This window comes from Motacilla alba, chromosome 9 (genome assembly GCF_015832195.1).
Source record: "Motacilla alba alba isolate MOTALB_02 chromosome 9, Motacilla_alba_V1.0_pri, whole genome shotgun sequence".
Lineage (NCBI taxonomy): Eukaryota > Metazoa > Chordata > Aves > Passeriformes > Motacillidae > Motacilla > Motacilla alba.
Window position 1 is genome coordinate 9,599,470 of NC_052024.1, and position 243,793 is coordinate 9,843,262.

Here is a 243,793-nt window from a genome sequence, read left to right on the forward strand (position 1 = left end):
ATCATGTCATGTAATGCATTAATGAATAAATACCTAGGAAATACAGATGTTAATGCTGTTGTGGGATAAAAGTAGAAGGCAGTTTTCAAGGGCAACTAGTGACCTTTGGTTAAACTGCAGTTGGTGCTGTTGGAGCATTTACTGGTTTTACACATATACCTTCATACACACAGACTTTCTTAGACAGTCACTCTGATGCCTTCCCCATTTCCTTTTTCCTTATCTTCTACAGTTTCACCTAATTCCCTTTTTCCTTCTTTTTCTCTTGAATCAGAACATACCTATATGATAGCACATTTTAGGTCCTTCAAGAAAGAAGAAACAAACACAAATAATTTGCACTACTCTCTGCAGACAAACACACTGCTGTGGACACTGCTTTTTCCTTCCAGCACATCAGTTTCCTTCAACAAGCTGCACTCCAGCAAACGACTGGAAAAACACATCTTAAAAACAAATTAATTAGCTTCCTACAAATTAAATTTTTCCTTTCTGTATTCCTAAAGCTTTTATCTACGATTTCCTCTTTTACTCTTAACAATGCCATTGATTAAAGACAAATTACATTTCTGTAGGCATTGATTTGCTCAAGCTTTTGATAGAGCCCATTCCAGATGCATTATCCAATGCATAGCTCCTGCTTGGGAAGCTGCCCCGGACTCCAGACAGCGTTTGAAGAGCAGTTATGCAATGGATGCCACAATGCCCGAGCAGGCAAATTATCAGCCTTTCCAAGGAGCCTTTGGTAGATGAGCCACGCACACCGCCCCGAGCGGGGCTCTGTGTGCAGGAGCTGCAGCTCCCTGGGCACGGGGCGGCTCAGGGTGTGCTCAGAAGCTGCTGCACAGCGACCACAAAAGTGGTCATTGGGAGTAGTTCAGAACGCTTCACAAGAATGCTTTGATGCTATCCAGAGCAGTGCTACTGGCCGGTAGCTAAACTATAATTATGCTGGCTGGATCAGAAAGTCAGGGTTGAGTTGCAAGAATTCCCTTCTCGGCCCACCCGTTCCAGACCTTGATCAAGGCCAATGTACTTTTGGGAAAGTTCAGTTCCAGTGAAAATGTAAGCCTACAGCTGAAAAGCTCCTGGGTTTAGTTTTTGTTTTAAAATCTAGGTCAAGTCATTTTCGTAGCAGTGGCAGACTTTCCACGCAGGTGGGGATACTCTGTACGCAAGGAGGTACTAACAAAGAAATGTTTACAAAAATCTAACGGAATGTTAGGAAAAAAACAAATTAGCATCAGTTCATTGTAAGCTTTGTCTCTGGCCTGACTACCATCTGCGATGGGGATTTTGTTATGCAGTGAAACAAGAGCAAGATAGAGCTTTAAACAATTGCCTCGAGCACACAAGTCCTGTGTTTATTCCTAGGAACATATTAATAAATTACAAAACTGAAGGAGGACCACTTTGACCGTGTGGACTTCAGGAAATTACTTCATCATGACATGTTCTGACTGCTCTGTGACCAGCCTAATTCCCACTTTTTTTGTTGAGGTCCATAACCACCATGCACCTGAACAGTGGCTCTGAACTCGGTGTGTCAGGGATGAGTGATCATCAGCACTGAGATTTCCCACCAAGCTGGGCTGGGTGCAGCCACTGCCTGGGCCGGGCAGAGCTGTGGCATCGCCCTTGCAAACACTCCTGCTCCAGGGGCAGGGCCATGGGCAGGGGAAGGGCAGCACTGACCCTGGCTGAGCCCTCCTCTGAGGTCACTTCTGCTTAGCAGACACCAGGCAAGGCCAGAACCATGTGAGAGAAGTTAAATTCAGCATCCAGGCTCCACCTGGATCATCCCATTTCCCTGGGCAAATATCACAATTGTGGACTTTGTTAGGCTTTTCCCAGTCCTTGTTGTCTGTTTTTACCCCACTGTATCCCTCCATAAACTCGTGTCCAAGCTTGAGCCTAGCACCCAGCTTTCACCTCCTTCAAATTCTGCTGGTGGGAGGACGGGTGACATCTATTCTCTGCTCTCTAAACTGGATCTAAAACAGGGCATCAACTAAACAATAATTACAACCTCCAATGTGTTTATTTGCTGGGTGCCTCAGGACATTGGTTTAAGGAAGGCTGTGCACAGCATACTCTCACACCAACCCCACTTTCAGACAAAAAACCTGGCAGGGAATCACAAAATTTTTCCCCTCAGCCCCAAAGAATCCTTATGATAGTGAACTTCCTTTAAGCAGCCTTATGTTAAGTCTCACCGTTAAAACAAAGCACTGCACAGAACAATACACTAATATCTTATGGATTGCTTCATATGGGAAATAATTATCTTGTTAATTCAGCCATCTCTCAGAAATTAATGCTTTTTTCCCTTGTCTTAGGAAGTCAGGGTACCTTATTGTGCTGTGTATTTCAGTTTACTCTGCCATACATTACCCTGATTAATTCTGGCAGTGACAAAGCTGGAGAAGTAATTTAAAATCATGATCACACAGAGGCATTGCATTTTCCTGCAGCAAAATCAGCACTCCTGTTTAACTCTCCTGACCTTTCATTTCCTGTGAAGGAGCACAGGAGGTAAAACCTGTTTCTGCAGGCACTACCTTAGGAGTTCTCACAAGTTTGTTTTTGAATTATTTTCCCTCATAATAAATGAAAATGCATTCAATATTATACCTAGAGGGACCACAGTACTGCAATGACACCAAACAGCTACACTACAGGTGGAATTAGGCTAAAACACCAAGGCAATTCAACCGAGCAAAGTCAATCTAAATTTATCTTTGTCAACCTTCAAGAACAACAGAGAAGAAACCATGGAATGTAAATGTTAGGGATGAGCAATCTGACTTGTTTCGTGGGTAAGGTTTGCTTTGAATAAATATGTGGAAATACTGAAAACAACAAAATATGCAAAGATGACAAAGGGAGAATTTAAGCACATTGGACTTGTAATTTGTTTCCTTTGAGTTTCACTTCTTGTTTCCTTCTAATTATAGCTCCTGAAATATTTTTAGGGAATAATTATAATATAATGACAGTTATTTATGTCAATTGTAAGTCATAGATGGCTTAACTCCTCTTTTTAAGAATTGGCCTTAACTATTTTCAGACTAAGCACGTACTTCCTGTAACTGCCCAAAATAACAGCTGGTGATCACTGGAGCTAGAAGAGCTGCTGCCTGCTGGAAAGTAACACTTGCAATGTCTAACAAAGATCAAATATAAATTTATCAGAGAGCACCTATCCAAATGTCTGTTACGACACAGTCATTGATTTTTCACTGACAAGCTACTGAAAGTCACTTCTACTCTGCATACACACAAACCTAATAAGCAGTAAAAAAAACCTCAAGAAAACAAAGAAAAAACACCTCAAAAAGCCATTAAATTCTTATAGGTTTGAGCACAACTCTTCTCAAGAAATCTCACCTATTCAGCATCAATTATATTGCTGTTATACAAGCCAAACATCCTGCTTCAATAACTAGGCTGTTAAGCAAATGGACTGACAAACCCACATGACAGTTATGACATTATTTGCTTAGCAAGTATACGTGATTATTTTACAGTGATGGAAGTTTCATTAGGAAACACTTCCACTGCACTGCCAGACAGCAAGGTTTGCAACACACACTATGGAAAAGAGACTCCAATCTGCACACCAAGTTCATTTGGGATCCCATCAATAAGAAAGTCATGTGTTCTCTGAGCCGTTAGTCTTCTGGTTTCTTGTTTCTCTTATTCTACAGCCAGGATAAGTTTATTAGGATGCTATCTCATACTGGAAATTTCTGCCTTTGAGTAATGTTATTACCTGTGTAATCGTGTTCTAAATTGTGTTTATTTAATCATGTTTAAAAAAAACCCCAAACAAACAGTGAGTTCACTTTTTATTTCAAGTGAAGTTATTCCACATACCTAGTCAGGAACAAAATTACTCAAGCAGGTAAAATCCTCCCAGTATTCCATCAGGCCTTCATTTCTGAAGATACTAGAGAAGACCAAATCCTTTAAAATCAAAATAATTCTGTTACATGGAAAAATAACCTTATTTCCCCTTCCTTTATCCCTCCCCCCATATTTATGCTATATGCCCATTTATTCACAGTAAACTGAAGAGCCTGTGGTTTCAGCACCCACTGCCTACTATGGCAATTTCAAGTTAAGGATTTCATACTTTCCCCTGTTCTTGGGTCATTTAAGTCCAAGCCAGTGCTGCTCACAGGATGTCTCCAGAAAGTTCTGCTGGCTTGTTGTTTCACTAAGGCAGCCCTGTCCCCAGAGTCAGCATATGGCAGTCAAAGAACATTCATGTGCTAAAAGTGCTTCACAGAAAAGAGGAAAGCAAAGGAAAAGTTCAGAAAGGCACCAGGAGCTCCCTGGTAAGGTGAAGAGGTGAGGAGCTCTACAATAAGAAGTTCCCTCCTTGAAGCATCCAAGGGAAGCGGTACTAGGAGGAAGAAAACTTGCTGACTGTGACCTTAAAAGAGACTTCTGTTTTGACAGGGAGAATCACAGGCATCATATCTTCAAGGCAACTTTGAAGATCTGCATTTCATAGAGCTTCAGCTCTCACAATGAGACCGCTGCAATAACAAACACAGGCTCCCCAAAGCACCTCTGTGTCTGTGGAGCCATTCTTAATTTAAGGATACACTTGCTTTGAGCTTCTGTGTTTAGTTTACAGGCTTTGTTTAGTAGAGATCACTTTAGTGATCTCACTCTTGAGATGAACCTTTAGTAAGCATTGGTCTTCCTGAACAGCAGCAGCCCCCAGAGTCAGGGAAAAGTGTGACTTCCACCAAGAGATTGCAAGGAAGGGGGCTGAGAACTGCAGACTGGGCTTAAACTGCTCATCTTCTGGTGAGACACCTTGGCTGTGCAACAGTTAGAACAAAGCTCAGGAGTGGAAAGGACTAAACACAGAAGGAAGCTTTCCAGCAACTGAGCTTTTTTGAGCGAGATGGCATTAAACAGATCTGAAGGGGACACCGAAATCTGGAGGGAGAAAAAGGGCTGGACAGTACTACTGTTCTGAAAGGACAGAGTTTTACATAGCTTCCTTACCAGCATTTCTTTGTTACCCAGCACTGCAGGAGTTATGTATTTCTTACTCATTACTTAATCTTCCTAACACCTCGATGAAGGTAAAAATCAGTTTTGCTTTGCTTACACAAAACTAATGCAATAATACCAAATTATTTATTCACATTTATGTAATGTTTTGAAAGAGACAAAACTAAACAGCTCACTTGTGTCCCACTGTTAGCTCTAATTTTAAAAATAACACAGCAGGCAGAAGTCTCTTGATCTTTCACATCCATGTGTCACGTTCAGGCCCTTCTCCTTATCTTTCACCTCAGATGACAACCCTCAGGATTACCCTCATGACTGGGAGACTGGTGATGAGCCAACAGATTACCAGGCCACTTCACACAGCCTAACAGGGAAGAAATCCAGGCAAATTGCCTCCTGGCAGATTTAGGGAAAATTTCAGCTTACCTTTCCCTGTTCCCGCTGAGGCGGCACCGACGTGTGGCTGAAGGAGACGGACGCTGCGCACCAGCGGGCCGCGTTCCCACAGCGGCAGGCACGCTGTGAAGAGGCTGAAATTAATGCAAAACATGCTGCTGATAAGGGCAGGCTGTCAGGAGCAGCCACATCCCTGCCAGGTGGCTGAGGAAAGCCAGACCTTGTGGGGAAAGGGCGAGTGCTGAGGAGGAGGCCAAGCACCCAGAGGCGCTGCAGAGGCCTTGGCGCTCTGAGGAACCCCGACCAAACTGGACTGCTCTGAAACCACGGGGCTGCCTGAAGACACCGCTGTTGTCTAAGAAGACAGTTTTTCTCTGAAGTTAGTCATTTCACGGACAAATAATGACTTTTTGGCCCTGTATGGGCTCAAATGCATGTTTTGGACTGAGACCACCACCACAGGAACTGGAACTCACCTGATTTCCTTCAACATTTTAAAAACAAAAGCCAACCTGGCCTTGACTGCAGAAGATACAGCATGAGGAAGAAACAGTGACACGTTTGCCTTGCACCCAGCTCAGCTGACTGCAGAATCAGGATGTGCCAGAAATAGGGGGCTTGTTTTGCTCTCAGTCCTGCCTGAAAAAAACCAAAAAGCTGAAATTCTTTTTCCTAAATCTGCCTTAATCAAATTTCTAAACTGGCTAAAGAAAAATGAACTGCTGTTTTAAATTCACAAGCTGAAGGTGAAGCAGTAAATTGATAGATAGTGAAAATTATAATTTCTTTGTTCATTCCATTTTCAAAAAGGTGGAAAAACAAAGCACTACCACTGCAATGATGAAACTGAGCAGGACAGTAGCCATGTCCACAATAACCTGAGGAGAAAGCCCCTGACATTTCAACTTTATTGTACTTTATTGACAGTAAATAATTCACAACAAAATAGACATTTTATTCAATCTAACTAATCATTGGTTATTACAATAGAAAAAAACAAATGCAAGCAAACAAGAGGAGAAAGACTTCTCACTTCCCAGTCTGAGAGATGGACCCTAGGAAAAGCCCCATGAGCAGAGCAAGGTGCAGCAGGAGGGACTTTCTCCCTGCTGATGTTCCAGGAGGGGTCAGCCATGACATTCAACAGCCAAATGGTGCCAGACTGATTTTAAAGTTAAGAAAGAAAAAGTAAAAAAGAAAGGCACAGATTGTGACAGCCATATACAATGCCACCCACAAGCCTTTGGATGGAGAGACAGGAGCAGAGCTATAAGTCACAACTTTTCCTCTTCAAAAATTACTGGTAAAAGTGTCAAAGACATTATCTGGTTGTTTTAGTATTTTATCAATTCTATAGCAGCATTGCTGCTCTAATGGCTTTTCCTTGCAGTGCTCTATTCTCTACAAACACTGTAGGCCAGTTCTCCAGTCAGGTCGTTTTCCTCAAATTAACCAGCACTTCAATTTCTATAGACAGAAGTACGGTCCAAGACTGGTTGAAAAAGCAGAACCATTTTACCAAGTCATAACACAGCACAGCTCCACTTCCTGCTGTTCTGATTCAATACAGTTCATGTGCCTACAGACACTGATTTCTCTAAGAGGTATTCAACATCTACAGAAGGCAGATTGGTTTTATTTTATTTTATTTTATTGGTGTCCATGTCCAAATACAATTGTCAAGTATCCTAATACAGCAGAAACAGGAGTTTTGAGGATCCTACCAAGCAGAGCCTTTCAATAGGTTGTGGAGTGTTAGAGAGACTTCCCAGCAGTTTCTTTTCCATGCTCCTTCAATAATGTAAAGTTGCAGTTTCCAAACCATCCACCGATTCAGATCAGGAATCCAGAATGGCACAGAACCTTTTACCAAAAAACCTGTCCCCAGCGAGCTTCACAAGGCACTGAGTGTTTGAGCTCTCCCTCCATCCTTCCCTCTTGAGGCCTCGCACCCAGCCCTACTCTGTCTTACAGCAGACGTGCAGAGCTCTTGGGTTTCTGTGACATCCAAGCCCACCCACTGCAGGCACACATTAATATTCAATTATCCTGTTAATGCTATTCCAAATGTAGAACAAAGCTTCCAGCCTGAAAACATTTAAATACAGAAGTCAGCATAACACCTGCTTCCTCAAATAGTCCTTGACTGGCCTCCACCTTCTCCTCTGACTTGTAAATGTTCTTTCAGTAAACATCTGGAAATCACAGATTCCTCATTTCATCTTTTTTGATAACAGTATCACCTTTAAGATGCAAAGACAAAATAAAAGTTTTTCTCTAAACTGAAAGTCCTGAACTTTTTTCCACTTTCACTTTTTTTTTTTTAATGGGGATCTGCTAAGTTCACAAACAACTTATTTACAGTATCTTCAAAGACACATCTCAGTGAAAATACTGATAGGCAGATAAATACAAGGTGAACTGGACAAGGGTGAATACTGTCACTTCACAGTATTTATACCTCCCTGTCACCACTGAACTAGTCTCTAAGTGTGCAGGTTGAAAAAATCAGACAAACAAAAAACCAACCCCAAAAAAACCCCCGAAATCATCTGCACCATAAGATGGCTTGGAGGCCACACAGGAAATGGGCAAAAAAATTTGCCATAACTTCTTTATTTTCAGTATTGTTACTTTAAACTGAACTAGTTTGAATGAAGCTGCAGAACAAGAGCTCCAGCATGTCCCCAGATGGATTCAGTGGGCATTGAATGCTGTGCTCCAGCTGCTCCCAAGCACTGGGCTCAGCTCAGCCTTGCAGGAGCCCCGTGAGGCTGCTCTGCTGTGCTGGCCACACAGCTCCAAGCAGCACGGCTGGGGCACCCACTCAGGCACACCCTGCTCATCACCCAGCCCTGCAGTGAAACACAGGGCACCAAACAGCTCCAGCTGAAAGTCAGCTGCGAGCAAGATGGACACAGTGCTTGGTTCTTAAATATGCACAAAGTTAGGCTACAGCACCAAAACATGCATATGAACATGGCCTGAGTTTTCTTGCTGCTTTCTGAATTTGTACTTTTACTGAAAAAAAACCCGAAACAACGCTATGGAAGACATGATACTTTAAATACTTAGTAAAGAGGTTAGTATCAAATACTAGGACAAAAATTTATTTAGAGTTCCACAACATACACATCAACTCAATCAAACTGAGCTTGAACACAGCAATCTTTGCCAAAACCCAAGCGTGTAAATGCTCCTTGTGCTCCTGGAGACGGCTTCAAACGGTTTTTCCAACCTCTCTCATTTTCAACTAACAGCACTAATAAAATGCATTCAATACAGAGTTTTTGAACGCTGAAGCTGTGCCAGTAATGGAGCCAGAAAGAAACTCAAATAATAACCAGAAACTTCCACTTGAAAAAAATTAAAAGCAAAATAAACTCCCAAGCATCTGAGTTTTACCAGCAGATCTAGGACTGATCCCATGTGCTCATTTTCAAACTTAGAGAGAAATGACAATCTGTTCTGTGGCAGACAGTGCAAAAGAATTCATAAAAGATAGTATAGCACTGTATTTTTGAGGTATTTATACTTTAATTTAAAAGGGTTTAGTTCACAATCATCTATTTATTAAAGTTTGTAATTCATAAGAATAAAAATCTATGCAATAATCAAGAGTTTTATGTTTGGTAATGAATACACTTTGTTGCAAAAGTCTTTTCAAAACATTTGCTGAACAGACATCTTGAACTTTACTTAGGGAAAAAAAATAATTAACATAAGCCCTATGCACATTAACATCTTTAACAAGCTCCTTCTTTGCCCATGTGCCATCATTAACATGAATGGAAACCCACCAGATCAGCACCATCCCCCCTGCCATCCCTAATGACCACTGTCAATTCCTACACTTACGTAGAATTAATTTTGTTGAATTTGTTTTCATTTTGTTTTATTTAAACTAAATTTGCTCACAGAAGTGTAACTGTGAAGGTACTCCCACCAACATTAAATGAACTCACTGGTGCCTTTTAAACCTTAACAGTAGCTTCCAGCACCTCCAAACTTGTGACTTTAGTAATTGCCAGATTCTGCAAATTACCTGGAACAATACAAAGCACAATGGACATTAAATACTTTTCTATGCAAGGCACTTAAACATCAACACAGGCTAATATTTAGCAACCAAATCAACACAGTGAACATTTAATTTAATTCACAAAGATGGAGAAGACTGAGCAAAGGAGATAATGGTGAGTCATTCTTATGTTTTTACTTCAGAATATATGCAAACTTTCATTGCAAATAAACCCCATTTTTAAAAAAAATAGCAAAAAAAAAACAAGGCTAAAGATAAAATTTAAATGGGTAACTTGGAAATTTAAATACTGGTCTGATGCACGTGGCTTTCTTTTTAAAGCAAGTGCTGCTTCTTAGGTATTAATGGTTCTTTGGAAAAATCCACATCACTGCTTATCAAGGCTAAAAGGTGAGCTACTCCAGATCCACTTGCCCCTTTCTACATCAGAAAGCAGCAAAGCCTCTTGTCTGCTACTGCTTGGTATCAGAACCTTTGGGAGGAGACTGCTCTGTCAGCAAAGGCCAAGATTTCCAAGGCAGCACTTGGGCAGGCACAGGTCCCTCTCAGGCTGCAGCCTCCCCACACAGCAGCACCCTCACTCTGCCAGCATCACCACTGCTGCAGCTGTTCCCACTGAATCTGGAATGATTTGAGCGTTCTTAAGCTGAAAGTCCTTTCTTAAGTGAATATTCTGACTTGACAGGGTCAAAGTGGTTTTATATGTGCAGTAATACCAGCAGAGCTAAGGGACTGGCAAGCCTCCAGCAAAAGGAGAGGTGAAGAGCAGCTGTGCAATGGCCCCTTCATCTGTACTGCAGTCAGAAGTGGACACTGCAGTAACCACAGCCTAATCCCAGACATCATCAATATCTCAAGGGGAAGAAACCCTTTCTTTGAGGGCTGACAGCCTTCCTACAGGTAGAGCCGCTGCTGTGCCTGCCTGCTTTTTCCTGATAACAAGAATTCTTTTGAATGTGCACCAGCCCATGGAGTTGCTCTGTGGAAGCACGAGAGACCAATGGGGACCTGACATGGCTTCAAATTCAATTATCACTTCAGCAACATTTTACTTGGAAATCCATGATCTCAGAATTTTTCCAGTCCCCAAAAGAATTAAGACTCTGCAAATGCTATGCACAGAAGAATTTTCATCTGCACAGAATCAGTGTAAAGCAGAGGAGAGTCACAGAAGAACTTTTCCCTGTCGTGCCTCTTGCACTGATTTCCAGACAATCATCTGAGTTGTGCTTTTTAAATTTTATGCTGAAGCCTTGCTAAAGCTTCCAAGGGATTTTACATGCTGTGAACCCTTTCCCCAATTCAGTGGAAGGAGAGCTGTATCCCAAAAGGTCTCCAGAAAAGTGAAACAAAGGCTTTAGTGAAATAATGCAAGGAAGCATACTCCCTACTCCACCTAATTACACTTCATTCTTAAGCTACGGTGGTCCACAGCCATTCTCAATGACAAACAATGGAAACATCACAGAAACCTGGTGGGACAATTTCAGATATTTGAGACAGCGTACCAAGAAAATAAAAAAGACCCAAAACCCACTACAGCAGATAAAACAGTATCTAGTTTATTACATATAGAAAGAGATTTCCAGAATTTACAAACACCCACATTTTCATTCCAGGGAAAGAGTCAATTTAAAAAGTTCACCCTTTTTTGTTTCCATTTTGCTTTGTGGTTTCCTGTTGGTTGTTTTTTTGTTTGTTTTTCTTCTTTACAATATATACAATGGAAGACTTTGATTTCTTTTTTCTGATTTTTTGTCAGTTACTGTGCAATTGATGAATTCAAGTTGACACTTGTAAATACCGATGTACAGTAATGTTTGTCTTTGTTGCAGTTAATACAGACTATTATTTTACAAGGAGTACAAAATTATTTTTCTTTTGGAAAGAATTCAGCTCAACATTAGGGTTATCTTACAACTGATAGTATCAGTAAATATGACTGTACAATCAAGGCCCAGGGACCAATGACTCGTATTATATTATTTTCTGAATTACAATCTTAAAACAAGAATAGTACCCTACTCTATTCTTAGAAGCCTTGTTTTAAGCAGGTTCCCCACTCTGTTTACAACAGAATATAGTATACCTCAGTTCCACATCAAAAAAGATGTGCTGTAGGAAAAGTTACATTTTAATTAAAAAAGTACATGTATAAATCAAAACCTATGTTAAATATTTAATACTCTTCAACCAACATTAAGTCTTGTATGTAATAATTTACAATGATGATTTGTCATACAGGTTTTCAGCAGCAAATGAAGTTGTGTAAATGTGCTAGTAAAATACCCATTCTCACCATGATGTAGTGGTGGGCACATCAGTTCATGTGGCCAGCTAAGTCCTTATGGTAGAGGATGAAGTAAGAGAGACTTGTTGTCCAGGTGTCACAGTGCTTCTGCTTGGCACAACACAGGATGTGCAGCTCAGTCAACAACTCCTGAGGTTTGTGTGAAGTAAACAAACTGAACTGGATGCATCGTACCCATTTACAGAGGAAGAGGAGGAGGAGGTGAGGTCCTAGTTGTGATAGCATGAAACATTTATAGTCTTGATACCCATGAGTTTAAAAGAAGGATTTGTTGAGGTTGTGTAGGTCATCATTCTGAAATTGAAAGAGAAAGAAAATTAGCATCACGAGCACTTTAAAACTTTTCTGCAATCATTTCCCTGCCCCTCATTTATTTTTCTTCTCTTTAAAAGAGTTATCATTCAAACTGAAAGTGTTAGCACCTTGAAAAATTATGGCATACACAGTTGAACTGTACTCAAGCATGTGAATCCCAAAAGCATTTAAAACAGATGTTGGCAATAAAATTCAAAGCAGTCAGAAACACATTTAAAACTTGCAAGAGATTCACCTAAGCAGAAACAATTTAAGTGTCCATACTGATTAAATCTGACAAGCTCCTGAAACAAGAGAAAGGAAAGCTCCAAACACCAGCCTGCTGTTGGCATTTTTACCAGCTGCAAGAAAGATTCACTGCATGTCAGGCCCTGCAAGAGGCCTTCCTGGCCACCTGCAAACACCAGGCTGGCCTGGAAAGGATGACCAAGGAATGGAGCACTCAGGGCACAGCATTACCACCCCCTATTTGATATACAAAGCTCTAGAAAAAAAAACCTGTACATAGAAAATCCTGGTAAAGCCCATAAATTTATCTACATTCTGCTTCCCTCTGAGGGTGGGCAGGGTAAATAACAAATTCCTGCAATCCTGTTAATGCACAGCGCAGGTTTGGAGGGGAATGAATGCCAGAAGTTGCCTTTGACCCTGTCCCCCCAGCTCTCCTCATCTCCTGCAGCCCCCGACCCAGTGCACAGTGCACCAGTCTGGGTCAGCAAGTCCTCTGGACTCTGCCTTTCTGCTGGTTCTCCCCAGGCAGGTTGTCAGTCCCAGCCCTGATGAGGAGCAGGCAGTGCTCAGCAGGATGCACTCGGGGCTGGATGGCCTCGTGTCCTGCTGGCAGCTGCTCCAGCCCCCGTGGGGAGCACGGTCCCTGCCGGGGGACACAGAGCTGAGGTCACACGCTGGGGCACCAGGGCTGCCTCCCACTGCTCCTGAGGCCCTGTGGCACTGGCTGGCCACACACACAGCCCTGGTGTCCCCCACTGCCCAGCACCCCTGGGCCTCCCACACCACAGTCCCAGTTCCTCTCTGCACACCACTGACATGCAGCCAGACCCACTGGGAACCAAACCACAGCACTGAAATGAATCCAACTTGTCTTTTAACTGGGGTTAGAGGACTACCAGCATTTACATTTCAATAGTTTTGCTAAAATCTGCTGAAGCAAGACTCATATTTGACATAAAAGTGTGTCTATTTCTTTGTTCAATATTAACTGCGCTCCTGAAAAGACAGGTAAACAGTGCATTTTCCTCAGTACAAATAAAGGCTTCCCATAGACACGTTGAACTGAAAAAACTGAAAAGACCTCCTGTCCTATATTCTTTTAATTGCACAAGAAACAAAATTTACTTTGTGTGGTCTTTCAAGTGAAAGGAAAGTCTATCCCTGAAAATGATGTGTGGTATGCTGTGAAAACTCCCTGGAGACTTATCTCACAGATCTCTTATTTACTTTCAACTTTCCTCTGCACTCACATTGCGATCTACTGGAATGTTCCTACCCAAATATCTATACACAGCTTCACATAGCTGTCAGCTTTCAACTACATTTGACCTAAAATTAGCCAGTAATGCCATACTTTATTAATAAAGACAAGCAACAAAAGAGAAATGGCTTGTTTAAATGGAGGAGCAAAGTGTGCATGACGTATGTGCTGCATATCCACGGTGGGTGTTCCACACCCAGTTCCCATCCAGCAGGGCCAGAGGAACTGCTGGGTGCCCCCAGCATGGACCAAAGGTCCAACCTGCCCTGCACTGACAGGGCAAGTGCAAGGACAGCAAGAAACAGCTTTTCTACACGGCCAGACTTGATTCTGCTAAGAGATTTTAAGAACATAAATAATACATGATTTGCAGTATCAGAGCCAAGTTCTACGCCTCTTCACCAGTATTCAGGTCATCTGAACTCAAATACATCACATATTGAACAGAACGACTTGTCGCATCCAATTTCTCACCAATTCCATCAATATGGCCAAGCAGTCACCTCAACCACTACCGGAGGGCATTTATTCCTGGATTCCAAAGTCAGAAGAGCAGAGGAAGAAAGAGGGTAACAAGTCTATTGGAAAAACAAAACACTTCCTAGAGGAATTCACGAAGAAAAGAAAACTGAAGAAACCCACAGTTACAGAAACCCAAACACTTGTACATTGTAGTCCTGCACATGTGTAAAAGGAGTGGAAAAATCAGAGAAGCCTGAAATACCCAAGAGCTGGAGACAGGATGAAGAGACAGAATCACACAGGACATGACCTGGTACAGGCTGAATTTCATACACACGTCAGCTGCAGGCATGACAGGACACAGGCGCATGGAGCAGTTTCAAGCTTGTACTTACACCTCCAGATCTTCAGCAGCACAACGTGGAAATCTGTCTGTTACCCTTTCCTAAAGATGTATTGGTAGCTTTTGTTTTCTTTTAACTTTGGGAAGGAAAAAAAAAATCAACTAGGATCTTTGCTAAGCACCATCTGAAACTATTGATTGCAATTACTGGCTTTCATACCCAACTCCTCTGACCAATCTCTTTCAACAAACCATGAATTGAGTAACCGAGAATGACAACCCACACTACTGCTACAGTCCAGTGGTGCCTGTTCTGTCTGAATGCACAAAGATGCGTAGGAAACAGACAACCTGAGAGCAAAGCTGCTCCTCCGAGTCACTGGAAATACACTCATCCTATAAACCTTGGATCCATTACTTGTGCCTTATGCACAGCCAAAAGCACTATCCTCAGTTTTAGCATACATATGTTCTTTGCTGGACTTCAAAAGTATTTACTGAATTTTTGACAAAACAATCTGAATCTCCTCTCTCCTCAGTGAGCTATTGCAGTGTGCTTTAAGGTGAAAGAACCTTATTTGGAAATGAAGTAATGGGCTGGATACCTCCAGCCATCAGCATTTCCTTAACAACACACAAAACAGTGCAGAAGACAAGTGTTTTAATAGAGAGTGTGAGGACAGCAGCGAGCTGAGGTAAGGATCATTAAAAATACTGACATCACTGTTGGCAACCAGAGAAAAGGGAAAACCTGTGTTTAATCTATTTCCTATTCACCACAAGTTTCAGCTGGAGTCCCCAATAATGCAGTTTGTGGTTGACTTTATGGAAAAAGTTAGTGATGCAAGAAAAATATACTGAAACAAACAAGCATCTTTAAAAGTTCCTACAAGGTACCTCTGACAAGTAGTCTCTGCTCAACATCTGTTACAACACACATGCAGATAACACTGACGCACGTTCCAGCTGGCAAAGCTTCCTTCTCAAATCTCTTAGTCCAGGATGGATAAAGCACAGCTAGCTGCAGTTTCTATTACAGCTGAAATCCCATTCTTAAATCCAGTAACTAAAAATAAGGTGATATTTCATTTTATTTCCATTATTGGGGAGCTGGAGAAGAGGAGTACTTAAATTTTGAACTAAGAGCAGAATGTCTAGACAGCTTAATATATCTTTTCTGAAGTTAAACAGAATTTTCATACATAATATAGATGTGTTGCTAAACTACACTTAAAGTGTAATCCTTACTCCTTCCTTACAACCCATTCTCTTTGAAAGTAACCAAGGAGGAAAAAATAAAACAAAGCAAACAAAAGTGAAAACTCAAGCAATGTTCCAGCAAAAGGCTTTCCAGTAGCCAATTTAAACTTCCATTTGCTATTAAGAGCCAGTAATGTGTCTTGTCCCTAAAACACCAATAGAAATGCCCTTCCAAAGAGTCATTTAATTTCGAAACAGTCCAATAACATGAAGTTGCTGTTGAAGTTCCACCATCATGTCAGCAAATAAATGCAACTACTTTGTCACTGATTAACACAGCAGGGCAAAACAGAGCTCCCACACATCAGACCTGCTCAGCATACTGTGACACCTTCCCAGTGTCAGCTGGCATCTGTTTAGGAAACGACTTCACAGGTGACAGAGCCAGGTCAATGAAAAGATAGTTATTGACTGAAGAAAATGTAGATTTTTTTTTCTCTCAATCTAAATGAGGATATTTTGCAGCTTTGCCATTAATCTTGTTAATCCAAACACATTTTCCAGAACTGTACCTATCACATCAATCCTTTATTTGAAACCACGAGCAAGGACTAGACACCCTGTCATAGTTACTAGTTAAGAAACAAAAGGTTTTAGAAGTGCATTTGTTGTTTACTTTAGGATCATACAGATCACCTTATTCTGTGTGTGGCAGCTTCCCACATAATGAACAAATCTAGCTCCTAAAAAATAAAAAGCTCATGAACAGAAGCTCGAAACGAAAGGAGAGCCGTTGCGAACATCCTCGGGAGGACTCACGCAGGATTCCAGCAGCCCAGCTGCCCGTGCAGCCTGCCGCACCCTTTACCTGGACAGGAATAACGGGGTGTCTTTAGAGATCCGAAACAAAGTAAACACCTTAAGAAGTCTTGGAAAAACTTTTTTTTCAAGAAGTCTTGAAAAACTCACAGCTCGTCTTGGTGACATCTGCACCAAGTCAGATGTCATCGCTCATTCTAGGCAAACGGAGCGCACCTACCCACAGAGCGAGCGCGGCCGCGCTCCCCACACGGACGAGCAAAAGCAGCGCCTGTTTACATTTCCCCGGCATTATTAACGGGCACACAGGCACGGGCAGCATCTCCTTCGAATAAATTAAAAACATCGACCAAAATTTGAGCTAGCTCAAGTAACTCCTTTTCAAAGAGATGCAAATAAGCTGCAGCTCTTCCCCACTCCCAGCGATGCCGAAAGAGCCAAGGAATGCAGGCAGGAACAATGGCTGCTCCAGTGCGTTAATTGCAGCCCGGGTCTAACAAAAGCAATTCCAAACAGAACCAAACAAAGTAATTACAACATTGCTATTTAACTTGACAGGCTGTAATCTACATTTAATAGATAAGCTTTTCTCCCTTGCACCCCAAAATGCCTATTTCAGCTTTCCCGTGAACGTCTTAAATGGGGAATTACTGAAGATTGGGTTTCACCAAGTCCTTTCCTACAAGGCAGAATAACTGAATTTGGTGTTTCCACCCGGTTTTGTCTTTTATAGAGGTCATTCACTGCTGGAGGAAGGAACCCAAAGATCACTTACAGATGACCACTTACGTCTTTCTGCTATTGGTTCAGACAAAATTCATGTACAGCACTTGAAAAAAACCAAAGCCATCCTCACTACCGCAGAAAATTTTCTTCTATTCCCCAGAAAGAGAAGGTGGGAAAAAACAACAACTATGAGACTTTGAAAATAAGATGATGAGCCAGAACCAGGTTTTTACATTTCAGAACCCATTTCCTGGGATGTAAGTACAGTGGGAAAGCACAAACTAAACCACACACATTCTTTGGATGAGCTTCTGCCCAGCAAAGAATTCGTATGTTTGACTTCAGCTTCACAGCATGTCAACCTGATTACAACTCATTCAAGAGAAAACTCAACCCATCACTGAGGTCAGCAAGAAAGGCTGCAGCCACAGCCACAAAGCCAAGGACTGCCTGCCCCGAGCACCTGCCACGGGAGAGAGTGAAGCTGCTGGAGGTCAGATTTGCCTGGTTCCACCAAAAAGAGGACACCAGCCAGCTCCCTGCACAGGCGTAAAACATACAGGGAAAAGGAAATCACAACGTTTCTATGCAGAAAAAATATTGAAGGGATATCTTGCTCTATTACACAAAATTAGTAGCAGTTTAGGGTTTGAACAAGACTGATGACCCAAACACTGAATTTCTGATTAAATATTTCATCTTTTTAACTGTGGCAAAAGAAGTTACCAAATCTTTGGTGTTTTGGAAGACTAAAAGAAACAAAATACAATTAAGTTTAGAAAGAAAGAAGCTTAAATTCAATAGCATGTGTTGTAAAGAAATTCTACAACTTTTCTTGGGGCAGCACAGCTAAGCAAGCCATAAGACAAAACAAGTGTCCAGCAGCTGCAAGTAACAAAAATCCAAGATGCAGCCTGTAGGTTTGTGGTTGGTTGAGTTTCTATGAAATGAAATTAGTTTTTCTCATTAAAAGAGAGTGGTGCTAAAAATGGGATTCTCATGTTTGTGTCTTCCGATTTTGTAAGGATTGAAGGTCTGGATCTTTGCCTTCCTTTACTAATAGTCCATCTAAGTAATCAGCTAAAGGCTGAGTCCAGCTTACAAGGGAGAGAAAATCCCTTTGTTTCAGGACTGAAAAAAATGATGTTACTATGAAGCCAGGGATCTCATGAGATCAATACTCCAAGTTCATCCCCAATCTTCTCATAATGCTCCTCTAATACACTTGGCAGCGCTGTTTGTGTTTGATATCCTTCGGACAAACCCACTGCTGGCCCAAGGTCTTCTCTCCTCCCCAGACTGCAATAATGAGAGTAATAACAAACCCTAAATGTGCACCAACTTCATTAATAACTTTAGTCCTCACAGGGCAACACTGCTTGTGTCTTTAAGATTCAATTAGACTTTAAAACTTCAAAGAGACAATAAGACTCAAACAGACTGTCAAATAGACAACTGGGATCATTCATTATTTTGGAATTTGTACTGTTCAGCTCACCAGTCTGTAGAGTCTAACCCTGAAGAATTTGTGGCATTCACACCTCTCATGATGGCCCAATAATCCACACCCAGTTCAAGAAAGCACTGAAGTACACTTTGTACAGCTGTATCCTTGAAAAGAAAACACTGCTCAGTTTCTACCTTTAGTAAACAAATAACCAAATATCGACAATATTAACAAGGGGAACCCAGACACAACGTCATTATGTAATTTGTTCTTCAAAGGAGCTTTATTAGGAATTTTATTTTTCAAATTAAATTATTACTTTAATGGCAGTTTAGAATTCAACAAACTCACCAGTGCTAGGAATCATTACAACTGCTCTGACTATAGGGAAGCAGATGACCTGGGTGCCTTCAGATGCACTCACACCCCCTCAGCTTGTCAGCAATTTAAATATATACAATTAATTTAGATCAAAATTGAGTGCACTGAAGCTGTGCTCGTATTATATCAAGTAAATTACATCAGCAGTGGAGCTTAGCAACACATAACACCCAGTGTAGCTACCACATAATCAGAATATATTTCAGCTGCTGAATATCCTTATCTTTCTGTGAATCTGTATTTCACATGCCATTCTGACACTCAGGGCTGGTTCCCCATTCCAGAAGCCAAACCTTACCACTTTCTCTTGTGCTTTTCTGACCCAACTTTATAATGATCATTTTCTGACAAAATTACTTTTCTCTGACAACATGTTAAAACCCCTGAATAAATAGTCTAAACTGCCCTGAAACTGTTTTTGCGATACATGCTAAATGGTGAGAGTTACAGCTTAAAGCAAGGAAGGAGTCACACCATTGAGCTTTTCTGGAGCCATTTTCCTCCCAATGGACAAATAACGGGAAAACACAGAACAAACAGAAGAAAAATGGCATTTAGGAAGGGATACAGAAGCCCTGCGGGGGGATAACCTGGCCAGCTGACCTTCACTTTGAAATTTTGCCAGTGCAAATTAAGCAGCTAGTCTGCAGCACGTCTGGGCAGCAGCGTGGGAAGGAAGTTCTGCAGTGATTTTGGATGAAACACTTCCTCAATTCAAAACAACAGCGCATTAAGTATCAAAAAAGGTTAATAAGGACGTACTGGAAAACACATTGTGAGAAGCGTGCCAAGAAAACAGAGCAGGGAAGGGATAAGAACAAATGAAATATCATAAAGTTCACAAAATTGTACCAAGAAGTTTGGAAAGCCAAGGTAGAAAGAAAGAATCCATTATTTTGAAACCGTCTGCTAACTCGGTAATATAAAAACTACCGTACAGCAGAAAGAGCTGGAAACAAATTAGTGGTTATGCTTTAAGAAAGGGAAAGGAGAGGGCCTTTGGTATAAAGCAAAAAGCAACAGCCAAGCTTGTTACATCTTGAAGCTGGACTAGAACACAACAGTTTAACCACACATTTAGTTTTTCACCAGGATACCACCATCAGTCTGACATTAAATTAATTACATTAACCGCTTTAACACATTGTTTTCTGCTTTGTAGACCAAGATAAGATATCCTAGAAAACTACTGACATACAACATCATTTGTTTCTGTATGAAGGTATTTTCATGTACACCTACATACATCCACAATTTATTTCTAGTCATCTGACCTGACCTTTTTACCTTCCCTGTCTGCCATAAATTACAAAACTTCTCTAAGACTCACATGGCATCTTCCTCTTCCCATGCACTTCAAACCTGGTGTTCAGACTCCTTTGACACTTAAGCTGGTAACTGAAAGTCAAAGCATCAGCCATACTCAAAAGCTGCCAACAGTGAAGTGCTGTGGTTGGGGTATACGACCTACAGCCAGTAGGACAAGCACACAGCCACATGCAGAAAGACCTGAAATCTAATTCTGCCCTTGGTTTGATCTGCTCTGTAGTTTTACTCAAGTTACTTTGTCTTAGTCTCAAGGAAAAGATAAAACCCCATCTATTTTCTACATGAAATTCTATTGTGAGGAGGAGGAAGTTATGAAGTCTCAAACATGCACAGTCATTATACTATCTAGAGCATAATTTTTCTGCCCTAATCCTCCTGTGTCTCAGTGCCTTGTCTGTGAGCTGAGAACTGCTGCCTGCCAGCAGAGTTCAGACTGTGCCAGGGGCACACAGCAGGGTGATAATGTCTTGACAGTGCCCACATGAAGACAGACGCAGGGCAGCATCTGGACAAGGTGCTATAAATAAAACATTGGGCAGCCAAACACTGCTGAGAATAAAAAGAACTGAAAAAATGCCTCATTTCTGGATCACTCCTACAAACTGAAGAATACATTCTATGTGGGAAATGCACGTTTTATGCTCCATGGTCTGAAACTACAACAACCCATATGCACGAGGGTGGGAGGCAAAATCATCAATGCTTACAAAAATAAATAACATCTGAGTGTGACTACATACAGCCAAGCATTATTCCACATTAAGACAGATTTATAAAATTAACTAAACTCTACATGCAATAGAATTTTTAGCTGGAAAAAAAAAAGGCAACAAAATTCCAACATCAGAAAATAAGCCTTGACTGGTAAAGCAAGAGCTCTACCCTTCTCCCACTGAATTAGCAATCAAAGTACCCCAGACTGCTATGGGATTCACCTCAGTAACAATGCTGAGCACTTGAATAAGCTCTGAGATAGTCCATGCTAAACTCTTCCTTGCACCATTTAAACACTGAAAAACTTGTTTGTATATAGATTAGGTTTTCAAAACAACTGTCATCTAATTTATTTCCAGAAACCATAGTAACAGGAAAATAGTAAATATAGGGCACAAAGGAAATACAATCTCATTCAAAACAATGAAGCTATCTCAAGGTTGAAGTGCATGAGCAGAGGAGGCAGCACCTGGCAGGCACTTGGGGACGGGGGGCCTATTTGGATACAGCTGTGAAATTAAATCCAAATTATAAAGACCAATTAGACAAATCAAGTATTTTACTGCTTTTTCTTTTGAGTTTCATTCAGCAAAATCTTAAAAGCCTGAATGACTGCCAATATTATATTCTAAAGTTACTGACAGCCTAAATGGACTAACCTTCACTTGTTCAGTTGCCATGTTTTCAAATGGGAAACTAATCAACAGTCACATTAGCTATTTAATTTGCAACACCAATCCAGCATTGTGAAACTGTATAATTACACAAGCAAAAGTCAAACTAGGTGAAAGTTTTTCTCCTCTCAGAATTTTCAGTCAGATATTTTAAACTTTAAAAAAAACAAAACATGCCACATGAAATTTTTTCCATATAATGAAAGTTGTTCATAAGAGTATCACTAAGAATCTCACTAGATGATAATAGACACTGTATTATTGTCACACATAAATCTTCCAGGAGTTGTCAAATCCAGCATTAAGGATAACCCTTTAGAATCTATAAGTCAACTGAAAATTAAAAGCATATAGCAGCACAGATTAAAGGCTTAGCATACACACTAAAGGATCTGCACACAATATCACATATTATTAAAATGTCTTGGCTAATCAGTCATTGAAAACATCCTCTAGACATTAACCTTATCAAAAATATGAAAATGCAGCCTTATCATGCTGTATCACTGCACTTTATTATCTCATAAAATGGAAAGCCCTGTGTTCTCATAACCTACCACACGAACTTGTACCACTGGCCACCCAGTCCTCTCAGCCAAGAGAAGAATCTGTACCTAACTTGGCCTGGCCTGCTGATAGTCTCAGCGATTACAAAAGTACCTGATGATACATTTGAAACTCTCCCCAAAATGAAGAGGAGAGCAGGGGGGTCAGCACCCACGCTCAACCCCTGCATCCATTCCCTCATCAGCCCAGCACAGTCAGATACTCCAGAGAAGCTGCAGAGGGGAAGGGGCCAGTTAATATACGAGAAAAATCTATAGGAAACACAGCTTCATTAGTTCCACGGCTCACAGATCAGCTGTTTGTATAAGCAGTTTTGCTTGGAGCAGTGTTTTGTCAGTATTATTACTGTTATGTTATGCAAAGAATGTATTAAATTCTTAAATATTACATGAGATTTAATGGATTGTGTATCGCATGTGGGAGGTCAAACAAGGAGGGTAATGTTCCATTCAGCCTTATAGATGTAACTTAAAAAACAGAAGCTTGCATGATACTTCAAGGAGCAAGTGCAGATCAAAGATATGCTTGAGATGGAAGAAGGCAGCCTTAAACATAGAAGGAAATTATAAAATAAAATTTTAAATATAATTTTAAAAATAATCAGTGGTTGTGACAAGCAGCAGTGCTGTTTTCAAGAAGTTTTACAGCTCAGTCCTTTTTAAAACTTTCTGCTTTCAGAAGCTACCTATAAATTCTTCCTGTGCTCCCCCCTTATCCAAGAGAATATTGCATTGGTTTTTTAAGTTTTGTATTCATTTGGAAACTCCCTGTACCTCCAGTGGCAGGGACTCTGAATGGCCAAGCTATAGCAAAGAGGACATATGAAGAATGGCAGAGTATCCCAATTTCTACTTTCAATCTGTACCTTCATGCCAGAGCCAAAAATATTCTAATTTAAGGTCCAGTTCTCTTAAATGAAGGTTTTAATTAAGATAAAACTAGTATTTTTGTTATAAAACTTCAATTTCCATGGTCCTTTGGGGTAAAAAAGTACACAGCACAACAACTAATGTCAATGTTATTTTGTACATCTGTTTTCTAGCAACAGAAGATTTTTCGTATTATTAAAGATTTTCTGAAGATATGTTTCATCATTTCAAATCACCTAAGGAACAGAAGAAAACTCTGCAAGTATGTTATCATACGAAAAAATATATTTTGCAGGTCAGAATTTATCAGAAGGTATATTGCCTATACATTGTTCTGTAACATGCACTTTCTATTTATCGCATGTACAAAAGGTAAGAGTGTAACACCACTGCCTGTAAGTGTGTGGACATACAAAAAAGACCTAAAATAGGCTATAGTAGCATGAAAAAAGTAGTTCAATTGTGTTACTGGACAAAAAAGCTCTCCAAAACCAGGACAGTCCCCTGCCTCAAAAACAAACACCCTCCCCCCCAAACCTCCATATTGTCAGACATAATTAATGATTCCCAGTTCACACTGAGGACTGTTAGAAATACGAGTTATCATAGAAGGAGAAGGGGAAAACTAGCCACAGTGATTTTCTACAGATAAATATATCCTATATTGGTAATTACTGTTTTTCTACTATATGTTCTCCAGTCTCAATAATTAAGTATTCATATCTCTCCACTTACCAACTATGCATAAGGTTTAATGCAATGTTTAATTTGAATTAAGAATCATGACAATTAGAAGTCAGGAGTTTCTGTAGCATCTGTAGGTATTTTGTTCTACAGAGACAATGTGATGAAATACAAACACAAGAACTTTTTCTTTCAGTCAAAGTCCTGGTATTTCAGCAAGGAAAAACTGCCTCTCAAACTTTCATTTTTGTCTGTGATTCTCCCCCAGCTTGCAGTCCTGGTTGCTAAGAGAAGAGTGCCATCAGGGTCTGTGGAAGCTCACACAGTGGGAGCCACAGCTTTTTCAAATAATACCTGAAGGTGTAGCAGGTTCTACTGTAAATGCAACTTGGCATTTCTCAGTTACTCAGAGTATTGACATAACAAAGTGTGGCTTTCAGGCAAATACACCCCTTGAAATGGAGCAATTGCTTCCTTCCAAACTTCAAGGTCACTTCAAAATTTGCAAAACACCAGCACTGTCTGAAGCTGTGGTTGGAAGGGATGAAAAAGCAATGGTGCTCTCATTTCACTGAAGATAGTTAAATTCTTTCAGCTGAAGCTTTCCAGTGAATTTCAACTGGAGGGAGACTAGTAACAAGCAGAGGAAATTTCTGCCTTAAGCACTGAAAGTTGTCAAAAATAGGAACAAATTAGATGTTCTGCTATCTTACCATGCAAAATATAGACAATACAGACATTCATATTAATTTTTAAGTGAAAAATCTTCTTGTAATGTACATTTTCAAAAGAATAAGAAATGTAGCTAAAATACCATGAACTTCCTTATAGGGCAAATGAAACAATTAGTTTAACTCATCTTAGACCATCAGATTCTTGCATAATTGTAATCACAGATTTTTAATAAAAACACCCATGAACCTCCCATCTTTTTCCACTTTTTTATTTGTCAGGTTTCTTCTTCTGGGCTTAGGAATGTATCTCCATATGGTTCCATACCCATTATTTTCTCTTCTGTGCTCAGATGACTCCTTTACTGCTGCTTGAAGTGTACTGTCAGCTTAGGCATTCAAGAGAGAACTAATTAACCAAATTTCTCTACATTGTTCTTTCAGTCAGAGCAATCTTACATCAACAAACAGTAATAATACATTCAGATGTGTAAGATTTCAAAGCTGTTTAGCTGGATTCTAAATGCTGAACTGGCCACTACAGTTACGTGATGTATTTGAGATTCAGAAAATAATAACCCAATTCATTCAGCAAAGCCATGCTTCATTGAAAATTAATGGAAATGTAAGAAAGGAAAACAGGGGTTTGGAAATATCCCACAGCTGCAATTTTGATGTAGTGATTAAACCAGGGAAGTACACAGATGTCTACTGACACTTTGCTTTAAAACACAAAGAAGAAGACTTTCTCTTCCACTTAAGGGTTTACAAATCAGATGCAGTTACAGGAAAACAATGCTATAATCTTCATTTACAACAAATCCTAAATTTAGTAAGCACAAGTCATTAGTAGTACCAAACAGATTTGACCAGAAAGAGAGGCAGCATTTGAACTATGGGAAAGGCAGTGCAGAAAGCAGAGGCTTTTCATTCCCACCCTTGGATACCAGCTGCTTCCTTGGACTTCCAGGACTGTCTCAGTGCAAGCATTACCATAAGCCACGATTGCTTTTCTTTCTTTTATTTAGGAAACCAATATGCAACTATAAACTATGTTTATAAAATTATAAACTATATTAGGTAATATGTAAACAAGTGCCCATTACTTGGAAGCCACAGATGAGCATAATATTAGATTGTAATAGAAAACAGATGCATTTTCCTTCTCCAGTTGTTTACATTGCCAAAGCATCCAGTCTTTAAGATATTCTCCATACAAATCAAAACATGTTGTGTCTTAATGAAGGACAAAACAACAGTAGCTTTAAAACACTGCATTCCCTGTAATATTTTGCAAACTCAACTGAAGCCCAAGTAGACAGGGTACTCCAAAGGGTGCAGCAACTACAGAGCTTCTGCTGCCAGGTAGCTGGGACAAAAAAGGGACATTTTACTTTACTGCAGATCACCCCTTCCACCAGCCTCGATATTGCAATCATTCAGATGTGTTTTCATGTGACCTATCCCACTTTTTGCCTCCATTTGCCAGAATCTGATTTTATCTCCCCCTCCCTCCGTACACACAGGTACACACAGACTGCTACACACAAATATATGCATTTATGCACACAGCACATTCGGGCACCCTTCATCTGTTGATACAGGCAAGCATAAAGCAAAATTTATTTCAACATTTCCTTCAAATGTCTACAGTATCTGCTATGGACCAGCTCCAGGTAAATATTATGTGCAGATTCATTAATTGTTAGAAAACTATAAGCTCAAAACATGACCCAGAGGCTTGCAAAGGTCGCATCTCTCTTTGTCCTGAAGCTGCCTGCAGGATCAGCTTTTGAGAGGTAAAACAGGAACACTGGAGCCACTCAACACTTAAGGGACAGCCTTTGGGTGAGCAAAAGTGTTTCAGTGCTTTGAGCTGGAAGTATTTTAAAGCACTACCTTTTGCCTTCACCTGCAACAAAGCAGTTCAAGTACCTTTGTAACCTGCATTACTGCCATAGCCAAAAGAAGCTAGGCTAGGCAAGGAGCTAAGAGGGGAAAACAGCTTACAGAGAGGTTCAGCTGTCTTGTGAGAATATGCCTTGACTTTTATTTTCAGTGACTTGAACGTTTATGAGAACAAAGCTTACAGGAGGCTCTGATATACACAATACAGAAATCAAACTATTAACAAACTTTTATTTATTTATTAAATTTTTATTTAGCCTTCCTATGGTTTTAAACCACTCTCTGCACTTTGTGGTGGTTGTTTCTGTGAAGATCAAATAAAGCATTAGCACCCATATATTCCCACATAAAATAAAATACAAATTAATCTTGTGTCTACACACCTAAATATCCCCCAAAGCTTTAAGCCCGTCCATCTTACAGGCTGTAAAAACAACATAAAAACAGCAGTCATTTATAAATCAGTATACCACTGGCTCATCAAGAGGGAACTCATTACTTGCTTTGACTTAGAAAAGAATTTATCTGTTCTTCAGATTAGGTTACAGCAGAGACGCCTCCCCCAGCCCCTCTTCACCTGTGGATTTGGCCCCCTTTCAGCTCAGGAAACTAATTGGACTTCTTGCCCCACAACGTGCAGCTCCTTCTGCAGCTGACACTTCATTTCTAAACCTATCAGCTGGGTGGCAGGAAGGCAAAAGCATAGGAATAGGTGGTTCAATTTTGAATTATATTATCCTGTATGGAAAATACTATCATTTTGAAAAGCCATTACTAAGCACTTTCTATTCACAGTGCAGAGCATCTCTGACAGGCCCTGTGTCTCATATGTTTTTTTTCTGTCATTTAGTACATACCTTTCTTTTGGCAAAAGCAGACCCTCAGGTTCAAGCCCCGGGCTACAATACCAAGTTGAAGGGGGTGGGTGTGCCTGGCACAGATTCCAGCAGCTGGGAAACAGCCAGACACTCCAACCCCTGCACAGCAGCTGCAGCACAACCAGTTCACAAACCCTGCTGCACCTCCTGCACGGTTTGCTATGCACTAACAAGGGTTTCTACACTCCAAATGAACAAGCATATGTAAGGGCATGCAGCTAACCAGATCGCTCTTCCAAAGGAAGAATTACATCAGTACTAGAAACCCACAGCACTGGGGTTTCTAATACAGTGTGTCATGATGAAATGTGGAAGGTTTCTTTTAAAAGTGAAAAGATGGTGTTCATTCTGTTTCATGTACAGTGAGATATTCATAGTACCCACATGTAATAGGAACAAGCAAGAGTGTCATACATGTCTCTAATATAATCATTATGCTGCAATTTTTCTGGTTACCACAAATACGCAAACATTTGCATGCAGTGCAATAAGAGCTCTGAGTTCCACTAAGAAGAAAAAACTTCCACATCACTATGAAACAAAGCATCAAGTAAGACTGACACCAGGTAAGTACCTGATGCTCAAGAATCTTAACTCTCCTGAGGAGCCCTTCTTCCCAGAATCCTTCTGCATCCATTAACTGTTCCATGATATACCAGCATGTGCCAAAATCCTTGCGTAAGTGTGCTTATAACCTGAATGCAACACTTCAGAGAGAGAATGCTATAATTACTTCAGATTTCAAAGCATATCTAACAGCCTGCTGGCTCTTCTGCATGCCCCTGCACATCAGTTGGGAACCATCATTCTAGATGGATTTACTTTTGTAATTTTGGAACAACTACAACTAACCTTGAGAGAATGCAACTGAACTGCAAATTAATAAAAAACATTTGTTTGGGGGTGAAAAAAAGACAGAAAATTCTGACTTGCATTATATTTTGATTCCACACTGTTCACAGAATGTTTTGAAGGAATTCAACTTCACTTTTCTTTCTTTATCACCCAAGGGTTTTAGCAAGGCACTGAGAACAACTACCAGTATAAAACACCACAGCCATACAGATATATTTTCATTTTACTCAAAAAGTCCAAGGCAAGCAACTCTGTCATTATACTGCTTTCTTCTATAATGAGAAGGTACAATACATGGGGAATAGATGACCCCAAGGCAGGCTGTGGCCCCAGCACAGGGATGGGTGTGCTCCTCAGCACAGCTGTGTGGGTCTCTCTCAGCAGAGCTCCCAGGAGAGACACCACCTCCAGGTTTTACTGCTGCTTGGCTGTGTGAAACTAAAGTTAGAGCCAAGCTGAGCACCATCGAGGGTGGGCTGGGGTGTCAACACAAGTCTGTGGCCAAGTGAGAAGATGCAAAAGAAGTAGCTTCTTACCATTCTCACAGAAATAAGGAAATAAAGGAAGTAAATTCAAGAATTATGCCAACAAATCTTACTCTACAAAGCAGATTCTGAGATGACAAGAAGACAGACACACGTTTTTAAGTAACATGAAATGCAGGCATGCTTCCTGAGCAGTCAGCTACCCTTCTATAAGCAGCCTCAAAGCCAATTATAGCAGACAATTTGAGCTAAATATAAAAACCCACAAATCTCACAGTTTGAGATAACATCCAAGAAGGTGTTAAAGTTAACTTTGAAACTATGCAACAAGACTTCAGCCTTCTCATTAATGAACATGGCAACCACGTCCCTCAGAGCACCCCGTGATTTGTGGGAACAGAGAGGCTGAAGAGATTATCTGGATACTTCGCATATTTCTCCAAGAGTAACAGATGGAATTTTTCCGCTCACAGAACTTCAGAGATGAGAACTTGACTGTGCAAAATATCAATGGCTATACTTTAGTTTGTAGCTACAGTAATATCCACATGTGATCAGGCTACAGTCACTCCTAACTGCAGCAGCTGGATTAGTGAGGCTGTCATGGGAACACCACAATATTTGATGTTCTGCAACAGGAAGAAAACAGGGATCTGGCCTGCACATGGACCTGTAGCGTTCAGAACTTCATCTTTTTATTGAAGTAATTCCTCCATTCTCACCTCAAATGCACAGATAGGCTGCCATCCCTGCACTAGCCAGAACTCAGGACCTGGTTTATTTGACAGCTTATCATATGTCTTCTCCCCTCTTTGGGAGACTGCTCCATTTGATACAACCAAACTGCATCTTTTCTGTTCAGAGTAACACAGTGCAGCTGTCCCCTCTTTCCAGCTGATTTGGACCTGAATGTTTTCCACTGCCTCTCCTCCATCTTTAGCTGCCCAGGAAGCTTTCCCCACATGCTGTGATATGGTCAGTTACCTCATCAGCAGAGAAGAGTATTTCAAACAGCCTTTGTCAACCTCTCAAAGCTAAATAGCCAAGGAAAGCTTCAAATACAGCTGCCAGTAGAAATACATATATATTAGGAAGTTGGAATTGAATTTCAGCTTCTGCTCTACAAGTATAGTTGTGGAAAAAAACAACTTCCATAGAAACAGAGAAACTGAACAAAGTTGTGACTGTTTTTTAGGCTGTGCTGCAGCTCTCTTCCTTCAGTAGGCTGTGATGTTATCTCATCCATCTGCAGAACAGCACTATGTGTGCTTGAAGGAGCAAGGCCACTTGAATGGACACTAAGAGCATCAAATTTGCCACTGCTGGTATGGAGCTCACAGTTTTACTCAGCCACAAAGGGAACCTCAGCATCTCGCAGCTCCTCTTAAGCTGCATTTGTTAAATGCTCTCTCAGCAGACTCAGGCACACTTATTAAAAGAGATGTTCATGTTCATCCCTGAGTACTTCTACACAAAACAGTGCATCAGGTGCTCCTGCACACTTCCCTGTGCTAGGGGTGGCTCCATGTGTCCCTCAGAGTTTGGCCAGATGGCACCAGTACCCAGTCCCTGCATAGACCAAGCTGCAGCAATTTAATATTTCCATTTAATACCAACGGATCAGCAAAGCAATCTAAGGAGCTTTTTACACTGTGGCTTTTGCATAAAACAACCAAATAGGTTTGAGGCAGACATCCTTATCTACCACTTCCTTCACTCCTTACAGGTGATGATTTATAGGAAGCAAAAGAAGTTACCATCCTCCTCCCCTACCATTAGAGCACTAAGATGGTTAGGAAGTGGGAAGATCAATTTCTACAGTGTCCTAGGGTGACTTCATGATGCTTGCATCCCCAATTGTCTGTTCTGGTCATGCTGGATATGAAGTTTTACACCTTTAAGACTGGTTCCAAGAGTGAAGGGGGGACAAGAAGTGCACAGTTTACAGTTTGTTAACAGAACCTGCTCTTGCTCATCCTTCTCACAGACTGTGCTGTCTGCAGCATGGATAGACAGCAGGTGAAAGCTCTCCTTTGCTTTTAGTTACTTTTTTTTTTAGCTAGCTGAGGCAGAGAAGTTGCCCAGAATTTGCCCTTTTATTTTTCTTGGAGCTGATTGGCCCTGATCTGGAGTGAAAACCCAGAAAAACACCAGGAGCTCACACTGTGGCCCACTGGGGCCTGGGCCGTGGCATTTCCAGCACAGGAGGGGCTGATAAGAGACTGAGTGAGCCGAGCTACACCCCAATGAACAGGACTTTCTGAACTTGCCATCTCTTCAGAACAGCAAGAGGTTCCATTGTTTAATATGATTCATTTTTCCATGTTTGTGAGTACTTTGCTTGTTAAATAAACAGTCTTTTCCACTTTTCTCAAAGGAGAGCTATGTCTCCTGAACCAAGGGCAGAGGGGCCCCTTGAATTTGCTTTCTAGAGGGACCCCTTTGGAGGACTTCTCCCAAATTTGCCTTAAACCAGGACATACAGGCACTCAGGCAGGTACAACCTCAAAAGGGACAAAAACCAAATGAGGTTTTCCCCTTTTGTTTTTCCCTGTTGCACAATGTCAGTGGAACCAAATCAACCAAAATCCTAATGCTTCTAAGCTCAGGTCTGCAGTGTTAGTGCTCATCATGTAAACAGCCACTCTTCCCATAGTCTTCTAGTGCTTTTTTTCCACCCACCAAGAATGCCTTTTCTATCACCTCACCAAACTCATTTAATGCAAATTAGAAGATTATTTTGATAACTAACTACAATGTTAACATTTAATATTTTCAGTGTATTGAGTAGAAACACTAGGCACTTTCAAAACTGAACAAAAAAAGGTACAGGGCTGCTTCAAATAGTAAATATTTAAGACTGTGCACGCAATAGTAAATATTGACAGACTTGATATATTTCATAACAGTGAGAAAGCACTCGCTTGGTCAGAGAAGAAAAGGGGGGAGGTTTTTGGTTGGCTGGTTCTGAGGAAGCTTTACTTTATACACTTCTATTCAGTATTTATAAAAAAATATAAATAAGTCACCTTCCTTCCATAAACAGAGGCTCCTTCTCTGTATTCTACGAAGTGTATTGCTGAGATTTACAGTCTCTTTCAAGGGAGGACTTCTACAGTTTAGGATTAATTTACACTTTGAGCTATCAAATTTTACTGCAATTGTGGAAAGAGAAAGTGGGGATGAGGAAGAAAGGAGGAAGAAAGCAGGACAAGCTTTCAAAGGGCTCATACTCAGTCTCCTTCCAAGACAGCTGTGCCCCAGCAAGGAAAAGTCAGATGTACATAACCACATGAATAATAACTCCTGCTAGCACAGTCTTCATTGTGATGGATTCTACAGCAGCTTGACATTAGGCTATGATAAAGCTCAACAGTGTCCAGATTTAGACATAACCTAGCTCTTTACATTAAGTTTTCCTCCAGGATAAAAATAATTGTAGAATGTTACATTAAAAATGGGGCATTAAGTTCCCTGTTTTAAGACACTGATGGTAAAACAAGATGTCACTACCTTTGAAAGGAATGCCCTCACTATTTTTCAGCTTTGCAGTCTCTCCAGTCTTAACATTATGCAAAAACTTCCGAATTATCTTTATTAACCTCTTCTATGTTAAGTCTACCCCAATTAAATCTAAAAATATGGATAGTAAGACCAGGCTCACTGTCTTCCAGTTACCAATGGTTACCACCCTACAAGGCACTGCTATAATGAAGTTAGCTTTGTTAAGGAGGATTAAAAAAAAAATTACTTGAAAATATTGTAATACTCTATCCTACTCTAGCAAAAGAATTACTCACATCCTTCAGATTCAATAACTTCTAGCTGTGGGTTTTACTCTTGCTCCTGAGCATTGGTAACTGTCAGACGAGGCAGGGCTGAAGAACTCTGAATTCTCAGAGCTCACTGGGACATAACCAAATACCAGGGAGTGTGTCCCACTGATGAAGTAATAAAAAGTGTGTTTGGAGTCTTGTTGCATAAACAACAGTGTAACTGCTCACCGCTACAACTGAAAGCTACATCTAAATAAAATCTTATCACTAGTATCTGAGCACTATCCCAAACCTCTCCTTGGAATCTGAGAGGAAAATTATGACTATGACCCGGATGAATCACATTCCCAGACACTTATTCCTGGCTAGAAAGAAGGAAACTTTTTTCCAGCTTATTAAGAATAGCCATATCAGCTTGCAGCACTGATTAATTTAACAATTAGATCCAAGAGTCTCCCTTGGAGGTGCAGCTTACTGAACATACAAAAAAAAGAGAGGCTTCATGCCTTCCATCTAACCCTGCCGTGAACAAGAACATAATTCTAAGTGAATGACAAAAAGATCCCACTAAGCCTGAGAGCTCAGGAATGTAAGAAACATCCAGCTGGGTCAGACTGATGTCCAGAATTCATCTCCAACAAGGCAGAAAAGGTGCTGCTATTTAGAGAGAACCAATAGCCCATGTCCTGTGGTCCACTCCCCTCACACTCTCCCCGCTGACCATGAACTCTCCTAACCCTGTTTTGAACCTGCCTACTCAGCCTGTTTTCAAAACATCCTCTGGCTGCAAGTTGCATAAATTCAGTACCTGCTATGTAAACAAACACCTTCTTCTTTCATCTGTCTTAAACTGATTCCCAACCAGTTTCACCAAGTGTCCTGGTGCTGCAGGGTTTCTGTCAACAAGAGCTTGGAGTTCACCCTTCCACCAGCTCATGATTTTGTAAACCTTGAACCCACTGCCCCTCTCAGTGGCCCACCTTCCAAATCAAACCTTTTAAATGATGCAACTCCACACGAGGCAGCCATACCACCCCCCGGACTGAGGGCTGCCCTCCTCTGTACTCTCCCTAAGGTAAAGGCACAAACTCTACCTCCTTTAGATGTCAGCACAAAAACCAGACCCCATGCTCAAAATGTGGTGAGCCCACCAGTGTTTTAAATACCAACAAAAGGTATTTTCTTGTCCTCAGTACCCTTTCCTGATGATGCAAGAGGCACACACAGCCCAGGTTTTTCTCAATTTTTTGGCTGCTGCTACTCCACATTGCTGACAATAGTCCTGGAAAACTGTCAATGACAACCACAAAGCCTCTTTTCCAAGTTGCAGCCATCAGTTCCGAGTTCAGCATCGCACAAACATGGTTTAGAATAATTTTTTCCTAACTGGAAAAAAATTCTGTTTAAAAACCTATGTTTACCTATGCTGACATTAGTCTACCACATTCTTGCCCACTGAAGTTATGTGATGGTCTTCTGGAATTCCTCTGCACTTAGACAGCATCTAGCTACCCAAAAGTAACAGTACTACTATTTTTCATCAAAACTGGAATTATTCTGGGGCTGGTGCAAGGTTAAAAATCGAGCTGTTGGTTTGAGTGATGTCTAGGAGCCACAGGGAAGGCAAGTGAGATCAATCAAGACCACCAGAGCTAGTTTTATCATTGTGGGAAAACTACCAGATACTGTAGATTTATTAAACAGGACAGAAATTGGGTGCAAAACAACAAAACTGAAAAAAACCCCAAACCCACACATCACACCTCCATGGCTGATGACAGCAAACAAAACCTGCAATGGACTGTCCATGGAATTGCAGACTATCCATCGATGGAGCTACGTGAACACTACTGTGGAGGAAATTAGGTCTTGTAACACCAACTCTGGTGATACTCCAGCATGACAGACAGACATCAGGCTTCCTAATGTCATTTTGTATCTGTCAGCTATCAGTCCTCCCTTTTACCTTACAATGAAAAATGACTGTCAAGAAGAATCTTCAAAACTACCTTTTAAAGAGTTGATGTAAAATCCAAGTAACGTTGGAGGAAAAAAAATCTAATTAAAAAACATACTGAAGACTGAAGCAAAATTGTTCTGCTAAAGCATTCTGGTTTTGGGCAAGCTGAATCACCACATCGCCAACAGAAATTATACAAAAACTTACCAAAATTAGAAGGCTAGAGCAGCTTATCACACAAGAAAATTAACCAGCATCTGTAAAAACAAATGCCTTAAGAACTTTTCTGATTAATGTAAGATCTTAAGAAAATAATAATTTTCGCTCTCTGCTGCATCCTGATCACTGTTAAACCACCCCAGTAATCATCATTTATCATGTGCAGAATTGCCAAGGGCTGTCCCCTAAAATGAACCACAGAAACTTCATGTGGTAAAAGTATCATATCTAAAGTTTAAAAAAACCTGATAATTTCCATTTTTGGATATGATTGCAGTTTGCTCTGTGAAAGAAAATGAAAAAAAGAAACACATAATACCTTTATTTAAACTCAGCAGTTAATTTAAATTAACTATCAGAGCTTCATTCCCCTTTCTGTCAGTCAAAGGAATCAGTGAATTCTGTTCTCTTGCACATCAAATAATTTCAGACCAAAAAATTCCTAATTTCAAGTATTAGTTTTATCAGATTATGTTGTCTAGACAGTAACTTTACAACAGAAAGCTAATTTTTTTAGCCATACCTACTAGATCTAGGACTCTGTTGCAGGTTTGTGTACAGAGACTGCTTCTTAACAAATATAAATGTCACATTCATTTTGTATTTTTCATCTGCGAAGATGCTCATACATTGCAAGTAACAATTAGCATATCATACTTATTGAAAAAATGCCGTAACTCACTGCCCCCCAAAAAAGAGCTCCACTAACTCCCAGGTTCCAGAGTGCAAATTAATTCAACATATTTGAGATCTACTTGCACTGTCTTCCCCCTTAATGTGTGTCTAGTCAGACTAGCTTCAAATCGTAGACCAAACATCAGAATGGAAGGTTTCTTTACCCTCAGCTGACTAGTAGTGTTTATGTGTTTTCACTTTCATTTGTGCTCTATTCCCTTTGACCAATTATTATTGAGGTTCCCTGGACTGGGACTTTCATCTAATAAGATATCCAGCTGAGGAATGAAGCACATGATGATGACAGGTTAGTGCATCTTACAGTGATTATCTGTTATCTTGCTTCCTCTTTGAATTGGTCGTGCTTGACTACAAGGTAATGGACATAGTACAGAGGAGCAAACTTAAAAAGAGTTTCATTCAAGAATTTTTAGCAAGACCAAACTCCACCATTCTGTCAATCCTTTAGGAGTACCTCTTACGTAATTGGTAATGGTTTTACTGGTAGATCAATTCCTTTCTGAAATTCTATGCTAATTCTACTCTCTGAACTTCTTCCTCAAGGCAAAGACATGCAGCAAACTTCCACTGGAAAACTACCCTGTCACTTCTGCATGGCAGAGCACAGCTGTGAAATAAAAGGGTGTGCTCTCTTTGAAGTCTCATTATTAGCACTTGTATCTGGTAAATATAGCTCTCCCTCCTGCACAGCTTGAGTGATCACTGTGTGTTTCAATGCCTCTTGCTTGTCTGTACCGGTTGTCTGGCTGGTGCTCTCTCTCATGTGCCCCAAAGGAGGAACCTCCCAAGCTATCTGGTTTCATCATCCCCGAAATCACAGAAGATTTAAATTTAGATGAATGTGGTCATAAAATTAAAGAATTAGAAGCTGTTTCTCTTCTCTCCAAAGTGCTCCAGTTCCAAGCTGTTTCACAGGGAGTGACCCTGTTGGTCTCACCTCTGCTGCACGTGCGGCTCACTCCAGGTACAGAGCCTTCCTCACAAGCTGCCCAATAACCGTAGACAGGGAAAAAGACAGATCACCTGTCATTTGTTTTGTAACAAAGTATCACTTGATGCTAAAAAAGGATCCGATTCTCATTAAATCATACAAGACGTACCTTTTAAGATTGCCATTATTCCTAAAAACCAATCAGCAAGTAGAAACAGCAAGACCAGATTAGAGAGCAATGAAAGCAATCACACACAAGACTCAATGTTAAAAACAGAGGAAAGGAAGCTGGTGTACACACCAAATTCCTGGTTACAACCTTAATGAGGCAGGCTTGAAAAACATCCCGCTGCACTTCTGGACAAGTTTTGGCAGAAACAGCTACCAGGATGGAGGAAGGGGAGAAAGTTTAACAACTCAAGTTTTTTTGAACAAGGTGAGAATTATTGATTCGGGGTTTATGGAGACTTTGAATGCTGCTGGCACATTACACATTCAGCCAGGGCCCAGCCAGTGCTGCAGAGAAGTGCAGGGATAAGGAGTGCTAACCAGTGGCAATGATCATTGGCATTGTTTGCACTGTGACAGCTCAAGGCCTGGCTGCTGCACACAGGAAAATGACAGTCCCTGCCCCAGCAGACCTACAGGGAAAGTAAAAAGAGACCAGTAGATACAGCAAGGCACAGGGAAGTGACATCAGAGCGTTTCTCAACATGTTGAGAGACTCATGTACAACTCACCAAAGGCTACAGACAGGCCACTTCTCATTAATTAATGAACATATGGCTGCAATTGCACAACTCAACATCCTTCCAATGCCCACATCTGAGAACTTCCATCCAAAGGGTGAGATTTCTTACCTCCAGCAGACTAGTGCGGGACGCTCAACATTAAAAGAGAGAATGTTTGGAGTTGTACTCGGATGTTTTCATTCCTGCTGCTCATCTCAAGCTTTAAGAATACATCCTCACTATTACAACACACTGGATTATCATTCGGATGGTGAGAAGATGAGCAGCAGGTTACAGTGCTGCGGCTTCTATCAATTCCTTCACGGTCAGAGGCCTCAGATGACAAGTTTATTGCTTCCAAACTCAGCCCTCTGAGCCCACAGCAAAGGTCACCCATCAGGTATTCCACTCATGAATTTTCAGGTTTCTTCTTTTTAAGTAAAAATTTCATTAACTATTTTTGGTCTTTGGGTTCTGCTTTTAATTTAGCATTTCATGAAAAGATCCAGAAAGTTTTTCTTTGAAGTTCATTACTCTCCCTCTCTCTTATCTTTCTAGTCCTAAAATATGAGGGGAAAAAAATTCTTTATTTCTCCTTCTTTGGAAGAATGTCTTAAGTTTTAATCATTTAATCATTGTTGCAAAAAAAATTAAGCCTGCATCTGTTCCTAATTTTCAAATACACAGTAAGATGGCAAAAATTTCAAATCAAAACGCTTGCAAATCTGAGTTACAAAACCTAGAATCTACCTTACGGCACCAAGCACCCCCTCCTAGCACCTAACAGCTCAGTAAACTACTGATCTCTGCCCTGCACATCCAAATCAAACAGTGGGTAAGGTACACTATTCGTTCACCTGCTGCTGGTACTCTGACAGGCTTACAGTATGAGACTCAGCCCCTGGGTTTTTTCTCTTGCCTCTCTGCTACAGAGAGCTCACAGTGACACATTTCCCAAGGAGCAAGAATTTGTATGGTTCCATAAGCACAAGAGAGAACAGACAGAAAGCCTTTCAGGAAGGCTATTCAACAGTGAACAAACCAAACAACAACAAACCCCTCACCTCACTACATAAGTCAGCACAATCACTCCCATTTCTATTAAGAACTGGAAATCTTTTAAAAAACCCAGAAAACTCTCCATAGCTGAAGGACAGAAAAAATATTGTAGTAATTAACACTTGTAAGAAGCAATTCAGCCTTCTAACCAGAGATGTTCAGTGCTCGTTTGGTATCCCTGACTTAGCAGGTAAGAGACAAGACCATGTAAGGAGACGCAGCCTTCTGGAGCTGGGGCTGAAAGCTAAACAAGAAGCACGGTAGCTTCTAAAAAACGCATTAGACCAACCATAAAGGATGAGATTTGGCTGCTTAACATCAAATGGGTTTACACAAAAACAAAACAAAAGAACCTTTGTGTATAAGGCTGACTTCCAGCCATTAGAGTTAGAAAGTTTTTATGATCCTAATGCAGGAAAAAAAAACGAGCCCCTTCAGCTTCACACCATCATTATTGCCCTGGCCCAATGAAATAAGTGCTTTGGAAAATGAATGAAAATGTTGCAAGGAGATGATGATCACTGTTTCATGTCTACCTGAAGCCTGTACAAGCCTGTCTTGTTGTTGTAAATGTTCCCACCACACACAGCATCCCCTCCTTTGCCCTGGCACCAGGGTCTGCAGCAATGCAATGAAATGAATCTGAATTCTGATTTCTGCCCTCCGTAAGCCGGGTTACTTTTAGCCTGGATTAGGTCCCTGAGGTAGCTGCCTGGCTCAGCTACAGGAATGCATATACTCAGGCAAAGGAGGCGTCAGCATGGGAGCCGAGGTAAGAATCCTTCTCCAAAATGACAAGGTACAAAGTGGCAGTGCAAGCATGCCCAAAGCTTCCCTCGTGCAGCTCCTCCTGTACAAGTCCCATTCACGCTCTCAACTGCCAGAGCACAAACTCTCCCTTGTCCAGAGGCTGTTCAGAGACACGGCTGTAACCACACCTGCCCCAGGAACCCCCCCTTCTTCTTCCTGGGAAGAGGAGGCCCAAACCAGACAGCAACTTCTGCTCAGCAACCTGACTGAACACAGGAATACACTGTCACACACTGCGACCAAAGGCATGAGGGGCTCAGGGCAAGGGGGGAAATCTGCTTTAGTCAATTGGAAGTTGAGCTGATGACTGAACCTTGAATAGCCATGCATACCTGTGGTCCACATGAGCAAACAAAGTCACTGAACTTACCCTGGTTAAAATTATACTCAGTTGTAAAAAAAAAACAAAAAAAACAACCTCAAATAACCCTGATCTGGTATGAAATGTCTCTGTGTCTTCCCCAAAGGTCTAAATGAATCTTTCACTCTATGCTGTCACTTTCATTTGCCCAGACGAGCCACTACTATGCATGGTATTGAAACACTTGTATAAAAATGCTATCTTCCTTAACTCACACTTTTTGTTTCTCTGTGTAAGCTTGTATGTATGCCAGCCTTTAATATTTTTTTCATGTTTAATCAAAGCCTTGTGTGTGAGGACATTGCCACACAGTAACTTGGAACTATTCAGCCAAATCAGAACACCCTATGTTCAGCAAACAGAAGTATATGAAACAGATTTTTTTTACAAATCTATGACATCCACGTCAGAAATATTTCACAAGTGATTTTAATTTCCAATTTTTGATTATCCTTTTTCTCTGGAAAACAATGCTCTTGACCAGATTGGCTTCAACAGCCCAGAGTACACAACTCCCTGTAATGCGCACATAGCATTCCTTTGGCAGGAAAGAAAGAATTAGAGCAACTAAGAGTTCAATAGCATTCTCTATCAGCTTTTACATACTGATCAAGAACCCTTGAAAAAGAGCATTTCTGCACATACAGCAGCTCTACAGCACTGCAAACCCTGCCTACAGCCCCTGCAGTAGTGACTTCACTCCAGTTAAGTCAATGGATGTTTTGTAACCTATTGTTAAATGATAAAATACCTCCAGCAGGCACTGGTCTCTTCCGTGTTTGTTTTTGGTTTCTGGTTTGTTTTTTTTCTGAAACACCCAAGATACACCTTTGTATTTGAAAAGAGAGGAAAGAATTTTTGTTCTCTCACTTCCTCACTCAGAAAATACTCACTGCTTGGATTAGCCACTAAATTAACTTCAGCTGTAGAGAAAATGACTCATTAAACAGAACAATCAAAAATTTCACTGGAGAGGAGGGGAGGAGGTAAGAAGAACTTTAACCTTCCTCCTCTCCTGCCAAATAAATGACACAGTAGTTTAAAAAAATAAGCAGAATGCAGTAACACTTATTATTAAATAAGGCTTAAAACAGAAAGCGTTAGAAAACTGAAGCAAAGGGAAAACCAAAGCCAGGCTACAGACAACTGTAATAGCTCTTGGAGTACTTTAGTGTTCTAACTGTACCCAAATACATCTGGAAACACTGCACAGAGCAGCAGAAAGGCAGAGTTGTCTTTAAGAGGTTACTTCTTAATGTAGATCATAATGTCAGAAGTTCATCAAATAGTTAAAAGAAAGTTTTGTTTGTACAATCACACATCTGCCAGACAACAGACATCCAGTTTTGTAATACACCACTGGGGACAAACATGCAAGAGATTTTTAAATAAAAGAACAAAAGTTTTCCTCCACAGACTCATCTGAACTGCTGTGAGACCAGTAGGAAATGTTTTAGGAAAACTGATGTTTCCTTCTATCACAGCCAGTTACTTACTGAATACTGGAGTCAGTTTCTTATTGAATCCTCCTATAATCACCAAATTTGATGGAGAATTGGGGGCAGAAAGGTGGGAACCCTGCCTGTTTCTCATACGACATCTTGAGTAACTACACCAGAAGGTCTGTAAGACAGCTGTCTGAAGCCATTACATGCAGTTTTTCATTTTCACCTGAAAATATTTCCCACATATATATGACCTTAACTAAACTAGAAATGCTAATTTGTCAGAGTGGATTTGGGTCTTGGCAGAAAATATTTGGTTGAGAAGATGACTAACACAGACAGCTAAACTAGCATGAATACTAAAGCAGCAAGCACAAGTTTGGCAGTAAAAGATGTCTTCTCTCAGACACAGACCACCTAAACCAAAACAAGCCAGAATTGACAAGTGGGGTTATTTCTAACAGCATAAATACACTTAAACTGCATTCCTACCTCAAAGTAGCACCTCCAGGGTGAGTGAAGAAGCAAACCCACTTCGATAAATCCTCTCAGATTCTTACCCAGCACACCTGCAAAGACTCCCTGGGCTGAGGGACTGGTGCTGCAGCTGGTCAGGATCACAACTCACTAATGGCACAGCAACCCTGCAGACAATCTCAGACAGCTTCTGCAGAGGCAGAAGCAGCAGCAGCGTATGCCAAGACAAGAGTGGTTTCAAGGGCAGTGTAAGGCATTAATCACATCAGGTATTCTACTTGAAGATTTGCTGCCTGAAAGAATATAGCAGATGGGGTTTCACAGTTGATTTTAACCAAACTAGGAGCTAGCTGCTGTCTAGAGAAATGGCTCCAGATTTCCTCCTAAATACATTCCCAAGTGCTCCCCAGGTGATGCCAAAAAACTCTCCAGAGGAATACATGCTTAAGGAGACAGAAACATCAGCATGGCCTTCCATTTCTTTAGGCTGATGGTAAACCTGTGTCCTGCGTTCTGCTTCTGGAGTGCAGTGACTGCCTGCATTTACTGCAGCTCTCCCTGGCCTTAATTCCGTCAGATGCACCTGCATGAACTGCGCCTAAGGAATCAGAGCAGAGAAAGTCACAACAACGGCAAAAGCTGCAAGAATCAGCCACAGATATGCAGATAAAGCCAGGGAAACAGATTCCAGACAGTGATTTACATCACTCTTGACTTCACGAAACCAAAGCAAAACCTTTCAAAAAGTTACACTGAAGAACAGTAAGATGCTACTACAGGAGTTCATCAGTTAAAAGCACAAACAGATTGGAAAGTCCTACAAATAACAGGAGTCCTGCAAAGACTGCCATTACATCTTCTGTAGTCCTCTTTTTTTCTATGTATAAAGCAATCCTGCTAATAATCTTTTGCTTTTACCTGTTCTTTCAACCCAAATGCAAATGCTGAAATGTGACCCAAATCTATGATTAACATCACAGGAGTTATTTGATACAGGAATAAAAGCTGACGAGCTACTCTAAGAAACACAGAAGTAAACAAGCTTGAATCAAGACAGATCAAACATCTCACCAATCTTCAGGAGAAGTAGTTTTGGAAAAGATGAAATAACCAAGGTAGAAGATAAACTAGACATTGAATTACAAATCATTTTGTAGCCCTTTAGAGCTAACTCATTACTATAGCTAATTAAAATTAATAGGGACTCACTATTAATCCAAACAGAACAGTGTAGTAACACCTTCCAGAAAAAGAAAGAAAAACTGTTAAAGGGACACATTCTAAATTGAGGCATGCTGCCCTAGTCCCACCAACCTCAAGTAGGTACACCAATTTACATCAGTTGGAGATTCCTCTCCTTCCACACCTAGGTGAAAAATAATTCATAGCCCATTCATGCAGAATGGGCTTCCTCCAAAATATGCCTACACAAAACTTAAAAACACATTATATGTTAGAGGAATTTTTTTCCTCTAACAATTCTTGGCACATCAACGATTTCCACTGCTGCAATCCCACAATGTTATCAGCACAAGGCTTCATTCATACCTATGTTTAAAATTTTATAACAGACTATCAAGCTAAGAGATTATGAATCATTCAAGCCATTAAAGTCCAATTACATCAACTGAAATCTGAGCTTCCCGGCATTATTCCAATTTCTCTTTCTGCTCACTCAGCCCCTGTGCCCCTTCCTACACAACTTTCCCTTCTCTAACCTTGTGAAATTTCTCTTACAGAAGACCCAGGAGCTGGCCAATTTACACAGCATGCCTGTCACTCTTACCCTTCATTACATTTAACCACCACTTTTCTGTACTTGTGGTTTTGCCCTTGCCTTTCCCCCACCCAGCATCCTATCATTTCATGGATTGTCTGCTCGTGCTCCTCTGCATCAGGCAACATCCTGTATCCAGGTCCTTTCTGTGTCTACCCTTCATTTCTGCATTATTGTATCAGTTCAAATACATTTAATTATCACACACATACTGACACTTAGCTTCACGGTGGATTAATTCAAATTAAAGTGATTAAAATAATCAAATTTAGATTAGCAAATGAGGAAACTTATTTTTTATGTCCTTAATGGTCATTCTCAAACACCAATAACCACTAAATCATGATGATCTGCAATATAACCTTTTAATTTAGCATTTAATATAGTCCCTAGTTAGACAATACTATTAGTGTGTATTTATGCAGATTCTTGACATGAAATAATGACCAACACAGGTCACTATTTAGTAGGTGGTTAAATTTTATATGATGACTTTTCAACCTCTGTTTGAATGAAAAACAAGATGAAAACTAAAAGAATCCCTCAACACCTAATGAAGTTACTTAACAAAATAAATGTTGCATTTAAAGACATTTTATTTCTTATTTTTAAGCCTCATCTCTTTAGTAGGTGACATTGAGGGAACCTGGCTACTGTGGAATTCAGATTTTCTGATTTTGTAGAGCTCTTTGAGTTCTTTTACTAAAACCTTAAGAAAATAAAGCTGGTTTTCCATCTTTTCTGTTGATCTCATTCAGTTTTGAATAAACATTAGGCTATTCACACTAAAATGAAAATAAATTTCTCTGCTATCTACTGAAGCAGCTGCTGTTCTCAGAAATGAGGTTTTAGCAGTTCAAACCCCACTCATATTCACTAGAGTAATGGGTGTATTTCATCTAAACATTTGGTACATCAAGTGAAAGTTCTGTCTTAATTTAGGTAGTATTAATATATTACAGCATATTTAGTCCTGAATACAGATTTATTTTTGAGAAAGCAAGACAAAAATTACTTCAACCTGAACCACCCCACTTTCTCAACCACAGATTGCCTTCTCCAGGGATGTGCTACTACCACCTCAGGGTCAAAACAGAATTTAAAAGAAATGTAAATATTTGCTTTCTTCCTGGGAAAGCACTACATAGGGAAGAGGTGAAAAAGAGGGGATGTGCATATGGGGAATTGCATCAGTATAATTAGAGAGTTTTAGCAAGCTGGTAAACGTCTGTGTAGGCAACCCCTTCACTCTAAAGGGTATTTCCTAATTAAAAATATGCACCCCATTTTCCAGAGCCTTCCTACTGAAGAAACATCTCAGCACTGCCGCCCAATTAGATCAAATTGGGTGGCTGGCTCTTTTTGTTGTGTGCATGATAATACAAAGACTCTCCAAGTTCCTGCTCAACAAAGGCTTGTGTGAAACAGGCTTTGAAGACACAATAACATTCCTCTTGCGAGTTTCAAGCCCGGAGGCTAAAAGCACCAAGTAACTATTCATTCTTCCATCTTGAGACGCATTCCTAACCTAGTTCAAAGGCCTGAAAAAACATGCCCTAGCTACATGCCTGCACACCTTCAGCAGGGCTTTCCCCTTCCAGCACAGCTTGCTAGAGAAAGAAGTTTCATACAGAAAAGAATGAAATACATTTGAGACTTTTGTTTCACTTCTAAGAACTCTTAAATTGTTTAAAGGATTCAAGACTGGCTTGCATGTGAATTGATCAGCTGTGTTAAGCCATTGAAGAGTGAAGAGCACCATTTACATGTTTAAAGTACGATATTCATGCACAGTGCACCGTTCTTTAACTCCTGCTCCCAAGAAGCAGCTGTGGGAGGAGGGAGTGTGCACAGCAGCTGGAAAAGGACAAGGGATGATCTGGAGCTGTTTGGCTTCCATCACTGCTCTTCTATTTAGTTTCATCTCCCTCTGTTTTGATCTCAAACTTGTAAGATAGATGTAAATCAGACATGGCTATCCACCCATATTAGGATATTCAAGGCATTCAAGAACATTATGCATCATGTTCACAAGATGATGATAAAGGCAACAAAATACAAGATTATTTCCAAAATACTGACACTAGAACAAATATTAACTTTCAACAAGAAAAAATGTTTATAGTTTTCAACATACAGCTTCCTAAACAAACTGAATTCCTCTTCATACATTTTATTTTGCTGTTTCTCAGAAACCTGAATGCCATTATGTGTAAAATGAGGAAATACAAACAATTACTAAAGAATAAGCTAGCCTAACTGCAGTTACCATTTCATGGAATGGAACCAGCCCACAGAAACAGTGGAGCAGGCAGATGGGAGTGAAGGCAGCCCAGGTGAGACCCCCTCCTTTGCAGGAAGGCAAGCTGGTTGCATCTGCCCAAAGCTACTGCAGGAGCCTGCCCCAGATGTGCCAGCCAGTCTGCTTTTTGGGATTCCTGAACCACACACAGGAGATAAAAACTTTCCTTTGTTTGCAATAGTTTTCAGTACACCTAAACTAAGATTTCCATACCTGTATTTCATTTTTTATCTGCAATCAAGCAATTAATTATTTAATACTCCTCAGTTTCCCTTTCTTTCAAAGAGAAACAAATTTTTAAAAATTTTGTAGTTTGACACTATTAAGAAAAAAAGAATCAACTGTGATCTGAAACACAGAGAAGTGGACCAAATGCTAAAAAGACTGTAACATAGCAATGCATGAAGGGATGGTACAGAATGCCCATGCTTTGCAAGAAAAGAAGTCAAAAAGAGAAACAGGGTCAATGTAACAGGTTAAAGAGAGACAGACTAAAGAAATTTTTTCAATTTTAACAATGCTGTACCATCACTGCAAAAAGCCAAGTATTGCTCATTTTTCCCTTCATGCAGCCATAGTACAGATCTTCATTCCCATCAAAACAAGGAATGCATTACCTTGCTGACATCTAAGAGTCATTTTGAATCCTGTAGCAAGCTGAGCTATCCTACCTCTTTCAAGGACTGCACTTTCAAACTGAGCTACCTGCTGTTGGTCATTTCCAGGAAATACAAGTGTACTCTGAAAGGAAAATCTTTGTGGATCAATTCCAAAATAGGAAAAAAAGTAAGATAACATTGTCTTAGCCTCAACTAAGTAAACAGCTTATTAGTTTATGTCTTCATTATTATATAACATTCTGCTCCATAAATGCCCCATTTGCTATTTTGAAGTAACAAGTAATTCAGAAATTGTGATCAGGAATTGCAGGAGAGGAATCACTAATTACGACAGCACAAATTCTTCTGAGAAAATGAAAATTAATCCCATTTTTCAGAGACCACTCAGCCAATGTTACCATCACTTACCTACAGCACGTGCATGAGTCAGAAATGGAACAGCCACCATCATTTCAGCAAAGTACCCAACCTTTATTTCTCTGGGTATCACCAGAGAGAGCAAGTACCATGAGAAAGCACATTGTACCATGCAGGGAAGGCTGCAGACCTTACCAGTCCCGATGACAGCAGGTACAGCAAAGGCCATTCTATTACATCTGTGCCCTCTCCACGAAAGAGAAGAGCTTCTCTATTTCTCCTATGTTAATATCTATGTGAATGCTCTAGCATCACAGCTGACAGTGACTCCCAAACACCGTGTCAATCACTTGCACAGGAACCCTCAAACCAGACTGGGAATTACTGGAACACCACTATCTCCTTGCTCTAGCAGTTTCCAAGGTATTTCAGCAAAGTGCCTAAGCATCACTTACTGCGACACCAGCACTCCCCTGCAGCACATACAGGAGGCTTCCAAACTCCCAGTCTGTCTCTAAAGCCAAAACATCTCCCCTGTCACTCATTTCCTGCTCTCTAGGGGTTAAAATTCTCTTTTCTAACACAGCAATCTTCTCTTCAAAATGAAGACCAGCTGGCTGAAGATTAATTACCATCCAGTGTTTTAATCTAAAAGATTCCCTCACTGGCACACATCAGCTGTCACTTGAGGTGTCTTTGCATTTCTCACACAGCACAGGGCACAGGAAGCTCAGGTCAGACCTGAAACAAGTCACAGCTCCAGCCATGGTGTTTCAAGCTCCCCACCGCCCTTCCATTCCTTTGCAGTCATGTACAAACTGATAAACAGAAGACCTCAGCTGAGATGTGCCGTAAGAGGAGAAACAAACCCAATCTTCTACCTCCCATGTACAGTTCTTGAGGTTCTTTTACTCTCTCAGTGAAGACACACAACTCTCAGCACAGCATTTACATGAATGTTACTGGTGATGCACAGACATGCAGGATCTGGTGAGGAGGATGATGGGAGGGTTTGTTTTGGTTTGGTTTTAATCCCACAGTTCAGCGAAGTAAGAGCAGAAGCAACCCATACAATCAGACTGGCTTAGTCTCTTCCACTCCAGCTTCAAGGTCTTTATTCCTTCAGGGAACTGTGCCACTGAAGGAAGGCTCCTGTGCACAAACTAGTTAAGTATTTTATTGACTGGCAAATCCAGCTTATGGAGTTCCTACCCTATAGTTATATCTTAACAAATATTTGTGCACCACACTGAAAGCCAGACTGCTGAAACTAGACAGGAACCAAGGCTGCTAGTTAATTCCCATTTTTCCTATTCACACAGATTCTGTATTTCAAAGAAAGCATGTGCAATCCTTAGGTGTCCTAGTGGTTAAAAGTGTCCATATCCTACACAGGCTGGAGGGGATGGGCTGAGGCAGAAGAAGAAGAAACACACTCAATTCAAGCTGTAAATGTTCCCAGACTCTACATTTCTCCCTTATATAACACATATCGTCAGAGAGTTCAAATGTGCAAGTACACTTCAACAGCTCTACTAGCTGTAAGGTGCACAACGTCCTCCTGAAGCATATCTTATTTGAAATTTAACAGGTCATTTCTTCCACATTCCCAGCTTCCAAAACAGTAGAATTTTACAACAGTTGACCAAATATACACAGGTAAATCTTCTGTGATACACCACGGAACAGTACATTTCACCTTCCAGCTTAGGTGGCTGAAACCAGGTCTTCCAACTAGACTCCCAAATTATTACAAGCACTTGAACACACACAAACTTCCACTGTCTCATCTACCTGATCAAAAATTACTCTGAAGAAAATACACTTCACAATTACCCAAGGTTAAATCTCTAATAATAGTCTTCAGAGAACATGACCCAGATATGTCAAGCACGATCAGAGAGACATATATCAAGACAGCCTTTAGTTAGTTAAGAGTGCCAGGCTTATTTAAATCTCCTTTATCTGTTCACACCTTGGCTTTTGTTAAATTTCACATCATTTCTGTAAGCAGAGAGTAAAGCTGTTAAACTTGTGAATCTTTTTTTTTAAGTTACCAATGTCTCTCCTTCACTATCTCTATTTCATGTAGTCAAAATAATAATCACCACTTATCAAAGCCCCAGAATTATGTAAAAAAGAATAATGCTACTCACTTTTATGAACAGGCACTGTAACACATCAGATCATGTACAGATGACCAAAAGCCAGCTTTTACCATTCTGACAAGTTGGGAATTCAGACACATTTGTCAGTATTAATATATTTGTGTTGCAGCTCTTACCACAAAATGAAAACCATATCTGCTGTAACAAGCCACAATAGTTGTCATCTGAAGTTTTTACAATATATTATTTAGATTTTTAAAAGAGAATCTAATCTTACTTACTAATCTGTAAGACAAATTATTAGTTTAATCTAATTTATAACTGTCCATGTAGTAGAGTGTAAAGAAAAATGCGCTGCAGTTAAAAAAATCTGTGTGAATATAACCTCCTTCTACTGTATGTATTTTATAAAATCAAGGAGTTTTGATATTAAAATTCACTCATTCTTATTTATCTTGTACTTAATTCAGATTTGTATCTGTGGTTTACTGCTGTGGTTGTGACAGGGATATTACAAGACAAAGAATTCAGGAAAGGAGAGCTGGAGGTAAATTGTGCTTGCCTTACTAAGCAAATCATCCTGTTAAGGTCAGCAGAAGATCCAAATACTAAAAAAAAATAAAATCCAGTAACAAATAAAGACTACATGTGCTTCCTAAGCAGAGTGTTCATCCCTGTAATAAAGATTTAAAAAAATACAGAAGAAAAAACACCTTCAGAAAACTGCAGTACCATGCAAAATGAGCACCTCTAAAACAAACTCTTTGTGTATATCCAGGCTCTCCACATTTCTCTATACTCATCCTTAAACTTTCAAGTATCACCATCCCAGCTCCCCTCAGATCACAAACACCTTGCAATTCTCTCTCTGCCATAGTTTGTGTGTCCCCCAAGTAATTTCTCTCTCATTTCCACCTCCTTCCCATACCAGTTTCTGCAAGTGCTCTCCAGCCTTCCCCTCAAGCTCCCCATTATCTCAAGCCAGCAACCCCCAGTCTCTCCTGGTCACAGCACAGGTCCCATGAACAGCTTTTCCCTCCTTTTTCCTCTCATCTCTTAAGAGTATTTCATAACTCTGTCAATCAAACACAGTAATTAGTTTTCACTGAAACTTGGCACAGAAGGTAAACCTAAAGTCAAATTAGTTTTTGAAAATAATATCTATTTCTCTTCCATATCACTGGACACCAGAATTATTTTTAAAGCTTATGTGACTTTACTCTTGTAATAATCAGTACTGAACAGATTAATTTTCAGAGCTTGAAGAAACTGGGGAAAAAACCCCACTTTCTTTACAAACAAGCTACAATACACTTACTTGTTCAAAAGAATATTCAAGAAAATTTACTTTCAGTAGTTGCACACATGTATTTAGGAAGTCATGAAAATTGTACAGTCCTAATGAATATAAAATTTTAGCTATCATAAAGTAGTCCTGAAACAATGCACCATACTGAAGATATTGGTCAAATTACATTCCCACTCCACAGCTGCTTGCTGCATTTTATTAACAAGATATAATTCTCTATTCACAAGTGTTATCTAAGGAAATTTATGATCTCCCTACAGTTGCTATTAAAAATCAGCATCATCCTCACCCTGCAATGTCCTATTGTAAAATTTAAACCACATTCAAAAACCAGCTTAAACATTAACTAAATGTGAAAACCATGTGCTAAAGATGTCTAGGTAGTACCTCATAATCATATGAATTTGTTTATAAATCATTCTGTTTCAGTTTTTAAGCCAGGAAAACAAAAGAAAAACACCTAAACCCATTAATTACAAGCTTGTGGTCTTGTTAAACAGGAGAACTGCAAATATGCAAGTATGTGGAGACACAGGCTTAACTTTGGCAAATAATTAGGTGTGGGGAAAAACTGGTGTGTGCATACAGTAAGAAATGCACTGTTTTGTCTACAGTAATACCCACAAAGCATGAAAAACTTTCACAACATGCTGGTATTTACCTTGGTGCTGACCCAAAAAGACAGAAACTTCTGTTCTTCAGTTCAGGAAACAACGCACCCCTAGAAACTTAATATAACTGTACAAGTCTTGTTTTGGCACCCTTGTGGGTATCTTCCAACTCAGGATATCCTATGAATTTATGAATTGCTGTTCCACCTTAAGTTTTTAACATGAGAATAAGAACACAACTATTGAAAACTATGAAGGAAATAGATTTAAAAAGCAAGCAGTGTCCCAAAAAAACCCAAAAAAACAAACCCAGGTATATAGTACAAGAATGACATGAGTAATTTTCTGTTTATCATCATGTGCATTTTCATGAGATCCACACAAAAGTTTAGTTCTACCCTTAAAAAGTGTTTTGCTTTAATTGGATACAGGCAAAAGGTCTAACAACCCTAAAGATGCCCTTGTGCTGAATTCCCATTGTACTGTTTTCCATTTTCTTACATCACCAAAAAACCCCAAACCACCCATGCAGTGGGTGAAACAGTCAGCATCAAAGCTAGAGTGAGCCAAGTTACCACTTGCTTACACTACACATATTCTATTCCGTGTTATTAGCACTTACATTCAGAAGTTCTCAGAGTCATCAACAAAATGGAAATGAAGCTTTGAAGCTTTGGAGATCAAAGCAAGATATCTGAATTCATTCTACTGTCCTGCTACTGCATTTCCTGTTTCTCCAGAGCCAACATCTAATGGTTTCCCTTTTGGAATATTTTTTGTCTATATACTCAGAACACAAGTTATAGCAGTTCATCTTCAAAACCCCTGCTCATTTGAGGAGCCTTCTCACAGCAACCCCAAAAGCAGGATCCACAGCAAATCCACAACATCTGTTCACCCGTTGTCTTGGGTTTGTGTGCAGGGCTTTGATAGTGGGGGGCTACAGGGGTGGTTCCTCCAAGAAGCTGCTGGAAGCTGCTCCCATACGTGACAGAGTCATTGCCAGTTAGCTCCAAGATGCACCTGCAGCTGGCCAAGGCCAAGCAGTGCCACTGACAGTGGCAGTACCTCTGGGATTATGTATTTAGGAATAGGAAAAAACCTCCACAACTGCGGCCAGAGAGAGGAGTGAGGATATCTGAAACCACTGTGGATACAATAAAATTACTCTGCAGAGAAAGTAGCAGCAGAAACAACTCGCAGTGAACTGGCCAAAATCCCCATTCTCATACCCCTGTGCTGCTGTGGGGAAGAGGTAGAGAAATGGGGAGTAAAGCTAAACCCAGGAAGAAGGGAGGGTGGGGGACAAGTGTTTTAAGATTTAGTTTTTATTTCCTATTATTCTACTCTGATTTGATTGGTAATAAATGAAACTAATTGGCCCAAGGTGAGTCTGTTTTACCCACAACAGTGATGAGTGATCTCTCCCTGACTTTATCTCAACTCATGAGCCTTTTGTTGTATCTTTTTGTCCCCTGTCTGGCTGAGGAGGAGAGTGATAGAGTGGCTCTGGTGGACACTTGGTGTCTAGCCAGGACCAGCCCACCACATCTGTGCATGCAAAACCCTAAGCAGGAGGAAAACGCCTTAGGGCTACACTGCTCTCTCCCCTCAATTTTTCCATGTCATGGGCTGGTGTTTCCCAGCACAACTTGGCAATTGCAGCAACGAAGCCTTCCAGCTACGGCATAAAAGGCCACTCCTCAGAGGATCCAAGAGTCACCAGCTAGGCTGGACACACACAACAGTACCCAGTTCTCTAAAGCAGAGGTAAAGGTTTGGGCAGGAGAGCATACAGAACTGCACTGAAACTACAGCACTTCTAACAGGAAAAAAGAAGAGAGCCAGGGCAGGGCCAGCAGTTGGGAAACAGCCAAGAATATATGACAGGGAAGGCAATGGGATTGGAGAGTGCAGGGGAATTCTGTGGGTAAGAGAGAAATGTTTTTCAATTAAATTTGGGAAATAACATGATTATTTCAGCCAGGATCCTTAATGTTAGGAGAAATAATTACACTTGAAAGAGACTAAAAATACTTCAGAATCTAATGCCTGTACAACTTGCGGGCAGCTGGCAGAGAAGGACAGGGGAGCAGGTAAAAGGACAGGAGTCAGGTAGTTTGCATCAAAGCAGCAACAGTCATTTTACTGTTAGGAGATGAATAGCCAACATTTGGGGTCATCATCTTGTAGATGGCAACAACAGAAAATTCCAGAATGGATAAAACAAGCATTATCCAGATAGTTTTGGCCTTTGGGATGGGGTGGAAGATTGTTCTATGGAGGAAAAAAAAAAATCAAAACCATGTACAGCCCCTTTGCCACCTCTGAGATTAGAAGTGTAAATAATAACCCATGAAAGAGAGGGAGAGTAAAGAAGAGTAAGAACAACTAAGTAAGAGTACTTAGTGCAGCCTTCCCCAGCCCTTGCTCTGAAACCTGCAGCTTCACCTTTCCCTTCCCAGCTCCAGCTGTTTTCCCCTCTCTGCTGTACCTGCAAACACACCAAGGAGCTTTTCCTTCATCTTTCACTTGCTCAGACACCAATAGGAGAAACCACAACGGCAACCTCCCTGCTCTCAGCTGCAGCCTGAACAGCCTCAGCTGCCACAAGGCTCACAGGAGAAGCTGGCCAAGGAGGCACAGCCTGATCTGCTGCTTGCTGCAAAAGGCAGGCAGAGCTCTGGGGAACTGTGGAGTTTTCAGGTGAATGGTGCAGCTGAAGGTGCTCAACAACTTTTTCAGGCATGTGCAAGCAGTCCCATAAATCATTCAGCTCCAGGCAGGTTTTCTTAGGAATGGCATAAGGTACAACCTACATGGAACAAGTCTCCTGCCAAACTTAAGTTTTACCTCCAAAACAAAAAAGGTATAAGCACATGTCAAAAAATAACTAAAAACATGAAAATGGTTTAGTATGAACGAAACATTGTTGGGTTTCTTTCCTTAGCATACTCAAGAGATGAGCTAGTCAAGCTGAATTTTGCAAGAGAAGTTTCAGTTGATAGCAAGAAATCTAGCCTGGGAAGCAAGAGTCCCAACAGTTAATGTCTGAGAAATCTACAAGCAACCAACAAAGCTTTACAGTGGGAAGGGAGAAGGAACAGCCATGGCTCACATTCCCCATATAATTACAACCTGATTCTTCCCTTGCATCCCAGAAGAAGCTGCGCCTCCTCAACCCAATCCAAATTTTGGGAAATAAGAACCAAGTTCAAATAACAATTACTCTATTATAGACCATTTTACACAATGCTGCCCTTAAAAGCATCTGCATAGTATTTTTCAGTGAGTTCTTATATCAGGTCTTCCATATCCTACTCTTTCACTGAACAGCATAATCACAGCAGGTTATCTACCTAACACCACTATGAAGAGCATTGCCACAGCTTTTATGTTAAAGATAACACATAGTTCAATTAAACAAGTTGTCCACAGCAAAAGGAAAGCAGTGCATTTGGAAAAAAAACTGTGTAAGCAGTTGTAACATTGTTCCCTGCCAGACCTGCCTTCTCATACCCTTCATATTTCTTCATTTACCCACACGCTGACCAAGGATCTTCTCTCACACTTACTCTCCAGTCTGAACACTGCACAGGTGGAAGGGAACAGTGATGCTCTCAGCAAAGTGACTTACTGCAGGACATGTTGCATCCTCTGGCAAAAGTCCCCTCCTGAAGAATTCACAACACCAATGCTGTCCTAAGCAGATATGCATTCCCAGGGTAACAAGAGCCATCTGCAAAACCGGGGCTCTTGCAAGCACATGCCAGAACTGAGAAAAGGTGTGGCTGTGTAAATTTGTATACATTTAGTCACAAACAATGTATGGTGACACTCAGCACAGTCCTGTCAGCCACAAAAGTTACCACTTCCTACCAGTTACCACTTGAATCAGACTGGCAATATTTGAACTGATCCTAAGTCCTACCTCGAACTTTCAAATTAGCCTAGTATTCATAGTTCATGTTCAAGACAAAGACTTAATATCGCTTTGCTCTAATGGGCAACAGCAGCAATGCCAAGCAGCAAATGTGAAGAGACTGTTTTGCTTTTGTTCAGGTTATAAGGATGCAAAACACCTAAAAATGAAAAACATATGATCCCAGGCATCACACCAACATCAGCCCTCAATGCTCCCTTCCGCGCAGCCAACAGGCGACACAAATACTGAGATGATGTAAACAGTGGTGTGAGATTCACCCCCTAATGTACCCCATATATTCATAGTAACTGCTTTAACTACTGCGATTGCTGCTGCTCAGGTATGTAGGAAACTGTTAAAACTGAGTGACAAATTTACTAGATAACTATATGCCAGCACTTTCCTGCACCAAAACAAAGCACTCTTCACCTTTCATGAAAGGACACAGGTGTGCTGTACTTTATGAGCTCTTAACAAGATACATTGTTCTGTGCCGTATGAAGTTCCCACTCAACAGAAACATCACACTACTTCCAACAAGGCTCCTACTCATCTTACATGTCTGTAATCAACGTGCAAACAGCCTGGCAGAAGTTTTTTCCCGAATTAAAAATTAAAAGCTTCAGGAAGAAACAGAACACATTAGTCAATGCCAAAACCACAGTTCATAGGGCTCATTTCTTGTGCTGTTTGTAACACTGTGGCTGGTAAGGGACAACTACACAGACATCAACCCAAACACAAGTGATAGATACAATGCTCTAAAGGCTTTGAAGTCTGTTTTCAAACTCACAGCTCTTTCCAACAAAACTGAATTAACACTGGTCACAACCCCGTGAAGTAGATGCCCTTAGCCATGCACGTGTTAGCAGGGTTCACAGCTCTCCTCTGGGCCACAATCACTGACCAAACCAGGATTACCCTTGGAGTTTCCTGTTTACAGCAAATCACAGAAGCGACTCGCTTTCACATCCCTCTCCCACACACTTTTGAAGCACTGCTAATTCCGAAAAGTAAAAAAAAAACGTGGGAACACGATAAGCAGAGTATTGTATCCCCGGCTGAACAGGAGAGTCCAAAGCTGCTTTGGAAGCACTCCCCACCCGCGCAGGTGCGGGCCAGCGGCGGGACACCCGCAGGGATGCTGCACTCCCGGACGCTTCTGCCACTAAAACACGCTGCAGTGAGGCCAAAGACTCAACGAAACCGACCCAAGCCGTGGCTGCCCCGGGGGACGATGCCGCCCGCCTCCAGCCCGCGGGAAGGCACCGCCACGAGCAGCCTGGACCCCAGCCCCAGCTCCAGCCCCCTCCCCGCGATCGTTCCACTCCCCGAGTGGAGCCGCGCTCCGTCCCGCCCCGTCCCGGCTCACCTTCCCCGGCGGGCGCCCGGCTCCTACATCTCCTCCCGCTTCTGGAAGCTGATGCTGGCGTACGCGCTCAGATCCTCGCCACAGTGGCCACTCCCGCGCTGCTGGCCCGGGGGCTTCGGCGGCAGCGGCTGCTTCGCCTCGGCGGGGGCGTGTGGGTGGTGGTGGCGGCGGTGGCCGCAGTCCCTCACCAAGTCCAGGTCGATGTAGTTGAGCCCGTTCTCCAGGGCGGGCGCGACCCCCGGGTCCCGGCGGGCGGCCGCCTCCCCCGCGCCGGGTCGCAGCCACACGTTCTCGAAGGAGGCCGAGCTGTGCCGCTTCACCTCCTCGGCGCCCCCCGCGCCGCCGCAGGGGAAGGGTGCCCCGAGCCCGCCCGCCGCTCCGCGGGCCGCGCTCGGCGTGGAGGAGAAGGTTTCGGAGCTGTGCCGCCGCCGGCCGCCCTGCGGGTCGGCGCGGATCACCTTGGCGCTCTGGTTGCGGCCGGGGCTGAGGCTGACGCGGGTGAAGGCGCTGCCCGCGCCCAGGCCCCCCAGCAGGGAGGAGGAGCGCGGCGGCGCCGCCGACAGCTCGGCCGGCGGCCGCGGCAGCTCCGGGGACGCAGCGGTGGCGGCCACCGGCGGGGGCTTTTCGGGGCCGGCGCGGCCCCCCCGCACCTCGGCGTAGCTGATCAGGCGGGCGGGCGAGCCGGGGGACGGGCTGTCCGCGTAGTCCGAGCAGGAGCCCCCGCCGGCCGCCGCGGCGCCCCCCCGCTGCATCGCCACGTAGTCCCGGCCGAGCCGGGCCGCCCGCGCGGTGGCGAAGCCGGGCGGGCAGGGGGCCCGCGGCGGGCCCGGCTCCATGTTCATGTACTCCTCGGCGGCCTCGCTGCCCGGCGGCGGCAGGGCCATGCTCAGGGCAGCCGAGGGGAAGGGCGGCTTCTCGCCGGCGATAAACTCGATGTTCACGTACTCGCCGGGGCTCTTGGGCTCCGGGGGCAGCAGGACCGGGGGCTGCTCCCGGGCCCGCGGCAGGGTGCTGGCCTTAGGGCCACCCAGCGACAGCCGCGTGGGGCGCGCCAGGCGGCCCTTGGTCTGCACGGCCGTGTCCACCTTGCGCGGGGGCTGCGCTTGAGGCGGGGGGCCGCCCTCGGGGCCGCCGCCGCCGCCCAAGCTGTCGCTGCTGGTGGAGGAGGACGAGTCCTCGGCCGCGTAAAGGAGGCGGCTGGAGCCGAGCGCCATGCGGGGCTGAGGGCTGCCCTCCTCGGCTGTCCCCGCCGGCCTGCTGCCGCCCCGCCGGTGCACGTGCTTGAAGGAGCGTGGCAGCGAGAAGTAGGAGTAGATGGGTTTGTGGTGCGCTACGGCGGCCGCCTCCTCGACCCCCGGCTGCCCCGCAGCCCCGAAGTAGCAGTCGGGCGGAGTGCTGGTGGTGGAGCCGCTGGCTGGGGACATGTTTATATAGTCGCTGCCCCCGCAGGGGAGCTTCCCTTCGTTGCTCTCCACTGAGAGTTTTGGGTGGTGGCCGGCACCATTTGTCCAGATCTTGCCGTAGCCCGCAGAGCTGCTGTCGGGGGAGTAGCTGCCACTGGGGGACATCATCATGTAGCCATTAGAGTCCACTGTGGCTGGAGGGTGGCGGCCACCCCTGCCGGGGTTGATGATCTGCTGTGGGGCCGACACACTCTTGGGACTCATGGGCATATAGTCACCACCCTTGGGGGGCCCCCCACCACCGGGCACAGGGGCTACACCAGGTGACATGGGCATGTAGCCATCATCCGTGTGCGGGGCAGAGTTGGTCCGATGATGGCCACTGTCCATGTGGTGCATCTCCAGGCACTCCTCTGGGTAGGAGTGAGTGGGCACAAAGGCTGAGTGGCGGTAGGAGGGCAGCCTGCTGCTGCCGCAGGGGTAAGAAGGCAGCATCTCCGTGTACTCCTCAATGGAGGCCACTGAAGACTGTGAGGGTGTTTTCTGGTGGGAAATGGTGGGCGAAGTACCTGCTGAGTGAGTCCGCTTTCTGAAAGCCTTCTCCAAGTCGGCAACCTCCTCACTACCACCTCGAGGACAGCAGGGTGTACTAGGATAGCGGGACTGCTGCTGAGGGTGGCAGGTGCGTGGGATGAAATGGCCATTGGGTGCTGCCAGGCTGCAGCAAGAAGAGGTGGCCTTCCCTCCCATGCAGATGTAGTTGAGGTCTTCATCACCCCGGGCAGGGGGGGTGTGTCCCAATGAATCGGGGGTTACACTGCGAAAAGAGCTGCGGAAGTCGCACGGGCTTGAACCGTACTCATCAGAAGAAATAAATCCACCATCACTGGGAGAGCCAGAAACTGAAGCACTAGACCTTCGCGGGAACAGGCAGTCTGAGGTGGAGCCGTGGCCACTAGTGCTGCTGGATGACAGGCTGACTGGACTGGTGGCCGAAGGAGAGCAGCGCGAGGAAGGCATTGGGATGGACCGGCTGTGGTTGAGTGGAGGATGGAGCCTGGAGTTGCCACGGTGTCTGTGTGAATGAGTCCGGTTAGCACTGGGACTAACTGGGCTACCATCCACAGAGGCAGGTCTTGACATTGTGCCTTCCCCATCACTTGACGCTCGAACCCGGAAAGAGCTGGGTTTGCCACCTGTACCTCCACCACCGGCAGGAGAAGTGGCCGTAACGCTCTCAGTCCTGGACCGCCGACTGAGCCCCACTTGGCTCGGTGGAGGGTTGTTGACATGGTGCCTGCGAAGGGGCACAGAGATCGGGTTGGAACAGTTTGAGGAGGACTGGCTCTTGCTACGGGGCCGGAATTCCTCACTCATGGCTCGCATGGCCTCCAGGATAGTTTCATGCATGTTCTGTGCCACTACTGAGTCATCCACTTGCATCCAGAACTCACCAGGTCCAGTGACAGCTGAGCGTCCCACCTCAATGAAGAAGAAGTTCTCAGAGTGACCACAGCGGCGGATATTGAGCAGCTGCAGCACCACAGCAGCCGCATCTGAGTTCAGCTTTACAAAGCTGATGGTCTTGTTAGTCAGGCACAGGCGGTAGATGCCAATCAGGTTCTTTGTCTGGCCTAGGCCCTTAGGCTTCAGAATTACTTGCCAAACTTCCTTAAAAGCTGGACCGGGGGCTACCTCACCATAGCTGTCCTCCCCTGCTTCCCCCAGTCCTGTGCTGCTGCCTCCAAAAGTGACATCGCTGTGGTGGTGGTGGTGATGGTGATGGAGGTGATGGTGGCCCTTGGCCCTGTTGTGCAACTGCAGCAGCGCTTGGTACCAGCTCTCCTGCTCGGGTTCACTGTCAGCTGCAATGGCAAAGTGCTCGTCCTTGGTGTAGAGGGCCACCAGGTGCTTGTTCTTGGAGTCAGCCCGTTTGTTGATGTTGAAGCAGCTTTCTAGTGGGATGGAGCGCTTGGGGGCCCCTGACTTGTGTCTCCATTTCTTCTCATTCTCGTAATACTCCAGCCGGGCGGGTCCAGACTCACTGGCTGCCCTCAGCACGAAAAATCGTTTATGCATGCTCTTGGGTTTGCGCAAGTAACCCACCTTTCTGACATCTGAGAAGAAGCCCTCGTTATTATCCGTGGGGCTGGCCATGATGAGAGGTGGTGGAGTTGTTACTGCAGCTCGCAGTCTGCAAGACCCCAAAACAGCCAAGCCAGCCAGGAAAGGCAACCACCTAAAATAAAATTCATGCAACAACAATTAAAAAAAAAAGGAAATAAAAAAAGAAAAAAAGGCAAAATAGCTCAGGATCCTCTTTTGAAAACGGGACGGGGGAGGGACAGAAGCAGGGTGAGAGCAGCTGTTCAGTGGCAGAGGCAGCTTCCAGCACCAAATCAGAGTTTGTGTTGCTGTTTATGCCCAAATCGCGCTTAGACGCGTAAGCTCGTCCTTAAAAAGTCCAGTCCCGATCAGTCCAGACGAAAGTCTCGTCCCAAAATGAGCAGCCAGGAATGAAAAACGCATCTTCCCTTGCAGGGGTCGGGCTCCGGCGGGGCCGGTAGCGGGGCGCGGGTCCCTTTCCTCCGCTCCCTGCACCCCTTCCCCGGCTCAAGTTGGCCTCCGCGAGCAGCGATCTCTGTTGCAGATTAAATATCCTCTCGGGGGCGGAGATTGTTTTGCAAAGTCCGGGGTTTGCACCCAAAAATACACGCTGCTCTCTCTCTCCTCTCTCGCTCTGCTCCCAAAAAAGAGAAAATTAAAAAAAAAATGCCGCCCACAACACAACCCCCCTTCCCCAAATATCAGCGCCGAGGCTGCTGCTCCCGCTCGTGCGTGCGGAGGAGGCTGGCGACCCCATTCAGTCCCATCTCGTTAGGCAGAGAAAGTGCCATTTCCACACGCGGCGCAGCCCGGCAGCGGCGGGAGGGGAGGCAAGCCCGAGTGCCGAAAGAACATCCTCTCTTCCTCCTCCTCTTCATTCCAGGCGGCAGCGCCTCAGCGGCCGGCGGTGCGGCCCCCTTCTGTGCCCCAGCCCGCCGGGGGAGCGGGCACCGCCGCGGCGGCTCCTTCTCCGCCGGCTTCTCCTCGGAGTTTCCCGGCGCCCCGCACCAAAACAGGCGGCGGGGGCCGCGCTCGCCAGTCCAGCCCCCTCCGCCCGCCGCCGCGGCTCAGGCTCACTCCAAGGAGAACAACACGTGACGGCGCCAGTGCGTGGACCATCCCCGGAGCCGCCGCCGGGCTCCCGGCCAGCGCCGCCGCTCCGCCCTCCGCCCTGCCCTCATTCAGCGCGGCCGCGGGGCCGCCGCCGCCGCGCCCCCATTGGTGCCGCCGCCCGTCCGTCACGGCGGCGGCGGCGCCCGGCCGGGCTGGGGCGCGGCGCGTAGTAAAGAGGCGTAGACGCCATTCAGCGCCGTGTTTTTTATACCCGCCGCCGGCGGCCTCTGCAGTGTGGCGGCTGCTGGGCCCGGCCGGGCGGGGAGATGCTCCCGCCTACCCGCAGCCCTTGCCGCCGGCCTCGTGGGGAGGGGAAGGGAGAGGAGCGGGGGGCGCTGTGGCTGCGGCCGCGCCCGCCCCGCCCGGGGCTCGTTGCGCTCCTCGGGCTCAGACGCGGCCCCGGCGCTGCCAGCGCGGCCGGTCCCCAGCAGGGGCCTGGCGGGAGGGAGGATCGGCACGGCGCTGCTCCATGGCGGGCGAGGCCGGGCCCCAGCAGCGCTCCTGCCACCGGCTGTGCAGCGGGTCCCTCGTCTCCCCGCATCGCTCCGTGCTAAATTAAACCGAGCGTGCAGCGGGAGCGGCCGTGCCGGGGCTGGACACGCCGCGCCCGCAACTCTGCCCCGGGCCCCGGGAACAAGTGCGGGAGCGCTGCGGCCGCATCCGCTGCTCAATGCTGCCCTCTGCGGGACAGCGCCCGGGCTGCGCCTTCGGGGGGCGGGCTGGGGGTTTGGGGCGCCTTTGGTGTTCCCTGGTGCCACTTAGGATGGGTGAGCCTGGACAGCCTGGGAGCGAAGCGGGGCTCTAATCGCCCTGAGCTGGCACTGCCCTACCCGAGCAGGCTGACTGCCGCTGGTCAGAGGTGAAAGCGCCACAGCAGTGCTCTCATCTACACTTCAGGTTAAAATTAAATACAAAAGTATACTCTCGTTTGGATTTGTGTAGGTCCAAACACGGGATAAATAAGTTGGAGACTTTCCTAATGCATTCTGCACTACAAAATTTGCTGCTGCACCGGTCATGGCCGTACAGTTATTTGAGAGGAGCAGTTGCTTGGTCAAAAGGTGAAAAATTGCCCTGGAACAGCTGAAATACATGGAGAACCCAGAAAGGACAACAGGCAGCAGCACAAACCCCCCTTGCATATCATCCTGCAGAAAACACCATAAAGCACAGAATTGTTTAAGGGTGTTTGCCAAACACAAGATGACAATTTCTAATGCAAGAGCAGAGTCTAGCTGGTAAGGAGCGAGGAAAAAATAATCCATGCTGTAACAATAACCCATACCATCACTTCATTCTCCTCTCCACAGCATAGCTCATCATGACAAACCCAGATATTTGTATTGAAAATAAATCTATTATATATACCTGGAGATAAAGATTAGTACAAACCAAGTGTATTTCTATCCTCCAACAAGTAGGACAGGAAATTGCTCCCCCAGCCCACACCATGGAGCTGTGGGATAGAATTGAAGCCCCAAGGCATATTAAGATCAGCTATACTCTCCCTGAACTCTGACAGACTTGGTGTTCTCACCATTTCCCTCGGTAGCATGTTCCAGTGACTGACCACTCTCTCAGTGAAGAACCTTTTCCTAATGTCCCATCAACTTCCCTTAACAGTTTCATTCAGTTCATACCATGTCCTAGCCACAGCTTGTGGGCAGACAGTATATTTACATGTGCTCCGTTCATCCTGGGAACGTCTTCAATAATAGCTGGTTTCGCAGATAAAATAAAATCTGGCAGTTCTTATCTGGTTATCAAGGGGATTCAGTACATGTCCCAGAAGTTTTTTCAAACTTTATATATAGATTCATGTCCTTTGCCCAGCAGAAGTAACAGACAATAACATACTTCCAGCATATTCTGCAAACTATTTTTTAAAGTTAGTTTGCATCATGCCAGACCACATCTTGGAATTGTTTCCTTGCTCTTTGAGTTCCAAAACTCTGAAGTACTGTACTTCTCTGTGAGGTACATAAGTGTGCACACCAGCACACCAAAGAGAAGAATATACCCTTACTGTTTCTATTTAAACACTCCCCCTGCCTTGACTATGAGTGACTGAGAATTCAGACTTTGTAACTAATTGCAAAGGAGTTGAAACCAACATTTAATTCCCTGCCTAAACACCTATAGCTATCACACTACACCACTGTCACTCTATACAAGAAATTCAGCTTCAATAAACAAGAACAAAATTGAGGTTGCTTTTCTAGCACCCATGTCCAAATCCTAACTTTCATTTCTGCAGTACTCTTTGACCATCCCCCCATTCTGATCATACTCCTCAGAATATAGATATACATATACATATTTATACATATATATATATATCCAAATCCATTCTCTTGGAGACAACATGATTATTTGATATAGAGAAGGGAAAGGAGTATAATAGAACAGATAAGAATCAAAATTCCTAACTTTTATCTGCCCTAGTAAGTGGTTGAAAGATTAATTTAGCACAGGGTAATCTCATGAGGCATAAAGTGTTTGAGACAATTAGTTCTCACAGTGTCTCTCCTGAACCCAGCAGAGCAGAACAGTAAGGACTGGGAGATAATCAAAACTTGTGCTTTGGTAATGCTCTCCTGGTGAAATGGCATCCCAGGAAGGCAATTGCAAGGATCCAAAAGTAACTGAAGAGGTAGTGCTGCTCTAAATTACAGTGAAGACTGGTTTCTCTTGAAGCCACCTTTACCTGTTTACATATAAATGCTCAGCTAGCTGCAAAAGTGAATAAAAGTAGAAGTTAAGACTCATCATGCACCCTTAATGCAGTAAGGAATAAAACGACTGCTCGTTTATGTTTTCAGGTGATTGTCATAGGCTCATGATTTTTTTTTTTTTGCCTCTGCCATCAACTACTTTTATGGCTCTTTTCCCCCAGCCTTTCTCTCCTCAGACACATCTCCATGCACTTTGTTCACTTTCCTATGTATCTGACTGTTCTGTTAAAAGAGTGTTAGACTTGTTATTTCAGTCTTCTAGAATTTTAGGGTCCACAACAAAAAAATCTCTCTCACAAGGATGCAAACCAAAATAAAAAATTCCCCACAGGTGAAGTTACATCACTGTAAGTCTCTAAGAAAAGCAGAATGATCCTTGTTCACCATCTTTTCCATTCACTTTGCAGACACAACTGACCTACAAGTTGCTCCCTCTAACCACAACTCCCAGTTGCTCCTAAAATGCTTGATCTCATTTTCCACACCCAACTCTTCAGTTAAAACTATTTCTAGTCAGAATATAATGAAAAAAAAACAAACAAGCACAACAAAACCCAAACAAACAAACAAACAAAAAAGCACAAAAAACATCCCAAAAACCCCCACATCAGGAAATCAGAACTTTCTGAACATTTTCTTTCATTTCCTACTGAGTTGGAATCAAGTTGTCCAGGAGCAGGAAGTTGCTTGGCCAGGGAAAGGGAGCCAGGGGCTAAGGGGCAGTGACCTCCCCAGTTGCAGTACTATTGTACCCAAATAAGGTGAGCAGGGAACCCTGGTGCTTTTTTGATGTAAAATTTCTCTTACATATAAATAGAATTTCCTATGTTTCAGTTTGTGGCCATTGCCTTTCACCATGACACTGGGCACTACAGAGAAAAGCCCAGCTCTGTGTCCATCACACCAACACAGGTATGCTCTGGGCCTCATCCAAGGGTTGAGTTGATTGCATATTTCATTTTTTTTAAGCTCATTTGTAGTATTTAGTTTTCTCCAATCAACAGTAAGAATGAAATTTGCATAACTCCTCCTTCAAAAATAGTGTGAGTAATGTGAATAATAACTCTAAACTAGTTAAATCATTATTTAAGTAAACAAGATGTTTAATTTCTCTGTTAAAGGAATGGCAGTAATACCATGGTTATATATTTTGTATCACTGGCTTCTACCATCATCTCTTTGAAGCAAACCAAGAACACATATGGAATGACTAATTAGAATCTTCAAGTGTATTGTATTAAATTGTTATGCTTACAGCTGTATCCCACTGCATCACAATAACAAGGACTAGAAAAGTTCAAGGCATCTTTTCTACACTTCACTTACTAGGAATTTTTCTATCATGTATTCTCCAGTTCATGTGTAAAAACACTGTTACTCAAAACAGCATTTAGAGCACATTATCGATATGAAATATTTATGTTCTAGTGATCAAAATTAATTCATACAGATTATATTTTTTGTACATTAGTACCTCCCTATATAGCTTTATGTGTCTTTGTCTAAAGAAGCCAGAAAAGATAAAACATCATTCCTAGGCTTTCCATTGGGAATATGGATATCCCAACTGAAGTATCACTAAACCAACAGCAAGCTCAGTAAGACTTTTGGATAATTCCCAGGCTACACTGATCAACCTTCAGCTCTGCATCTATTATCTTTATATTTCCTTGCTGTAATAAGTTCAAAAACTGTAGTGATGCTTCACAATTTTTTAATTTTTTTTTTTTGTGTGTGTGTGCTTTAATTCTGTCTCCTTCACCACAGACAAAATTGCCTGGAGCATGAATTTCAAAGGGCAAGTTACAGAATCTTTTATCTAATTTATAATAAGTTTTGTCTGCGCATGGCTTAAAGCAATGGTCTCGAGCAGTTTTTGACTGAGCAAGGGAGTTTCATAGGTCCACAGGGGCTTGGTTTGGGTTTTTTACCACTGTGGCCAAGTCCACAGAGGTATGAAAATTAAAGCCAAATAGAAGGGTTTTTCCACGGTTACTTGGTGACAGCAGCAGTCTCGGTCTTGCTCAGTCAGCTTTATTTCATCTTTGAGGTGTCAGTGTTTAACCCTGAATGCTAGATAAAGCAGAAGGTAATGTGCCTGCTGCTGCCCACAGTGCCATTTAACAGCTACAGGGGAAGAGGAGAAAACACGTTCATCCCTGCAGGATTCCACAGGGGAGATACTTCTGAGGCAAGAATCAGCTGCCTTTTCCCTTGCTTTGTTGGAGGGGAGTGAAGGGAGCAGGGAGGGCTGTGCTGAGCCCCTGCTCCAGCCCAGGCCATCGAGGTGGGTCAGCTGGGCTCAGGGCTGCCCTGGCCACCAGGACACTGCTGTCACCAGCTGCCTTTGCTGCTGGCCTTGCACTCAGCCTGGCCTCAGGGCTGGTTACTTCTAAGCAGGATGTGCTGCGGGTGTTTGTACACGAATGATTCCTCGGTTGTCTTTGTCAGGAATGGGGAGTCTGAAAAATGGGATAACAGAGCAAAAGACTAAGCAATGGTTTCTAGAGGAAAAGGAGATATACTCTGGTTTTCTTCAAGGAGTTTAGCAGTTGAGCTTATCTAAAGACCTGACTTATGTCCAGCGATAGTGGACAAAATTTATTGATTTTTATCAACCTGAGAAGACATGGACTCATTTTGCTGGCTCCAGCCGTGATTCAGAATTCCTTGAGCTTTCCCTTGTGTGATATGATCAAACTTAACCATGACATGCTGATTGTAAATGGAACATACTTCCTTGGTCTCTGCTCTTTCAAAGAATTACTGAAGGTTCAAAGAGTTGCAGAAAAGCCTCCTTGCACTATGTGATGCTGGCTGGGCAATAAAATAGTGAGCTTAAATGCATCCAGGAAAAAGCCATTCTGACTTTATATACTTAGTGACGTGCTCCAAGTTAGTTACAGCTACTTTTGAAGATGGCCTTGGAATTGTAACAGTTAGCTCTTTGAAAACATCAGCTCAACACTTTTGCAGTCAAAAAGCAAATGGAGGATTAGAAATTATCATGGAAAGAAGAGAAAACAAAATAGAGACCTTTTTTTTTTTTTTAATATGCCTGAACTTGTGCATCTTGCCCTTGCCTACTGTGGAAAAATTCTACATTCTGGACTTGAAAACAATAATAAAGAATTGAAAAAAGATAACAGAACATGATTAAAGATAGTGCAAACTGAGCTAGCAGACTGAGATTTTTCAGAGTGGATAAAGACTGTCTGAGAAGAGATGTGACAGATACCTAGAAATATCATTCCTGGCATGGAGAAGGTGAAAAGGATTGATTGTTCCAATACAAAAGATAAAGAACATGGACTAAAACTAGAAGGTTACTTCTACTTCTAGGAGAAGTTACTTCTTTAATGTGAATGAACCTGTGAAATCATTGCCACAGAATGCTGTGACTTGAAAAATCAGTGGACAGGTACTTGGGGAAGTCTGTCCATGCAATAGAAAGACACGACAGCCAGCTCCAGGACTGCAGGAGATGCAGAAGCTGGGAGAATGCTTGGGGAAATGCCACTGTTTATGGATCTTATTCCTGTACATGCCATTGTCACCAAGGAGCACCTGGATGGACCTTGGCATGATGCAGCACACATGCTTATGCTTTCAAGATTAATTTCACTTGGTCCTGTAAGGGTTCCTTGATAACTGTTCACACTTTCTGTGTTTGAATCCATAGCCTAGCTATTCTATTTAAGAAACACTCAGGGTTTCTTAAATGGTGATGTTAATTCTGCATTATTTAAACAGGAACACTGAGGCACCTGCCAAATATCCTATTCAGTTACTGCCATAAGAATTTCAATGATCTTCTTTAAAAAAAGGCTGTTGGATGGAAAATGATTCAATGACTTGCTTAGAACCCCACACCTCTCCTAAACCATAATATCTCAACAGTTTCTGGGACAAGACCCAGAGAATATCCATATGCCCATTTGTGATGCAAGCAGCACTGGGTAGTAATTTCACTATTTATACACTGGTTTTCATTACACCTTTCACACAAAATGCCTTTGCATATGGGAATAAATCTCCCAGAAAAGGTAACTGGGACATCTTCCATAGCAAGAAGATGGTCTAAACTGGACTCATCTTCAAATCACCTGAACTGGAAGTAGTTGTTACCAGTCTTTCTCTGTCATCACTTCCATTTTGCAGATTTCTGCTGAATATTTTTAACCACTACCCCCATGAGAAGGCCTTACATTAGGGATGAAGGTGTATAGTAAAGCACTCAGGGGCAGGTTTTATCCAAAGCCTGTTTTCTCTTGATTTCTAGATGCACCTGCAGCTGATTCAAGTGCAGGTCATCAGATGGAGGTTTTCAGTGAGCCCGCTTTAAATTTCAAATATAAAAATATGGCACAAGCACACACTTATGCATGTTAATTACTGTGCTTTATGTTTTAGTCCTCCTGAGTTGCCAGAAGGTTTTATCTGCATTTGGGGAGGATTTGCAGGGTGGATGGCAGGGCAGTGTGTATAAAACACTAAAAATATTTGCTTTCATATATGCCCACTGATGAGTAAGTATGCCTGCAAGTTCATGCCTTTGGACATGCAAAGGAAGGCACTAAAATAATTTAAAACCCATTTTCATATTATTCAATTTTCTTCATACTTTCAGGACTCAACATTTTCTTGACTGATGTCAGACAAAAAGCAAATTTAGCAAATCTTAGACAAAATCCTATCAATTGTTTTGAGTTCTGTCTGCATGAAAGAGCAACCCAAACTACATTTCTTTTTTTAACACTATTCAAATTTTTCCTTTTCTAGCCTGTTCTGAATAGTCTAGTCAAAATCCATTAATTCCTCTCAACTTCTACCTCTACTTACTGCAGGTTTGCTATTTAAAATGAAAGGCACCCTATGCATTTAAAATGTTACCACAGTAATTACTACTCAAACAATATGTGCCAAATTAGAACAGTCATTTTGAGGGACATTGCTGAAGAAATTGTTTTCAGCCTAATGGAAGTTAATAACTGCTACTTACCTGGAACATCATTACTATTATTGCTTAAATAAGGTGACATTTCATTAGTAAGTCATGAGCAAGAATATTCTTTAAAACGCCTGATCCTGCCTCCTGCAAATATTTTATAGATTCAGTTGAAGGTGCAAACCAGCAGAAGGAGGGAGGTCCTGCATGGACTGGGGATGCTTCCCACTCTTCCTGTGCAAACCCTTCAGGTGTGTGGGCACCTCAAAGGGCAGCAGCCACCCAGAACTGCCCACCTGCTCAGAACGATGGAATGTCTCGGTCACTCCAAAGAGCTGGTTAGAAAACACTGACTTCTCAGATTAGAAATACTAACCTGATTCAAGGAAAAGAAGAGCTGATTGTGTATTGAGCAATGGGGTTTAAGGTTTTGAAGATCAGGAAGGCCGAACAATGTGGATTATATGTCCATAACCATATGCATCAGTGGGGCTGAAACCAATGGGCATCTGCTCTTTTCAGTGGAGGATTTAGTAATGGTAATAGCAACTTCAAACAACAGTGAGGAAGAAAACACCACATGAAGAAATCTTAAGCTTTTTTGCCTTCTTAAAACATTATTTGTCTATTTTTAATATGTCAGCTTGGAATTGAGCAAGACACATGTCCCAGAAAGCCAGTGGTTTTGCCCTGTAAGAAAAATTTGGTTATGGGGTTTGTTAGTTTTGGTTTTTTTTTTTCAATTAGTGTCAAATTTTACATAGATTAAATTACTGAAATACTCAGAGTTTGGTTTATTATATGTCTAACATGAGCTAGGCTCAAAAAAAAAAGACTGTGATAAAATAATGGGGTTTGGTTTTCATCTTCTTTCCTCCATCTGATGTAGTTTGAATTAGAAATTACTTTAGGACTGCCATAAAAAGGTCCAATTTTGTCTTTTAGGAGCAAAGCAAACAACTTGAATGTAAGCAACTAAAAGCTGTTTACCAAACCAGTATGTGTGTTTATCCCTAAATAAATCTGTCACAGGGCTGTTAGATAATTTGTTTCTAGTGAGTACTTTGAAAAATTGCTATTTAACAGATACTGGAACTTCCAAAAGTTGTCTGTTGAGATTTTTGTGAACTTTGTAGAGAAACATGTCTTTTCTGAATATGAGAAATAAGGAGATAGGAAACAGTCTGTGATTCCAGTACAATGTTGATCTGGCCACAAAACAGATATACAGCTTATTTTATTTTTTTTTTAATAATATCAGTTAAAACTCTGTTTCATTAATAAACTGAGGAAGTCCAAGTTACTGTTAATTCCAGGACCAAGGTAAACTGTTCCTATTTACTGTGAAAATATTCTACCAGAAAGAAAAGACAATCTATAGAAAGAAAAGGAAATACTAATGTATGCACATCTGTTTCTACAGCAAAGTTGCTTTAGTTGAATTAAGGAAAATCTCATTGAGTAGAATGAGACAAAAGCCACTAACTGAGAATAAACATTACAAATGAAGCATTCACTCAGGAGTTTAATTTTTTCAATTCTGATAGCTCCTTTAGAAGACATGGACCATGTCATGTCCAATAGACAGAGCCTCTGAAGTTACATAACATGGATCAAGGGCTCTGCTCTTTCTGTGGGGGAGTCCTCAGGCTCTTCTGCTCCTCAGCCAGGATCTGTACCCACCCCAAGACCTGCATCATTACACACCCTACAGCCACAAATAAAATGAAATCTATTAGCATTGTCAACCGTAGCCACTTCTCTCTAAAATTAAGCCAGATTATGAAAACTACATGACATCTGGTCTCCTTCATGTGTATGCTAATATTAGAAAAAACTATTTGCTGCTCCAATACTGCACACAGCATGACATAGGTAATAGAAACAGAGCAGGATTTCTACCTCTTTCAGACTGCTCCAATAAAATGAAATTAAAAAAATTGTCTGCCACAATTTCATTGTCTTAAAATAGCATTTTTTGTCAATTTTGGACATCAAAAGCCAGACTTTAAAAGAACTACAGATATCTAATTCTCTTCAACTTCATAGAGAACAAAGAAAGTTTGTTTCCGTAAAGATTGTCCATGAAAATGCTAATATTCATTAATGAAATAATTAATTTTGCTATGTACTTACATGCCAGCACACACAGTATTAATGATACTCATACATTTGAATTAAATACAACATATTACTTGAGTTACTGCTATCAAGTGTTTTTCTAGTGCTGACAATTATTTTGTATCTACTTGGCATGCACAGAGCTGCCTCAGCTTCAGCCATTTCCCAGTTTCTGCTGACAAACAGGAGGTCTCCACACCTATTATTCACTGCTGGCTTTCCTAACCACTTTAATGCATTAATTCTTGAGGATGCTTCAAGTTGATTTACATAAATACATCCTCCCCTCCTACATGCATTAGATTATTTCTTACAAAGCATTGCTGGGGATTATTTGCAGCCAGCAGATTCAGTATGTCCTTGCCATACAGTCCAGAACACCAGAGTTGACTGCCAGCCTGTTTCCATGGTCTCCCTGTACAGACTGACATGCTGGTGTTCCCACTCAAAGTACAGCAAGCAGCTGTTTTCACCCAAGGCATGAGCCCAGCTGTGCAGAGGAAGGTCTCACAGTGGGTAACATTTGCATTTGTTTTTCTGATTATAGACAGGAAGAAAACATTTATCAACTGGTGGATTTAGGTAGACTGAAAAGAACCAGTAAAGCCCAATTGTAAAATCTGGGAAAATCAGGATGGTTATTAAAGAGGAGACAGAAAGTGGTAAAATGTATCACTTATATTTGAGTTTCAGGGTTTCCCTTCCTGTAACCCCAGTGTGATTGGGAGATGTGCTGCTCAGCCCACTGCACAGACTGGCAGGGCCGCACTCTTGACTTCCCATCCTGTACTTGCAGAAATCCAGAGCTAAAGGCCCAAAACTCAAGAGCTGAGCCACAGAACACAAAGCTTATTTTCACACCCAAGATCTCCCCAGGTTTGCAGCAGTTAGATTTATCCAGCTGTTTGGATCACTTCTGTATTTATTGCTTCATGTTAAAAATACAAAATTAGTGTACATACCATGAAGTAAAAATTTTACTTTATTTGGTATGTTTTGCACTCTCTCATTTCCATGTTGTTTCTCTGAGCATACAGGGACTGCTTCCAGACATCCCTTCTGTGCCCATTTGCAGTTCCTCTCCCTCTCAGAGAGAAATCTTTAAGGATCACACAACTTTCCAATTTTAATATTTTCTCCAAAAAGAAAATGTGAACATGCTACTAAGCATATTCTGGTTCCTACAGATTGCTACAATTGCCTTACTTATCCCCCTTTCATAGGATTAAGCTATAAATATGAATGTAGTTACTAGAATGATTTGTCTGGTTTTTCTGCTATTTCCAAAAATAGCACCCAGGAGATAGGAACAAATGAATTTGGTATTTCATCCAGGGACAGGATACCTCTTGGGCTTTTTAAGCCTTTAAAAATTATTTAGCAGTGATGACAGATGCAAGACTGACATCTCAATACAATGAAAACCTCAATTTATCCGTGCTATCAGCAAGGCTGCAGTTATTGAACGATTCTATAGCTATGCAGTTTGTTACTGAATTAAATCCTTCCTATAGGATAGTGATTAATAATCCCTGCTTTTGTTGTTTAAAACAGATGTTTCAGGCCACAGAATGACAAAGATCAAGTTAAATACAAGAAGAGAGTATAAATATCTTCCTGCGTCTGCAGAACAACCTGAAAAATTTCAATGGAGAGGTCTGCTTCCCCCTAATCACTTGGAAGGGTTGTCACGTCTGGAATGGAAAGATAAGTTACAGCACTGCCCTCAGTAATTATTTCTAGATGAAGAATTCCAGCAGAAGCGTCCAGCTTTTGTTCTTAACCTCCAGTCCAAAGCTGGCCATGCAGTAGAAAAAGTAACAAAAAATAATATCTCAGAGGAATTCATTCTCATTATGGAACTGTTTCATATTTAACTAACTTCAAATGTCTTAACATTAATTAAGCTACTGTAGAATACCCAGTTTCTTCCGGTGCATTAGAGTTCTGTAGCAAATTTGGTGTAAAACATGGGTCCAGTTTGCAAAATGACATTAATGTCTTAAACACACACTCACTAAGGTCCTGCTACAGCAGAGCACATCATCACCCACCAGCACAGTCGCGCTCTGGGTTTGGCAGGAATTCCCCTCCCTGCCTTTCATTTAGTGGCAGAGGGAACTTTAAAACCAAAGTGTGAAAAGGTACATCAGGCCCTCCCTCTCAGCTGAGCCTGCTGACTGATCCTGGCATCAGTCACTTCAGAAAGAAAATAAACCAGCAGTTACTTTTTTGGTGTCTTTTTCATGAGGATTACAGCTGATAGATTGCAAGGTCTCCCCCTTCCGTGCAGCTGGAGATTCATGCAGCGCCTCTTGTCCCAGCAGAGTAGTGGCACAACACAGATGCCTTTCCCATGGTTTATAAATCCTGTATTTTATATCCATGACCTTTGCAAATCAAGGCTCAAAGAGAAAGCACAGCCTATATAAAGTAAGTTTATACTTTGAAGACTTAAGACTTGCAAGTGAAATATATCTGTTTAAAGGAGCAAAGTCTTCAGCAAAAAGTGGAGGCTTCTCAGGCAACTAGAAGCTGTCTCTGGGAAAGCAGCATTAAAGAGCCATTTTCTTTTAATCTGTGATGACAAACTTCCTCAACAGCTGCATTCCTCAGAAATGAAGTGACCAAACTCGTGGGTGAAACTCCTGTGAGAAGACAAAATCACCCAATCCTACTGGCTTGAAACTCCTCGTACACTTGAAATAAGGACCACGAATTCAGGTGTAAGTGCTAAAGTAGTTGATTTGTGTTTTCCCATAGCAACAGTTTATAGGAATAAAGGATAGAATACAAAAGTAAGAGTGAAATAGGAGCTAAGAAATTCAGAAAGCAGCCTAAAAACCAGCATGGGAAAAGTCTGGCCCATACATGTACCTCCCCCTTGCCTTGTGAACAGGAGACATCAGACCATTGAGTCCTGCAGTTTCAGTATCTGAGAACTGGGATATTAGCTAATAGCTGTGATGATAGCATTTGATGTGGATTTCCAGGTCATTAAGGATGCCAGCAGGGTCATCCACTGAAGGAACACATGATTCCCACTGAAGACACCTCACCAGAAGGTCATATTATTCAATGTAAGAAACAAGCCCTCTCTCTTGCATAGCTGCCTTATTCAGGATGTGAGTTGCACAGTGAGGACTACAAAGGTCACAAGCCCACTGGCCAGCTCCTGGCAAAATCCTTCCCCACAGCTGCATGAAAGTTAAGTAGCTTCAGGGGAATCAGCAATGAGTTTCCTGGTGCAATATTCAGTAAATGTTGTCTCTAGTGCACAGTGTGAGAGACAGATCTGTTGCCATTGACCTTAATACTACTGATCACTGTGTGGTTTGTTGAGTAAGCACTGTGTAAGTGAGCAAGTCAGAAGCACAGCCTCTGAATAAAGATAACATTACATCAATATTGTGTTATTTTAAGCTTATATTAGCAACCCAAAAGTATTTGTTAAACTGGCAGGAACTGTGCCACAGAAAGACCCCTTTCACTCCAGCTGTAATGCAGAAGTACCCTGCAGAATAATCTCACGAGCTAAGACTGCAGGACCATATAAAAGCAACATGGAACAGTTAGGGTTTGCACTCTCATTTTTAACTTTGTTTTTTCCAGACCCTAATTTTATTTTTTAGTTCTTTAAAAATTTCTGAACACGTTTAGTTTTAGTCCACTAACACCTATGCCTTTGCAGGAACTACTGTCTCTTAAGAAGGCATCCTTTGCAAAGCCAAAAATTTTGCATTGGTACAGAAGCAGGAAACTTTTGTAAGAGTGCTGAATTAAATAGTTTTAAGTAATTTTGCAAGAAGAAAAAAATATGTGATAGATTACTATTCCCAGTTTTAATTTGTATGTGCAAAACTAATGATCCAACAAGACCTAGATGGGGAGTGCCCCTTTCTGTTCACCAAAAAATGCAAATGGTTAAGGACCTTGAGAAGTGGCACTCCTTGCAGAGGTCACCTCGCTGGCCTGTTATCAAAGCTTGCATAATGAAGTGGATGACACAGCCATTAACTTGCATATGGGCTTGTATATGTCAAAGCAGACCAGCTCAATCTAAAGGTGAATTCAATAATGTTATGCTGAATTGCAGTACAAAAAAAGCCTGCAAAAGCCTATGATTAAGGGTCAGCACATCTGGCTTCTGATTTGATGTCAGCTGCTAACCCTTCTTTGACCTCATCCCCTGCAGACTTTCTAACTGCCTATTACTAAGGATATTTTACAATGTCATCTTGCCAACTCTCACTGTGCACTGAGAAATACCATGTATCTTCACCTTTGCTAAGTTAATTTCCAAACCGCTTCAGTACACATGGAAAACCAACATTTAATTTCCTAAACCTGCAGTAAATTGTGTCTCACATTGGGAGATAGTGAATGAAAATTGTAGGAAAGCTTATTTTTCCTTCCAAAACAACCATTCTGTCCAATAGCCAGTGTGATCTCTTAAATTTGCATGCTTTTCATAACAGCACTGGTGACAAAAATTTATTCACCCTTAGTCTAGCTGTGCAAAACAAACAGCAGAAAAAACTTGCTTACGCTATATAGGAAATCATTCACACCACATGAGATTTCCTACTTTATTGACTTTTACTGTTCTTCCATTTATTCATTTCCCTATATTTGGCAGGTTGGTGTCCTATTTCTGTTGTTGATAGGCTGAGGCTTGTTTATGCTTTTGAGTAGGGCAGTCCAATTCTGCCAAAAAATAAGGATAAAGCCTGTTGAGAGGCTGCATCCTTCTGCCTAAAAAAGAGAAACCTCTCTCAACCTGGCTTTCCATTTGCATCAGAAAACAATCTGTTCATTAGAAACAGTTCATAATCTGAAATGTTTTTCTAAGATCCATACCAACTGATTCTGGTTTCAAAACAAACAAAAATTACAATTTACAAAAGTGAAAGGTAGATAATTACAGCAGAACACTCAGTTATTAGATCATTTCCAACTACACAAAAGGAAGGAAATGAATGGTTTGTGAACACCCATATGCAATAGCAGACGTTCCTCAGTGAGAATAAAGGAAAAGTTTTTCAGTACAATGAATGCCCCAAGGCACCACAAGAATTTACTTCATAGGTGTAAAAAAAATACATTCATTTGATACCTAAATATTTTAGGAATACCAGTCAGTTAGAACACACCTTGCAATTATTTGCAACTCCATTTTGAGAAGAATATGCTATAGGCTGACATATAGGAAAAAATAATTCCACTATTATAATACACAAGCATTCATATAGATTTTTTTAATCTATTCAGATTTATAAAAGCTTCAAAAAAAGAAGCTACCCAGTACTTGAGTTGTTACATGCATCAAGATATATAACATAAAAGATTTCTTTTAGAATTTTACCAGTGATCAGCACTTCTCACTTATTTTACCCTTTCCACCACATTTAGGGAAAATGGGGCTTAATTATGGAAGCCAGCAGCTGTTGTAGCTCCATAATGCATATAAATAAAACACCAAAAGACTGCAGGGCCTCCTTTTGGGGTTACTATTTTAATGAAGCAGTATCACAGTTCTAGCTCATTCCACCCTTTCCACAGTGCATATCAGCAGTAAATCTCATCGACTGCACGCTGCATCGCTGAATTAAAGATAGAACCTACTAGGATGGAGCTGAAACCAATGGGAATTTAGAGCTACACCACACGTAGCAGGGACTGGGCTCGTTGCCCACATCATGGCCTTATCAAAGTATCAAGAAAATAATAAACATAAAAAATAAAGTTCAATAACTTTGTTATCAGTGTAACTAAACACAGCTTTCATAAACATATCAGGTCTATGCCTGTAAAGCCTTATAGTCACTTTTCCTTTATTCCTCTCAGCCAAAAAGCAAACCTTCATTATCACTTAGAGTCCACCTGGTTTTCCAAGCAGCAATTACACCACCTGCACTGCCATTCCACACTAGAGCAAATTTAGTCCCACTTCACTGGCATTTCTGCTAGACTGTAGCTGCCACCCAGTCTCTCTGCCTCTCATTAGCAAGGCAGACCCCGGTAATAAGCAAAAGGACTCCTCATATATGCAAAGAGACAGGGAAGATATCTGATGGGTGTCACGCCACCTCTGACTCCTGTGTCCATCTCAGCAATGCAAGCCTTCCGCGAGCACCAGTAACTGTGCGTGCACTGAATACACGTTTCCCCCGCTTCCCGAGCAGGCTGGGCTTGGCACATGCAGCAATCTCATTCTGTTTGTGTGAAAGTTTCATATTTTTCCCCATTATGAGTCCCCACAGCCCAGATTGATAGTAGACCCAGCTGTCCTTTATAATTACATTTTAATGACTTAGGATGGTTGTTTGCATTTTGGCAACTTGTTTAATAGTGATGACATTTAAATTGTCACAACTAGGCTTCAAAGTTATCAATTTATTAGATGATCAGGAAACTTCACACCTATCCTGGTGAGGTTTTTTGGCTGCAAAATCAGTAATCCATCGGCACACTGATTTATATAATGAGGGTTATTTCATAGGAATATGCTTTAGTTAATTCAGCCCTGAAAGGGATTAACTTGAACGAATTAAAAAGGTTCTGTTTACTTATTTATTACTTTAGATTGACAGATACTCTAAAAACACACATATTGTGTTTTGTCTTCGGTTGCTTTTTCATTTCATTTTTTGTGCACATATCCATTTATTTCTTCTCCTTCTGCAAATGAACCTGGGATTTGCAGAATCACATATGACTCCTTCAGAGAAACACTTCTCTGATACAGCAACAAAAGCACTCAAATATTGCATAGTTTAGACTCTTGGTAGATCTTTTTGCTAAGTATTTCAACACCCATCCCCCAATGGTGCATCCAAACAGTTGTTCAACTCCTTATAGATGTAGAAGTCATGAAGAGCAGAAAAATTAACCCTGATTGCCTGGTCAAAATGTCAAGCTTAATCATAGCACTGTCAGCTGCCTGGCACATTCCCTACACACTGCTTGTTTACACCTCAGGTTCCCTGCTTCCCATTTTCAACCCAAGGGTTTCAAGTCTCCCACCTAGCTCTATTTGACCTGCTGTTTAGAAAAGAACCAGCACATGGTAGGGGCAGGTAAAGCTCGTGAGCTTCCTCACAAACTCACTGCACAGGCCCAGCTGAGGAGGGGGCACAGCTGCAAATGAGCAGTGCTGGCCAGGCCCTTTAGAACAAATTGGCATCCTGCCATTTCTCCAGAATTGGGGCTCAGCTCTGGGACTGGCAAGCATACTCTGGCCTTTCCCATCAGTGGCACAGAGCAGCTCCCCTCACCAGGCAGGGTGACCATGGATGGCAGCTGCAGGAGGTGTGGGGCTGCAGCCCACAAGCAACAAGGATTCTGGCAGAGGAGACTGAAACTGGTCAGTTGATTCCAAAGTTACTAGGAGAGCAGCAGGCAGGTAAAATTGTCACATGTTGATTTTTAGGAAATCAACTAAAACAGGCTCATACACCTGACTGGTGATTGATATCAACTGGGATGTGCCAGTCATCATGAAGGAAAGTAGCTCTGGAAGGGGCAGGAGGGGGATAACTGCTCAGTGCCAAGCCCCTGATGAACAAATGGCACTGCTGACAGGCACCATGCAGATGCAAGCCAACACCCTCTGAGCTCCCACCTATCTCAGGGACTTGGCCCAGCATAGGGTGTGCCATATAATCTTTCCTCCAAGGGAGAACCGGCTGTAATACACAAGTAGGAGGAAAAAAAAAATCTAATGAATGTACTTCTCTTGACAATTTTGACTGCCTTTTCCTCCTTATCAGTGGTATTACCTTCATGCAAGCAATCATTAAGTAAACAGATCTCAAAGAAAAGTCATTTCAAGTACAGATTTCTTCCACTAAACTCCCTGGAGTGCCCGCTCTGTAGCCCTTGGGCAAAATCCAGCATGAATTTATCTCAAGAATAGGCCAGTGCTCATTAATCAAGCAAAGGCCTGGCTGAAATCCTCACAGGCGGCTGCGCAGAATGCCAAGTCACCTTGTTGTTACTGATCTAGGTACTCGGCAGTGCCAAAAGCCAGAAAGCTGCCAGAGACCATTATATTATAGATGGAAAGCCAGTAAAGAGAACAAGGAAAGTAATTAAAAAATATATTTCTCAAGCTCATTCGACATGGACCAAAATTTGAACACAGAATGAATAATCGAAATAAATGTGACAGGTAGCAGAAATACACATTAGTGAACTGCTGAAAGAAAAAGCTTCAAATAGACTCTCACAAGTTTTTAGAAGAGGAGGAAGAGGTCCCCAGGGCAATCCTCATGGGAATTCTTTGACTCTGGGAAGTGGGAGGGTTCATCTAACTAATGGTTGAAAAACTTGCCCTTCTACCTAGAAAGCTGGAAGATCCCCAGAAACCTGAACAAGTCCTAGAAAGTTTGCATAACACCCCTGCAGATGGCTGAGCAACGTCTTTATGCCCTTGCCGGTGCTCATTCCTTGCCAATCGCAAGCCCTCTGCCCTGACCTGTGCTCTGTTTCCAGGGGGGGCCTTTGAAGTGGGCGATTCCTGCACTGGAGATGGCTTGTGGGACAGGACAGCCCGGGGCTGTTGCTTGTTCTAGCTGGGAGCTGCGCCGGCTCTCAGCACATGCAGAGCGCGATGTGAATCCTGCCTGCTCCAGCCCCACCCATCCCCGGGATACAGCCTCAAGCCGATCCCAAGCACCTCGCTGATTTTTTTTTAAAGAAGGTTAGAGAGCACTATCAGCAGAGGACTGACAGGCAGACTGAAAAATAAACTGGAGTAGTAAGGCAGCAACCTGTCGTAGCTGTTTGCTCAGCGAGTGCACCACATCAGAGCATTTCTCCGCTGCGTGTCACGACAAGCAGTCACAGGAGGACAGCACGGAGCCACCGCCTGCTGCTGCTCCAGGTCTGAAGGAAGGCTTCCACCTGCTTTTCTTGGTCTGACAAGAAACAGCACATCTGACTTTGTCCTTAGGCAATCATTGTGGCCACAGCAGCACTACCACAAAAGTGAGGGTGAAAGCTGCTTTGAAACCAAGGTAAAGACTGAGGCTTATTTGCTCTACATACACAGCAAAAAGCATCATCCCCAGCAGGCTCACCAGTTATTTCCAGCAGCTGCTATCAGTAGTCTCCAGTGCACTAAAGGCAGTTTAAAAAAAAACACACATCAATTTTTATTGAGCTTTGAAGACCATTGCTTCTATTTCAGATCTGAATAAAGCATTTTGCTCCTGAAAGCTTGTGTACTTTTCCCATCTATACTAGCTAACCAAACACAATATATTGCATTTGCCAGAAAATTCTACTTTATCAGGTTAGAGTGCAATTTCTCCTGAGCTGAACCTGAGTAACGCTCAGCTACAAAATGTAAACTCTCAGGTTTGGTGATATTCAATAGTTTTATGCAGTTTGATTATAATTCAAACATTACTTTCTATGCTAAAAAATGCTTAAGTGCTTCAAAACCCCAACTTGATCTCAATTTACTGTACTGCTTTCTACAGCAGTCTTGTAATTCCCGCTGAATATTGTAAAAGCCAATAATGAAAAAGGTAAAAACAATGTTTCAATAGAGCTTCCCAGCTTTGAATTGTCACTTTCAGATTCACTGCCTTGAATATTGTACTCACCCCTTCCTTACTCTGGAACAACATCTGTGAAGGGGATCCAGCTCCAAGGTACCTGAGTGAGGGGCAGGAAATGTCCAGGGACAGCAGCTGGTTCAGCCAGGAGTCCAAAACACAAGGCAGGGCAAAGACAAGGGCAGGAAGTCAAAAGCAGCCATTGCACCTGGATGGAGCTGTCTGGAGACAGAACCCTCAACCAAGGGCCAGAGCAAGGCTGGGGGGCAGCTGGAGACCAGCCCTGGTCCAGGCCTGCTTAGGGAAGGAGCCATGGCCTCAGGCTAACCTTAAATGGGGCTCTGAGCCCACGAGCTGGGGCTGTGGCTGGGGGGACCCAGATGAGGCTGGTCAGCCACTACTAAGGCCAATAAAGGCAGATCAATACACTCTGAGCTGTGACAAATGCCTTCATTAGGCTTAGTTTTATTAAATAAAAACATGTTAAAGACAGCTTTAGGAAGTTGAAACCAACAAAACAAACAAACAAACCCCTCAAACAAATAATAATGCCCATTCCAATATTATGGATATTATGAATGCTATGACATACTATGTCTCCTCACAACTTCCAGGATTCAAACTTCCAAGAGAAATAAAGTTTCCCTCTTTGAATGAAAACAGAAATAAAAAGACCAAATTGTGTAGTAAAATTTTTGAAGTGGTCTTCTGCTGGTATCAGCCCCTCTTCCAAATGCTTCCTCACCCCTGCCTCTGCCTCTCAGCCTCTCTGCAGGGAACAGGAGTCAGGCTAGTGAGCATATACAATGTAGGACCAAGGTTAGCAAAAAAGACAAAAACATGCAGAGCATGAATTCTACTATATATCCAGAAGAAAATACAGAGCAAGAAAAGACTTCCAAGAAGGGGCTTAAATGTAATTTCTGGTGAAATTACTGTACTATCTTTGACAAATCCTTCTTTACAAGGAGTGCCAGATAAAGCCCTCTGGGATTGCCTCTGGATTAGCCCAACTTTGAGAGCTGGGAAGCTGGGAGAACAGCAAATCGCCATTTCATCTCCCTTGGGAAGGCCATTGCTTCCACTGTCCTGGCACCTGCAGGCCATGGAGCACACAAATGTCACCAGAATACCGACACGTCCTTGTTATAAAGTAGTTCAAATTTCATAAAAAATTGGATCAAAACCCATGTTTTCATAACAGAAAACATTACGTGAATGCTTTATAGAAATGGGAAATAATCACAAAAGTTTCACAGCTAGAGTATTAAGAAAAATTCCCTGCCAGCAGCAGAATATACTTTAACTTCATGATTTTTATAAACTGTGAATGATGAGATGTAAATTATGCTGCCACTGAAAAAACCCCAAACAACTGTATTCAACAGAATATTTTCTGCGTACAGTATTATTACAAGTAACAACTTCTTGACTGTTATTCCTGTGGTCAAGCAAAAGGAAGATAAATGTTTGCATATGCAGCTTTTAAAATTGGGTTTAGGTGACAGCAGGTTACTCTTTTTTTACTTCATACCAAATAACTTTTTAATTTATAGATTGTGGTCTTCAGTGATGTCACATCCTATTCTCTTTGCTTTTGACACCTATTTTAGAAAGCTTTTCAGTTGCACAGAAGGATTACCTGGTACCATCTTCTTGGCATAGTTCACACATTCATTACCTTAAGTTCTCTTCTGATTACATACAGCAGCTCAGGCTTTCAGGTTTTTCAAAATGTTTTGGCTTAACTGAAGTGTCTCACTGCAGCATGGAAGTATCAGGATAAGCAGGAGATGACTGATTGTCTGATCACACAACTTTGGCTGTTAAGTGTTGGGAAACCTTTCTGATGCTGGTCTCTTTCTTCCAGCCCATATTAAGACCAAGACACTCCTTTAGTTTCCACCCGAATGTTTCATCTATGTCTTCTGGGATTCTATATGAACAAATCAAGAACCTCCAGGATATATTCTGTCTCTGTAAGCTGGAGAGAAAGCATCTGTATTTTCCCTCCATTTGTCCATATTGTATTATAAAGTTACTGTGTTAGTGATGCTGGCAGCTGAACTGGAGAAAGTAACCTGCCAGCAAGGAAGAAGTTGGTAAAGGTGGACTATATAGTAAAAGCAGAGTTAGATCAAAGACTCTGGAAGAGTAAGCCCTGAATTCATACAAAACATTCACTATCAGATCTTATTTCCATCTGTCTCTCTCAAAAGGGCTTGTCTCCACAGTTTCCAAGGCATTATGTTGTTTTCAAAACCAGAATAGTAGCAGTGTATATAAACTAATAACATGTTTGAACTGCTCCTTTGATCATCTGTATTTTGTTAATTTTCTGACAGACTCATAATATTCGGTGTATCAAATTCTGGGTTACCGCTTTTCTCTTCTTCTGCTTTTTGTAAACACTGTCACGTACTGACAGTCTGAGAAAGCCACAGTTCCTTTACCATAACTACACTCCAGCATTCTTCTTACATTTGCAGGCTAGTCCTAACTAGTTCCTTCAAGATTAACATAAACAGTGTTTCAAATGTGCTGCTATCAGATTCCCAACATTAATTAGAAAAATAACCTTCAGACATGGATTTAATTTGCATCCATGCATTCATAGCAGGATGTTTCTTTGCAATTGTTACATGTTGAAAAGCCTCGGTATAACCCTCAGAAAAAGTGACTATTCTGACATCTGCTCTATTGCTTCTAAAACATGTTTAAACTTTCTGCTCTTAAGCAAAGATCTCAATGTCACTTTTTCATTATATGACTAAGCTGTATGTTTACACTGATAATAGCAGTATGATAAATATTTACATGGATTATATAGTTAGCAGTAAGGCGTAAGCAGTGCTGACCGTATGCGTCACTCCTGTACCAGGAGTACACGCGTTATGAAAATGATGCTTTTGGTTTTTTCTTCTTTATTTTTCTTCCTCTTGGAAGAGTTGAATTCTCTTCCTAATCAGGCCAGACATAACCAGGAAACAGAACCTATACTGTTAATAGTTGCTTAAATGGAAAGGGATATTGTCTTAAATTAATTCAACCAACCTTTTATGTGTCAGCCCTTCAGTTATTCCTACTCACGAACATTATTCATGCTGAAGAAAGCTGAGTTACAGCTTGTATGGCACAAGTATATCAAATGTAGGATTTGTAAAAAAAAAGAAAAAAAAAGTTGTAATTTGTGAACAGTGTTTCTTATTTCATTCAATTTTTTTGGTAAGTAAAATTAACATTCAGCCAAAAATTAAAATAAATCCATGAGGTGAATGGTGGTGTGAGATTAAAGAAAGAGAGCAGAAGGTGTTTTTTTTCTTCTAACCAGCTATTTATGTAAGTATAAACTAACCCAGAAGATCTGGCAGGATATTTGTAAAATTTGTGTAGAACAAGGAAAAAAATGCCAGCTTTTAAGATCTTAATGGATATAAAGTCCCACACTTGGGTAAAGAGTATAAGAACAATGGTGGGGGTTTTTTAAAACCTAGCTACATATGTGGCCCATTAATTATAGCATAAGAACGCATTATTCATTTCCTTAGCCTCCCATTGTTTCTGTGACTTTTGTTATCCCTGCTACATCATTAAGGATCTGAAAAGAGAGAACAGTAATATACAATTGCTCAGATTGACCCACAAAGGGAACTACAATCTTCTAGGTCCCAGAAAGGAAACACAACCTTGGGACTTGCACATCCAGTAATAAGATCTGGGCCTGTATTGAGGCAAGAAATATGGCATCTTTAAGAATTATGGACTGAAGTTATTGTTGCCTGAAAATGGAATATACTGTTCCACAGGAAATGGTGCCAGTTGTAGAAAACCTGGTGTATGATTAAAAAAAAATCTATTAGTTCAGGCACTTTCAATTCCCATATCCTGTGATTTCTATGAATTATTATGATTAGCATTAATTGAGGTAACAGAGCTAAATGTGCCAAAAGTAAGGAGCTTAAGGTAATGAGTCTAAATGGTGGCACACACTGAGCCTTGCCCGCCTCTTTTGGCTTCTGTTCGTTCTTGGAAGCGAGGCCTTTGCTGAAGTTGCTTGTTTTGGCAAAGCCTGCTCCTTTAACTTGATCTCCACCCTGTTTCTAGGAATTCAGCCCCTTTCATGCCTGCCAGTCTGCTGAGCTGTGTGCTGTTTTTGGAAGGGCAGAATGCAATTTTCTTATAAATTGTATGACATACTTGTACGAGTTGCCAAAATGTTCTGTGAAACCTGAGTGCCACAGAAATGACAGCGAATTCAAGCCGTTTACATGTAGCTTTGGCTATGGGTTTTGTATGATTCATTTCTAGTCACATATTTGCACCATCAGCTCGCCAACATTTATATGAGAACCTATTATTTCAGGCATTTATAATTCGCCCAGTGTATTCCCTACTGAATATTAATAACAAAGCTCACAGTCTGGATATCTGTGTCAAATCTGGGGAATAATGTAGTGACACCAGTGACTAGTACTCTACAAAAGTGAAACTAATGCAGTCTTTAGTTGCACCAAGGGAGGTTTAGTTTAGACATTAGGATGAAATTCTTCACAGAAAGGATGATTAGACAGTGCAGTGGGCTTTTCTTCACAGAAAGGGTGATTAGACAGTGCAATGGGCTGCCCAGGTGGTGTTTAAGACTGGACGTGGGACTGAGTGCCACGGTCTGTTTAACACGGTAGTATTTAGTCGTAGGATGGATTTAATGATCTCAGAGGTCTTTTCCAACCTTGATGATTCTGTGATTCTGCAATGTCTTCATCTAATTGCTTTTAACGCTTGGAAAAAAGAAAAGTCCTCGAACTATTAAACCTACAGAACTAGTTACTGTTTTGCATGTGCAGTAAAACGCTCTCAAAGGCAACCCGATGATGTATTTTACCAGCGGGCGGTGCCAGCGGCCGATACCGGCCCCGAGGCGCCGCCTCAGCTTTCCCGCCTCCGCCCCGCGCCCTCAGCCCGCCCGCGCGCAGCGCCCCCGGCGGCGCGGCGGCCCCGGCGCATGCGCGGGGCGTTCCCCGGGCGGGGCCGGGGCCGCGCCCTCGCCGCGGAGTGGCGGCCGCGGGTCACGCGGGGCGGCGCGAGGTTCCGGGTGCCGCCGCCGCCGCAGAACGTGAGTGCAGGGGCGGGGGGATGCCGGAGCCGCCGTTCCACCTCCTCCCCGTTCCTGCGCGGCTCCTCCCGCCGTGCTCTCCTACTCCGCTCTCCTGCCCTCCGCTCCTGCCCTCCTCCTGTCTTGCCTTTGCCGCCGCCTCCCGGCGGAGAGCGGCCCCCCGGCCGTGAGGGGCGCGGCCCACGCCCGGGGAGCGCCGCCCTGCTGAGGGGGGTGCCCGGTGCAAGCCCCGACAAGCGGGGCCTGGGCTGGGTGAGCTGCCCTGCAACTGCGCTCTGTAGGAGCTTTTCCTCCGCCGCGCTTCGCTGCTTCCCGCCGCTGCAAGGAGCGGCGCTGGGAATGACGGAGGCGAAGCGGCTTGAGACGGCGAATCGCCGATATTTCACGGTTTCGCAGCCATTATCTTTGTACGCACACCCAGCGTCGTGCGTGTGGGCTCGGTTCCGGGGAGCGCTGTGGGTGCGCAGGAGGAGCCGGGTGTCGGCAGCCCGCGGGGCTTTATCCGCCCCGCACCTGTCCGTCAGCTGGGCTCCTCGCCGCCGCCCCTTTCGTTCGCCCCATTTTTTATAAATTCTGGAAACAACTTCTTCAAAAATCAGTAACTCGCCACAACCAAATCCCTTTCTTTGTTAATAATACAAAACAAAACAACCTACCCAAAAAACCTGCAAATAACTTGCAGCTGTATCAAAGTAGAAGCAAAGGCAAGTGTATCTTGTCTGCTTTTGGTGAGCCTTCTCACGGTTGATAAACACCGAGTTTGAGTAATTCAGGTGTCTGTAAAATGTAATTAACAATACCTGAGCTGGTTTGATTTCCTGAAATAGCAGAGTGATGTTCTTCCTGGAACTGGTTTTTATTGACATAGGTTGGAGGTGTAGATGACAGTAGTATAACGCTAATACTAGAAAGCATATGTTCCTGAACTGGTTATTTAACCAGTATTATTTTAAATGGATTTTTTCAGAAAGTGTGTTTCCTGCTCTTCCTTTCTCTTTCACACTGCAGACAAATTTTTCCCTCAAAGCTACCAAGGAATGCCAAAATTGTAAGAGCTGTTGGGCTTCACACTTCTGTAGTGGAGTCAGGCAGTCTTTGATGGTTTAATTTTTTATAATATTAAAAAATTCTTCAGATAAAGGAGATTGCTCTTGTAGTATGATTACCCCGTTATAACATTGTACACGTGTAACAATTGTAATCGAATGGGGAAAAAAGAACCCAACAAACCCCAAATCCCTGACCCTGAGTTGAACATCTGTGAAGTTAAAACTCAGCTGTGGTCTAATCTGAAGCTCACTGTTGTTTTGATGTATTTTTATTTTAAGCTGTGACATCCTCTTACCTTTACAAGTACAGTGATATTAAATATTTATGACTATTTCACTTCTCCAGCTTCGATTAGTGTAGATGTATCCTGGTGTTTTGAAAGGCAGTTACTAATTACTGTCTGTTATGAGAGAGATTTGACCTAGTCCCTTGGGTTCTTTCCTGTGAAAGCTGTCTCATTTATTTTAGGATAAGGTGGCTAAAATGATTCTTGGCATGTATTGTTTAACATGTCTATATTTGATTGTGAACAGTAATGGTTACACCCTTCAGAACACAATTTTCAGTTTTAATGTGAAGTTTTTAGTTTAAAAGCTTATTTTGTTAAGGACTTCCTCTTTTAGTGGTACCTAAGAGGATTAAAAAATCTATAAAAGATTTTCAGTTTTCATGCTGAAATAGATATAAGAGGCAGAAGAACTTCTTTATTCTCACAGAAAACTTTGAATGAAATTTAAAATGTTGCATAATAAAAAAAGACTGTGATATAGCCATTTATGAAGTCATTGAAGGTTGATATTTAACTTCAAATTGTCTCAGTAAGGGAGTTTACCTTGTTTTAAAACATCTTTATTACAGATGTGTGACTTCTCTTACCAAATTCTGAAATGCTGTGTCTTTTAAGTTCACCATTTAGTATTCCTTTGTTAAGGAAGCCTCTTTAAAGGCACATCTGATGAATCCAGAAGATGTTCTTTATGAAGTAATTAATTTTATAATTAAGTCACAACCTTGTCTTTGCTATGAACTGTGTAGTTGACTGGACATTTCGAAGTTTATTGTAGCTGACAGCTTGTGGCTGACCTTCTCCTTGCATACTTATTAAATATAAACAGGATGATTAATTGTGTTTCAATTTTTTAGTTTATTTTTCCTTGCATTGGTTGTTTTTTTCTGTTAGGCATTTTCCCCAACTCTTTCCAAAGTTTGAGGGCCACAGTAAAAGTGTTGTTTACAGTTGGCTCCTGCTTCTCTGCCCTCCTCTTTTGCCCTAAAAGCACTGGTTCTGCTTTACCTGGAGAAGCCTTCCTATCCTGAGACTGCATCTTCACACACAAGTGGTGTGGGCCTGTTGAGGCTTATCTTTATTGTGGAATGCTTTGTGCTTGGGATCTGATACTCACCCTTCATGTTTCTCAAGTGGTTTTGACATTGGTCTAGCTCTAATCTGAACATGTAGGCTGAAAGCACAATTTTTTTTTTTTCCCAGAGTGTACTTGGTTTTGCAAAAACATAAATCAAAAATTCAGGTTAGTTATGTCTGTTTTAGGGGGAGCAAGGGCACAGGGAGATTCTTTTCGTCTGAAGTCAAATTACTGCTATAGAAAAACACAGTAGAACATTTCATTTGAACTGATATTTACTAAAATATTTACTTTATTATATTTTTTTTTAGTAATGTGAAGACATAATATTTTATGTTTGCCAAGGGAGTGATGGGGTTTGTCCCAGTAAAAATAAGTTTAAATGCTTTCACTTGCTTAGTACGAAACAAACAAACAAATTCCAAGAATATTTAGCTCGGACATTTATCTTGAGTAGGTGACAAAAATGCAGACACGTGGCAGCCTGGATGCGAGACAAATGTCCGTTTCAAGTCTGTTCTGGAAATTTGTACATTTTGAAGTAGGTGGCATGTTTTCCAAAAAAAAAAAAAAAAGAGGAAAAAAGTGCTTCATTGTTTCAAGCCTCATTAGACTTTTAATAAACAGAGTAGAGGCTGAGGAGGAATGTTCAAACAGTTGAAAGCTCTATATGTTTAAGGGAGCTGCATTAAGGAGGCTCTCAAATAACTGCTGTCTCTTTCTGGGATCTTTTTCCCTCCGACTCAAACACACAATGTGTTTTGGCTGACATTTTTGGTTGCTCCCAGCAATGGGAATGGTTTATGATAGCTAGCACTGCTGTAGTCATGATGGAAAGCATTTCCAGTCCTGTTCCATGGTGTGTTCCTGGCTATGTGCTGCATGAGGGTTTCTGTTCTTACGTGCATGGGTGTTGAAAGTACTTAAATTGGGAATTTAAGGGTATCAGAAGCAGAGATGGGAACTTTAAAACGTAAGAGTATTTGACAATTTGAACAACATGGTGTGGCAAGATTTTGATGTTTCCTCATAAGTTGCATTTAAAGGATTGAATCACTTTTAAATCATTTTTTAATCACTTTTAATTTCTAACAGTTTTTGTGTCGACTGTTTTGTGATGAAAAAGATGTAACTGTGCATGTGGTACAAGAAAAGCTAGAGGTCTGGGCAGAACATTATAAGAATATTGGGGGATGTTGGTGTACCTGATATATGAGCTAGTGTGGAAAAAGAGAATGACATTGATTAAACTTTGGATTAACTATTTTTTTGGTAATGATGACTTCAAAGTCAAAGCCTGACAATGTAATTATCTGCAGTGGCCAGTTTGCAGTTTAACAGGTTGGTTCGTTTGAGCTTTGTGAGGGCTTCAGCTGTGGTCTCTGCAGTTAAATTGTGATCATTAGACACTGGTTTTAGAAGGCACCAGTGTAGGATGCTGCATGTTCAAGAGGCCTGGTATAAAGCATGTTTCTGTTGTTCTCACTCTGTTTTGGACAAGGCTCAGGCATTATGTAGCATTTCCAAGATAATAACGTGGGAAAAATGTAGTCGCTTTCATTGCAATGTAGCAAATACATTTTACATGCATTCTGGTTTACTGCAGTCATTTTCAGGGTAAAAAACCACAACCAATTTGATTTTTTTCTTCTCTCAAATTGCTATAATAAGCATAAATGTGATTTAAACAGAAATGCAGAGACTAAAAAAATACTTAATTATAAGAAGTGGTATTAATTCATTCTGTGTGTGAACTAGCATGGAGCTGTGCGCTTCCCTCACCTCAGCATAAGCAGAGAAGGTAGCCTGGCCCCTAGCTGGTTGTCCTTGATGTTCCACCCTGTGCAGGTCTCCCAGGTCCTTTTGCTGTTACAGGATAACATCATCCAGAGGTGCTTTTGCTTTTCTGTCTGTTCACTCACTTTGTGGAATGAAACCCAATCAAATTATTAAGAATACTGTGAATACCTGAGTAAACATATTTAATAAAGTGTTTTCAGGCATAGCAATGGTCTATAGAAATGGGAAACAGTAAATCCTAACAGACATAATGGGGAAGGTAAAATTTTGCAACTTGAGCTGTCCTTTATAAATGTGCCATTTAACTTCCTGTCTCTAGAAGAATTAGATTGTTGCTTGTTTACTAATGAAAATGTTGAAGGGGAATAATTTTGTATTAATTGGAAAGGCATTTAAATAAAAAATTAGTATATTTAACTATTTTTTGTATAGTAAAAAAGAAGGTTAATGGGAATTTTGTATATATCTCATTATTTCATGTTGAAACCTGGTGGCAGAGTTATTATTTCTCATTATTTCATTTGAAACCTGGTGGCAGAGTTTTGAAGAGGAATTGCATTTTGCTGGTTCTACATAACTGATGCTTACACATGGAATAATGTGTGTCTTCAGTAGATCTGCAAAGAAGGGACACCTTGGATGGGGGAGAGGCTGTGCAGTGGTGGGGCCACCTTGCAGAGTTTTCAGAGTAAAAGCAGGACTGGCCAAACTGGGGTCTGGTTCCCAGTGCTGGGTCTCTTCCTGTCTTCCACAGGAGGTTCCATGCTCACAGCCCCCTGTGCTGTGTTATCCAGTGCAGTTTCCTCCCTCCCCTCTTGTCAGTTGCTGTCAGAGTAAATCTGTTTCTAGCCAGATCTGTGTCTGTAGCCCTCTTTAATCTCCTGGGTTTTTCTGGCATAAATAAGGCAAAGATGAAAATTCTGTTACAACTCTTGAAATTTTATATGCTGGTTTTGTATATGATTTCCCCCTATAGTTTTCTTTTCTCCATTGCTTACTTCGAAACTAAACTCTTTATTCTCATCCCTAGGGAAGCAGTAACAATTTTCAAATTGCATCTAGGAGTACTTAGCTGTGTCTCTGTTCCTTTTGTAAAAATTGTGACTTCAAGCTTCGCTTGTTTTGAATATTTGCAAAAGTTGGAAAAATGGTAATTAAAAAAAAATTAAATATGTGGCAAACATAGGAATCCTGGAAACTGAGACTCTAGAGAAGAATTTTGAACTGTTTTCCTTCCTGAAATCTTAATTATTCTGACTGAATCAGAATTAATGAAAACATGTACCCAAGTATTTTAATGGGTTAAGTACAGCATGTCGAGGGATGTGAAACAGAGGTTGCAGACTGCTTTTTCTCTCAATGCTTGTCTGGGCTACCTGTATAAATCTCTTTTGTTTGTGTTTTGTATCAGTTTACAAATTCTGATTTCTTTTCCTCACTTGAATTTTTGTTATATAAAAGGTCTCAGCTGATTACCTTGATGAATATTTTTGTGTTTAAAAACTCACAAAAATAGTGATGAGCTTTGAAACACTGCAATAGGTATATAACAAGTTATCTTTTTTCTTTCAGAATTTCCAAAACTTGTATGGTTTTGAAATTGAGCAAAAGACTGGAAATCAGAACAATCTTCACATTTCTTTGAATAAGAAGTGACTATGGAACGAAGGCAAAGAGGAGTCAGTGCTGGACTGCTTTTGCTGCTTTATCAAATTTCTCAAGTTGGGCTCCAGAACATTCCTTCTGTTACCCTTGGGGTACTTGTACTGAATATTTTTCTCTTTCTGAATCCTTTGAGGCCACTGTCTGAAGTGTGTCTCAGTGTAAATGAAGCTGTCTACAGAAAGAACTGGCAGCGTTTGCTGCTTGCTCCTTTCCACCATGCAGATGATTGGCATTTGTATTATAACATGATTTCCATGCTTTGGAAGGGCATAATGCTGGAAAGAAAGCTGAAGAGCATATGGTTTGCCTATATAATTGCAGTATTTTCAGTACTGATTGGAGTAGTTTACATGGTGCTGGAACTCCTGGTTGTGATAATTCTGGATGATCCTTCCTATGAAATGAATTGTGGTGTAGGTTTTTCAGGTGAGATACGGTGTTGGTCGAATTTATGTATGTATGTATCTGTATATATGTATGATTGTCATATCAGTATGCTTATCCTGTTTTTAAATTTAAGGCATGTACTATGGGCATGAACATAAAGGAATTCAGTTCATGTTCTTATGACCAGCAGAGACTTCACCTGAGAATGTGAAAGTATCATCCTGGTAGAACTGTGTTTTCTTTTTAATATTGCTGGTTAATTAAAGTGTGAACTCTTGATTTTCAGATGTCATGTAAGCATTTCAATAATGCTCCTTAGGTGCCTTCTAGAAAAGCCTGTCAGTTTAAAATTACTCATGCCTGTCTTTGGGGAGACTCCCCTAGATTTGCTTCTGCTAGCAACATCCAAACACCTGATTTTGGTCATCTTCCTTCCAGTAATGGTCTTGTCTCCTCCTTTAGCAGATAATTTTCAAGTCAATAAACTCATTTTCTTTAAAAAATCAGCAGTCAAGTAGAAAAGTAGCCCTGCATTTCTAGATAAGTAGGGGATTTCCTTGCTGTCCTTGGGACCTAGCCTTAGAAGGCAAGCCTTCTTTTTCAGCCTTTAAGAAAGTTGCTCAGACCACTGTGAGCTTTCTCTTGAGAGGGACTTTTTCATAAACACTTCCAATAAGTTCTCTGAATTCATTCCATCATATTGGCTGGCAGTTGCATGATAAAACAATTGCAGTCAGTCAGAAATTAATACTATTTACTGTGATTAAAGGTGTTTTATCTACTTTTTTTTTTTCAGAAACAAGTGATTCTGGAGTATGTGTAAGATGATTTTCCATTAATTCAGAATTTGAACCTACTGTTGAGCTTTACATGTATTTGTTTGTCTTGTTTTCAGTAGTGGCTTTTCTCAAGTCACAGAATGTTTTTTTGAGTTCACTAATTTTGTCAATTATTTCAACTAGAACTCCCATTTTAAATTATGTTTGTGTTGTTTTAAATACCTGAATAGCTACAGTTAACAGGAACATTAAAAAGCAGCTTAGATTTGGCTGTTAGACAAATGTGCAATTTTTGTATATTTTTTTTTAAGTCACTGAACAGTATCACTGAAAGAACAGAACTGTTCTGGCATGCAGCAATACACTTCGTGGTGCTTTGAAACTGCATGGTACTTCAAACTGTTTGCATTTCTTTATTATTTGGGCACAAGTATTTCTCTCTTCATGTGATTTCTTCTTGTTTGCAGGAGTCTTGTTTGCTTTGAAAGTTCTGAACAACTATTATAACCCAGGAAGAGTGAGCAGTGTCTTTGGATTGCCCATATCCAGTAAATACGCTTGTTGGGTGGAGCTGCTGGCTATTCATTTTATCTCCCCAGGGTAAGTGCATTTAATATTTCAAGGAAAGGAGAAGAGATTCAGGCTATCTGGAGTAGTTTGAAATGTCTTTTGAAGTGTGAGTAGTGTTAGCTGGTATCCCAGTGCAGTGTTGGGCCGGCAGTCTGCTTTTTCCTTAAAACCCTCTATTTTGAGTACATTTCAAATTAAAAACCTGAAATACTGTTCCCAGAAGGTGTAATTGAGTATTTGAGGGAAGATAACAAAAGTTGATGGACATGGAAAAGGGCTGTGCCTTTTCAACGAGGTAGCTGAACTACTCCACCATTGTGCCAAGGGCTTCATGAGCTGAGCAACATTCCACTGTTTGCTTGCCATTTCTGTCCTAGACCACTCTGGCTTAGTCACTCCTCTATTTATGATCAAAATATCATCCAGTATTCTGCCAATTTTGTCACTGTCACTGTCCTGCAGTGCTGCTAGTCATCTCCCTCAGTTTCCCTGTGTGCTCTGTGCCAGCCCAGTTCATCTGCCCCTACCTCTGGGAGAACCTTGCTCCTCTTTGGCAGTTGATTTTTTAAGTCCTGTTTGCAAATGAGTAAATTTCCTGTGTAATATTTTGTAACTGTGAATCACATTGCTGAATATATGCAAAGCACATACACAAAACCTATGAACTATCAAATCACAGTTTATGTACAACTTCCCACTTTTCAGAAAGAATTAGAAAAAAAGAGCTCAGCAATACTGAGATATTCCTTGTCAGATACTACGATATAGCTGCTAGAACATTTCCTAGTGCAGAAGGAGAATTCAGATATTGCTTAGGTTAAGCACTGGTTTTATAGCTTTATGCCTGGCTGCTCAATTAACTGCAGTGAGGATTAAAGACAGAGGAGTGCTCTGCTCAAATGCAGTTTTGTTTGTGAGCTGCATGCATTGCTACAAATATAAAAGTAAAGCTTTCGGTGCATTAAAAACATTTTTCTGAAAAACATAAACTGTTGTTTTAGCTGAACATAGGTTTTATTTGGTGATATGTTTAACAATACTGTTTTTAATTAAAGAATAGTGGAAGGGCGTTATGTTTGAAGTGAAACCATATCCTGCTGTTTATGGTAGAGGAAAAACATGAGGTCAGTCGTTGTGTACTGTTCTTTTTCAGTTGCTTTACTGTAGAAATGTCTTTGGGTAGAGAGTGGTACAAAGTCCAGAAATAATATCAAAAAATATTTCATAATTTCACGGAAGTTTAGATTGCTACCTCATCTAAACTTCTACAGTGATCTCTACCGAGGTCAGTTTCACAGCACTTAAATGATAATGGAGGGCTACAGAAAACAAGTAGTGATCTCCAGAAATTCATATCCTAGAACACAACATGTTAAATTAGTAACTGCCTACTGCCTTGCAATGAACCATAGCCATTGTATCTCTCACAGCATTGCTCTTTCAAGCTCATCTGTGTGCTCAGGGCAGGTTATAATATTTAAAGTCTGTGTTTAACTGGTTCCTTTTGTAAACCAAATTGCATAATTTAATTTTGAATAGATAAGAGGTCAGTAATTGGGGCAGAATTCTGCCCAGTTAGAAAGCTTAAGCAGTAGATTTGGACCTGCTGTGCTGGGAGAGGATTTAGGAGTTTACTGACATCTTATTATTTTCTTTCTCATTAATGTTTTTGTCTTGGAAAAAGATTTAAGTGCATTCAGTATCCTTCTAATCTTCACCTTCTGTAAAGGATATTGAGATGTAGGCTTTGCTTAGCAGTCTTTGGGATTATTTGTTTAATGAAAGAACAGACATGTGAAAAAATACTTTCTGTTTAATCTGTGCCCCTTCCAGAATTGAGCAGATATATTAAGTCTTAGGTGAGCCAATATCATGTTGGTGATTTTAGAGTAGGTGATTTCTAAGCATTTTTAATTTTCTGAGGTCAGACACTTTTCAAGTCAGGCATGCATTTTTCATAAATTTGGAAAATCTGTTCCAGAAAATCTGTTTGGAAAATTAGTTCCTTATAGATAGTTCCAAAATAAAGTATCTTTTATCTATAAATGTTCACTTCAGCATTTATGTGTTACTCTCTAGAGAGTTGTTGGTTACCAGTGAGAGAGAACTGCAGCTGTCCATAGCATGATAGTTTGAGGTTAAGTAGGTGGCAGAAGAGTGAATTTAGATTTGATCTTTACCTCCCTCCAGTGACACATGCATTTTCCATCCTTTTACCACTGATGTCTGGAAGCTGTCTTGGCTTGAATGCTTGTGCCATCATCTGTGTAACTCCTGTAGACCACTGACTTGAATGTAAAAACTGATGCAAACATTGCACTTGGTACATTAAACTGAGGTTGCATTTCTACTTTGAAAAGGCAAAAAAAAGCTCATTTTAGCTCATATTATTTAATTTTTTTGACAACCAGTATAAATGAGTTATTTCTAATTGCACATAAGAGGAAGTGTTAATGTTTAGTATGTTTGCTTCTGTAACTTCGTAATAGAGGTGAAAAATTTGCAACTTGTGTTTACACCTGCTTGAATTCAGAAGATTTTCTCTTAATCTATGTTTAAACACAAAAGAGTCTAACTCTTAACTTGAATGCTGAAAATTGATTTTTGAATTTATAGAGTACCCTGTAGTCATGTCAATAACTGGAGCAAATGTCCTTATTTACTGTAACATGTGCTTCTGGTTTGATTTCTCAAAAGACTCCAGAGCCTTTCCCTTCTGTGTACAAATGGTAATGATATTTTTTAAAGAAATTGTTGGTATGCATAGAAAAGCATTTGGATCTCAGCATTTCAATTGTTCTTTTAATTTTGAAGGCAGTGTATTACAAAGATTGCAGTGGATCTGCATTCATGCTTCCTTCAGACTAATTGTAGGATTGCATGGATAGTGCAGTAGAAAGTTTTGTGTTTGTGCTTTCACTCAGAAATGTACATGGTTTTGGTGAGATCTACCCAGACATTACAATGTAAGTTACTTTTCTAAAGCTTTTTTAAACCAGTTCACTCCTTGGGTAAGTCCTTAAATGCTTTTAGAGAGTCATATTCTATAGCAACTAAAATGATCTCTCCAATTAGCTTTCTCAGGATATTTTTAAGTACTTTTCTGTAACTGTGTAACTCCCAATTTTAAGGTAGTTACAAAGAAAGAAAACTTGGCATTACAACCTTGCAGGCAAGTAACGTCTCTGCTTGGTCTCACTCAGGGACTTTCTCTGAGAAGTCTCAGAGACTTTACCCCAAATTCTACACTTTCCCTTTTGTATCCCTACCAAAAAAAGTCTCCCTTTCCCTTACTCACAAGATTTTTTTACTTTCTAGGACTTCTTTCGCTGGGCATCTGTCAGGGATTCTTGTTGGATTGATGTACACTATGGGACCTCTGAAAAAGATCATGCAAGCCTGTGCAGGTATATAATTTTGTTGAATTAAAGAAATCTGCATAAGGAACACTTTTATTTTTAAAATTCAGTAAGCCTTGCATGTAGAAATTCAGCCCATTCCAGCAAGTTTTTAGACAATTAAAGATGTGCTAATTTTATTCAAGTGGGTACGGAAGAAAAAATTCAATTTTTTTATTAAATATTGACAAGAACAATTAAGAATAAATGTGACTTTCAGATATTTTTACTTAGAGGAACACCTTTTACTCTTCTTTTTAAGTATTTAATTAGAGTATAATTTTTCAATGAAAACATCACTTCAAATGAAGTGTGGGGAAGCCATAAACATATGTCAGAAACAAATGTTTCCATCGTGATTTCTACTGTTATGTTGATTCTAATGGAAGTCTCTGGTTTGATAAAGGTGCTGGGATGCTTAAGAAATGGTTGCTGGATTTCTCGAGCTGTCCAACAATGTGTTATTACACTTTTCATATTGCAGTAATAATTATTTTCTAAAAAAGATGATAGCTTTAGACATCTGCAGTCTTAACAATTGTTTTAAATACAGCCCTGCAAACTTTTAAATGAACACTCCCATAATGTCAGTGTTTTCATTGGAAGTCTAAGCCCCGATACAGCAGCTGTGCTGGGGTTGGTTGGCAGAATATTTGGCTTTTTCTGTCTGACTGCTTGATAGGTTGAGTACTTTATTCATGACTGTTCTATCAAATTGAACATGGATACAGTGTTTGTATAGGGGGGAATTAATTGTTCAAATGTGTGTGCTCTCACTGAGGCTTTGATCACAGTTTGGGGATAGTCTGTAGGTCATGTATGTTCAGCAGCTGGAAGGGAAAAAAGGACACCAGAGCATCAGCTTTCCTGCCTTGCTGGAGGAGCAGACGTCAGGTGTCCCATTAGTTAAAGGTTAACCTTGCATGATGCTGTGCCACAGGGGAACTACCTGATGCCTATGGAGCAGGCAGGCATCAGCTCAGCTGCCAGGGCAGCTTCAGGGTCTCCGGCCTTGGACTTGGCAAGATGCAGCCCTGCCTGGATAACCGGCTCTGATCTCCTCACTAACTCTGCTCTGGTTGGAGTTGGACTGGGGATCTTTTGGTGAAGATCCAATGGATTTCTCTGGGATTCAGTGGTAACCCCACAGTACTGTTAGTGAAACCTGCCCTGGCTGCTGTGCAGGTTCTGTGGGACTGACAGCTGCAGGAAGCAATGTTGAGCACACGGGCATTTTTTTTTTCTCTTGTGTAGCAAAGCAGGAGTAATGCAGTGTTGCTCTACTCCTCAGTTTTCTGTGCATTAAACATTGTTACTAATTTCTCTCAGTAGAGAAATTGTTTATTATGTGTTCTGGGAGAACATTATAGGTTTACTTTATTTCTTCCTATATCTAATGAAAAAAAAACTCTTAAAGAAAGGGTACTTTAAATTTGAATTTTGTCTTCTATAAAGTAAATATGATTATTCTAACAGTGTATCCATTATTCTTTTATTTAGCTGGCGTTTCTTTCTTCACTGAGCCTGACAGGCCAAGAGATTACTATTCAGGTAAGTACTCTTGTCCACTTAACCAAAAACTTATTCCAGCTTTAAAAACAGTTTCTGCTAAGGATTAGAAAACCTATAGGAGAGCTATGTAAATGGAAACATACAGACTATACAAAATATTCTGCACACGTATACCTGCTAAACTTCTATTACTTCTCTGGGCATGTCTCACCTTTCCTCTTCAGGCAAGTGTGTGGATGGATTCTGTACAAGAGGCTTAAGCCTCAAATTAAGGTCATGACTTCCTAAAATGCTACCTCAGGGAAATATCATTCCTTTGCACAAGGTGTAGCAGTGGGGAAATTGTGTCTACTGAAAGCAGCCTTTTGGACCTTGGTAAATATGCCCTCATCTGGCAGATTTATCTGTTCCATTCTAGGGTGGTTTTTCCCTTCTAACAAGGATCTTCTTCCTTTGAACCCTCTCTGTAAATGAGGTAATTTATGTGCAGAAAGCCCCTCCTCAGCAGACTGAATTGAGGCCATCTTCAGTTTGTAGATGGATGGTTGGAATGCTGGCACACTGAGTGGAGCACGTTTGATTCACCACTCCTGCAGAGCATTGAATCATTGCCTGTGGAGTGTACAGAAATAATAGGTGGAGTCCTATCTGTGGGGCCAGGAGAGGCTGGGAGAAGAGCTCTGGGTGTTGGATCTGAGCTAAGGGATGCATATCCTGGCATCTCTTACCTCCTGCAGTGATTTATGCTCTTTCCTAGGCATCTGCTGGAAGAACAGGATAAATGCATAGTGATAACTCTCTCAAATATCTGCCAGTGTGCAGTGGCTTGTGGCTTAAAGATGTTCTCAGCAGAAAGCTTTATGGGAGGATTTTGTCTTTAATAGCCTGTGGTAGATCCTTCTTCCATCAATTTGTCAAAAGCTCTTTGAATCAACATGAATAATTTTAACACCTACATCATCAGAAAAGACTCACAGTTTGTTTCCTGCTTTAGAATCTGTCATGTTTTGGTTTGGCTTAAACCTGCTAACTACTAATTTCATTTGATGCACGTTAATTCTTCTTTGGGTAGGGAGACTAAACCTTCATTCTTTATATACTTCCTTCCTTAGTGGATTTTTAGGCTTCAGTCCTGTATTGACAATGGCTATCTTTTCCCTCCATTCAGAAAGTTGGAGTCTGTCTGGTTGCTTATAAGGAAACTATTTCACATGTTGGATCATTCGTACTGTTCTCTGATGTTTTGTCAGGCAGGGTTTTTTTATTTTGTGTAGTCTTTTATAATTGAGATGTGCTTACTTTGAGCCAAGTTTATAGCTACTTTTATTCTCTCTGATGGACTTTGTCTTCCATGATCTATCTCCAATTTTATTATTACATTAAATAGTTCCCACAAGCAGGATTCGGGGCCCTTAAGTATTTTTGAAACATCTGTTTTGTAATTCCTAAACAAAAGATCTTCGCCTGCTTTCTTCAGCAACAGCAACAGGGATTGTTCCAACTTAAAAGTATATTTACTCAGGATTTTCATTACTCTCATTTACTCTCAGGTCACAAAACATTTGATCTAAAGGCCAGTAAAAAAATAAAACAGTGAAGTGAAATGAGAGGTGATCGCAGCGTGTGCAGCGAGCATGAGTGACCTTTCCCGTGGCTGGCAGTCCCAGCCCAGGTGAAGGTGCTCATCCAAGTACAGGTGCTGCCCAGCCCAGCTGCTCACAGACACTGAACCTTCCTCCAGTATCCCAGAACAGCAGGGTGCATGGAAACTCAAAAGATTTATATTGGAAAAAGTCCTTTAATAGCTAATGAAGATAAGAATTTGTACTTGACATTTAAACTCTGTGATCTGTTACAGCCCCTGTACAAACACCAGCTGCTGGGAGCTTGGGTGGGTGTTTGAGGCCACCCTTGTGGAGGAGCAGCAGAGAGATTCTCAACAGCCCTTTCTGTTTGACTTTCCAGCTCTTTTCAAGTAGGGAAAATGGAAGAGATTTCATGTAGTAGATCTGCCATGATAGGGAGGGAAAAAAAAGCTGTAGAATGCTGACAACAAGGAAGTCTGGGATTTTTTTGCATGTTTTGGGCATTCCCAAAATGCTGTTACTTTGAGTTCTTTTGGACAAAGGGGAGATGGAGAGAGTTAACCTGAATTATCCTGTCTTCCAAGTTTACCTTTAGATATAATAACTTAATTTTTTTCTTTGTACTAAATTCATTTGTCTAAAATGACTTACAGCTGCAGTTAAGAAAATATATATTTGTTATGTTCGTTCCCTGTTCATATACTTTGTAATTGTCTTTCATCCTATTTGCAGAAGTCTTAATGGAAGATTTAACCTTTTAGTTGGTGTATGATATATGGAATAAATTTGGCCATCTGTGAATGAAGAAAACTCTCTCTAGTGTCATAGGCTAATGATGCATGTCTTGATTAGTTTTTCACTTTCTGGCATTGCTGATTTATTACTATGTGCCTTTAAATACCAATTTAAGTAGAAAAATAGATGAAGCTATGGTCAGAACAGATTTTATGAAACAGTATGAGGAAACAGCTTTAAAAGAAAAAAGGTTTTAAGTGTCATTTTAGCACATTTAGTATTTAGTAGCTGAATTAGGTTTTCTCTAAGTGCAGTTCATGAATAAAGTATTAGGACATTTATTTTGATTAATAGGAACACCTTGAACATGTCAATGTTACCAAACTGTGTCTCATTTTAAAATAAAAGATTGCAGCTTTCTGAGCACTTACGACTTGCTGGCAGTGTGAAACATAAAACATAGAAAAAACGACAGCAATAGAACAAACCTAAAATATAGCATCCTTTTACTTTCATCAGATAATTTCATGCTTTTAGTAGCAGGATTTTTACACTCTTCATGCATGTAGTTTTGAAGCCTCCAGAAAATAAATTTATAGCTGAGAAAATGTTCATTCAGATTAACATAAAGCAGAGGAGAATGAGGGGAGTGTACAGACATAACAGCTAAATGCTGTCCCTCAGATTTCACTGCAGGTGTAGGAAAAATCTTTCAATGTCAGTTGTGTTCCAAGACAAGAAAGAATTGGAAAAAGACAGAATGTGTGCATACACTGTGTATGTGTACATGTGTATGTAAAATCAATGTAGGGATATTTGCAAATACAGAGGAATATATATAATTAATTCTATGTAGAACTTTGTGCAGTTACTCTGTTTATTTTTTCCTGCTTTTCCTGTATAACTTCCAAGACAGAGTATTGCTGGTTTTATTTGTCTAAAGATTCTAGAGCTTGGGATATTTTTCTTTAGCAGGATAATTTTTAAATAGAAATTATTTATTTGTCCTCACTTAATCATTTCTATTTGTTGTTAACAACAGAAACTTCACAAGTTTCACCTGGAATTGATATAACCAGTGAGAGAACACAAGACTATCATTGATGCTAATAATCTGAAGAAAAAGGAAATGGCCTGCTGTACTTGTTTAATACAAAAATATTTCTACTTTTCTCATTTTGAAAGACCTTTGTATAATTTTCTCTCAGTTGGAAGAAACTGGCAACCTTTCTGTACTTTGGTTCTTCAAAATCCCTTGTTCAGCTCTCTGGAAATAAACACATCACAAAAGCTTTGTATTTTGAAAATACAGGAAAGGAATAGAAAAATGGAACTTTTCTCCATAGTTTTCCTCAGATGAAAAGTATGACTTTTTTCCATCATTTTTCTTAGCTTAGGTTTTCTGTGCTCAGTCAAGATCAGATCAGATTGTGTTGTTAGGAGGAAGAGAGTCTTGCTCAATTCTCTAGCCAAGTAATTTTTTCCTTTTGAATCCCATGTGTTTGGGTGGGTGATGGCCTGTGCTTGGTTTTGGCCAGCTGTGCAAAGGCCAGGAAGGTTTGTCAGCAGTGCAGCAGCAGTCAGAGGGACACTGATGAGATCTGTGCTGTCTGGCTTTTTGCAGGGCAGGTTTAGCTGGGCCAGAGCACAACATGAGCTCTGTACAGCACTGCAGGAATCTTTTCCTGTGACTTCTCTAGGTCCAAAGATGACTGGAATTTATGATGACATTGTTTTATGGGCCCTGGGGGAAAGGGGAAGAAGAGAGGTGGGGAGAAAAAGCCTGAACAGTACCTGGTTTGTGTTCTGGTGATAGCAGAAAGGTGTCCAAATATTGACAATTAAATGTTAAAAGGAGATGAGGGAAACTGTCTTTCAGTTTCTGTGTGAAACTTCTTAGTAATAGCAATTCTATGATGCTTGCTTTTAGCAGTTACAAAAAATTGACATGTTTAGTCTATCTTTTTTCTGTTGGGTTTTTTTTTTCTCCTGTTACTATGCTGTGTCTTTGGAAATTAGAAGTTAATTCATGGCATATATTGTATAAGTAATTGAACTCTAATAATTTTTTTCTTTCCCAAATTAAAACACTTTGTGGAAGAAAGATAGCAAGAAGATAATATCTGATTTCACACTTGCTGAGTAGCAGCAATTTATTTTTTTTTTATTTTACAGAGTATTATGGCTATTACCCAGATTATCAATACAGAACTCCAAGGAGCTACTTTGATTATACAGGTGGGCTCACTGAAGAAGAACAGCTGGAGAGGGCAGTGCTAAACAGTCTTAATGAAAGAGGTAGGAATTTTATTGCATTTTTATCTCTTAAGTTATGATTCATACTGAAAGAAACTTAGGAGGGAAATAAGATGTATTCCTCATTACTTATTTTTGGACATATATTGTAATTTTGGGAAGGAATTGATATAAAATGAGCTTTATTGTAAGGGATATTGTCTGTTTTGCTGTCTTTTTAAGATGATATTTTGCATGATTTTTAACATTGAGTTTGAGAAAGAGATGCTTCAAAACTTTTAATATTAAGCATTTTGAGATGTTACTTGAAAGAATGAGTCATTTTTGTGGAGCTTTTTTTAAACTATCAACAAAAGAGAATATGAATAACAGTGATAAGATTATAATATAAATAAGTAGACAGTGTGCACTTTAAAAACTTACATGTGTCACTGTGAAACATCTGCAACTTTACTTTGTAGCTTTAAATAATCTCCCAACACTCCAGGTAAGACATATTGTTTTCTGCTTGTGTTTTTGAACAAAGGTAAGTTTTGTGCTATAAGAGGGAATATGGTTTTTTGGACAATGTGCTTTGATGAAACACAAGAATGAATTTCAATAGTACCTCACTAGTAGATTGCTGTGGCAAACCAAGTTTCACTTTAAACTTCCCTGCCAAAAGCAGCAATTCTTAACACTCTGGGAGTGCCTGGTTTCAGTGCTGGTTACAGTTTTTAAGCCTCACGGGCAAGTGAAGCAGGAAAAGGTACCATCACATATTGTTTCCAGTAGAATTTGGTGTGATCATATATGTAGGGATCATGCTTTATTTTGCACCTCTTTCTCCTGCCTGCTGGAACACTTTAGTTTGGACAAGGAAGACCTAAAATTTGAGCTCTCAAAATACCTCCTTAAACAAGCTGTGTAAAGGTTCAATTTGCCTATAGGCAGATGTCTTGTTTCACAAAGAACATGATACCGAGCATGTCACTGATCACACCTGTTTCAGGGACACAAAGGAAGAGATGAAATTTACTGTGCTAATGGGCAATTAGGATATTCTTCCCTGTCAGTTAGTTTGAAAAATAATTAGCTTGAATGAGCACTATGCTTTGAACATGATACGTTTTCCCTAAAGCATGAACATTCAGAGATTCTTGCAATTACATGGATGATGAAACAGGTACTTAACATGACAAAAAATTGCATAAAATAATTTGAAATAGGTTGTAATAGCAGGTACCACAATCAATTTAGGGCTCTCTTATTAATTTTTTCCCCAACTATGACATTTAAACTGTCACAGCTGCTCTGTAACTTGGACAACAGAGTACTCCAATAATTTCAATTGATTAATAATATCTTTTTCATCCTTATTTGGACAAGTACATTTATTATGACTTCTAGGCCATAAAATGTACCGTTATGGATTTAGAATGTTGATCTTATAAATTGATGTGATAGTATCCTTCTAACCTAATAAAAGAATTAATGACATAATATAGAATTTCCTGGTGCCAGCTTTTGTCCACAACTGAAAGCTAATTTGTATTAAGACATGCATTGAATTTAATCTCAGTACATACTGTTCTCTAAACTCATGTATGGGTTATCTAAACCCACCCTAAAGATACAGCATTTCTGTTTATTCCACATTCAGGCATTCTTGAACTGCAGATCTATTTTTATGCAATATCGTGAAAATTTCTATAATAATAGTAATTAGAGTCTAATGCGAGAAAAGAAATTGCTAGGCTTGTTGAGATCTGTGGAGGCATCAATTTTAAGACTACCAAACTTTCTTAGTGATTTAGGTCTCTTTGCTGGAAGAAATTGCTACTTATATTTTTTCCATTTTCAGTTGTAGTTACGTTGTTGCCTCAAACAAGAAACTGTTTGAACAGCATTAATTGCTTTTCTCTCCAGAGTTTGTTGGTTTGTTTTGATTTGGGTTTTTTTTAAATTTTTATTGTTAGTCTCATGATTTCATAGTGCTTTCAAATTTCAATATTTCTTCCTTTACTTAGAAAAATAATTTTAGATTTAAAAAGTCATAGCCTTTGATATTTACACTCCTTTTACCATGAAGTTCAGCTATATGGCTGACATTTTTGTTTAATATTGGTTTTACCAGCCACCCTTAATGTAACCCCAGTATAACCAAGTCTCTGATCTATTGTGTGCTTGCTGTTCTGCTCAGAAGAAATATCTTGATCAGTGTGGGATGTGGGTTTAGATTTTTGTTGTGGTGGGTGTTGGGATTTTTTGTGAGTTGAACTTTCAAGTGTCTGACATTCAATGTCAGTAATGTTAAGAATCCTTTGCAAGCTGGTGTTTCTCCACAAAAGACCAAGCTTTTTAAACATGGAGGTGAAAATCTTTATAGCTTGTGATTGAAGAGAAATACCTGCAAGTATCAGGTATAGACATTCCTCTTACATTTTATCATGGACTGTCTATGCCTTTCATTGCTTTTCATTTAAAATTAAACCCATAAATATCTCTCCACTCAAAAGCTTTTAGATGGCCAGGTATTGGTTACTCAGAGTCATTTGGTGCAGTTAGGAAATACCAGGGCATCTGGCTGACCTGTTCCCTGGAAGAGTTCCCACGTCTGTCTGTTGCTACTGAGACAGGATGTTTTATTGGAGTCTTTGAAATTTGCCAGCCCATGGAAGATTGTAATATGAGAATGGAACATATGTGAGGAAACAGGTGAAATGCTGTGTATTTTATTTCCAGTGTTATCTGTTCTTTCAGCAAGTACAGAAACGCCAGTCATTGCACTTGCATATATGGTGGTTTTCTGTAGAAATGCCTTAAAGCAGATTATGTGCTCAAATATGCAATGCATTGTTCAGATCAAAATACATTTCATGAAATCACATGCTAGGATTTAGGCTTTGAGAATTAGATGCAACTTTTGTGATGGATTTCCTTTTGGTTTTTTTTGGTTTTTTTGGTTTTTTTTTGGAATTCATACTATGGTACCCAACACACCTCTTGGAAAACCCATTGATCGGACCTCATGTTCTAAATACCTTTCTAAAACTGCAGCTGTGCTCTATCACCTGATCAGCAGCATTTTCTTAAGCAAATTTCTGGGAAAATGAATCAGTGAATTTTCATCATTTCCACACAGAAGGTTTTGGTACCAGTGTAAGAAGCAGACCACTTGCAACAAGAAGCATAGTCAGAATGACTTTAGAAATACTTAATGAATTCTCTTCCATCTCTCTCTTCATAAATACAGTGGTTGATGGAGGATAAAAGGTTTGCTGAAAATTAGAAACAAAAAACTCTTCGATTCTCTTTACAGTGGTGATTAAAGTTCATCAAAAGAGTTAAATGAACCGCTGAGCCTTTTCAGCATGGCAGTGAGCTGACAATGACATAGCTGGTGACATAGGTTCTTGCTATTGCTACAATGGATTTTGAAATAAGAATTTATTCAGATTTTCATGCTGAAATGTATACAGAATGCGGAGTATTTTTTTTCTGGGAGTTCCTAAATATGCAAATACACTTGCAGGTATTCCTAATTCTTTTGGATGTTTCCTTCTTGCAATTGCTTCAACTGCTGAAGACAATTAAAACAGGAGGAAAATGCTAAAAAGTATTACATCTTGGATGTTGCTAGAGATGGTTTGCATTCATATACACATTACACCCATTTTAAAAGCGTGGTTTGCATATGGAGGTGGAGACCTCTTGGTGTTTTGATCCAAGACCCAATGATACAAATGGGAGTCTTTTATCTGATTTCAGTCATCTCTGGAAATATTTATTTCCCTCAGTAACTTGTTCATAAAGGAACAAAAGTCATTCCTTTCACAGTGGGTTTGGCAGGGTCACCTTGCTGGAGAACAGCACTTCTGCTTCCCAGCTGTGGGCATCATTAGCAGGAGCTGTGTGTGGGCTGCACAAAAGCATCCCTCACCCTTGGAGAAAGTGGGAGCTGCTGGGGAGTGGCTCCAGTGTGCATTGGTATCTCCCTCCATCCATCTGGGTGTCTCAGGCTTGGCGCTGGGAAAGGGATATTGTTCAGAGTTCCTTTGTTGCTGTGGGTCTTTGTTACGCAAGCAGAAATGCAGTAACGGGAAAGCAAAGTGGTTTTTTATGTTGTAAGATTCTTGCAAATGTTAACAAACTTAGTCTGGGAACTTTTACTGGTAAACTAAGATCTGTGAATATTCCTTATTTTAGATTTACCCTTAATTTACTGTTTTAACTTTGGTTTATCAGTGGATTAATTCTATAGATTATGTATATAGTGTACATTTTTTCCATTGGGACCATTTAAAAAATGATGTTCTGAACTATTTTTTTTAATGTCTGACTGAATAAATTAGTCATTTTCTAAGGAAAAGCATACCTTGCTATTTGTAGCTCACCAAAATACTTCTACTACATTATGATAAATATACAGCCCACCTGAAATTCTTCTTCTAACTGAAGTTATTCATAGCTTTCTTACTACTCAGGAGAGGAATAGCTGTCACTCTGTCTTAGCCTAGAGACTGGTTAAGTAGCATGTTTATGTGGGGGGTTTTGAGTTGGTTAGTAATTTCCTTTCAATGCTTGGGAAAGAAAGACATAATTAATGTATCAGCCATTTTCAGTTAATAATGAGTTTAGCCTTGTTCTAGGTGAATTAATATCTGGAGAATTATTAAATGGTTGGGAAATGCAGTGAGATTGTTTTATGCCATCTCTCCTGGAGTATTTTCAGTATCCAGCTAAATGGTAACTGTAAAAGTAATCCCCTTAATTCTTTGCAGAAGAGCATCCAGTCCAGCAATGGTCTCTATCCTCTTACTTCTCCACTGTAGCATTGATTATTTGTAGCAAATGGATGATCTGAGTGTGCAGTAAGATTTTGGCTTATAAGATGGTGATTGATGCTTTCTAAAAATGTTACCAGTGTGCTTTTAACAAATTATTACTTCAAAAAGAGTTTATTTTGGTGATACTGATACTGAAAGATGAGACTTTGAAGCATGATGAAAATAAATATAAAAATCCTTAAGTATGAAGGGATTAAAGATTAAGTCTTTAGCCATCTCCTCTCCTAACCAAAACAAATTATCAGACTTTAGGGGAGGGAATGGTTTTGTGTATTTCTCAATTTTACCATCTCCTTTTAAAAACAAGAGAGACACAGAGACTGTTCAAGATTGGTCTGGCTTGCTCTTGTAACAATCCAGCTAGGTCTGGATTCATTGTATGTTACTTTCCTTCTGAACTCATTACCCTCAGCTACTTCCCTGCTAATTTGATTTTTCATTTGTCAGCATAGCACAGAAACAGTAGTTACTTCCATCAGTCTTCTTCACCAGTTTATGCTCAAGTCTGTAGATGAGAAGTATTGACATCAGCACCAGGAAGAACAGTTTGCTTCATAGAATGGCAAAATTCTTTTCATACATTGACAGAAACTGAAAGGGCTGTGCTAGAAACAATAGCAAAGGCTAATGAATGGGGTCTACTTGGAGCTGAGCAGGAAAAAATGGGGCAGTGATAAGTACTAAAAACCAGTGCTTTCAGACTGCATGTCTGCATTTTGCAGAGCGAAGGACAGGAAAGAATAAAAGCAGTTTTGCCATTTTATATTTTGTATTCATTTGTAGTTTCTGTCTGACTTCTGGTGAAACACGAAACAGTGAAAGGATTGGTATGTTTTCTGTGTCTCAGCTCTTTCTGGAAGCCTCCTAGTCGTGCTAAAGTATGAAAGGAGGAAAAATGCCTGCACTGCCTTTCCTTAAAATTCTCTGTACAACTCAGTAAATCAAAAATGAGTTTGATTAGACATAAAGACTTGACTGCTCATTGGCTGAAGAGATGAAATGAGTAAAGCAGCACTGGGCTTTTGACTCTGGCTTCTTGCTGCCTTCCAGTTTGCTGCTTCTACCTCCAAATGCATCAAAAACACTTTGGAATGAGCTGTGCAGGGAGGTTAAGGAGCCACTGTCCCTGGAGGTGTTTAAGAAAAGCCTGGATGTGGCACTCAGTGCCAGAGTCTGCCTGACAAGGGGTGTTGGGTCATAGGTTAGACTCCATGATCTCAAAGGTCTTTTCCAACGTTGTTGATTCTGTGGGGAAAAAAATATTTGGATGTTTATAAACTGAGATAACTCCCATTTTCTTAAATAGAAAAATAAATAGAAACTCCCATTTTCTTTGAACATTGGTATTTTTGCATTTAAAAGTAAGGCAAGTCAGGGTTCAATATGTTACACTGTATGTGATCTGTAGCACACCCAAGTGCTGGTTAGTAAATTTTAATTATATTCTGTTGTTATATCATAATTAGCAGGCCTATACTATTTACGGAAGAGATAATTTATATAAAACTGGTATAAATGAAAGCCAAGAAAGTGTTGGAAATTGTTATGACATTTGATCAAATATCCAGATCAGAGCTCTCTGTTTTGGTTAGCTGTGTGGTCCTTGCTGGGTTCAAAAGAAATTACTGCTGTCTGTGATTATCTTCTATAGCAAAGCCTCTCCAGAAGTGAAGAGTTTTTGTAGAAATGAGAAGTGTCTGTTCTTTGTATGGGTATTTAAGTGTTTGTATAGTTTGATTTTTGTATGGATACCACATTCAGTAGTGCCAGGACAGATTGTGATACTGAAAATGGTAAGCTGTTCAACTGAGATATTCTAGACTGTTCTTTAACACAACTCAAACTGGCATGAAAAAGAAATACAGACATACTGCTTTGTAATACCTCTGCTATTTATTTGCTACACTCTTCTTATCAGACCTAATTGCATATTTCTACTAGTGAGACTTTAACAGTTTGGTAGCTTGATATATTCCCCTGAATCTTACAGAAACTGTCTTGCAAATCCTATTATCTAACCTAAAAATAAGGTCTTGACTTCAGAGAAGAGGAAAAATCAAGTGAGAATTTTTGGTGTAACACTTCTGTGGCATTGCATTAATACAGGTGTAGTTACATCAGTTGCAATTACAGTGATTTTTTTTTTTTTTTTTTTTTGCTGCAAAATGCTTTAATTGTGAACTTAAGTAACCAAAGAAACTCCTATACAGAGTGACAGGATAGGGATGGGGGGGTCTCAGTCTTCTGTATTCACAGAACGTGGTTTTAGTTCACAATAAATTTGTAAAATGTGCCATGGGAGGGTTAATGTTTTGTTCTGCGTTTGTTGTACTATATCCTTTGGTTTTGTCTGTCATCCAGTGTTGTAGTTTTCCATGTCCTTTGAATGCAGTCTTAGATTCCAGTAGTCTTTAATTTGTTTTTGCTGATGTGTTGAAAAGCCTGTGTTGGTTTCATGCACAGATGTCAGGTGGTGTTTCAGTAGTAGCAGTGGCCTAATTACCATTTCTGAACACTGTGGCTTATAAATATTTTGATAAGATGAAGGTGTTATTTCATTAATATTTCTGCAGTAATTAAAAGAAAAAAGGTGTCAGAGAACTATTTTAGGTAACAGGATAATTTAAATATCTACATGTAGATACAAATACATGTATTTGAAACATCCAGACTTCGCTGTTCACCATATTGTTTGATGTAAAAAAAAAGATCTTTTCTTCAACCTAAAGCTTGTTAAAATATATTGTCTAGCCTTCTGTTTTTGGGTCAATATATAAAAGAGCATTTTTCATCTTTTTTATAAACACCTCATTATATTACTAGTGATTATTAAAGCACATGTATATTTGAAGTGTTGAGCATATTTTATGGGGACTATGCAAAGAATTGTCTTAACTGTGTAAGTGGTATCTGTTTGCTTAAATAAAAATTAACCTGGAACGCTGTATAGAAAAATAAATGTTTTTATAAGAAATTTTGATATTTAGTTGACAATTTCACTATAAAAATAGAATTTTTTAAAAAATGCAAGTAGTTTAATTATGATGATTTAAAAATCAATTATTAAAGACAGCATTATGATGCAATTTTAACCCTATGTGAGCAGGTGAAGCTTAAGAAATGCTGAATGTTACAAAGGTTTTATTACCTTTAAAGCAAATGTGCTTGTCCTTAGCACTGTAATTCTGCTCAGAAGGCAGACTGTGGTTTTGTTTCCCAGAGCCCCTCAGTTGAGCTGCTGTGTGTAACCAAGCCTTGCGTTGTTCCTGTGCCAGGCGCCTCGATGTGAATTCTGGAGAGCTGCTGCAAGGGCCAGTCCTGGCTCCTCGGGGTGCCAGGGCCCAGAGCTGTGAGGCTGGGTGTGCTCTTGCTGCTCGGAGTATTTTGCTTACACTTGGAATGGTTTTGCTGCCATGTGTCCTTGCCTTGTGAAACTGCTGCCAGCTGGGGGTGGGAGCTGTGTGTGCATCTGCTGTGGGTCTGCACATGTTGGGCTCGGTACTAAAAGCAAACACAAAAGCTGCTTTTACCAGAAGCGACTGCTGAGGACACTGAAACAGTTTAACATTCTGGAGTTTACTGTGTAAAGTAGGGATTGTGAAAAATGTGAATACTTGTTAATACTTGTTATTCTTAACGGGTTAATACTTGTTAGATCTTCTTTTTGTTGTGGTTTGTTGTTTGGTTTGGTTTTGTTGTTGGGTTGGGGTGGTTTTTTGGGTGGTGGTAGCTTTATTGTTTGGGGGAGTTTTCTGGTTTTGGTTTTTGTTTTTATTTGACTGTCTTTCAGAGCAGTTTTTGGACGTTGTAATTGCCCTGAAACCATCAGAATTGAAAACATTAAATTCCCTGTCTCCTTTGTGTTGTGACGCTTTGGCTTACAGGATATATATGTGCATTTTTCTCCTATTACAGACCAAAACAACAGTTCTTTTTCATTGTGTCTTGTAGATCTTGGTGGAGGAACACACAATTATGGGCAGCGACCTTATGGGTTTTGGTTGCCACCTGAGAACTCAGAAGAGGACATGAGAAGGCGAAGGCTTCGTAGGTTTGACAGATGATGAAGTTGGCAGGTGCTGATGTAAAGTGCTATTCAGACTTACCAAAATATTTACAGATTTATTTGTAATCTGTAATTTACACAATAATTTATAATATTTTTCCATTTTTTAACTGCATAGGATTTTGTGAGTTCAGACTCAGTTGGAACTTGAATAAGAAATGTGAGATAAGAATAAATATGTGATCTTTGGCTGTCTCCATCTTAATGCACCTTAAATGGAAGAAGACTGATGGCTTTTCCAAACTGTCTTTTTTTCCTTAAATTATTTTGTATAGCTTTAAGAATTCCTTGGCTTCTTGACTGCTGATGTTCTCAGACAACAGGTTTTCTTCATCCATTGCATCTGAAGTGTTACGTTTTCTATGTAACTTTAAAACTATGCAATTTTTCCTTACAAACCTTTCTCAGTTACCTGTGATGACCAGCTCATTTTTTGGGATTGCCATCTGAAATGACACTTGAAAAGATTGCTTTGATGACAGTGGCTGGGTCATGTGAATCTAGGCTTAAGCTCTTGAGCAGACACATAGGTGCAGCTATCCTTCTCCTGCTGTCCTTACCAAGAAATTATTTAATACAAACTACTGTGTTCCACACCATATTATCTAGAGCTTGGATGAGGTAAAACTGAGTTGTTACTACTTATGTTTTCCTAAAGCCTTTCTGAATATTTATGTTCTAAATCAAAAATCAATGCTCTTTACGGAGCTGAAATAATTTGTTAGGAGTTTTGTGTAAGGGTATGAGGCTATGCCATACAAAACATATATTTATTTAGTAATATACTTTTTTTGAAGCATCTGTTTCCCTTTTTAAGAAGGCTTGGAAATTTTGTTTTGTATATACTGTTCATGCAGCTTTAAAAATTCCACTATATCTCAATATTTAACTTGTTTGAAGACCAATGTCAGAGCTGAGAGTTTGTAGACTTGTGGAGATCATGCCTAAACACTGGCTACCTTGAGTTCTTCATTTTTGAGAATCTCCTTATACAGCCTGAGGAGCTGACAGGAGACCTGAGAGCTCAGTTGTCCCTCTGGGCACACCCTCCACACAAGGCCCTCCTGCCCATGGCACTGCTGCCTCTTAATGGTAACTGGTGAACCTCAAGGGCTTTGGTTCCAGTATTGTCCTGAAAATCACTCCTTTTCCAGGCAGTTTATCCTCAAATGAAAGAACTTGGGGATGTTCCTCTAAAGCTATTGCAGGGATTTGTGATTGCAGAGGAATTATTTGGTTATTGGCTTTTGACACAGACCTGTTGGAATCTGCTCATCAGCACTGATGGAGTGGAGGATTAGGATAAGCAGTTTAAGGGTTTCACCAACCTGTGCTTTATGAAGTCTACTTTTCTATGAGGTTATTTTTTGAATATAAATAACAGTGCTCTATATTTCATGCAGAAAAATATCCTGAAAGGAAATTTTTTACTGTGTTCTTTAAATAAATAGTGCCTGCCCTTTCTGTGTGTAGCTAATGTCTGTAGGGGAAGCTCTTGTTTGCTGGGAAAAGCACAATATCAGGGTGCAGACTTTGGGCTCAGGGTTTTGGGACACAACAGACACAACTGCAGTGGGACTCCAGGTACAGACAGAATGCTGATTTCTGGTGTGTTCTTGGGCTTGGTTGGGTTTGTATATATGGAATAGCCATAGAATAAAACAGCAGACACTTTTATAGAAGGCAAACTTTTTTATGTTCACTGAAAATAAGTATCAAAAACCTGTATATATTTCTCAGCAGGTAATAATTTGATGTAAATGAGAAGGATGTAGGTTCCTCAGAAATTCTTTAATGCTCTGGTCAAAAATTGCAGTGTAACATACTGTGTGTGCTAAACTCTGGTATTTGTTATTTAAAAGCACAGAATATGCTGCTGGTCAGGTAAAAAAAGATACTTAAGGAAAATCAAAAACCTGATTACAATTCTATAAGCACTTGGTTTTGTAAAGTGAGCTTAGTCATACATGCCATTAAATATTCACAAAAATTTTCAGTACTAATAAATGTTCAGTAAATTGTTCAATAAATTGTTTTGACTTTTTTTTGTATACAGAATTGAAATAAATATTTTTTTAACATTTAAAACGGTTTGGTTTTAATTATAGTAATTAATAATGTGTATATTTTAAATGGCAGAGCTGCTGCTATGTTGTTAGAAATGAAGACTTGTGACACCAAGGGGGTAGATTGATTGTATTGGGAGTAACTTTGTTTCTTTTTAATTTAGCAGAAGTTTTGAAGTTAGATTATTGAAAAGTTCTACTACCTGCAGTATTTGGAAGGTTTATTAACACCTGCTCATTGCAGGGGGGTTGGACTGGATGGCCTTTAAAGGCCCCGTGCAACCCAAACTATTCTGTGAGTCCTCAGCAGGATTTTTGCCATGAAAGCCCCCATCAGTCAGTGTTCAGAGCCCTGCTGAGGGCAGATGTGGCAGATGAATCCCCAGTGTGCTCTGTTGCACTCGGTCTCTTCAGGGACAAAAATTACAGGCAGTTACCCAGGTAAGTGTTGGACCCTGCTTCTTCTCTGGCCCTGGTCACTGCCTGACTGTCTCAAGGGCTCCTGGAGCAAGCGCAGCTTTGTATAAAATATTTCAGCATCTGCAGTTTGATTCCTTTGTTGTAGGAGCTGTGATTTTTTGTGAGTTTTTTGTACTTCCTCTAAACTCTCTGATCAGGTACCATGTAAGAAATTCCACTCCCTAATTAATCCTAATCAGCAGACTTGTTAATGGGCACATTCTTGAAATTTAATGGTTGAATGACCTAACATATTACTGTTAAATAAGGGCTTCTCACAGCCCAGAATTAAGATGTGATGAAAGAACTGGGTTTAGCTTTTAAAATTCTTTTCCCTCTTCCATCTTGTCTTTAAGCACAGGCAAATTCTGTGGTTTTGTGTCAGTGTGCTGATTTCCCTGGCAGCAGCACTTCTCCTAAAGGGAAAAGATGCCCCTTAAAATACCAAGAAAGCAGTATTTATACAGGCACGTATGGTGTAGGAGATAGTGAAGGGACTGGCCACTTTAGGCCAGCAGTTTTGCCTTTTTTTGTTGCCTGCAGGACTAAAGTAACTTTCTCTGGCCCTCCCTGGCTGTTTCATTATGATACCCCTCTGTGCCAAGTGTATATATGCTGTTACATATTAACAGAGAACTGCTGAACCTTTGAAGCTGCTGCTTCTCTCCAGAGGTGTGAGCGTGGAGATGGCCCAGCACGGGGGAGTGAACAGTTTGGGAAGGAGTTTGGGTCCAGCTGCCCTCCCTGCTGCTGGGAGGGGATGGGAATGGGGAAGGCTCTCATTTTCCCCTCTGATTCCATGGCTGGGGAATTGTGCCCCTTTTGGTTCAGCACGGAACTGGGATCGTGCTTCCACACAACAGCTGGTGAGCAGATCCTGGTGTTTGTGCTGTGGCTTCTGGAGTGTGCAGACATGAAGGACAGGATCATTGCATGGGTTTATTATAAGCTTCTCATTGTTTCCTATATAAAAAAAATAATTGGTTATTTCTTACTTGTTACCAGATTTCAGAAGGCAAGAAAATATTAACACTACTGAGCTTTCAGTCACAGGAGCTGCTTCTGAAGGAGTGTCAAGCTTTCTAAAAAGTCTTACAAAAAATTCTGATACCCATTTACTCTTTCAGGAGTTGGGAAAACAGGAGAAACTCAGACAGTTTCTCACACAACTCTAAAATGGTTTGGGCACTGTAGTTTATATGATCTGCTGGGATGAGTAAAGCAATAGGGTTAGTGAAAGAGCAGATCAAGGATACGTATGACAGCATTCTTGTGCTGCATGAGAGCAGCAGTAAGCTCAGCTCTCGTGTCTATTTACCAGCAGAAATTGGCCTAATTTTCAGCAAAAGGAGTGCAAGCAAAAGATTCTTAAACATGTAGATAGTGAACTTCCCAAATAAGCTAGAGATGTTCCAGAATTTCCTTCTTCTGTCTCTTTGGAGCAGGTTAAACAGGTACCCCTTCAGGGCTGTTGGGCAGGTCAGCAGTAAATGTGCTTGCCTTGGTGCAGAATGTTGGATTAGGTCTGGTCCTTCACCAAACCATTCTTTCCAGGGATCATTTAAGAGAGATTGGTGTGCAGCCACTTCTGTGAATCCCTGTTTTCCTTCCTTATGTGTGGAACAATTGAAAGAATGGCCCCTAAATCCATACAATATTAGTGAGTAGTGAGTATGGAATGACCTCTTTGCTGACTTAAAATTATCAAGAATTTATGTATGAAGTTGTGCAGCTGAGAAGGCTGTTGTGACATCATTTATGCAGAGATGCAACCTGTGTGTGGCCAAAAATTCTGTAATCTGATACCATTTATTCCATCTATTTCACTTTCTCACATACATCTTAAATGTTTAAGCACAATAGAATTACAGCATTCTAAAATAATAATTTGTTTTGTAGTTTTTAAAATGCAGATGTGCAGAGTCAAGCAGACTACAGCTACAACTGCCTCAGAGTAGCAGTTTTTAATTTTTTACTTCCCATCAGAATTTAATTGATGTCTGCCAATGAGAAAGTTTAATCTTCGCTTCAACGAAAACACCCCTTTGTAGTGGTGTTTGCCATGTGCATGGAAGACTAAATTCTGGAAAAGTTCTTGTTTTCCTGTGTACTGAAACTTTGTTTTGCTCAGCTGAACCTGACGTCAGTTTGGGACTTGAGTGCTTCATTCCAAATCTTGCTGTAAACCAACCAGGAGTAACACACAGGGACACAGCTGAGAGTCTGTAGGATGGTACCTTACTGTGGGTCTTCTGTTAGGACTTGGCTGGGATTTTGTCTCACATGTTCTGCATTTCTAATTCAGTGAATCTGTGGGAAACATTTAAATATGTGGAATTTCAAATCCCACGAAGCTCAAGCCTGACTTCTGTTGTGAAGCAGTGGGGCAATGTGTGGTCAAGCACAAGGTGAGCTGTGCTGTGAGGTGGGTGAGCTGCCTTGCATGGAGGAACTGTCTTTGTTGGACAGGTTCACTCCAAATGATAAATATGGAGTTGTTTTTACTTTGCACTTATAAAATGTCACCTCTAATTGAACTTCCAGTACCTTCTGGAACATCTGGATGAAGTGACTAGGAAAGGGGAAAGCTGTTAAATATGAATGTGGAGCAGCATCTGTTGGAGTGCTGATGGGGATTTTTTACTCCACCTGGCTAGTTTTCCAGATGGTTCAGGTGGGCAGAATTTCAGCAGCTGTTTGTGTTGTTTGGTCAGTTTAAAATGCTGATTTCTGAAATCAGATCCAGTCATGAAATAGATCCCCAGTTTGATGAAGCAACTGCTTCACCTGCTGGAAAGTTCTTACCAGAGCTGACTGAATTTTTTTATTGTTTTGAAAACTAATGGGCTCTGTCCTTGCTTGACTGCTCCTTCTCACAGCTGGCTTTGGAGAGATCTTTTTTCTTGCAAACAATTGTTCCCCGTTACAGCTCCTCCCCATGGCCTTGGATGGTTGTTTTCTGTCTTGCTCAGACAGTTCTAATGCAAGTCAAGCCTTAGAACAGAAGTCCTCATCTGTGCAGCATTTGTGCCACTGAGTGGAGTTACAAGTTACTTAGGGATTGCTTGTAAGGGCTGGGAGTCGGGCTGGGACGGCAGTGTGAGGTGGCCGTGTGGAATAACAGAAAGCAGCTCCCAGATGGCTGTGGTTTGTGTCCTGAATCTGGCTGAGGGTACAGCTCAGAGCATTGCTGAGGGCTGCTGGTGTGGGCCCCCACACAGTGTGCTGGAGCTCTGGCACAGTCCCTGCAGGCTGGCCCTGTGTGCCCAGAGCAGCTGTGGTGCAGAGCACATTCAGTCTGCTCCAGAGCACGCTTTAAAGCTTTAGGGGGATCCTTTCCAAACAAGGAGCTGCCTGGGTTAATGGATAAATGCTTTGCTTAAATAGTTAGTGAATAAAAGGTTTGCTTAATTTGCCTTAATTACAAGCAAAAAATGTATGGACTGTAGGAATTCTGGAGTTTGACTGTTGTGACACTACTTTTGTTTTCCTCTGGTGCTCATGAACCAGCCAAACTAGGAAAGAGGTTTTTTTGGTTAAGAGTTTACCCTGAAAGAATGCCTGGACCAGTTTTGCTTAAACTTGTTGCACATAATAATGTGATTCAGGGAATGACCCATGCCAGTGCAGGTACTGCCACAGAAGGGCTGCAGCTTACAGAGGAACAATGTCAGAGCACAGGAAGAGTGTGAGAAGGAAGAGGAGGAGCCACTTTGTACCTGGAACGACACCTGTCCCAAGAAGCTTCTGGCTGCCCCCTGCCTCACTGAAGGGACTAACTGGCACTTGCTGTGGTAAGAAGGGAGCAGAGCAGGGCCTGGGGTGAGTTGGCCCTGGGAAACTTGGAGGAAAGGTATGTTAAGGTTTGTCAACTTTTTCCCCAAAATAATAAATTGAATTCCCTGAGCTGTGTCTGTTTAGCCCCCAACAGTACTTGGTAAGTGATTTCCCCATCTATATGCCAACCAATGAGTTTTCTTGCTCTTTGCCCTCCTGTTTTCTTTCCTGTCCTGCTGGGGGGTGAAGCAGATGTGTGGCTGCAGCCAGGGCCAGCTCCCCACCCTGACAGCTCTCAGCCCATGACAAGCAGGGACCTGGGGCAGCAAGGCCTGGCCATGGCCCCTGCACTGCTTCTGCAGGAGGCTGTGTCAGCTCACAGCCAAGCACCACCTCTGTCTGCAGCTGTCTGCAGCTGTTTGCTGTCCTCTCATTCTGATACCTATGCATGTGAACTGTGGACTCCAAAGCCAGAAGCTGTGTTGTACACAGATGAATTTGAAGTGCTCTAAAATACCATTTTTGGAGTATAGCACCAGTATGATAAAATGAGTGATACCTGTTCGAAGTTCTGCTCTAGTCTCTCCCTTTTGACACACTCTGTATACACCAAAAGATGACATTCAAGAGGTGTTTTCAGTATTGGCTTGTGCATCTCCTTCCTTGTAATGAAAAACATCAAATGAAGGAAAAATGGCCACGTTTCATGTGAGAGGATCAGGTTTCAGGCCATGCAGTCTTTTCCTTCCACTTGTTATCCTCTAGAAATCCTGATGCACAGGGATGTGAGGGACAGGAATCTGCCACCTGCCCTGAGGATTTGCCTTGAGTTAGAACCAGGACCTTCCCTATGTCCTAGCCATGGTTTGCCGGGGTGATAGGCAAGCAAATTTCATTAGAAAACACTTGAATGGAGTTTAATTCCAGGGCAGTTCACCCCAAATGGCTCCAATTTCAGTGACCTCCAAGTGCAGCCAGCATAATTTTCTGTGTTGCTCTTAATATCCTGCCTGCTGTTGAGGATAAAATTCACTTCTTGACTGGGCCTGCACAAGATCCAAACTCTGGAATGCCATAGTAAGGGTAATTTGGACTTCAAGGGCCAGCACAAGGCCATTGCTTTTAGGGTGTTTTTACTCTTAACAGTTTCAGCTATGCCTTTTCACACTTAATTTCATAAATAGGTTCCCTATGAATAATTTACCAATTATTTTTCTCCTTTTAGTCACTGGAGAAATGATTGCAAAGTTAAAGCATCTCCTGCTTTATACTTTGATTTGTTTTACTTGCTGTGTAATATTAAGCAATTTATCTGCAATTTAATTTTGAATTAGTACAATATTTCTCAAAAATGCCTTATGGAGTTAGCTGTGCATGGAACAGGAATTTACACACTTATGAAATATCTGACCTATCAGTAGTAGCTTAAAAATACATTTCCTATATATGTTCTTACAGACCGTAGTAAAATGGAACTGGCACAGTTGCAAAAACTCTGGATCAAAATGATACAAAAATATGAGGGTTTGTGTGGTGTTTTTAGAGCAAACAAAAGAGCAACATGGTAAAATGCTGTGAAATACCCTATTTAAATTATTGGTGAGGCTTTTTGTTGATGTTTTAAAGATTTTTTTGGTGCATTTGTTCAAGGTAGGTGAAGACAGATGCAATTGCAAAACCCCTTTTTATTCCCTTGTTTTCATCTTGTCCCTGTGACCCAGTCTGCAGTCACACAGTATATAAGATATTGAGTGTTGTTTACCTCAGTGCAGTCCATGCCAAAAGCCCCACTTTGCTTTCCAGGAAAGCCCCAGCCCCTCTCCAGAGTTTGTCACCTGAAAAGAGGCTGCAGATGAGTGACAGGAGCTAGTGAGCGCTGTCAGGTGAGGCTCCTAAACGAGACCTCAGTGTGGAATCAGCTAAATCCCCTCAGGAAATGGGGCCGTCCCCTGAGCCACTGGGGGTTTGTTCTGTGACTGTGAGCAGCAGCTGCAGCTCCCAGCCCCCTGGGGCTTTAGCTGAGGCCTTTTTGGGAGCACAGCTTGCACACCTTGGGGAACGGGTGGCCTAAGCGCTGGTGCTCCTTGCCACCCAGTGCCAAGACTTTGGGGTTTCTGTCAGACTGGAGAGCTGCTCGGTCCTGCTTGTAGGATGCTGCCTGAATCAGGAGGGGATGAGATTTCTGCATACAGGTCATGGCAGGGATTGGCCCCTGCTCCAGTGTCAGATCTGCCAGGTGCAGTCGGGATCACCCGGCAGTGACCCGAGGTGTGCTCTGTCCCAGCGGGCACAGGTCCAGAGAGGAATGTTCCCTGGCACAGGTGGGAATGGCACCAGGAGGGCTCCTGACCCTTGCCCAGCTGAAGGGGTCAGTTGACCACCGTGTAAGCACAGCACATCAGAGAGCACATTTGGTTGGTTGTGTCAGGAGGAAGTTGCACAGTCAGATGTATTTACACTCGACTGGACTTATCCTCTGACTGTTTTATTTTCCTCTGGCTGAGTTTGGAATGTCTGTCTTTCCTGCTCTTTGAGTTTGTGTATCCAGCTTTTAAATTGGCAGATCAGCCTGTTGTACTCGTGATGGCTTCGGAGGGACTTTGCTTTGAATTAGGACCCTCGGATGAGGATTCAGTTTCCTTGACAATCCTTTTGCTGGGGGCACCTCAGTGAACACAAATTGAAATGAAAAGTGCTGGAAAAAGCATTTGATTCCATTCTAGTAAAATGTAGCTTATTTAAGTGGTAAAAAGAGGCATTTGTGGCCCTTCTGCACATGATGGATTCTCCACTTGCAATCTGTGTTTTCATATGTTTCCCCATGATATAGAGCCATCGAATAGTTCTGGTTTACAGATGAATGAAGGAGGTACAAATGTGTTTTCATTTTTTCAAAAGGTGATTAGTGCTTTAAGATATGAACATTTTTACAATCAGTGCTTTAAAAAATAACAAGGATCTTCAGAGCTGTCATTCTATAAGGATCTTAATGGTGACAGTTCTTTTTTTCCCTGGTGTATTTACAAAGATGCAAAAAATGAACGCAGTTTATTGTCCTAACACTTCTTCATCACTCAGATAAGTTCACCCATTTTATCACCATGTCACTGTTTCTTTTCAAATAATATTAGAAATTGCTTTGTTTCTTTGGAAACTTGGATTAGAGTTTAATAATTTAATGTAACTGCTCTTAGAAATTAATTGTAAATATAAATACAGGTTTTTAAGGATTTGTTGTCTCGGCTAATTTTATTTTCTTTCATAATCTCCTGTTAAATGGATTTGCAGCTTTTTGTTGCTTATGAAAGCCCAATTAACAGTTCTTTCAGAGTCTGTTCAGTACTGCAGTGGTAAAAGACTTTGATCTTCATTGTTTTTATTAATAGATTATTTTTTAACAATTACATTTTTCCCCTCCCTCAGAAACAGCAAGTGCAAAGTTTCTTTAGCTTGGGAAATTCAGCTACAGGGCTTTGACATTTATATGTTCGCACATTTCTATTGATATGGATAAATATTTATAATATGCCATGTAAATGCACATATTCTTCCTGCTGTAAATGCCATTTTTGACAGGAAATCCATTCTCTTGCACAACAGATATGGTGTCCTTGGTCTTCCTAGCTTGACTAAATCCTCCAAGCTCACCTTGTTCCCTGTACTTTGCAGCAGTGGACTCCAATAGGGACAGAGTTTTGTTTTTTCTTAATTATTTTACACGGGGTTTTACTGCCTGTGGATGTGTGTGCATGGGTGGACGAGGCTCAGCACATCCTTCATATTTGTCTCATTTTTCCATTCCAACAAAGAACAGTGCTGCACACATTGACACAGGTTGAAACACGAGCTGCTGTTTAAACCTTTAGCGTGTTGCTCATCCTCCCACAAGCCTCTCTCTGCCTGCTTTTGGTTTGCTTCTTAGCCATGCTTCAGGCATACCTGGCATCTACTGATTTTTTTCCTCTGCTCTTGTCCTTCTTTAAGAGTCCCTGACAGGGGGGCTGATGCAAACTGCAGCTCAGGCATCACGGTGGTCAGCCAGAAACTGTATTCATTAGCAAAGAACTGACACGTTCCCCGCTGGCCCTGGCACTCGATGAATGGTGCTGATCTGAAGTCTTCCAGGCAGCTTCCGGGTGACATAAGGGACTGTCCACCACCCTGGTCACCAGATCCAGTGTGCTGGAAAGAACAAAGAGACAACTTGGTAACTGTGCATGAAAATAGGTAAATGATGTTCGTCTGTCTTTTTGCCTACTTGCTTTTAACTGTGCTGTTTTCTGTAATCTTATATTGGAGTAAGATTCTCTTGCTGGAGAAAATTTTAATTTCCTCTGTAATGAAGTAATCTTAAAGTCTAGAGCCAGCTCACTTAACTTTCAGGTATTTATGAAACTGAAGGAAGGAGTAGTCTGGGTTGATTCAGAATGATGCCATTATCCAAACTGCTACAAATGCTAACTTGAGGATGGCATTAAAAAGACCTGTAGCTCTAATTCTGAAAATTGTGTCTTTGTACATGAAAACCCCACTGTTTGTTATAGACAAGGAGGCAAAACCTTTGTAATTTTAAGAAATGCATATCTGAAGTCTCTGAGTACAGTATCTGTAGCTACAGCCAGGTAGAAATTTGGAACAAACCTCTGTCTTGTTTCTTGTGAATTTTCCTCTTTAATGTTTGCTAGACATTGAAAAATTGACTTTTCACAGCTAAAAATCCTTGAACCTTTAGAATACAAAAGCTGGATGAAAGAAACATATCTATACAATCACGCACCCACTTTCTTACCATCAAAAATGAGTATCCTATCCAAAGGCTCCTCCAGTTGGGTGGGCAGGGGGGAATGGACTGGTCCTGGCTGTGCAGTGCCACGGCCTGTGCAGGGGCCTGGCACACGGCACACCTGCTGATGTAGGGCTGGATCTCCTCCTCGGACAGCGGCGCCGTGGGCAGCGGCGCGGCGCTGGACAGCCAGTAGGACTTGTCGTTGCGGCTGGCATAGTAACACACCTGGTTGATGTTGCAGTAGGCAAAGGGCATGGTACTAAACACAGGCAGGCAGGACCCTGCCAGACCTGAAAATAACAGCAAGCGGTGCCAATTATTTCACTTCCCAGGTCAGTTAAAAATCGTATTCTGGCCGATGTTGCTACGAAACTACGGATTTTAGCAGGACTTAGGTAATCCACAGATGTTAAACCTCCCAAGCCCTTTACCAAAATGTCTACATGAAAAACAGAGACCTATTACCAGTAAGTATCTTCCTTTGACCAGTAATATTTAATTGTGTCAATCTGATATTTAAACATGATGTAGTTTGTCACCATGAGAAACAGTTATGATAACAAATTTCTTAGCTGTGCCAACACTGAAAAATAAATTAGGCAAGAGGTGGCGGCTGGTTTAAAAGGAGATCAGCTATTTACAAACTCATTAGGAGCACTGAGAAACCAAATGACAATGCTGATAAATAGAAACATTTTTGTGAAGTGTGACAAGCCGTTGCTAGCAGTCTATTAAGCTGCAATCTCAGCAGCTATCCTCCTGCCTTCCAGAAAGTTTTCACAGAGTCCCAAAGTGAAATGAAAGGATTGACGGATTTTGCAGAGCCAATCCTGCAAAATTCTCATCAGGCAGACATCAGTGGGAACCAAGAAGTGATCAGTGCAATACTTCTATGGTGAACTTCTTCCAGAACTGAATTTAGAACACTTTCATGATGGCCCATTGAGTTAGCAGTAATCACTGCAAGAAGTTCTGCCTTGAACTTGATGTGTGAAGTGTTATTTCTGTAATGCCCCCAAACCCAAACACCTTCATTAAAGACATGTGGCATTTCTGTACAGAAGCTAGTTTTGTTTATCACTGATAATATTCCATTCCAGTACTAATGAAGGATCTGGAGCAGCCTGAGTAGGAAAAATGCCTGCAAAATCACACAGGAGACAAGGATTCTGTTTTCTTTGAATCTTATTTTCACGGCTGTTATGAGGCATTCTGTTAGCAACTGGCTCTCCTGGGAAATGCCAAACACACAATAGTGAAAACATTCTAAAACATCACTGCTGTTCTAAAAATAGCTCTTTTTATTGCTCTTTAAAACACTTCTTTTTTGTTCAGCTTATTAGGTCCTTGATCTTTCCTCCTCAGAGACTTCTCTGACTCTTGTATAACAAGTCAACAAGAATTTAGGAAACTTTTTCTGTGCAAATTGCCACCAATCAGTTCCTCAGGCTGCAAGTCAGGCAGCTTATTTAGACATGTAATTTTAGTCAGAATTGTATAAGACAGGGAAGAAGTGACCCAAGGCACCAAAAGGAGCTGTCTCTGGAAAGAATTTGGCTTTGGCTTTTCCAAAAAATATTAGCTTCTGCCTCTGAAAAGCTTTACACAGGATTCTGCTGTACACATGATGCATAATTTACTTGTAAAGCTTACTTATACTGCCCAACTGTACTTACCCAACTTAACCAGCTCTTTCCCAAGCTGTGTCTACAGTAAAAAAGGAGCAGATCCTCCAGAGAGTTATTTCAGAGTGGCCAAATAAGATTTCTGACCTAGGAAAATCTCTCCTGTGACTTCAAAGACACCCTAAAATGAGTTGGGATAAGTGAAATAAACCCCTCATCTCCCCAACTTCAAGTCAAAATTACTTAAAAATACTTTTGCATTCAGTTGCAGAGCAGCAGAAAGCCATTTTAAATGGGTGACAATAGGGCAGCATAACCAAATTCATCATCACTGTAAATTAGCATAGAAAATAAGTAGCTGACAGTTCTATAGCTTGCTCCATGTGACTTGTCTTTCCTTGTGTAGATAACACCACATTATTCTTTAGCTGGAGAGTGATTATGTACAATACATACCAAGATCTTGATTATGGGCTTTCTCTTGTCCTTCCAGGTACAGCAGACTATAGCCAGTCCATAGCTTTGGCATCCCCTGTGGGCAGAGTGGTTCTCTGTCTGACTGACTGTGAAGGACAAGCAAGAATCCACTTGCAGATCTAATGTGGGGGCCTGGTTGTCCTGGGACACCAGTCTGGCCAGGTGGACCTTGGAGAAAGGTAAAAGAAATTTACTTGTATAAAATACAAAGTTCACACCTGCTGTGTGTAAATGTTCAATAAGTTCCCAACTGAATATAATACAACTTCAAGGCTGTCATGGGCAATAAAGATACAAGCAGACTTCTGCAATCCTTCTTCTGGGAGAGAAATGAACTAGTTTGCCGCTGAATGCTTGGCACTTGGCTTTTCTATTGTGCCTCTGTCTTGTGCTGTATGGATTAAGAAATGAACTGAAGTGGGCAATGATTTCCCAGACTTACCCACTAAGATAAACAGAATGTTTGGACTGAATTTGAATCCTTGCAGTAACAGTCGATGCCCCTTGCTCACATATGTATTAAACCCTTTATTTATTAGAGAGCAGTCACAGGTAAAATACAACTTTAATTACTGCCAGACACTTGCCCCATTAGCTCTGGCTCAGAGGTGCATGCCTATTGATATATTCTGTCTGAGCATGGGTGCTTAATTGCCTTTTTGCTTAATAATGGATGCTGAGATAAATTTTCTTCTAACGGGTCTTGTTATGAAATCATTCACAAATGTCACTGTCAGTGCTTGAACTGAGAAGGGGCAAGACATGTCATGGAATCTCAGGCTAGAGGTGGATGTTTCCATGTGGGAATTGGGGGAGCAGAGAGAAAACTGAGTCCGTGCATCATCTCACACATCTCCCCCCCACAGTCATGCTCCATTCTTACCTTGTGGCCCAGCATATCCTTGCTCTCCTCGGCTCCCTTGGTCACCTGGTGGTCCAGGTGCCCCAGGTAACCCATCTTGACCTGGCAGACCATATGATCCTTCTTCACCTTTCATGCCTAGATAAATACAAAGTATGTGCTATTCCTTCATAGGGCTGCATTTAAGGTTCTGCTTTGTCCAAACACAAAGGGCCAGTCAGCAAAATGGACACCAGGACAGGGAGGTGCAGAACTGCTTCTGCTGGGAATTCTCTTCACCACTTATTCACCCTGAGACCACAGCATGACTGAGGAACAGCAGCTCCTGACAAGGTTTTCCATCCTCTCCAGAGAGCTTGTATGATTTACAGTTGAAATCAAAGCACTCCCCAACAAACATCATCATGCAAACCTTGTGCAGAACTGCCATCATGATCTGCACCATGGAATGAGCTGTAACTCCTCCTGAGGCAAGCCAAGCTGCCAGCTTTGAGAACCCCATTCAGCAAAGTCTTAGAACACATAGTGAACTCCCTTTGAAGTAAGGGATGTATTGGAGTACTTAGAGAACAGGGAGGGACTGCAGACATTTTTAGGCTCCTGATGGCCTCACCTTTTTGTATTTCTCACTTTACACATTAGGGGGGAAGGTGTGGCTGTGACAGTAAAAGATACTCATGTAGTGTGCAGATAATAATGGGACTGTTCACTGGCTACAAAAAACATAATCTGAATTGAACAGAGTAACACTTATCAGGAATTGTTGCACTTAGAAGCGGTTTTCCCCTTTTGACAAAAACCAGTTTTCAGATGAGGGTGTTTCTCTAGCTCCCACCACAGTTGTTTCTCAGTAATGGTGTTTCATTCCTTGCAGACTTTGCTACGTAACCTGCAGACTGAATAATTCAAGGTTGTCTCACAGCATTCAAACTTCCCCTTATTACTTTTTACTAAGAAAGTCTGAACCAGTAAAAAAAAATAATTAACAGCTTTTCTATGTTGGTTGCAGAGTTATTCTTCCAAAGCATAAGCACATTGAGGGGTTTTAATAAAATCCATTGCTTTTGCCAGTAAAACTTCCAGTTTGCCTTCCAAGCCAGGAAAAAACTGGATCCTCCTATCTTAATGAAGGGAAAAGCATTACTATTTCTTTATTTCTTTTATAAAACCAGTGCAAATATGTGTATCACTGTATCACCTGGTTTTACAGAAACCCTTAATGATTTATATAATGGAAACACAGCTGTGTAACCCCAGAAACCCCTTTTAGCTGGCAAATCAACTAAGATAGCTAAAACTGGAGTGTTAACTGAAAACTGCATCATTTCCTCTCATGATGGGAATGACTGCTGCAGGGAATCCCCTGGGAGACAATCATGGGTTTTTTTTTTCTCTGGACCCAGAGCAGCCAACACAACAAACTGGTTTCCCAAGTAGGAAATACCTAAAAACCACACAAGGGATTCCACCATCTAAACTGCAGACACTCTGCAATACAGCCTATGCTGTGTTTCTATGAAGACGGCCTCTCTTTTGGGATCACCAGTACCAGGATCACCCTTGTTTTCTTTTCATGTGTCAGAAGTACATTTCAGTCCTTCATCACTTCCTTTTAAGATCTCTTTGGTCAGTTTTCTTTGGTGGTAACCTTTTCATGTTCTAACAGATAAAGACCTCTATTGTAGCCACTTCTCTGACTTCAGTGTCCTTTTAGGACTTTGGTTAGCAGAGATTTGGGGTTCATTATTGCTAGATTTTAAAGCATGTACATTTTAAACATTCTCCAAATAGGTCTAAACCACAGGGATGGTTTGAGGCATTGCTTTATAACTTGGTGGGGAAAAAGGAAAAATACCACTTGATGAACTTTTTTCTCAACAGATTCTTACGTTTTTGCCCTGCCTGGCCTAGGAAATGGGAATATAGTGCAGGCAGGCTCAAGCAGCCTGGTTCAGCTACATTTAACCATCATCCTCAGCATTAAACAGCCTACTGTGTGTTTCTGGAGACTGTTAGTAAGTGTTTAAGGAGAAGAGAGAGGGTAAAACACAGAGAAGTAACTGTGACACACTGACCCTTTTCAGCTTGTTGTCTAAATGGCTGAGAATATCCAAGCTTTCAAAATATGAGCTTACCTTGGGGTCCAGGGTGGCCTATTGGCCCTGGTAATCCTGCAGAGCCGTCCTCTCCTCTTGGCCCTGCTTCCCCAGGAGGCCCTGGGATTGTAGGACATGAATCATCCACCTTCCCTGGTTCACCAGGGTCACCTGGAATATGTAAAGGGAAAGTGAATTGCAAGACTGGCTAATAGCTCCTATGCAAAAAGTCAACATAAATGGTAGCTGACTTGGGTTTTCAAGAGTATACTTTAAGTATTTTAAAATCTTGAATTATTGAGTCCTACTCTTACAAGTTTTGCTCATAGTCTTTTAACACACTATTACCAGTGTGGCCTGCCAGTGTTAGCAAGGGTATGTTAGCTGGTCTGTGATCTTTGCCCAGGTGGGCAAGAAGGTCAGTGGCATCCTGGGCTGTGGCCAGCAGGACCAGGGCAGTGACCGTTCCCCTGTGCTCGGCACTGGTGAGGCTGCACCTTGAATCTTGTATTCAGTTTTGGGCTCCTCACTACCAGAAAGACATTGAGGTGCTGGAGTGTGTCCAGAGAGAGGCAGTGGAGCTGGGAGGGGTCTGGAGCACAAATCTGCTGAGGAGCACCTGAGGGAACTGAGGCTATTTAGTCTGGAGGAGGGTCAGGAGGGACCTTACTGCACTATTACAGTTACTTGAAAGGAGCTTGTGGAGAGTCTCTTCTGCCAAGTAACTAGAGGAAATGGCCTTACGTTTCATGAAGGGAGACTTATATTGGATATTAGGAAATATGTCTTTATGGGAAGGGCTGGAACAGGCTGCCCAGGGAAGTGGTGGTGTCACTAACTCTGGAGGCATTAAAAGATGTGTAGATGTGGCACTTGGGGACATGGTGTAGGGGTGGCCTTGGCAGTGCTGGGTTAATGGTGAGATTTGATATGTTGAAAGTCTTTTCCAGCTTAAACAATTCAATGATTCTACATTTCACGTATTTGGTATACAGCTTCAGTCTTAATGTGCTCCAAACTGATTTGAGTTAAAGCCTAAAGTCTACCGACCCAGCTTCAGTGCAAACACCTTAGCACATGGAAAATTTTGCAGTATTTTGCCTATTTTGTTTCTGTAAAACCATCAATAGGCAGGCCAAAAAGGCTAGCCCATAACATCCATTTTAAGTAATTATAACACATAATGATGATGATAATAATAATAATAATAATAATAGTTACATTATATATATTGAAAGTTACTGGCAGCTTTTGCCTGTTTGCATTTTGGATCAACATTTAGTCAGATGGAAAGTTCAGTGTTTGTAGTAATCCAGTGTTAGGATTCAAACTTTTGCTATGATTTTGGTTAGGAAGTCTCTTGTGTGAAAACCAAAAAAACCCAAGAACTAGAAACAAATGTTTCACAAGTCTAATTGACATCCTATCATGAGAGTTCTCAGCAGAGCTTTCTCATGACATTGGTGCTGTTTATGTGAAATATGTATTAGAACTATCCTGCTAGCAGTACCTACTATTCCTAGAAACCACACCAAGGATGCCTTCTAATAAGAGCTGAATGTTTCTATATATAAGGGAGCTCCCATGAAAAGAACAATAACCAAAAGACATGAACTTACCTATGAAACCTGAAGGATTTGAAAAATGGAAAGCAGATTGTGGCCACGGAGGTGCAGGTGGAAGCAAGTTTCAGGCATGTGAATTAGAGTAAAGAATGGAATGAGAACTGAAATCACTTACATGAGGTGACATTAGAAACAAATAGTTCAGAAATTTTTAATCAAATGAGAAATTATTTAAGTTGGCAACTGCAGGGGTCTTTTTTCTGAGATTGTTTAAATTATTTGCATGCAAGTTAACATTAGTATGATTATATATGAATTGAAGGATCACAGTTACAGTTGAATGACACTAAGCAACAGGTTCATAAGTACCTGTGGGACCTCTGGGACCAGGTCTTCCTGGAAACCCTTGGTCTCCTGGTTGTCCTAAAGCACCAGGTGGACCCTGTGGGCCATGGACCCCCATAGGACCTGGAAATAAAACCAAACAAGAATAAAATGTAGTCTAGATGCTTGGGAATCCTCAACTCTGTTGTGCCACACAAAGAAATACACATTTCTTCTTCTTTCTCTGGTCTGCATCTGACTTAAAATTTATGACTTTTCTTTTTGTAGAGATTGGAAGTGATTGGTGTAGTTGGGATTTCTCTACAGTGTGTGAAAGAAGCAGAGTATCTAACTAAGAAGTAGTAGTGTAGATTTCTGTTTTCAAACGAAAGAATCTGTTGAAAGATGCAAACTATTGATATGGGGCAGATATGAGACTGTTAGTTCAAACTCATCTGCATTTTCCATCGTTTCTCAAGACCCCTGAAGAGGGGTTCGTGGTTTGCTTATCTGGCAAACTCAAATGTTTTACTGCCTTATTCTCAGAGTGGCAGAGGTGTCTTCCAACAAGCTGTTGTGAAGCAGTGCATGTGAATCTGTCTCTATGCTCACCTTCTACCCCAACCCCATCGTGTCTGTAGGTAACCAGGAAGAGCTGTGGAACGTCCAGCCTCCACCCCTTCTGCCCTCTCCATCTCCAGTGGCCAACCCCGGGCACAAGGCTCAGTCACAGGGGCTGGGAATAAGTGCACACAGAACTTAAAAACATCTCTGACCGTACCCTTTGGGCCTTGTCTTCCTTGGCTCCCTGGAGGGCCTCTGGCTCCCTGCTGTCCTCGTGGCCCAGGATTACCTGGTGCCCCTCGAACGCCACCATCACCGGGATCTCCTCGCACAAAGACCGTCTCTCCAGGAGGACCAGGATTCCCAGGATCACCTATGGAAAAGAACTTTATTCTTAATGTATGCACAAAGTACAAACATCTAAAAGTAGCCATGTTCTGCTGGTGGTTTTTTGTTTGTTTGTTTTTTTTTTTTTTACTCTAGAATGTTTGTTTTTTGTTTTTTGGGGTTTTTTTTCCTCTAAGATGTAGAACAGCCCTTGCATATTTCTGGAAATACTAGTGTTAGCCTTCGTCCAGGGAAGACAATGACAGGAATAGTTCCCAAAGTTATTTAGCTCCTGTGCAAGCACAGGAGGCAGCAAGTTACTGGTACATTCATTGAAACACTGTTTCTTTGCATTTATATCTTACAGCTTTATTACTGTGTTGCTTAATCTGGAGATCTGCATTTTGCCCTTGGTTGGTTATCTACCTAGTGTTCACTACTCTGTGTATTCACTGAGGCAGTGATGGGTTTCTTTATTCCCTATGCATGTCTATACATTGTTCCACAGACAGTAACTCTGTTATTCCTAGTAGTCACGGGGTTTTTTTACATGATAAAAGTTGGTATTTTTAGTTTCAATACCTCTGATGCCATCTAAACCAGGTAATCCTTGATCACCTGGAGGACCAGGGGAGGCACTATCAGGAGATCTTCCCATAGGTCCAGTGGGTCCAACAGGTCCTCTTCTACCTGAGGGATCACATTAAAAAAAAAAAATCTGAGGTTTTTCTTTTTAGACTACAGAAAGAAGTTAGTAAGTAAAAGAATGCTGACATGAGAAGTCACGGAGGTAATGTATGGTCACACTTGTATACCAAACATACCAGTCCCCAGGCTAATGAGGCCATCTTGTCAAAGTGAAAATATTAATTATCTTTTCAAATTTTTAATTCTTCCCATAAAGTCTATGTAACCTGAAGAATACATCATCCCATGTTGGCACATTGCCACGGATAGCCACATTTTCCTGAATTCCAGCAAGGGGAGAAATGGTAACAATGTAATGTGAGTGGGGACTATGAAATTATTCTGCTTCGCGCAGGATAAGTATTCACAGATTGTTCCTAGCAAAAGGGAGATGCACTTATTCCTAAAAACCCCAGTGAACAAGATGAATTTCCTAGCCTTAAATTCTTTTTTTTTTCCTAATCTTTAATCTGGATTTTTCCACAATAAAACATTTATGCCCTTACTTGTGACAGGCAGAATTCTCTGCACAACACTTTTGAACAGTTGCACCTTGTTGACATGTGGGTTGCATTCTGTTGCCTTCTGTTTTCTACAAAAAACCAAATCTAGTTTCTTCAGTCTTGCTTTTGACCCCATCCTTCCATTTACTCCCTGGTGAGTTTTCTCCTATTTGTCAAAGCTGGTCACAACTACCAGAGACCTCACCTATCCTGTGTCAGACAGTGTTACTACATCTCAGAATTAAACCTGCTCTTTTTTCCTCAACAGCACTGTTCTCCTGACTCGTCCAGTTCACAAACTAGTAACCAAACTAAGAAAAATATGATTGTGTCTTCATCTTAGAATAATTCACCTCACCAGATTTCACTTCCTGCTATTTTTCTTCCATGTCTTATGTGACTGTGGCAAGGTCTGGCAGAGTAAAGCCAATGTCACTTCTAATCACAGAGTTGCTGACACTTGGGTGGGCCTCTGGAGACTTCCTAGACTAACCCTGCCCTGAAAGCAGGATCAGCTAGAGCAGGTTGCCTCAGGCTCTGTCCAGCTGGGGTTTGAGTATCTCCAATGACAGACACTTCATAACTTCTCCAGGTAATTGTTCCCATGTTCAATTCCCTTCCCAGGGAAAATAAAACTTTTCCTTATACTCAAGTAGAATGTCCTGTATGTCAATTTGTGCCCATTCCCTCTTGTCCTCTCACTGGATATCACTATGAAGGAACTGTCTCCAGGTCCATCCCATCAGGTATTTACACACATTAATAAACTCCCCCTGGGCCTTCTGTTCTGCAGTCAAAGCAATTCCCTCTCTCCCCCTCTCTGCAGTCTCTTCACTTTCTCAGTGGCCCTTCCTCAAACACTTGCTTTGTCCCATTTCTGTGCAGCTCCTATATCACCAAGCTCTAAAATAACCACTGCAATCTTGTGAAGCAGTTCTATCTTGCAGTTACATCAGAACAGTTGATAGATTCACTATAGTTCTGGGGCTGCCAGATCTTCCGCACTCTTTTTCTTCAGGAATTTCTTCCCACGTGGCAACCCCACCTAGCAGTTCCCTGAGTATATTCAAGTCCATAATTGTCTATTTTCATTCTTTCCTATAACATAAACCAGAAAGTCTGGAGTCTCTGTATCTCTACCCAGGAAACATCAGCATGTTACAACAGAAGTGGTTTTAAGGAACGAATCTTCTGAGTAATGTTCATATTAACCAGAGTAAGAGCCTTTAGAAAAAGAAATTAAGTATGAGCTTAATTTCAACACTGCAGAGCAGCACTTTAGAGAAAACCTTTTCTTACCTGGAAATCCTGGGAATCCCCTTTCTCCAGGGGGGCCTGGAATAGAAATACCAGGCCATCCAGGTTCACCTCTGTCTCCTTTTGGTCCAATTTCTCCTGAGTATCCTGGGGGCCCTGTCTCACTCTGACCTTTATAAGAAAACAATTATGTACATAAAGATTACAGCGAGTACAAATACAGATGTGCAGAACAGAAATACCAGTTGCAGATGTTCCTCCTTGCAAGGGTTGCCTAGTGCTGTTTTTCTGGTTCTCTCTTGGAAGCTGGATAGAGTTTTGTTGAATCTGGCCCTAATTCATCACTTTCAAAGAAAGCAATCTTTTTTGCTTGAACGCTCTTCTTCAGGGGTTATTTTATAGGGTGTCATTATTGTAACTTGAAATGTAAATTGATTGCATGGTTCGAAATTTAATTTTCTATCAGCATATATGTGTAATCTTTAGATAGATTATAGGCATTGGTTTTTAACAGTGCCTCAAAAGCACCTTTTGAAAGTTGTGAATACATCAGCATGAGTGAAATCCACGTTCCTCTTAAGTTTGAGGCACAACTCCCATGGACTTTAAATGGAGCTGAGAATTCACAAGTCTCCTTTTAATTTGTTAGTTTTATCTTTTGCATATTAAAAAAAAAAAAAAGAGACTTGGCTCTCCTGTGAATCATCTGCACTGAACTTTTTAATTTTATAAACAGCCTTGAAACATTCCAACAAAACTATGTGAGTAATGGAAGTTTGAAAGTTTTCCTCACAAATAACTGCAGGTGTGCCATTAAGCATACTTTAGATTCTGTTTGAAAGTTTGGTCTAAGCCTTAATGATATCTTCTGGGCAAGGCAAACATCAGAATAATATGCACCTTTCCTTGCACATTCAGTCATGTAGAAGATTTTCTGTTCCAATTATTTCTCATCTTTACCTGGAGCTCCTGCAGAACCCTTTTGACCTTTTAGTCCATCCAAGCCATCCAGTCCAGGCAGTCCAGGAAGACCTGAGAGGTGTTACACAGGTATGACTGACCAACAATCCTTTAGAGTCACAATTAAAAATCAAGCCTTTTTTTTTATCTGACGACAGATACTGGATGAAGATGGGGTGTTTGCTGAATTCGACTGTTGGCAACTGCAGATGACATCTCATTGCAGTGCAGTCTTTTTGGAAAGGCAAATGTGAAAAGTTTAAAAATTGCAGTCATAATAGAGTTTCACATCAAAGCAAGCAGAAAGCACAACTGTTAATCCTTTAGGTACTTCCATCCTGCAACTAGCAGATTATGGGCTAATCTATAGAGAGCCTTGTGTCTGTGGCTGGAGTGCTACTGCTACATTTGGTTGCTACTCCAAAGTTCACTGTGCTACCGCTTCAATGGCCACTGATGGGAATGCAGACACTACCTAAGATAGCTGTAAAGCTGGAACTTCTTTACAGCTTCTGTTCAAATAGAAATGCAATTTACCCAGCTGCAGCAAAAAGAGGCTTTCCACCTGGCTTCTTTTCTCTGGTCCTGCAGATTTCACACAGAAAACGATGCTTTTTTGCATCACTCTATTACAACAGCTCTTTGAAATGAACAGCACAAAATCTTTGAAGACAACAAATCTATAATTGAAACCTCTGGTGACACGTGGTAGTGTATAGAGCAGCTCTGTCACTAGTGATGTTCACTACTAGCACTGGCTGTTTGTGGTAGTCAGACATAACTTTTGCTTTGTAACTTGTGCTTCTTTGAAAATTGTTAAAACACAATAAATAAAACAATAGAAGGCACTTTTTAATCTTTTTTTAAGAAAGCTGAACTAATCTAAGGTTGTGTTTTATATTTGCAGTCGAGGCTAAAAAATATCTCCATGTCATCAGTGCTTTTTAGTTCCTTGGTTGTATAGATAAACCATCAAACGTGAGAACCCTTCCTCAGTGCAGACAGCAGTCTGTCACCTGGGGATAGCAACAGGCCTGGCAAAACTGATGGGTCACTTGTGACAGCTTTCAAAGAGGTTTCGGAGACAGGAACAGACTTGGGATGCCTCTTGCTCCAGAGAGGGACACCGATCACCAAGGAGCTGAATGATACTGTCAGTGCCTGTTCCTGTCTCTGTTCCACTTCTGCTGCTCACCTCTGCCTCCTTTCCTTCCCCATGAATTCCTCTCCCTGCTCTGCAGGATTCCCAGTCCACTTGCAGTGGGTTTTCCCCACAAGTCTGAATTATCTCTGGCTCCTTCCTGCACAGATGTAGGTTCTCTGTTGGGTGCCTGTGCTCATCCCAGCATGTCCTGCAGCTCACCGATTTGCCATGTATCCAGAGCAGGCATCTTGGGAGAATTAATTGCTCCACTTAAGCACATAAGAATGGATATATTTTTAAAGTTTATAAACTGGTCAAGTTTGGCAAGGACAAATTGCTGTAGGAACAGCAACACAAATACCTTTCATCACCGGCTTCACCTGCCAAATTGAAGTGTCCCTAGTTCACAGATGGGTCATCTGAGAATGAAAAATCAAAAAAAGCCCTAGACTTCTCTAGCAGACACACCAAAAATTATTATCACATAGCTTTGTTCTCAGAAACTGTAGAATTATTTCAGTTTAAATTTAATGAAGGCTGAATTGCAAAATATAAATCCAGTGTGTAAGAAACACCAGTCTGGAAAAATTTTAAATCCAGAAAATTTTTTGAAAACCTGCAAAACATTGATAATATACTCTCTGTGTAATCCACTATATGGGATACTAGTAATCCGACCTGTAATACCTTCTATTACCTTAATTAACTGTTCTTTAACTTTTCATGACATTCTAACTTTCATTCCTGCTTTCTGTAGCCTTCCTGTTCTTTGGACATGTTCCCATTTTAAAATTTATGTAAGAGTTGCTTTTGGGGAATTTAACAGTGGTATTTAAAAATTATTAAGAACTCCTAACTAATTTTGGCCCCCAGGTCACCATTTAAAACTTTTTTTGATCTTTGGCTCATTCTGGCAAGATTGATGGCTTGGTTTTACTTGCTTTCCAGGGAATTTCTGACACATTTGCCAACAATCCATTATAATATCAGCACTTGTACTTCTAGATTTTTGGATTGCTATGGTCCCATATTTCTAGGTGCAGCTGAATTGGCTGACCTGAGCATGAACCACTGTTTTTGTGTTGTACAGCCCAATTCAGCTCCTACTCACACAAGTCCTCCTGGTGATGGTCTGAGTATTACTTGCTCCATCAAGGATTACTCACACAAGGAAAGCTTGCCAGGCTAAGCCCTTAACCAGTAAAACAACTCTAATAAAGAAAATAGGGTTATGCTTTAATAGATGATGTTTAACTTTTTTTTTTTTTTAATTTAGAAGTTCTTTAAAATCTAAAAGTTCAGGCACAAGACCTTTAATGTAACTGAGAACCAATGAGACTAACGAGTCCATTTACTTAGCTATGAATTATCCATTTCATTTCTAATGCTTGCACCAGCACTTATTGAAAACAGCACCAAGATCTATATATCCAGTTGAATTGGAATACAAATACCAGTCAGTTTTCATTACTGGGTGTAGTTTCAAAGGCATTAACCTTCTTTTCAGCTATGCTGGCAATACATAGAATCCTCAGCATAGAAGGCAACTTGGTCTCTAATGAATTGTCATTTGGGACTGAACTTTTCCCTCTGCAGGATGTATTCCTGTGCAGGACTTGGGATAACTTATGCACAATATAGTAAAAAGCGTCTTATGGCAAGAAGGAAAGAGCCCATCAATTATGAAGAAGTTGCAGCAGAAGAATGCTTTTTTTTCTTTTTTGACCCCTTGCAGACATCCCTGCCACTGCAGATCTCTGCCTTTGTTACAGCAAATATTGCTTGCAACACTGAACTGTTCCCTTGCACATTATGTACCAGCAGGGAATCTGTCATGACAGTTTAAATCAGCACTGCTTATTTACTGCAAGCAATCATAAATTGTTTCCATTTTTCATTTGGATTTTCAGTAATTTGTAAGAAAACTTCTCAATTTGTCCTTAAGCTGAATTTGAAAAAGTGGATCTATTGTCCTCTCTAACCATTTTCTATAGCCCCAAGTGTAACTTTACTGTGGTTTCTGTGGATGGGTCACTAATCTTCTTCCTGTTTGGGAACTGGTTATGAGGCACTCTATAACTGACACAGGATACAGAGCTGATAACTTTCTTTATGGATTATTAATAACTTACAATTTCAACTCTAAACATAGTAAAAGTTAATAATGTTCTCCAACAAAAACATTTGTATCGATGAACTGACATTCAATCTAAACACAACAGTCATTGCAAGAAATGTAAATCAGGATTTGGAGGAAACGCTTCTATGCTAAATACTCCAAAAATCAGACAAGCAACAAGAAAACCAACAATAAAACACAATTCAAGTTATCACAATTTGTTAAAACAAATTTGAAAAACAAAGCTGTCATAGCAGCCTGCTGGGTTTACAGAGTAACAGTGGCACTCCATGGTGAAAATGTAGAACACAGTATAACTGAAGTGAAAGTGAAACAACTGAACTCCTGCAAACACCTTTTTCTTTCTTAAAATTTGCTATTGGTTACATCAGATAAGCCAGACTCTGTTTCTACCTTCTTCCTCACTCATTTTAGATTGTAGCCCAATTTTCCAAAGTAGAATTTCTGTTACTTATCAAAGGTATTGGGAACTGGTCTAAGTCTAAGCAGTTTAAGAGACCCCAGAGTCCAAATCACAGTCACAGTTAGCCTTTTCCATTTTCACTACAGAAAGAGTATTTATGTCTGGTACTGTCACATTACCACTAGAACGGCACTGTATATACTGTTTACCTTTTCTTTTATTCTTATATTCTTATATTCTTACCTTTTCTGCCTTGGGATCCAGGTAACCCTTGCAGTCCTGGAGGTCCCAAAATTCCAGGTTTCCCTTTTTCTCCAGGTTCTCCTGGCAATCCTTGAGGACCTGTAGCTCCTGAGAGTGAAAGAAACCCCTGTGAATATGTAATTCTGTTAAACTGTTGATTTTTTTGTTCCCCCATGCTATGCAGCACACAGCTGTGTTAACAGCAGTACCTGCAAGTGTTTGGGGATGCAGGAAGAATTGATGGGTCTTGCTCTCTGAGACTGAGCAGACAATTGCTGCTATAGGTACAGAAAAAACTTTATTTCCCCCCTTCATATGATCTTTGATTTCTCCAGCCTCCTCACAGAGATGCCTCAAGTGCCTTGTCCTGTTCCATATATCTTTTGAGCTATGCCATGGCTCTATTTTTTAAACTTTGGCATTACCTGGTAATCCAGGTGGTCCCGGATATCCAGGGTCACCCTTGGAACCTGGTCTTCCAGGCTCTCCTTGGATACCCGGTAAACCCTTCTCCCCTGGAAATCCACGGAGTCCTTAAAGGAAAAAAAAAAAAAGCAATTGCTACAGAATGGCTCAAAATGCACAGGGAGCAGAGCTCCCTCTAACAAAACTTAGAAAAAATTAATTTTTACATCCAATTTTGTCTTCAATCAAAGAGAGGTACCTGGCAATCCTGGATCTCCCAGAGGCCCTTTCTGACCACGTGTACCAAGCAGAGGAGTTGGGTCACCTCTCTTGCCTGTTGAGGTACAATGAATTCCATTTTATACAAGCATCCTTTCCATCCCCAAAAACAAAGCTGCACACTTGTGCAAGATCAAGAAAGTCATTAATAGATATAAACAGCTACAGAAGGGGCTAAGAGAACACAAAATGAGAATTGCTTTGGCACATGCAAATTAGGACAGTTCAGTTTGATTGCATTTTCTCTTATTTGATTTGACAAATTTTCCATATCCATAAGCATGGATTTGTATGTAGTTTTGATGGAATTTTTAGGTTCTATGAAATCTGACATGACTTTATCTTCTAAATTAGCAGTACTTACTTTTAAAGGAACAAGCTGTTAAAGAATATACTGAAATGCAACTTTTGCCTTCAGGTAGGTAAGACTTGTTTCTAATTACATCCATGTTTAATGGGAAAACAGGACAGAAGTGAAAATAATTTTCTAGTGAGTCTTCACCATCTATTACACATATATCCTAACAATATTGCTCTTTTCACAGCATGTCTGTATAAACTCATTACCTTTACATCCTTTGGAGCCAGTCAGTCCTGGATATCCAGGGTTTCCTGGTAAGCCAAGATCACCCTGTTTTAAAAAAAGAAAAAAAAAAAACAAAATAAAAATGTTTGACATAGGATATGTGTAGCAGGAATGATCTGCAGGAGCTTTTGGTTCTCTTAGCAAAACTATATCTTAAGCTCAACAAAAAAAAAAAAAAATCTTGTCTTTCTTACATGTCTAACACTGACCAACATCAAGAAATAGGTTAGACTTGCTAATAGTTTTGAATTTGTGCTTTTATAGCTTATTCTCATTCTTGGCTCAAACAGCTTAATTTCCTCACAGATGGCTTGAATAATTTGATTTAAAAGGTACCATAAAATATATATCCAATATTATTGTATGTTACTCAAAATTTACTATAAACATTAACCAGAAATATTGTGATGTCACATTAAAGATTACCCTATTTTTCTTTTTGAAAAATGACCTTTAATCAGGAAAGAAATTTAATTAAACAAGCTAAGCAAAAGTATTTCCCTTTACCAAGAAAATAACTGCATTTTCCTTCATATAATATCACTGTCTACCTATCCAGCATACAAGAAGTGAAGAATTATACCTCGCATGAAATGTTTGTGTGGTTTTGTGTATTTGTTCTTGAGCAACACTGCTTGCCTGGGTTCTGCTTGGGGCAAAGATGACTTGCTTTGTCTTGTCTGTTGCCTTGATCACTTCACACAGCAGGATATGAAGAAGCAGCTACATATTTACTGCATAATTGTGCTGCTGCTATGTTATGATCTTTGTGGTAAGTGGTTTGTCAATATCCTCTTAAGAATAATGTTAAAAACTTGATTGTGCATCTGGTTTTTGCCCCCCTATCTAGTGTAGTGGAGCCTGGACTTCAACCACGTGGCAAAGCACTACCTCAGAACAGGCAGCTAGGAGAAGTCCTTTCCTAACTCCCACCACAGTTCCTGCTAAAACATAACCAAGGCACAGAGGTGTTTCATTAGGGAATTTACAGCTCCTACTACACTGGCTGTCTCTTCTCAGAGGGAACATCTAATGGGTGAGTACAGTACAAGCACCCTTCATCATATTTCTTAGAGGCAGGAGATAACTGCAAAGTCCAGGATACTTCACTACCACTCTGTTTACCTGGTCACCTGGTTCTCCTTGAAAACCTGTAATTCCTTGAAGGCCCTTTGGTCCAGGCAAACCCCGTGATCCTGGAAACCCCATCACTCCAGTGTCACCTTGGTCACCTGGTAGTCCTGGAACACCATTCTTTCCTGGAAATCCTCGTGTGCCTCTGAAACCAGTATTGCCTTTTTCACCTGAAGTTGATTGCAGAACAAGATAATGACCAATCAAGTCAAGCCAGTGTTTGACACCGATTTTCAATATGGCAATGCTTTCATTCTTGGTGTATTGCCTTAGTGATAACCCAAAGAAACTATACAGCCAGTTTAGGAATCTGTAAACATGGCTGGATGTTACTGCAGCCCTGAGAACACACTGTGAAAACCACCAGTGATTTATGTCAGAGGAATGTGTGTGTATGCAGGGCTTTTATGAACTTACCTCTTTCACCTCTCAATCCATGCTCCCCAGGAAGCCCTGGGTCCCCCCTTTGTCCCTTCTCAAGACGGAGGTTAACGCAGCCGCTGTCTCCTGGAGGCCCCCTTTCACCTTGGAAGTAACATACGCAATGAAAATATATCCCCACAGGTGACATGTCCTGAAAATCAGTTTGAGTGGTGACTTTCCTAATAGAGAAAGCCTTCCAATACTAATGTGGTTCTCAGTTTTCTCAGCAGGCTCACTGCTGACAGAATTTGCAATCCTTCCCTAGCTTTTTTTTTTAATTCAGTCATAACCCAGGTGATATTAAATCAGAAGAATTAGGAAGATTGTGAAATTATGAAAGACAGCAATTTTGAGCTGCCTGTGATTGCGTCTTGAACTATAAAAATTAAACAGATTCTTAACACACTAGTAACAAAATTAAACATAGCAGCAATATAACTACAGAGTGAAGTGGATTTTTACAAACCTTTTATTCCCATATCTCCACATTCTCCACTAGGCCCAGGTAGACCTATTTTTCCTTCTTCACCTTTTACACCAAAGATTCCCATTGGGCCTTGTACTCCTGGGAGTCCTGGGAATCCCTGAGGTCCTTGAATGCCTTTGCTTCCTGGTAATATGAAATGCTTTATTTACATGTTAAGTCCGCTCATACTGCTGCTGTCATATTCTGAGGAATAGTATAAAGCAAACCCAGAATGTTTAGAAGGACCTCCTAGGAAATCAGCAGAACTAGAGAACCATTAGTTGGAGCATGGCTTCATGCCAAGATCAAACTTCCCTTGAAACCCTGATTCTACTGAAGCAAATTGCCTCTCCCTTCCTGCAGTCAGCCCCTGAAGATTTAGGCTATCCTTACTCCTAAAGCAGTTATCCCAAACACACCACCAGATCTTGCATGTGGCTACTGGATTATGGGGGCTTTGTTCTGCCCCCTGTGCCTGCCCTCCAGCTCCAGAGGCTGATACCCAAAGAACAGTTGGGCTTGCCATTAAAGACTGAGGCAAAGAAGGCATTAAGTACCTCAGCCTTTTCTCATCCTTTGCCACTATATTTTGCCCCCTCCCATCCAATAAATGATGGAGATTCTCCTTACTCTTCCTTTTGGTGCTAATGTGGTTATAGAAGCATTTTTATTGTATTTTACAGCAGTAGTCAGATTGAGTTCTGATTGCACTTTGGGCCTTTTGATTTTCTCCCTATAACCCTAAGACACCCTTGTCCTCATGAGTTGCCTGTCCCTTCTTCCAAACTTCACACACTCTCCCTTTTTTCTTGAGTTCAGCTAAAGCTCTGTTCAGCCCAGCTGCTCATCTTCCTCACTGGCTCGTCTTTCAGCACATGGGATGGCCTGTTCCCATGCCTTAAAAATTTCCTTCTTGAAGAATATTCAATCTTCCTGGACTCATTTGCCCCTCAGGACTGCCACCCAAGGGATTCTGTTAACCCTAAACATATTCCTCTTATTACAGCATATTACAACCTATAAATAATCCACATAAATATGTCAGTGTTGTAAAACAACTAAAGCACCAGGATGCACCAAGATGTTTCAAACTATATTCATCCCTTTGTTTTTATCACATGTGAAAGAACAAAGGATGGTTCTATGGTTACTGACTCTACCCTGCTGCAGTCTTATCCTTGAAGCTGGAAAGGGAGGTGGGTGCAAAGTACTTGCTAATCTTAACAGCAATAAAAAGGGCTCCTTCTACAAGAGAACTTATGGGTGAGGTGGTCTGCAGGATATTCAACATACCTGTTTCTCCTGGGAAGCCAATGGGTCCTTTATCGCCTGGAAGTCCTGGGGGACCTCGTGAGCCTGGAGGGCCTGGGAGACCTCGTGAGCCCAGAGAGCCTTTGAGACCTTTGATTCCAGGGGGCCCAGCCAGGCCCCTGTCTCCCCTCTGACCTTTAAAGCCTGGTAAGCCTGAGAAAGACAGCTTTAATCTATGTATGTAAATGCAGACAGAAGTTATACAATTGCATATAAAAAGCAGAAAGTGATAGATTTGGTATAAATTTGAAGATCATCAAACATGGCAAAACAAGTTGAAACCTTTCTTTAACTATGCTGGAATCCTCGCCCTGCCTAGATTTTTCAATCTGAATGTTTGTTTTCTTGGATTTCTTTAGTGACAGACAATAGAAGAGCACTGTGAAAAATCCCTACTAATTTGTAAATACTTTCCATAGATGCGTCTCCTAGCTCTTCCTAAATAACACTTCCATTGAAGAATAAGGAAGATAAAAACATCACAGCAGTGACAGGAGCTCAGTTAAGTTACTTCGGACAACAGATAAGAGACAACTCTTTGTTTATTACTTATAGTGAACTCACTGTGATTTGGCCAGTTAAGGAACAGCATGGGAAAGGAAGCTGGGATACACCTGAGATGCACAGTTTACATTCCCAGTTTAAAGAACTGTGCAAAACATAATGTACACCCCCAGTAATGAGCAGCCCCCATGGCAACATTTGTCATGCCAGCCACAAAAATCATGTGATGAAATCTGGCAGAAAATATGTGCAAAGCTTAGAGCTGTGAGGCAAGCTGCTGGCTGTTGTGTACCTTGAGGTCCTGGCAGGCCCATGACACCTCTGAGTCCAGGTGGTCCTGGTAAGCCTGGGACACATGGTGAGCCAGGGAAGCCCGGACAGCCTGGTGCTCCTACATCACCTTCTGGGCCTCTAAAACCTTTGGCACCTGGAAATCCTGGGGTACCAGGTTGTCCTGGAAAAAATAAATTGTTAGTTTCATTACTCACTGTCCCTCAAAATTCCTAGTTTTAATTTTGAAATGTACATGTTAGGTTACTATAGTATCTTATTTGTCCTCTAGTTTTTTGCATAGTTTGTGAAAAGTGATGCTTTTCTGCAATTTAGAATTGGCTGTTGTGGAGAATTTTTTCCTTTAAGGAACAAATACAAATTCCACCCTTATCTATAGGTACAGAGGAGAGTTTCTGATCTGTAGGAGCAGAATGGGAGTAGCTCACTGGCCTGCACCAGGTGTACAGCACTGGCTCAGTTCTGTAGGTGTTCCCTGCACTGAAGGATGGGTGCATCTGCTTAGGGCCAGGCAAAGGGAACACCTGCAAAAGGAAACAGCAATATCCTCTATGGGGTGGGAAGGACGTGGTCACTGCAGCAAACAGCAAAATGTAAATGTAAAAACAGGGAGTACTGTTAACAGTCACCATTATGGATCTGAGTGAGAAGAAGTTTTCTCTGAACCAGGAGCACCTTTGCTCAGATTTTGTCCTTTGAACATGTAGAAGTGTTTCACAGAAGTTGGCCCATACCTTGAAGTCCAGGAACGCCTGGATTACCCCTCGCTCCCTGTGCACCAGGGGGTCCTGGCAGTCCCCTGTTGCCTGGGATTCCTGGAGGGCCATATGTGGTGTCACCTGGAAGACCTTTCTGACCATCTGTGCCACGTGGACCTGGAAGGCCATTTTTGCCATCTATTGTAGATCCTTTTTCACCTTCATCACCAGGATCACCAGCTGTGCCTCGAAAGCCTGTTGATATAAATTTTAAATTCAAATAGAGCTTAATCCAAGAGTTGTTCAGGGTTTTTTGTTTTGTTTCTCACACCTGCCCCCCCTCCCCAAATGTGGAATATTGTAGTCCGAATTTAGCTAGATTTAAATTGTCATCTTGCAAAGAAAAATAACATCATAAATTAAATTTCATGTTTCTTATTTATAGCTAATGGTACATGAGGATTGAAGGAGGTAATTCCTGTGGGAAGTGACAGAGGTTTTCTTTGGGGCAGCATCTGTCTTGAGTACTGTCACTCTTGCTCTCTGGACACTGAACTATTCATTTCAATTCAATTCTACTTTACCCTACCCTACCTTTCCCTGCATTACAACTTGACCAGCAGCTCTCCCAAACTATGAGGAGCACAATTCACCTTCTGGCCCAGGGATTCCTGCTCCTGGTCTTCCTCGATGGCCTTTTTGCCCATCAAAGCCATTTGGTCCAGGATGCCCAGGGAGTCCTTTTAAACCCTTTTGTCCTGGAAATCAAAATGAAATACATAAAAAGGCAGTCAGAGCACTAAAATGTGTGATCTAAGGATTTTATCTTTATTCCACACAAATTCATATACCTTGAAAACAAGCTGATTTCATCTGCTTCTATCACTTTGGGCAAGAGCCCCTGCCCAAGTCATAAACAAATGCATGGTTGCTGTTTTTCTAAATGAGCACGCTCCCTATTCCATTAACAGCAGATTGCAAATCACTAGTGTCAATTAGGAAAAAAGTATTTCCTACAACATTTTATTGTTACAGGCCATGAACAGTATTAACCTAGTGAATGACAGGTGTCAGCTCAAGTTCTTATACTTTCCTCTGCTATATCCTGCTTCTGGAATGGTGCAGATGAGCTCAGTACACTCATGTCTGTGTAAATTTTTGCTCCCACCCACAACACTGATGTCAGGGAGCTGTGTAACACCATATTACACAGCTTGAAAATCCACTCTCTCCATTTCTTCTAATTTGCTTGGATATTTCAAATGTCTCGGAGGCGATCACAAGCAACACTTTTCCAGTTCCTGGGAGAATTCTTTGAGTTTAAATTGAGTAAGTTGAAGTAATGATTTTAGGGCTCAATTGCAAGTTGCCATGAGCAATACAGTTTTAGGAATTACAGACTTGCAGCAGATCTTTGCCTTGCTCATCTCTTTCTCCTGGTATGGAGATGTACATACTCTAGGCCTTACCCAGCTCCAGCCATATTTTACAGAATCTCTCATGCATTTTCATTGAGGCAGGACAGAGTTTGAAGCTGCCTTGATTTAATTATTTCCATGGAGGCTGCCTGCACACCTTCTGATGGTGCAAATGGCAGCTGTCTGGCCCTTGATTCTATTAGAGACTACATTCCTGTGTATTTGCACTTTTACATTTTGAAACATGTATTTTGTTGAAAAACTAGAACAGTAGCTTTTTAGGATAGCCTCTTTTCTTTAATTACCAACTTAAAATTCCATTTCAGTATTGATCAAAAATTCTCCTATGCATAAACATACCTTGAACACCTTTAAAACCCGGGGGACCTGGATTTCCAGGATATGGTGATGTAATGCAGACAGTTTCACCTGAAGCAAGACAGAGAAGAAACTGGCCTATTGACTTTGGATTAACTGGAGTCTGAGCACTGACTGTAATATTTCTGGGGAACTACCCAATCACATGTGCAAATGTGCAATGACTGTTTATGCACATTGTTATTTCCATATTACTGAAGTCTTCCATATTAAAATATATTTTTCTTGATACTTCCTATGAAACATTGGTGATATTTTAAATTGCTGTAATACATTTGTATTTTTTAAAGACAAAGTTTTTATAAATTGTCACTGCAATTTGTTTTACAGTACTCTCTATTGCAAGAAAGAATAATATTTTCTTTTTAATTCTATCTACAGCTATCAGTGCAGATTTTTTTTTTTTAAGCATTTTTATAACCAAAAAAAGCAGGCCAAGCTTTAAGTATAAATTGTGTTTTCCTATACATTAATATTATTTTCACTCTAAATGAATAGCACTATATGTATACATATAGATATACATATAGAATAATACATTAATATAATATATAATACATATTAAACCATAATGGGTGCCACCAAACATCCAAATGTGTATTCTGTTATTTCATTCTTAACATAGACATTCAAAATTACCTTTCTGGCCTTTTGGACCAGGTGGCCCAACATTACCCATGTCACCAAAGTCTCCAGGGCTACCTCTGGCTCCTGGAGACCCAGGAAGCCCCAAACCAGGCAATCCCATCTGGCCTTTTACCCCAGGAGGTCCCGGGAGCCCAGGGAATCCTTTATCACCCGGAATTGCTACTCCAGAATCGCCCTGAAATAAAAATTCTCAGTAAGAAGTGAAAAGAGCTAATTTCTCTCCTCTCTTAGATGATGAAAAAGCATGTTAGAGATTTATCTGGAGAAACACCTTCACAATGGAAAGACTACATGGATGACATTAGTATTTTTAAATACTCAAAGGCAATAGGAACAAAGGGGGTTGTGTATTTTTTGTTTCCTGACCCCATAGTATTGGCACACAGTATATGCAGAGATTATCATCAGGAATACCAAAATAAACAGTAATACTTACAAGAAACTAATTTTTTAATGGATAAAAACTTTCATGACCTTTCATAAGATAATATGTTAATTGAAACGGAAAAAGTCTGGGGAAGTCAAACATACCTCAGCTCCTTTTTCCCCTGGCAATCCTAGTTCCCCATCTCTGCCATCAAGACCTCTTTGGCCTGGAAATCCTGGAAGCCCAGTAGGTCCTCTTTCACCTTTTGATCCTTAAATTTTTTTTTAAAAAAAAAAAAAAAAATTGCAGTAATTTTAGGGGGAGGAGGTATTTCTGCTAAAAGAAATGCTGGGTAACCATTGACCATTGATCCTATCTTCATGATAATCCCCAGTCCTTGAATTCACATTCCTTAACAAGGCATTTTAGGCTTAGGAAGGCAGTTTGTAGTTGGATACCTGATGGAACAACTTGGTCTCTCTCTAAAAGAGATGTTCACAGGCACCACAGGAATGTGGCTTCTGTCTGTGCTATACATAGAGTAAAAATATTTCACTATTGAAACACGTCACAGATTTATTCTTGATTTCAGTGAAGTCAGGATATAGCAGTGCCATATGATGTAGAATATTTGCATCAATGTTCCCCAAAGGTTTTTGGCTTTTTCCTCCTGTGGATTTCTTTTGCACCAATATTTATGAGAAAATAACTTTTGCATCAAGGACAGTAAAACTATTCTAACACAAAGATTCATTCTGCTGTGTCAAGAAATCCTTTGCAAATAAAAGCAAATGTTTTTCCCTGTTCCAACATCTGTAAAAAACCCACAGGCATCCAAAGCTAAGCTAACTTTTCATAAACAATAAGAAGGACAATCGTCTGTAAATAACTATTTTAGCCTTTCTAACTAAGCTTTGCCATCAGATTGCTGTAATTTATTGTTCTCTTTTTCTTTTGCTTTTGCAAATCATAACCATAACTGTGGAGAGGTTTTGATCTATTTAATTACAAGAATTCCAGTTGTGCAACTGGTGGCCTATTGTTTCTCTTCAATGCCTGGTCAAGAGTAATTTTTAGAAATAGGAAAGGAATCTGAATAGTCATTGAAACTGAAGTTTTCCCAAGAAGGATGTTGGTGGTCTCTTTTGAGATAACAGCTGTGATATCGATATATGACAATTCAGGAGGTCATACTTCTGTTCAATAATATTTCTTCATTATTTCACAGTATTTGTATTCTGCTTAGTCTTTGCTGTACAGACCTCTGGAAGAACCCAGTTATCAAATGCATGACACAAAAAGTAATTTGTTTGCATTAATAACATGCTGTTAAAACTGTTTTATGGCTCAACTATAGAGAAAAAAAAACCACAAAACACTGTGTTGATCTTGTGTTTAGCAAGAAGAGATGGTACCAAGAGAGCAGTTTGGATATATATGACCTCTAGGTTTCAGTAGCTTACTGAGCTAATGGATTTAGTAAAGAGTAAATTATTGTTTTTCTCACACTATTGCCTAGACATTGTATAGGAAAACAAAAAGGTTAACAGTAAAATGTGTGTTTACCTTTTATTCTAACTTTGCCTGGATCACCCTTCTCTCCTTTTTCCCCATGCTGTCCAGCAGAACCAGGAGTCCCCTTATTGACAAAGAAAAGAGTTGTCAGTTTTCTCCAGCAAGGAATCAAAGTGGGAATTGAAGGGAAAATCAGATATCTATCTCTTGCATGGTTTCCCCAAAAAAGACCAATTAAAGTAACCAAAAGGACACACTGGTCTCTTTTGATGGTCAAAAAGAGGAGTGTGAATGGCACGTGGTCTGCTGCCTCTGCCACATGCACAGCAACATGACTGTGCTGGTTTTGCATTAATTGATATTTGGTGAGGAGGGAAGAAGCCACCCACAGAAATTATTTTTCTGAGAGGAGCTGCTGAGAGCTTCCTCCATGCCTAATAACACCAATCAGTGACTCATTTTGAATACTAACACTTTGCTAAACCACTAAAAAGCTGAACATGCCTCTGTGAACACACATGTTAAAAATGAACAAACCCCGGGAAATCTCAAACTGGCAAACCAAAACCACTACAACAACTGAAAGAAATTGTAGTGCCAGAGCACTGGGCCCACAGCTGCACAGATGTGGGACTGCAAATGTAAGAATATCAAGAGACAAATGATTCATTAACTCTTCCCACTGCTGACTTCAACCCACAACCCTCTGAGGAAGGGAATCTCTGGAGGGTGGTGACTGCTGGATGAGGCTGTCCTCCCAGAAGTGAACACAGCAGGAAGTAAGTGATGCTTTTTTTTTTTTGAATGAAAACTCACAAAGCTAACAATAAAAAATTTCATTTAGTTAGGTACATTATATTCTTAGATGAATATATGGCTTGACAGGTTGAGAGGGCAAAATAAATACTTTTCTATATTTTTATGCTGATTTTTGTTTTCAGCTGTCCAAGCAGGGTGTACTATTTGTATCATCTTTGGTCAAGGTCTGATATTGCAACAGTATATGTGGATCAAGACAACCATGTGAAATTTACACAGAAGTAAAAGGCCACTAAGGTACACACACTGGGGTATTATATAGGCAGCTTCCTCTGTTACTCAAAATCTTTCCCTTAAAAATAGGTGGAGCAAAACCAGTTTTTAATGTGATTGACAATTTTAAATCAGGCAGCAGACTTCTGAAAAATGTGTATCTGAAACTTGAAGTGACTATTTGTTACAATGTCGAGATCTTCAAGTAGGCAGCGATGAGTTATTAGTGTCTGAAAAGAAAATGAAATATTTGGGAAGAAAAGAGAGCAGAAAAATGGAGAAAAATGGTCCATTAGACCAAAGCACTTCTGTACTGAAGTGAATTATTTCCTTCCAAAGTGATTACTATGTCCTTGTTTCTCACTTAAGTAACCTAAGAACAGCAAAATTCAGGACAAGGCCTCAAGCCTTACTTCAGAGCCATAAGGGCTAAAATATACTCTCAAAAGTAACAAAAACATCAGAATCTCACATACATACACCACTCAGGTTATAGGGTTTTAACTAAAAAAAAGAGGGCAAATGTAAATCTTCTAATGAAATGATTGGAACTTGAAGGAGAGCTCTTCCACCTACTTCTCTCAGACTCATAATGGATTTGTTTGCTTTTTTCTCTTTTGAAAGAACATGTTCTGGAAACTTTTAAGGAATTCCTTATGTGAGCAAACAGTTCTGCTATTAAAACAAACCCAAATCTCAAAAAAATAAAACAAAAACCAACCAAGAACAACAACAAAAAAAAAAAGGCACAAAATACCCCTCTAAACATGCCTCTCAAAACAACCCAAAAACCCAACCATAATGCATCGGGTATAAAGCAGGGCATATCTACCTATATTTTCAAATAAAATCCTCTCACACACAAGAAAGTGTATTAAAAAAACCTTCTATTTGGCATTATTTTGGCATGCAGCATCCTGGATGTACATTCCATATGTCAGACCAGAAGAAGTAGATCAAAATCACAGCAAGAGCAATAAACTATCATATACTGTATTCCTAAAGCAGTTAGATTAAGTGGTGTTTTTGAATTACTGCTCACTCTGGGGACTAAGATTAACTATATGAAGCACATTAAAGAAAGTAAGTCTACTCCCAAAAGTAAAAGATTGTTTCACTAGACTGTAATAAGCTAAAGTAGATAAAAGTTCCAGATAGTTTTCCAGGGCACTTTCTCCACCACTCTGCTTAAATGCCACCTGAGTTGAGAGTTAGCTTGATGTTGTTTACTGAAGCTCATGAAAAGTACTCACAGGGAGCCCTGGTGATCCCACTGCACCGGATAAGCCTGGGTCACCCTTTTCTCCATGCCTTCCAGGGTATCCCATCTGTCCTTTCCTTCCTGGAGTACCTGGAGGTCCTTGCACACCACGGGGACCAGGAGGACCAGCACTACATGAGCAGAGGCCTTGACTTCCTACATGAAAGTGTCAAAATTACATTGAAATAGCTGAAAAATTCATACCCAAAAACTAATGCAGTCCTTTTTCTTTTCTGTGTGAGTAGTGCACCACATTTAGACCATTTTATCTCATGTTATCTCACCTGGAGAGGATTATCAGTCTCCCTTAACAGTGCTGAGTAACTCTGCACTGACAGGACTCTGCTGACTCAGAAGCACCAATGCCAACAGTAACTCTGTACCATGATGGGCCTAAACCTCCAAGTTACCATCAACTTCTTGCATATTTAGATTTGACACTCCTGGCAAAGGTTTCATACTCAAATTGTCGTTATCTGGGCCAACTTACCCTTCTCTCCTTTTGCCCCTTTTCTTCCTGGAAGGCCAATCTGACCTTTTGGTCCAGGTTCTCCAGGGATCCCTCTGTCAGTACAGATTACACCTATGAAAAAACAAATTTTCCAGCCAGTATTAAGTCAGGTTTACTGTTTCCCCAGCTTACGTCATGTGTCCCCCTCTCCCTTCTCTTGTTATTCTCACATAAGTTACAGATCTTATTAAATGTTTTACAGGTTGTTGCTTACAGATTATACTGCAACAGTATGGCTAGAGTTGATGCTGACACATTGCTTCTCATTGCCACTGCTTTTTTCTACTTAAAACTTTACTGTTTTCTTTTCTAAAGGATGCAGATTTGGGTTTCCTCCTCAGTATTTTTAACTTGAATAGTTAAGAAATGGTCTATTAGACCAAAGCACTTTTGTCTAATGAACCATTTTAAATTTTAGTTTTAATATATGTGTTACTTTTGTGGGTTTAAAATCACCCAGAAAACTATGAAAATCTTGAAATCTTGCTGATCGAGCTAATAGGAAAAATATGGTTCCAACATCCCATGAAAACTTTGAAATAGCTGTCAAAATGCACTTTTCACTTCTCCGTATTTGTAGCACCAACAAAAGCAAAGGATCCATTACTCTGCAGAATTCTGATCTTGTTATATGAATTGCTATTGAACCTACTGGGTAGTCCAGGTAAGCCTTGTCTTCCTGGCTGCCCTGGTAGGCCTGGTGGTCCAGGAAATCCTGGTCTTCCTGGAATTAATTCACCTGTTCCAGGCAAACCAGGGTCCCCTTGAAAACCTTGAGGTCCTGGTGCCCCACTTACTCCTGGCAGGCCAGGAAGACCTGAAAAAAAAAGAAAGGTAAACAGCCCACACAACATTAATGTGACATATCAAGGAGGAAACTACAGACCATTCAGGACTGCCCTGAAAAATAGCTTCTATATAACTAATGCTTGAATCCAAATCCTCAGGTTTTTCAGGAGCCACAAGAAAAGAGGTTCCTGCTATAGACCTTCAAATGCTTTTTTTCCTCCTTGCCTCCATTATTTCTTTTGCAGACTTCCCTGTTACTCCAGCTCCTCATACAGAGCAAAGCCATCTTCAGCACATCCCTTTATATCTTTTTGAGATGGAGAGCAGAAATTTTAAGCACAGCACTCCAGACACAGTTATACCATGGGTTTGCCATGGTAGTATTCTCCTTTTTCTTCTGTTCCTTTCCTAGTCATTTCACATGTTCTGCTTGGATAATTTTGGTTTTTTTCTGGCTATTAAGAGTTAATATTTTTACTGAACAGTCTTTGCAGTTGGTGACTTGCATTAAGCAAGACCAAAGAACAGTTTTCTTTCAGCTGCTTTCTTTCCTTCTGGTGTATAGTTCACATTTATACTCTACTTCTCTTACTTGTTCCATCATATCCTGGTCTTCCTAGAAGGCCTGAAGGACCAATTGGTCCAACTGACCCCATTTCACCGACAGGACCCGGAAATCCAGGATCTCCTCGTGGACCTTCAGAGAATTACAGAAACATGTGAGTTGAACACCTTATGGAATTGACAGCTTAAATCCAAATTAAGCTGCAATCAAAATTGTAATTTGGAAACTACACGAGAGTAAAATAACTTATGAAACATTTAAAAATGTGTAACAATTTAATTTTAAGGTGGGAGGATTTGGTTACTTTTCTATGGATTCCAGCCCATTTCACAAGCATATTTTTAACTCTTCATCACTTTGTAGAAGTATCTTTGTGCTATGTATTACAAAATATAATTGAGAGAAATGTTGAGAGAAATATTTGCCCAAAATAAACACATGTAGCATTTAAAATAAATATGGATTTCATGTTATGAGCTTTGGCAGTACACACAGGGAGGTCATTTCAGGATCACCTTAGCTGAAATTATTCAGATTTTTAAAATTATATTTTTTAAATTGCTACAAATAATAAAATTTAAAATTGCAAGTACATACTGATAAAGAAAACCTGAATCAGATGCAAACAACTTCATTAAACTGGAAAAATAAAATATTGGCAGTAGTTCTGTTCTGTATTGTTCTAAAGGCCTCTTTCTCTGAAGATTGTATCCATCACGGACCATGCACATGAGTGAATGTTACTTGAGATATTAAGCATGGGGTTGTTTGTTGTATGGGCTGGAAACCATGGAAGTCTATGCAAAAAAAAAATAATTTGTTTTAGGATGAGGCCCCTATCTTATGGGGAGGTTCTGCTGAACTGGGGTTTTGTTATAACTTACTTCTGTGATCACAAGAAATTTCTAGTGCTGTCCTAGAAATACAATGTATGATGAGCTCTCTGTTGAAATATTCTTACAAGACAAACTCTCCAAGCATTAGATGCAAAAGCACAACTTTGCAGACAGTAGACCTGGCTGTTCCCCACTGCTTCCTGCTATGAAATAAGAACTTCCACACATCTTTTCACCCATTAGATGAGCAAGATGGGGATAAAAGGAGATGGGACATTAAAACCCAGCCTGAGGTTTAGGGAGGAAGGTAATAAATTGACAGATACTCGGTTGGGAGTACGGGTCCCAGGATTTTCCCCCTGCAAACAGGAAGCTTGACTGTAGTCTAAAATCTGTGTGTTGTGGTAATACTGAAAACAGGAATCCTAAAGGACAATGGGAAGGCAGGTGTTCTTATTTGCTGTCCATTAACCAGGACGGGCTTATTTTTCATCGAATTTTTGTAGCTATGCTTAGGCCCAATAACAAGAGAGTCCTTCAGATCTAGTTGTGACTGTATGCACAAAGATCTTTCACACAAACAAACATTTAATGTGACACTTGTATGTTTAACATAGTTCCACGAAGATCAACAAGACACACAAACACATAACTTGGCCGAACCCACAAACACAGCCTTTGGCCACTGGGAGTATTTTAGGATTCTGTCCCCTGCACCCGTAGTGACCACTTTCACACACCTTAGCAAGCAGGTCCTGCCCTTTATACAGCACAAAGACTAGTCAAAAATAGATATAACCTTTTATAGGAAGCAGTGGAGTTCCAACAGCTCCAGGAGGACCTGGGGGCCCTTTTTCTCCTGGATCCCCCTGTAAAAGTCCAGAATAAATTTTTTTATATACAAATATATGGTGTACTAGAATGTAAATGAACATTTCAACAGTGGGGAGATATGTAAGGATGTGACACACACGGCCCAAGAAACTTGATTTTGACACTTTGCAGCATTTAAAACCAAGCAAAAAGATTTAACATAATCATTATCTTTCAGGATACCAGTAGCTAAACAGTAATATAGCAATCACACATATCTATTTGACTCTTCAGAACATGTGACTGCTATATTTGATTTCATTCATTTATTGTAGATATACAACTACAGTAAATCAGTATCCATTGATTTAACAACCAATCTGTAAATAAAAATTCCAGAAATTCTATATCAGAATTAGGACATTATTTCTATGACAGAAAAGCATAAAGAAAAACAGTTTCACTGTCTAACAGCTGTTATCAATGGTAAGAGATACTCAAAGCTCTTATAAGAAGTTTAAAACATCTGCATTAGGGAAACATGAAAGTGCTTACTAATGGTGAGGAAAATCATTTCTGTTTGGAGGTTTTCTAAATTAACTTGGATTTTGCTACTTAGAATTGCAAGTGAAGTGGACTTTAAGGAAGTTTTTCGTGTGGCAAATTGTATTAGACCTTTTGCTTTGTAGATTACAAATCAGCTCTCCTTTTTCAGCAAATGGGAACTAAGGAAACAAGAATGTTAATGTGGGAACTGTGTAGTGAGGCTGCATTCCCAGACTGGACTGCAGGGCCTTTTAGGACACAGACCAGGAGAACTGGATACCCATTCTTACACAAGTGAAAACAAGGTCTCTATGCCTCTATCTTGGCTTTTTTTTTTTTTTTTTTTTTTTTTTTTTTTTTTTTTTATGGTGTCTCTACAGCAGTTAGTTCTGTCACTGACTGCTGCCTTCTTGATCTCTGGCCTGTTTCCTTTGTCTGTATCTTGCAGAATGAAAAAATATCCTTGTGTCATCTTTAGTTCTTTTAAACAGGAACATAAATCTGTCTTCCCTAATGACACAGAAGAACCTTCTGTGTGGCAGGAAAGAAAAAGTAAAACTAGTATTTTTCCTCCTCTGATAAATTTAGAAGGGATTTTGAGCTTTAAAATTAATTTAATGATGATAAATAAAGATGTGTATAATAGATGTATTTGGCCCAAGTCTTATATAATTTTCATGCTGATTTTAAAATGACACAACCAGAACACAAGAAAGAACTGAAGAGTAATGAGCCAATGTCAAACATGTCTGTTCTTGGTATCTCAAGTAATAAACTCCAGTTGTGGTCTCTGAAAATCTGTTTTTAGGCTGTTAGGGCTAATGACCCTCTCTGGCTGGCAGCTGCCTATTTGCTGTGTTTTCACCATTGGTACACTCCTACACAATGGCATAGATCTGTTTAGATTATTTAGTTGACTGATATTGTTTTCTCTTCCCATAAAAACTTCAGGAAACTCAACTTGCTGACAGTTTATTTTAAAAAAAATTGTGTTGCCAGCATCCAGGCTTAGGCATCAAAAGCTATGGCAACAATTCCTTGAAGTCCACTCTTTGCTTTTAGCAACAGTTAGCATTTTTTAAAGAGGAAATCTACTTTCAATACAACTGTTTTGTTTTTTTTTTTCCTGAGTCTCTATACCTTAAATCTGAATGCATCTTAGATTTTCTATGAACATGTTTGTTTCACAAAAATCTTCACAAGGACAGGCTATTCCCAGGAGAAGTTATAATCATATTCTTGTTCCTTTGGTGCACGTGATTTTTAGTGGATCATAAGCAACAGCTGGTGAGGGCAGCTGAACAGTTGATGCAGCCTGGATAGGACTGTCCCTTTTTCAGGAATAATCAGATTTCTCCAATGGTTTCCCAATCAAAACTACAGCATCTGTGCAATCACTCAGAATTTTGCATATCTGTAGTAGTTACTCTTTTTTTATTAAGTTGTGTCTATAACTGATTTGATTTCTTTTGCTCTGGGCACTAGCAATTGTAATTTCATCTTTCTGATTCATTACTACAGGACTTCAATCATTTCCCAAAACCTACCAACAATTAATTACATTTTTGTTTACTGCTTGTAGTGTTAAATGATGGCTGCTCAGGCTCTGGGCTAATCAATGGAGTCTGAGGAATGCACTGTTCTGTCCATAACATGACTTGTCTCCAGTTTGTAAATTAATTAAAACAATATGTACATCAGGGTGAGAACTTTTTAAAAACAAAACACTTAAGATTTGATTCTAGATTTTGGGAGTATTGGACTGAAATGAATTTTCAGTTTAAATCTGATATGCAATGTTTCAGTTTAATTAGTATCTAAATGAAATCACTGTGTGTGAAGTTGATAACAGCCAAAGGGGATGAAAAGTAACATCTGTGGGCAATTTTTTCCCCTGGGTATGACCACATAATTATAATCTTGGCTGAAGAAGCTGGACTAGCATTCTCCTGGCAGTCCTAACTTTGAAAGTAAGTCTGTGACTAAGCCAGATGTTTTTATTGTACTTTGACTTATTTACTTTATGTGTTTGCCATTTCTCATTTGTAAACATGCTTTGAAAAGCTGTCTGTTGCTTTATATTTATGTGCTTTCTACTGTGTCTTTAGCTGTATACTACTTATGACAAGTTTGCACCAGCCACAGTTTACTTCTTTGTGTCACCACAGATTGTGTAGAGCGTGTTCCAATCTTAATCTTTAGTTTATAATACAGATAGATGACTTTTGTGCAAATCTCTTTAAGAAAATTTACTGGCTTATATGCAGCTTTCAAAACCAAAAATTATATCAGAGGGAAATAAACACTCCTCGACTTTTGTATTCCAGAATATTTAAGCCAAGTTCATTAGCATCGCAATTGCTGCAATTATGTTTTTGTTCTCTGTACTGTGATAATAACTTTGATGAGCTTTATCAACCTTGGTGTCTCTGCTGATGATTCTGTCACCCACCTTCTGCATTGCAGCATTTCATTTCTCCTCTTGCTCGTACACTGCTGACCACTTGGACCCTATCCCAGGACTCCTGAGGCCTTTCCCCCTGGCTAGACTCACTGCTGCTTTGCTCCCTCCAGGGTAGCATCCAGAACTGCTTTTTAATTCTGAGTGCTTTAGCATTGTAGATTCCATAGGAAATATAACAGTTCCATTCATTCAAGTCTTTGCTGTTACTCAGAATTAAAATATGATCCAGTAGTCAGAATTACATTGGTTCTGCAGTCTGCAGAAGAAAATTCCATAAACTTCTGTCCTGAAATATCACTAGACTGGCATCTGGGTCTTCTAAAATTGTTGTAAGCATCTCTTCCACACTTTAAATATTTTCCTGTTTTACTGCTTAGCCCTGGGATATGACATCTACACTTCTAATCCCTAATGGAAAGCAGCAGGTATTGTAAAACAAAAGGCAGTTAGTGTCATCTAAGGGAGCCAAAGTAGGAAATGTTTAAACACAGCTGGTGTGAAGAAGTCCACTTCCTTACCATTCTGGTAAACATCTTGGAACAATTACTTCAGTGAACAGATTGAAAACACGCCAAGAGATTTTGGTAAATAGTGCAAACAGGCCCATCTGAATGGAATTTTGCCACCTCATTTGGGGCCAGTTTTCATCCTCGTTTACAGGATCATACTGTTAACTAAACAGCAGCTTCCTATACCTCCCAGGGGAATGCAGCTCAACAGTGAATATCTTGCAGAGTACTACAATTCATGGATTAGGTTGCTATCCTGGTATACTTACAGGTAACTATTAGGGTTAACAATTCCTATAGTATGTAAAATAGAATTTCCACTCTCACCTACACCAGCTAGGAATGTTTTCTTACATTGCTGTTTACTACCATGGTGATGAATAACTATAACTATCATGAAAACAGTAAACCTTAAAAGAAATTATGACTGTATAAAAGGAAATGGCCTGATAAGTGGGTACATTTGGAGGAAATACTGGCACAGAGGGGAGTGGGGTGTGAATGTGTCACATTTTTTTACCTGAATGCCTGGATAGCCAGGTTGTCCAGGAAAACCAGCAAATCCTGCTTCACCCTGGAAAGGATCACATAAATACAATTTGATTAATCAGTTAAGACATAATTAATTGAGTAAAATCCAGTAAGGCAGTTATACAGTACCATCATGTTATAATTGTGCCCACAGAGAATTCAGTGGGTTTGTACAGAAGGTGGTGTTTCACAGACTCTCCTGTGTTGGAAAATTCACAGCATGTATTGCCAGGTTATTCAGACAGTGCTCAGCAGATTCAGCAAAGCTGGGGCACAGAATTAGCTGGAATACATACCAGCAGTCTCTGATAGACTGTCTGCTTAACACAGCTGAAATTGGTTTGCTGCTTGTTGAATGATTCTCTTAAACTACTGAATGGAAAGCAGCTGCACATCAGCTCTCTTCTCTTTTTATGATTTTCTAATATACTCATCCAGCCAGTACTCAAACTCTTTAGGTAGGCAAGAGTGAAAAACAAAGTGAAAAGCATTTTTGCAGGTGAAACAGTCACCTGAAGCATAACTCTAGAGGCAAATATTTATACATTATGTGATTTATGAACAGCATGATCACTATCTTAACTACAGTTGGGCAAGATACAGATCTATATACATACATCTGTTGTTCTTTATTCCAGTAAGATGTTGTAAGTTCATAAGCAAAATTTAGCAGACTTAGCATCACTGGAATTTCTCAAGCCAGAAACATGCGCAAAACATGCATGCACCACAAAATTACACAAACAATGTCACCGTAAAAAACAAAGTTAACATGCTGCATAACTTTTCTATTATGCTGCATGTGTGTCCCACTGACTTTTCCTCCTCCTTGCAACTTCAGATTCCATTAGCAAATTTCAGCCAATTTTTATAGTGGCAGAAATTCAAAGACACAGAGTTCATGCAGCTTCTGTGGCAACAGGTAGCAGAAGAGAAAAGAAGGAATGCAATCTGATCTGTGAAGTATGTGGAAATTCCAAATCTGCACAAATCCACAGAAAACAAAATCTCATTGATCCCACTGTTCAGGGAGCTGCTTATATTTTCTGCCTTCATACCTTCATTCCAGGAAAACCTGCAGGTCCATAAGAACCAGGATGACCCTAATAAAAGCAAGGAGACTGTAAGCTAAAACAGCAAAAACTTATTTAAAATTAAACCTATTCAGAACTGCTGATAGTTAATGTTACAGATAAATATTACTTGGGATATCTTCCAAAAACTTTGAAATGCTTTTGCAAATAGTTTCTGTGAGAAATGGACAAGAATTAGAACTGTAGACCAAAGCAAACCAGTCAAGTTTTCACTTAATTTTTTTACCATATTGCATCAAGCACAGTAGTGGAATGCTGCTCCTCTTCAGCACTGTTAGGCAAACCCAGCACAAGTAAAGTTGCTGTAAAAAACTGCCATCAACATGTATGGAGAACATTAAAATTACTGTGTTAGTACTGTGCTGTTCCAGAGCACCTTTGTGCTGGTCCAAATATTTAGAGGATAACCCTACAGATTTACTTTCTTTCCAAGGAAAGTCTGTATGAGCTTATGTTTAAGTCTGAGACAGGGTAAATTCCAGGGCAAGTCTCCTAAATATTCTGTAAAGGAAGCATGACAGATTAGTTGAAAAAATCCTTAAAGTCTTTCTTGAAATTGCAAACTTGAACTGCCTAATTATTGTGAATTTGTGATATAATTTATTGTGCAACTTTCTTACCTGCAATCCAGGGAATCCAGGAAGGCCTTTTTCACCTTTTTCTCCTCTCCCAAGTATGCCCTAGAGCAGTCAAAATAGTTTTTTTAACCAAGATTCTCAGTGAAGTATTTTAATACATTTTAATTGTTGTGCATGTGTACTAAATGATGTATACATTAAATTGATGGATCTTGTTTCACTTGTGTGGCTCAGTCACTGGGGCTGACTTCACACAGCATCACCAGCAGAGCCTAAGTAGCTCCAGTTACATGAGGAACCTGCTCTGGTCTCTTCTCTAAGCTTCATATTATTTCAGCAGTTGAATTTGTATATCTTTTTTCTAAAGTTTTGGACATTGTTTGAGCTACTTCAGTTGATTTCTCTGTTCCTGCTTATGACTAACAAGTGCATGTATTATCACCTACATAGACAACTAGTACTGGAGCATGCATATAAAGCCCATCTTTTTCAATATAAATATGATAGAAAAAGATTAGCATTGTTCTCTTTTCCAGTGCCAAGTAACAGTGGTCTTTTTGTGATGGAAAATGATGGAACTTCTGAAAAAGTGCCAGACTTACAACTCAGAAAGGTGATGTTTGTGCTTCTCGTTTCTTCTCTTCTGCTACAAAGCTAAATAAGTTTTTAACATAAACTAGTCTCTTTCTATTGCCTCAAATTTCCTCTTTTCTTCTGAGATCTGGCAGCTTCCTGCCTATGGATTTTCCTCTTCCAGCACCTCAATGTTTAAATTGATCATGTTGACAGAAAGAAAAGAAAATGTAAAATAGACAGTAAAAAGCAATCCTCTCTCCAAACAGGTGACTCTGCCTTCTCTACCCTTGGGGATATCCACAATGTCAAGTTCAAGCCTTTCCTCAACCTTCTGTGGTAAATATACACCATGCCCTACTAGAACACATTCAGATCATCCCTTGTTTCTCTTCTTGAGGAAAAATAATCTATACTTGTATTTTCTTCACAGTTCCAATCCATTATGTCAACAGCCCAACTGGCAACAACACGACTTTTTGCTACCAGGCAACACTCAATAGGTATGTCTAAAACAGACTCAGAAAGATTTTCCAAAGGGTTTTGAAATATTTTTGCTTTCACAGTGACTTAGGCGGTGATTAAATTTCACAGCAAAAAAAATGCTGTGCTTTAGAAGTTTAACACAATAACCACACAAGAAATTTGCCAGCACCATGGGAAAAAAATGTCCCATTACTTACTTTGGGTCCACGTGGCCCTCTGTATCCTGTTACCCCAGGTAATCCTTTTTGGCCCTACATATAAAAGGAAAGTTTTTGTGTATATTATTATGCAGGATATGTCTATGTGCTGCTTAAGTTTTTTAAAGCCCTACTCTGAATTAGAAGTGTTAAACAGTATGTTTTTTAGCACTGGGTGTATTTCTTTAGGTGTCCTAGACACAAGAAAAGCAAGAAAAACATTTATGTACTTATCTTTATTTCTGTTAATGCTGTTAAACCAGCATAATGACTGTGGAGGGAGATATATGTATCTTTTCACTTACAAGCATCAACAAGTCAGGGGTTTGTTCCTACAAACATGCACGACAGTAGTTCTTTTTAATTTGCTGCTCTTCTTGGCTTGATGCAAGTACCCACAAGCACAAATCTACACTTTTGAGCACAGCCCCAGTCTGAATGGCTGCTTACATAGCCATGATTGTGTCATGTTGTAGAGCAGCAAATGTCCCACTTCACAGGAACCTGGGGAGTTTATGGAGGTTCTTTTGGTCCTTTCCCTCTCTTCCTATATCTGTATAGCAGCTGTTTGCAGGATCAAAGCCCAAAGTCCAACATGTGAAATCTACTGGTTCCCTGAGTTGAGGCTGCAAGGAGCTGGCAATGTCAACTTCACCTTTTCATTTGTGTATTTGAGGAAATCAGACTTGAGAATGCAGAGGGCTCTGTAACAATATAGGGCTCTGTAACACAGTTTTTGTTTAAAAAAATGTGGGTTACAAACATTCTAATGTTCTAAGCCACTCAGCTGTAGCTAGGGTAGGTGTGATCTTGAAGAAGTGCAAGTTGTTCAGGAAAGTTTTGGATGCTCCATTCTTGGAAATGTTCAAGGCCAGTTTGGATGAGGCTTTGAACAACCTGGTCTAGTGGAAGGTGTCCCTGCCCATGGCAGAAGGATTTGAACTAGCTGATCTTTAAGGACTCTTCCAACCCAAATGATTCCATTATTCTGTGATAAAACTTGCAATAAAAATTGACAACAAAATCACACTTAATTTTTACATTAAAGAAAGCACCCTAGAAGGATTAGGGTTAGTTCAAAACTGTAGATTGGAGTAGAGTTGCCAGTGATATGCAAAATTTTAAGTATTAGTGAAAAGCCACAAAGAGATTCAACAGCAAAGTAACCAAATTTGCCAAGATGCCTGAAACATGATTTGCTAATGACAAAAACTGAAGAAAACCAAAGCAAGGGCAATATCTCCTTTCTGCATCAAGATAGTCTTCCCTCCAGAACATGAGCTAAAGCACACGTGGGGTGTCCTCTCCTGAAAGCTTGTAGGAAGGGTGCTGAACACAGGATTCTGCTGCAGCTGATGGTTTCTTACAGAAAGATAGGTATGTCTTATGCCATCCTTGCAAAAATTATATCCCAGTATTGTACTTGCCAGGTTGAGCACTGTTAAATATGATGACAAATTAATACCTTTTGTCCTTTGAACAGCTGTGCTCCAGGAGGTCCAACTAACAGCGGTGACCCAGGTGGCCCAGGCAGTCCGATGTCGCCCTGTGGAAGCCAAAGCAACAGCAGAGATGTCCCATGTAGCATTTCAGTGACACTCAGCTTGTTTTTCTGTTGTACCATAGCACTGCATATTTCTGTACTCACTGAAAATGTACTAATTACCTGCAGATAAAGGTTTGCACTGAGATCTGTAAGCCTCTTTACCATCTGCTCAGATGAGTAAGGCTGGCAATATAATCTCCTATTCTCCTGACTCATTAAAATTGATGTTACAGCTAAGGAAATAAATGAGAATGCTGGCTCCTGCTCCAAATCTGCTGTGGAGATAGTAGTTACAGGACTGTCAAATCTCTTATGTTTACATACAGTCTCTCATGTTCTAGACCAGAGCCTTTGAGCACAAGACCTTGTGAATGTAAAATGAAATTATTGATTTGCTGTGGAAAGTTGTGTGTGTTAGACACTTGCACCCATTCTAAGAACTGACTAGACCAATTCATAGAAGAAATATCAAATATTCCACATTGGTTCTATATATCCTGAATATGCTAATATAGGTGGAGACTGGTAAAGAACTATTATTATGTGCTTTGTACACCCTTTCCTTGACGTCTGTTCTGCACTTAGCAAAAGATGAGATTCAGGGACTGATCTGGTCCAGCCCCTGTCACTAAGTAATCACAAACACCGTTGTTGACACCTAGGCAGTGTCTGTTCAGGATGTATGTAAAATGCTCTGTAACACTGATGGGTGCTTTTCAAAATCTTCAGAACGTGCTTGATTCCTGAATGCAGCTCACTGAAGGAATTCCTTCTGCTCAAAATTAATTGATTCAATAACTTCTTCTGTTCTAACATGATTAGCAGGACACAAAGCCACAAATTAATGGGTTCCAGGGAACTCAACAAGACTCTATTATTCTTCTAACTGTACAGCAATAACATATTTAATATTATTTGTTTTCTTACCGGCTCCCCCTTTTGTCCATCCACTCCAATCCCTGGATTTCCCTAATTGATAAAGAATGTACACAGTTTCAGCATGATCAGAAAATACTTACATTAGAGTTTAATCAAGTAACTCTTTTGAAAAACTTGATAACAAATAAACAAAAGGAACACTCCAAATACTTGTATAAATTATTATTTCACTAACAGCTTCAGAAGATATTACCTACCTGTTCACCTGGCAAACCAGGGTAACCTGGAACACCCTTTAAAAGAGAATGAAGACAAGTCAATATGTCTGATTTAGAGACAGGTTTTGAAAATTATTTCCTCTTGCTCACAGGACCTAGCGGCAGAATTTTCTCTTGGGGTGTACCTATTCTAAAGTGCAATTTACTTCACTTGGTCACTGCTTTCAGGGGGGCTGACCTCTGGTTTCCCCCTTTCCTGTCTCCCACAGGTGGTCTTGGGAAAAGGAAAAGGGGTTAAGGAGAGAGCACTAAGAGCATTTCTCCATGACCAGAGACTGCCAGGATGAAACATGTTCACACAGACATGGGAAGGAACAACACAGTCCTCAACTTCCAAAATCATAAGGTAAAGCAAAAATCTATCTTATTACCTGCCCAAAAATTACTTTTAGGCTTTGATTCACATTAAGGCAAGTTCTAAAATGGGTAGACAAGAATGAATGCATATCCTAAGGCAAGGCTGTATAACTGTGGGGATCTTACAGGCAAGCCTGGATGGCCTGGGTATCCAGATGGGCCCGTTGTACCTCTTGAGCCCCTAGGTCCCTGGAAAAGATTGAAAAAGGTCTTTTTGTGAACATAGAAACAACTTGCTCCTTTCTACACAAACCTAGCCCCTCTAAAACACCTTGCACTCAGCCTACTCGCCACTGGATTCCACCCACAGCCCAAAGCTTACACCATGCCTGAAATCTCCCTGTGACTAGAGCAACCCAGCACCAGCTTCTGGGTAATGCTGGATAAGGCACAGTTCTATGTTATTAATGCATTAATTGTCAGCAATTGTGCTATGGTGCAGGGACTTGATACAATTCATCAGTGAATGCCTTTTTGAAGGGTATAACAAGAGGAACCCAAAGCCATCAAGAATGTGATTCAGCAACAAAATTAAACTCTCTTCTTCTTTCATGTTCTTATGGCTGGAATATCATAGAGTGCTGCATATTCTTGCACACCCACCAGACACTGTAGTAGAAGATTTCACGTCTTGAATTTCACAGAGAAAACATTCTGTGAATACCAGGGCAACAGCTGCTCCACACACTGCTAATGCAGGTGAGGATAGTCTGTTTCTACTCCCTTTCAGCCAACATGAACTGGCCATGGGAAAAGACTGCACAGACTTGATGTTTCTCAGACTTTATTCTGGAATTTTGCTATTTAAGGCATGCAGAGAGAAATCCCAATATTTCTTACTACACTAAGGAGAAAAAATTGAAGATCTTCAAGACAAAAAGTAGTTATATAGAACCCACTGGCTGTACTTACGGGCATGCCAGGGGGTCCAGGATCACCTCTCTCTCCCTGTAATGACAATCACTTAGCAAATGAACCAGTTCATGCTTTCTTGTCGGTATTTTTTAAATTTACAGATATTAAGATCATAAACTTGCTGTTAGAGTTGTATATATGTTTTTAATTTCTTTTTTTTTTCCACTAAGTTTTATAATTAGTGAGGAGTAATGGAACAATTAGATTTACCATACATGTTTTCCTAGAAATAGATTATTTTTTTCACAATCAGATACTTACCGGAAGTCCTTTTCCAAAATGTAAAATATACACTGAATTTCCTTTTTCTCCTTTTTGCCCTGGAATTCCCTTTAAAGAAAAAGAGTCTTTTAAAACATGATCCACTTACTGATATCCTGCATTTCCATGGAGAATGTATAACTTCTCAGGCTGTGACTTTCTGGTGCCCCTATATCACCAGGTAATCCACTAGGGTCATGAACTATCATTTTATCTAACAAAACCTTCTGTACAGCTGAGCAAACCAGGTTCCCACAGCTTCTGGACTCCTGCTCTGTTAAGGTGCTCCTTGGCACTTGAGTCCTTCAATATTCTACAGTCTTCATAAATCTTATTTTATTTAGCTCTCACTAAACACATTTGATTTTTCATGTGAAGTGCAGTTGTTTTTATTGTGTTACTTAAAAAATTTCAGGGAAGCTGTCAGACCAACTAATCAGCTCTTATTAATTCAGAACTATTTATTCATTGTTTCTGCAGTAAATCAAAGACTGGTGACTAGAACTGGTGAGCAAAATTTCTTTGGAGCTACAGTAATTTATTTCCCTTAATGACAAGAATCTTTTTATCTTCAGTAGTTGAGTACTGCTAACAAAGCTACTTAAGCAATTTTAAAGTGTCTTCCATTTTACCAGATAAAGGAAACAAATATTAAAGTGCTAATTTCAAACATTTTAACTGTGGAATGATCTCTGCATAAACAGATATATGCCCAGGCAAGACTAGGAGTGCACAGAGCACTCCTAGTAAAAAAGTGGTACCAAATCTTAGAATGTAACAGGACCTAGCCCTGTTGAACCTTCCACTTATTTTTAAGTCATCTCATGTATGTCCCTGCTAGTGATGTTTTTAAGAAATTTCAAGTACTAATGAATGGTATGATGGTTTCAAGCTACTCCTTCTCAGCTGGAGTGGCTACATTCTGGGGAAACAAGACAGAATTTAACTCTCAAGACAGCCATATGTACTTCAAGGATATAGAAACTTATTTCACTTTCGAGCTTAATCTGTTAAGGCAGTGTTTCACTCCCATTAACCCGAGTAAGAATTCCTGGGAATTCCCTGTGCAGCACTGTAAAGCTGATGCCACAGTCTAAGAGTCATTTTAAGAGCTGTTAGCTTGGAGGGGAAATGCACGTGCACAGTGGGAATGCCTTTCACATACATAAGGACCTCTTGGTCCCATGTAACCGTTTTCTCCTGGAAATCCTGGGTCTCCCCTTGAGCCATTGCAGCCGTCCAAACCATGCTTGCCTCTGGGTCCTTCCCTTCCTGGGAGGCCCTGAAAGACAGTTTAATATTTATGAGAAATACACCATGATTAATGGGAAATTACTTTTTAAATTAACAGAACAGTTCAGAAACAAACATATCTCAGATATGAGTGAGATGACTTCTCACAGTGGCACTGGTTTCATATTCTTTTGCATTAGAAATGTCTTCTATTCTGAATAGATTTTTTTGTAATGTAGAACAAATGAGGTAAGTCTTTTGTTTATTTGGGTTTTTTTGATGCATAGCAAATATAATGGGGTTATATAAATACTGGTTAAGAGGACCAGACTGTTCTCACTTGAGTGAAAAAGTCATGTTCCATCTTCTCAGAGAATATAGACTCTAGCTCTCTAGCTACAGTCTTTGCCATGGCTGTCATCCTGGTTTAACAAAGTCTGGTTTTCAGTTGGGGGAAGTCCACAGGCTGTGGGGTTGGTTACCTGGGGATTGGTGGAGCTAATCAGCTGGCTAGTTATGAAGATTTACACCCAGTTAAACCACCTAAAAGACTTGACCACACCTCTGTGGAAAAACACATTTGAAAACTAACAAAGCCCAGGAAAACTCTCTTGGCTTCTGGCCTTTGAGCAGGTAACTGGCCAGGCTGGCCTGTGCAGCCAGGTTGAAGTTAACCTAGTTATTTTACATTTTTTCAAAACATGTTACTCTCTGAGAGAAATGTTAGAGGATTTGCTATGAATTTATGGGACCTGTAATGTTTTTATAAAGAAATATTTGTTTAATACGTACAGGAACACCATCTAAACCAGGAAATCCTGGGACTCCGGTTGGGCCCTAAAAACAGGTGATATGAAAAAACAGAGTTGAGGAGGTCATTACTTAAAAAGAATGAAAAACAAGAATATGTGCTATTATATAGCAAGACACAAAACAAAAAAAAAAGTCTTGTCTGAAATATGAATCAAAAGCCATAATTTTCAGAAATTAAGTATCTGAAAACAACTTCTACAGGCCTAGCAAAAGACTAATGCCAAGAGGTACCCATGTAACAGGTGGTACAAACACCTAATACTCAATAGCTATTCATCCTCCAAAGATTATAAAATGACAGAACGGGAAGTTACCTGTAACTTATGAAATATTTCTGTACATAATTTCACAATCCTGCTCCTGTTTTGATAAAACCAGCAGTACAATTTTTGTTTACAGCATTTACATTTCAGGTGTGCTAGATACTGACATTAGTGATTTCACTTCGAGATCAGTCAAATTAAACTATTAAAACTAATATGAAGTACCAAGGGGCAAGGATTGTAAGATATGAAAGGTATGAATCTGAACTTCAATTTATACTAAGTGGTAATAAAATTCTGTTTAGTGCAGCATTTTTAAAAGCACCATACTGCTCCCTCCAGCTCCACATTACTACACATTCTTTGAGATTAAGGAGGATGACGTGGTATGTGACAATCAGAGTCTGTCTGTTCACCATATTTTATATCTTCTGACAATTCTAATTCTGCAATCCACAGCAAAAAATCTCCTGAAATATGTTTTCAAGAGTCAATTATCTGTAATTAACTTTTGTGAGAATTTTGTGTGAGCAAGAGTATAGTTTGGCAAATGCTTTTTAGTCATTCAGGTTCTGTTTCACTTATCAACATTTAACATTACACACTGTATATACCTAAAAGAGCTGTCTGTGGTGTTTCCTACCTTATCACCTTTTTCTCCAGCTGGCCCAGGCTTCCCATTCTCACCTCTCTGTCCTTTCTCCCCTGGCAGACCAGCTGGTCCTGTAGATCCCAAGGACCCAATTGGACCTTGAGCTCCCAGCTCACCAGGCTGACCCTGAGAAGAGTCCAAAGAAGTGAATGACTATTGCTGTAACCTCCACAGCAATTCAGAGATGACACTGTGCATAAAACAAGGCTTACAATGTATAAATATTCACAATTCAAAACAGCTGCTGGACAGCCTGCAAAACTGTCTCACAAATTATGTCCTATAGGACCTTCAAATTTAACAATTTGCTGAAGGTGATCATTTCTTTTCACCTTCATCAGGTCTCCAAGACCACCTCTGTGAGATGCTTGGGATAACCTTCAAGCCTTCCTGGCTCCAGCAATTGAAGTATCACCTTTTGCAAGCCTAGGACTTCAATGAGCATTGTGTTTTCCCACGAGAATAAAGAGGAGTCCTCCTAGACAAAGGGACTTTGTACACAATTGGAACAAATCTAGCAGTTTCCCTCTTTCAAGTCATGATATGCCAATTAAGTTTTTCCAGCTTACATTTTTCATAATCACTTTCATATCTTAGTGCCTCATATAAAATTTGTGAAGTTCCCGGAGAAAAAAAATAATAGTTATTACCTAACATATTTACAGAAAGTATCAATTTTAATAGATTGTCTTAAAATGGTTTGGGAGGTTGAAGAATGTAATTTATCTATAAATGGCTATACATTGAGTATTTGTGCCTTCATTACCATACAATCTCCATTGATTTTTAGTAACTTTTCCTAGGTAATATACATTCTCCTAAAGCAAAATTGCTCCCCATGCCAACTGGAGTTTTCAGTCTATAACACTGGTGTGGAGTTGTTTCAGATGTGTTGCATTTTTTGTTCTGTGCTGCTCAACAACTATGCAATCATAGCTTCAAAGTGCTGAATGAAGCAAGCTTTCTAATCAGGTTTCACATGTGAGCTGTCTACACTTCCACCCTACAAAAATCTATGTATTTGCAGGTCTTTATTTTGCTTACGTATCTTTTTCATTTTATATCATTATCCTTGTTTACTTATAACATGTTCTGTTTCCAAACTGAAGACTGCTTTGCTTTCAAGACTTCATCCATTAATTATACTAAATTACTATAACTGTAATTAATTATACTGGTTACACAGTATGTATAATCAATCAATAATTTATTATAGTATAGAATTAATTATTATAATTAATTATAATCCTGTATTTTAAAAGAGAGCAAAAGGGAACCCCACACATTCCTGAGAAAACCATGTGGCAATAGGACCACTTGAGGGCAGTAAAAGATATTTCAGTATTCACGGAAATAACAGACTATATATTTTTTTATGAATGGATTAAAGGAAGAAAAAAAAATGGAAACAAAAGATGATTGTAAGAAGACATGTAGCTTCAAGAAGCAAAAGAACTGAGTTCTTGCTTCTCAGTGTAAACATTTCAGCAGGCTGGATCTGTCTGGACAAAATCTTGTGAATTACAACCAGGGACTTAAGCTTCTTTTACTTTTTATTTCTTTTCTAATTGTCTTTTTAAAATCAGTGTGATTTCACAGTGAAAAGAAGTGAAAAAATTATGGTATGCATCATTCAATCAAATCAACAAAACAACAGAGAAGGCAATTTACTGCATGTTTGGACAGGAATGTACTATAGGTTCATGCCACAGTGGAAGTAGGGCTGGATGACCACTGGCCCTTAAACTATGAACAGGAACTTAGTCCAGAGGCTGGGAAAGGTCCTACACTTAGAAATAAGGACCACCTGAAAAAAAGAATCCTCATATGAGTCACGTTCCATTTACCTTTACTCACTCCTCTCACTTCAGCTTTGATCCTACTTCCAGAGAAGTCACTGACAAAAATTCCAGGGCAGGCTTAGCATGTTGTCTTCTCTAACAGTTACAACTTTTGTGGTACCAGAATTTCAGCAGTGTTAAATATTATGCAAATTAAGTGCTACTGGTATTAAAAACTGATGATTCTGCATCCTTGTCAACAGTGAATGGACAGTTGGGATTCTGGGTGTTGAGTGTTAGCTTGCATGAGCAGTTGCAGCCTGTCTACTCATAGAGCCTTGCTCATTCTATGTTAGAATGAATTTATTAATTGAAGTACTTCTAAGTAGCTATTATGCCCTTTAAATACTTGATTTAAAAAATAATTGGACAACCATTTTAATTAAAGCATCATTTTGAGTACAAGTGAAATGAATCAGACTAATAATATAATAAAATACAACTCTTTGAACCATTAGCTTTACTGGAAGTGGTATGGATTTTTAGTTCTCTAGACTATCTGTTACCTTGCAAAATGCATCATTCATCAACAGGAAAAGCATAAGATGTTTTGCACTAATTTTTTAATGCATTTGTCTTTTAGTGCATTTTGTTGACAAAGGTTTCTGCACCAACTTCAGTATTTCTAATTAATAGTGAATATGCTCTGCATTCAAGAGTTGAAAGAGAAAATTTTCAAAACCTGTTATATCCTTTGGACAGTTAAGAAACATGATTTTTATTGCACTCAGAAAAATAAAGCTGAGACACTGTAGGCATTCTATGGTAGTTATTAGAATTAAAAAAATAGACACTTCCAGGACATGTAGTCCTTTAGGTTGGTAAAATGTCTTCATTTGCTGCTACACTGTGAATTTAATTGACTTCAGTAGAAGGTAGTGAAGTCATAGAACAGAGTCACTGAATTCAGAATTCACAATGGGTTTGGCAGCTAATACAACTTTAGCATGCCATGTGAAGCTGATGGATTCTCTCTCTTTCTTTCAGCTCAAAGACTGATAATGACTGGAGCTTTGTTAAGACCAAACTGATACCATGCCATAACATCTATTATCACATCTATTATTTGTGCCCATCCAATGTGACTACCACAGCATTACAGTCTCAGGACAGCTGTAAAAATAAAGAGGATGAAGGTAGTCATGCTCATGTGGAAATGACAAATTAGCTCAGATAAAATGAACAGAATATTATGCCCGCTCTGCCATCTGATGCCAATAAATTCCTCTAGGTTTTCAGTGCCTTGTTAATTGTCTAGGTCAGGAGCTACCATGCCAAGACTATGGTCTGTTATGTTAGCATATCCTGCCTGGGCTTGACCTGCAGTAAGAAATTGACTTTAAGCAAAACAAGGCTATATTTTTTTTTAATTAACTATGCTTCCTAAGACTAAGACTGCATAACTTCAGAATCACGCAACAAAACATTTAATCCTGTTTGGAAAAGGCAATGGCCAAGGTTAACTGGAATTTAAAAAAATTTTTTTTGATGCATGAGACTGAAGAACATCTAATTTTGAGAGTGCCTTGAGCACTTAGCTGTCTCAAGCACAATGTTTTAAAGGAGTCTTAATTGGAAATAAAAAAAGTCATGCTACTCAAGTGAATTGTCTTGCTTCTCATTATCAAATAATTCTAAAGAAACCCAGTTATCACCTTTAGTGAGGACAGTACCCTATGTTACAGGCTATGGAGATGTACCAGTGATTTGTGAAATGCACTTACCTTCTGTTCATAAGAACAAAAGTGAAAATGCCCAGCAATTCCACACAGATTGTAGGCAAATAATACAGCAGCCCTTTCTACTGTGCACTGGACTCTGGCTTGTAACCAGTCTTTCTCATTTCACCAGGAGCAGGACAGAGCAAGAAGGAAAGGAAAGCAGTCTGTGGGCAAGAGAGGAGTGCTCACAAAGGCATTTGGAGAGATGTTTTATTTTGTAATTGGCTTAGTGAGGTGGGGGCATCTGCTGCTGCTCTAAGCTCCACCCATGTCCTCTCCCGTTTTGGAAAAGCTGGTCAATTACACAGCCACAGCTTCCAGGGTTTGGAGGGGTGTTCGTTCTGGGAAGAGTCTACTCCTTGCTGTGTAAGACTAGAACCACACTAATTTTCACTGTAAGTCAAGGCTCAAAAAAACCCTCTTCTAAATAATATAAACCTGATTAAGATTAAATAAATCTGAGAAATCACACAATTTGGCATTAAATCCAGTCTCTTGTCCTTAATAGATCAGATTAGATAATTTTTTCACAGATTTTTAGCCCAGTAAATGCAATAAAAATACTTAGAGCTTGAGAATCATAGAATTTCATAGAATTTCATAGAATGTTTTGGGATAGAAGGGATCTTAAAGATCAAGTGGTTCCAAACCCCCTGTTATGGCTGGGATGACCTTCCACTAGACCAGGTCATTCAAAACCTGGCCTTGAACACTTCCAAAGAGGAGGCATCCACAATTTCCCTGGGTAGCCTGTGTCAGGGCCTCACCACCCTCACAGTGAATTTCTTCCTCATATATAATCTAAATTGTCTTTCAGCTTGAAGCCACTACCCTTTGTTCTGTTACTACAGGCCCTTGTATATACTCTATCTTTCTTGTAAAGAAGATCTGGACCATGCTCTAAACTATTGGAAAATTGGCAACTTATCATATTTGGCAACTTAATTATATTTTTCAATTATATAATATGCTATAAGAACAAAACCCCTGATGATGCAGTTTGGTATTCACAGTGATACTTCACAGAAGCATGACAAATCACAGTGGAGTGCTGAAAACATTATTCACAGTGTATATGTAGGTTTGTGTTTTAACCATGTGGGACTATGAAAAGAAAAACTATCCAATAAGCCAGTGGGTGTCACTGTTGTGTTAAACAAAATCAACAAATCATAATTTAGCACTGAAACTCTTAACTACTAATGGCTGAAAAGTACAAAGAGAGAGCTACAAATAGAGCATAGATATTATAGAAATAGACCACAAATAATTAACATCAGCTTAGCTAATAAAATTGAGTTTTGCTCTGTACTATTCTATTGTTGACAATTTTTGGTTGATTCAAATGTGTAAAAAAGAATGGTTTTGTAGAGTTTTATCTTGTTTGATGTAGAAAAGCTTGGCAATCTGCAGCAACTGAGAAAAAACACAATTTTCAGTATGGTAGGACAGGGGAACCAAAAGTATTAAGAAAAGAAAGATGCTCAAGAACAAAAGGAGGTATCATTAACAAGGTCAAAACTTCTGAGAATTTGAAAAATGTCTAATATGAAATATGCTAATTTATAGATGCTGTAGCTGAGCATCATGTATGACAAACAACCTCAAAGAGACCTTGCAGTGATTGGTGCGATTCTCCTGACAGACTGGAGTGGTTCTGTTTCTATTCCACATTCTGGTAAGCAGGATCCATTCCCTACCAGTTCAAATCCTAACTTCTGCAGTCAGAGAATTGCCTATTCCTCTGCCCAGTTAGGAAAAAAAAAAAAAAAAAGTGTGGTCTGCTTCAGATATAGATTTAGGGATCTCATTTCTCTGGGTCTGTTTTATAGAAAAACATAACATGGTTCTCAGTGAATGTAAGTGAAATGTGTAACTGGTCTCAGGAATCTTCTGCTTTAAATAAAACTTACAGCTAATGTACTGGGAAAAAATGATCAACAAGTAGGAGGCAAATAATGGGAGAAATCTAGATTTCCTCAGATGCTAGTGTACCTATATCTCTGATAGTGGATTTGAGACCAAGCAGAAGAATTTTACATATTTATTTTCTGAGTGTGCAACTTGAAAATTCAAATACAAGTACTGGATATTCCATGTGAATGACAGACATGCATACCAACATGCATGCCAACATGCAAAAAAAGGATGTTTTAATAAATGCCTCTTACTCCACAAAACAGACAGAATTTGCAAATGTTCAGAGTGAGTGCATTTTAACAGTGTTTACACTGTTCTGTAAATTGAACTCCAATAACCCATGAAACTTACTAAGGAAACTTGGCAACTCACAAGATCTACTGGGGAGATGTTACAAGAGAAGCAGTGCCAGAATATTGACTTATTCACAAGTAACTTTCCTCATTCTTACCCCAAGGCAGTGCATTCTTGCCCTGCAGTGACTGATATCAGCTGACTTCCTAACTTACCTGTGACACCCAAGTGACTCAGCATCTCTTGTGAATGCTTACTCCTTACATCTGAAGTGTCAGAAAGTGTAAAACCCTCCTCTTAGATTTCTGTTTTCTGCTTTCTCCCCTACACTAGGATAAAAATAAACCTCTTGCTTCATCTGCAAAAGAACGAACATTGGTCCTGCTGAGTTATATTTATTATTCACTTTGATCCAGGCATTTCACATGACCAAACAGAAGCCAGATCAGGTTGGCTTCATGAATAGATGCTTGCTTCCCAAATCTACTTAACTAAAAACAAAGGCAAAAGAATTGAATAGGATCAATCCGGGGTCAGCACAGGACAGATTTACAATTGGTCAGGGCTAACTGCAAACCATTTTTTAGCTACCTAAATTCTATTAGAGCAGGCAGCATTTTTGATACAACACCGCAGGAGTTTTCCAGGAAAAAACTTTCCAATGTGAAAAAGAGGATGAAATGGTGGAAAGGTTTTACTATGCCTTCAATGAAAATTGAAATCACAGACCTTATGGCCTACCAAATAGGAAGAGGGGAAAAAGAATCTAAGAAGTCAGGTAGAACACTTACTGCCAAATATACTTTCACTAATGATGATGTTTTGCCTCATTTAGCTCTTCTACAATTCTGGAATGTCTAGGTATAATAGCACACAGTATGGACAAAGAGACTTAGCAGCACATTTTAATGGTGTCCTATATAAGAGGGAGTCCTTTTGAGTTGTGACATAAGATTAAAAGATAAACAGTATCATGAGAGACTAACTCCAACAAGACTGCAATCCCAAGTGAACAGAAGTCAAAATTTCATTGTGATGTGAATAATTGCAATGATATACTATTAGCAGTAGTGACTAAAATGTTTTTTTCAATGATTTCTTGCTAATGAATAGGAGTGCAAATCTATTTCTTGCACAAAGTTATATATAGTTGAGAGAATTAAAAATTACAGGTACACAAGCTCTTCTAAAACCCAACAGAGGAACTGATGCATAGCTATAATGGTTTTATTTAAATATGAAATGAAAATTCAGCTATTTGCTTCTACTTATGTTTCAACTTGCCCACTATCAATACATTCAAGTATGGCCATGGCAGTTTCATTTCTTATTCCCACGGTCGGCTTTTCTCTAGCTAAACCTTAATTATTATTGTCTTGTCCACTTACAATAAAGAAGTCTTTTGATGTTGAAATTTAAAATATTTTCAAATGGGCAAATAGAAGGCAAAGTCTTAGTACCAAAAGTTCTGAATATTTAGGCTTGTGTACTGTGCAATGCCAGAGGCTTTTAATAACCATTTATTTCTTACAATTTCAAGACAGGATTGAGGAAGATGCAAAACTCTGAGGAACAAGCCCCAGAACAGGACAAAAAAAGCAGATACAGACAGAAAAAGCAGATAAAGCAGATGTTTTGCATTCTAGAAAGCTAACAATAAGATAAACCAATCTTTTATTTTGTAATGGGTAGTCTCCACAAAAACTCAGAGAGCAAAGTTAGTGTGTCAGAGTGTAAAAGCAGAACACAGCAAAGTTTAAAAACCAGAAGAATAGTAGTCTGAAAGAAAAGATTAAATAATCCTACAGAAAATTATTCTTCACCATACATTAGTATAGAAAATATGTGCAGTAATCTATGTGAGGCAATGTTTAGTAAAGCCACATTTCATGTAGGGTCTGAAGAGTACTTCTGTTTGTAGTATATTGATTAATATAAATGACTGCATGAAATATAAATTAATAGTACATTGAAGGTACTTTATCCATTATCCATCAGGGTACATGTACATCCTTATTTCAGAGCTTTTTCAGAAAATGGTACAATTCTCAGACTTACAGTTGCGTAACAGCATTCAATTAATTTTGAAATGTTTATTCCACTTCTATTTGGCACTTAGGTCCAGTTCCTTGGAATTATTTAGAAAACTAACTGCAAATTCATGAATAATAGTACAGTTTACATGCGATGAGGACAGCCTAGGAAAGAACTAGAACAACTGCAGGAGGTATTTATTATTTATTGACTGATCATGAGCAGGTAATTCAGAACTTCCAGGCAACTGAGTGAGAACCCAAATCAGGGAAATTCCCCCTCGTTTGAGAGTTCATTGCTTTTAAATGGCACTTCAGATCAGGTTTTTGGTATCCAAAACAGTCTGTTCAGTAGCACTGAGAGACACTGCAGAGGTACCAGTCAAAATACTTTTCCTGGGATGCCCTTTTGTTAGCACAGTGTTGCAGAGATATACGCATCCTAGACCTCTATTATGAAAATCCTACAGCATGGGGGACTTTCACATAGACATAATCCTGCAGGATTAGGATAGGATCCAAGGACACCAGGGCAGTGATCATGACACAGCAAAGCGTGCAGCTAACTGCAGAGGCACAGGAAGAAAAAGGTGTGTCTTGCTTTTTCTGGGAACTCAGGTTGTCCACAAAGAAATGGGCCATGTGGCTCTTCCAAAATTGATCTGCCATATTCAACCTTCCTAAACCTAAACTTAACCATTAGTACTTTGCTAGAAAACACTTTTCATCACTGACAATTTTTCGGTTGATCACTAATCGGGATACACACACACACACACACACACACACACACACACACACACACACACACATATATATATATATATATATATATATATATAAATATAAAACTTTGGTATATATAGAAGTTTTTTCCTCACATGATGTTTAAATTATTGGCTATCTCTACATGGGATGCATTCTGAGAAAGAACAGCCAAGACAAACTAGTCATCACTGGTCGTATTTCAATTAGCAATTAGCAGCATGCACAGTTACTAATTTTAGCATGTAATGTGAAAATGCCTTAGAGCTGTTTTATAATTATTCATAAGACAAAGATAATTTGGCATTTTTTTAAAGTTAGTATCTTAAGTGAGTAAGATAAAAAGTCTGCAAACATTTTTAGAGTCACCTAACCCAAATAAGAAGTAACTAAGTTCTCCTATAACTAGAGAATGGCATGGACATTCTCTTTCAACCAGAGTCTTAGTAGAAGACAAGTTTAGATTTCTATACTTTACTTGTATTAGGAATTACATCACTCTAATTTCTAGACTGATTTAAAAGAATCCTTAATACAAGAAAGGTACCATGATTAGTAGAAACCCAATTAGAAACAGAATTCCTTACAATCTTGGGTTTCTTCAGTGACAGCAGTACTTGATACCAGTGACAGAATTATACTAGTTTGTCAGATGTGTTTATGTCTCAATATCGATTTATTGATTTATCAACCATGTTGATTTTCAGGAACAGCAATGTGCACAAAATGAACAGTATTTGCAACAGTAATTATCATTAGCTCTAATCACAACTTACCCTTGATCCTTTTTCTGGAAAGCACCGACAAATTGAACAGTCTTGTCCCCCACATGGATCAATGTATGCATATCCTCCCTAAAAATTGAAAGGTTATGGATTTATCAATGCACAACAGACAACAACTATATCATCAAATATTGTCAGCTGGACATATTAGCTAATTAGATGATTTTCAAGGCAAAAGATCTCTTATCAACATAAATATACTGACAAGGTAGAAGCCATATGTAAAAGCTTATTACTTGTTGCTGTAAAAGGTGGAAGACCTTAACTACAAGTTATGTTACATAACACTAAATATTACAGCCAAATATAACTTAGGAAACCAGCTGCACCTGAAATAGATTGTATCAGAACCAGAATTTAATTTACAATAATGTGAAATTTGTAATCCATCACATTATTTTAGGAGATTGTTCAACTACAATGAAATGATAAAAGGCAAAACAAGGTAAAGGAGCAAGATGTTCACTCAGAGATAAAACCTTGAATTTAATTCTTGTCTATTAAATGAAACTAAGTATATGCATGGTGTAATTATGCATTGCCTACTATTAATTTACTTACTTCTTGTATTAAAAAATTTCTGTTATTGTCCTTTTAATAGCAAAGAAATGACTGCTTTTCTCTTCAGATTGCAATGAGAAAAAATATTATTCAAGGGGAAATGAAAACACAACAAAATGTAAATTCAGTACATCTTGTGTGTGGTAAATGAACATGATTTCACTGTTCTTTTCTATTTCTCCAAATGTAATATTAAGCATATATCATATGAACTTATAAACTAAGTTGGAATGTCCACTAAATGACATTTTTTGGAGTAAAAATGTGTAAATTATCAAAGATATTTTAAAGACAATTTTAACAAGGAGGTAAAATATTTAAGAATAATGTAGATAAACAAGTAAATGGTGATAAAACAAGTATCTCCTCAGTGTGGGTTTTCATCATTATCAATGTCAAGATTGTTTTGTTACTGGTTTTAATACCCAACAGAACACTATAGGCTCATACTTCAATGTTTCAAGGAGAAAGCTCTGACAAATATTAGACAAGGAGGAAAAATTCTGTTCTTTCTATCTATATCATTTTTAGAATATCTGGAATTCCCAAACCTCAGAACAAGAGGGTATGATGGTCTCTCTCACAAACTGCTTGTCTTTCACACACTGCATTTCCCATGAAATTACTAATCTACTCTGCACTAGTCTTTCACATAGTTGTTAGAATCTTGCCTCTCCTGGAATGTCAATAGATTACAAGCTTCCAATAACAGAACTATTATCCTTTCTTCTGATTGAACGGTTATTTTAAAAAAATATTTCCATCTTCAACAGCTGAAATAAAAAGGGATAAAAAATAGACTCTACAAAAGAAGAGCTTGTAAATATTTGAAAGAATACAAAGAGGATGGACTTGAAAGAAGGTAATGGCATTGCAAACATAAGGGTAATACGAAGGCCAGTACAGACAGGACAATAAAGTAGATATTGAAACTATATTATATGTGAAAATTTGGCTTCAGAGTGATGGGACTGCCCAAAGAAGCCAATTTAAGATCTAGGTTAACATACAGAGCAGAATGGAAAGCTAGAATTGACATGTGCCATTAGAGAGTCTTCATGAGGAAGGAGATAGACTCAGTGAACAAGGGAGGGTTTTCTACATCCAGCTTCCCAAAAACACCTCAGGAAGTCAGAATTAGAATCTAGAAAAATCCAGAGCACAAAATTGCAAATTAGGTAAGCTGAGTAGCAGAAAGGAAAGTCAGAACCGCAGAAATAGGGGAAGGAAATTACAGTTTTCCCACAGAACTATTGGTCATTTTGGTGCATGTGGTGCTACTTGTTTGAACTCTACCATTCTACCCCTCGCCAGCCTAAAGTAAATATCAATGTCACTTACCCCATCAATTCCTTGAGTTGAAAAAACAATCAGCAGGGACCTGATTTAAAAGAAGAAAACTTAATTAAAACTACCCTCAAAACATCAAACCTTTACGAAAATTTAGCCTGTAGAAAGTGAGAAGTGATCAAGTGTATACATGATTCAATCCTGTTTGGGGTGACTACATAGTGTTTTTATAAGGGGTGCACACCATCAAGAAATGGCCTCCCATGCTGTAAATATTTGTCTTTTTGGATTTGTTAGACTGAGGACAAATAGAGAGGCGTGAACAAGACTATGTAAAAGTCATTATAACTCCTCTTTTTAACCTATTTCCAATCCTAAAATTGGAAGGGCCAGAGGTGACCCATTCCAGACTGATTTCTCCATGAATACCATGAGGTGAAGACTGAGTAGAGACAGGAATGATCTGCATCTACCCTGAAATCAGTTAGCTGGTGCTGTTTTCTTTTGCACAGAGAAAGAGGGCAAGAGAAGGTAGAGAGGAAAGCCCCATTCAGAACAGCCACATGATTCCAGAGCAGCTGCTGGGGAAGCCCAGCTCCATGCCAACCATTGCTAGTGATGGGTTGTAAAGTTTACCAAAAAAACTATACTAAAATAAAAAGTTAGTCCAAAATTTCTGCAGCAATACAGAAAATAAGCATTCTTTTAAATTATTATTAATGCTAATATTATTTTTACCAAGAACTAAGGTGTCTACTACTTATATGAAAAGATAAATTAGGTACAGCCATAGCATACAGACTGCAGTGTACTATTCTACAGGATACAGTGAAGCCTATTTCAAAATTGCTTCAACTTTGCCAATATCTAGGTATTATTACTGTTAATTTAATAGCTAAGAATATATCTCTGAATATATTCTGGTTGAAAAATCTGGTTTAAAAATGTAGTGATCTGTAAAACTCACCAGGCAGCTGTGATAAGCCACTTAATCCGTTCAAATGAATCCTTTGTTAATGCCATTCCTGCTGATTGAGGATTTGTATATGCAGCACTTCTTTTTTCTTTAAATGGCAGGTCTTCTCTTTCCTTCTGTTTGTGGATGGTCTATAAACACTGTTCCATACTGGTGTTGTTTTCCCCTCTGAACCTGTTTCTATTAAAATATACATCCAATGTACACATGAATGTACACATGAAACCAAAAATAAGTCTTAACCATTTGTATGTGTTACACTGCACAGCTTTGTGTTGGCACTACATTATATTCTTCCTATTCAGGCCACATTTTATTTTATCAGCAGTCCAATTATTTCAAGGGGACTGTGATGAAACTGCAGATTCACATAAAAAGGGGTACAAGATTTCAGCCTAGTAAAGATAGTCCTCATTCTGTGTTTAAAATAATGAACAAAGAGAAACTTGCATCGTTATTTCTTAAAAAGTTTTCACAGCCACCATTTCAGTTAAAGTCATTAAGACAAAAGATGCAATACCCCTGTATAGTTAAAAAACCTAATGAACTTTAAAAAAACCTCAAGAAAGTATTTGTTATGGTTTTAAGACCTGACTGAGCAGCAGCATCTTTTGCAAACTGGGCTGGACCAGTCTGTGCCAGCATCTGAGCAAAGGAAGACCACTCTGAATGCATACTAAAACATATGACTTTCAGCTACGAGTTCTACCCATGTGCATGGACGGATGACAATTATTGGACATCACCTAGAGTTTTTTAGCTTTATTTTTAGAACACTTTTTCTACAGTTTTTGCCAGGATTTATGAAGCTGGAAGCTCTGTGTGTGTGCAGGACTGACCAGTGGCCTCCACAGTCCCACACAGTCAAATTTTGCATTCATAAATTGCATACGTAATACATAATTTGCATACACAGTGCATCCCTGACCTATGACTTAGGTCCAACATTTTTATTTGCTGCTCCAACCTTTTTGGAAACTCGAGCTTCACAAATCCAGAGACAGGGCCAGGTCATGTGCAAACTCCCTTACGCCTCAAATAAAAAAGAAGCTGCAATCCTTTGTAATAAGGCATGTCTGGCAAATGAGTCACACTGAGGGTTATTTCAAACGGAGGGTTTAAAGGCCGGGCTTCTCCCAGGTTAGCACAGATTATCACAGGCTTCTGCATTTTAGCACTCTAGTGTTCCAAATATGGGAAATAACTTTGAGGAAACTGAACACTGACTAGAGTGAATTGACAGGGGTTTGCTTCCTTTGGAGAAGTTTCCTGAGTAGGCAAAGACACTCAGTTCCTGAGCAGGGAGTAAGGATGTGAGGTGCAGCAAACTGGCTGCTCTCTGATAGCTATTCAGGCAGCAGCCATGTGTTTGTTAAACACATGAGGGTACAGTTCCTGAAACATTACTGTTTTCTTTCTATTATTTGATAGTGTGGCATCTTTCTAACCAAATTAATCTATAAATAATATTGACTCCTGTGTGTATGCACAGTATATCCAAATCCCACACTACTAAGGGGATACTTTGGAAGCTGCCATGCCCTGACTGATGAATAAATAGCCTAAAGGCAGCCAGTCCAAGCTGCAAGATCACTCTTTACATGTATTGTACAGTACTCCATTCATCTGTCAAATTCTTACAGTCTTGCTGTGCCCCAGTTCCCCATCTGTAAGAAAAGAAAAAAATAACAACATCCCTAATAAAAAAAATAATGTTCCAACAGCATTCCTACCTCACTGACTTTTTTACATTAGTAATATAAACAATATAAGCAAAATTGTAGGCAATCAAATATTGCAGGGACTGATTGCCTTAAATGGAAAATCCAAGTCATAAAGTGTTGAGATTTTGCAGAAATGTGTTCCTTTTGCCCACTATCCATCTCATTATTTAATTATCCAAACAGCTTCTGAAAATTAAGAAGAAAATAAAAAAGAAAATTATATTTGGTACATTTGCTTTGTATTAGCAGCGAAACTTTTATTTTCAAATTAAAATCCATTTTGATCCAACCCATTGACACAGTTTGAAGTAATACTTAATGCATGAGTGGAAGACTTGCAACCCTCTGCTTGTTATTTTGTCATGGCTATCTAAACCCCATCATTTTCCGAACAAGTTGAATTGTTCAGTAGCTAATACAATAACAGAAAGAATACAAGGTTTTGTTTAGATTGATGTGTCAAATTGATCTCATTTTTTTGTGTTTTTGAAGCAATCACAACAGTTACCTCAATAAAATATCCCCAGGATAGCACACTCACTGCCACAAAAGGATTAGGTTTCACATGAGATCACCAAACCTCACCTCAGAAAACAGAAGGGGGAAAGCTGGCAGTACAACATAATCTAGATATTTACTCTCTAGACAGGAATCAAGAAGCAAGACAATTTCATTCTCAGCAACTCTGCTAAAGAACAGGGGACATGAGCCATAGTTTGAGGCAGACACACAGCTGCAGTTATTGAGGTAAAAAGAATTAGAGCAGTCCTACACTGTATTTTCATTACATCCAAAGGAAGCAACATCCTGTGCAACAATACCACACAAGTTACAAAGTCAAGGATTCAGAAGGTGTGAAATAAAAAATGGGGTTATGTGCTCAGTTATAATGTGGTTCTTTTATGCATATAATTAGGACAGCCATTTGAAGTCTGTGAACATATATGCTGTTCTCCATAGGACTTCTGCCTCATTCCTGATGGACATATTCGGTACTCTCTCCATCCTTTCCAATAAGTCCTGTTTTTTTCATTTACAGTGTTCTATAAGACTTTGCACTTGATACTAAATTCATACAACACTAATGTTTCCCACAAAAAATATTCCTGAAAATAGTATTATCCTTTCTTTACCATAGAGAACCAAGGAAACAAAACCAAAGTTAAAGTAATTAAATATCTGTTACTGTAAAAAAGACAAACTTTAATTAGATGCAGCTTTCAATTGCTTTCTAGAATTAAGGTTGATATCCTGTCTTCATGTACTGGTGCTTTTGTTGGATTTTTGTAAAGTAGCTCTACAGGCACCTGCAGGTATATATTTTGGCACAACTGATGCTAAGCTGGACAGCTGTTTAGACATACAAGATTGTCTGAGTTTGTAGCTCTCAGATAATATCATGGATTACAGCAGTAACATCCATCAGCAGCACGGTGTGCATCAAGGTTCCACAGGCTTTCTGTGGATGGACATGGCAATGGTAAGCATGGGGGAGAACATCAGTGGCTGATCTTACCTTTGTAGCAGCTCAGTGCTCCTTTGGAGTCATGGTTCTGTCCTAGAAACTCACATAAAGGCATGTATGCTTCTATGTGACAATCTCAGATTGCAACTTTACTTGCTGTTTCTTAACTATAAACACACAAAACTCCCATTCAGCTGAGCCACTTAGCAGCCAGCTGCTCAAGGTCAGTGAAGGAGGTGGTTCTGCAAGTGAACAGGATTCTTTTAAATATTTTGTCTTATTGATACATCTCCCTTGTTAGCACTTTCACATTTTTGCTTTGAGCTTGCTGACTTAGTTTTTTTTTTTATTTATTTTTAAAACACAGGGTTTTCATAATTTGAAAATTGACTCAGTACCTCTTTATTATAGCAGTGTTTCATTCACTCAGTATTCTGCATGAGTTCCTTCATTGCCCCTAACAGTGGCCTGTCTGCTTTCATCTGTTTCTTCCAATAACTCATTGGCCTAGCATTCAACAGCTCTTATGAGTAGTCTTCTTTACAGTGAGAGCCATGTTGGGGCATTTTGCATTGAAATTGTCATCATTTCAGAGGACTGATCACTCTCTTCCACTGTAGTTTCACTTGCTCTGACCTCATGGTCTCATAGACAGCTTATGCACCTTTTGTTTTCACTTTTGTATGAATAAGTGTCTACTACCTTCTCTCTAACACCAGTACTTCTCATGTTAAATTCCAGCAGTAGATACTGTTTCTTCTACATGGTCACCATCAGTCTGGCCTGAAACCAGAGGAATTCTTTCCTTTACTCTCCATACCTTGCCGTCTATACCAGTGTGCTCTCACAGATATTGGATATTTTAGAGTCAAGTTGTTTTACCATATTCCTATGCACAAGATCTTTGGTACTGAAGATAATGCTCACCTCCTCCTGGAGCATGTTCTTACTGGCACTACCAAACTCTTTGGAAAAGTAGCTTCTGCTAACCAGCTTCCACAGCAGTTTTCATAAGGGGGTTGAGTATGGTCTACTGAGCAGAGATTCAGCTTTACTCTTGTGCCTGTCAGAGAAGCTGTTTTACAAAGCTCTGTGGCTAGCTTTCTGCTCACAAAAGCCTTTAGCTTTGTATTTCATTAATACTCCTAAATTCATAGACATCTATTATATAGTTGCTTTTGCTGTATCACTTTTAATGCGAATAAAACCTGTAACATGGGATTTCCTGTATAGCATCCATGAACACTACAGACAAGGCTGCCGTGGCTGGCATTGCCAGCATGCTTTCTAAGTTTGCACCTTCTCAAAACAGCACTCTATTTGGTGAAAGGTTACCTTGAGCATGCAGCACTTCTGTCAATAACATAAATGTGACAAACAGTACACATTGCCGACACTTTACAAATCACAATTCCATTCACAAAAGCTTTTTATCATATTACGTGGAAACCCTGTGGAGAAATATTTCTCTCTGTTTTCCATTTATGCGATGGGACAGCATTTTGTCCCCTCTGGGAGTTTCCTCTGTCTCATAAAGAAAACACTCGAGGGAGCGGAAAGCGTTGCTGAAGGAGCTCCGCTCCGTGCCCGGGAGCGCCCCGGCAGCGGCGGGATGGCGCTGGGGGCCCCGGCTGCTGCCGCCGCCTTTCCCGGCACCGCCTCGCTCTCGCCCGCTTTCACCGTGCCCTCCTGCCGCCGGGACCCAGAGCCGGCCCCGCTCGGTGGGAGCGCAGCCCGTGCCTTCGCCGCGGGCCCCGCGGTTCGGGGGGCTCCGCCACCTGCGCCCTCACGGCGGCGCGGGCGGGGGACGGAGCCGGCCGGCAACCCGGGACACGTCCCGCCGTCCCGGGACGGGGCTGCCCCTCAGCGCGCTGCCCAGCCCTGTCCCGAGCAGAGCCAGGTGCCCCCGCCCGGGGCTGCCCGTCCGCGGCACTCACCTCAGCTCCCAGGCGGGAAAGCCCCCGACACCTCGCTCACTCGATGCCCACTGAGGACGGACAGACGCGCGGGGAGATGAGTGGGTGGAGAAGAGGGGCGGGGCCGCGACCCGGGAGCCCCGAGGCGGGTGCGGAGGAACCCTCAGGCCAAAACCGGAGGGAGGGCGGGAGGGGCCAGAGTCGAAGCGCCCCGGGACGCCGCGCAGGCAGCGCCGAGGGGGGGATGGCCGGCGGGGGCTGCCCCGGCCGCCTGGCGCCGGTGCTGCTGCTCGCCCTGCTCTGGCCGGGCCGCGCCGCGGCGGAGGTGAGTGAGCGGGACGGGGCGGTGGCGAGTGAGCGGGACGGGGCGGTGGCGCCGGGTCCCGCGGAGGCTGCGGCGGGCCCTGGGACACAGCGGGCTCGGCCCCGTTCTCCCCGCTGCCACCGCGCTGCGTCGGCTGCGGGTGGGGAAGGAAAGGTGAACGCGTGTGTTTCAAATGATGTGCCTCATATGCACGCCCGGGCAGGGCGAGGCGAGGCGAGGCGAGGTGAGGCGAGGTGCATCTCGCCCAGCTGCGGGACACCGCTACCTGGACACCTCTGCCGGGCGGGGATGAGGACGGGAGAGAAGGCCCTGCACGGTGCACCGCGTCCCCGCTGGCCTCAGGAGCTTCCCGCCCTTCCAGCTGGGGGGACGGCACGGGGTGGGATGGGGGCTCCGTCCCGTCACCGGCCCGGGAAGCGGCTGCGGAGGCCCGGCCTGCGGGCACGGGGGATGCGGGCGGCCGTGACGGAGCCGTGAGGGAGCGGATGGCCCCGAGGAAAACACCTCCGGATCGGCACTTACTGTCTGGACCGCCTGTGCCACCTTCATGACAAAATAATTTAACAGATTTGTCTTTCACTCTTAATGACAAGTGTCCATCACCGTTTGGTCAGTAAATTCTCCCAGATCATATTGTAGTCTTTTCTGTATCTTTCTCCAGTGTCTGGTTATAACATTTAGATTGCACATTCCCAGCTGGGAGAAGAGTAGGCAGCTCTGAGGGTACACGGGTCGGTGTAGCTCTCAATGCTTCTGGCAATAACCAAACAGAAAACTGCCGGTTTCGGTGAATTTCTAGTAGACATCAAACACAAGAAACTGACAGTTTAAAAATTTCTGATAAACCTAAAACACACAAAACTGACAGTTTTAGTAAATTTCAAGTTCTTTCTCCTGTAATAGTCAACAGTCTTAATTTTTCCTTGTATGAGTAGGTATGAGTAAAGCTCTAGCACCGTACATGAAAATCTTTACTGCCTCTCGAAATATTTTGAAGTTCACCTTTAGAAGGAAGAAATGTGATCTTTGTACTTTGCTGTTGCTAAAGCAGAGCCACATTCTGCTACAATTATCTGAAGCAATCTAATTAGTAATAATGTTTCTTCTGAACTCATGCAGCTCTTTCACTTACCCACTCTGGATAGAGTGTCTGGAAACAGCATAAGCGCCTCACCCAATATGTTGGGTTTTTTCATGGCACTCTAAATCCACTGGCAGTCAAGTTCAGTCATTTAACAAAGATCTAATTGTTTTATTTGTAGTGGAATTAAAATACCTCTTAGTTCTTATGTAGAGCAGAGGTACCAGATCTATTTGCAAAGTATGTGTTTTCTGCAGAGTTGTTTCAGGCTCCATCCAGATCTGGATGTGGAAGATGTGGAAGATTAACAGCTCAAGACCTGTCTCTCTCTTCTGCCCAGTTTGCTGGTTTTTGTTCCGTTCTCCTCTTCCTCTGCTGATACCTGCCATCCATCTCCCTTGTTGCCCTGAAGAGGTGGATATCATCATGTGGGCTTCTGAATGGCTTTTAGCAAGCACAGGCTGTGTTCCAGGAATGCCCCAACCCCCCGTCCCACAACACACACACACACACGCTTTTTGTCAGCCTCTCTTTTGGCAGTTTTGTCTAAACTCCTAATTAAATATTAGTGGCTACTGTAATTGAAATGAGGCAATTGATGAATTGCATCTTGGCTAAACTGTTCATTGCAAAGAAATAGATAGTTAGTATAGTTCACGTTCTAAAATCATACTACACTTTCATATGAAAATAAATTGATGTTTGACCAGCAAGCAGTACTTCTGCTGTTTGCATCAATTTAAAAATGTTTCAACATAGAAAATTTTAGGTGTAGTTTATTCCTGAAGACAGGAAAACAAATTAGTCATTTGTGCCTGCTGCTGTTTATACAGCAAATTTTATTCCTTACAGCTCTTCACAGAGTCCAGACTTCTCTGTCCTTAGGAGGCTGAACATTCTGGCACCTGCTAGGGAGTATTATTGTCTGCATTCTTGGCCACTGGCATGCTCTAATCATATCTTCTGAAAACTCAGCAGAAGTAGCATCTTCCCATGTTAAAGGCTTTTCAGCTTCTTTGATGAGCTTCTCTCTTCTTCCTTGACTTCAAATAGTGGTGTTATAAATCTACAGATTTTTCTGCTGTTCATTTAAATATTTTAGAATCATCATCATCAATATGTTTTCACAGAGTAAAAAATTCTTCCTATTCTTTGTCTTTTTTTATTCGGAAAAAAATGGATTTGCTTTTTCATTGCTCAATATGTCTAACAGCACCTGGAACTGATAGTGTCTTGGTGCAAATGTACAATTCAATTAATTCCCTTAAGTGTGTCCTGTCTTTTGATACCATTTATGTATTTCTCTGATATCTTCAAATTAAATACTAATCTGAACTTCATTGTTTCAAATACATGTTGTTTCAATTTTTCCTAACAGGAAATATACCTTGGTCAAGTACATTAGTACTCAATGGATATTGTGGCACTGATCATTTTTATGATGCCATCATGTTTGTATTTGTTCAGAACAGGATAGAGAGAGTTTCTTCTTCAGCAAGATTACTTGCTTGTAAGTTAGCTGCACCTCATCTTACTACCACTTTTTAATTTGTATTGCAAATACTGTTTCAATGTTTGTTAGCTCACAGGATTAAATTAGGTGCACCTTGATATGTTTTTGCCTCCATCACGGCATTTCACCATCATGCGCTGGTGGCAAAGAAGAGGACATAACAACCTTGGTGACAGTAAGACTTGGGAAGATCTGTTTTGCATCCTCTTTCTCACTCATGTTGTCTGTGACTAATGCAAGTGTTCATATTTCACAACTAATTTCATTTCTTACAACTGTTAGAATTTGCATGCAGGTACTTAAAATGAATCTTCTTTGCTTCCTAATAGCAGGGTTTTTTGTTGTTATTTTTTTTTTCCTAATTATATGTAACTTATATTGCTGTCACAAGTGCCTGGCTCTGGAAGGGAAAAATGGTGTTCTAGTTCAGCCCATGGCCATCTCCAAGGCTGGTAGTAATGGCATGCAGGCTTTTTCTGACCAGGAATCAAAGTGTTGGAGGCACCAAGTGTCCGGGTGAGAATGTCCCTTGTCTGACAGCCTTTGGAAGCACCCAGGTTCTTTGTTGCACAAGCAGCTGAGAAGGGAAATGTGCACCTGAATATACAAGAGAGTTCACAGAGCATGTTAGAAAAACAAGTCCTTTGTGAAGCGTCCTCTTTGATTTGGTTAATGTGATCCCAGCTCCAAAGTCAAGGAGGGTGTTACTCTGAGAATTGGGTCCAACTTCTGCTAGACTCTCCTACTCCTGATTGTCTCTACTTTTTTTGTAATTCAGCCATCACCTCCACAGAGAAACAGCCCAATGTCACAGCACTGCAGAGCATGGCTTTTTCTACTGGGCCGAGAGAGGCAGCATAAATTAGCAGAGTTACCCCAATGTTTGTGCATCAAAATTGATGGATTTCTGCTCATTTGCAGCACATTGCTCTGATGGCTAAGAAATGTGAAGTGTGCCTATGTGTGTGCTGCATCTTACAACTGAAAGATGAACCTGCGTAGAGGACCTAAGTAAACACCTGTAAAAATGGAACTGTTGACACTTGATGTCTTTTCTAGAAAACCAATAAGACAAATACACACTTAAGCAAAAGTCTATAATTCAAGTTATTTTTCAAGAATAATGCCATTAAAATTCTTAGAGTAGGTAGGTTCTTTCTTCACTGCTTTGCATTTCATAGAGATAGAACCATTTTATTTATGATCTGTGCTAGCAGTCTCTTCTGCAATACCTAGAGCTGACTTGATATAACAGATCTTTGAAACAAAATACTTTGCTATTAAGTGCAACAAGTATGGGATGTCCGGTCATCTGTTTTACTGTCACATTCTCACCTTACTGCCTAACAAAGTAATACTAGAAGTATGTTGGCATGGATTACAGGAGCCTAGGAGGAAGGTGAAATGCAAAAAAGACTTTTTCCTTAACTGTTTGCAGCCCCAGTCTCTCACGGTCACACTGAAGAAGTTTCATTTTGTCACACCTAATATATTTTTAGTTCCATTTTCATTATTTGTCTTACCCATTTTGTGAGAGGGTACAAGTCTCACAGGTTTACTGGTTTTCCATTTTGCCTGGCTTAGTGAAGACCTTTTAACTTGGGCTTTGTGCTGCATTATTCACAGGCTATTGTGGAGGAAGCTGCAGGAAGTGACCTTTAATTTTTTTAATCTGTGAAATCACAGAGCCTTTCAAATAAGGAAAAACCAAAGCATGTGCAATAAGCCTTCTTTGAACAAGCTACTGTTGTTTTCATTGCTGCTTGCACCACTAAACAGAAGATACACACCAGGAATTTTATGAATATAAAAATATACAGGCCTGAGGAGATGAAAATTTTAGTGAATATCATTCCCACACTCAACAGCTGGGAAGAAATACAAAATGTGTGAGTTAATGCTAACCATAGTGTGGTAGGTGAGCAAAAATTCACTAGTTAAATGGTGTGTATTTGTTATTAGATTGCTCTTTTAAGGTGATTATTAGGAAGGAAGAACACGGATGAATAAGCTGATTAAACACCCTTGAGTTTGCTACACAAAACAAAATTGTGTGGCTTGAATTGCTTAGTCTTTTTTTCCTTGGGGAAAAGAAAATATTTATTTCTGTTGTCCCCATGTCCTCTTCAAGGTCAGGAGAAGAAATCAACCCCAGAGATGGAGTTTATGGCTCCATCTTTATAGATTTCACACATCTGAATGTATCAGGAACAGTTTGGTTCCATTTCTGATAGTCCTTATCACAGCGACTTCAACCCTAGTGAGATGATTTGTAGAGTAAGGCATTGGTCATTCTAAACATAAATGTAAATCTATTCTGTGGTTTAGGAGAAGGAAAAACATCATTCTCTTTGTCTAAAGACAGAGAGATTCTGTATCTTCTCTTTATAGACCAAAAGTCATTTACACACACACACCGTCCCCAAAATAGGATATTTGAGAGCCTCCACATACAGCTTTTCAAAACTGCACACGACATACCAGCTCTACTTCTATAGATACTGAGTAATTTATGCAATGTCTACAAAATAGGCCTTAGTGGCCATTGCTACAGAGCTCACAAATCATTTGAGTTTGTGAAAAGTCAGTGTGTTTGGTTTGTTCTGCATTAAAACATTTTATCTGTTTTATCCTAAGGCAATGATGAAGACATGGGCAAAGTGAAGATTGCTAAGCCCCACTGTTCTCACATTTCCTCACTGATAATGAGCTGGAGAGAAGGGAGAAGCCCAATAGAATTAATTGTGCTATATCTGCTTGAAGAAGAGTATGGTTGGCACCATGGGAGTTGCATGTGGAACACACTCCCAATGACACAGTGGTGTGTTTTCCTGTATGAACAGCTATGTTACTGTGATTTCTTTTGCACAAACAGGCTTATTCACAGAAAAAAAACCCAAACCATAGGCTGTACAGTAAGTATATCAACAGGAAAAGAAGCAAGAGATACTAGAAGAGATACTAGAAATTCTCTGAAAATTTTGTTTTCATCTGACTTATACTGTGTAATCCAAGGTTTATGTTACTGCTTTTTTATTGTGGTAAGTGTGGATACTTATGAGAGATTTGTCTAACACTACAAAACTCTTGTTATGCAAAGTTCTTAACCAGCAGGGTTTTGCCATAAAATATAAGAGATTTTTTTCAAAGTGCTTTTAATTTCTGAAGTGAAAAAGGGACTTATACACATGTTCCCCTTGGCATAATAGAAAGTTATTTAAATGTGTGCATACAGAAGCTTCTTCCATTTCTCTCTACATCTCATTTAGCTTAGTTGGTTTGAAATTCCATTATAAATATATCTTTATATTACATGAATGAGCAAATCACTCCTAAAAGAGCTCATACCAGTTTAAAATTAAGGATTTAAAGGAAGGAGATTCTTACCAAGTTCAGATAAAAATGTGTGTTAACATCGTGTGACCACAACTCATGTATCTGTAAATTAAACACAAAGTCCTGCTTCTGTGAAGTGTTATGTTTTCCTATGACCACAAATGTTTAGGACTTCTCTCCTGCACCTACACTGAAAGCAGCACATAACCAGTAATACAAGGCCTGTGTCACCAACAGGGCATTTTGATTCAATAGCTATTCCCTGAGCAAGGTTCCCATTACAGGTGCTTATTGGAGCTTATTCAACAGCTGCACTCCCTGCATAACAGCATAACAGTTGTCTCTTGCTGTGTCTTTTAGATCCAGGCTCTCTGCGTTGGGTGCTATCAGTTAAGTTACAGGTGTATTTCTTTATAATGGAAAGTCTAAATGAAATAATTTTCATCCTGGGCTAGGTATTCAACTGGTAAGCAAAATGCTGTGAATTGTGATAGCATACACGGCTGTTAGCAGGAGTCTTCTAAGGTAGGAATGTCTGGCTGCCTTCCAGTTCACAAGTGACTAAACAATGTTTCAGGGTTTGGGAACTGACATATTTTCCTTCATCTCATCATCTCTTATTTCTGCTCTATGTTGTCTATACTTATTGAAGGCTTAATAATTTGGTTTTGTTGTACTGGTCCAGCAATCACTAAAAAAACACAAAGTTCTTCGTGGTCTTTGATAATTTTAATGAATTCATGTCTGATGCTTAGAATGCATGAAAAACTTTTAGTATACAGATTCTAATTGTGAGACTGGTATTTTGTTTTGATAGCAATGTTTTGGAGTGAGGGAACCTCATTCTCCAGGACCTTGCACGCTCCATGGTGATTTGCAATTGTGCAACATGAGGAATATGCTGCCAGGGTCACGTATCCACCTTGCCTAGCTAGAATTCCTGACTGTGCTCATCTAGATAAGTGTCTTAATACAGGTGCATCAGAAGAAAAAGATTTTCTTTATACAGCTTTTCTCACAGTGGGAACCTTTCTCTGTAAAGCTCTGCCCTCAGATGCTCTTGGGCAGGTTAGGATAAATTTTCAAAACTGTAACTGTATCCAAGCTAGAAACTCTAGCTACCACCATCATGTTCTTCAGAAAGTGCAACATTTAACATATGTGCAGCACACCTACCCCAACACAAATCTGCAGTGTAGATAAATGGTAGGGCAAAACTTTCTACTTCTTGTAATCACAGTGTATTACTCCCATCCTTATTTATAGAAAGCAGGTAGTAGAGAATGAGTGAGATGGGCCTTTTGAAGTTTTAAGCACTATATTAACATCAACTATTGGAGCTGGGTTATTCTATGCACTCAGTTGTGATTTATAGACACAGCTGGGATGTGTAAAGTGATTGCTCTGCACTGAGACAGCCCAGGAAGAATTCAAAAATCTCCATGTGTCAGCAGCCCTTGAAAATTCATAATCAAGACTTAAAGGAGCTGGCTCACTGATACATAATTTTTAATAAGTATTGGCATTTAAGAGAAATTACAGAAAATTTGAAATTAGCTGATAAGTTACTTCCACTTAGGACCACTGTGATGACATACATATTTTCAGGCTGCTCAGGATATCATTAATGAGCAGAAAGATAGAAAAGAATAAAAAAGTGGCATCACAGAAAAATAGATACTATCCAGTAAGTCTTGTTCCACATAGTGATAGAGTTCTAATTTAGTGATTCTTTAAGTTAGGAGATAAAGACCTACTGGCAGAATAGGTGAGATGCTAATAAGTATCAAGTTTAAATGAAAAATTAGTTATGCATTTTTAAAAATAAGTCCTGATCAGCAGTTAGAACAACCAGTGAAGGAAAGCAACAGCTTCATCACCCACTTCAGAGACACCTGGGCTATTTTTACTGTCCACAGCAATTAATGGATATCACCTGCACTGATTTTAATTCATTTTAAAATACCTCATGTTGCACAGTCATCTTTCATTTATGTTAACCAGGATTTACTTCAGGCATCAGTGGAGTTCACCCATGAAATTAAAGACCAGTCAGGCCAAAAGTGCAAACTTAAGCCCCACTTCAGCCACTTAACTATATTCCTACACATTACAATTAATTTTCTCAGCTTTCATCTCAATATCTTTATTACTCATCCTGTGTGGTCTTGATCTGAAATATACTTAAAGAACATGGTGCTTGTTTCCTGCAGCAACACATTTTGCTGCCTCTCTGTCCTGGATGCAGTATTTTTAATACAAATATGTATTTTGAAATTGTAGGTGAGCTACTCTGATCTTCTCTTGATCTGGAAAAACAAAGAAATACTCTGACAGTTCTTTAATTCAAAAATTAGATCAGTGGAGAAATACAGGATCATCCTCACTTTGGCTCTGTTCCTCTGTACTACGCCTTCCTGCCTTTAAACCATTTCTGGTAGGACTGTGACCCCACCAGTGTGAGTGACAGCACTCAGAGCCTGTGCTAGTGACAGAACAGGAAGGCTGGCATTGCTTGCTCTTCTTAGATTAAGACTTTGTCACATCCTTTAGCATATTCGTGTTTGATAACATCTCTAAATGCGGTCTCTGACATTCTGCATGTAACCAGTGCTACTGGCAAAGTGCTGAGAACTGTGTAAGATTCTCTCCAAATTAAGTTGCCACCACTGCAGTGGCTGGAGTAGCAGTGCCATGCTCCACCTACATTAACCTTTGTATGGGTATACTTTATTTCTTCTTTCTGTGGCATTTCTTAGAGGAATTATGTGAAGGAGAGGACTGGAATACTTTCTAAGCAGTTGGTAAGTTACTCTCTGAATCAGGAGCAGGAAGAGGTCAGAGCCCCATAGAGTCCAACCCCATAGTGTAGGAAGGGCAATTCAGTGTTACAGACAAGGCTGCACCCACAAAACATTAACCAGTACAGGAAATGTGCCTCAACAGGTACTACTAGAATTATGTATCTGTTTAATATAATACTACAACTATCTCTAAAAACACTTCGGAGAAGAGCTCCTCTGTAAATTACTCCAAGTGCTGTGGGGTTTTAATTTTGGTTCATTGGTGAATTGACTTGATTTGGTAATCCTGTAATGATCTGGGCATATCCTTTGACCTAGATTTTAAATCAAAAATATTCTTCATCTAAATATTTGAAAGAAATGTAAGTTTTTACTATGAAAATTACAAAATCAAAAAACAGGAAATAAACCTGTGGCTTTGGTTAATACACTTACTTATATAGATGTTATTGTGAGATTTTTGAATAAACTGTTAATACCTAATATTCAATTTCCTTATCTTATAACCTGGAAACATCATATTGGGTTTTTATGATCCTTTGATAAAGGAGCTGCGGGCATCTTGGAAGGATGTGAAAGCATACTGCAGTATAAGTGAGCAATGATTTTTTGGTTCAAAGCTCCTGTACAGAAGGTGTAAGCTAATCTTACATAAAAATCATATGCCAAAACATTTAGTATTATCCACCTAACTGACTGTGTAATGTTAAATCACTGGTCTTTTCAGTTTAGTTTAGAGTGATATGTGTACACAAAAAGACCTAAATAGATCTGAAAGCTTTCTAACGGCAAATTAAACACATTCTAAGCATTCTGACTTCTTGAAGAGCAAAGACTCTTTCTTTCAGTAGTTTATTAACTTAGATTAATTGTATAGTGTCATAAATTTCTACATGTTCATGCATTTCTCTTCACATTGGATCATCTTTGATTATAAGATAAAAGTGTTTGTTCTGTATCTGTACACATTAAATCTTCTGCAGATTATACCTGTTATGGGAGAGTAATTTCACTTTTGGATTTCTTTACATATCCTGAAAACTGTGCTTTGCATACAGATGCTGGAAAGACCTGCTTCTAATTTGCTTTCACAGGCAGGAATAAGGTACAACTCCATGAAGGTCTATAGAATTATAATGGTATATATCTGTGTATACATCTTACCTTGAGCAATTGCCCTTTTTATATTGCTTAGCAGACCTCTACCAATAATCAGTTTTGAAGAGAATGCTTTGGGATGCAAGGTACTGTCATGGAATAAGGAACAAGAAAATCAGTTGTCTTATAAACTATCCCAAATTTATTTGGAGATATACATCACTTTATCCTCTTGTATTGATGCTTAAAGGCTTAAAATATCTGTCATATAACTGATTTGATGAATTTAGATTAACCAGTACCAGATTGATTGATCTCACCAAGGAGAAATCAGGATACTGTTTGTTGTTAATTCTGCACTAGTTCTTATTCTTGTATCCCTGGTGATATAATCATAGTGGTTAATATAATAGTACAGGTAGCATAGTTAGATGGTTCTGTTTCACATGATACCTTTGTTTTCCAAATTTCTGATGCAGTACCACTTGAATTCTAGCTGTCAGATCACAGTAAGAGTGAGTCTTCTTTAAGTATGACAAAGAATTAACTATTTAAAGTTTGCATTTCTTTAGAAGTCTAGCATGAAACATCAAGTAGCTACTTATTGGTTTGTCTATAAATCAGAGGCGGACACAATAATTTCTTGAGGATTTGCCTTTCATGGCCAACTGATTTTAATTTCTGCTTTATTTTGTAAATAAATGTTTAAGTATCTGTTCACTGCAGGAATGCTTCCTGCAGCTGTTTTTAAATTGATATATGGCGTCATCTCACCTAAGTTCAGTCACCTAAAAGACAAGCAGCACCTGTCAGGAATTGTCAAGTCCATAGAGAGCAGCAACTACTTGCAGCATCTTTCCTCCATCATCAAAGAAACATAAAAGTTACAAATTTGAAACAATGTGACTATTGTAATGTGAGAAACTGTAGAGGATAGTTAATTCAGTCTGCAAGATCTCACTTATGCTCTTAATTTGTCTCAACAGACAATACAGAGGAATAATGAGCTCTTTGTCACTGTTGAGAATTGCCTCTTTACAAACATTTTTTTTTAAAGTTGTGTTATTTGTAAAATAATTACTTACTAAAACCACTGAGATCTTACTTGCCTCTCTCCAAACAACTCAGTGAGAAAATGAATTGTATTATAACGTTTATATTTTTGTTTTTCAGAACTGTGTATGCAAAGGTAAAAGTCCCTGCTTTTGTGATAGCACAAAAGGTAGTAAGGTAAGAACAGATACATTTTCCTTTTTGAATATTAGCTTATATACTTGGAAATTGTTGGTAGATTACTTCAGTGGATACAGTGAGTGAATTTAGTGCATGATGGTATTTTGCCAACAGAGTCTACAGAGAATGATTACCTTACAAAGTTCTGTTAACTTTGAGGAATCTGTTTAACTAAGCCATTTCAACTGAGTTTTTTTACTGTATTATTATGTTTACAGCACTGTATGATGTTTGGACACCAGCAGGACAACAGCTCAAAAACACCAGGTCACTTTCACTAACTCTTAACAAATGCCATTACCTTGGCAGCTGCTCTCCTGTTATAAATTTCATAATGCCATCAGGAGTCTCATGTTCAGTGCTTCCCTCTTTCCATGTCTTTCCCACCCGCCTCACTTTGCCAGTTCCTGAAGGAAAACTGCATACACTGGAATCAAACAGATAAACTTCTTGTAGATCAAGCAGGGCATGAGTTTCTGGGTCCTAATCACAAACACCTTGCCAGCACTGAAGGAGCAGCAAATCCATCAGCAGTAACAGATCCACAGCTCTGCCTGTTGCCAATAGCAGCTTGGCAGAGGCTCTGAGTGGCTTTTAGACAAACCTAAATTACACAAATGCCAAAAATTCTTTGGAACCCCTGCTCGCAGTTGGAAGAACAACTGATTCACAAATGAAAGGGGCATTATTGAAGAAGTCATGGTTGCAATTGAGGTGAACCATGAACACAGAAGTTCCCATACTAAACCTTATCAACAGATTTCAGACATCTATAAAGAACTAGGATTGTGATTAGTCCCACTGATTGGTCCCACCTGCTTTTATGAAGTTGGAGAAAATTTATCTGGAAGTAAATATGCTCATTATTAAAATATACATTAATCAGTGGGAAAGGAGAATACTAATATTTTAGTAAAATATCCCTGTTTATCTTTCATATTGCTAGTTGGTCTAACCTGACTTTGTCCTAAACAGTGAAATTGAAACCAGTTAAAAACCTAGGAAAAAAAAAAAAATAAGCTGCCCCCTAAAAGAGAAATATTAATAAGAATGGACACCCACAACTTGTCTTTATCAGTTCCATGGAAAATAACTGATCAATTTGTGGCTACGAGTAAATAATAATTGTTTAGACTGATGAAGTTTTACATGCAGAAAATCAGGATAATGACATTAATCAGCATGTCTTGGTCATTATTCAGTGTTTAGAATTCTCCAACCTGAAAATCCTCGGATCTTGTTGATCTGCTAAGAAGAAAGTGTAGCTAAAATTGCCTTTTCTGTAGAAAGGGCAGTGAAGCTGTCAGGAGAGCCCAGTGCTGCTCTGGGTTCAGGCAGCACCGCGTGGCTCTCGGCACGGGCAGGCAGGTGGAGGAGTTTGGTTTTCCTGGGAGCTGGTACCGAACCCCCTCCAGCGGTTCATCCTGGGATAGCAGTCATCCTCCTACCTTGGGATGCTGCTACACAATATACAATAGAAATAAAGATTTTTTATAAAAAGCTATGCCGATTTATTATATAGATCTCACACACACTTTATAATGAAATTCTTATTTTATATGTGTCAAAGTATTATGGGATTACATTCTATCTTGAGAGATACAAATATATTATAATTACTGTTTTTTAAATTTTTATTTCATTCAGAAGCTATTTAAAATCTGGTGAATTTGTGGGATTTTGAGGAGTATGAATTGGAAAAGCCAGAATATTTTGGCTTCCCAGAGACATCTTGGCTCCTGTCTTGTACATCAAATGAGACACTCAAACTGTCACAGCAAAATTTCACAGGCTTTCTTCGTATAACTTTGTATAAAGCAATAGGAAAACTGGCTCTGAGAGAATTTATAATCTCATTCTCTCCCTCCCATGTCATGCTGTGATGTGAAAGGTCTTGAACCAGCAGCTCTCCACTGATGTAAAAACGAGCATGCTAAACTGCTGCTGTCTGAAGGGCTGAAACACCTTTTCCATGAGCTTCCGGGCTTGAAACACTTCATTTAAACCAAGTTAAGACTTGTATCTTCTATATCTAACTAAAAACCTGAAAATGCCCCTTTCACTCTAGCTTAGCCTTCTGTATTCTGTTTCCATAGCTTCAAATTTGTTTCCTTCAGTTTATTTATTTGAATTTGATCTTAAAAAAAAAAAAAAAGCACACATGAAAAAGTAATTTGCTGTCTTAATCTCTGACACTCAGAAAAGTTTAAGATATTTGTCATGTAAAGCAAGGGAGTTTTAGTCTGTCTGAATGGTTTTGTTTCCTTTGACTCCCACTGTTTTCTTCCTTGGCTTTCATGAAGAAATATTGATGGTTTGGAACTGACCTTGCTGTACAGCAGAAGCTGTAGGCACACAGTTTGTGGTGATTGGGAGTGGGGCTGGGCTGAGCCTCATCCCCAATGGGCACAGCTGTGAGCAGCAGGTGAGCAGCACTGCCAGCAATGAGCCATGGAGTGCCCAGGGGCACTGAGCAACCACCAAAGGAACAGAGGGCACACAGGGGCAATGCATCAACATGAGGGGATAAAAGGCTGGGCTAAAGAACAAGAAGGGATGACTCTTGAAGCCTTCTGAAGTGGTAGGGTGCTGCTCTGTATGGGTTGAAGCTTTCTGAAGTTGTGTGATGATACTCTGTGTATCGTGCCTGTCTCAACTGCAACAAGTGCTGTGGCATATGCTGTGACAAGCAACCATTAGTCTCTCAATTTGTGTTGCTAAGCATAATACAGAAATATTAATAAGGAATACATATCAGCTGCTTTCTTAAACTTTTCATGCTGTTAGCTAACTTCCATACTGTACAAAATCCTGAGTACTATCTCATGCTCTGATAATTCAGCCATACTTATGAGCCGAGGCAGCCCAGAGATGAACCACAAAAAACAGGTCAGTGTTGGCAAGGGCAGTGGATCTGCCACAACAGCAGAAAGCCAAGGGGTATGGGAAGTAATGAATGCCTCAGAAATAAGCTATCAAAAGGAGAATTCATGGATATTTGAAGAGTTTAATTATTTTAATGTTACAGGGTGAAAAAGGCTTTCCTGGTGTTCCAGGTCCACCTGGTCAAAGAGGCTTTCCTGGTCCAGAAGGGCCTCCAGGGCCACAGGGACCAAAGGTAGGTATGTATGTGAGACAGGGAGACACACACAGAGAAACTACTGTGCTTGACAAAGTTAGCTATGGCTGTGTAGACAATTCTGTTTTACGAAACCAAACCAAAACCTGTCTCAGAGCTTCCCATTTTGGGGGGATGTTGTTTGGTCATCAGCTGCAAGGGTAATTTTGACTGCATCAGAGTAGAGCTGATATGACCATGGGCTTTTGTTGTCGGTTGTCCATTGGCCAGTGCTAAAGCAGCTGGACTAAACGGCCAGAGGCAATGAACGTGGGTCTAGACAGATTTTTGCAGCATACCTCAGTTTTTGTCTTAGTATCAATTAACATCTTGATATTTGTTGCAGAAAAGAAAGTAAACAAGCTACTAATGAGACAAATATGACAAATAGATTTAAGAAAATTTGAAGGGAAACACGTTTCTTAAGATAAATCTTGGCCCGTTTAGGAAATACCTGGTTACCTGTAGTATGGAGTGGCTTCAGTGACTTGAGCTTTCTTTCTGAAGGCCTAAGCTGAGGCTGAATACAAATTTTCAATATCTCCTGCATGAGTAGAAAAACAAAAAATTGTGCATTAAAAGCATTTTATGCATAATTTGTTTTGAGGAGCAGTAATCTTGCTGTTGTCAATAAATTTGCTCTGGTGAATAACTTATTTTTTGTGTAAATATGGTGTGTACTCAGCCACTGTGTAAACCAGGAAGGTGCTGCCACAATCAGATTATGTCTAGGACCTGCACTAATGTGGCTACAGCACTTTACTATAAACCCCTTTAACCAAATGGGTTTTATCATTTTCATTTGTTTAAGTATTGTTGCATTATTCTGTCCTATCTTATTTTTACAATACTTTCTGGAAGTGATACTCATGTAGATTTAATACATGTTGATGAGGCTTTTATCTGAATTCATTGAAGTGTTCAATACAGCATTTCCCTTCTAGTAAGTGATAATAATTCTACAAGAATGGCAAAAAGTAAGGCTATTTTATCTAGCAAGATCTCTGTTAGCTTGAATTGCCATGTGTTGTAGTGTGTGCCAGTTAGCCTCTCCTATCCAATGCCTGTACATTATCTGAAATGGAATGTGGCCCAGGATTTTAGAAGTTCTCCACATTTTCCATTACCTTTCTGGGAATGTTAGAATTTTCTTCCTAGCACTAAAGCTCTAAGCATCTTGAAAGAATTCCAGCAGGTTCTGTGCAGACGGTGCAGTGTCACTGAGACATTCTTGCTGGCTTCCTTCAGCCTTGCTCTCCCATCCTGCTTTGCCCCCTTTCAGTTTGCTCCTGGGCTTCCTTTCCATGCTCAACTGTGCAGGTGAGAGTACATACATCTGTCTGATCTGATGGACATCACCCATATCTGGGAACCTCCCAGCTTTTTCCTCACAGGGAAGCACTTCCAGGACTCCATAGCAACTGCTTTCTTAAGATACATGGTTATTTGTTTGGACCTATGGTGAGAAATAGATACTTTTTCACTATGAGGGTAGGAGGGTGGTGAGACACTGAACAGTTTCCCCTCCCCTGGGAGTTCAAGGCCAAGTTGGATGAGGCTTTGAGCAATGCCTTCTAGTCAAAGGGGTCCCTGACCATGTCAGGGGGTTGGAACTATATAATCTTTAAGGTCCCTTCCAACTTGAAGCATTTTGTGACACATCCCCTGTAAACACTGAAAGGGAAGGAAAGACACCACAATTTATGCAAGTTGTATGAAATTCTTGTTTCCTTTATTGAGTGTAATAGGCCAATCAATCATTTATTTATATAGCTGGTTTTGTGTGCAAATAATGGAATTAATATTGAAAATACTGCATATCCTGTTGACATTCATATGCTCTTTCTCAATTGAAATGTACCAAAAAACATCACTTTCCATTTTTGATCTAGGGTTCTCCAGGGCTTACAGGCTTAGTTGGACCCAAAGGTATACGAGTAAGTGTTTGTATTTTAAACAAATTTACATGTATTAAATGTCATGCTAATTGACAACTTTGTTCAATAATTTGTGAAAATAAAAGCAAAACATTGTCTGATTTCAATGTATGGTTAAAATTTATGACACAGTCTATGCACTAGTATTATTTATTTTTAGAACTTTTGCCCTTTTTGCTGCACCTTACATCCAAGGTTGTTGCTGTATGTATTTAATATTTGGGTGTGCAGTGATAAAGTCAGACTAGAATACCACAAAGAGTTGCTTGGGTTTTTTTCCTGTGGGCAAAACCAGTGTGTGTTACCTGTGTGTAACCATTATGCTTGGCTCACAGTCAGAAGAGTTAAGGAAGTAATGATCTTTTCATAGAATCATACTTGCATTCATTCTTATTATGACTGTAGTCAAAGAAAAATTGCCTAATGAGCTTTTGTTTAATATTCATAATATTATTTCTTCGGTTTAATATCATTAGGGACTCCCAGGGATACCTGGATTTTCAGGTCCTCCAGGCCTTCCTGTAAGTAAAAATGAAACTGATTTAACCATTTCTCTCTTACTTCAGTCTTTAGTGCACAATTATCCTCAGCTCAATGTGCTCACTCTAGTGTCAACATCAGCATTGTCTATGTCAATTGACCTAGAGATAAAAATCTTGGCATCAGCAATTCTTACTCGTTGTAATGATTTAAGAACACATTGTAATCTTTCAAGTCTTGTGAAACATTGCTCCAACACAAACTTGTTCAGTGTTTCTGTAAGGCAATATCAATGTACAATAACAAAGCTTGTGTCAATTTTGTGCTTCTTTTAGGGTGAACCAGGAGCTGTTGGTCCTCCTGGGCTCCCAGGTGTTCCAGGATGCAATGGCACAAAGGTACAAACCAAGCTGTGCTCTGGAGATTGCATTTGGCTGTGCATGGGAATGGCCAAAAAATGTTCTAAATTCTTCCCAATCTACAACTTTGACTTGTTTTGCTTTGTGACTTTATCAGCTAGAAAAACTTGAGTCATGGGACCAGTGAAAGGAAAAGTGCTACTTTTTTTGTGAAAAATAAATAATAATACATAATAAATAATACATTCTAATGGCCTTTGCTAAAAGATAAAAATAACATTTGATAATACTTCTTTTCATTAAATCCAGGAGATCTAATTGGTTTTGTCCAGCATGTCCTTTTGTTGCAATGGGTTATAAAGGAGATAGTTAATCCATTTTTTTTTGCCAGTATCTAGCTTGCAGTTAGCAATTCATAAATCCTGAAATAATTAAATGAAAAGGCTCAATGTTAAGTAACAGATTTACCAGGTTTTCTTTGCTCTATGAGCATTCTCTATGAAAGAAGGAGTCTTTGCTCTATGACTCTATGAAAGAAGGAGTCAGAATAATCCCTACTACAGAAAATCATCAATTTCTAGTGAAACTGTGAACTAATCTGAACAGTCTAGGACAGAAGTCAAGCTGCATAAAATGCAAGAAAAATCCTCTTCTAGCAAAATACCATGGTCATGAATTCACAGTGCATTTAGTGTGAGTGTAATAGCATAGAAAACTTTAGTGTGATCATTTGACAAAATCAGGCCAAATAATAAACCATAAGATGCATTAACAATCACCGTTACTACTTTCAGGGTGACCAAGGATTTCCAGGTCCTCCAGGTCGAAGAGGTGCTCCAGGCCTTCCAGTAAGTGTGACATTCATGATTGTGTGCATTCAAACCACATAAAGCCAGTCCCTGAAGGAGAGCAAAGCCTCATGTTAGCTCATACTGACAACAGTTGAAATATATAGGTATCCCCATTTATTAGTATGAAAACTGTGTGGTAAAGAGACCAAAGTTAAAAGTAATGCTTTATTGTCTGCATGTTGGGCCTCAACTTCTTAGCTCGTGACTGCATGAAATTCATTGACTGGATTTATCTCTCATGGGATACTCATGAAAATTTACCACTTACCCCTAAAAGATATGTCCAAGATATATTTAATAGATTGCAGTTTCAGTTCATGCCTAAGTATCTTTGAGGAAATAGTGGCTTAATTAAGTCATTAAGGACCAATCCATTAAGAACCAATTCTGGGAATTAAACCCAGAACTTCTCACTCTGGGTACACTGCTTTGATCCCAGGATTTGGGGATTTTTCACTGTAGAAATGTGTTTGAAAGAGAAACTTTTATACAAATAGAAAAGGAATGCTGTTTTTTAAGTTCCACTGGCTTCAAATCTAATACTTATAAATATGATCTTTATTTTACCAGCTTTGCTGATTTTGTTTATTCATTTATTAAGATCAGGTTTCAAAGCTTCTGACTTTAATTGTAGAGTTGTACCTGTGAGATTGACTATTTTTAAACAATATGCCTTTTCTTCTTAAATTGAAGTCTGGCGCAGTAAACATGAACCTGGCTATGTACCTTCTTCATGAAAATAAATCACCCAAAGAGCACCAAGCTTAGACATTATTTAGAGTGTGTTATTTCAGCACTCTTATTTTTCTGTTTCAATATGATTGTTCTTCTTCCTAGGGAGTTGCTGGTATCAAAGGAGAGAAGGTCAGTTTTTTGCAAGATATTAAATGAAATATTTATTGGTTATCAACAATTTGTGTGTATGTTTGTTGCTCTTTACATCTCCATTCATGGGAAACAGAAGGTTTACCTTCCAGAAGAAGCAACCACAAAGTTTGGTCCTTCCTTTGTCCTAGTAGCATTCACCTCAGGTTGCAAAATGGTCTATAATTTTTTTTCCCCTCAAACTACTGTTACTGCATGTAATTAATTTAACACTTTCAAGCACACAGAGAACTAAGCTCCTCCCCCAAACAGTTTATGAATTCATATGGAAATATGCAGATGCACTAGAGACTGTTTTATAGCAATGAAGAGCAACAAAAATAAATTGAAAGCAAGGATTGTGCATGAGTAATGTAGGTATATCTGAAAAGAAAACTGCTCTTAACAGAGAGCTGGAAGGCCTGCAAAAGATATATTGGTTTTCATAAAATCTGTTTTTAAAGGTAGAACTATCCATAGTAGACAGTTTCCATCATTATGCAATTCTGATGTTGCTTATTTCCCTACAAACTGTATTAGAAAATTTGTTGCACTACAGAGTTCTACAGCATAACTTTTTGTTTCTTTTCATCTAATTGTCTAGGGGTACCCTGCAGAGGGATATAGCCAAGAGTATGGTGCAAAAGGTGACCCTGGATTACCAGGAATGCCTGGTCTCCAGGTAACTCAAAATAAGGGGTGCTGAGGGAGATATGTATAAAAATATACAGTTATATGTATAAACACATTCTATATAACACGAGTATGTATTAAAATTGTTTGGTATCTTACATGACTTAAGTATATTATTTACTTAATATAAATACAGTGTTTATTTATTACAATTGTGTCACCGATTTCTAAACCAAAACTAATCAGTTTACAGGCCAGTCAGATTGCAGAAAAACAGTACTTCAGGTAGGGAGAAAAACTGGTCACAGATCTATGAGTTTACCCCTACACATGTGGAATAGAATAGTTCAGTTGGAGGGGACCTATAATGGTCTTCAAGTCCAACTGCTAAAATTCCCATCAAAATTAAGACTGAACAGGATAGACCAGCTCAACTTCTACAATACTAACAAAGGAAAGAATGGTCCATATTTCAAGAATGATCATTAACAGGGGAAGGCAGGGCTGACATTTCTTCTGACTATTGGAATAAACAGGGAGCAGCTTTAAATTAAAAAGAAAATAAAAGTGTTTAATTTTCCATTTCTTTGAAAAAAAAGCTTTAAAGTATAGGATTTATTGAACAGAATATTTGAAGGATTGAAGGCTTATAAGAGGCATTAATAGGACCATATGGATTATGAGTCCACATTTCTCAGGCGACTTACATCCTCACTTGAGTAGTTTAGTTTTAGAACAGATGTTTTCTTGTGTTTCAAAGCACATGCCAAATAATGAAGCAGTGAGGAAGAATTATACTTCTGTGTTTCCCTGAGACAGGAAAAGGAAATTCCGAAGCAGAGCTGCTCTTCTGTTTCTCATTCACTTCATTGAATCTGGTGTGTTGTATTTTGCTCATAATCTTACCAGGAGATTTATTCCTATTTCTTTTTTAATATGCAGGGTGCCCAGGGTGCTCAAGGATATCCTGGGGAACTTGGACCACAGGGCCCTCCAGGACCTTTAGTATGAATTTGTTTCACTTGTTTCTTTGACCTTTAATTTTCCCTAAACCCTATGGAATTACACAGATACAAGTACTTGATTCTCTCAGACTTATTTGAGGTCTAGACACGTGTACGTAAAAACTGATTTTCTGCACACATCTGATTTTTTAATTTTCTTTTGATTATTTTTATGCATGATAATTTCTATATTTTCAGAAGCATACCTTGTCCATGTAGGCATATATTTTACTTTTCAAATAACTATCTATCAATTCACTTTAAATACTAATATGCATAACATTGAGGGATGCATATGTTTGCAACTCTACTGTGTAAACAATCTGCCACCCACTGACAATGGCTTGCAGTTGTAAAGGTGGAGGAAAGAGTAAAAATGGGATATAAGTTCTGTGGAAGTTGGGTACTTCAAAACACCTATATCAGAGAACAAGATTGTGAGTTTTTAGCTGAGGATTTTTTTTTCCTGTTTTGTAGGGCATGCCAGGGAAACCAGGACCTCCTGGACCTAAGGTAGTCTCAGATTGGTAAAAAAAATGAAAACTTCTGTTATATGTAACATGAATCAACCCATGTTTAAGTGTTTGTAAAATTAAAAAAAATAACATTTGGGGATTTTTTTCAGGGTCTTATGGGACTGAAAGTAATAGGAGCCAAAGGAAGGAAGGTAATTTCATAAGAAGCTTTAGACATTTTATAAGTTTTGTTTCTGTTTTCTGCATTTTCTGATTTGCTGTGGTGAAATGTTTGGGGAAGTAAGTCCTGTAAAATGCAAATTTTCAGTATATATGTGGGAGTCTTTTGTTGAAAAATGGAAACATGGCAATGGTCTCTAAGGTCAAAACATTTTCACATAAGAGCCAATGACATAAATGTCTAGACAGAAGATTAGACACTGAAGAGAAGCCAGTAATTACTATTTATTAGCACATATATATATGAATATATATATATGTATATTTTGTGTAGTGTTCCTAAATGCTTATCTAAGCAGATAAACAGAGGTAAATATGTAGCATTTGTAGTCTCACAACTTCTGTCCAGTGTATTTTCAGTGTCAGCCCTTGTGATGCTAGCAAAACCCCTAGGTTTTGAATAAAAATTGGATAATTTGTCTTTCATGTACTTACTTTGTATTCCTTGTAACTGACCTTGAACCAGGAATTATTACAAATGCCCACATTGTCTCTCAGCACCCAGCCTGCAGTTGCAGGACTACTGCAGTTAATCTGAATATTCTTGCAAGAGATTAGGACATCTCACAGTTATGCTAACTGACCTGCACAGATTCAGTTTTAATATTGTAATCACAACCAGGAATGTGCTAGGAGTTCCCTGGGTGGTAAAAAAAAAAAAAAAAAAAAAAAAAAAAAAAAAAAAAAAAAAGCCTGTAAACCTGGTTATTCATTAGCAGTAGCTCAGGTGACCATGGAACATCTTGCTTCCTAAATGAAAGAGTGACACATTTTTTACTGTTGGGCTGCAAATCCATGCAGAAGCATTCCTGGCTTAAAATCACTGAAAACTGTGGATATTGTTTTGTTGAGGTCCACAGGAAAGATCACACTGAGGACTTTCCCAGTTCTCAAAGATTCTTAATGAAAAAGTGCACTTCACTACTTACGTTGTCAGTGAAGGACACGTGAAAGCTTGTTTTGTCTGCTAGCACCATGGTTTGGTGATCTCTCTGAAATACCCAGAATTGCAGTTTGGGGGATGTCACCAAAGACAGTTCATGTAATTTACTGATTGACATAATTAAACAGAGATAAATATTGTAATCAAGGAGATATTTTTGCTTGATTCAAAATAGTTTTGTACCAAATAAATAGGATTAAAAAATTTAAATTGTTTCCAGAAACTTTAACAGATAGCAGCATACTCATTTTTGTATTAATCAGCTAGGGGAAGGTTAAATCTTCCACATGTCTTTTTTTACTGGAATTTAAATGGCAAACAAAGGTAAGTGTTAACTGAATTATCGGCTGAGTGTAATGACAGAAAAATTTTCATGATATCAAAAGTATAGTAGTAGTAATTTGAAATAACAAAACCACACTGCTTGTAATTGGCTCTATTTTTCTTTTTCTTTCAAGGGTGACACTGGGTTAACTGGACCCCCTGGTCCCCCAGGAACTGTTATTGTGACGTTAACTGGACCAGACAACATGACGGTAGTGAAATTGTTGAACATCACATTCAGATAAGCCATCTGACTAGGTTCTACTTTGTGAGGACATTTCCATCTTCGCTGCTCTGATATAATTTCTTTTTGCCCATACTAACGTTTTTCAGACTTGTTTAATTAGATTCTAAGCTCTCTCAGAGTGTCAGTGTGGAGCCAGCTCAGCTGAGCCTGGCTGCTCATGTGCACATCTGCACATGCCAGTGAAATGCTTCTTGCTTACCAGTACCCCACCTGCTGGGAATCTCTGAGTACATGAAGAGTAAATCACTTCTGCTTCACCAAATCCACATGGATGTCCTGAATGGCTATCAAAGCCACAGCTGCATTGACCTCTGGGCCTTGGCATTGAGAATGTCAGACTCTGAGCTACCAGAGTTTCACAAAAGCTTACGACATGTTCATGTAGTTTGTTTTCTCATTATTTTTACTGAAACCTGAGTAATCATGGAAAGTGTTGGAAAGACAATAAATATGGAAGGAAATAGTCTGATTCAGCTTTAAGTATTGCTTTGTGAATTAAAATCTTGCATTGTATCCTTATATAGAAATTAAACAGCAGTAGCTGACAGAATTATAAGTATTCACATATTAACAGGACAAGTCTTCTACGTGTTATTGATTCCATTTTTCTTATGGAATTTTCATCTATCTATGGAGTCAGCCAAAGTCCCTCTCCACTATGTGCTGTGAGATAAAAGTGACTCACGACCGAATTGAGGAGGGAAGAGAAAGATTGCAGAAGCAAGGTTCAGCTTTTAGGCACACCAGTTCTCCTTGTTTAGATCAAATACAGAGCAACTGGAGCACTTTCCAGTGACAACTGTGATGGCTTATCATGAGATAATGGCAATTTTTCAGCAACACTGGGCATTATTGTTTAGAAACCTCTCAAAACTCCTTCCATAAATAGTTTGGCACATGAGTCTAACCAGGTAATAATTAGACAATGAAATTTGGCTTTATAGTGACTTTAGGACGTGGCCCAGTCGTACTACACTGTAGCATAATCTAATCCTGCACCCACAGGGACAAGGATGCTCTAGGTAGCCATTACAATTACGTTTGGAAGTACCTCTAGCTCCAGTGAAGCAACTAAGGTTTACTTGGGTTTGTTTCTTGTTGCCATTTGTGGGGATATTTACTGCATCCTTTTGCTTGCAATCACAGGTAGGTTGTTTTTCCTAGCTCTATTCTGAAACAGTTTCTTTTTCAAACATCCGACTTACACTGATACCAAGTTTCTGCTTCTTAATCTTTTGAGTAGAACCATCTCTGCTCAAAGAATCTTGCTGGTGACATAAGGATTTCCTATTTGTAGAACCAGACTGATATGGTAAGCATGGAAAAATCCAAGACACCACAGTAAGCTCTTCTTTTCTGTGTCATAGGACTTGAAAGGAGAAAAAGGAGAAAAAGGATCAAGAGGACTCCCAGGGCCAATGGGGTTTACAGTAAGTGAACAAAAGTAAATCCCTTAAATCCAGATGTTCAGGCAGCATCACCTAGTAAATGCTACTCTTTACAGCCCAGTATTTACACTAATTATTTCCACCTTTAATGACAAGAATAGAACTAAGGAATAGAATAAAATACCTACTAACAGCTGTATATTTTAAAAGATAAAAAATATTATATATATATATATATATATATATATATATATATATAACTTAGAAAATGTGAGTTTCAGAACATGAGTATCCTCAGTGTAATTTTGTTCCAGGGGCCAGTTGGTGATTCTCAAAGTGAAAAGGGTGATCGAGGAGAACCAGGAGCACAGGTGTGTGCAAACATTGAATACATATGTATCAGTCCTTTCTGAAAAACAGATTTGAACTACTGTTGCTGTCTAGTTTTTGTCTCGCTGCTACTCAGAGCAAATTTGCTTAGATTCAAAAGCTCTTTCCTGCAGTAAACTAGACAAGAGCTGGAAGTCAAGTGACTGTACTTACTTACACAAGTACTTGAAGTAAAGGTCAGTTAATTGTGAGTATGTTTTGGTTTGTTGGTTTTTTTTGGTATAAAGGTTCTGCTGTTAAAACTTAGTAAAAAAGTGCTCTGCTAGACATGTACTGGCTTTGTAATGCAAAGGTATAAGTAAAAGAGAAAACACTGTTTACTTAAGGCAGCAGACTTAAATTTGTATGTTCAACCAGCAGCTGTGTGGAGATATGAAGCAAGTTGCCTAAGAATTACTTCCTTAACAGCATAGTATATGAAAAAATATTTATTTTTAAAAATTCATATTAAATACAATTTACCTGATTATATCTTTTTTGGGAAGATAATTAAAGAAAAGCTATTACTTTCATTCAAATACCTTTCAAACTTTCAGATAAAAAGTAATCAATGACAGAAACAGGTTCTTAGTAACTAAAACTACTAATTCATAATAACTTAATGATAAATAATCAGGGGAGAACTCAAAAATAGTCAAAAAATCAAAATGTTTTGTGACATTTTCTGAATACAGATTTTGAATACATTATGAAAGCAATACTAAGAAAAATAATTTTCAAATTAAATATTTCAGTCCAAATGTAAATATTTTTGAAACTTTTCTCATACTTCTCGTGGTTGCAATACATTTTCTTCCACAAGGAAGGATAGCAAGACGAGATCCTGGTACTACCTCAGGGTTGTTCTTTCTTCAGTTGTATGGTGCTACAACAAGCATAATGTTAGAGGGAAACTTGATTGTTACTTTTATTATTCCTATACATAATGAAAATTGCAAATTGAGTTACTAAAGTAAAGTTCTAGAAGTTCTTGCTGTCCAATGTGTGTTATTAATACTCCATCCTCTGTGTCTCTTTCACATTCTTCTGCTTGCAAAAGCCTTGTCCCGCCACGCAGTATTTTTTGCCTCACTTCCCTTTGTCTCCTTCTTTTGTTATGAATTGCTCAAACGATGCTTTCTTGTTGCCACACAAGATACAGGACCCCAGCAGATGCTGCCAAACGGGCCATGGAAAGTAGCAGATATCTCTGGCATGCTGCCTCCTTCTGTTTTCACTTTTCCATCTACTGCCCTGCTTCAGACACCTTTGAAGTGCGCTCCCTATTCCTTTTCATTAAGTAATTTCTCCTCAAGTTGTCCCGTACAAGAAATGGGCTTCAGAGAGTTTTTCTTCAGCAGCCTTCCAAGTTTACCATAGGAAGGGCTGCTAGCTGCTGTATTGTTTTATCGTTTGCCTTCTTTCTGCAAGAACCTGATTTTGCACCAAGCTTTCTGCACTTGCCTGGCACTTTGTACTGCTGGAGTCTGGTACAAATAATCCTCCACAGGAGAAGCCATGTCAGTAGAATATCTTACTGTCTGTTTTGTAGAGTTTTATGAACTTTAGTTATGATAAATGAATACTTTAAAATAACCTTAATGGCTTTTTACAGTTTACACAGTTTACAATTATGTGCACAGCATTGAGTTGCTATGCTCTTTGAATGCAATATCCTCACTTTAAATTGTTTATTTTATTTAACATTTTTCCTTTGTAGGGGAAGCCTGGAAAAGAAGGTGCCCCAGGTCCACCTGGCTTACCGGTAATGAAGGAAGCCTTTTAAATATTTTCTAAGTGATAGTCATCTGTTTATGACAATTCTGTCTTCCTGTCACAGCTTTTCTCTCATTGTGGAATGTATTTCAAAATGTTGGTTTGGATAGACTGAAAAACATTTCCTTCATGCAGCTGGCCTTGGAACACGCCATGTCCTCATAGATTTATGTGCAGGAGAAAGAGACTCTGTTCATAGATGTCATTGTTTCTATGTCAAATAAAAAGACCTGCTGCTTGCTGCTGAGTGTCTAATGAGTTTGAAACACACTCCAAGTTAAGCAAAATTCTACTGAGTTTTTTCTGGTTAGTCACATTGAAATTTTTGCAAAAGAATTATCCCATCTCTTTAACATAACTTGGGAAGAGAAATTAATAATTTTTAATCACTAGGATCAAAGACATTGTTTTACAAAGAAAAGTTATTGTCAGGGTCAGGGCTGTCTTGGCCTGGAACAAGATGACTGATAGCTATTAGACGGTAATTTTGTCAACATATAGTTCTTAAAATATGCTATTTTAGAAGCAAAATATTCTATTTAAAAGTTGGAGTTGTTCAAATGTGTTTGAAATACTGTATTCAATTGGTTAAGTATCAGTTCTTTTTACTTCAGCTCTACTTTCACAACATCATTGGAGTCACAGTGACCTTATAAATATCTTACCAAAATTCTTACTGCCAGAATAGTCCATTGCACATGTATCTTACTATAACATCATCTTTGTCATGCTAAAATGACCTTCACAGGCAGTCTAAACACATTCTAGTCTGACAAAGAACACTGAATGACAGACAACAAAGCTCTACTGCCTCAGCTAACAAAAAGAAAATTTTGTGTCATTGCTCTGTTCCCATTTTGGATTTGCCCACTAGCAGTGCATTCAATTTGCATGAGTCTCCTCATGCAAGAAGTCCCTCTCCCTTGCCTGTATTCACTTGCAGAATGCCTTAGTCTGCACTGTTTTCCCTCCTGGTGCTGCTGACACTTCTTGAGATCAGCACCATCCTGCAGACTGAGCGAGTTCTGGGGGAGGGTGTTGAATGGGAGAGTCTTGCATTGTGCTCAGTTTCTCCCCTTCAGAAATAATTTGCAGAGGGAGAACAGATCAGAGACTCCTACTCTTGTGCCATGTACAGCAGCTCCCCTTGGGATTGTTAGTGTGCTGTAATAAATGCAGGTTTGGATGGGACAGTTGCAGCTTTTCCTACAGACATGGAGCTGTACCTCAAACTGGGTCTTTCACTGCAGTTTCTTCTCCTGAGCAAGTTGCATTCACTTTGCCATCACCATGAAAGATTTAACCTTTACATTTTAGATCTTACTCTTGTCAGTGATAAAAGATTATAAAATGATAGGATTATATCCTTATAAAATTCTGTATTGTCACCCGCAGGGACAAAAGGGTGAACAGGGCAAGCCAGGACTGGCTGGAAGGCAAGGAGCTAAGGTATTGTCGAATTGATTTGTTATTTCTTTTGAGGATGAGGTTGAGGTATGTTTGGAGGTTATTATTTATCACTGTGTACATAATAGGTCTCACTTGGCCTAAGAGATGACAAGTAAGGGTATCATGGAATAGGGAATGGATCAGCTGTAACAAACCATGTGTTTGAACTGGTGTCCATCTATGTCTGCTCATGAGTCCTGTAGGTTTTGGTGTATGCAGCTGAATAGTATTGTAAGGAACAGAGACAGGGTGGTGACAGACTAGTCAAGAACAGTTGTTTTTCTTTAAAGTTTTGAGCAATGTACTAAAGTAACAGTGGGTAAATGTGATTCCATATATTGTTTTTAATAAAAAACCTATCTCTGTTCTCTGATGAAGGGGATGAAAGGAAACCCTGGTCCACCTGGCGCTTGTGGTCGGGTAAGTATAAATTACCTTCATATATCATTTTTCTAAACCCTTATAATAAGAAAAATCCAAATTGTTTGCATGAGGCAATAATGGATGGCCTGTGATACTCTAATCAGGCATGGCTTTCTAAAAGTACTGATATTGCTGTGATTCTTCACACAGATGAGATCTTCTTTCATATGGAATTGCATACAGTATCTGTGCCTTGTTAGACCTCACCTGGATCCAGCAATTTTGGCAGGAGACTGGGCTGTCAAAGAACAGCTACAAAAATTCACAGGAGTTAATATTTAAATAAATTTCTAATCACTTCCAGAACAGGCGCCCGTAATTTTAAAATCCTAAGAACACTTTTTTAAGAAAGCAAGTTGGTATGAGTACTGTTTCCCTGTCTAGTCATGCTGTCTCCCTACTGGCTTTCCTAAAGGCCCCATGTGCACCTAATGGAAACCTTCTGCCTAAATTGTTCAGAAGAAATAGCTTTGTAAAAAGCTGAAGCGTTTGTGATATTGACAGAGTACAAAAACACCACTGCTGCTAATAACAACTTTGATTTTATTTCTGGTTGCTTGTAATTAGTAAGATCTTGTAGTGTCAGAACATCAAAATGATGAATGAGATCAAAACATTGCTTTAATCAAGTGTTCAGTGTGAGGTAGTATGCTTCTCTCTTAATTCTTGCAACTCTTTCTTTTCTTACCACCTTTCTCTTGAGACGGAGTATTACGATTATGTGGTTGGTGAAAAAGGGGATGAAGGACCCCCCGGACCTCCAGGACCAAAAGGTCAACGTGGCATGCCTGGTGAGTGGGATACCAAAATTACAATCCTGTAGTAAAAACAGTTCACTCAAAGAGCTTATTGCAGACAACATTTTCAGCAACCTTCTGCCTTTAAAAGAATATTTCCTAGACTCACATGTAATTGCTGACTTGAAATGTATCCTGAGACTGATTTTTAGCATTATTTACCCTTAAAAATAATTGCCAGTATGGAATAGTTGCATGAGTGGTAGATGCCTCCTCAGGCAAAACCAGATTCTTATTTTAAATTTTAAGCTTAAAATGCAAAAGCTCAAAGTTTGAATTCAATGCTATTGAACAGTGACTTCGTAGAGTATAGAGGGGTTTAACTCAAGTTTTTAATACCTTGCTTTTGCAGGGCCACAGGGTCCTCCTGGAGCTGCTGGTAGACCAGGTATTTGCAATAATAAAATTCATTGTTTTTCCTGTCACACTGAATCAGCTTTGTCAAATATTAATTTCAAGTGACTTTAAAAATATCTCTAAGTGTTAAAAAATTGTCACTCAAGAGCTTTGGTGGGTCAAGTACTCAGGTAAAGATCATTTTTAAATGTCTGTAGATTCTCACTTCGATTAATATATTGCAAGATGATAAATATTTGTGGGATGAACTTGGTGTGTTTGTCTGTCACTCATTCTATAGAGTACTTAGCTTTAAAATGCCATTTCTTCTTTAACTCTGTTTTTTTTTTTTTTTTTTTCCCCTTTGGTTAGGTGTGTCAAGACCTGGTATGAGAGGTCCCCCAGGATTTCCTGGGCCAAAAGGAACAAAAGGAGAGAAAGGACAGACTGGCTTGTGTATAGTAGGCCCTCCAGGACTGCCTGGTATTACTGGCAGGCCTGGTTCTGTTGGATTGCCAGGTCCCCCAGGAGAACCAGGTACTTCTAGTCGCAGGTGTTCTGGATTTTTCCAGGTAGCTCTCTCTTCTAAATGAATTTTTGAATATCTCAAGTTGGAAGGGACCCATAGGGATCAGAACACTGTTTCCAGCTCATCCCTGCAACCTTTTTCTCCCTTAGCAAGTAGAGAATCGTCTGAATAATCTGTGATGTAATGGTGCCATGCTCATTTCATTAACAGGTAGAGTAACATTTGGAACTGGCCTGCCAGGACTTCCTGGAGAGCCAGGGTGTACAGGACCTCCAGGACCTCCAGGAGATACTGGCATGAGAGGTCAGTTTCAGATAACTGTTGCTCAGAAGTAGAAGTAGGTACAAACTAGTAATCTTCATGGATCCTCATTAGATTTTTAAAAATTCAATTTACCTTTTAAATCATTTGCTGAGTTCAGAGTTTTAAGAACATTCATTAGGGATAGTAAGATGTCTTCCTCCCCTTACATCAACTGAAAGAGCAGTGATGTGCCAGTGCTGCACAGTTGTACAGAACTGTCTTTACTAGAACAAGCAGTTACTACAGATTGGTAGGGCTTTGTACTCTGTTATGCTCTTGCTGACATTTCATCTCTGAAAGACACTACAACTTCCACCCACAGGAGCTGCTGAATCTCTTTGCCCTTTGCTTTTCATTAGAATGACCCTGAGTGTTGCAGAGCTCTGTTGCTTGGAAGCACATGTCCCTTACATACTTTTAGAATCTGGCTTATCAGTAAAGTGACTGTATCCAAATTGTTTGCTAAAACTTGGCTTGAAAAAATCAAGACATTTAAACCAAATGTTTCTGTCCCTTCAATTAATTGCAGTCAGTTCTGATTGACTTACTGACCACAGGTAATTTAGTACTGTGTTAGAAGTGATCTTCCAACAAAATTAAGGCCATTATTTTACCACTCCTGGCCAAAAAGTGTTAGCTATAACAAAGTAAATAGCACATTAGTTAAGCATTAAAATGACTTGCTGTGGAGCAGCTAATGATTTATTTTCATTCTAGGTGATGATGCTCGTGTGTGTACTGATTGTAGCTATATTCCGGGAATGCCTGGTCTTCCTGGTTCTCCTGGGCTTCGTGGTCAGGATGGCATGCCTGGTAAATTATCTTGCTTCTAACAGGACAGTAGGAGTGCAAATGATTTTGTTTTTAGCATGAGAATCAGGTGTGGGCATGTCTGCAACCTGCAGTCCTTGAGCTAGCACTGAGGTGGTGGTGAGTGTGAAAGCCTGGGGCAGCTTGCTCTGCTGACATGAGCACAAGCCCTAAAAGATCGGAACTCGGAGTGCTGATAGGCTTTTGGTGCAGCCTGAAGCCAGCTCAGTCTATGATGAGTAGTCAATGTAACAACAGAAACATTGAGTACTGGATGCAGTTATTGGAGCTTGTCAAAATCCATGTCCTTGTTTTCATTTTTCTTTACAAAATATACTGATTCTTTTGCAGGTAGAGAAGGAACAACAGGTCCAAAAGGTTCTCCAGGTTCTCCAGGAACACCAGGGCTTCCAGGGGCTCAAGTAAGACTGGTTTTTCAGATTAGCATTCAGATCCCACAAGAATTATTTCAGAGAAACCTCATGGCTAGAGCTATGTGCAGTGTCATAATGGGTGATCTCAACAGGTTTTTTCCTGTAGTAATGAATGTGTCAACATGGGAGGCAAGGCCGAGAATGTGATGTATGGCTCACACAGCTTTACATGAGCCTGGTTGCTCAGTGCAGCAAGTTAGCCCAGGCAGTGAGGCAGGTAAATAAATACCTGTGTGATGAACCTGTGCTGCATTTCATGGTGCTGAGGCTGCTTGTTCTGTCTGATATGGGTAGTCTATAGTTACCTTCTATTCCTGTATATAATTCAATAATCATGGCAGTGGCTGTAAAGCTATATGGATTTTTGTATGCTGTGATCTTTGTCAGACTTCTTACTTCTCTTGTTTCCCGCATACTCAGGAGTTGCTAAAGCCCCAGCTGTGCAGAGAAACTTGCTTCTCATCATAGCTTCTTCAGGGGTGCAAAGGACACTCCCTCCAGGGAAATGTTATGAAGAGGGAAGTCTGCCACTTGCTGGCACATACATGTCATTTGGTTGTGCTTAACTTGTGCCTGTAGTAGTAATTATTTATGGGAAAGTACAGCCAGTGCTGTCCAATAAAAAATCATGCACAAGTGTTCATTGTGGTGGTTGCTGTACAGATGCAGAATGAGTCTGCTAACAGGCTTTGCCAGGAGCCCCCTCACAGTTCAAGAGCCCAAGATCACTACAGCCCAGGGTGCTTTCAGCTGGGATAGTGTATCTACTTTGTAACCTGTGGGGGAGAGAAGGAAGAGGGAAGTTAACTATGAGCAGAGCCAGCTCTTGCACTTCAGGTGTCCCTGGGGAAATAGTCCAATGTGGAAGAGAAATCTCCAACTAGGTCTTAAAGTCCTTCTTTTTGTGCCATGGTTTTACTCTTTCAATTATGCTACATTATTCCTGTTTGTAGTAGCATAAATGAAATGGTAGTCTTGTCAAAAGAAGTAAAAGCAGGAGAAAAAGAAAAGACAAAAACCCCCAAAACCCTAGTCATTGAAGTATGCTATTACAGAGAATAAAAATTAGAACTGGGAGAACCCCTCTGAGGTATTTAATTCTAAAAAAAAAAAAAAAAAAACCAAAAAAACCCAAAAAAAACAAACAAACAAAAAAACTTGAAAACAGATGTCATACATCTAGCGCTGAAATTCTTTTGATAACTCTGTCCTAGGGACCTCCAGGTTTTAGAGGAGATCGAGGACGTAAAGGATCAAAAGGTGAACCAAGATATGTACATCCAGAAGGGCCAAAAGGTGAGCAAGGAGATCCAGGAGCCAGGGGAGAAAAAGGAAGAAGAGGTTCAAGTGGATTTCTGGGAAGACCTGGCTCTAAAGGATCAAAAGGTTCTAAAGGTGAAAAGGTGGGTATGCACTTTTTGCAATTAATATGGAAGTCATGGAAACCTCAGTCTGTATTTTATCTTGTACAACAATCTGTTTAGTCTATGCAGATATTTCAGCTGAATATCCCCTACCTGACTGAGGGTACTGTCCTCAACTGTAACAACCAATATGCATGAAAGAAGGAGAGGAAATATTCTGATGTAATACTAGAGAGAGATGAGGCCAGTATAGGTACAAATTGCTGAAAAACCTCAGCAGTCTAGTGAGATTTTAGTTTGGATATTGATACTGGAGCATTTTGTTGGATTTCAGTGATGGATAAAATCTTTTTAGAAAGCATTTTCCTGACTACTTATAATGCTTAATAATTCAAATACTTGCTGTTCAGTCTTTATGGGATAATATTCAGTGAGAACTGATCATAAAACTAGAATTGTTAGGACAGAGCTTAGCAGAAATAAAAACTAACAATTACTGTTATGTTTTGTTGACTGAGAAACTGTTAACATGATTCAGATATATGTGTCTCTAAACGTGAATCCAAAGAATTCAAGGAGAGTCAGAGCTGATGTGCATTTGGTTTTTTGCTAAATGTGTTTTAAAACAGAAGAAAAGTGTACAGTACAACAACACAGCGATTGGAAAAAAGTCAGGCAATTGTATTTATTTGTCGTATTTCCCTCTTAATAGCCCTCTTTTTGTAACCATTGATATTCAAATTTATATTCATTTAATCACAAAATCAGAGAAAAAATTTTTAAATTATCAGTGTTACACTGTTACTAAAATAATACAAGATTATAGTCAGAAAAATGGGAATTGTGTTAAGAAAGCTGGTGTGGAAAGCAAGTAATTCTTGGTATACATGTGTGATCATTAGGGACTGGCTGGACCAAAAGGAGATAGAGGACTACCTGGATTGCCTGGTAGACTTGGGCTTCCTGGAGAAATGGGGCTTCCTGGACTGGCAGGTTATGGACCACAAGGAGTAAGAGGTTTTAAAGGCTCTAAAGGAATACCTGGACCACCTGGATTACCTGGAGAAGCAGGTTAGTAACTTCGCTATTTTACTGCGCCTTACCTATGTTAAGGAGTACTTGCTTAAAACTTGAGAGATAGAAATCAAAGAATTAATTTACTAATTTGGGAACACAGCTACAAAAACCCAGAGCTCCAGACACTGCAGCTACAAAAGACATGCCAAAGGGAGCGCAGAACTGCCACAGCATGGCTCCCTCCCCAAGTTTCTACTTGGCACCAGCCTCACCATTACGTACCATTTACTCCCTCACCTAGGGTTAGGCTTATGCCTAGGGATAGGGTTACATCTAGGGTTAGGGTTCTGAAAACCACAAATCCCAGAGCTCCAGGAACACTGCAGCTGCAAAAGGCATGCCAAGGGGAACACAAAACTGCCAAAACGTGGCTTCCTCCACAGCATTTTCCTTGGAAACCAGCCTTAGCCCAAGGCTGCTTTTACTGTGAAACATGGGATACCTCTCCTTTCCATGGGTCTTCTAGAACATTGTCCCAACTTCAGATACCCCCGAAGATAGTAGAAAAGTCTTGGGGTGATGAGATAATTAAGGCTGGAAGCACCTTTGTGTGCTCTGAACTTCATCTCAGCTCTGGGACAGCTATGAGATCAGACCAATTTACTGAAGACATTATGCAGTTGGTCCTTGAAAACCTCCAAGACTAAAACCAGCACATTATCTCTGGGCAATGTGTTCTAGTGCTTGACTGACCTCTCTGTGGAAACTATAACTAATCAAATATCCAGCCAGTCATCACCATTAGTGTAATCTAAGTCAGGAGGTTAAATGTAAAGGGCATAATAGTTTTTGAGTGCTGGAAACATACTAGTGGAAGAACTCAGCTGAGTGGCAGATATTATCAAGCTTGCTTAAAGATAATGCCCATTAAGCCTTTATGACATGGAGTTGAAGATTTAAGCACTTGTCAGTTGCATCATTTTCCTGTTTACTTTGTGCTTCTTTTTCTGCATCTCCCCTAGACTGCAGGAGGGCTGAGAGGAAGACTGTGGGTGTCAATAAAATGATTTTACTTAATGAAGTCAGGATGTGAAGGCGTTTCAAATACCTGTTCAAGTTTCAGAAATATGGCAGCTGTAGACAACTACATTTTTAGCCAAATAGATGGATCACTCATATTTTTAAATGCTTGAGATTGCCAAACTATATGCCTTTGTAATATTTTATAATGTATTTGCTGAAGGTCTGAAAGGAGAGACCAGTAGGGCAACTCCATTACCTGCATTGCCAGGACCTCAGGGACCACATGGTTTACCTGGACCCCCAGGAGTGCCTGGTGAGTGCAGCACTAAATCAGTAAAACAGTTAAAATCAGAGATTGGTTAACTGTAAGGTATCTTTGCTTGGGTTTAGCAGAACAGTCCTTAAAACTGTCCTGAACAGCACAGGAAGTGTTTTTACAGTTGTATGGTAGTTTGTTTTTGTAGTTGCTATGTTTCAAGCCTCACTCCTCTAAAGCGTGTTTGGAACCTTTCAAGAAGTGGAAGATTCATGTCTGCATGTAGCTGTCTCTAAGAATCTGGAATTTGGCCAGATTGCATAAAACTTAACTCACAGTCTTATAAATGCTTTGATACTGTGAATGCAATTAGCACTTTAACTATGAAAACCTGCAGTGGAGAAATAGTGCCTAAATTCTAATATAATCTACAGTTGTGTCCTTATTAATAATCATAAATTATAACACACATAATCTTACAAGTTGATGTTCTGTGGTAAGATAATTCACAGTTTATTTATTTTCTTTGGGCAGGTAGGGTTGGAGCAAGAGGTCAGCCAGGTGATCCAGGACATTCAGGACCAACAGGTGACACAGGCTTTCCAGGGCTTGGGTTTCCCGGGAACCCAGGTCCAAAAGGTAAAATTCTGGTTTTGATCTTAAAAAAAAAATAAAATTAAGTACACCTTAAAATAATTAGCAAGTTAAAAAAAGAAGATCAATGAACTAACAGATACGTGTTTTTAGCAGTCTTGTAATTTCCTGTCTGAAGTCTTAGAAATGACAAGTTTGAAATATTTTGAGGTATGTCAGAGTATGAAGTATCAAAGCTGACAGCCGGGAAATATTTTTAAAGACATTGGTGCTTGCTGGAATACTGCCCAAATAGGTGCAGCTATCTCATCTGAATGCTATACTTAATTCAGATGGATTCTTTTTACCTGGATATGTGTTACAGAGACAGAGCTGTATAAGTGTCAAAGTACTTTATTTTTAATCAATTGTGGTTATGTACAATGCAATAATAGGTAATAGAAAGTATTTTCAATACTTAAAATTTAGCCATTCCTCATGCAAATTTATAACTGCCCTTGAACCCTAGAAATACTAGGAAATTCTCATAATCTTGTAAGGATTTGAGTTAACAAAAAAAAGCTCAGATAGTGAAACTTGTACCAAGCTGCTTGCTAAAGAGAACAGCAGGGAGCTAACATCAGAATGGCTTCACTTGGAAAAAAAAAAAAAAAGGTGACATGCTTCAAGTCAGTCAATTAACAAGCAGTGTTTCAGCCAATTTTGAGTGAATATGTAAGGAAAAAGATGCTGTGTGTCACATTAGCTCTGAAATAAAGATCCTCCCTTCAGCTCATGTAAGCTGCATTAGTGTCAGAGGCTCATAACCGCACACATGCAAGGACCCTTTTGTAAAATACAGCATCTGTACTGCCATTTAATTCCTTTTGCAGGAGATAAAGGACTTGCAGGAGGCAGAGGGCCACCAGGTTGTGAAGGAAAGACTGGAGATCCAGGCCGAGCTGGAAACCTAGGGCAACCAGGACAAAAGGTTTGGTTAGAAATATAGCACAAGCTTTCCAATAGGTCCCATTCATTCAATTTTATACTGAGCAAATAAATTAGAAATTGTAAGGAATATAGGAATTCCTTCATTTCTTGACTAGTCGTGGACAAACTATGAAAATAAATTCTTTCCATAAAAATGGGCTCAAGCCAAAATTTTTGATCCAAATACAAGATTTCAGAATTTCAAGTGTTTGGGATGTTTTCCTACTTCAGCTTTCATACCACAAGGAGGATATTGCATTGCTTACAGAAAAAAGAAAAAAAAAAAAAAAGAAAAAAAAAATTAAGGCCACAGCTGCTGAAAAGATGCCTGTTCAGAAATCCCATTAAGCATATATTGATGGAGGTAATTGACAAGTAAGTGTGTATTTCATTTAAGCAAGTGCTCTGTTAAATTGAAGCATGAAGAAAGAAGGCTGAACCTAATACTGCAGCCACCGTTGCTGATTAACAGAAGCTAATCTACTGATTCTTGACTAGTCTGTACTTGGGATTCAATTTTTGAACAAAATATTAACACCTAAATTATTTGAACATATGGCATTTCTTTGTTTGGACCCATATGTCATTCTTTTGTGTGTGTTTTTTTATATGACAAAGGAAGGCAGTTGAGGTTGGGATTTTTTTTATTTTTTAATTCGTACTTGATGCCACAGAACATCTGGATGTGAAGTGGCCTCTGCAGTCCAAGTATATCATTAGTGACTGGTATAAGCTCAGGTCTACTGATCTGCTTTATGAACATATTGATTTGCTGCAACCAGCAGTTCAGTAGCTATAAAACCTACTAATTCAAAGTTTCCAGTCAGGGAATGCACTTGGGGCATTTGTGATAAAAGCAGTCTTCATGGACAACAATATTCAGAAGAATGATTTTAAAAAACCCCAACAACTGAATGAGTATCCTGAGGCATATCTGGGTGCTAACCTTGATCATTCAAATAATTTGATATCTAGAATAGTTAATATATATATTTTTATTGTATAAAAAGAAAGGAAAAGTTATATTTGCACAAACTTCACCCCCACTTTCAGATAGATGTTCAAAGCTATTCCCAGCTGCAGAAGGCATCTCAATGCAGTATGACCAAATGGAGGGAAGTGTCTTGCATTGCTGAGTAGCAACTTCTTAGGGCTAGGAGACAAAGTTTAAAAGCTGTCTAGGTTAATTACTTAGCTAGCTAATAAGGAACATCCAGTGGTCTGCTGAACTGAAGCCATTAGAAATTATAGTGTGAAAGATCAAAAGGTAATTAAGAGAATTACCCTAATAAAATAAGGTCATTATTACTCCAGTGGAGAAAATACTTTGGCAGATTTGCACAGCAGAGAGGATTGTTTACATTTGTCTGTGTTGCAGGGTGAGCCAGGCATGATTATTCCTGGAGAGCCAGGAAGAATGGGTTCACCAGGAGGTTACGGCAGTCCTGGCTCAAAAGGTGAAGGTGGACTTCCAGGGCTCCCAGGCCTACCAGGGCATCCTGGGCATGATGGTGATGAAGGCCTAAGAGGTAATGTTGCCAGAGAAGCTCAGGGAGCACAGCACATTATTTTAAGGAAAACCAAGTCAAACAAGGTTCACTGAAAGCCTAAAACTTAATTTGGCTGTGAATCCACTCTCATGTCTTTTAGGAGATCGTGGCTCACCTGGAGTTCCTGGAGACCCGGGTTTTCCAGGGAAACCTGCTGAATGTCTTATTGGCCTGCCAGGTTTGCCAGGTGGCCAGGGAGCTACAGGCCCACCAGGTAGGACTTTCTGACCCAAAAATGCCATTTGACTGGGTGAGTCTGGGTTTTGTTTCTGCCTTCCAATGGCCTGAGGGAGCTGAAATTGTTTCTGGATATTGGCTATGGAATAGTATGCAAGAAAATAGGAGTCCATTTAAAAGATGCTCTTTCTGTAGATAGGAGGAAGCACATGCACTGATGAAGAGGGATTAAGATTTAGATTCCATTGGGCAGTATAAAGAGTAATCACAAACTGACCCAAATTCCACACAAAAAGGGAGAGATATTTCAGACATATCTCCCCTGTGGGACTGAACTTAGATTCTGTGGTGCAATGGGATTGATAAAGAAATAAGTGAAAGGAAGAGCTCAACTAGGTAGGAAAAGAATTTAGGGTGCCAAAAAGTACCTGCCTGTACTGCATATGATCTTCTTTTCAAAAAAAGCACACTCAAATATACAGCACATTCCTTCTCCTATATTTGATCTCAAAAAGATTTTAAAAATTATAAGGAATGAAAAATTATAAGGAATTGAAACACCCAAAATTGATGGGTGTTTCATATTTGAGTTTTTCTTCTTTTCTGGGAAAGAACAGATTTGTCTACTCTCACTTTTTCTTCTTCTTTTCAAAAATCCCAACCTACAACCCTCATAAGATTTTCTGAATGTATTCGTTGCCTTACGGATCTCATGTTTAGCCTCAAACAGGCAGAGTTCAAGAAGAGTTTCATGCTTATGATGTAAAAATAGAGATGAAGGTTTGTTTTTCAGACAGATCTACCATACTACACTGTCCTGCACTTTTCTTAGGAGGAAGAGGTTTACAAGGTCCAAAAGGAAACCTAGGTGCTCCTGGTTTGAGTATCCCAGGAATCTATGGAAAGCCTGGGGAACCTGGATTAATAGGTCTTCAGGGAAATACAGGATTACCTGGTCCCAAGGGACAATCTGGAAGGCCAGGAATCTCTGGTTTGCCAGGTAAGGTTTCCCCAAGTATTTGTTTTGATGTAGCAATTGAATCTTTGCAGAAAGGTGTTTTGCAAAAAGGTCATGTTTTTCCAAACTAAGATGCTGAAATATTTTTCCATCAACAGCTTTCATTTATCTTTGAGATTTTTATGAAAAACTAATAAATCATTCTTCCTTAAAGGATGAGCATATCTTGAAGCTCTCTTGACACAGTGTGGAATTTTCTGTAATAGTCTTCTGAGAACAGCATTTTATGTAGTTTTTGTACAGGAATGTCCTTGCAGTAGGACATGAAATAGTTAATATTCAAAGCAACTTCCCCAGCACAATGGAATTGCAAAGTGTTTAGTTCTTACTCAGCATCCCTTTTCAAATAGTTTGTAATGCTGCTTCTTTTTCTTATAAGCTCAGATCTAGAATCTGACAGAGTCAGATCAAGCTCTGTCACTAACCAGAGCTAACTTTAAGTAAGCTAAGTGGTCCCTGTAGGGTTGATTTGTTTGGTTTTTTCTTTCAGAAATATGTTGAAATTTGTTTTGAAGAATAAAATATATCAGTCATATAATGTTTCTTATTTCTAAAAAAGATTTTTCTTTAATATCAAATCATTACACTGTGGGAAGGAGATGGTACATGCCTTTTTATTTTGAGAATCTGTAAAGCTTTCGATAAACATTTAGTACTTGACTCAGTTATGCAAACATGGATTTCTGGTGGCATTTGAGGGAGTTGTTATTTCCCAGTGGTCTTTGACTCCTGAGCCTGAAAGGAATGTCATTCCCACACATCTCATGACTGATCTCTCATCCCTGTGTGGGTATCTCAGATGAATTGTCCTTACTGTTATTTAATTCATTGGTAGGAGCTGTTGCAGCTACTAATTTAGGTAATTTGGGGGTTCTAAGTCATGATCCTGTGGTTAAAGATGGGAAAACTGGCTTGGACAGTTACAGAAATGGAGAAAAAAAATAAGCAATTAAACACTGAAATGACAAGTGTACATGTAGTTTTCTGAAGTAATGTTCTATTTAACTGATTTAATACTAACAAATATGTTCTTATTGCTTCAATTCCACAGGTGCAAGGGGAGATCCAGGTGTAATGGGACTGTTAGGAATTCCTGGACCTCCTGGAATGGTTGGAAGACCAGGCAGCCCCGGTATCCAAGGCGAGTGACCATTTTATCTGCCTTCGTTATCGCTTAGCATACAGGAATTTCAATGTTCAAGTTAGTCTTGTGAACCATTTTTGTGTGTATTATCACTCCTGAGTACAGATTTTGTACTAGAATTTCTTCAAGTTTTGGTAAATCTGTCTTCTGCATATGTGCAGTCTGCAGACTGAATGACAACATCATATTTTTTAGCAGTTTTAACTTGCCACCTTTTTTTTTTCATGTTTCTAAATGGCTGGTGATTTGCTTTGCTTGATAAAGAGCAGAGAGCCTTTTTGCTGGTTTTTTTCCCTCCTGTGCGGATACCATTATTATATTTATTTAACAGACACAAGATTGTATGTTTATTCACTATAAGAAATAATTTCCATGTCTTGCTGGAAAGACAAACATTACTTGCTACAAGTAATCTGTACGTGTAGGTGTTTTATTGATGATTGGAGCAGTTAAGAAGCTAGTTTAGGTTGTTTTTGTAATGTAATTTACATATGTAAATATCCAATTGCTCTTGAAGATTGGCATCATCTGGTTTGCTTTATTATATCATCTAGTCAGGTCTCTTCAGAAAATTTCACTCTATTTTCTTGCAGGTTCTCCTGGCTTCCCAGGAATAAAGGGAAGAAAAGGATTTCTTGGAGAAAAAGGTGAACCAGGTGATAAAGGTTTTCCTGGACCATCTGAGACCTTGGTTGATATTGGGGACAAAGGAGAACGAGGTTTAAAAGGTACACATTCATTGTTCTGTCATTAAAACTAGCCAGGGTTGTCATCTGTTTTGTAGTTCCAGTGGGCTCTAAAATATGGAATAACCTTACTCTACTGCTGAGAGTACTCACATTGTTTTGGAATAATTATTGCTAAACACTAGAACTGCCCTCTTATTTATGGAATAGTTGGATAGCTGCAACCAGATGCTGGATTGCAAAGATGTTAAATCTGCTCAGAAGTACTTGACTGCCAGAAAAACTCCTTTGTTTGCAATATTAATATAGACTCTCTATATGAGCTGTAGATGCTTAACTAATGCTATCTGGCTTCTTCTATTGGTATTTTCCTATAGAGGCTTTCAGGAACTTCCTGTTGCCTCCACATGAAAAATACAGAAGGTGTTGCATTTGAGTTTGTGTTTTGCTTATGTGTGTTCAGAGTGAAAATCCTATGCTCTACTTCTGTTTCATTAGCTTAAAGAGTTATAGAATGTTAACTTGGTAAAAAAGTTGTATTCTAAGATGTTGTTTTTGTAAAATCTTTTAAATGAAACTTCATTTTAGGAGTTCAAGGCCAAATGGGTGTGAAGGGAGAAAAAGGAGACATTGGTGTGCAAGGTCAACCTGGTGTTGATGGGTCTGAAGGAATGCCTGGTCTACCAGGTATGGAATATGTGTATTGAAAATCCCTGTGCCATGTGGATAGGGAGGTACTGCTGCTCCAGTGCACACCAACTTGGCTCCAGAAGCAGCACCAAATTCTCTCTATTAACTCTCAAGCTTTTCCGAGAATTCTGAACCTGGGCAATTTCAAAAGCTGCAGTTTGAAAGTCACAGCAGCTATCACCAAATGATTCTTTGTTTTCTTTCAAATATAGACCATTGTTTAGGATGAGAAATAGAAAATAATATTAAATCCTGAATAACAATAAAGTCTAAAAGCTGATGAAACCAATGAATAAAAATTAATATTTCTAAAAAGCAAAAATAAGTTTGAATTTGCAATATTATTAAAAATTAATTGTAAAATATTACGATTTTGCACAAAACATATTTTAGGAAATTTTTTAAAATTTCAGATGAATTATAGTTCCCTTTTTAAAACTTAGATATTTGACTTGTATTTCAAAAGTTAGCAGATTTCCAGTGAAAAGCAGCTTTAAAAATGTCAGGCATTGGCACACTGGCATTTAGAAAGAATGTTCACAGAACATTCTAGATGTATCTGGATCTTTTAGTCATTAAACTGAGTGCTAATTTGGCTAAATGAATCTCAAAAAAATGAGTGAGGGGAAAACTGCTTAGGTCACACTCAGATTTTTACTATATGCCAGTCATGAGAAATCTGTCGTGAGTAAGTAATAATGCGATTGTTCCATGCACAAAACTAAACTGAACTGGATTGCAAGCAATGAAAGGAGAGTGCAGTGCATAAATACAAATCCATTAGCTTGATCAAATTCAGCTAAAATATATTGCAGTGGCTGCCCCTAAGTGCTGTGGTCACAAACCTTAATTTTAACATTGATACATAAGGTATTTGTTATTCCCTTGGCTTTCTGAAAACAATAATGATAATTTTATCTGGGTCTGTGGCAAATGGCTCCATGTTGATTATCTATAAAATAGTAATACACCCAAAGAAAGTGTGTGGTAGAGGATTTTGTATCCATGACAGTTCTAACATGATGTTTATTTCTTCATCTTGCAGGAGCCAAGGGATTTATGGGTCTTCCAGGGATTCCTGGAGGACAAGGATTCCCAGGTGCATTCGGAGACAAAGGGGACATGGGAATTCCAGGTCATTTTCTTTCAAGACATATTACAAATTCATACAGTTCTATAGAAGCATTTGCACAGGTCTGAGCTGTTACCGTCAGAACACCACACAATTCTTAGACTGGGATTTATTCTTTCGTGTCCATAGACTTATCTTCACCCCAGCATTTGCTTGACTTGCAGAATGCAATTCTCCCTCTCTATCCAAATTCTTTAATTTATATATTGTTACATGTAAGAATCTCTTTTTAGAAATAAAATAACAGATTAAATTACTTTAAGGAAGAATTAATATCTGTATACATAAGCAATAGCTCACAAAACATGGAGCGTGAAATGCAATTATGATCCTTTTAAAAACGGTATCAGTATTGGTATTTTTCCAGGTCCAAAAGGCCAGAAAGGATCTCCAGGCTTTCCAGGACCATCAGGTGACCCTGGTCCACCAGGCTATGGTGGCTTTCCAGGTGACAAAGGAGATCCTGGGTACCCATCTGCTGGGCCTCCAGGAGAACCTGGTCCAAAGGTATAAAGGCAGTGGAAAAACTTTCCTATTAGGCAGAGCCTTTGACTATAGAAACAGAGCAGCATGTAAGCAAAAGCTGCAGAGTTTGCAGAAATAGTTGATTTATTAGTGGTAAGAAATATGAAAATTCTATTGTGTCATTACTCAGGAGAAGTTTATTTCATTACATTTCACTTCATTTGTGCAAGAATTTTTCATTTATAAAGATGAAATATCTTGAGGTAACTTGCTTTCTGTAAAAGTTCCTAATTCATTAAGAACAAGGATGTTAAAAAGTACATCAAAAACTCATCTTAGCAAATGCAAAAGTTTTATAATCTAAACTTGTACTGTTTGGTTTTGATAGTCTGGTAATACCCTTGCACAAGATTTTTTTTTTTCCTTAGTAATGTGTATTACATCCAGTATATGCTATGTTTGGTCATATATACATTGCTAAGAACAAACCAGTATTTTTTAAGTTAGATCAATTGGGTAGCTTAACTCCACATGTTCTGCTTGTTGAATATCTGCAAGTCTTTTTACCTATGAGATTAGCTGAAATTTGTGGCTGAGGCTGTGAATTCCTCTATAAATCCTGTAATCTGTCTAAATGATTTGTTTATTTGCAGTATCAGTTGGGTAGCCCCAATGAGATTACTGTGAAAAAGTCAGTAGGAATCCAAGGGAAAAAAAAGCAATTCAGTATTTTGTATAGCTGCATATTACCTAAGGAATGAATGTTTGGATCAAAAGAAGTGGTAGAATAACATTGAAGGGAAATCTGTGCCAGGGAAAAATCTAAAACCAACTTGGTCTATAAAGGTTAAAAATAGATCTCAACTATGTCTAAAAGATGAGTGGTATTATGAGAAGACCTTGTCTTTAATCTGCTTTGGTTTTTGTCTGAAAATCCTAATGTAATGTGATTACATGTTCTTAACCCTTAAAATTGCACGTGATTTTTCTATTCTACACTGTGATTCTTTACCTCTGTGTGTGCAACTGTTTCTCAGGGAGATCCAGGTCCCCCAGGAGTTTTTGGCAGCAAAGGAGAAAAGGGCTCCGAGGGTCATCCAGGCCTTAGAGGAGTACCAGGACCACATGGGATCAGAGGGGAAACTGGAGGTGCAGGAATCCCAGGTATGGCGTACTTTTGGAGGGCTGGTGAGCTGGCAACATGCTTGTAGAAGATAATTCCTCCAACTGCACAGGGTGCCTGGGGGTGCCACACTGATTTGCACTGACTGCTGCAAACCTCAACAGCTCCTCTGTCGTCAGAGCTGCCAGGCCAGCTTGTGTCACCTGGAGAACTTTTGCAGCTGGCCAAAGCAGAAACAAAGCAAAGCTGTAAACTGAGTCTGGATCTAGAGGTGATGCCACTTCCCCTCTGCCACACTCTCTCTTCTTACAGGGCAGTATGGACCCCCTGGAGATCCTGGGGTTAAAGGATGCCAGGGCCGCCCAGGACAGCAGGGAGTCCCAGGCCCTCCTGGTATGGTATATAGCTTCTCTCCTAAATCACTGCCCTGGATTTGGGATTTCATTAAAGTTTGAGACTTTGTTTGCCTCCTTTTAACAGCCCCTTTTTAATGTTATCAGTTCAGCTGAGGCAAAAAGTTTTAATTTTGCTTCACTACAGGAAAGTTTTTTGCCCTTTTTTATTTATAAGTACATATCCAAGGATGTCAAGGTGTGATATCCACACAATTACAAGAAAGGCTTAGGTTCTTTAGGTTCTACCTCCTAGAAGACAATAATAAACTAAGATATAGGTAGATGAGGAGAAGAAAACTAACTGGAGTAACAAAGAGTTGTAGTTGTCTGTTTAAGCAACAGAACTAAAACAGAATTAAAAATATACCTTAGGGTCAGTGTGTATGTGTAGCAACAGAGAGGCATGCTCTGAAGGCTTTATTATGTCTGTGAAAATAGTGGGGCTGTTAAATCCATTGAAGTCCAGTGAGGTCCATACAAGCTATATGCTGCTCTATACCAACACAGCTACCCCTACCTTTGAAGTAGCTGAGCTAATTAAATTTTAATAAAGGGGTGTCACATCTTCTCACTGCAAAATTACAGAAGTAAAAATGATACTGTGGTCCATTTTAATTCCCAGGTGCTGTTGGAGTCCCTGGAAAACCTGGACTTGTTGGTGAAAGGGGTACTCAAGGTCAGGATGGTATGCCTGGTCCCCCAGGAGTAAAGGGAGAACCAGGTAACAGCAGTGAAATATTTTCATTCTATTTCACAATTGGGTTTTTTTCTGTAATTGTAGTGACAAGGATGATTTGGGAAGGATTACTAAGGAGCTTCTGTGGAGCCAAAGCTAAGTTTACAAGTAGAAGGTTATAAGTGTTTTTCTGTGTAATTTTTGTACATGCTGTTAAGAACCCAGGTGCATTACAAATGCTCTATTCTACACGTGTTGTAATGTCGCCTAAAGATGTTCATATCTGCAAGAGTCAAAGTGCTGCTGTTAACAGTTCTTATGTGTTTAATGTCAAAGAGTTTAAAAGAACCAAAATCCTTTCAGAGGAGTCTTCTGTCTTACATGAATATAAAATAAAAGGAATCACAGTATTTTCCTGCATGAATAGTGAAAGCTTCCATGACCTAAACCTTGGGTTGTAAAACCTTTCATTTAAAAGTCACTCCTGATGTCTTTAATGTTCAGATAGATTTAGTCCTACACTGAATTCTGACAGAATTTTACACTGAAAAATGTTTCTATGCATGCTAGTATCAAGAAGATACTGAGAAGGCATCCACAGTATTTAGAAAGTACTCTCATGTTAAAGTAATCACTGTTTACATATTTTTAATAGGTGTTTGCATTTTTTTTCTATTTTTCTTAATAACTAAATTAAGCGCAGGTATTGTTCTGTTTTTTTCTCTGAAGAGAAAGAAAGAGCTTCTTCTTGTAGAATGTACCTCAAATAAGACTGACCAATAAGAGTTCCTCCTATAAATAAAAACTTAAAAATTTAATTTGTGGTTTTGTATAGAAGAAGAGGATATAATAGGTTTTACTTTACATACAACTAAACTTTACCTGTTGATTCCATTATCTCTGAAAAAATGCATGAAATATTAGAAAACTCAGATGTTTTCAAAAAATTATTTCAGACTGAGTGTAATGTGACGTCATATTTTACAGGACCACCAGGGAGAGGGATCCCTGGCTTTCCAGGTATTCCTGGACGTAGAGGTGAGTTGTGTTTTTGAAAGGCAACAGCTTAATTTTTAAATCTCAGAACCATCATCAAGTCCCCTCCTGCTTTCAGGTGCTTGAAATGGCACTAAGAGTGTCAGAGGAAATTAAGAGTGATTCTGTGCTTTAGATTAATGGTGTGGTCCTGTATATTAAATGTCAAGAGTTGCTGCTTGTAAAGTTTAGATTGTTGTAAAAGGCAAATAAAGAAGGTGACTTCTGTGGTCTTGTGAAGGTAATACACACATTCTAGAGCTTTTGAAATGTTATTGTGATATAATTTGATTAACAGAGTATGTTCTTATCAAAACAAGATCTTTCTGAATAACAAGCACACTTTGAGAAAGCTGCAGTGGTTGCATTTTAATTTTGTTCATCTTCCCTTTTCTACTGATAAACAGAAGAGGGACTCTTCCCATTTTTTTTGGATTTTACATTTCATTTCTAGTGTCAGTAGACCTCCATTATTTGCTTTACCTTAAAAAAGTAAAATTAAAGCACTCTAAGATTGACTTCAGAACAATATTCTTTTGGAATAGTCTCTTATTTTGTTGCATTCATATTGATGCTTCCAGCTGGGATCTAGTTTAAAAGGATTTGTTAGTTCTGAGGAATAAAGAAGAATTTCTTCTACTTATTAATCAATAAATATTCCCTTCTCTGGTCTGTTTATCCTCCTCTCAAGTTTATTCCTTGAGATGAGCAATCTCTTTAGTAGGGTGTTTGTTTTTGGTTTGTTTGTGGTTTTTTGTGGGTTTTTTAATTTTTAAAAAGGTGGTGTGTACCTTGCTGCGAGTCCTGCCTTCTCAGAACTATTTTGCATTAGGGTAGCAAGCTGGCTTTGGGGACTTCTCTGTACTAAAGACAAGGGCTGAATTCCACCTTTGCCATATAGGAAATGCATTTTCGGAGTTGTCACATCACCTCACTGTCTTGACAGACTTCTCTATGTGTGATATCCACACTTTGCAGGAATCAAAGGGGACATGGGACTGCCTGGTTTTCCTGGGCCTCCAGGTGTGAAAGGTCATCAGGGAGATCAAGGACCCATGGGACCTCCTGGCTTAGTGGGGTTACCTGGATTTCAAGGTGCCACAGGTGTGGCAATCACTGGCCAGAAAGGGAACAGAGGTTTTCCGGGTGCACATGGAAGACCAGGTATGTTTTTGGAACTCCTTATTTGTCTGAAAGGATATACTGATAATTGAAAGTAGAAGCCAGCCTATCCAGAATTCAAGATTGAAAGGGGTATTCCCCCAAGAGAGTTTCATAATTAAATGGGTCCCTTTAGCAGCTAATGCAATATTACCATTGCAAACAACATGATCTATGCAGTGGCATTGAAATTAAAATAACTCTAAGCTTTAGAGTCCACCTGATTGCATTATCTTGCTTTCCTCCCACGTGGTCCGTGCAGCAGCTGACATCCAACTTTAACAAAGTGAGATAGCTTGAGTGGCACTTAGGGACATGGTTTAGTGACAACATGGCAGTGTTAGGTTTTCAGCTGGACTCGATGATCTTAAAGGTCTTTTCCAATGTAAATGATTCTGTGATTCCAGACTTAACTACAACTGGAGGATATTCAAAAGCCTGTAGTGTCAGAGAGTACTGTAAGTTCTGATCTTAGATTAAATTAGCAGGCTAGGAAAAATTTTATTTTTTAAAAAAGTGTGTATATTTCCTTGGAAATCACTGAGGTGATAAACATGAGTATCATTATCGAGCCATTGAATGTTGCACTGTGCTGTGTGAAATCTAGGTGAAAAGCTGTTGGCAGCAGTCTTCCCTTACTCTGACGTTTCTGTATAGGTGCTCCTGGTTTTCCAGGCCTTCCTGGTCTTTCCACTCTCAGCGTGAAAGGAAGCAAAGGTGTCCGAGGGGCGGATGGAATTCCAGGGCCAAGGGGCCCAGCCGGTGACATTGGCCCTCCTGGTCCCAAAGTCAGTGAAAGGAATAGTGCTTCTTTGTTACTGCACTGCTAGTCTGCTCTTACCATGAAAAGATAATAATACCCATTAAAAAACCCTCCACAATCTCAAAACAAACAACAAACCCAAATAAGCATCCCCTCCCACCCATTTTCACAGAAACACCTTGTAATAGAGGAAATACCAAAATGGGTATGAGAAGCAAGTTTTATGGACTTAAATGGATCAATAAGAATTGGTTTTTAAATTCCTGGTACGTCATTTCCTTGGCTGGTCTGTATTACAGGATAATCTGAACAATAATATGACAATTTCTAACATGCTTAGAAGTGGAGCAGATAGTTCTAGTTACAGCATATGTTGTGAACATAATGCTTTGAATATTCTGAACAGAAATAAAATGTATTGCATTGTGTGAAGATGCTGCTCCTGTTTTTTACTGATGTTCTCTGTTTTGCAGGGAATAGAAGGTCGATCAGGCTATCCTGGTGCTAGAGGGCACCCTGGTTTTCTTGGATTCCCAGGTGTAAAAGGTATTCATTTATGTATTATGTACACACCTATGTGCCAAATACAATAATTTACAAGTTGAGTTATAATAGTATTTGTGTTTGAGGGGTTCTAGAGACACAAGGTTTTGCCACAAAAGTCAGGGTCTAAATGAAAGTATTCACTAAGAGTTTTCACTGAGGTACATGCTCTGGGTGGGTCCTAACTTAGGCTCAGGTGAGGAAGGGCTGACACATCAACAACCTCCATTTCAGGCAAATTCAAAACAAGTTTGTCCTTAGTGAGTGATGAGCTGTAAGGACTTTGGCACTGAGTCTGCCAATTGGAAATATCCCACCACTGCTAGAAAATGTGACTTGTTGACAACCTCTTAGCTATAGAACTCAGGAGCATTTAATCATAATTACATCACTGTGTCCTTTGTTTGCTGTAAGAATAGTTCCAATTAAAATCTCATTTACAGTTTATCAGCAGATGAACTGTTAAATGTATTGGCTTCATTAATTTCATATTCCTGAGGGTAAGTTGAATCAGTAGCTCGCTAAAAATCCTTTTAATTTAGACAATTTTCTAGCGATTTAAATATGATGTAGGCCTGCATTATTCCAGTATTCTCATTTTTCAATTGCATGATTTACAGTCCCACAGAACTGTCATTACCTGTTTAACCTACCTGTTAGTGATCCATGCTAACTATTGTGCATTTTAAATTTGTTCTAATTGGCAAAGTCAGCACACAGACAGTAATCTTACTTTCTTTAACCAAAAACTCTTATTTCACAAATGTCAAATCTCCCGATATAGTATTAAAAATACTTTTAGGTAATTCTTTTGTTTCAAGCAGAACTGTGGACCATAGCCTGAATACAACATCATAGTGTGCTCAGTGAAAAGAATCACTTATCAAATTTCTCAACAAAAACTCTACAATTCTCTTAAAGCCTTCAGCATAACTGACAGTAGGGTTAGAGGAAGCTGAATTCCACTTGAAGGCTGCAAATCCAGTGACAAAAATATGTAAGATGGAAGGGATATAGTCTAAAGTTGAGAATTTAAATAGGTTTATAGACCAACCTTCATATAGACAGGCATGACAGTGTCGTCTTATAAATAAATGCACTTGATCTATAAATTATACAGCTGCAGCAGAGGTGAAGAAACCTACTTTCACATTTCAAACCAGTCTATAGACTGTGTTACCCTTTGGGAACTTTGCACAGATTATGTAGGACTCTCGACAAGCCTCTGAAACTTTGACAGCTGTTTTGACATTTTAAACCAGAGAGATATACCTTCAATCTTCTCTTTTAGGAGAAAAGGGTAATCAAGGACCCCCAGGACCACAAGGGGCAGAAGGCCCAAGGGGACCAAAGGGCCAGCAAGGTAACCAACCCTTCTCCTTCCACTTCCAGCTGACTTAGGTTGATTTATTTGGTTTGTTTTGTAGTTTGTTTGCTTTCTCTTATTGTAAAGCAAGAGATCTTCATTATATTTTTGCTGCTAGGCCCACCTGGATTCCCTGGAAAAATATTCTCCATCCCAGGAAGCAAGGGTCCTACAGGACTGCCAGGAATCCCAGGAACACCAGGTGATCAAGGAATTCAAGGGATTCCTGGACCTCAAGGTGATTTATATTTTTATCTCTATGCATGTCTGTGTGTGCTGCTTAAGAGAACATTTTGGTTTGGTGGAAAATCTTCTGCATAGAAATTTGACATGTCTAAAGTCTTCACCATATTTAAAAATAGCTCCTTGTACATTGTTAAGACCTTTAAATTTATAAGCAGTCCCATTCCATCTGCCCTCCACCCTTGCAGTGAGTCAGTGAGTACATCCCTCAATATAAGCCTAAGGAATATAGCAGATGAAAACATTCCCCATTTTCATACAACCAGAAGCATGCTCAGGATGTTTGTCATTTGTGGGATGGAGGGAATTACCACCTGTACTAGAAGTGCTCTAGATGTGCTCCAGTGTGATTGTGTCCATCCTAGACTAGGGGTGGAAAGGAAAGGACAGGCTGGCTTCTTCTCATTGGCACCAGAGGTGAAGCCTGCCACAGCTGTGAGGAATGGGGAAGGAAGGAGAAGGTAGGGTGATGTGGATATGCAGTGGGTATCTGGCCACCCTTCCCAATACCACAGCTCTGCACCCCAGGCAGGGAGCTCTTCACGAGGCAGGCCTCTGCTGAAGGCATTTTTCTGCAGTACACTCAATATATTTCCTTGTAATCTTCCTGATAGGGAAGATGATGACACTTGCACTACAGATAGTGTGAAAACTTAGTAAATTCAAGCTTTATTCTACCACAGCTAGATTTATGTGGTGACTTTTACTTTGTTCTTTACCAGTTATTAAAATCTAGAATAACTACTGCCATATGCCTCTGGGGTATTTTTTCTTGATTGCAATTTAGGACCCAAAGGAGTAAAAGGTCTACCAGGACGTTTTGGTCATCCGGGACATCCAGGACTGCCTGGTCCAAAAGGAGACAGGGGATTTCCAGGACAAAGAGGTACAGGAAAGCAGAATCTCTGCTTGACTGGTACTAACTGAATTTACAGATAAATTGTACTGCTGATATCTGTAAATCCTTCCTCTTACATGTATTGAGATTCTGTAATTTACAGAACATTTACAGTAACTTTAGGAACATATATAAGCAGGTTCTTAGCTTTTAACAGATGCATGTTCACAACTGAAATAATAATTTACAGAAATATGCCTTGACTATGCTCTGCTGTTATTAATAACTTCTATTTAATAACTTGAAATCTGTAGGTACCAGGGTGCCTTTTTATTACATAAAAATAGAACAAAATATTTTCATTTAGGCATCACGAAATGTTTTTACTTTAAGTTTTTTTGGTAAAAATGGCCATGGTTCTTTAAAATACTTCACTATGCCATGAAGCTATGCAGTGTAAAGCTGCCTGGGCAAAGTCTGAAGGAATTCCTACATTTGGAACACATACTACAAGTTTTTAAGTTATATCTTGTTATTGGTATTTTTTGTTAGTTTTCAAGCAGTTTCACAAATTTAAAAGAAATGAAAATTCAAACAAAATTGTAATACTTGCAGAGATTTATTTCTCATCCACAGGACAACCTGGATTGATTGGCTTTCCAGGTCTGCAGGGGTTACCTGGATCACCAGGTACTATCATTGCTGGTCCAACAAGAAAAGGATTTATCTTTACCCGGCATAGTCAGACAACAAAGATTCCTTCGTGCCCACATGGGACATCCCAGATCTATGTTGGCTATTCACTGCTTTTTGTACAAGGAAATGAACGAGCACATGGACAAGATCTTGGTACTGTATTGGTAAAAAATTTCAGGTTGTTTTCTTAGAGTCCAGTAATGCTAAGTCGTCCTGAAACCAAATTTACAGTAAGTGTCTGAGATAAACATTGGTTTCAACCACCTATCTCCAGAGTGGCCTGGAGTCAATTCAGGAATCATGGTTTAAAACCATGCACTGCACTCTTATATTCCCTTGTTGATACCCCTAGAGTTTTTTGAGGAGGAATTCAGTTACTTACGGATAGGTGTCTAGAAAAAACCTTCACAACATTTGCACATGGCTGACAGTAACACAACAGGATGTGAAGGAGAATCTTTTGGGTTTTGGAGCCTAAGTGGGATACTTTAGGATGTGAATAATGTCACCAGAATCTTTTGTTTAAGCAGCTGAATCCCTGCTACCGTGTCAAGGGCTGATACCATTCAGGGAGATTGTATTATTTTAACAGATTTTGTTCTTAGCCCTTGTTAACTATATAGATATTTTTGTATAAGCCAGAAGCATTTTGCTTTCATATAATTTTACTAAACAGACTTTTCTTATAGTTAACAACTGTTTTAATTCTTCCTATAGTAGATTAGGTGCCATCGTGTGTCTTCTCTGGTCACTGCACTAAACCTCCTACTGCCACAAAGCTCTCCTCTTTTGTTTTCCAGGAACAGCTGGTAGCTGCTTGCAGAGGTTCAGCACCATGCCATTCTTGTTCTGCAGCACCAATGATGTTTGTAGCTTTGCTTCTCGCAATGACTACTCCTACTGGCTGTCCACTGCAGTGGTGATGCCACCAGACATGGCACCCATTTCTGGCAGGGCACTAGAGCCTCAGATAAGCAGGTAAGAAGATAAGAATTTTAGCACTTCTACCCTGGAATGACAGAGGCATCATAAATTATTTTAAGTGGCAAATCTTAGGCAAGACCTGCCCATCTCAGCCAGTACAAGCACTGACTTCATCAGCCTGGTTTTTGATTACTCACCTAAGCATGTCAAATACTCAGCGATACTCTCAAGAAAAGTTGGAATAAAGCTAGGGTCCCACCACAGGGCCCAGTGCTGCAGAGCCAGCATAAGAAAATGGCACACTGTCCTAGTGATTGCAGGGATTGTTTTCTTTAGGCCCTATCATTATGGATATTAGAGACAGACTAAAATTAAATAAAGGCAGCTTTGCTAATTAGAATTATAGCACAAATCAAGTTCTGCTTTGAATTCTGGATGATGGATTTACTGTAGTTGGTGAAGAACATTGTAAACTGAGCTGAAGCTTCTCAGCTATGAAACACTGTTCCACAAGTGTGGCCCTTTCTAGTTGCTTGGAATAGCTGGGAGGGATGGAGAACAATGTAAGAGAAAAGTTCTAAAAGCATGGAAGACTTAGAGCAGCAAAATCCAAGGTGGGAAGGCAGGCCTTGCACTCTTATTTTCTGTCCTGCCCTACCCTGTTGTTGCAATCCAGCAGTTCAGCTTCAGTTTCCTCATTTAGGAAATAAACATTACTTTTTGTAATCTTAGCAAATAAAGGTACAGAAGTACAGAACTTTGAACTAAACCAGAACAACATAAAGTAGTGAGCATGTGAAAAAGGTAACATATTGCTTGTTACTTTGTTAAAGGCAAAATTAGGAAGCTCAAATGCCCTGGAATTGCTTCCCATTTTAGAACAGTTTTAGTCTGGGGTTACTCGTAGAGATTGCAAAGCAATTGCAAGGTAAGGTATATTGGTTTCCTTCAATTTTTTTTCCTTCAATTATTCCTCATTAAGCACACAAACCTGTGTGAGTAGTAGCATTTATAGCAAGGTATGCTATGCCATGAGGTAGCTACTATCCTAGAAGGCACAAGTTTGTTCTGCTTTCATGTTTTCCCTCATGTCTTCACTGAATATATGTGCTTTTCTTCACAGGTGTGTTGTCTGTGAAGGAGCTGCAATGGTAATAGCAGTTCACAGCCAAACAACTGTAGTTCCTGCATGTCCAGATGGCTGGATGTCTCTCTGGAAGGGTTTTTCTTTTGTTATGGTAAGGATAGAATAACTTGAATTATTCATTTTATGTCCTCTCATTTTCATTGGTGTTTTCAGCTGTTCATAGCTCGTTTGTTTCTTAATAATTATTAAATTCTTTTTTTTTTTTTTTTTGCCTTTGCCAAGAAGTAGAAAATAATTCTATTGGTTCTTATTCAATTGCAAAAGTATAGAAACAGCTATTCTGATCTGTTCACAAAAATAGGTGTGGGGAAAAAAAGTGGAAAAGATGAGAGAAGTACTAAAGGACTTTAGTCTGACAAAAATAACTGCATGCATTCACTTTCACATTATGCTAAGATCTAGGAAACAGGTTTGGGGAGTGGATAAAATGGTTCTGAACACAAAAACACAGAAATACGTGACCAAATTCTATGCCAGGAAGCTCTTTTAAAAATCAGATTTTGGGCTGAAGTGCACAGAAAGCTAAAATCAAAATAAATGCACAACCCTGTCAACAGAAGACTGCCTCAGCAATTTTGATACCGTAATTAGATATGAGAGAAGAAAGTTCATAATGGAAGTGCAAACTGAGAACTGCTTATGGGACTAACAGTGTATTTATAACAGGGTGTGTAGCATTTCATCTTTGTTACCCATGTAACAAAGTGGGATGTTTGTGGGATGTCATAGGGATTGAAAAAATAAGGTAGAAGAATTCAAAACCCCTCTCTTTTGCATAAAAGTAAAGTCCTTTTTAGGTCTAGGGTGAAGTTTTTGTTTCTCCTGTGATTTGGCCCTAAGTAGTAATAATAATAAACTTGGAAAAAATGGGAGAATTTTTTAGCATTTGGTTAAAACAATTTACTTGTTTCCAACATCAGCAAAGTTACATGGTATTTTCTAGCCGATTTTAAACTGTTGTAAATTATTGAGCTACTTCTACAAGCATTTACCAACATCAGAGAAGGAAAATGCCTTTTCTGCTTTTTGTGTTTGGAGAAGTGATCAGTGCAACAAAAAATATGAAAACACACCCCCACCAATTTGGTTTGTTTGTAATGTAGTTACTGTTGTACTCAACTGGACAGAAGCCAGCTTTCTAGGCTTTGTACTGGTTAGTTTCATGCATTTCATTGACCTGAGAAAGGCCTTTGCAGGGACTTAAGAAATGCCATTACTGCTTGAATTTTCAGAAGGCTTCTGTGCTTCATTGTCAGTTTTATCAAATGAATCTGCGTTCATTTTATTTGGTCCAAGATATACCACAGAACATATGGTATGTTTCAGAAAGAGGGTGTTTTTTTTGCTTGCACTTTACTAAAAGCTGATGGACAAGTTCTCATCAAAATGTTTTGGTGGTTACAGTACACAAGTGCCGGCTCAGAAGCTTCTGGCCAAGCATTGGCATCTCCTGGATCTTGTCTGGAAGAATTTCGAGCTGTCCCATTCATAGAGTGCCATGGCAGGGGGACATGCAACTACTACACAAATTCCTACAGTTTCTGGTTGGCATCATTAAATCCAAGAAGAATGTTCAGGTAAACTGTACTTCCCTGCATCCCAGTACCCGAGGACACAAATGCCTGCAAAACCTGTGGGGGCTTCCTTTGTACTTCCCTTCAGGTTAGGCACCCCTGTTTGCTAGGTGCAGAGTCATTTTGTAGCTCACAGATGTTTGAGCCAAGAATTTCAAGGCTGTTGTCAGTAGTTCCATATTCAAAGTCTCATTGTCTCTCCCTGTTTTTTAAAGAAAAGAATTGAATGTTTGTGTCTTTTCTTCTAGGAGACCTGTGCCACAGACTTTGAAAGCAGGACAGCTAGAGAATATCATCAGTCGTTGTCAGGTCTGCATGAAGAGACCAATCTAAACGGTGGCCACACTCACAGAATATGAAACTGATTTATTACCAAGAATTGCCTAACTCTGAAGAGCTATAATTTATTGAAGTCCTGCTGCATCTGGAAAGAAAATTATAAATTGCTAATGCAGCACTGTGGTGAGGTAGGGCAACAGTTTGACTTTTGTCTATGACAAATGACAAAGCACTTTGTTGGAGGAATCTTATAATGGCATCTGCAGGGGCATCTGCTGAACCTTGTCATTTCTGAGCTGCATCTTCACCATAAAAATACAGCATCACCAGATGTTTAATGAAAGATGTCAGTGCTGCCTTGTGTCACGTGCTTTTCAAACAGCAAGAAAAACTAAACACTCCTGTATCAGCTACAGTGTTTCAAGTGGATATCATTTAAGGTGACAGTCTGGTACTTATGAGAGATAGGGTTCAATAGGAAATATTTTCAGTGCACTTTTAACTATATAATGATTCATTAAGAGTTGTTTTGGTTTGGTTTTCTTGTCTAATAAACAAGTATCTCCCCACGTACTCCCTCCCTGCCTTCCTCTGGCTGGCAAACAGGAATGCAAAGGTTTTTGTATCACTGTGATGATAATGGTGCTTGACTGGCCAGAGAGGGAGCGACAGCAGGCATGGGGCAGGCAGGACAGTGGTGGCAGGCACTGGCCGTGTGCTCCAGAGAGACTGTGGCTAAGGGCTGACTGAACAAAGTGTTGGGAAGTTTTCTTTAGATTCCATGGCTTTTGACATTGATCCTGCGATCTTTGAGTTCTTCAAATTTGGCAGGATTGGGCCCTCTATTATGATCACATGCTTCTGTCTCTCCTGAAGAAAAAACTATTTACCATGTAATTTGGGATTTTGTTAGAATTAACAATTACTGTATGGCTCAAGGGCTCCCATGGCATTATCAGGTTATCACATGAGGATGTGATTCCTAATAAAATCTATAATACCTCCATTTTACAGTATTTCATATTTAAATATTTATCACAAATTGTATTCTGTATTTAAATATTTAGCACACATCTGCAAATGAAACCATTTATTCCATCCAGATAAATGTATGCATCCAGAATTTTTAAAAAGACTGATATTTAAATTGTACCATCTAAGCACTGACTTATATACAAGAGAATCCAACTGTAATTGAACATAAATACTTGAAAAGCACTTTCATTTGTTCATATAAATTATATTAAATTGTAGCTCTGAGGTTTTTTTAATATTTATAACATTGCACTTGCAAGGCTATTTAAAATGGTAATGTTGACATTTAAAATGCTAATATTTTTTAATACTTGCACAATTTATCAGAATTTCAGTATTTAGTGAAGAAACTTAATTCATCTGAATAGTTCTGTAAATGCACCATTTTAAATGTAGGGTCTAGCAATTCAGTGAAATAACCAGCATTTCTCATTTAGATTTTTTTTTTAAGCCAGTGAAATTTTATATTGTTTCTGTTAAAATACTTGCATCGTGTTTGTCAGACTGCTTGAATTTTCAGTGTTAACCTAACTAAGAAAAGGTTTTGTCTGTGTTCCATGCCTGTTTCTTATAATGGAGCTAACATGAAGATACCATTTATATGAACTGAATGGATATTTTAACATTATTGTTTGCTTGAACAGTCATAGCAATTCTGTTTGCAAGGTATAATTGTGAATTTGCAGGGTTTAATGAAGAATCTCTTTGCAGATGCACTACCGATAAGAAGGTATTAATGTCAAGTTAATATTTAGTCTTTCATTAGAATCAAGCCTGGGGTTGAGATTATCTTCCTTAAAACAATCCCATACTAGACTTTTCCATAAACTCTGAAGTTTGCTTTCAATACTCAAACACCTGTTGCTTGGTAGGTTGTTGGGGTGCTGGTGGTTTCTTTTTTCATTAGTGCTCATTGCAGTCATCCAAACATAGAATTGATGACTGTGGAGACTTCCACATAAAACTAGCTGGTAAAATGCAACTGTGAGTACCTGAGGCTGAAATCTGCTGGAAATGTGTCCAGTAGAGAATAATGTGTAAGGAGAAGGGAATGGATTGTGGCCTTGAAGTCCAAAGGTAAGTTATAGAGAATTATGTCTCATAGTATAGCACATAACTGGAAGTTATGCCTTGTTCCTAGTTTTGGATTCTGCTGCTCACATTTTTTTGTGGCCTTCAAAAGTTACTAAAGAAAGATGTTGATAAATAGCTCTAGATTTTGAGTGCTCAAAATGAGTCTTTCTTTCGAAAGCATGAAATACAACTGCAGGGACACATGTTGGTCAAGCCTGGCATAATACAAGCTAGACACTGGAAATCAAAGAAAAACTTGGGAAAAGTTGATGTTAACTTCTCACTGCAGCTGCAGATCGTTTTACTTCCCTACTGCTAATGTTTGTTGTGAGGATTAGTTAACTGCTGTCTGTAAGTGCTTTGGGAGCCTTAACTGGAGAGTGCTGATGAGGTGCGAGCTGTTAATATATTGTACTGAAAGAATGGACACATGAGAAATTGGGAATAATGAGCAAATAACGGGGGCTGTATTCTGCTAAATACAGCCAAATAAAGATATTTTGACAAATAAAAGACCCATTTCCATGTTGGCTTTTTTTTTCCCTTTCCAGTACTAATGCTCTTGTCCACTACCTGGGCATACCAAAAGAGGGGCTATCTGATTAAAACATGGGGGTAGAGTTTGTCCTCAGAAAGACACTCGTGCCCTCTGACCTGGACCACACTCCAAGTTTAGGACTTGAGTGTAAATACCCAAGCTGGGTCTGAGCATACCAGCTTTCTTCCTACATAGGATGCCGTGATAAGCTGGGGTTTTTCCTCTTATCAGCTGGTTCTGGGCTGTTCTGGATTCAGTATGAGAATTTACATTGCTAACTGATAATTTATATGGCCAACACAATATGATGGTTAGGTTGTTGTCA

At 39.9% G+C, this 243,793-nt stretch overlaps 4 protein-coding genes and 1 long non-coding RNA gene across 7 annotated transcripts; 3 read left to right on the forward strand and 2 right to left on the reverse strand.

The window, feature by feature from the left end:
* Positions 1-11,015: 11,015 nt before the first annotated feature.
* On the reverse strand, positions 11,016-60,113 carry IRS1 (insulin receptor substrate 1). The gene is made up of 2 exons (XM_038145464.1): positions 55,452-60,113; positions 11,016-12,080 (listed from the first exon to the last, which is right to left on the reverse strand). The coding sequence occupies exon 1, from the start codon at positions 59,009-59,011 to the stop codon at positions 55,475-55,477; it is 3,537 nt and encodes a 1,178-aa protein (XP_038001392.1). The 5' UTR covers positions 59,012-60,113; the 3' UTR covers positions 11,016-12,080; positions 55,452-55,474.
* A 24,356-nt stretch (positions 60,114-84,469) lies between these two features.
* RHBDD1 (rhomboid domain containing 1) lies at positions 84,470-111,475 on the forward strand. 2 transcript variants are annotated; one of them, XM_038146222.1, is made up of 7 exons: positions 84,470-84,556; positions 90,343-90,861; positions 92,069-92,201; positions 95,490-95,578; positions 97,070-97,120; positions 101,578-101,700; positions 110,439-110,551. In XM_038146222.1, the coding sequence occupies exons 2-7, from the start codon at positions 90,429-90,431 to the stop codon at positions 110,549-110,551; spliced, it is 942 nt and encodes a 313-aa protein (XP_038002150.1). In that variant the 5' UTR covers positions 84,470-84,556; positions 90,343-90,428. The 2 variants fall into 2 exon arrangements, with proteins under 2 accessions (XP_038002150.1, XP_038002149.1); XM_038146221.1 differs by lacking the exon at positions 84,470-84,556 and having other exon boundaries at positions 90,429-90,861; positions 110,439-111,475.
* A 6,645-nt stretch (positions 111,476-118,120) lies between these two features.
* Positions 118,121-182,722, reverse strand: COL4A4 (collagen type IV alpha 4 chain). The gene is made up of 48 exons (XM_038146041.1): positions 182,650-182,722; positions 179,401-179,589; positions 178,485-178,524; positions 176,574-176,651; positions 167,215-167,349; positions 166,288-166,332; positions 165,428-165,544; positions 164,263-164,331; positions 163,999-164,034; positions 163,213-163,275; positions 162,709-162,744; positions 162,500-162,541; positions 161,492-161,572; positions 160,027-160,080; positions 158,813-158,872; positions 158,157-158,201; positions 157,088-157,141; positions 153,035-153,104; positions 151,427-151,531; positions 150,698-150,862; positions 150,025-150,117; positions 149,527-149,690; positions 147,293-147,365; positions 145,891-145,997; positions 145,351-145,534; positions 144,694-144,762; positions 143,569-143,673; positions 142,952-143,170; positions 142,219-142,380; positions 141,405-141,575; positions 140,112-140,255; positions 139,640-139,747; positions 139,214-139,392; positions 138,070-138,133; positions 137,483-137,557; positions 137,244-137,351; positions 136,819-136,926; positions 132,889-132,960; positions 131,971-132,099; positions 130,064-130,171; positions 129,372-129,527; positions 128,636-128,734; positions 128,321-128,329; positions 126,741-126,872; positions 124,627-124,743; positions 123,723-123,911; positions 121,645-121,931; positions 118,121-121,037 (listed from the first exon to the last, which is right to left on the reverse strand). The coding sequence occupies exons 2-48, from the start codon at positions 179,454-179,456 to the stop codon at positions 120,774-120,776; spliced, it is 5,046 nt and encodes a 1,681-aa protein (XP_038001969.1). The 5' UTR covers positions 179,457-179,589; positions 182,650-182,722; the 3' UTR covers positions 118,121-120,773.
* On the forward strand, positions 121,010-159,971 carry LOC119704590. The gene is made up of 3 exons (XR_005258006.1): positions 121,010-121,082; positions 123,760-123,922; positions 159,307-159,971. It is a non-coding gene; the product is annotated as an uncharacterized LOC119704590 (long non-coding RNA).
* Positions 182,723-184,548: 1,826 nt separating the features above from the next.
* On the forward strand, positions 184,549-243,434 carry COL4A3 (collagen type IV alpha 3 chain). 2 transcript variants are annotated; one of them, XM_038146039.1, is made up of 52 exons: positions 184,549-184,839; positions 195,845-195,901; positions 198,933-199,022; positions 200,915-200,959; positions 201,436-201,480; positions 201,775-201,837; positions 202,593-202,646; positions 203,487-203,513; positions 204,118-204,195; positions 205,089-205,151; positions 205,628-205,663; positions 205,776-205,817; positions 207,247-207,324; positions 208,727-208,789; positions 209,062-209,118; positions 210,837-210,881; positions 212,288-212,341; positions 212,720-212,761; positions 213,468-213,555; positions 213,914-213,949; positions 214,270-214,434; positions 214,637-214,729; positions 215,447-215,542; positions 215,891-215,961; positions 217,188-217,376; positions 218,240-218,408; positions 219,598-219,690; positions 220,168-220,272; positions 221,100-221,197; positions 222,575-222,725; positions 222,847-222,960; positions 223,756-223,923; positions 224,993-225,082; positions 225,679-225,813; positions 226,360-226,458; positions 227,507-227,596; positions 227,961-228,100; positions 229,096-229,222; positions 229,494-229,574; positions 230,199-230,297; positions 231,240-231,290; positions 232,266-232,451; positions 233,106-233,236; positions 233,685-233,757; positions 235,046-235,117; positions 235,239-235,358; positions 236,151-236,249; positions 236,838-237,050; positions 237,698-237,875; positions 238,945-239,059; positions 240,373-240,545; positions 240,791-243,434. In XM_038146039.1, exons 1-52 carry the CDS (start codon positions 184,579-184,581, stop codon positions 240,873-240,875), a joined length of 5,193 nt encoding a protein of 1,730 aa, XP_038001967.1. In that variant the 5' UTR covers positions 184,549-184,578; the 3' UTR covers positions 240,876-243,434. The 2 variants fall into 2 exon arrangements, with proteins under 2 accessions (XP_038001967.1, XP_038001968.1); XM_038146040.1 differs by lacking the exon at positions 236,838-237,050.
* Positions 243,435-243,793: the final 359 nt, after the last annotated feature.

Bases quoted from the DNA above. Each gene is read 5' to 3' on its own strand.
- COL4A4 (XM_038146041.1), bottom strand. From the start codon at position 179,456: ATGGCATTAACAAAGGATTCATTTGAACGGATTAAGTGGCTTATCACA. The intron at 162,745-163,212 runs GTAAGATCCCCA...TCTCTTTTAAAG, and splicing joins CAGGCCATCCAGGCTTGCCT to GGTGTTCCAGGTTACCCTGG. The intron at 136,927-137,243 runs GTAATGCCAAAG...TTTCACTCTCAG, and splicing joins GGGACCACCTGGATTACCAG to GAGCTACAGGTCCTCAAGGA.
- RHBDD1 (XM_038146222.1), top strand. From the start codon at position 90,429: ATGGAACGAAGGCAAAGAGGAGTCAGTGCTGGACTGCTTTTGCTGCTT. The intron at 95,579-97,069 runs GTATATAATTTT...TCTTTTATTTAG, and splicing joins GATCATGCAAGCCTGTGCAG to CTGGCGTTTCTTTCTTCACT. The intron at 101,701-110,438 runs GTAGGAATTTTA...TGTGTCTTGTAG, and splicing joins AAACAGTCTTAATGAAAGAG to ATCTTGGTGGAGGAACACAC.
- IRS1 (XM_038145464.1), bottom strand. From the start codon at position 59,011: ATGGCCAGCCCCACGGATAATAACGAGGGCTTCTTCTCAGATGTCAGA.
- COL4A3 (XM_038146039.1), top strand. From the start codon at position 184,579: ATGCCCACTGAGGACGGACAGACGCGCGGGGAGATGAGTGGGTGGAGA. The intron at 195,902-198,932 runs GTAAGAACAGAT...TTAATGTTACAG, and splicing joins ATAGCACAAAAGGTAGTAAG to GGTGAAAAAGGCTTTCCTGG. The intron at 213,556-213,913 runs GTGAGTGGGATA...TTGCTTTTGCAG, and splicing joins AGGTCAACGTGGCATGCCTG to GGCCACAGGGTCCTCCTGGA.